Source organism: Leptonotus elevatus, chromosome 2 (assembly GCF_054856555.1).
Source record: "Leptonotus elevatus isolate MCC_2025b chromosome 2, RoL_Lele_1.0, whole genome shotgun sequence".
NCBI classification, from domain to species: Eukaryota; Metazoa; Chordata; class Actinopteri; order Syngnathiformes; family Syngnathidae; genus Leptonotus; species Leptonotus elevatus.
In genome coordinates this window covers 35,347,799-35,622,798 of record NC_141240.1, presented here as the reverse complement: position 1 = coordinate 35,622,798, position 275,000 = coordinate 35,347,799, and the positions used below count along the sequence as shown (strand labels likewise).

Below are 275,000 nucleotides of genomic sequence, written 5' to 3'. Positions count from 1 at the left end.
TCTTCTTGCATGAACGACTTTACTGTATATGCACTATGAACACGCACGCACGCATACAGACTAGCAAGGGGATGTGATGCACATGCATCATCTGCCCAAGCATTGCATTCACGTGAAGGTGGATGTAAGAATCTATAAATTGAGCAAGAAGGGGCCGAGCAACAAACTGTGCAGCAGAATGTCCATTATTCCTCTTAGTGCATGTTAAACTCAATACAGAGTGTGCATTAGAAGCAAAAGAAGCAACAATCTATTTCTGGGTGGTGGCTGACTGGACATTCGTATCAGTTTTCTGTCAGAAAGATCGAAGAGGGCCGGTCCATATTTAGTCCAGCGAGTCAACAATCTCTCCCTTTGTGTATAGGCAGCAGTCTTGACAGCTTGTTCGAGCCTCTGTGGCCCAATGACCCCACGAGCAGATGGAGGCGAACACAGTCTGCAGTCATCAGCTCCAGGCACAGCACACCCATGACGAACAGGGATGGGAAACTGACCCCTTGTGGTGAAGGAGGCCATAGTTTGAGTTTTTGATACCTGAGCAAAGCACACATTGTGCAAGGTTATTTTTAAAGAGGAAGTCAACCCCCCCAAAAAATTCTTGACAATAATATGTTTTATGCAGCCCCACTAGTCTAAATAAAGTATTCTGGTTAATATTGTGTTAGTGGAATATGAGTTAAGCAGCAAAATCCAGCATTTTATCAATATCAAAAGGCGGCCATTTTGTCAATTGCTGTTGAGTGAAAATGACATCATAGTTGTGAAGGTCTCAGGTAACAACCAATCACAGGTCAGCTTCAGAAAACAGGGGCTCTGTGATTGGTCGTAGCCTGAGCCCTGAGGAACAGAGATGTCATCTTAAATCAACAGCAAATGGCAAAAGGACTGCCCCCGAGATGGATAAAAATGGCTGGATTTTGCTGTAAAACTCATATTCTGGAGGGAATATTTGAATGTCTCACGATTCGATTCGATTCCGATTTTTGGGTGTGCAATCCGATTCAGAATCAGTTTTCGGTTAGGAGCGATTTTTTGAATGACAATGATTTTTGCTTCAATTTACAGATGGTCAAGGAATCGTAATGATCTACTCCAGTCTGACACGCAAATGCGCTACTCGCGGCACTTTTATCACTCAAAAGAACGGCTCCACGCAGCAAAAAAACAACTTTTATTGGAATAACTTGATCATGACTTTTTCCTTCTACTCTCTAATGTGGCTACAACTTAACAGTGTATCAAACCGCGTGGAACCACACTGCCCCTAAGTGGCCAAATCAGGTACAACATGAACAGCGCTCCCAATAAAGGCATACACAAACAAAGGGAAGACAGTATAAAATTATTTAAATAAAATCGATTTTGGGACATTTAACTCTTTGACCGCCATAAACGTTATAAAACGTTTAGTAAAAACCTACGGAGGGGCGCCGAGGACGTTAAAAGACGATCACTATTTTTTATTTTTTTGGAAACGGGTGGAGGAAAGCCTTGGGCAGCTGTGTATCAAGTATCAAGCAGATCTAGTTAGTTTAATGACTCGTTTTGGCCCCTAGATGGCAGCGATGACACTCTTTGCACAAGGTTGGGTGGGCCGCCCACCGTGGGCGTCAGTAGAAGACGTGAGGCGGAGCTAGAGTGTTGAGGAGACAATGGCTGATGATGCAACAATGGCGACCGGTTGCAAGCAGCTCACGCTTGAGCATTTTTTTCAAAGACGGAAAGCATCGATCAATACTAAAAAGCGCATTGATGTCGACGATGATGATGACTCCGAGCTTGACGCCAAAGTTGGAAGCCTTGACGCGACCGTTATGATCACGTAGTAAGCCTCACCGGCTAGCGCTGCTAACGCCGGAAAACGCGCAGCACAACCGACCGGGTACTTCTGCACAAGCGGAGATTCGATCGGGCGATGGAGAGTTGTCGAAAAGCATCGACCAATGCACATTGATGATGATGATGATGGTGAATCCCGAGGTTGACGCCACAGTTGGACGCGGCCTTTATTCTCACGTCATAAAGCCTCACCGGCTAGCGCTGCTAACGCCGGAGCTGCACAAGCGGACATTCGGTCGGACAATGAAGAGTACCCCGAGTCCAATGCATATTCATCGGAGGAGCGGGTACAGTCTGATCACGGAGAAGACACTGGTTCTGGACTACGATGCCACCATGAATGGAGTGGATAAGATGGATCAGAACATCTCTTACCACACGGTATAGCAACTGAAGGACATGAGGAAGCCAGACGTAACACCACCGTAACGTAATCCTGATATTAGACTTTATGGCAACGCACACTGCAGTATATACTTGCTATTCCCCGGAAAAAACGGCCTGCAAGAAAGTGTAGCTTCTGCACGCGAAGAGGCAATCGCAGTGAAACTAATCTGTTGTGCAAATCATGTTGCGTCTCCTTGCACGCAGGGGAGTGTTTCACAAAAAGAAAAACTATCGTTGAAACATCCACATAATTGTAAATAGCACCACAGTTGCACACATTTGTAAATAGTTTGCCAAATTGTTGTCAAATTGTTACACTGTTGAATGTAAATAAACGTATTTTGCTATCAAAAAACACTTTTTCATTCTTTCATGGACAAAAAGAAGTGTAAAATTCACTTTTGGTCCAAAACAAGCGCATTCGGATGAAACTAACCATTTTCTATTGTTGATTACTAAAGAACGGAATAAAGGTTTTTTTCTAATGAAAGATGAAAGTTCAATCTTTCATTTGGTAGTATGTGTGTTTCCGTAGTCCAAACAGAACATTTTCTGTGAACCTTGAAAGATCAGTCAAAATGCTTAAATCGGCTGGCACTGACAGCATCCCTTTTCTGAAAACGTCTGGCAGTCAAAGAGTTAAAATCGATTCTGAATCGTACTAAATGAGAATCGATTTTTTGGTACACCCCTAATGTTTAGACTAGTGAGGTCACACATATCATATTATTGTCAAGAAATGTTTAAGGTTGACTTCCCCTTTAAATAATTTCTTTGTTGCTACGCTACCAGGATTATGTTAAACCGAAATGCACCATAGTGCAGCGATCTGGCATGGTGGGCCAAGGAAGAACCCATTCAATTGCTTTGCCACCAGGTAACTAACTAAAAAAAAAACTTTTTTTTCAGACCTAATGAAAAAGGGGCTACCTAATTAAAAAATGACGACAAAATAATACAGTGCTGCTGGAAATTAACAGAGAAGCTATTTGCTCACAATTACAAAAAAAAAAAAAAAAGACTTGAATTTTCGGCCTTTTTCATTAATTTTTGTCTATTCGATAACTTATTCGGGACTTAAACCCCAAAACAGCATGTCGACACAAATCTACACTACCTGAAGCCATTAAAAAGTAGGTCAAGCATGGGGATTGCATATAGAGAATGTTATGTTAGAGACCGACTACTCTTTTGCATATGTCCTCATTCGGGTGCGAGAAAAAGCAGCCATTCAGAAATTTGTGTACGTTACCGCTCTACCGGAATGTTGCCTTTCAGGGAAAGTGAAAGGTCAAACATGAACATTAACATCTGAGACTGAGGATGGTATGTCATGCATGCACAGCAGCTTGACAGCCATAATTCTGCATGCGTGCACAAGTTTAATGGCAAAATAAAAGAATGTGTGCTGGAGTGACTAGGCACACACATAAAGATAGTCTGCAACAATTAAAAGGTAAAACAAAAAAAAAACTAAATTGAACTGAAAAATGACTGAATGGAAAAGGAACATTTGACAACAAATACTGGTAATAAAACTCACCTGGTTCATTTTAGTATCATTATTTAAAAGAGGGATAAAGTACACAATCGCTGCACTTTTTTTTTTAGCCTTTTATTCACAAAGTGCTATGATCAATAATCTATATTGTAAATATTTAACTATATTGCATTGTATTGTGTGTGTATTTTGATTTGCTTTTATTTTGCTTTCTTTTACGCTGCTTTTTGCAGCCAGGTCGGCAATGTCTTAATTTATTTATACGGATAAATACTTGTTAAATCGGTCATCGCTAGACTGCCCTGCATGTGAATTTGTGAGGGACTGAACAGGTTGTAATTAATGATGTTGCAGACATAATAAATCATTACATTTAAAGAACAAAGAATTGTGATGAAAACACAGTTTAACCCATCAAGGCCGGGAGCACGTGACCGCGCTTCTGCCTTTAAAGCCGGGAGAGAGGATATGTCATTTTGTTTTGACCAATTTTTGATCCCTTAGCCGATTCAATGCATCAAAACACGCACGAGAGGGTGACGTGGGCCTCGTAGCATGTCCTGGAATTTTATTCGAGCATTTATGGTTGACGCAGATTCGCGGGAGTTATGAAATAAATGACGCCATGGGAGGGAGGAATTCGAATCAGTGTAACGAGTCGACAGTGACATACTGTTAAAGAAATATGTTTGTAGACAATGAGGATGTTGAAAATTTGGACGACCTCGTAACAGAATGGACGACGAATAATTACCACTCGTTCCCCCCCGAGGTTATTACAACTGCGCTCCAATGTTGAAGGTAAATAAATATATATGGAGTTATATACCCGCAGATGCAACATTTGTTTGTTGATATTTATTTAAAATATTGAAGGCTTATAATAATAATAATAATAATAATAATAATAATAATCAACTTAGGTTTGTGTGAACGCCACAGGTGTAAGATCTAAAATGTTTTGGGAATTATGTTTCTATCTGCTACAGGAGCTGAATTATTTTAAATATTATTGAATTTCCAGGAAAGACTCAGGTTTTCAAGGGCATGTTTTGCCAGGCGCTTTAGGCCTTACTGGGCTAAAGAGGACTGTGCCAAACACAGCAAAAGTCTAAGCAGGGCAAAGGATGGAGATGAGTGAGACATTTTTGCTCAAGTTCCACTAAAGTTCCACGGTGACATGAGGGGGAAGGAAGGGCCCTGAAAACACATTTAAAACCGCTCTCTCTGTGTTTGGCTCTTCTTTCTGTTGAGATCTAATGTGGGGGGTGGGGGGTGGGGGAGCATGTGCTGCCCTTTGGGACTCGAAACACACCACACTCGTTAGAAGAAAACCCATGACAAAGAGACAGCTAAACTAGGAGACGAGAGATTGTATTCACTAATGTAGCTTGATGATTTCTAGTTTCCAGACCTCAAGGCGAATGAGAGAATTCCTAATCCAAAAGAATGCAAAAGGGATTTTTTTTTTTTTATGCGCTGGACTGTGGGGATACAAGTGCAGATGGGGGAGTTTGCAGAAAAGGGCAAAGAAAGCAGATTGGTGGGGAAAGGCAAGGGCAAAGCCTAGAATGCCAGGATGCGGCTGCCTCGGGGGCCTGTACACCCCCCTTGCTGCTTTGTGGAGCGATGCTGCAGGCTTGATAGATTTGTAAAATGGGCCAACTTTGGAAACATGCTCGCTGAGAGAACGAGTGCGAGAGAGAAAACGCTTTCTTCTAGGGTAGCTACAAGCATAAAGGAGAATACTGTCTAAACCCTCATTTAAAAAAGATCCATTAAAAAACAGAATTAAGGGAACAGATTTCTTGCGTTGAATATGACGGTGAATTTTAGAAGACTTTGCAGATGATTTTTTTTTTTGTGGTGCCTTGAGATAAGAGTTTAAGTTGTTCCTTGACCATGCTTGTAACTCAAAACCAGCAAAAATGAATATAAATGCAATTAATCCATTCCAGCCTTCTAAAAAAAAAAAAAAAAAAAAAAACAACTAAAATATTTTTGTAAATGCATTTTTTTAAATTAAATGGCCATTTAAAAATAATAAAAATAGCACCCGATAATATATTTTAAAAAACCATACATTAATGACATGAGCAGCTAAACGCAGAAAATAGAATTTTGAACCGCTATTTGCTACTGCCACCTGTGGCCGAAAAGTGCAACTGCACACTCCCTTCTCCACGTACGCAATACGCACATGACGTCACATTCACAGACAGAGGGTGTGAAATTCAAACCTGAATGCAGTCTGAAAACTACTGACCAGAGGCTTGCAGGCGTACGCATTGTGAACATCTTATGTGTCAATCTACTAATTAGAAGATATTTCAGTCATAAATGGTCTAATAAAAAGGCTATTGTAAAGATATTCTGGGCAAATTGTTACATCGAGCAACTTTAAATAAAGACAATTAAAACATTTTTTGTTAGTTCTACTTCATTGAACATTTTGCTGCTCATTCTAGTATTTGCGCCTCAGAGACCTAGGGGTAGGTAGTAAAAGACAACACGGATAAACAGTACTGGATTGTAGACTCAGCTCCTCTTTCAATTTCTCAGTACAGCAATAACATTGGTCTTTCTTTGCAGAGGATAAAGATTATATGTCTGTGATTATTGTTATATTATCTGTTTACATGCGTTGCTTTTTATGTAGCCGTTGCTTAAAGAGTAACCGCAGCGCCACATAGATGCTAACTGTTAGCCTGTGTGCCCATAGACTTTTCCCATTGTATGTTAGCAGTAAGCTAGCAGTTACTATGTGGTTCGGTGACAGTAACCTTCAGCTGAGAGTGGCAATAAACTGCTTGGAGACTCTTTTTTTGTGGAATACTTACTATTTTTATTTGCCAAACTGTTTATGGGATAATATTTTTGGGATTTCAGAACACAGGTACTCGAGACGGAATAGGATTTGAGGGGCTCATGTTGCTGGGTCAATGACTACACAGAACCCTGAGGGGCCCTAGGTAGAACGCAAAAAAAGAAAAGAAAAAACCCCACAATGGGTCCCTGTGTGTACAAAACATTGACATAACCTGTCCCCTCCCTCCTCTCTTTCTCTCTATTTCTCTCTCTTGTTCATTCATTATTTCACTCAATAGAAGAGAATGAGGAATGTTAATTAAAGGCTACAAGCTCCAAAAGAAAAACAATAGGGGGTACAGGCAGGGCTCTAAGGGAGAATGAGTGAGCAACAAACATCGTGGGCAGGTATCAAGAGCGGAAATCTAAGATTCATGACAAACACTCAAGACAAGGCTAAGAAAGCCCGACAAAAAAAAAAAAGAGACTGAAAAAATGGACAAAACGTGTAAATGCAAAAACATATACACATTAAGAATGAGTTAAACTTTACCTTCCAGTTGGCCAATTCTTGGAACTCAATGATCTTAATAAATCCTCCCATTAGAATCCCTAAAGAACATAGAGACAAGAGCACAAAAGACAGTACCACTTTTAATATATGAGAGCGTTTCAATTCAACCATAATGCAGATGAAGCACGAAATAGAGGCAAGCAGACAGTTCAGAGGTTTCATTCACTAAATTCACATTCGCTCAAACGGCGAGGAAACACAAAAATGTGTGGAGAGCACTGAAAGAGCAAGATAGTAGCGAAACTGTAAATGTAAGCATCAAAATTATTTAGCGTTACAGATATGCAGACAGGTTTGATTGATTGGGATGGTGAGAAGGAAGGCAGACAATAAGTGGATGAGAGGGAAGAGATAAGGAAGGAAAAGCAGTGTCTCTGTGATTTGTTCGCACATTGTTATCTCGCCTCAGCAGAGTCCTGCTCCAAACACGCTGACATCTCAATGCAGTCAAGGGGGCGAGGGACAAAAAAGGAAAAGCCCTTTGGGTTCGAGACAGATGCAACACTGAGTTTGAGGGAGTGCAACTTACCAAAATCATACATAGGGTACAAAAAAAGCCGATTGGACTTGAGGTAGCACAACAAACGTGACGTGACCTCACGTGACACTTTTTACTATGAGGCAGTTGCTAAAACTTAGTGAAGGTCTTAATGCTGCAGCAAATTTGGGTTTGTGTGAGTGTGCCATTGGGCGCATAATGCATAATAATTTTTCAGATTAAAAAAAACTAACAAAACATCTGTGTTTAAGTCAATCGGTCACGGAGGGGAAATGGTTTTGTCAGATTAAACAGAAACTCACCAAGGAACACAACAGCAACACTCTCTGGAAGAAAATGAAGCTTGAATTTGATAAGCAGATGAACCAAGATGATGCAGATACCTGTGTTAACAAATAGGAGGGAAGAGCAAAGAATGAATCGTGGTGCTCCTCACAGAGATGGGGGAAAAAACTATTATATTGTATGAAAAAAGCATAAGTAAGCAAGTTTGACGTCATCTGTTTGCCTATTGATACCAAGCGTTTTCAAGTTTGACATTCGGTCAGCCATCATCTGGGGTATTTTTAACTGGTGATTAGGTTATTTGCCAAGAGGGTGAAGTTGTTGAGTATCCTGATTAGCCATTCACAGGGCAGCCTCACCCTAATGCATATCCTGCAACCTACTTATGCTAAAAGGAACTAAAATCTTTGGAATAGAGTCAGTGCTTCACTGACCCAAGTTTACCTCTAAGTCCATTACATGGATTTACATGTGACAAACATATGCAATCATTAGAAATTCCGAGGTGAGGTTCCCAAGGGAGAGGCCCTGTGGCTTTGTCAGGGAAAAATTATCCACAATGGAATTTCTACACCCCTGTTCTTATAACATTTATAGGTAATATTGTATCCAAATGAAATTCTGATACTGTACACCGAACTTGTCTTTGAGTTAGGGTTGCACCGATCGATCAGCTGGAAAAATGTATCTGCCCCGATTTCCTTCATTTTGGGGGATCGGTAATCGACCGATCCCTTAAAAATAGACCGATCTTATCACTCTCCTTAGAGGTCTGAAAAAGTATTCTCTTCTGCTTAGATGACTAATAGGCTTTTATTTTTATTTGAGAGAAATACTTAATGTGCAGTTAAAAAAAAAAAGCATTATTTCACAATTATTGTTCAATGTTTTTCCAATAAAACAAGATTGGAACACTGAAGGTGGCTGCTTATTATGAAAAAAAAACCTGGATCGGCAAAAATCGAGATCGGCAGGTCAGACTTTTTAAAAGATCGGGGTTCGATGCTCGGCCGGAAAATTATGATCGGTGCACCCCTACTTTGAGTATTTAAAGCTGCTCTATGTAGGAAATTGAATTTCAAATGTGTTTCGTGTAACTGCAAAATAAAACTGCACACCCCCTTCTTCACATGCACGCTGCGCGCACTTGTACGAGCACAATTTTATGACTGAAGACTCAGCACAGAGCACACTTGTAACTCTCCCGATTCATGCTGGAGACCCCCAAATTTTAACCCTTGAACACACTTCTCCCGCTAATCGCCCGATTTTACAGGGAGGTAAACAGTTCATATTGTGGGGAATATTTGACGCAGTATCTGGCAAACCTGGCCCTGCTTACAGTCAGTTGTGAGACTCCAGCTGGGGTTGGCAAGTATGGCACAGAGGCTGGAATCGTCATAACCAATTAGCGATGTTTACAGAGATTTAAAAAAAATAAACGTTTTTGATGGCCGTGAATGCTCTTGGGAGAGTAGCGTTCACATTCCGCGAGCATTCTGTAGCTACAATAGACCATCATCACCTAGGAAAATAAGGCGGCTGAATAGATCATTACGAGAATGGGAATTCAAAGCCCAATCCGGTATAAAAACTATTGGGCCAGAGGTTTGCAGGAGTAGCCATTGTGAAAATCTAAGGTGTTAATCTGCTAATTAGAAGGTAATAGATAAAGTGTCTACTGTAAAGAAATTTTGGGGCAAAATCCTACATCGAGCATGCCATTATTTAAAGGTGTCACCGTATTAAGTGCCTGCAAAAACTCTAAATTGTACATTTTAAAGACCATAATATCCATGACAGATTGAATTACTTAATCCTCTTGACCCTGTATGCTCCAAGTACTTACACATCCTGTCTGGACTATATTGTTGCTCACGGCTACAACAGAGATGAACACAATGAAGCAACCTACCAATAACTAGAAGGCTAAAGAATATGGTCAACCCATTGGACTGCTCTTCTTCTTGGGCCTGGACTCCCGTTTGTACAGGCAGAATGGCCTTTGGGTTTGGCGGTGCTGGCATTGTTGGCTTGGTTGATGATGATATTGTGGAGTGGTTGGATTCATTTGCAAGGTTCTCTGTGCCATTACTCTTGCTACAAGGAGAAAAGCAGAGCACTATGAGTTACTCAAGAAACTCTTCTTAACATTGTACTTGTCAGGGTAGTTTTAATGCAACATACTTTTTTTTTTTTACATTTACTTGAGTATTTACTTTCACTACACTACACTGAGATACATTTTGCTCGCTACTTATATTTTTATCTACAGGTATTACTTACTGCTTACGTGATCTATTTTGGGTCATCACACACACTTGTGTCAGATGACTGTACCCAATCCAATGTAACTATTAGTGACGTTTGACTGCATTTAACCAATCAAACAGAGCAAATATTTTCAAAATGACTTGTTTTGTTGGCAGAAATCTCTATTTACCTTGCAGGTAGGTAGGAGGATAAGCACTAAAAAATACATATATGTACTTTGAAAAGAACAGCTACGGTATTCGCTAGTTCGTCAAATTCAACAATGGCCTCTTATTGTGATCTCAAACGCGAGAGTTCAAATTCGTTGTGACGGTTTCTTACCAATGACATTAACAAAAATGCAAGATATCCTTCAATTAATTTCGTTCATCGAGTTATATGCTTTTATTTTATTTATTTTTTAGTAACATTGCGAGACCCATAAGCTTCTCCACAAAGCACATAAGCTCAAACCTGACAGCAGCAATGTCTTGGGGTCGGTCGAGTAAATCACGAGCATCTTGAAAGTCATGTTTGGTCGATGAAAATTGGTTTTCAGAAACAGAAACAGAATCATCCTTATGGAGAGCGTCCCTTTCCGCGTTCTTTCTCTCGTGCACATCCAAAGTCTTTGCAATATCTGTTCGCTTTGACAAGCACGGGTAAATAACCAAAGCAAACAATAACAACAAAACGCGAACTCTAGTGGTTTCCATTATTGTACACATCGGTTCAAACAAGAAAACGAATGTTTGTCCTTAAAAAGACTGGCAATTCCATGTCAGCAGCTCCATGTCTGTTATTATTCCACTTCCTTAGTATGTTTATGGGAGTTGTAGTTTCTACTTTTACACGCATGCGTAGTGAACAGAACAACGTAGCTAAATGGCGCTTTGCTCTTAAAGTATATATATATATATATATATATATATATATATATATATAGTTGAGAGAACTATTCAAGTTTCAACATGGCAAAAATAAAATAAAAAAATTATATATCTATCTATATATATGAGAGAACTATTCAAGTTTCAACATGGCAAAAATAAAATAAAAAAATAATATATCTATCTATATATCTATATATCTATATATATATATATATATATTTATATATATATATATATATATATATATATATATATATATATATATATATATATATATATATATATATATAGATATATATATATATATATATATATATATATATATATATATATATATATATATATATAGATAGATAGATAGATAGATAGATAGATAGATAGATAGATAGATAGATAGATAGATAGATAGATATATTATTAAGTGTTAGATTAAGTGATTAAGATGTAAGGTTTTCCGTCGACGGACGCAATTTCCCATAAGCCATTGCAATGACGTCTGTAGTCATGTGCCTGTGCCGACCTAACGGAAGTGTACAATGATTGTAATACTGAGGCTTCATGAAAAGCAGACACTCAAGAACCCAAATAAGAGTGGTAATTCAGTTTTTGTTTTGTTTTTAAAGTCCTGGCGCAAAACGTTGAAATTGTTTACAATACAGTACAATCCATATTATACGATACATTGGCGGCTGGCCTCATGTTGATGTTGTATGGCGTGACGGTCTTGACCCATCCTAAGAAGGCAATAAAATACCCTTACCTTACAAAGTGTTCTTTTAATAATAATAATAATAATAATAATTGTTTTAAAAATGTTGCCTTCATGTGCTATCGAAATTATGGTATATACCATATGCCGAGTAGAAAATTGCACGTGAACACCCCTCATGTTGTATTTTGTACTGGACTACTGGGAATTTATTTTTGATACCCGAGTTTCCGAGTTGAGAGAACTATTCAAGTTTCAACATGGCGGGGAGCGCTGAAGGATTTGTGAATGGCAAGAAATGTTAACATTTATAAGGGCGTTAACGTCCGCTAGCACATTAGGTTCTTTTAGAATCTACACAATTACGTAGCATACACAATGTTGCTGTGACTACACAATCACATGAACAGAACTCAGTCGTAATTAAGAGTTTCCGAGTGGTAAGACTCATCTTTCCCATAGTGCATGAAGGCAGGGTAAATTGTACTGGATGTTTCAGTGCGAATGCACGCCCCCTCCCCTCCGCGTACGGTGGATAACGCTAAAGGCACGTTGCAGTGCTGCTCGGCGTCTACGCCCACTGAGGTGCCGCTGCTCATTTTCCTGCGGGAAAAGCTCATCACGGCAAGGCAAGGCAAGCAGGCAGGCAGGCAAGGAAGGAAGGAAGGAAGGCAGGCAGGCTGGGAGGGAGAGCTCAGGACTCGGAGTGGCCGAGTTCCATCAGCGACGTACAGCCAGCGTGACAAATGATGGCCCAGCACTGAAAAACGACAAGGCCGCCGGGTTGCGATCGCTCTGTCGCCTTCAAAACCCGCTGTCGTGTGTGTGAGAGTGTGCGTGTGTTTTTATGATTTCCACCTCGGACTTTAGCCGCCATTCGAGCCGAAACCACCCCTTGCCAGGAATGGAATTCGTATGACTGGACTGATTACCGGAGGAACCTTGTTGTCAACCTGCGGAGGAAATCGACGTGAGCTCTTTGCCACCTGCCGCAGAGCGCGACACCGCCACACCGCTCGGATCGTTAAAAGCCTGCGGACCGCTGTCCGAATCTTCCAGCACCTGGACACATCGGAACCGCTCTGTCTGCTGGCTGTGTATAGATAACACAAACGTGCCACCCGTGTGCTTTTCTGCTGCCTGTATAATGCCGACACATTTGCGTTTCCGGAGAAGGTCATACCTTGGGCTTTTATTCCTTTTTTCGCTTTCTACCTCGGCACTGTATTTCATCTACTCCGCTCCTGGCATCGGTAAGTCAAATGTAATGTTTTTTTATTATTAATATTTCATTTGCTGTTCTCTTGTGTGAGCTATTCGGCTGGTTAAGTCATGTGTGACAGCAATTGGGAGTGGAGACATGCGCCTATATGGGCTGATCCTCGTCAGATCCCCAATCTCGATGATGATTATGATGATGATTCCCGACTGGATGGAACTCAATCCCATAATACTTATGATGCTAATAAATAATAACAATAGGCTGTGATTACTAGATTATATTGATAATAGAGCTACTTGCTACTGTAATCCAGCCCATGTTAGCAGGCCTACCTACTATTATTACACAGCTCAAAATGATTTTGGCTTCAATTGAGAGGCCCGCTGAATGGTCCAATTCGACCATGTGTGTATTAAGCAAACACGAACCGCGACTCGCTGCTTATTGGTGTGCGAAAGGTTACACCATGAGTCATTGGCCTAAATGAGCTTCTCACACCAAATTGATACACAGAGACTACCGACAGTCAAGTGATCATGTCATCAATTTCATCATTTGTAAAGTCACGAGGATGTGTGTCATCGCAAATTACGTATTTCTTCCCCATCGCTTGCTTTTTTTCAGTGTGTATGGGACGCACCTGTGTCAGCCATATCGCTTTAATTAACTGCATCTCATCCATCCCTCATATGAAGCCCTCTAATCTTCGGGCATGGTCCAGCACTTGTTATCATCTGTGATATGAGGGGGCCAATCCTAGTTGCTGATTTGAGGATTAATACGGCAGATGCAAGGTTATTTAAAATCATTGAACAGGAGAAAAACTTTTGACTTTCACCTATTCCCCTTGACAATTCCGTGGAACTTTTCTGAAATGCTTCTACAAAGTACCAGTTGCAGAAACACTAGAAAAGCACAATGTACATGCGAGAGCATTTTCCCATTTACTGCTTGAGTCAGCATGGCTTGGATATCCTGTTGTGCTGGCTGAACAAGGCACTCATGCTAAAGCCAGGCTGCTTTCATTGGCTGTCATTCATTTAAATAAACCTGCAAAAAAGGCTGACGGTGACCACATTTTTAAAGAGATTTAAAATTGTGGACCTTAAAGTCCCTGCAAAGTGAAAATGTCTTCTAAATTTGACACACCACAGAGAAGTGCGGTTGGCAGCCCTTCCAAATTTGAATGATTAAAAAAATGCAATCATAAATTGAAAAAAAATAGCCATTGCATTCTCAAAAACATTCGACCCGCTGAAATAGTGATGCAATTTTCTAATGCCTATACACATCCCTACATGTTGAAGCCGTGACCATGAAATATTTGCTTAAAGCCTTTGGTAGCTAGAATATATCCCACCGGGTCATTGCAGGGCTTTCCATGCTGTGACAAAAGATGCTAGCCAGGAGCTATCTTGCAATCTATCAGACTTCCGAGTTGCAATTAAATCGCGGTTTGACAAAATGCGATTACGCAATCGTGAAAGGCTGCGATTTAAATGCCCATTGAAACGTTAGCGGTAGGAGAGAAAGAGGGAGCAGGAACGTCACCGCTGTAACTAAAGCCTGGCGCCATAAGTGCACGTCATTTTGGTGAGGTTTTTTTGTCTCATGAGAGGCCCTGAGACGAGTGTCTAACATGTTTGATTTTTTTGAAAACACTTCACAGTTGTTAGTTATGACTTTTCGGCTGCCGTAGTGTCGCGCGTTTTGCAAACTGAGTGCACACGCAAGTGTGCAGCAGCGGCTGATAAATTAGAGTTTTCCTAAATTTTGAGGCTAAATAGGTCTGTCTGTGGCCATATGTTGCGCCGTCCGATTTCATGAATGAAAATGAGGACGGACGAAATGATTATTGCGGGTCATTACTCTCCGTCATTTAGGAGCCGCCGCCTTAGCTTCTTTTAATGTACAAGTATTGTAGCATTGGTGAACTAATCGGGCCAAGCAGCGAACAAACAACTCTTTAATGGTAATTTGCAAGTAACTGTCGGCAGTAACCACGCCAGAATACAACAGCTCCGAACGCGCTTAGCTTACCAAAACAAAAGTCTGTGTTGCGCCCAGACCATGGGAAACTACGCAACCCGCGACCAACCCACAACGATTGCTACAGAATGCTAGTGGTTTTTGAAAATCGGAAAATGTTACGTCATATAAGCAGGTATAATTTTACTTTGCCTACACTTAATTAAGCATGTGTGAGTTCAGTCACTAGAGATTAAGTTTCATTTTTTAAATATGTATAATTTATATATTGAATTTATTTATTGATAAATACAGTGTTTAAAAAGTGCAGTGTTTACATGCCATATTTCATGCAACATGAAAAGTTGGATATGTTGAAGTGGTAAATTGTAACTATAACTGTAATTCTAGTCGAAAAAACCCTGTGATATAATGGCTTCATTTGCCTTTATCTTAAGATCCTGTAATCTATAATAGATCTGATATTGTTAATTATCGTTACTTTTTGTTGGGTAAAAAATTAATTGAAAAGGACCTCGCAATTTTCCATAATCGTTCAGCCCTACTTCTGAGGCACCTTTTGGTCGTTGGACAAGCAGCAGCTTATCTGTAGCGCCGCCTCATTGCTTGGAATTTTAAATAACAACTCTGAGCTGTTCTGCAAATTGTGACAGGGAAGATGCATTTTTTTTTCTCTGGGTGTTAGCACAACTAGCCAGTGGTAGAAAAGTGCTGAGTAATTCTAAGTAACTAGCAATTCCACCGGATATCCACTGAGGCGAACAAAGGTATAAAGTTATTATATAGTGGGGGATGGGTGACTCTTTCAGGTCGACAATTACGTCACTGCCCCCCCCCCCCCAAAAAATAAAATAAACAAACACAGAAATGGAAAATAAATCTCCAAATTCGCTTGATAGGGTCTTTAAAAATAATAATCATTGTTGGGGCAGGGAGTAATGTTCTAAGGCTGAACACGTTTGATTTTGTACTATTGCGTCCATAGAAAAGACCAAGGAAAACTTTTCTCTTACTCATCAAAATGGCGATTGATACATTCTCACTTTTTACACTGCTGTGGATAACTCAATCGATAATTAAATCGATTCTCATATGGAAGACACATTAGTGACAGGAATATCCTGTGTAAGTCCCATATCCATGGCCAATTCCATCCTCTTGGGTGTTGATTGCACGACTGAAATGGTCACGTGAAGTACTCGGGGTTAGAGCAGAACTGAACAAAGACCAGCAGCACTATACAATTAATTATACATGGTAACCAGGAGCAATACTGTTTCTCCAGCTGTTACTAAAAGCTACTTGAGTTTTTTACGCCCTGGGTGCCAGGCGGAGCTACCATCAGGCGAATGGGCTGAGGTTTTAAGGGCAGGTGCTTTCAAGCAACATAATCAGCTTTCTTTAGGCTTGAGGTGGCAAGGCTTACTGATCATTAGGTTAAGTTTCTGACCCTGTGGTCAGATGTGCTTCAAATGGATAAACAAAAACAAAAAAACTTGTAATTATATTAGCATTCTTTTTTTTTTTTGTGATGAGGAGCGAAAGGGTCAAAATTGAAGTCTCCAGTGACTAGTATGAGGGTGTCGGGCTCGTTGATGTTGATGGCTGAGACGACAATTGTAATCTCATGATTACAGTGTATATGATGTCACTCACAAGCTGATTTTAAAAGTAATCAGGCAATTGTAGTTTTCAGACAGCTGATACTTTACTCGTTAGTGAGTAACCCACATACAGTAAGGTTGGTTCCTGTTGTAAATAGCTAAATGAGATGAGCCCTTGCTATTTATTTTAGTAAATACTGCACCACGTGACCTTGTGTGTCTTCATGGGCATATTACGTAAACATTAGTAGTTGTATTTGTTTTTGTAATATGAACCATGAACGACTACATAACGAAACGGAAAAAAATCCCAATTGGTCCAGTGCAAATGAAGCCTTAATGTTTTTATGACAAGTCTATGGGGTAGCTGGGCGTCAAACACGCAATTTTCACACAAGTTTCAATATTGACCATTTTGTCCACCCAGCTTTTGTTCTTTTCAATTTTCTGCATAAGTATTCACAGCAGACATGACAGAATATTTGTCATTTGGGTTGTTCTGTAGCATTAGACAATAGGCAACTGTACACGCTGTCAGCTCTGTGTTCTTCTATTTTGGAGTAATATGATGTGAAAAATCATAGGGACAATTTCTTATTATGTGCCATAGGGCATTGCAAAGTAAGTCATAGTTAATGGGTAAATTGTAAGGACATGGAGTGGGATCTCTACTTTCCTTGAGTTGGGGGGTGGGGGGTTGATTCCAGACTTGAGCAGGGCTTCCTATGCTAGTCAGGTGGCTTCAGTGCAGAATGGCCCACTTTCGCAGCTTAGTTAAATTTTCTCTCCCCTTTTACGGGCTGCCCCGGTCTTTCCCTATCTGTCTGCTGCAACACACTTTCGTACATTGAGACCTCCACCTCTGTGTTGCCTCAGAGCGCGGATGCTGACTGATGCAGGCTGGGGATGCAGGCCACAGCTGTGCCTTATTGCAGCTGTTTATTTAATTAAAACATAAGAGAATCCCATTGGTGCAAAAAAAAAAGAAAAAAAAAGCGAAGACACAAATTCTATTTATAGGGTTGAACACAGATGCGTGCACACTGCACACACACCTCCACATCCGGGGAAAGCGGAGCAGCGGAGACGGGCCAGGTGGCTCCCTTTTGTCTCTGGGGAACAGGAGGATTTTTCCATTGAATAGCAGTGTGTAGGTGTGATGATCACATCTCAATATGCCACTGTGTGACTGTTGCTGCATTCATTTTGCTACTGGTGTCATTTTAGTCAGTGCCCCTAAAATACCAACGGGGGTAATGGCGACGGGCTGAACCATTTTGAAAAATTATCTTATTGTTGTTATTATTAATTTGGTTTTAATAAAAGGCTGACTGTCAAAAGTTTGCATCATTTCACACTTAATAAACTACCTCTATTGCAAAGCACAACTGGCATATGTTACACAAATGCACCTCTTTGGTAAAGTGTGACTGATAGGGTGTGAGTGTTTTTGCATTAAGTGTATTGTTGGGTATTTTTTGCCATTGTTTTGTGTAGTGTCATCTAGATGTGTTTAAAAATCAAATAATGCAATCAAAAAGGCGACCTTTCAAGTCTATCATCTCTTTCAAGTCCATCAACCCTTTTAACCCAGTCCCCTCCCTTGTGAGTGTGTATATATATAGTTATGTGTGTGTGTGTGTGTGTGTATATATGTATATGTGTATATATATATGTATGTGTGTGTGTATATATATGTATATGCACAGAGTATGTATATATATGTAAGCCTGTATATCTGGCATATTTAACCATTCATTGCCTACATATATTGTTTGTACCCATTTTTTTAAGAAGTGTAGTTTCATTGTCAAGGAACGGTATGTTTGACAGAGCACGCATATGATTTATTTTCAGGTGTCACCTGTAAAGAGGCTGTTCAAAGTCTATTTTCGGGTGTACGGTATATGGGTGTGTGTTTCAGGTTGCCCAACAGTGAATTACTTGTACACTGACTGTTCAAATGACAGGTTTTCGTGAGAGACCAAGATAAATTATTTAAAAACTTTCCACCTTTTAATGTGATTTTTATCGTGCACAACTCTATTTTTTGTTTAAGTGTCGGTTAACGAGGGGAAGTACACATCACTGAAATGATGTGGTTGCACTGCACAAGTTTCCACACTCTTATGGGTGGGGATGCAGTTATCTGCGAAATAAACCAAATAACGTTCAAACTCATGTTACATGGGAGTAAACACACACCAGCCAGCATTTGAAGTTACTTGGTTTGCTTAATATTAAAGAAAGACTACTATTAAAAAAATCAAGTATTTCTGATTGTGATGCAACTCACCCCTGAGGGAACAATCACCCATAAAAACTAATACAAGTTAACCCGGCTGACTTTTTGGGGGGAGAATTTTAACTGACGCACAACTGTTTTTGCTCAGTGAAATTTAGCTTTGTGTTAACCGTTAAGATTTCCAATTAATTTTACATGCCGTATTCATAACTCGGCTATTTGTTGCTCAGAATAACTTTGTCAACAGAGGTGTGAGGAGGTAAATGATTCACTCAGAGACATTATGACAAATCCTCAAGGAAACTACACTTTTAACTACACCATATGATGCACAAAGCGCTTTACAATGCCTCACATTCACACACCAATGGCTGACTAGATATTAGAGCATCATAATTCAAATAAAATACAACCTGTTTAAGAGTACGGTAATCCAAAATATTCCCATTGTGACATTAGGCTGTACAAATAATTTCATTTATTCTACTCCATTCATTGTAATTGTCCAACAACTACAGCCGTCGTAAAACATAGATCCCCATATGCTTATTCTTTTGTTTAGGGATGCACGATAATGGTATTTTCAACCGATACTGATAAACCAATCATTTAGAAAGTGCTGATGTCGATAACCGAAATGTAAAAAGATAATTGTTTGCAAAATTAATTTGAATACAAATATACTTTGAGTCCTACTATAAGTCTAACATGTACAAATACATTGAAACATTGTGTAAAGAACCATGAAGCTGAATTTTATTGACATCACTGCTTCAAAGACAACCGGTAACTTTGCCAAAACAAAACAGTCATGTTTTAAAAATTTAACATAAAACTGCAATGGTAACATTTAGGGTAGACACAGCAAAGAAAGACCACACTGGCGACTGCCATGTCGCCATGATGCTTCTTCTGTGAACATGAGGTCGCGTGCATAATGACATCACAAATATGCGACGCTACCATAGGAGAGGGGAGGGGTTGAGGAGTTGGGCGCAACTTGAGCCACAACCACAAAAGATGGACCAACGCGGCAAGTCGGTGGATTTCTTTGTCATCTGGTTTATCTGCATGATGTCAAATTGGGTACTTAATTGCCAATAATTATCTGCCACCGGTATTATCGTGCATTCCTACTCCTACTTTGAATTGTCTGTGTATGTGTGTGCGTGCGGGTCCCAAGCCTCCCACAGTGGCAAGCAAGTTGTCCGATAGGAGAACAAATGAAGCAGCGTGACTGACTGAATGTTGACGACTATTATGTCCATTTTGTTTGTCGAATGATAAGTTGATATAATAATTATCGTTACAGGCCTAATAAATGCATAAACGCACCGAAAACCCATAATAGACTGATCAATCTTTATTAGGGTTCAAAGTTTGTTGATGTTTGCAGCATAATGCAATGATATATAAAGCGCTATTAGCATGCACTGCTGTGGTACCAAATACCTTGCATATTGTTATTTATGCTGTGTAGTCACTGTCCTACATGTTCAAACTATGCAGGAAGATTTGCTGTCTTCGTGGCATATTTCATTTAGAGTTACATGTTTTTAGTTTTATAGACACCTTGGGCACACTGATTGATGTGTTGTTAGGCACATACAGTAACAGTATGTGATTGTTCCTATCTGTCCTCTTGAATGTGTCTGCCTAACTTCCTCAAAAACATTTGAATCCTAATTTGGGTAAGAACTGGCGCTCGCGGTGGTGCGGTAGCCTACTAAAAGAGAACAAGCTAATAAAGATCAGACAGATACGTATGTCCGAGGCTCTGTAGTTTGCACTTTGCAATGGAAGAAAAATGGAACAAGACTAGAGGTGTTTAGCCGCAGTGTTGATGCTTTGGGATGACCCGGCTTTAGTTAATGATGGTAAATGATTAACTTTGAACTTTGCTTCCTTGTTAACTTGATGAATAACACATGTTTAGCTTGTTGACACCACTGTTAAGGACATAAATCCCCAAATCATCCCCAGTTGGTACTCTCTGACCTCCATTAAAAGCCTTGTCAAGTTTATCCAAGTTGATACTTGCCAAGTGGTGCTCAGAGGCGGCATGACTTCAGGCACTTTGGATGTCATGGGCTGTGTTTGCAGTGGCGAGTGTTTGCATTACACATTTGATACTAAAGTGTGTTGATGATCATCAGATTTCTGTGGCAATACTTGTGCTCATGATGGCACACTAATGACTTTTTTGCATTTATCAAGCAGAAAATGGCACCGAGGCTTCTGGCCATCCCTCTCGTCTATAACGGCCCACTGTTGTGTGTCTCTCTCACCCGGCCAACTTTTATGCTGCCTGAATGATCATTTAGCTCCAACTATTCAGCCTCATATGGCTCCTTTCCAGATGACAATAACAAATGTGTCAAAAAGAGAGATAATGTATGCAACCTCTTACAGAAACTTTTTGAATTTATTTATTAACCGACAGGCCTAATAACAAACATGGCATGAAAAGGGCACCATAGGGAGTTTAATGGGTGCCATTTTAATCACTGTAATTCTTGTGGCCGGGACATGAATGGCTAATGTTTGACATTTTCGCTACAGTTGCTATGGATCCCACAGCTTATTCCCAACTAGGACTAACTCTTATTTATTGTCGCAGCAGCCATAGAAACCTCTGCTATCCTTGTTTCCATGATGACCTAGGCAACAAAAATCCCCAAGGATACAGCAATGGCAGTCATTTGTGGCTGAGCTCCAGTCTGTTGTTTGGGAGGGAAAGCTAGACCCTTTTAAGTCATGACATCGTGTCGAGAGCTTGTGATAACACTTTTCTTGCTCTTTGCCACTGAAAGACTGGAACAACACACCTCCACTAATAAACAAAAGTGGCAAAAAAACGATTGTTTCTGCATGCGGCTGGCTAGGCGACAGCCTGCTGGTGTAGTACACCTTGTCTTCTAAATGTGCATTTGCACAGGCCAAGGACATGTGACTCAAAATTCCATTGTAATAGAGTTGTTAGTTAAACATCAATAGCGCAAGAGTTCATTGCACTCTTGAGTCAGTCGGAGGCATGGGCAATCCTCTTAAAGCCTTTCATTGACTGTTTGTGTGCGCACACGCAAAACAGGAAGGATATGCGGTGCATGCCGTTTTGGCTGGTGACACTGGAAACTGAGAAATATTCATTCTGCTCTGTGTAAGCTACTGGTTATAAAACTCTAAACACCTCTGTTCAAAATGCCACATTTTTGTTATGCTAAAAAACATGAGACTAAGATAAATCATTTCAAAGCTTTTCCCACATTTTATGTGACATGTTGTAACCTGTACAGTTCAACTAAAAACATGCAATAAGCTGGTTGAATAAATATGCACACCCTCATACTAATACACTGGTGCCTTGATAAGAGTTAATTAATACTATGACTACACTAGTAACTCTAAACACTTCTATCTATGGATGGACAGGACAAACCGACAAAGATAATTTATCTTTGTCCAATGAAATGATAATGCCATTAATCCGTTGCAGCCACCACAAAACCAAAAAAGTCAGGATTTTTAGCACTCCGTATTGTACTTAATAAAACAGACTAATAATATAATTAAATAAAATGTAATGAGTTAAACAGTTTGTGCATCGCGATTTAATGCTAAAACCATAGCTATAGAACTGTTAGCTTGCATATACTGTAAATGGCATTTTCCATTTATGTTAGTGTTAAGCTAAACTGACTCTAGTGATGCATGTATTTATGTTTGTTTTATATTTATTTTGACAGTAAACATCAACAGAGAGCTGCTTGTGAGTTCACTACCACCACATAGCCCTCGTATCTCAAGTTTGCACTTGCAAGTCGAAGCAAAAAAAAAAAAGCTTGTATGTCAAAAAAGTGTAAGTCGAGTCACTTGTATCTTTGGTCACTTAGTTTAACTTTTATTTCAGTATGATCTTTTTAGGAAAAGTCTTGAGTTTGGAACATCTTGCTGTGGTAATATTTGCCTGCTTTTTTTTACAAAAATGGGAAGAAATTTGCAAATGTAGTTAGTTAGCCTCTCGTGGTGGTTGCAGCTAGTGTCGGATCCAGTTATCAACCGCCGCTTACCTTCCACAGCTGGGGGCCTGCAGTTGGTCGACGCTGAGTCCCGCTGCTTGTTTCCCTCTGCTTTGCTCTCGCTAGCCTTTCGCTAGCCTTTTCCTCTAGCTGCTTTTGTTAGCCGTTTTTGCAGTTTTGCTCTCCGGGCTGCTTGCTTGCTCCAAATTATAACTGGTCGTGTATTTCCGTGAGGTAGTTGCTATTTGACTAAAAGGGCAGCTCGTTCCAAAAATTACTTGCGATAGCTGAAAGTTTATACTGAAAATACAGTCGGTAAAAAGTCTACCTCTGTTAGTTGGGAAGGGTGGTCCTCCTCCATGGAAACAAAACTAAAACAGCAACCCATTGTCCTCTCTTTAGTGTGGTGGAAGTATCGGCTACTGTTACTGGCGCTATCTTAACATTAGCTTCTTGGTTGGAGCAAAAGTTCAACCTCACCAACTGCTGAAAGTCCACACACTGTTGTCACCAGTGTAACAGTTCCAAGCGAAGAACAGCTGATAGTAAATAGCTACACAACAAACTTTATTCAGTAGCCTCATTCCCGTATTACTACAACACAACACTCTCAATCTGTCTCATCATTCGCCTCATCACCACAGGTATCATTACTAGGGCCCGACCGATACGCATTTTTTTTAAGCCGATGCCGATTTTTGGCAGAAAAAAGGCCAATTACCGATTAATCGGACGATTATTAAAAAAAATTAATGTATATAATGCATACAATTATCCCCCACATTCCTTTTCAATGGGTATCACTTACGCACTAACTTTCACTGTTAAGATTGACTCTGCTTTGAATGACAAGGCCGTATAACCTTATCAACAAATTTCATGAAGTATACAGGGTTATTGTATAGATTTATGTCTCAATAATTAAACCAGTCTTACGTGTTTACAACTGCTGTACTGTATATGGTTAGAGTACATAATTGGGCTGGGAAAAATAGCAATCACGATTAATTGATTGAGATACCATCTCACTTGTGGGTATGTGTTCCCACAGCATTTGTGTGTGAATATTCGTTATTTGAAGGAAGAACACTCCCAAAGTAGATGCTAACTTCCGGTTAACATTTCAATGGGGTCCTCCCTTCGCTTTTAGCGTTAGCACTAGGTTAGCGATGTTTTAAAAATGAAGCATGTTTTGTATTTATTTAAATATACAGTGGATGTTATTCTTATTGTCAAGTGTTTAGTTTTACAGTTAACTCCAACTGGGATGTCATTAAACAGCTTAAAGGACACTTGGGGGCACAACAGAATAACCAGAATAACATATGCTACACACTTGCTAGTTGCTAACGCTAGGCAAGCAAAATTGTGCATTCAGGGTACTTTCACAGCTTTGGAAACTTAAGTTTTCTTCGATTATATCATTTTAAGGAGAAAATAATCTGCATTTGGCCCAATCGGCTGATTGTTTTGGCAGATGTTTGAAGGGCAATGATAATCGGTCGGGACCTAATCATTACATTCTGTTAGTTCACAACTAGATAATGCACGCTGTTTCTTTATATTGATAACTAGCATTGTTTGTTACGTATACTGTACCCTTCATTCTCGTAATCTTGTATTTAGCAAAATGGGTTTAAAAATGTGAAACTTTCTCCAGTTTCCACATGTGTTTTACAACCCAACTTCTCTAACTGTGTACCAAGATAACCTTACAGCATCCTTCAGTTCCTCATAGTAGAACTTCCCTTGTATTTTACTGTGGTGTCTGTAAAATGACCCTCGTCCAACCCCTATTGTCGGGACATCTTGCCACAGACCGATGGTGGGCCCGACCAAGTGCACCAGAGGTGATTCAGGAAGGGGGCGGTCCGCTGCTTGTCCTGGCCTACGTGGAGCGTTGGGAGTGAGTACAGGGGTGGGCTCGAGCTCTTACGTTGACGCTCTTAATCATTTATGTAACCTAATCATCCTGAGGAGAATCCCAGCCTTTGTTGACTAGGCTTGGGCCCGCCTTTGTTACTGTGACTGTTGCCATGGTTACAGTGGTCATGTGTTTGAGGACAAACTGGAGCTCGCAAATGAGCTAGCATATAGGTCGGCTGAAGGGGTCAGTGAGGCGTAAAACTAATGCCCAGGTTAATAACGTGATACAGTCGAGTTGATTTCAAAACAATACTCCAGAGATAAAAGTCGCTTGTGAGCTCTCCGCTGGGGCTGTTGTGTGCGCAGGATGTTTCTGATGTCATTCAGCCACTGAGCTATTTGTGTGTGCAGCAAAACATGCAAAAGATGATCCTCCCTCTGTGTCCTTGTTCTGCCTGCCCTTTTCCATTGTGTGAAATGTTTGGAGCAGGTGTGGAGACATGACATCCATTCATTCATCGACATTCGAGAGAAATTGTACAACCCTCCAAAAGTGTCAACAACACTTGTATTGGTTTGGTTGGCCCAATGAAGTTTTCTTCGAAAGATGCTATGTGCTGGGAAATGGGTGGATGTGACTTTGTTACCAGTGCGTTGGCCATGGCAGCAAATACAAACAATTAGTAGAACATTTAGACAGTATTCCCTGGGGATGTCTTTGATCAGGGATGGGCAGATTAAATGATGGAGGGGGCCATCATTTTTCATCAGTGCTACCAGGGGGCCCTATAAGCATACTTCTTAACCGCACCATTTTTAATTTAGATTTTTTTTTCTTTAGGCCTCTAAAACAGTAGTGTCAAAGTCCGGTCCTCGAGTCCTGCATGTGTTAGAGGTTTCACACGTTCAACACAGCTGATTCATATTTAAGATCATCAGCAAGCTCAACAGAAGCCTGATAATTAACCTGATCATTGAATCAGGTGTGTTGGAGTAGAGAAACCTCAAAAACATGCAGGACTCCGGCCCTCGAGGACCGGACTCTGACACCTGTGCTCTAAACCTTTGGGGGACTTTAGTCACACCCGAAAAAACCTTAAGTTTTCCTAGAAATTCAACAACATTGTCAACGCCTACTAAATAACTATCAGCCCCTGTAGCAGATAAAAACATAATTTGCCAAAACATTTGTGAGTGGCTTTCACACAAACCTGAGTCTATTATCAACCTTCAGTATAATTTTCTTTATGTGTGAATAATACAGATTTCTCATTGAAAACAGTTACCAAGAGGTTTGCAATGAATCAGCACTTTCCAAAAGTGTCATCCATCCATCCATCTTCGTGACCGCTTATTCCTCACAAGGGATAATTAAAAAATACAAATTTAAATTAAAACATTTGTGTACAATGCAAAATGTGGCTGATCCAATCCAGCCGGTCAGATCTGTGTAAAGTCTAATCAAATACAGAAGCCTGCATGATTCTTGACATTGTGTGTGTGTGTGTGCGAGTGTGTGTGGACAGTGTGCGCACTGTGCGTCCTTCCTGTCCATCTCGTGCACCGTAGCGGCAGTCCAGCTATTACAATAATGTTGAATGTTCTGGGTAGCCGCCAAATACAAAAGCCGGCGGAAATGAGCTGACAGAAGGAAGAGGCGGAATGAATCATATTATTCGATGTCCCCAGTCCTGCAGAATTCTATTGGTGACCATCCTGTGAGACTGCAAATGTGCTTTGTTTCTTTCCAGCAGTCAAAACAAGAGTACATGGAGTAGTGCGCTGTCATCAAAATGTCATGTCTGCAATTGATCATCTACTAAAGTTGAATATTTTTGTTTAATCTAAAAAGCAGTCGGTCTGTTCTTAAGAACTACTGGAATATAGAAAATCCTTATCTGTATTGAGTTTTGTGTTATTAATAGTTTAACCTTTGCCCTTGAACTTTACTGCTTCTCTATCGCATGTATAAAAATAGAAACCTTTTAGATTTTGCTCAATGGTGATTTGAAATCAGAGACTGTGAGCAGACATGGCACACAAATTCAAGCACAAGGCGAGTTTGAAGCTTTGACATGGTTGAGTAGATAGGACTCATTTAGGTCAGAAAATTAAATCAACCTCAGTGCAGATTGAATTCTTCATGAGTATCAAGAAACTGCCATTTTTACACACAGCATCATCAATCCACCCACTCATCCATTTTATGTTTTGCCTGCATGTCCTCGATTGGGTTGTATGTAAGTGGAGCCTATCCCAGCTGACTCTGGTTACCAGGGTTTGGTCGAACCCCAGAGATTTGATGAGTCAGTCTGAGAGGTTCGGCGGAGGTCAAGACACACACCCGATTCTAATGATTTGTGATGATACGCCCCACTTGGCCATCTTTGGTTGCAGGTGATCACGCTACTTTGCTTGGCCTGTCTGTGCTGTAGAGAATTTGGTGTGCTCAGTTGTTGATGCTACATTGTGTGATTTATTTGTTATTGTAGTACCTTCATAGTAACTATGTCAAGCAAAAAAAGAAAATGGTCGGCCGAATATGTGCGATATGAATTCACATGCATAACAGAACGTATGGTGTTCCACAGGGTTCAATTCTGGGGCTTCCGCTGTTTTCATTGTATCTGCTTCCCCTGGGTTCCATCGCTCTCTGAATATAGAGTTGAGTTGAGTGATGGAAGTCTGCATGATTTGCAATGCCAAGTTGAGCAATTATTGCCCAGCACAACTAGCTAATTAGCAAAACTAAAAGAGCACTTGATTAAGCTGCATGGAGAGGGAATACAAGAACGTGACACCTTCTGAATTCAAGGTGAAGAGAACCAAATTCGATGAAAAGACTACTCTTCCTGTCCAGATTGTTCACCAGTAAACCTATACCTGTCTTGAAAAAATATATATCATATTTTATCTTTGAATAAATAGAATGGTTTGGCGAATGCTTTGAGACATTTTGTATATATATTTTTTAAATTATGACACCAGTATTTTTTTTTCTTTTTTACTGAAAATTTATATCAACTCTAAATTTAGGTTAACGGCCCACTAATAATCTGTACCGGTATCGCTATTATATTGACACTTTTGTATTATTTGTGTTTTCAGATGGCGCAGGACTTTTGAGTACTGCAACTTGTCATTTCTGTTAACCCCCCCTCCCCCTACCCCATCTCTCGGTACAGGCTATTTTTTGCTCGTTGATGCAGTCAATAGTGACAGCTGAAAAGATAAAGTGAGTTTGTGCTGGGAAAAGAGTGTGTTTCTTGCTTGCTCGCTCTCACACACGCACACACACAAATAGTTGCAATCTGTCTGCCTCCCGTATTTTTCACGCTCCCTCACTCCGATCAGTTTTTCACTATATGCTTGCAGCAGCAGGGGGAAAAATGGGAGGGTGGGGAGCTCCTGGAACCTCTGCAGCATCCGTGTTTTCAGCGCATCTGCTCTTTGTGCCGCGTCATGTTTCAGCAGACACGGACGGTGACTCAGGGGAGGGTCGCAAATGCACACAGTTAGCTGATAAGCGCACACGGACTGCGGTGCAGCAGAGCATGTTTGGGGGGGAGGATGAAGGGGGTTGAGTGGTTAGTCCAAGATAAGGTTTGTACGATAATAGGGATGTAACGGTAACGACAATATATATATATAAAAACGTCACAATATTGTCGTTGTCATGTCACAATATTAAAAGCAGCACATCTGTTAAAAAAGTCAGGTTGATTTTCATTTGTGTAGTTCTAGCATCCTCTGACGGCTAGTTTTTTAATGCTGTTTAATTTTTCGCAAGACTTGTTTTGGCCATTCTATGTTTAAAATCCACGCTAATTGTCAGATGAACGTAATATGCTTGTGAACCGAATATGTGGGGAACTCAATGCGTGCGTGCATTAGCAAGTAAGTGCCTCAATATTAAGTGTTATTAGAGATTGTAGGTTGTCAATATGCATTGCTGTTATGTACAGAGGCACAATATTGTGCTTTTTTTTTTTTTTAGTATGAGCTAATTTTTAACAATATTGAATATATATTTATATATTTGTTATGTTCGGATATAGGACATTTGTTTAAAATTAGATGTAATTGTTTTGTTTGTTTTTTGTTTTTTTTGGGGGGGGGGGGGGTTATGCATCAAAAGTTTAGTTAAGTATTGGGGACTACTCAAAAGTTGAGCCCTCAAACTGGTGTCCGTCTGAAAAAAAGTGGTATCAAACATTCCTGTTTTAAATACGCAAAGCGTACTTCTGTTTTGTTTTATGTTTGGACAGTTAAACTCAGAGGTGTTTGAACACGCTTTTTGGAAGTATTGTTCACTAATCATATCTGCAGAATTTCTTGTTAAATCACTGCCATTCGAGCCTTCACTTGCAAGTCAAAAGAAATTGCTCAACATCGTGGCAGTGCTAAGGAAAGCAGACAAACCAGTTCCAATATGTGACAGTATTCGGACCTTTGATTCGCTGGGCCAAAAGTCAAACTGTTAAGTGGACAAGTCAATGGTTGTAACTTGGTTTTATCTAATTGAAGTGTAATTTCAAGCCTCCATCATTGTAAAGGATGAATGCACTGATTAAAAATCAGTATTTTCACTTAAGAGATGATTAAATGAAATGGAAAAAATTACTAGAGACTTTGTGATGGCCGATGTTGGTTGATTCTAAAAAGACAATGAGGAGAGAGGGCAACGGAAGGCTAGATGCTTTCGATTATCCGATAAATGAAAATTGTATTAATGAATGAAAGTGACCAGCCAAGAGGAAATGGGAAGCCGAAAACGAGGGGCAACGAGCGTATTTTGGAGGCTCTCAGGAAGCGGGCCTGATGCCAGACACTCTGATAAGTGTTGATGTCATTTGCGGACTTTGGAAGCTGTCAAAGGGACATCTGCTCACAGGATCCGCCGCTTTGTTTGCTTTTTAGATTAGACAATCTTTGTAGGATTGTGCTGCTTTTGAATTCCTTTGCCCATTGGACGGTCTGCTATGTGTTTTGTTTTGGGGGTTTTCCCGTCATTGTATCTCCATCCATTCCATTTTAGTTTCGGTATAGTGTGACTTGTCTTGCATGTATTAATTAGGTTTGTACTCTGGATTTTTGTCATAGTATGTTTACCTCTATGGTGCTTGGTGCTGCTGCTGCTGATGCTTTCCTGGTCCTTTATCAATTGTTACTTGCTAGTTGCTAACTGGTAGAAGCAGAGCTATCTTTACAGGCCTGTACATCTCGTGAGGTAGCCTAATGAATGAACGAGTATTCGAACATGTCAAATTAAAATGAAATTAAAAATCAAATTAGAATGTACATATACGGAAAAGAGCTGGAATAAGTTTTATAAAATGCAATGTTGCTAATACATATTGATATTGTAGCTACTTTGACCTTATATTTCAAAAAGATAATGTTTGTATTTGTTTTTAAACTGCTTGATATTTGTTCTTTCAGCTCCACAGTCTGTTTTAATTGCCTACTATTTTATTAATTGATTAATCTGTTAATTATTTTGTCCATTAATCGATAAATCAGATTTAAAAACATGTTTCAATTTCCATCCCTATATTCAAAAGCATTATTTCAAATTGGTAGGGGGAAAATGCTCAAATATTAATAAATGAATTACGTTACCAACTGGTTTGATCCATAACATGTCAGGGGGGAAAAAAGCAAAAATGTTGATCATTAGCTTTCAAAGTAAATTCAGATGTTTGCAATTTTTGTTTTATTTTGATCCAACACAAAGAGAATAAGTTTGCTTTCATAAAGCACTACAAAAATCTGAGAACATTTACAGTAAGGAGGCTGAATTTTGTAAGATTTGGACAATTTTAAGTTAAACAACATCTCTGAACAATTAATCGATTATTAAATATAGATTAATTTGATAATCGATTAGTTTTCAAGTAATGGCTTCAGCTCTACTCGAATGTGTTAATTGTTGGCAAAAAGATTTGCCTTGGTGCTTGTGGTTTTGGTGGAAAGCTAGTGGCAGAGGGTTTGAACAATTTGATGGAACAAACACGCTACTGTGCTTCTTGTGGCTTCGTTATAATCTGTTGTATCCATCTATCTTTTTCTCTGGAGCGTATCCCAGCTGACTCTTGGCGAGAAGCAGGCTACATGCTGGACTGGTCGCCAATCAATGACAGGACACATTATCAAACATTTTCTATTTGTTAAGACAACAAGAAACATTGTTAAGTTGGTCATCTTTTTATTTTCATGGACTAACTACATTCACAGGTGGTTTTTTTTTTTTTTATTATTTCTTTTTAACTGCAATTTGAAAGTGAAGCACCAACTTCAAGGGTTTTTCTTTCATTTAACTAATTGAAAATATTGCCTTCTTTCAACCATTGTAGCATATATTTATTTCCTTATTGCTTGAACTCACACTTCCTCTTTACTTGCAATTCAATGTTGTGAAAGACTAGAACAGACTTTTGCCAACGTTTGGTTGCCTTCAGTACAAGGTACTGAGTGTGTGCTGCGGGGTCTCAGAAAGACTCATGATCCACTTCTGATCGTCACGTGACAACTATTATGACTACTTCCTACAGGCTTGCTATGTGACTTGTGATCCATTCCATCATCAATGCCACTCTGTGGTCAACTCAGATTTTCAGCTTTTCCATATGAATTTAATTTTATTTTATATATGTGCAAACAAATTTCTTCAGAATTGCTTTCATGCTTATACAAGTGTTGGCAACAAATTTGGAATTTTGATATAGACAAATCTCGCATTGTAAGTAAACACAGCAAGTTTTGGTAGAGTTGGTATTAATTTGCCATCGTAATAGGTTATATTTTTCCATTTTCTTTTGACCTTTATCCCCCCCAGAACTGGCTACATTAAAAGACTTGTTTCCCCCTCAAGCTGACTTGACCCCTTAATATAATTTCATGCACATCTCCCAAAGTGTGCGTAGAATTGCCCCTCGGGGAACGAATTATCTGCACAGTAAATGCTTAAATAACCTTTAAGTTTCTTGTGACAGTGGTTGCGGGCGGGGGTGGTGAGGTTGCCGTCCTTAAAATTCAGGAGGCGACAAAGGCAAGAATAAAGGTAGAAGGACAGCAAGTGGGATTGGCCACAATTGGATTAAAAGGGAATGAAGAATTTCCTCGTTTAAAACCCCCTTTACATTGTAGTGGTTCTACGCCGAAACAGCTTGGTTCCTCCATGTGTGATCGCTTTTATAAATAAAGATGACTTGACTTGACTTCCATTACACTTTTTTGAAGCCGTGCAGTTACAATGTAGCCTGGCAATAGCCAGATTGATTTGTGCTTCATTCGAGGAAGCTCTCCACAATCTCAGTCTGGGCAAATCAACGCCTGCTCGGGGAAGGCGGGGCATGCTGTACAACACTTCAAGCTGATTGGACAAAGCAGAATCGCGTGCACGTTTATCTAACTTTTGTTTCGACCAATCACGGCATGCGACTGTTGTGACTAGTTGATATCATGGCGTTGAGTTTATGTTGTCGGTTTTGCAATGTTGATATGTGGATACAAGAGACTAATTCAGCAAGAACAGAATTAATTGCAGTCGCCATGTTTGGATTGTTTATACCCATCTCTTCGGCGCTTATTGTTTTCGCCACAGCTGCATATCCCGACCCCAAATACAATGTCGCTCTGTGATTGGTCCAAACAACCAGTGTTTTTTATCGGTGGAAATCAATGGGAGTGGTACAAGATGGATTCTCGGGAGTTTGTGAACTCAGAAATACCGCGAAAATACATATTGCGAGATCAAGGTTAGTTACAATGGAACCGTGCTCAGAATGACTTCAAACCTGCTTCTAGAACACAGGCCGAGTTATCCGCAATAACCTAACTGTGAACCAAGGCAAATTCTGGGCAAAGTGTGGTAGTGTTGCACGGGATACCGGTACCAGTACCGTACCGTACCAGTACCGTACCGCACCACGACAGGTTGTGACGTATTTTTTACACTTCCCTTAAAAAAATAAGTCGAGTGTGAATTACCTTGTTCCCAGTTTAGTTGGGAACAAAGACATGCACGCACACTCAAGCAATGTTGCATTGAGTCATTGGAGTGCCACTGTATTACCATTATTTAAAACGGATGACATCAAATGCAGTCAAATACATTCCTTCAAGAATATGGCATGCAATGTGAAAGCACATACAATATATATACAATATGTATATAAACTAAAATGTATAAATCCTAATATTTTGAATGAATAAAATATAAAAAAAAATATTTGAAGCTCTTTTATCAGTTTTAACTTTGCTGCTTTTGCTGATGTTTTAGATTTTTGTCGAGGTACCGTTTCAGTACCGGTATCAAGGTCAAAATTTTGGTATCGTGACAACACTAGAGTGGGGCCAGGCCATTCTGGAATCTGTAATTGCAAAGAGCCTATAAAGTACCACAATATGGAATTAATAGAACTCTTTTCCTATCGAGGAGAAAATTACGTCATTTGCCTGAATGGCAAAATAAGTTACCATAGTAACATTAGGATCACGTGTGTTCTGAACCTGCTGTATTGAATATTGAGTCCGGTCATATATGCTGCAAAAGAATTTAAGACATTACGGGCATTTTTACATCGATCCATCTGTGTGTGCACGCCCATGTGTGTGGTGTGCATGTGTGCGTGTGTGTGTGTGTGTGTACATCGATCCATTCCGGCCTCAGGGTTTCTCAACATCACTTAGAGAGGGTTAAAGGAGGCAATAACATGCTCGTCCCTTTCAGCAAGATTAATAATGCTTCGTTTGTTTCTAATGGTGGCATGTTTCACATGCTTGTTTAAAAATAAGCTCTAACAGAAGTGCATAACTGGCTTCAACATATCCTAACCATGCGTCGGAGATCCAATTATCATTAAATGTGAGTGATTTCATGCTAATGCATTGCATGATCAACAGTTTACTTTCCCATAAGATGTTGAAATGGGTCAATTTGGATTGTCACCTCGCTGACGATGGGCAGCATTCATTTCGTTTTGACTCGGACATCACGCGTGTTCAACTGAGAACATTGACGCTCACGTTGCGCCACTTCCTGGGTGTCTGTGGGCATCACTGATAGGCAGTGGCAGGAAAAATGGCCCTTTTCTCCGAGTGACAGCTTTAATCCCTGAAAGCTCGGAGTGCATGTGTAGGGAGTGTGCTTGTGTCACCGTGCACGCGTGTGCATGCAGGGAGGAAAACTGCCTTTCAGCTCTTATCAGTGAGCCGGCAGAGTGGGGCCGATCACCTAGCACTGCTGAGCTATCAATGTGGAGTTAATTGCCTTTCACAGGGAAAATGAAGGTGGGGCATGGTGGAGGATGGAGGTCAATTTTTTCCTTTTTCTATTTTGATTAACCCTTGCTGCACTATAAATTGCTATGCCTCAGCCTGGAATTGTGTCCATAAGCCGGCGGCCATTGCTTTTCAATTATTCACTGAATTGGTGGCTACAAAACAGATTTGATACGTGTTGGAAATGACATTAGACAGGCGGCAAAGGAGAGAGAGGGAGAGAGATGAAGAGAGGCGATGAAGAAGAGAAGAGCAGATAGGTAGAGTGGGTATGGAGGGGGCATGTGCTGTCAGAATGAACGAGAGGTGGGCGGGGCTTGGCATGTGGACTGCGTGTTCTGTCCAAGCTATAGCATACAAGGTCGTTCAAGGTCTGCTTTCATGCTTGATAGGATAATTTTTTTTTTTTTTTATGAGCAGGATTGAAGTGTGGATTGCTTTCTAATCTCGTGTAGTCAATCATCATGTGGAAGTACAGTGGAACCTCGGTTTGCAGGATGAATCTGTTTGATGAAAATAGAATGGGCTCTTTGCATAAAGCCACTACTTCCTAAACGCAACACCACTCCTTCATTTCCTGTCTTTAATGAGTGGACAATCTGATTAATCCAGGTGTACCTGACCTCAGTAACCATGACGACAATGGTCAGGCACACCTGGATTAATCAGATTGTCCACTCATTAAAGACAGGAAATGAAGGAGTGGTGTTGCGTTTAGGAAGTAGTGGATTTGTGCAAAGAGCCCATTGTAAGAAAACAATTTTTTTTTTTTCCTGAGCATAACTAGTTTTGCATACCTTTATTTTCTATCAAATGAATAAAGGAACTTTCATCACCACTCACAATTTTTTTTAAGTAGCATTGTGACAAGACTTTCCAAAAATGTAACCGTCAAAATGCAGTCTGGTTGGAGTAGCCACATCAACCAATGTACAAGACAGCAAGAATTTTGAGAATCGAATGATGGGTTCTAAGGTTTTTGTGCCATAAATAAAATAACTTTTGGGGTAACCTTTTTGTGTGAAATCACCAAAATAAAATCTGGTCAAATATGCCTTCAAATTAGAGTAAAACAATACAACTTTTGTTCTTTAGTTATTGCTGATACATCTGTCATCGAGCCGTTTGTTTCATCTGCTACTTGCGGACCCTGTCTCAGATTGGCTGACAAATTCCAGTTGAAAATATCCACCAAAAACGTCTGTATGGACCAACATTTTGACGGGTTATCCCAAGTCAAGTGTCAAAATTAGAATGATGTTTCAAATTCCATGTAAATAAAGCAAACAACATTCGTGAGAAGAGTAGTGTGGGCGGTAGAATACGTATGTCATAATCGTAATATATAGTACATAATTGTACATCATAATCAGTCGGGGGGGTTTTAATACACTGCTAAAAAAATAAAGAGAACACTAAAACTACTCATCCTAGATCTGAAGGAATGAAAGGGGAGATAATATATAGCAGGGTTCACATATTTCCGTCCTCGAGGTATGGAGTCCTGCAGGTTTTAGATGTTTCCGCCTACCAACACACATGATACTAAAGATCAGGATCGTTATCTGGCATGCCAATGAGCTGATTATATGAATCAGGTGTGCTAGTCGGCGGAAACATAATCGTGATATTGCTATTGTCATTAAATCCCAACTTGGATGGAACTGATCAATAGTGCAGAGTTTCTTACATTAGATTTCTTTATAAAGGCTTGGAACACTTTCTTAGGCCCAATGCCGACTTATTTAGCCGTTGCGCTCTAAACAAGTGCAAAAAACCAGTGGATCACATTACAAAATACTTCCTATGAACACGCGGGATGATTCTTACTCAACGAGAATCGAGAAGTTCAGACTGAGTCACGATCACAGGGGAGGCTTTGTGCAGAAGGTCGATTCCAGGAAATCAGTAGCTGAGTTATGTGTTTTGGGGATGAAAATAGAACAGATTTACAAAAGTGAAGTTTTAGGCAAAAAAATTGCCACTATGAAAACTAGGGCATACTAAAAACCGAGCTTTCATCGTATAATGCGTTTTAATCATGTCCCTTAAATGACATGAGGAATCAGCATATAGTACAGTCGTAAGGATGTGCATCCCTTTTCCAGTACTCTGTCTGGCACAAGCAGCCTTGTGTTGTAAACTGCCGCATTTGCTTCCTCTGAACGGCAGATCTCTTGCGTCTAATTGCATTTGTCACTGTAGCCTCCAATGTCTTGCACTCACCATTACTTCATTCCATAGAGTTGCCTCTGCTACTTTGCTGTAAATGGAATCAAATGTTGATATTATCTGTCTCCTGTAAGAGTATTTCCCGCAAGCTCAACCCTTGAAAGAATACAGTGACTGTCTCTTTGGAGAGGAGAGCCAAAACATTACATTAACCAGGCCTTTTTGCTTTGTTCACTGCGGTGTGGAACTATGCAGGATGGCACTCTAGATGCCAGAAATGGACATTTAAATCAATTCCTGGGTTGTTTGGCCATCTGCAGAATTGTGACGATTTTGTGGAATCGGTTGTTGTTTTAACTTCTTCTCCGATCTCTCCATTGCAACCCTATAAGTTAATGGGCCATGAATAGAGTGACTACTTTTACATGCTGTCAATATTCAGGTCAAGGCCAGAATTCTGGTTTCTGAAACATTCAAGGTAACCCATTTACATGTGTGGCAGACAGTCACTCTCATTTACATGGACATTTGTGTTCGATTGGAATATCCCGTTCGGATCGCGAAGCACAGACAACGTAATTACGTAATTTCCACTTTTAACCGTCTACGGTCAATAAACAAATAAAATATTTATGTCACTCACCTAGCTAAATAAAGTAGTCTGTTTCCTCCTCGCTCCTGAAGTGTGGTTCTTTGCTGCGTCGTCATGATTGTTTACACCGGCTTGTGTATTTCCGGCATGAAAACGCCGCAGAGAAATCAATGTATTCAAGCAAGGCTCCTTTAGCGAGAGGGCCGGAGCTGCGCATACAAGTCTTTACGACAAAAACTAAGATTCCTTGCGAATTCAAATAAGCGAAGAAGAAGAAAAGAAGACGAAGAATAGAGTATGCGCACAGCGAAAAACAACACACCGTTCAATGGAGGTTTTCCAAATGCGTTTATATGAGCAAGAATTCAGGTTATGAAGGGGGTAACCCAGGGGTCTTATTAGGGTTTTTAAAACCCCGAAGAAGAGCATATTTAGGTTATTGCGCGTTTACATAGCCTTACAAAACCCGAATATTGCCAGTATTCAGGTTTTAAAAGGCTTATTGCCTGCAGGTAAATATATAGTCAGTGACTTGGCTAACAAAGTTAGCACAGCAATCTTGTTTGTTTATTGTTGGAGAGGTTTATTGGGCTTCACGCTCGACTGGCATAAGTCTGGAGTTCCATTCATCCATTTTCTACAGCATTTATCCTCATTAGGATTGCAGGGTTCCACATCTGACGTTTTGGCGAGAGACTGGGTACAACTTGGACTGTTTGTCAACCAATTCCATTGTCTGGTGTTCCTTTTTGATTAATATTTGAATAATGTGAATGCACCATTCAAACACTGTTGTATCTTTTTATGTATTTCTAATTTTCAACCTTGATAAATAAAATGTCAAGTGCCCAACCCATCTCCATTTTCTTGGCAGGCATGGGAAGGACACTAGTCAAAGTGGGCTGGTGCCTGCAGGAATGGGTCACACGCCAGAAGTCTCTAAGCAATTTTCCATCATATGGCACCACAGAGTGTCATCAGCTAGAGCGATTGTGCGCGTGCGCGTGAGAGAAAGCACCTCCGTCAGACATTTTGGCTCTAATGCTCAAGGAGGTGTGAGTTTTTTCAGGAGTGTGTGTTGGGCACAGTTTGTCGCGAGAGTGATATATAATTCAAATGTTACTTGATTCCCATTTAATGCTGCTAACTTCTGTTCTAGTCACTGTATAACCACGAGTGTGCAGTTCTGCAAGCCAGGCGCTTTGTGCTGAACAAGATGAATGTGATGGAAACGGTAATACAATTAGCGATGACAAATCACATCCAGTGGATTTGTAGCTCAGCGGTATTACTCACACGTGCATGCACAAATACATGGAGGTGCATTCATCGAGGGGTGTGCATCATGTTGGGATTGCTTGGTCTGGATTAGTCGTGGAGGGATTGTGCTGAATCGCAGGTTCACAGAGGAAGCAGTTCAACTGTAGCAGGGTCGTTCGCAGCAAAGCAACAAATGCAAGAAGCCAAACGATCAATTGACTTCATTCCTATAGTCAACATCATTGTTGCTTCTTCAGAATCATATTACAAACCTATAATAATGTAAGGGAGGTACAGTGGAGCAAAAAAGTATTTAGTCAGTCACCGATTGTGCACTTTCTCCCACTTTAACACAAATTCATCATAGGTATCTGTGAGTCAGAATGGGTCATTTCACCTCAGTTCACCCAATGAGTGAAATACTACTTTTTTACATTCCTGCCTTCTCATTCTTCCCGCATTCAATAAGATATCTGCAGGGTTTTGATTTTGCCCACTGCCCCAAGTGACGTCGGTTGTGAAAGTGTTCTTGGTCAATACTGGGCCAGTCAGTTGATAGGTGTTTTCGTAATCTAGCGTTCCATCAACTGATTCAACAACCATAGCATCAGTTTTTTTAATTTATCCTGTAAGAGCCTGATTTCCCCCCCTCATTACAACAAATCGTTGGTGACTCAGTCAGTGCATAAATTTGTCTTGCTTAACAAGGGAGCACTTTGCTCTAGAAATTGCGTGTGGATGCTGAATGAAAAAATATAGAAATGTGGAATCATATTGAATTAGATGGAATTTTGTTGGAAGTCATGGAATTATGTAATATGGTATTGAATTAGATGGAATTATATTAAATATTACACAACATTGAATGATCTTGAATGTTTATGGTGAAAATGCATGCATTGAATGATGTGGAATGATATTGAATGACATTTTATTTATATAAAATGAGTATGGTGAAAATGTGCAACATGTGAGTGAAAAGTGTTGACTTTTTCATGTGGGAATGAGCTGAACATTTTGAATGTAGAATTAGAAGGAATTTTTGAATGTGCCATTGAAAAATGAAGGGGAATTTGTGGGTCAAAAATGTAGAATTATGTGGAATGTGGAAACATTTTTGCTTGGGTAAAATATATCAGATTTAATGACAAAATGAATTGAATAAGGTGAACCTTTTAAATTTTGAATAGGAATGATACTGAATTTGTAAAAGGAGTAATATGAACCCTAGCCCAAATACCCATACACCTCCGCTAAGAAATTTTGTTGGTGGAAAAACATGCAATATTAAGTGGAAAATGTTAATTTTTTTGCTATGCGAGTACTGGGGTAGTGCTGAAAATTAATCCCAATTGAATGAGCTGAACAAATTTTATTTCAAATGGAACAGAATTTTTCAATGTCTATTTCGTGAAAAATTTTAAATTGTGGAAAAACTGACCGTTAGGAATGTCACAAATAATAGCCCGCGAAGCATGAAGTTTTGGAACATGTTGAGGTTAGACTGGTTTGAATCGCATGAGAACTTAGAACTAAGAAGTAGTTGAAGGACAAAAATCGGCAGTATAAGAAAAATAATGATAAAAAGGTAGAGCACAATTAACCATACATTACGACGGGAACCAGTCGGTCAATTTGTCCATCCAGTTTCCTGCCCCCCTCTCCCACCCTATTCATTACTGAGTAACATTCCAGTTGTTGACTTCTTTGGAATGAAAGCCTGGATGTGTTGTCTGGAAATTCCCCTCAGTGAGTCACCAAGGCAGAACATTTTTCATATTCTGCAGGTACATTTTAATGAGGGAACTGCTCTGTTTAACACAGAGCATAAACGTGAGGAAGTAAACATTATTGTGTGTTAATATGTAGTAAATTTACCCAGTGAAAAAAATTTGGGGGGGGGGAGACAATTAAATAATTTTTATGTTGCTCTGACTTGTAATGAGGATAGTACTGTCAAAAATGAAGGAAAATGCTAAATAATTCTTGATGGATCAAATTCATATTGGCACTGATGAAACTTATCCATGAAGAAAATGTCAGACTTCAGTTAGCATTGATGGACTATTGTGCGCTCTAACATCTACATCTGTCTAATGCCTTCGTTGAACGTGCTTGGACTGAACACGTGGACTTAGATCCCAAACTTAAAGTTTGTCTGTGTCTCTTTCCACAGTGAACGAGTATGTGTTCATGGTCCAAGCCAGAGGGATCCGGATCAGAGAAAATGTGAAGAATATCGGCGCTCAGGTCCTGGAGCAGGTGGTGAGAGGTGCCTACAGCAATGGCACAGGTACTTGCCATTGGCATAACATCTTTCTACATCAAGAGTGGACGGCTCATGCACGAATAATAGCTTACAAGACGTGAACTAACATCACTGCCTGTTTCCAGATTACTCTTATGACTTCAACATGAGTGAAAGTGATGCTCCTCTCACTGCATACCTCCCTGAGGGCTTTACGTACTTGCCCTCACAAGTTTGCCCCGAAAAACTGCCCTCCATGAGTAAGTTAATTGTTGATTTCTTTTTTTCTTTTTCTTTTTTTCTTTTTCTTTTTTTCAAACCTTTGTTTTCCGGGGTCTTGTAGCTCCGTTCGGTACTCCGATGTTATTTGGGTGGAGATTATTAGAGTATTATTAGAGAGTATTACGCGAGTAGTGATGGGAATTTATAAGAATTTTGAAACGCGATTGCATCATCGATTCTCTTTATTGCTTCAATTCTTTACCAATTCTTATTCGGGGAGGGAATTAAATCATACAAATTATAATATCATTATATAGTATGTCATTATATGATGTGATAATGCAGAAGATGCAATATGGTCAAAATAAATACATATAACAATATAGGTAATTTTATATCCTAATAATAATATAACGTAGCCCCCCGCATACACGAGGTTCGGCACCCACGGATTCACCTATTCACAAATGGGAAAACATTTAATAGTAATTTATCCCAACTTCTGAAAGAATTTTTGTTGGTTAAATTATTATATTTATCTGATACTTTTTTTTTTATGGGTTCTATTAAAAAAATGTGTAAATATATATTTTTTTGGGGGGGGGGGCATTTTCATGGAAAACATTTAATTGTAGTTTATTCCCACTGGTGAAATATTTATATATAGTAATTTCTGGACTATAAGCCGCTACTTTTTTAATTGTGATATATAAAAGTCGCACCTGAGTATGTCGTATGACCAACCAAACTTTAAAAAAAAAGAAGAAGAAAAAAATTGACCTATAGTCTGAAAAATACCATATATGGCTGTATTTCACATAAACGTCTCTTTCTTAAAAAAAAAAAAGAAGCCCCTCTTGACCACTGTTAAATTTTTCCCCCTATTGGGTTGTGGCGTTTTAATTTCAGTTTTAATTGATGATTTCTACAAATGTTTAGCCGTGGCACGGAATAGCTTAATGTGCCTAATTATGCTTCTCAGCGCTCAACTGTTAAAGCGTTTCAATCACATTGCTCTTTTTCCCTCCTACGTGCTCATTTTCCAACTACGCTTTGTAATCATTAACGCATGCTGCTTTAGTCATCTTTTTTCCACTGTTTCATATTATACAAACGGTGTCTTTTTGCTGCAAACACAGAGGGTAGGTTGGAGGTGAATATGAGTGAAGTGTCACTGGAGGATGTGGAGAGATCACTGCTGCAAGACGAGACTACTATGGCTTCACGAGGCCACTGGAAGCCCAAAGATTGTTTACCTCGCTGGAAGGTTTGTCACCACACATTTGCCATGATGCATACAATTAACTGACTGACCTTAGATCAGAATCTGTATGATATTTCATTTGATGTTGAAATGCTAGAAAAGCGAATGGCATGCCAGTGAATATTCTCATTCATCTCTGTCATCATATTCTCAGGGCATTGAATTGATCTTCTGCCTGTCGTAGAACATGGATGGCCAACTTAAAATGCTGGAAGGGGCCACCATTAGTCATCAGTGCTACTCAAGGTCATAGGACCACGTACTTCCTAACCAGATTTATGATAAAAATGCCATTTTGATAAAATATGTGCTTTTAATATATTTCCTTTTTTTTTTATAATACATTACTATGCTAAACCAACGAGCAAAAAAGGAAAAAAATAAGCACATAATGTGGGGTTGTTTCTTTTCAGTTTTTTTTTTCTCCAGGGCTTGCATAAAAATTACTATTCAAGGTCGGCCCAAAACTACTGAACAGCAAACCAACATTAAGTGCAAGAACTCATTTTGTGCATTTTTTTTCCCCACCAAAAAAATCAACTCACTCAACATTTTAATATTATTGTTCTTTGTTTGTCTTCCACATCATTCCAAATCAGCAAAAAATTATTAGGCCTTCTCATGTTGTAGAATAATACCCTGTATAAGTGCACCTAAGCCATGCCTGCCATCTAGTGGTGAATGATGACATTACAACTTAAAACTACGGTCGAACTCTGCATATTCGGCAGCTGCAAATTTGCATATTCACTGGTTGTTGTTTTTTTCATTTAGATTTTTTTTTCGAGATTTTCTTTTCCAATTTACCTCCAACTCTATAATAAATGTTTTCGCGTGTATTGAGGTTTTACTTTTGTTTGTAAAGATAAATATACTTTTTTTTTTGATATAATGAATCAGGGATCCATTAAAAGTGCGGCCGCCAGTTGCCCATCTCTGTTTTAAAAAATGTTCTCATTGCTGAAACAAAAGTGGGTCTACTCTTTGCTTGTGTCCAGTAATCCTGCATGCCATCCGTCTCTCTCATTTATTCATTTGGCCCGAGAGTGTGCGGCACTGACAAACAAATCTTTAGATTCCTATAGATCAAGCTTGGCGCTCTCAACTAACAATAAGCTCTCTGTGTGTGCTTTTTGTTCCGGTGACTTTTGTTTGCTTTTTGTCCACTTTCAAAGGAAGATCAAAATGCGCGTTTGAATAGCAGCAACTCATGTGTAACAACACACCATTGAACTGACATTGCCTGCCCCCCGCTTCACCCCTGATTGATTGAATGTCGGATGTCATTCCACAAATGATATTTCAGTTTCTTTTTCTCCTGTTCCAAGCATACATGCATGTCAACTCATGTTTCTTTTACTACCTTTTGTGGCCTTAGGTGGCAATCCTAGTCCCATTCAGGAACCGACACGAGCACCTGCCCATCCTCCTGAGACATCTGGTGCCAGTGCTCCAGAAACAGAGGCTACAGTTTGGCTTTTATGTCATAGAGCAGGTAGGCTAAGCGTTTAGCAACGTGATAAAATGATGTCTCAAAATGGCAGCCTGTTAAAATTTGGAGTATATTTGGAATGGCCTCGTCAATCAGAACACACCAAAAACTTTGAAAATTGGATGATGGGTTTCAGGGAAATACTTTTTTTTTGTCAGAAAAGAGAGCATGCCTGAAAATTAGTGTAAAACAGAATAACATGATTGTTTCTCATCTTATCTCCTTGACCCTTTCGTTTGGCCTGCTACCTCGGGAATCCCTTAGATGATGCGTTGTCAGGTTTCAGGTAAAATTATCCACCAGGGCCCGGTTGTTCAATTCTCGGTTATTTTAACCACTGTTTAACCCCTTATCACCGGGTAAATTTTTAACCCACCATTAACTAACCGTCCGTTAAATATGCGTTGTTAGTCACGCTCTTAGTTAACGACACCGTTAAAGTTAACTGTGCTGTTTGCGGCACTGGTTAGCACAGATATATCCCACAATTCCGGGTCGGCGAAAGGAATGGATACTATCCAAACGACCAACCAAACAAACGTTATTCAATCAATGATTGAAGCAAATTTTTGTGAAACAATTTATTATTTTTATTTTATTTTATTATAATTTATTTTGTTATACTGTGTATTTTCAGTGAATATTTTGTGTAGTATTTTTGTATTTTTGCCAATATTTTGTAGCATAGAATATTGCGTATTTTTGTCAGTTTTTTTTTTCCCAACGTAATTGTTGTTTTTTTGACTGATTTGTATTTTTCATGTAATATTTTTGAGAGAATTGCTTTTATTTGTCTTGTTTTTGTATTTACATACTTCTAATATGTGTGTATTTTTAATCTAATAGTTGTAATGATTACTAATGTTTGTAATTACTGTTTTAAATTAAAAATTATAAAAATATATATTATATTATTAAATTTTAATTAATTTAACGTAAATAATTAGCCCCTATTCAAAAACAACTGGATTGCCGCTTACAGACTAACATATTTAGACCAGTGGGAGCTGCATAGAACATATTATTGTCAAAAAAAAATTGGGGAGTTGACTTATCCTTTAAGGAAAGGTGGCATAAAGGGGTGGAGATTTGACTTTTCTTAAAGCCCTCAAGACAAAGCACCCTCAGGAACTTTAAATGTCTGCAATGTCTTTTGTTTTAGTCAATGTCTACGAGATGTACCAAAGATGACAATATTTCATGTTAAGGCTTCGTTTATATAAATCGTATCTTATTTGTATAATAAATGATATACATTTATTTCACTTGTGTCCGAAGACAAAAGCCAGACAGAAAAGAAAATGTTTGCCCGTTTGGGTTTAAACCATGTTGGAAATCCCCCGTCCAGGCCGGCACGGAGCCGTTTAACCGAGCCATGTTGTTCAACGTGGGCTTCAAGGAGGCCATGAAGGATCTGGACTGGGACTGTCTAGTCTTCCATGATGTGGACCACCTGATGGAGAATGACAGGAACTACTACGGCTGCACGGACATGCCCCGGCACTTTGCGGTCAAGCTTGACAAGTACTCGTACATGTGAGTCCACATCTGCTCTCCTTGGGGGGGGCTCTCGTAAGCGCAATTCATGCTTGATACTCATTTAATATACGTCTAATTGTTCCTCCTAGGCTTCCGTATAATGAGTTCTTTGGCGGTGTCAGCGGCCTGCGAGTTGGACAGTTCAATAAGATTAATGGATTTCCTAATGCGTTCTGGGGCTGGGGAGGAGAGGACGACGACCTTTGGAACAGGTAAGAACAGAGACGCACACACACACCTTGTCCTATCAAAGTGTACAACTGCGGCAAGCTGTCAATATGGCATTAAGTATGTCCAAGAGATGGATGAGCCGGCTAATATTCTCTCCCCTCTATTTACATTTGTCAGACAAAAAAAACATTGTTTTTCACCTGCTTGCTGCGCACACACACACACACAACTGGTGGTCTTTTATTACCAATTTGAATTGTGTACAATACTTGTATGCGCATATTTTGTCCCAGGCTGAGTGCGTATTCTATGAACATACGGTAATTAGTGTCACCAACGGAGCATTCATGCATCACTTAGCAGCAAATGTGTTTGTAGGGTGCTGTATGCCAATTACACCGTAAGCAGACCACAAGGAGAGCTGGGCCGCTACATGTCCATTCCGCACCACCATCGCGGCGAGGTCCAGTTCCTGGGGAGGTCAGTGCCATGGCATTTTCAACTTGCTCGCACGCACGCTCGCTCGCTCAAATTGGAAAGAAGCTTAGGCTCATGTGAGCCGGTCACATGAAAAGCCCGAGCAGCGACTTGAAGGGAATTCCAAGACTTTGCATGTGACAGATTTCCAAACGCTCAGGGACAGTCATCCTCACTGGGAAATTTTAAAAATTTGGTTTCAATGTTATATACAGTAATTTCTGGACTACAAAAGGTGCACCTGACTATAAGCCGCACTAGCTAAATTTGGGGAATACTACACGTATAAGCCGCACCAGACTGTAAGCCGCAGGTGTTCATAATGTTACCGCATCGGGTTCCCGCTACTTTATTTTCCATAATAAATTTGTGGCGGCCGTAACTCTGGGTGTAGAGAAGGTCGTTCAGTAACCATACGGTCGGCTGTTCGATCCCCCGCTCTCCCCAAGTCATGTCGTCGTGTCCTTGGGCAAGGCACTTCACACATATTGCCTCCAGTGCTACTCACACTGGTGTATGGAAGGTGCGAATGTTTGGTGGTGGTCGGAGGGGCCACAGGCGCACACTGGCAGTCACGCTTGCGTCAGCCTGCCCCAGGGCAGCTGTGGCTAGTTAAGTCGCTTACCGCCACCACAGTGTGAATGTGTGAGTGCATGAATAATTAATCCGTTCCGTTGTAAAGCGTCGTGTCTAGAAAAGCGCTATATAAAACCGATGCATTATTATTATAATGAGGGTGCAAAATGTCTCACTCTTGACTCTTGTTTTGTCTCTCCGACTGTATTTGTTTTGCTCTGCTTGACGCTCTTGCGCTTCCTTTATAGTGCGCCCCCTTGTGATCTGATGGATGCTTTTTCATTTAACTCAGCCAAAATGCAACGCTTGGTGTTACTTTGGTGATTATTAAATATTGCACACAAGTAATACACAGGGTTTTTTTAAACAAAAATACTGGAACTGACTAAAAGTAAACTAAGCATTTTTAAAATAACTAGAACTAATAAGAACTACCCTCAAAACTAATTCAAACTAAATAAATAAAAACTTCAAAATGAAATAAAGACTAACTAAAATGAATATTCAAAGACTATAATACTGAAAGGTATCCTTATTAATATTGTGTTTGTTGAATAAGAGTTAAGCAGCCAAATCCACCCGTTTTTATTTCTCAATCTCAGGGGGTGGCCATTTTGACATTGTTGACATAGGTCAACTAAAAACGACGTCACATTTTCTGAAGCTGAGCCGTGATTGATTGTTACCTAATGCATTCAAGTAAGGTGGGAAGTCTGACATATCCCACTTGGATTCTCCCAGTTCCGACCTCAAAGCGTTCAAGGTCAAATCCAAACAACAAAGATGGCTGATTCCGATAAATTGATTGTTGTTCTAGTTAATGCAGTCATTCCAAATCATGTTGTGTTATGTCAACCTATTTCAATTAACTAAAGTAAAGTAACAACACATACTTAGATATAAATATTTTTAAAAAATGTTGTTTTGCCAATCACGGTATGTCTCTACAGTGAGGTCGCCGTTATCGAGTGACATCAGAACAACTTTCCAACCTGAATGTACAAGTTCAAAGGGGCATTCCCGTGCTCACTTCCTATTATGAAGTCAGAAAAGTCTGACTTCCCACTTTCCTTTTAATGCAGCATAAGCACTGAGTTCAGTCGACAGCAAGTGGCAAAATGGCCGCCCCATGAGATGGATAAACATAAGAACACTAGTCGGCTGGTGTGCGCTGTGAGCCAATGTGAAGTAACGTCGTCACAGGGCGGCCATCTTGAGACAGGGATGCGCAAGCATTACAGTAAATGGAGCACGGACTTTCAGATAGCTGTAGATTTCTCAACTCTCACAAACTCTCAACTGATTTTCATGTTTCTTGTTAGGTATGACATAAGAGGTGATACAAACAACTATGCGGTGTTTAAAAAAAACAAACTGCAATTTAAAAATTCTACCTGAATCATAGCAACGTTAATAATGATTGTTATAAACCAATCAGTTTTTAATGAATTCAGTGATTAATACGTATTTAAGTGGACAAGTCATCCACCTTGCCGTCAACTACATCACAGCGCAGTGATGACGCTGCCGATTCCACCTTGAGCCATTTAGTGTTTATAGATATCGGTGGATTTGGCTGCTTAATTCATTAACTGAATGGTTTGGGTCGCATTCAAGAAATGCCAAATATTCACCTAGTATAGGGCTCTGAGATGGGCCTATGCAGACTTGGGTCTATTAGTGGAACCCCCAGTTCATAGTAAACATAGTGAAGCTGTGTTTAGCTGTTATGCTGTACACAAATAGAATAAAATGCAAACACAAGTGAAGTCAGCCCCGAGTGTAAATGCTTTTTAAATCCAGGTTAAAGTTTTTGCTTTGAGGCTAAGCAGACTTTAGTAAGCTATATTTATTTTCAATACACGACATGTACTTCTCTTTGTTGGCAGTAAACTTTAACTGGGAGTGGCAATAAACAACTTGAAGCCTCCTTTTTGATTAAATGTTTTCATTTTCTGGAGAGCTCAGTTCATTCGGTAATTTTACTGATTTGACATGTCATCATCATTGCTCTCTTTTTATTTTTCATTTTTATTTTTTTAATAAATTTTTATTTTGTGTGTATGCATTAGTTCACCTAAAACCTATTAAAAAATCCCATACCGTTCACCTAAACCGAACACCGCCGTCAGGAGACCCGAGGAAGGACCAAAGAAAACAAAGGAAAGTGAAATCCAGCACCGACCAGACACCACCCACCGGGCCACCAATCAGAGTCCTTCACCAACCCCAGAAACATCTAAATTCCAACAATTGATGAAATGTTTAATAGTTGTCAAATTGCTTCGTTAAGTGACTTGAGTTGCGTTCACTGCCATATTATAGCGCTCACAAGTCAAATCTAAAAAAATAGTCAAATGACTGCTCATATTTGGAAAAACTTAGTATTTGAAGTAGAAGTGGAATATCTTGAAAACAAGCAATCTGATGATTTGTGTGATTTCTCCCGCAGGTATAGTCTTCTGCGCCACTCAAAGGAGAGGCAGAAAGTGGATGGCCTGAACAACTTAAACTACTCCCCCCTAGTGTCCAAGAGGCCTCTCTACACCAACGTGACGGTCAGCTTGAGCAGAAATCTTGCACCTGTAGCCGACTACTGATGTAGGCAGAGCTGGACTGACAACCACCCCGGGAATCAAAAAGTCCTCTGGGACATCAGCCATATCTCACCAGTTGCGGCACTGCTGAAAAGCTTTTTAGTTTGTTCGTGCTTTATTTCTTTTGTGGGTATGCAAAAAAAAAAAAAAAAAAGAAGAGAAAAAAAACGGAGACTCAAAATACGCGTGTTGGCTAAATCTTATGAGAAAATAGGGATAAATGCTGCACTTGTTTGTGCCACAGTCCACCACTTCACTCATCTGGGATTATCTAGTCTTCAGTGTCCACATGCCTTTTGCACCATTTTGGCCTTCAACACCCATCAAGTCATTAATTTTCTTCATCGAGTCTGCGATTAACTCCTCCCTGCACTTCAGTTTACATTCGTTTGATAAAATAGGCCGTGAGACACACTTGCCACTCTTGCACGCGCGCAACAGTTTGACTTAAAAGGTGATGACGTGCTCTCTTATTTTGCTTTTGCACTTCTTACACGAATGCAGTAGTCCTGTGAAAACATTTGCATGCACACACATACACAACTTTTAGCGCGTGGAAGCTTGCAGCTGGTTCTGCAAAAGGTTATGCCAAAATCTACAAATGAACAGAACTATGAAGAGTGTTTTCAATCATCTATATGTGAGATGGTTTACGCTAAATTTAGAGTATATTAATACCTTGCTAATTTCTTAAAGCTATATTTTACCCTGTGAACACGTACCATTTGAAGACTGTGATATTTGTGTTTGCGTCGTCGCTTTGGGTGGACGCGGCTGCGGGTGAGAGAGTGTTGCTCGTCCTGTTAGCAATAAGCCGGAAAATCACAGAGATGAATTTCGACCCGACTGCCTCACGATACCGATGCAATAGCGCAGGTGCTAGCATATTCTCGCATTGGACTACAGAGACGACAAGACGGCGTACGCGAAGGTTTGCGTCCGATGACGAAGGGCGCGTCTTCCCACCGGCTTGTCTGGGAGGACGTTGGCGAGGGAGAGCCTATGCAAATGGCTTGTGTGGATCAACTTGTCAGTCAAGAGTGACAGGATGGACTTCAGACCCCACTTTGTTTGCCGTGCGTAATCACAGATTTTTTTTCTTTTGTAAAGCGTGATCGCCTCCGCTTTCACATGAGCTAACTGGAGGTAGAGATACTTGATTGCTGTCACTGTCCAGATAGTGTTTACAGAAGCTTTTGATTTGTTATTTGTCAGATTGCATTGATTGTCCCACCCACCCCCTTCCCATTGTAAATCTCTTTAGCAATGCCTGCCTTCGTTAATTTTATTTTTAAACTAAAACCTCTTTTCTCGCAGTTCAGAATATTTGAGGCATCAGCTTGTACGCGCTTGATTCCCAACCCGGTCAGGTTGTTTTTCGAGTAGCATACGAGTCGAAGATCGCGCATTGACGCTTGCTGACGTTGTGCTAGTACACAACAGTCAAATAATTGCCCTTCTTTGATTTAAGTGTGCTCGAAATTTTGACGCGGCAAATCCAGGTCCAGAAAGTAAAAACCCTACCACAGATTGACTTTAGCCATTGATGCTAGCTAGCTCCCTAGCAGGTAAACAAGCACCATGGGAGTTAGCTAGGGAGCTAGCTAGCTAGCACCTGGTGCTAAAGCCAAACTGTGGCAGGGTTTTTACTTTCTGGACCTGGATTTGCCACCTCCGTCAAAATTCAACCGAAATATATGGTCCATAAATAAAAAAATTAATAAAATTTAAAAAAAAACAGACATACTCTTCACTGGCTGTGCCCTCATCACAAAGCTATTCCATTTCACACAAATCGCCTTGTATTCATTTGCTGTCTTTTTTTTTTTTTTTAGGGGGGAAGGGGGTGAATTAATGTTGTTCCCACAGTGAGGCTGGACCTCTTTTTATTTATTTGATCTCTTCTGGATTATTTTCTGTAATTGTTTTTGGTTTGTCTGATTTCTGGCAGTTGATGTGCTGATTATGATGTAACGTATGACAGGCTGTGTTAGACGCACTGAATCTTGTAGTCGTGTGTATTTGTGTGGGGGGGTTGTGAGGTTCGGATCCTGTGTTCAAATCATCCTGGGAGCGGCTTTATTTCATGCAGATGCCAGGTCGGATGAAATAGATCGGGACGGGACCCGTTTACGACGATGTGTGTGTGTGTTAATCTGCTCAGCAGACACGTCTGAGGACGCCATTTTGTGTGACAACCGCAGGAAGAGCAAGAAAGCCAATTAAGTGTTAGCTGTCCTTGCCTTTCACTGAGCACCTCCTTTTAAACCAAGTGATAATCAATGGCGCTGACCTGCTTGAGAGCTCCCTTCTCACAAGTCACCGTTTCGCCTTTTCCAAACAATTCGAAGGAGGACATGTGGCTACTAGTACCAACAGTCAAATCCTTTCTATTAGGTAATCTCGATTGCCTTGCATCTTAAAAAGTCCCTTTCATATACAAATAAAGGAAACAAACAACTTCAGTGGGCCTTTGTGATGAAAGTCAAACTAAAATTCAATCGTATAAAAATCCAAAGCAATTTTTCCAATTGGAAATAGTAAATTAGAAAATCCAATTTAATCTGTTCCACAAAAATATATTTGATAGAAAATGACAAAGCTATATACAAAAAACAATGTGAAAGAATACATACAAAAGACTTAACAATACTCTTGATGGCGTATACAGCGGCGAGGGGTGTCCTTTCTTGAATTCTGTTGAAACTTTTGGTTATATTGTGTAAAACGCACTCAACAGAAAGCAACGCACTAACAAGCCTCCCGGACTGTTCGGCATCACTCGGACAAGTTGGGGCAACTTTGATGTAACATCCTGTCAAAATTTAGGTCTTCAAAATAAAAGCGTCACAGTATAAGAAGTTTCACCATTTATTTGGCCCTTTGATGGCTTATTTAGCAGTCGCATTTGTATAAGTCACAATGTGACGCATGAAAGTGTGGTGAAACTGTTATGATATGGAATGCTTTTATTTTGGAGGTCTGACATTTTGACAGGATATGTTCCGCAGATGTTGTCTAAATGTTGGAGCGCAGACTGGGAGAATTATTGCTTTTATTTGTTAACAACAACTTGCATTGTGGACTACGCCCTGCCGTCAAATGAGTACTTTATAAACAATTTACAAAATAAAAAAAGAAATAGCCAAAAAACCTTATCATATGAAAACTAGGGCATCCAAAAACCGAGGTTCCTCTGTACTTTGCTGCTTTAGGACAAAATGTGGAAAAATGTTTACTTTTCATCAGGAGATTTTTGCTTTTGGTTCTGATTCGGCGTCAAAGTGCACATTTTATTTTCTAACCAAACGCTAAAAAGGTGCTCGTGAAAGGTCACGACATTTATGTAAAGCATGAAAGCTTCTCCATGCGTGTTTGAGTGAGATGGCGAAACCCTCCAGAGGTGTGCAACTGCACTCCGAGAGTTGAAATTTTGTAGTTTTCTTTTCCTGCACTGATAATGATTGAGAGGAGGAGCCTGACAGTGAGCAACTCAGCAGGTTCTTTTTTTTTCTTGACACTTACATGAAACACTGTACATGTTTTACTTTTATCATTGCTTTAAATTAAAAGCTCAATGGACGTGTAGAAAGAGCCAAACCGTTAAGGTTAGGAACATTCACATGAGGATGTGACATGAATTGTGCTTGTTATATGAAGAGACCTGATTTGGTCGTACAGTCAGTATTGGGTTTTATCTTCAGTAATATGGTACAAGCAGCTTCATCCGCCTGCTGATGAATTAAAAGTGTTTGTTTTTGTTATGTTTTTTTACCCCCATGACAGCTAGACTGGCTTGTAAAATTCTAAATCAGTCTGCACTCTCATGCTTTTGTCCAAAACAGGAAATGGATTGTTTTCAGTTGGCGATAGGAGCATGCTGGCCAGTCATGTACCTCTTTTTATATATATATATATATATATATATATATATATATATATATATATATATATATATATATATATATATATATATATATATATATATATATATATATATATATATATATATATATATATATATATATATATATTGTAAATGGTCTCAGTCCAGACAAAGACGGAGCCTGCTGCTCATGGTACCATAACCTCACCTGTTCTGATCCATTCTTTGCTGGTTTAAATGAAGGAACCATATTTGGGCATCTGACAAAACTGGCAGCCTTAAAAGCTTCTTAATTTATTGCAGTGTTTTTCACTCAAAATTTTTATTATTTCCATTTTTTTTTTTACAAGCAAAAATATTTAAATTTCAATAAGTGCATATCAAGTTATAGATCATTGTAAATATTGTTGTGTGTTGTGTTTTAGAAAATCTATAAGGTCTTAAATTTACTACAGATGGTAGCATAAAGAACAAGGATTTGGAGTGGGTTTGGCTGGTACGGGTGCCATTTAAGTGAAAATCTGACATAGCAACGACATCAATCTTTTTACATCACCGCTTCCCAGCACAGCATTTTTTGAAACGCACACACACAAAAAAACATGTCTATCCTCGCTCCCCCCAAATTTGGATTGCTGTTGCAAAATTGCAGATGTGTTCTACATTCACGTGGCCTCCCCCGCTCGTAAGGTTAAGACGCTGGTACTGACCAGATGTGTGATGGCAGAAGTGGGCACCTGCCTTGGTATTTTTTCTGCTCGCGACATCTCCAAGGGTGATTGATGACAGTTGGGGTGTAGATGATTGGGTTGCACTATAAGGCAGCCCGGCGTCTGCCCAAAAAACACCATGTGCTTTAAATGCCACAAAAATAGAGGCACCCAAACCAGCGACGCAATTTGCTCCAAAATCTTCACTGATTCATTTTCTATGGATTTGAACCAAGAAACAGACTCCACTAAATTATTCAAGAATAAATTGACATGACATTGTCCCAAATTGTGAAGAGGGCCACGCCCTTTGAATTCGAGTCACTCTAAGCCACTTGTCAAAACTTGATGTCAGCCTTACGTGGATCTGTTTGTGTATTGGCATATTTATCTTTTGATTATTGAAATTTGTATGATGGGGATTTTCTTTTATACCATCATTGTTATTGTCAAAGTACACCAATAAAAAAAAACTTGTAAAGATGCAGTGGCTCTGTCTTTATGTTGCGCATCGCTCGTCATTTACCCCGATTTTGGTTGGCGGCTCCATTTTTAAATATACGTACACATATGGCCTATTATTCTTTCTTTATATATGATTCTTTATTGTTCATGTTGTTCTCCTCACTTTCTTTTCCTCTTTCATCTCCCACATACAACATCCGATTTACACCGTTCCAACTTCAAACATGCTTCAAAAATGCATGCCTGCCGGGCTGAAAAATTTTCTCAATCCACTTTTACTTAGTTTTCCCACAATTTAGTACATCCAAAAAAAATCCTCATTCATTTTCAATGGGACATTCAATTTCCTTTGTTACATACCACTCATTATCATTCCGATGTGTTTGATACTGCTGCGGTGACGCAGTTGGTAAAGTGCATTGTCCAGCGACCATATGGTTGGGGGTTCAAATCCCAACTCTGACTATACATTGCAAATGTGCCCATTTATTATGCAAGGCACTAAATAATATACAGAAATGCATTACTAAATCACATAAATGAGGATTAAACCCATCATATCCACATTCATCTTCAGTGACAGCTTTCCATATTATTCCACATTGCGCAATAGAATTACGCAGTGTTTCAAACTTTTACACGACGCCTATAGCCCAGTGGTTAGAGTCGATGACTGTTTGGAACAGTTTTTTGTCTTAAGTTCTATTGCATATAGCCTAATCATCATTATCCAATTGTTTAACATCCATTATATTCAAGGTTGTTCCACATTATTAAGTTTTTCTCCCCCCAATATCATTCCATATTTTCAATAACAACATTATACAGCATTCCACATGCATTCAAATATTAGCTTTCAGCATTTACATGTGATTTCTCCAGAAATTGCACATCTAGTTTCTAATGATATTTTGGTTACATTTCATTGCAAACGTGAGCATGCAAGTTACTGAAAACTTTACGTCGGTGCTCTAACAAATCACAGGCCAGACCAGTAAAAGGGCTTCATTGTTATTCGTATCCAGTGATTAAAATTCTTGTTTGCTTGCTGCTGTAAAAATAACCTTGTTGAGAATCTAACGTGATTACCCAGAAGGAGCCTGAAAACTAAAAGCCTGTGTAGGAAGAAGCAGGGAGAAAACTGGCCGTGTGTCCCCTCTTAAGTACGCAAACAGATGATTTTTGTCTCTGCTACTGAGAAGAGACTTCATGTGGGCCACTTTAAAAAAAAAAAAATATTTCCACAACTATCCCGCTGTCTCATTTAGCCAACCTTACTACATGTCCCACTTATTGGAAACTTGGCATTTGCCAGAATCGTCCAGTGCGTGCCCAAGATTGCTGCAGAGTGGCTGGAAGTAACCACATTGACGATGTCCCGGAAACAAACGGCTTTGGTATGCTGACGCCGCTGCCATTTGGCTGTCAGACACGCACACTGGCTCACTCTTCACATCTCAAGAGTCATCTGGGCAAGTGTGCTTATTAGGGCTGTGCACGAATCGGTGCTGGTTCGAGTGGGCGTGTTAAAGCGATCATTGAATCCTAATTTTCGGACTTGGACGTGAACGAATCTCATCATTTTGTTGCATGTATTGTTACTTGAGTTGCTTGCGTGCTGTAGGTATGTGGGGAGTGCACATGCGTTGTGTAGGCGGGCTCCTTTGAATTGTATATGCATGTACGGGAATAGTTAGCCAGCAAATGAGCATTAAATCAATTGTACGGTCAATGGAGACCATTTGAGCAGTGTATCTCAATGTCTCTGTAGTTGGTTTGCTGCCGGCTTCTCATGAGAGTCTCAGGAAAGACTGTCTCCCCCAGCTAGCTAGTTAAGCTAGCTAGCATGGGAGAATGCAGGTAGTCCACAGCAACAAGAGCATTAAATCAATTGTACGGTCAATGGAGACCATTTGAGCAGTGCATCTCAATGTCTTTGTAGTTGGTTTGCTGCCGGCTTCTCATGAGAGTCTCAGGAAAGACTGTCTCCCCCAGCTAGCTAGTTAAGCTAGCTAGCATGGGAGAATGCAGGTAGTCCACAGCAACAAGAGCATTAAATCAATTGTACGGTCAATGGAGACCATTTGAGCAGTGCATCTCAATGTCTTTGTAGTTGGTTTGCTGCCGGCTTCTCATGAGAGTCTCAGGAAAGACTGTCTCCCCAGCTAGCTAGTTAAGCTAGCTAGCTTAACTATAGAATGCAGGTAGTCCACAGCAACAAGGAATTATTATTTATTACAACACCAATAGGCGTAAAAATGGATCCAGATTCTAATTTTGGCCATAATGTGGTGCGAAATCCTGCCATTTTAAACTGAAAAGAGAGAAGTGTCAGTACCATTACCTACGTCCCACCACTTTTTCGACAGCTATACTTCTAATACTGCCCACCAAAACCTACCCTTAACTTAGCTTAACTATAAAATGCAGGTAGTCCACAGCGACAAGGATTTATTATTTATTACAACACCAATAGGCGTAAAAAACGGATCCAGATTCTAATTTTGGCCATAATGTGGTGTGAAATCCTGCTCAAAGTAAGCCATTTTAAACTAAAAAGAGAGTTAGAAGTGTCAGTACCAATACTTGCGTCCCACCACTTTTTCAACAGCTACACTTCTAATACTGCCCACCATACCCCCCCCTTTTTTTTTTCTTTTTTTTTTTGCATTGCGGGGCCATGTCAAAAAATATTTTTAGTATATTCCGGGGCCCGCTAAAATATGGACGGCAGGCCGCAAATGGCCCCCGGGCTCCAGTTTGGACACCTCTGGTGTACATCAAGTGCACTCGATTTACCATTTAGATCAAATGTGATTCTTCATATTAGACACTAGTGTTTTTAAATGTATAGTTATAAACACACACATCACAAGCCTGCTTGTTCTCACGCGCACACACACAGGCCCCCTCTGTTATTAATGCATCCACATGCAGCCCCTCAAGTGGCAAGCCACTCGACTGGCTTTGATGTCACTGAAGGCGCCTCGGCTGCTTCTTGTGTGCCTGATCTGGTGCAATGTCTCCCTGCAAAGGACCTAAACTGGAATCTACATCAGGAAGAAGATTAGGAACAATTGGATTTGTGGTGCGGAATTGGATCACCGTCTCGCTTCACCTGTGCCGTTAGTGTGGTTATTTGTGTGTCCCTTTTACAAAAACCACGCACGCACACACATGCCCTTAAGCTTGTGACAATTTTTAGCTTTGTGTGTACCTTCCATATGAAGCTCTGACATCATGCACTGAAGGGCCCATTCGCTCATATCAGGTTAAATCAGATGTTTGGCTAACGGAACGATAGTGCCTTACAGGAAATTGTGTGTGTGGTGGAGGTGGGGGGGGGGGGGGGGGTAGAACAGAATAAAGTATGCATGCATGTGATGAAAGCAAATGGGCAATATTAATACAAAACATCACAGACTGGCAGTGCAAAAAAAAAAAAAAAGGTTTTGACCACCGTTAGATTTACTGTTCTGGCAATATAATGGCCATAAATCAGATATATAATGTAATGCTCAAAATCTCAATGAATAGTGCCGTGCAATAAGAGTTAAATTCAACTCTAAATGTCTCCAATATGGAAGCCCACTTTTGTCAGTTAAAAAAATAAAATAAAATAAAAGGTTTTGTTGTTTTAAGTTCATTTCCGTCTTTTATTATGGGGGGAGGAGGTCTTTTTATTATTATTAATTTATACATTTACAGGCAGAAGCCTTTTTTCGCAAGCAGGGGGGGGAAAAACGAAAAAACTTTGAATAGAATTTCTTACTCTAATCATCTGTCGCCATTGAAATGAATGGAAATACCATCCGTTTTACTGCCCCCCCCCCCAAAAAAAAAAGAAAAAAGAAATGAAATGTGCAATAAGTAATTATGACACAAAGAAATAGATAATTAAATAGAATGTAAAGAATTAAACCGTTAAGCCGCCATATAGTGCTTGTATCTGAATTCGGTGCTTGCAAGTCAAAGAAAAATATGGTCAGAACAAGGGCTCATATCTCAAAAAACTCTCAAGGAAGTCAACATCAAGTGTGTGTAATGGGGAGAGGCATCCCAAACAGGTGTCCATTCAAGCACCTACCATGTGCATGTCATTGTTTTTCCCCTTACGGTGTGTTTTTTTTTTCTTTCTCACCAGCTAGGCTTGCGTTGTGCAGTGCCTCGAGTGGCACTTTTAACATGGCCTCCTGCGTTAGATGGCAGCAACATGTAAAACTTGCACAACTTTGTTGTGACTGTGGCCTGCTTTCCCTTGTAAACACATGTGCTTAGTTTTCATCTTGCTTGACGTGACTGCCCATCCTTTCTTTCCTCTTCTGGCCGGCCTGCCCTTGTCACATCTCTGCCGATCAGCGCCAGTGTTCCTCCTCAGCCAGACGTTAGCTCAGCTCGCTTCCTCCAGGCACCCGCTGGCAAAGCCATCCATTTATATATATATATATATATATATATATATATATATATATATATATATATATATATATATATATATATATATATATATATTAAAAAAAAATATATATATATATATATATATATATATATAAACATTTTCTCATGTCATTGGACTGTTTTGTATCGTTTTTTTTTTTTTACAAGGTTTTATTATTAGTCTTATTTTAACCACTGTTTACACCAAAAATAGGCACGCCTACATGTCCTCACCCTAAAAAAACTACAACCCCAAAATTCTTCAAAGCATGAAAATATTGTTTGTGCCATCATTCGTAAAATCATAGTACCCTGACTAAAACTGCATTAGTGGAATAAGAAATGGAATAACTCTACAACTTAAGGGCAACTCAAGGTTATTATTGTTAATGAAAACTGACAAAATAACAAAAAGTTATGAAATTGGAAAAAAAAAACTTTCCTTAATTAAATACAAATGTGTGTGGGAACCACTTGGGTTTTTTTTGCACTGTAGTAATGTAAGTGTAATTGTACATCCACTACAGTAGGTGGCAGTGGCACTCACTGTCAGAAAGTACACAAGGAGTATTAGCTCATCTGCTGAGGCGTACGTACAATTTTATAGACAAATTATACTTGTTTTTATAGTCGCAGGGGAGAGTTTGCAGTGGGGGGGCAAAATATTTTTTTCTTCTTGAGGAGGGGGTATTACAAAAAATTATGGAGAGGCAAGGGTAAACCTTTTGTGAGTACTAGTTGCTTACATCTAAAGCCTTTGAATCCCTTTGCATCCACCCTCTGTTGCTCTTGCAAAAAAATTATTTTCAAATCCAGCTTCTAGTTTTCATCATGCCTGGATGACTTCTCTTCCAGAGAGCCTCTTGGAGAGAATGTCCTGATACTTAGCAGAAGACTGGCTGACAATGCACTTGCGTTGGCAGGTTAGGTTGTTTTTTTTCCCCCTCCATGATTCATTTCATGGTTCCTCCTAACCTCTGACTCTAGCAAGCCTTTCATCCACGCTCTCACCACATGACCTCATCTGACAGCACCGTGTGACTACAGTCTTGTGAGCGGCATGTTTGGCGAAGCGAGCGGATTTTCATACAAGGACATGTTGTGTTTGTATTCAATAAACTCAATTGCTTTCTCTGGGCAGACGTCCTTCCAATTACTTAAGCAAATGTCAAACGTACTGTGAATCATTTTCTCATATCTCGTAAGATGCTAATGGGTGAAATGTTGGAACATCAGCAGAACCACAAAGACCTTCATAAGCATAAAATCTGATCATCCAAGACGTCCTTCTTTGCCTTTGGGTGCTGCATTCACTGCCTTCAAATGAAGTCAGAATCAACATGAAGAGTAATCCTAATAACAATCATAAATAGTGTAGAATGCTAATGTTTTACAAACTGACAATCAAATAATTATCTGACCCATTCTACAACTTTGGTTTTATGAGACAATAGTTTATTTAGCCATGTTTTTGGGAGACTTGAAGAGGACTCTCTGGAGATGAATGACTGACAGACAAATACATTAATCCGTGTTTATCTAAACACTCTTCGGGAAGTGCCCGCCATATCTTCAATCTCCATGCATGCCACCACCCGCACGCTCAAGTTCAGCAGTTTGAACAACCTCTTTGTGGGCGGCATGGCTCAGTGGTAGAGTGGTCATCTTGCAATGTCCATATGTAACTATATTACATTATATTGTTTGTTGTATATGTATTTATTTTGGCTTTTATTCCGCTTTAAAAAAAAATAAAAAATAACTCTGCTGTCTGAAGCCAGTTGCAGATGAAAATCAGTTCATCATTGTCTCAGAATAGCTGGATAAATAAAGGTGAAAAATAAATAAATACATTTCACCTGTCATTGTGGCCCAAGTGTAAAGTACATCCAAGCCAACCAAGGATTCCTGCAGCGCTAAATGGAAGTTTTAGATTGGGCCCAGCCAGAGCTGAGATGAAGATGTGACCTGAAAAGAGCTGAGCACAGGAGACGTCATCACAATCTGACTTGTTCGGAGCATTTTTTGCAAGGAAGAGTTGAAAGCAAATGTGCTCCGACGGAGTCTTAGCTTGCGCACACTCCCGTGGCCATCAGAATACATAACGAGTACCCGGCTGTTTCCTTTTTATGTGAATTGATAATGCAAGACTATTTAGCGTTAATATTGCTCCTCAATAAAAACACAAAAAGACATGGCAAATGGCTCCATAACAAAACCTTAAAATCTAATATAAACTCAATATCAGCTCTGTCGCATAACTATTAGCCTTAGGGATAAATAAAATTGTAATCAATTAAATAGCGTAACCACGGCCCAGCTTTTGCTGGATGTTATTACCCTCATTAATCAGACTAAATAACACTTAGACGCTCCAGCATTCTTCAAATGCACAACACTGGGGAGTTTGGGATTTTATTTCTCAGCCAATAATGTGCTGTCTCCCAACTTTGTAGTACATTGCAGAACTTCACTAAAACCTGAAGCCATCAAAACAAATTCATACAACTGCCAGTGGAGAAATGCATATTTTAACGTATACAATGAGATGTTTACGAATATGTAAATAGCACCAAAGTGATATAAAGACCACCCAATTGTCTACACAGAAGGTATTGAGCACGCTTGTCAAGAGAAACCCATAGCAACGTATTAGTCCCAGGTCATTTTTAGCTACGTTTACACTGCAGGTCTTAATTCTCAATTCCGATTTTTGGGTGAAATCCGATTATCATTATTTTTTTTTAAGTAAGCATTCACATTCACTCCCAGCCATTTTCCCTGAAGCAACACCCTTTGCTTCTTGCTGTTTTACTGGATTTTGACTGATTTTGCAAGGTCCGCAGAATATTCTGTTCTATTGCTATAAAAACATGGAACCTACTAAAAGTCTTCTTTCATCTAGAAAAAAAGTGTACTAGTATCTGTTTCCGTTTTGCAGCAATTAGCATTAGAATATAGCTAAGTTTCATCATTATTCACAAACTTGTTGCAACATGGCCCTGGCTGATCTCTTATACTCTGCTGCCACCTGCTGGCCGTTTTATTGTAATAACTACCATTGCCTTTAGCAACCTCTTCAGAAGCTGTATCAAAGCCTAGCATGAAAAAAATAAACATAAATACGGACAAAGTATTAAACAACGTATTTATACGTTTTGGGGTTTAATTAGTTAATTACAAAGTCACTCAGCACTGTGTTTGCAGAAGTAAATACGTACGGTCCAGCGTGTCAGGGCCACGGACTTTCATAAGTCAGGTGTCGGGGCTCATAATTTTACCATCTCATATTTTACTATCTACAGAGAAGTGAGGGGGTAGAAATAATATGAGGGGGTAAAAATAATGTTGTGTGAAAATGGGGCGAGCCTGTTTGAGCTCCCGCTAATGCACGGAACGCATATTGGACTTTTGATGACGTAGCGGTCGGATATGTGCGATTTGGCCGTTTAGACTGCGGTCGCATTACAAAAATTCGTATACGTATCCGATCTAGGACCACATATGAAAGTGACCCAGGTCGGACATGAAAAAAATCGGATTTGGACCGTTCAGACTGGCATAAAAATGTCAAGTCGCATTTAGGGGGGAAAAAAAAATCCGATCCGGGTCGCATTTGCCTGCAGTGTGAACGTAGCTTTTGTTTAGCATTCTCACACAGAGACCTCTAATACAAAAGTATCATTACAATCTGTTTAACAATATCAACTTCATATAAGTTAAAAAGATGAGAAACGTGGTGGTGAAATGCCCCGTCGATTAGAAACGCTCCACAACCATAGGTGTGTCTCTTGATTGTGTGTGTGCTTCTCCTCATAAGCAGGTCATCTGGAGGCACTGCGGTGGCGGGTTTATGTAAAATGGCTTTCACCACTCCAATGAATTTGTATGTGTGGAGAGCAGATTGAATGTGAATGTGGGGAGAAGCAGAAAACATCATTTGAGCCTTCTTTTTTTTTCTTTTTTTTTGTGTCGTTGCTCGGATGCTACTGGTCTATTTTAGGTGTTGCTCCTTGCTTTGGCACATTGTCTTTGACTTCCCCTTTCAGCTCAGCAAGCTTCTCTGAACGCACGACGTGGGTGCCGTTCATGTGAGCCAGGTAGGAGTCCGAGTGTCTCTCAAGTTCTGCCCTGATCCTCTCCAGGTGCTCGGCCAGCTCCCCCAAACTATTGCACTGGCCCTCTACCTGGCTCACCCTGCTATCAACATCCTTCACCTCTTTCTGAACTTCTTTGGCCGTAGTCCGGCAGCCTTGAAGCCCCCCGGTGAGCTGTCGCTTTAAGGCCACAAGTTCTCCCTTCAGCTGGGCCAGCCGCCTCTCCCCGGCCCCCAGGAGAGAGGCTTGCTGGCCCACTAGTTTGGTGATCCCTTGCACCTGATTGGCAAGCTGCTGCTCCCGCTGTTCCCAACTGGAGTTGGCGTGGCCCACTTCACTTGCAATAAAACTCATAGAGTCCTTTAGTCCCTTGAGAGTTCGGTTCACAGAGTTGATGTTGACCTTCAGCAGGGTGATCTCGCCGTAGACGGAGTCGCCTGCTTCTTCTCGGGCGATCCGCAGGAGTAGGCTCTTCAGTGTGCTGTTTAGACGGTCCAGCTTGTCCGAATGAGAGTCCAGACGATTGGTCATCTTGTTCTCCATGTCTTCACACTCCGTGTCCGCTTCACTGACTCTGACACCCCCTGCTGGAGGAGTTGAAGGTGAGCAGGAGGAGGTGCAGAGGAGCTCCAGGTCCACTAGACGTTTTTCAATGCCGTCCAGATTGCCGTCTAATTTTCTCCTCACCGACTCGATGTCTGTTTCCAGGGGTGGGACCACCTGGCCCTCCAGGAGCGCTGGTGAAGTGCCGTTGCTCAGCTCCTCAACAGCCACAAACACCCTCTCCTCTAGGGTCTTCAGTTTGTCCTCCAGCATGTTCTTGAAGCCATCCAGGCCACCAGGGAAGCCCGACACACCATCCGTTCCGCCTTCAGTAGAATTGAGACGGCCCTCCAGATCCACCAAGCGGGTCTCGATCAGCGTCTCCACGTGGATGCTCTGCTCACCGAGTGCTGATTGGAGTTGACGCTGTGATTCTGTGAGACTTTTTACAGACTCCTCCAGTAGCAGCACACGCCGAGAGAGGCTGTTCACCTGCAATGATCAAGGATGGTTTGGTATAAGTCAAAAACATGTCAAATGTCTACACGAGATAGTTATTGAAATGTACTATTATGCATTTCATGGTAAGGCTATCAATTAAAAAAAACAAAAAAACGTATAATTCTTATAATTAGTTCTCTCAAAGTTAAAGTGTTAACTAATTAATTGATCACAAAAAATTATCCCTTAATCATGTATTAACGCAGGTTAACCACACTTTAATTTTTGCCGTAGATGATCCTTCAGCTGACAGCGGATGGTTGCGTTAAAGGTAGCACAGGTTGTGTTTGAGCAATAAACATTAAGCATTTAACAAATGTTTGCGTATGACATACAGAATATTTGTTAATGTCAAACTATTTGGGTCATTTTTTTCCTTTCTAAATTTTGCAAGTAATTAAAGTAGCACTAAGGAACTTTTCAACCTTAATAAAATATTTTCATAACTCTTCGGATGAAACATAGACTTAAAACTAGTTGAATGGTACCTTTGCCATGGCCTGAGGGGGTCTTTATCAATTTTACTGGTACTAAGCAATTTTGAGGAGGATGGTAGCAACACTGCCACACAAAAAAAAACTACAAATGTGCTGAATGCTTTATGGCATACGTCTCTTCCCCTTTTTCCCATATGTTACAAACACGGAAGTCAATTTGAATTTTGACACACGATTACTGCTTTCCTAGCAGAAGCTGCAATACAACTGAAGATGTGAGTCTATATATATATATATATATATATATATATGAACGTATTATTATTTGATTTTCAGCAAAATTGTAGTGTCCCAGTTGTTAATTTAGAAAATCTCAAATGTCAAACCACACTGTCCAGAAAACCGGTTGCTCCATTATTTTTGTGGATATTTATCCAGGTCATTTCTTGCTCAGGGCATTGAATTGATCACAACTGCACTGCTCAGTTTGTCTTAGCTACATTGTGCCACTGCATATCACTAAATGTTTTGAAATATGTGAGAATATTTAGCATAAAGCCACAGGTGGCTGGATATATATTCCACCGGGTCACAGCGGGGCTTTCCACGCCACGACAAAAGACGCTAGCCACCAACTTGCTCATAAGCTAACAGGCTTTGGGCCTAGCAATTTGTGCCAGATAATCACTAATGCCAACAAAACAAAACTAAAATGGTGAAATACAATTTAACGCTGTATCTCCACAATTCATTACGACATTGTTCTGTCTTGAGACAGAGAATCAATAATGGGCATGTACAATGTATTTAGAAAAAGAAAAAAAAATCTCCGAATTCATTTTGCAGGGTCCCTAATGATTTTTTTTTTTTAACTTGTCAAAAAAACAAATGAGCAAAACGTGTGTAAATTATTTCTAGGATTTGAGACGTGGTAATTCCAATATGAAAGACTGTCAAGCATTTACTTTAGGATTTGACTTTTCCTTTTTTAATACCTGTCCACAGCAGCTCTCTGTAAGCGTTAGGCCTTGGATCTGAGCCTGCAATGAGCCCAACTCCGCCCTCAGCCCAGTTTCTCTTCCATCAAGGGACTGCTGCATCTGTTCTTGGCCATCCATGTGCTCCCTGTGGCACTGTCTCTGCACGGCCCCAATCCTCTCCTCACAATGGTTTTCCAGACGGGAGAGTCGCCGTTCAAATCCATCCAGGATCTCAGTCTGGATCCCAGCCAGCTTGGCCTCCAGGATACTGTCCAGATAAGCCGAGCTGGGCCCAGGGATGGGCCTTCCTCTTGCTCCTTCCAGCAGTCTTTTGAGCTGCCCGTCATGGCCTAAGACCATTCCCTAAAGAGGCACACATTTCAATTAGGAATGGGAAAGCCATAGAAGTGTTCAACTATTTAACATGTGCCACAAACCTGAATCTCCTCTAATATGTGAGTCTTGGCTCGTAGCTCATCCTTGACTTCTGTCACCCTCCCTGCAAGATCTCCAAACCTGTTGAAGCTTTCTTCCCCTCCCAGTACACCAGGAGTGCCTATGGGGATCACCCCAAATCCTACAGCCGAGTCAGGCCCATGAGGCGGGCTGGGCAGCAGCGAGACCAGGATTTTGTTGGTGTCTTCCCGAAGAGATGTACGCAGTCGCTCCTCCAGGCCGGCCACCGCCCCATTGAGAGAGTTGAGGCCCAGAGTAAGGCGGCGTAGGTCGTCCTCCAAACGGTCCAAACGTTCGCCACTCACTCCAGAAACCCCAAATGTGTGACCTGTTTTTCAATTGAATGAAGCACAATCAAAGAAAGGAGGTCTGATGCAAAAGCATTGGTAAATGGTACTTCATTCATAGAGCGCTTTTCAACCTTATAAGGCCCTCGAAGCGCTTTACAATTCAACTACTCATTCGCCTACTGATGACGCAGCGTCGCAGCATCAGGAGCAACTGTGGGTTCGGTATCATGCTCAAGGATATTTCGACATGGCCGCAATGGCATGGGATCGAACTCACAACCTCTGGGGTTGGGAAAAAAAACTCTACCACGGAGCCACGCTGGCCCCAATTGACATTATTTACATATTCATTCTCACCAGTATTTACTTTTCCATTTCCCGCAGGCAACTGTCCGCTGGGTATTGGTCTGTGATCATGTAGGTTGGGGTAGAGTTTGCCCGGCTCCAGCTGTGCTCCTCCAGGCTTCTGGTCAACGGGGACTCTCGGCCCATGGGGAACACCCTTTATCCCAGGGCGATGTGGCAAAGCTGCTCCCTTTAAAGGAGGCATTGAGTCAGGCACTGAGGTGGGTCCGTCATAGCAGTTGTCTCCAGAGTAGCCGGGGCAACATCTCCACTCCAGCTCAGTCACCGTTTTGTAGCCCACTTTGTATGTTGGTTTGTGGAATGTCCTGTACCTAAACAAGAAAACAAATTCACCTTCAGGATTTATTTAAATGGTCTTGTTGTAACTTGTTTCATATCACTAATTCAGTCTTTGTTTCAACTAATTATTACAGACCAGTCAGAGGACAAAAAGATGAGAAGGGCATGGCAAAGATAACGGGATGTAGTCATTGTCTGTGGGATTAAAGACGGATTAGGGGGATATTAGAAGATTAGTCTGAAGTGTAATATAAATGATGTGTCTTTAGGACCAAGAGATTGAACCAGGGTCATTATTGGATGCTTGTGTTACCTTTTGTTAAGCTTGGATTTCTTTTTGATTGCTTGATTTGGAATCAACTTTGTCTCATCACACACACGCTCACAGGCACACGCTGAAGTGAGTCATCTTTTTTGGAGGGAAAACCCACTCCTTTAATTTCCCTTGTGAGATACAGAATGTTATTACAAATGGGCCTTTGGAAGGCAAATCAAAAACTCACTCAGGATATGCATATACAGTCTGACATTGCTTTTCCTTATCATATATATATATATATATATATATATATATATATAGTCAATCCACTGTCAGTTTGTTCAAAAGTGACATGATGAACCAACTATGATTGTATTTAATTGAAATCTAAATTCAATTTCCACTCATCTACTGTCTGTGGAGGAATACCTTTTAACACTAGAGGGCAGCCTTGTTACAGTGCAAACTCCAGAAGCTTTTTCCCCCCTCCCCCTTGCATGTGAGATAATACATGTAACGTTACACTGCACATTTTTCCTTTATTTCCATTTGCGTGTAAACATACATGATAACTGGACACTTCTGCCCCCAGATGCATTTGGTTGTGTACTCAGCCTTCACGTATGTCGCTACTCCATCCTGCATGGTGCATGTGATGTTCCTCTGGACCACATAGGCACAGTGGTTTCTGCAGGGAGAGGAAAGGGAAATGAGAATTTAATATTGTATAATACGATTCATCCAAAGGCCTTTGCTTGTCCAGCTGCATGTGATGACAATATTTCTTCCTCATGTATTTGTCATCCAAAATGAAACCTTCATGAGTTCATAATTCTTCAGTAATTCTCACTTCCATCTGTTCTTGATTTTTGCATTGTTCCACGATTAAGCACTTTTAATTCCTTCAATGTAAACATTGATTAGATGGGCGGTGTATATGTTTTACTGTCTACTTTTCATCCATTTGTGAGTTGCCATTTTCTAGTGCCCATTTTGCCTTACTTTTCACCATTAAACTGTATATAATAAAAATAATCATCTGCTCCTTAACAGCATTTCAAATCTTGCTTAAGGAAACAGCCAGTAGCTATGACATCATGCTGCTACATGTACAGCATGCAAGACAACAAACGTACATATACAGTTCAGATTTTAGACTGCTTAGATTGCAGAGTCATTACCCGCAAAGTACTTCCCCCCCAAAAAAAAAATTCATTGCACTGGACCTAAACCTTTCCTTCTCTCATCATTGCCAGAAAAGCGCCTCCAACACCAAAATGTTCCACCGTGCAGCACAGGAAATGATTTTCTGCACTCTTCAGACTCTCATGTGAACAATTTCTTTCATTCAGCCGGGAGTATTTAGCAACACATGCGGGCCCTTAATATTGCTCTGCAGCTGCTCCGGACAAGGCCGTGTTTTTGGACGAGCAGGGGGGAACACAGGGGCTGAGCTGGCCCAACATGTTCTGAGTTAACAGGTTAAGAGGGTGAACAGGCAGGATCGCCTTTTACAATCTGTGAGAAACGTTGGCCTGCTAATCACTGACCGTGTTGACAGTGTTTGTATGTCCTCCCATCATCTCATGTGCAGGAGTCACAATGACTCATGCAAACTACTGCCAGCTCGTGCATTGGGAGGGAAGATGCAATCAAAGACTCATCGAATTGGGCAGGCAAGTCGGGCAATCGCCGAGGGCCCCCGAGTTGAATGGGGCCCAGAGGGACGGCTGACATTGGCCCATATCAGTGAGAAAAACAATGGCACTGCTTTAGACGCTGCAGTCACAATGTATTAGGCATCTCCTGCTCTGTTGTTGGCTGGTGGCCCTGGGTGGTGAATATAGGTCCATATCAATGACACAACTGGAAATTCCTGTTAACATTGTAATTACAGGTCGGAATTTTGAAATCTCCGTAATGGGTAGGAATGGAAATTGATCAGAATTGAACCAATTCTGATTCCATAGTCAATACTGCGTATCTTATCAACTCACTTATGGATTGTTACTGGGTGAGGCTATGAGATAATACAAATAGGTTCGTTGCTTTAAATTTTTAAGACCTTCAACTTCGGACAGAAGACGCAGCATCTCATATCATCTATGTCCTCATATTCTGTAATCAGACGTAAAAGTCAGATACAGTTTTTGCATACCTTGCAACACATGACTTCAGAAATTGTCTAGTTCGGTTCTTACTGGCACATGGAAAATTAAATATTTGAGTTTTTAAACAAAACTGATAAACTAACTTTAAACTAGTTTTTAAAAAAAAAATGCAATATTTGGCTTTTGACAAACATTTGTGGTAGGGATGAGCTGAAGGGTTCATAGATGTAACGGGTTAAATCGGTCAGAATGAGAAAAATAGTAGCCTGGAAGGTGTGAAATGTTGGAGCTGTTGAAGTTGGAATGGTGAGAATCAATTGGAAACAGAGGGGAGGGAAGAAAAGAAAAAATGCAATATGTTGCACAAGTAATGACATTTAACTTCAACTGACCTCAACCAAAATCTCACAGCAATAAGACATTTTCTCTTTCTATACGTCTCCCGACGCTGCTGTTGAAACGGTTGAAATGCATTCACGCTCATGCACTGCCACCGCCCCACCTGCAGGCTATATACTAAGCATATACATACTTACTTATCCCTGAAGGGGACCACTGCTTATTATTTCCTCTGCATTCGTGATCTACTCAGCATGATTTGTTGAAGTCTTTCATCCCTCCAAAAAGACCAAAACTTATTTCTTATATTTCGGCATGCGTTGAATCTGGCATCGACATCCTTGTGCAAGATCACGTTCAACACAATTGTTCAGTAATGGGCCAGAGTACACTAAGTGGAAGTTTATCCATGTAAATTCAAAATAAATAGTTCCGGTGTCCTTGTAGATTTCCAGCAGCAGTCACGTAAGCATTGTGATGTGTTTGTGTAGTTGAGGGTTGACAAAAAGGCTTTCTGGGCTTGTGGCTGATTGGGAGCAGGCGCTGCATGTGTGAATATTAAGTGTTACTGTATGACCGTTTTCACACATCTGTCAAAAGGGTTTTGCATCGCTGGGTGGTATTTTTGTTGTGTCTTATACGTCCTGGAAGGGGGGATCTCGCCATCTGTGGTCCTTCTCAAGATTTCATCTTTTTCCCCAAGGTTTTGAGTTGAACCTTGCCCGGTTGGGGAGTTCAGATCAGGCTGTCTTCTAATCTTTGTCAACTGAGGGTTTCTGAAACGCTTTGAGGTGCTTTTATGATTAAGGGCTATTCAATAAAGTTGACTTTTACAGAAAGAGGGATGTCCAACTTTATAGGTTGCATGTGCACATCTGAAACAGGTGTAATCAAGAAGTGGAGTCTTTTATTTCCATATCTCAGCACACACATACTTTATCTCTACAAATAGCAACTCATTTGTAACGTTCTCAAATTGGCTGCAACTTTGTTTTGTCTGCTTCTGTGAAGAGTGAGAATAAATTATGACGTCCCTAATCTGAAGTGATCTGAGATTAGATGTATATGAGGAGCTATTTTCACACATGAGTTCAAAGGCAATATATCTCAAGGAGACTGCTGTTTGAGAGAGTATAATAGGTTTGTGATCAATGGTGACACATGACAAAGAGTGGCCACATATTAACCAGTAAGTGTCAAAAGCAAAGGCACAATAAAGCTTTCAATTTATTGGCAGGGCCTGGCAATAAGGTAAGTGTGAGAAGAAGAAAAAAACATTAGTGGAAAAAGAAACTGTCAATTCACCTAATAAATCCTATAAATAACTGCTGCTGTTAAGAAATGATTTAAAATGTCTATCGGGGTCTTATTCCACTTCTCACTTAGCCAGCAGTGACTCAACACACAAAAGAGTTTGCTTCACAAACCCATTCGGGGAAAGCAGAAAAGAAAAGTTTGCTAAATTGTTGCGTCTTTCAAGAAACATCAGACAGTCGTCCCTCGCTATATCACAGTTCAGTGCATCGCCGATTTCTTATTATTTTTTAACTGTACTTATATCAGAATTTTGCAGTGGTTATTTTCCCACTCTGTCGGTTACTGCAGATTCATGTAGCAAAAAAACACACAAGCGGGGAAAAAAAATGGTCAAAGACAGAGTATGTTTAAAGTTTGGGATCATTTCACACTAATAAGAGAACACTTCAGTTCACAGGAAATTTCTGGTCTCGTTCTGGCGGTCGTTATGGTGCTACCATTGAGAGCCAACATAGCACCCTTCAAAATTTCTCTGGTGATTTGACGTAAAGCAAACACAAATGTGAGTGTTGATCACGGAGCTCCCCCCCCAGACAATTGGCCGTTTTAAATCATCAAAATCGCTAAGGAGTTCCATGAGCTGACACACACCAAGGCTTGCTCTATCTTGCTAATATATGATATAAAAATATGGGTTTACTCTCCACAGCTAGCTACTGCATGCAGGCTAACCCATCCAGCATTTTGTTTGCCGCGAGGACTACTATTTTACAACATCAAAGTGTACAATAACCGACCCAGATTCTACCATTGGCCACAATTCAATGCCAGAGTCTACTTAAGGAAAGCAATTTGAAGCTTAAAAGAACAACTTTCTGTGGTTAGAACAATGCGGCAGGAATTCGAATAATTGAATGTCGGGCTTTGTAATACGCTTTGAACACCATATGTTGTAGATTAAAGCACTAGACAGTATGACAGTCTTCTCCATTTACAATTTAGGTCAAAAAAACTTTTCGGTGAAATACGTTTCTGGAATTTGTTCGCTGATGTCGACACGATTAGCGAATCAGCATTTTAGGAGTGAGTCCAGCCCCTAGCTATTGGTTTTGCTTTGTGTGTTAGCATTAAGCTAGCGGAAGGCAAACGTAGTACTTCTCTCTGTTTTATGTTCATTTTGACAGTAAACTACAACTTTCAGTGGCAATAAACAACTTGAAGCTTCTTTTGAAGAATTGTTCACTATCTACCAAACTGTTGTTTCTTGTGAAGTCATTTGAGTTGATTTCATTGACCATACAGTGCTCATATCTTGAATTTTTGTTTGCAAGTCTAATTTAAAAAAATTAAAATGTCAGAACGACAGTTCGTATCTCGAAAATCTTCAGGTCACTAAAGGCATCACTGTAGACTGACCATTCACAGAGCCTTTAAAAGATGTGGCTTCTTGTGCATTTCACGATTGTACGAATGTGCCAATACCTCCCGGCATATTAAAAACACCAGGTCCACATTGTCGGAACCACCCATCTGAGCTCATGCTAAAAGAAATTCTCAAGCAAGCAAAACTGTCCTCCCAATCACAGCAGGCTGTACCCGCTCCAACTCCAATCAACAACAAAACCCTCTTCACCTCCTCCTGCCACGCTTCCCGCTTCCCTCGTCTCTGCAGGCCCACACCAAAATATTGTCCTTCGTCACTTGTCTTTTTTTTTCCCACCAGCAGCCCCATCCCACTGTAAATATTTCCAGTCTAGCATTACACTTGTAAGCTGGCTTGCTGCGTCTCCCAGGGGGACAGCGGAATTCCTATCTTGAATTTTCACGTGCAGTGTTTTTGGCAAATATTGCTGCTGCTCGACCTCCTCCCTCTGCTCGGCCCAAAACAACTCACCTTCCAAAGCCCCCCTTTTCACACAAGCCTTCTGTAGTCCCTCTTAAAAATCTGCAGACAATCTTGTTTTAATTAGCGACCCATGCACGTTGTCCTGCCTTTGCTCGTTTTTCTTACTCATTTTGTTCGTCTGACTCTGAGAAATTATTGTCTGTTCTCTCGTCGACTTCTCCAAGCTGCTACTTTCTCAGTTTGTGTGTTGACAGATTGGCACCAACGCGCCCACGTTCCTCATTATTTCCTCGCCTCTCACCTTCAGGGTTCTTGACTCCAAGAATGAACACTGACGCTTTATGACAGGAATGGTCTGGCTTAAAATAAATAAATCTTTAATGGCTCATTTTGCATCTAATTAGGAGCTGCCTGACTGTAGGGGCTACAAATTGTGACATTTCATCTAACTTTCTTATGGTTCTCGATTAACATGGTTGCAATTGATGAGTCACGGAAGGTTTTCTCTGTTTGTGCTTTCTACTACTTAACGTTATAATGCTTAAACACCACACAACATTTACTTTTTTTTTTATTTTATTTTTTTTATCCTCAGGCATTTGGCAAAGCACATAATCTTCTTAGAGTAAGAATACTTCTCAGTGTTTCTAGAAAAAGAGAGGTTAAAAATTGGACTTGCTAATAAGGATTACTGCTTTGTGTTGTTTGTTGGGAGTGTAACCAAAACCGCGGCAATGCCATGCTTTGAATTCTTCATGCGACTGAAGAAAGTGAGACAGCACTTGTAGATTGAAACTATTATGTAGAAAATGTATGTATGGTTTGGCTGTATGTATATAAGTTTCTCTCATTTAACTTATTTCAGCATAGTTTACTTTATTGTTATAAAAGTGTTGACATGCTATTGACACTTTGTCACCTGTCCACTGTAAGAGAGACAGCTTTCGCTTAAAATAATAAAATTAACAATTAATAATCTTCCCCAAATTCAACAATCCAGTGTTGAAATTGTTAGTACAAAGATGAGAGTAGAACATTAGTAAAATTATCTGTGAACAAAATCCTCCTTCTCTGGTCCTGTCTTGTACTGAGAATTCCGAAGCAATGCAGAATTAGCGTAATTTCTGCTTGACAAGTTAATAAGTTTATCAACTGATTTTTAATTGATTGCACATTCCAAAAATTAAAATTCAAACTGATGTGTGTTAGTAGTTAGCGTTACCTAACACTATTTTTTTGGGGGGGGGGGGGGGGGGTACTTTTGGCTGCACATTTAAAATCGTATTGTAGCAATCTTTGGGGTTGCGAGTTGGGTAGTTTCCAATGGTCTGGATGGGCCAACTGAACTCGTGAAGGCATCACAGACTGTTTTTTTTGGAAGCTACGCACGCTATTGGCTGTTGTGTTCTGGGAGTTCAGCCTGCTGTTTGGCACTTGAAAACTGTTGATTAAAAAGAGTTGTTAGTGCTATACTTGGCCTGATTATTTCAACAACGTTACACTATTTTGTCATGGGCATGTAGAATCATCATCACTCCCACCCTCTTATGATGCCACTGCCTGTCAAGGAAGTAATCTATTGCTTGCTGTTCTAATTGGCCCTTCATGAATGCGGTAGACAGTCTTTAGTTCAGTCAATAAACGACAGCAGCCATTTTTAAAGATGTTTTTTATCAGCTCTTTCCCACATCAATATCTGAAAATAAGCCTCCTGGTGTGTCAGATGAATAAATGACTGTTAGATGGAGGTCACTTCTTTCATGTCAGTCGCAGACTAAATTCAAAGATACAGTAAGCAGGCGAGGAGCTTAAGCATAACAACTGCAGGGAGCTCGGCTCCGTTCAAAGGTAACCCAAACTTTCCTGGCCACATCGCTGCCGTGCACGGATCTGCACTTTAGCCCTTGTTTATTTATGCAAAGCTGAGCTATGATCCGCAGATTCATATTTAAAGGAAACATATGTGAGCGCCATTAGTAGGAACTCGGCAAAAGGGCAACTTTCCCACACTCCTGCTGCTTTAAATAGCTTATTTGTCCCAGTGGCTTGAAAGTCAAGTTGATGACTCGGCAACCTACTGTAATGTTGGCATACGGGCATGACAGCACGTCCATCATCAATTGTAAATAAATAGCAGAGCTCATTCAAGTGTTGAAGATGTTATCAACAAAGGTGATGACAACAGAACATTTGATCAAATTTAGCTGCGAGGTGAGGTGGGAATTTTACTAACCAGCATTGCTCTCCACTGGACACTCAACACCAACTTACAACAACAGGCCATAACCCTTGACCTTCACGACCTCTGTGGCCTTTAACCCCCCCGACCCCCTCCCGATCTCTGTCCTATGCATCACTGAAAAGCCTTTGGCTAGATCTGTGACCTGCTCAGTGATGGCATGTGGCATCTGCTGGGATCATAAGTGATCTACATCACCCTCAACCAAGCCTGGGGACAATGTTCCACCTGTTGCGTATTTGCTGGTCCACTGGTGTGTTGTCATGATGATAGATGCACGTGGGGTGGTGCTTACTTTGTTACTATGTTGATTTATTTTTATTTTTAGCTGCACTCTTCCTGTCAGCAGCAAGTGGTTGTGATGATCACTTTTATGTGTGACCACAGTCTTTCAATGCAACAATGTACCCAAGCCTTAACACATATAAACACACAGTTGTGTTGGCTCCGTACACTTTGACATACATTCAATAGATGTGTGTTATTTCTATGTACAGTATCTCTTCAATTGGCAGCAACAGGGCTGATTTATTTCTAGAGGTGGTCTTAGTTCTATGTGTCCTCAGGGCCCAACTATGGCTAAGGTAGGTCAACACCTCTTTTATAATGGCTATAGTTAGACTTGCAAGCACATGTAGAGGATTATCACCCTGACAGCAAGCAATTACTGACTATTATAGATCAACTAAATATCTATAAAGTCAGGTTTACCAGTCAATCAAAGGTGACAAGCTTGAAAAGGTACAAGGTATATTGTAAGCCATGCACATACTGGCTCAGTCTATTCTCATCAGAGTTCAGTAAAATTATTTGTGTCTAGTGTAATGATGACGATAATAAATCTATTTGAAATTGCTATCAAAGCTAGCTCCAGGGGTGTGGAATACCACATGAGGTTCAGAGGGTCCGACTTGGGCTTCAGAACCAGTCCTCTTGAGAGGGTCTTTGGTACACTTTGGTTCACACGGTGAGAGGCGCCGAGCAGTTGTGGGGCCAATGGCTCAGTGCCTGTACCTTTGTGTTCACCTCGGTGAACGAGAGGATAGTCTCGGTGCTCATGTAGGTAATCATAGCCAGACTTTAGGTCGCAGTTCGTGTCATCAGACTTGAGTCCATGTGTCTTGGACACTTGCGTGAAGAGGGAGGCGGAGCTGTCAATCAATCACCAACTGGTGGTATGTTGACTCGGATGGTGGTCCAACTTGGCAGAGCTAAACATATTGTGAGGTTCTGCTAGGAATGTCTGGCATATTTCCCTGCTCTCTGACCATGTTTATGAAGAGGCGGGGGACTCTGAGTCCAAGTGGGTCATGTTCCATGCCTCCATTGTTGAGGCCGTGGATTGGAGCTGTGGCCGTAAGGTGATTGGTGCCTATTGTGGTGGAAATCACCGAACCTGTTAGTGGACACTGCTAGAGAGGGATGCTGCCCAGCTGAAGAATATGCCCCGTCAGCCTTTTTGGCCTGAGGGACTTTGGAGGCAGCTGATGGGTACTACCAGGAAAAACGGGATGGATTTTGCTTCTGGAATTTGTGATGCCATGGAGTACATCTCCAGACAAATTTGAGGAAATTCTGGTTCAGCAGCACACCTTTAACTTTGTGGGGCGCTGTGGCTCAGTGGTAGAGTTGTCGTCTCCCAACCCAGAGGTTGTGAGTTTGATCCCATGCAATTGTGACCATGTTGAAGTATCCTTGAGCAAGATACTGAACCCTCAGTTGCTCCTGATGCTAGCATCATCAGTAGTTGAATGAGTAGTCAACTGTAAAGTGTTTTGAGGGCTTTGTAAGATGGAAAAGTGAGAATAAAAAGCGCCTCAACCTGTTGCGAGTTGGTGGGGTGAATACTTCTTCAGTTCTACCAACATACTTTTTCATGAGGAAGCAGAGTCAGGGGACTCTGATGTGAGCTCTCCCATTTCTCAGATGGAAGGTCACTGAGGTTTTTACAAAGCTTCTTGCTGACAGGGTCCCGAAGATAGATGAGATCTTCCCAGAGTTGCTAAAGCCTCTGATTGTTTTGGGTCTGTTTAGTCCACATTCATTTCCAGTGAGGGGTGGACTCCACCAAGGCTGCCCTTTGTCACCAATTTAATCATTTATGGACAGAATTTTTCAGCGCAACTGAAGAATTGAGTTTGGTGCCCTCAGTAAAACGTCTCTGCTGGTGAGTGCACATGGCAAGATTGAGGCAGTTTGAGTGAAGCAGCAGGTAGCTGGGGAGCTGTCCAAAGCTGTAAGCGTTCTCAGGGGAAGCCAAGCAAAAGAGACAGGAAGGGCAGGGGGGAAAACAAAGCCCTGAGGGCCAAACATCAGTCATCTAGATCCAGCAAAAACATATATCACAGCTTTGTTCCAGCTCACAACTTCATGACTTTCAAATCCCAAGCATGTTGTAGGATTGTTATTCCTCTCTGCTCATGTGCCGTGACCGCCCGAAATGTAAGGCTTCTAGATGTGATAACATCTGATTGGAAACAGAATTTTCTTCACCTCATTTGATGATGCAAGGACACTAGGTATCTGCTCTCCCCTGATACTTCTCTTGATTGGCTATTAGTCGCACTTCTTCCTTCTGGCAGTGGGTGCCCAGTTGTACTGTAAAGACACTAATGGAGTCCAGTACACCCCCCTTCCCCACACACACACAGTGAGGAATCAGTACACTTGTTATTAGCTCATGCCCCAAAAATACCAAAACATGGGCTTTCTATGTCATTGTTGTTCTTGCATACCACTGCCCAAGTACAGCTGGCTTTAGGTGAAAACTAGAAAACTAAAAAAAAAAAAAAGAGAGACTGAAATTCAAGGATCAATTACAAAGCTGATGCCCTAACTAAAACCATATTTCTGGAAAGGAATACTCAAAGAGACCTGGTGATTCTCAAGGGAAGAGCGTTGGGACGGCCCTCCGGTTGGTAATAGTTAAACTCTGGATAAAGAATTGTCGGCTAAAGATGAATGACAATTTCTCTGTCTCGAAAGAAGAGCACTTACTTGTGTCTGGTCATCGGCTTGTTTGGGATGTGCTGAGGATTGAGTCCAGTTTTGAACATGTTGTATCTGTGCCCATAAAATGGATTGACATGACCTCCATAGAAAGTTCCTTTGCTGTCCACCGCAAAGATTAAGACTCCGAGGAGACAAACCAGCGCAAGCACCTGGCGCAACTTGGCATCCATTGTTTGAGCTCGCCTTACTATTAATCCCTCAGTCTGGAAAAGGAAGGTGGCTGCAGAAGAAATGAAGGCTGAGGAGTGAGATCCTTTTGGCTCCTCAGGGTGCTGTGCTGAAGTTCCTCAGACCTCATGCAGTTTTGATGTCACATCAGCAGCATCTCGACTGTGTTGCCTTCAGCGGGTACACTAACTGCGCCGGACGCACATCGGACGGAGGAGAGAGGAAGGAGGCTTGTGGGGCTCAAGAGGAAGAGTGGAGAACAGCACAAAGGTGTGCTGGAGGAGGGAAGAGGAGAGATAGAGAGGGTGTCTCCAGAAAATGTTTCAGCCTCACACACACACACATAAGTGTTTGGGGGGGGGGGGGGGACCCGCTGTCGAGGCTCAGCCCTCCTTGTCCACGGCACGATGCATGAATGAGTGTGGGTGTGAGCAAGAGGCAGCGTCTGAAGGGGGAAGGCAGACAGACAGACTTCATTTGCATAACCCACCCCAAGTCCGGTCTGGCTGCACCACACCAGCAAGAGCAGGAATTCTGATTTAATTCTGTATTTACTCGCTCTTTGCCTTAGTCCATCTTCGCCGGGAGTTACTGTACTTAATACCCCATGTGTGCTGCCATTCGCATGGATGCTACAGACAGACACAATGGACCTCACTCAAGATCACTCCAGCCCTCGCCTCACTTATGTGCCAGTGCACTCGCACGTACTCGCCCAGATGCCTTCGGTGCCGTCCTAAAATTTGCTCTACAGGGAATTCTATATATAACAGCTTGTAAGTTATAGTGATACAACACTCATCTCAAATATTATTTTCTTTCCCTATTGAAATGAATTGAAAAGCAGCCGTCCCACAAATTTTTTTTTTTAAATAAGGAAGCACTCCATAATATTGTACTTTATAAAAAAATACTATTTTATAGAAGAGTAATATCATAATGACCAGCTCAGTGGCCTTAATAATAATAATAATAATGCATCGGATTTATATAGCGCTTTTCTAGACACTCAAAGACACTTTACAATGGAATGGATACATTATTCATACACTCACACATTCACACTGTGGTGGCGGTAAACTACTTAAGTAGCCACAGCTGCTCTGGGGCAGGCTGACGTAAGCGTGGCTGCCAGTGTGTGCCTATGGCCCCTCCTTTCACCACCAAACATTCGCACCTTCCATACACCAGTGTGAGTAGCACTGGAGGCAATGTGTGTGAAGTGCCTTGCCCAAGGACACAACGACACATGACTTGGGGAGAGCGGGGATCAAACAGCCGACCTTCCGGTTACTGAACGACCATCTCTAGATCCTGAACCATGGCCGCCTTGTGGTAGAGTGTCCGCCCTGAGACTGGGAGGTTGTGGGTTCAATCCCCGGCCGGGTCATACCAAAGACTATAAAAATGGGACCTATTTGCCTCCCTGTTTGACACTCAGCATTAAGGGTTGGAATAGGGGGGGTGCGCAATCCCTGCTGCTCAACGCTCCCCCAGGGGATAGGTCAAATGCGGAGAACGAATTTCTCTCCACTTAGTTGGGTGTGACAATCAGTGGTACTTTAACTTTTTACTTTATAGTGAAAAGGAATGTAAAACTTTCAGTTTCTGTATCATGATTTAATGCTGCAGTCCAATTCAGTGTGCTGCTCCTTATGGTGTGCCCGCATTGGCCACTAGGTGGCAGTCCTGTACAATAAAGTCATGCAATCACAAACAAAGTAGGTAGTAGTAGGGATGTCCCAATCACACTTTTTTGGACCGGAGTCTGAGTCCGAGTCACCTCATTTTGAAGATCGGCCGATTCTGAGTCCCGATCCGATACCTTAACATTTATTTGTTTTTTTTAAACAAAACTAACAGCAGTAGTTAAACCAAGTGAAACTCTACTGTTGTAGACGAAACGTTTATAATCCCCCTCCCAAAAATGTATTACTGTAATGTTTTATTTACTATTAATTTATTAATAAATATTATTATTTTAACATTAATTGAGGGGGCCACTCCGAGCGTGGGTGCGGACCGCATGCAGTCCACGGGCCGCCAGTCACCCAGCCCTGATTTAGAATGAGATGCAATGGAATAATCATAATCTTTTGTCATTGCAGATGTTATGTTTTAACCTGAATGCAGGTTGGAAATTTTGAACAGTTTTGTGTTGAGTTTCAGTTTTGAATCCGAAAGTGACTGTATAAGTGTACCTTCCCCAAAGCTCGTCGGCCCATGAAGGAGCTTGATTCCACGGCTGAGTTCCTCAATCACGACTGTAAAGGCTCTGTTTCCAATTGACGTCACTGTCTCATTATGGCGCCAGCCTTTGCCAGGATATCTGCCTTCATTTGTGCACAGTGGCAGGAAGTACAGACAGTCTGTTCACATTATAAAAATACAGTTTAGGGTGCACACTAAAAAGGTGACATCATTCAAAAATGGGAATAAGTCTGCAACCTACAAATTAAACTAAATAGGCTGATTTCACAAAGATTCAAAGATGTTCAGTATTTTATGACATGACACATTTTCCGTTTTGCCTTTCTTTAATTTTTTGGTTCAAATCTGCTTTACATTGTGTATTTTTACTGAATTGTCTCAAAAATGCACACTACCAACATTTGTTTGAGCATATTCTAACACATAAAATGCATTTTCATTGGATTACAGGATGTAATTCTTCCAAAAGAAAAACTAATTATCAGTGAATGTGGCCTTCCATGTGGAGGGAAATGAGAAGACTGCATAAGAAGTCCAAGCCTGACTTAAACAAAAATAGAAAAGAAAATTGCGAGTGGGTCAGAAGCAGGTGTCCGAAATGGCCCGTTTGTTTGCACAGTTTGTTTAGCAGGTCTTTCTCACCTGACTGTGGGCAATTCTCCATTTAACCTAGTCTATTTACCCCCATTTACAGGTCAGTGTGAAAGGAAAACACAGCATGAAAAGGGCACATCACACCAATGGGAGAGTTTCCCAAAGCATTCAATAAAAGCACTCAACAAGCACAACACATAACGTCTTCTGGGGGATGAGCTACTAAAAAATATATCCTTCAAAGCATTTTTGGAGACTTTACATCTTTTCATCTTCATCCACAGTATGCGTTATAGGGTGGGATTACGATGACTTTCATGCGGTTCATTTCCTCAGATTATGCTGCATGAGCTTCAGCAGACTTATTTGTGGAGCTTCTCAGATGTTTAGCTTCCTCCTGAAGATTCTTCTGAATATTCAATAAAGTGTCAGCACCAATTTTTCTTCAATGCTACCAAGGGGCCGCATAATACCACACACTACCTAACCAGATGTACAAAAATGCTATTTTAGATATGGACAAAATATGTGCACGTGCAAAATACATGATCTTAATATAGTTTATTTATCATTATTCATTTCTTAATGCATAAATGAAAGATCAACTATCCTAACCCAACACGGAAGGGTTTGAAGCAAACAACAAAATAACCGATCTCTTGCATAAAAAAATTTAATGTTCAAGGATGGCACAAAACTGCTGACCAGCAAACCAGCATTAAATGTAAGAATTCATTGTGTGCATTTTTTCCACACAAAAATCAACTCACTCAAAATACTACATTTGTCCCGCATATTATTCCAAAACAGAAAAAAAAAATTAAGCCGATTTATGTTGTAGTATAGGGCAAAAGACCAAGTGTAATCGCAACTAAGCCATTTTTGCCATCTAGTGGTGAATGGTGATCTTACAACTTAAAACTACAGTCGATGCATATTCACAGTTCGGCCCCCACAAATTCACATATTTACGGAACTAAGAAAAAAAATTCATTCAGGTCGTAAAAACATGTTGAATGTTGTTAGCACTTTTCTGACTAATTTGGGGGTTTGTAAAAAAAAAATTGTACTGTCCAAGTTAAAGCGTTAATTATTAATTAATCAAAAAAAATTATCGCATTAATCATTATTAACACAGATTCACCGCACTATCAATTTTAACCGCAGATTATCCTTTAGCTGACAGCGGATGGTTACGTTAAAGGTAGCACAGGTTGTGTTTGAGCAATAAACATAACTACATGCAATAAAGTAAAGCATTTAATAAATGTTTATGTATGACATTCAGAATATTTGTTCATGTCAAAATATTGGGGTCATTTTCTTTCCCATTTTAAATTATGCAAGTAATTAACTGATTACAAAAAAGGAGGATGAGATCGTGCAGTGGATAAATTTTTTTTGAAGATGTCCTCATACATTTTTTTTGAAGATGTCCTCATAACATTAAATGTTGAAAGAATTAACACATAACAGGTGCTCGTCAAATTCGGCGGGCAACATTTTTTGATAAAAAAGCCTTTTTAATTAAGCGATTAATCGTGATTAATCAACATTCAAAAATGTGATTAATCTGATTAAAACATTTAATCGTTTGACAGCTCCAAAAAAAAAAAGAAAAAAAAAAGGAGAGAATTATTATTTATTTTTGCCAGTTGCCCATCCCTAAAGTAGACCTTTGATGCTGCAGATTACAGATGTACATGAACATTCTCAGCACTTGAAACAAATGGCTGGCTGCAGCCAAAGTGTATCATTCCTGTTCAAAGCTTGTGTGTAAACGACACATAAATGATTGACCTAACCCCTCCGTGACCCTTCATTGTTCCCTGACTCATCTTTGGGGTTCGTACACATCACACTGTTGGTGGAAGTTAACTGCAAAACATCCTTGTTTTTAATGTAGGGCTCCTTCGTGTACAGTAATTTACCCGAGTGCGTTAAATCCAAGGTGGTGCAACCCTCTCGCTAATTCTACCATAAAATTGACTTGTTATTGGCAGTAAAGCCTTTCGAGATGGACAATACTCTACAATTGGAACATAAGCTGGGAATAACAAGAGAGCATATTGGCATATAATGGAAGGCTGTTACTCGAGACTGTCACAAAACAAGAGCAGCTATTGGCTGAGCCTTTTCACTGGGAGAAATAAAATAAGGGCGAACCATGGAGTTTTCACAAAGGTCAAAAGTTTCTTCCTGTCATGGAAACAGCTCCTCGTTTCCACAATGGGACCAGGAGGATATGAACTCATAAAGATGTAGGTGTGGGAATGGAATGGCATTTAAGAGTGCGCACACAGACACACACACCCCCACAAATGACCACTTCCTCTGTCTTGGTCCATACACGTTCTCCAGGATATCTGCATGTTGTTATCAAGTATGTGCCAGTGTTTACTGTGTCTGCTGCTCTTCAAGAAGAAGCGTACGCAGGTGACCGCACAACAAAGAGAAGGTCGCGTGTGTTTTGAGACTACGAGGCGCCTCGCCTCGCTCAGTCCTCGTGGCCTCAGCAGCATCTTGGCCGCACAAGTTTGACACGGAAACAATCCATAAACTTCTCAAACATTCATAAATATGAAATGAGAGCACTTGTTATTGTCCTCCAGTGACAAAGAAGCCGAATATGTCGATTAAGTTGAGGACTTTTAGCCAGCGATTGTCAAAGCAAGGTGTGGTACTAGTACTGTGAGCAGTATGTGGTTAAAAATACAATAAATTGCTGAATGAAATACAAATAAACATGACATACAATCAAACAAATTCAGAATGAGGCTCGAGGCTATGCATACAGCTGTATGGTTTGTTTGTTTTTTAAGCCAATGCAGTGCTTTTCAGATACCGTTCAGGTGTATTCAACTTTTAAGTGCAGCACTACAATTTGCATTTAATTGTGCAACAGATTTTAATGGATTCATTAAATAAAAAAATTATCTTCCTATTAAAGTGTAATGTTAATGTTAAAATTGTGTTCACATCGTTAGCCCAATAGCATTGCAAGTCATGTTTTACCTACTTGCATTTGTTGTCTTTTTTTTTTTTTTGCTTTCCAAAATTGTTCAAAAAGGATTTAAGCTATCCAGCTAAAAAAAAAAAAAAGAGTAAAACCTCTGTCTTGTATTGGATAAAAACTTAGACGTGCTACGCTAGCTACTGTGTTTTAACATTGGTCATTACAGTGGTAGTTGGAAAGCCAAATATTTTTTGAGTTGCTACTTGATGTAAAAAGTTTGAAAACCACTGGCATATGCGAGCTGTGCCAAGCAGTCACGTGACATCATCCAAAGTCTCTGTGGACTCCTTTGGTGACATATGGAAGAAATCATGTGTTAAATTGATTATTTAACTGTGTAGTATGGCCGTTTAATTGATGTATATTTTACATGTTCAATTCTGTTCTGTACTGCAATGTTGTAGAAAAAGCCCAAGTGGGAACTGGAGTTGAGATATCAGATGCAAACTTGTAACTATGTTTGACTGCATTGTCCCTGCTAAAAAAAAAAAAGAAGAAGAAAAAAAAAAGAACTATTTAAAAATGTTTTAAATGGCCGAAGCAATAGCATGTGACTCACAGTCAGAAGAGGTTGGAACCCTCCTGGCTTCGCATGCTATGAAAAACAACAGCTCAAGTGGCGCCTTGCTTCCAGGTTGCCCTGGGGTCATCTTTCAGCAGGACAACACGAGGAACACGGCCAAGATATGAAAAAGCAGCTTCAGGACAACGCAGTCAATGTCCTCGAATGTGACGCAGCCAGAAGCCAGACTTAACTCTGTGGCGCGTTTTTAAAAAGACTTGAGGCTGTTGTCCTGAAAAAAGGTGAAGCAACAAATTACATGCGATTTGCAGTTAGAGGGCCAGCTAGCTATATAGATAGTTTTTTAGCTACTTTGCTAGCAAGCTAGTTTTACTGGATGGATGGCTAGATACACGGTAAATTCTGTAGAGTATTTTTTTTTTTAGAGTCAAATTGGAAATAGAGTAAAATACCAAAAAGTCACTCAACGGTTGAGGAACAAACCCACAACTTCAAATTGAGAGACAGCTAATCTACTCCCTGAGTCATGCAGCTCCATTAAAAAAAAAAAAAAAAGTTGTAATTTTTATTTAAAAAATTATTTTTATTCATTTATTAATTTTTTGAGAGAGCTCAGTATTGTTCATTCAGTAATCTTACCGATTCGACATGTCATCATCATTGCTCTCTCCTTTTTTTTTTTGGTATGTGTGTGAGAATGTGAGTGTGTTCTCATTAATTCACCTAAAACCTATTAAAAATCCCATACCGTTCACCTAAACCGAATACTTCAGAATCCCGCTAGAGTCGTGAAGTTGTCAGGAAACCTGAGGAAGGATCAAAGAAAAGAAAGAAAAGTGAAATCAAGCACAGACCAGACATCACCTACTACTACCCACCGGGTTACTAACCAGAATCTTTCCATCAACCCCAGAAACATCTAAATTCCAACAAATTAGGGAGACCTCAAAACACAAGACAAAAACATTGCATTTGGACATAAGCAAACAGTACGAGTGGGATAACTCAGGTGGTAGTGTGGCATACCCCAAAGCCGAAAGTCATGAGTTCGTTCATCAACCCTTGAGTGACCTTTTTTTTTTTTCAATTATTAATTTTACTGTCTTCCAAGTGTAATTACTCTAAAACTGAGTCTATTTGGCCCCACTCTAAATAGAGTAAAAGTTACTCTACAGAATTTACTGTGTAAATAAAGTTGAACTGGGTTTAATGTACAGTAGAATTATAGCTGGCAACATCAGGCCTTGTTATTGAATTACATGACATTTTTAGACTTGCAACAACGGCGGCCATTGTGAGAGACTTGGTATTAAATTGACCTCATCATCATTCCTGCAGGTTTATCTCTATATCAACGGAGATTCAATCCACTCAGGTTTCAAATGTCCAACAGTCAACATGTATTAAGCGAGTTGATCTAACTACATGTGCTAAATAACGGCGCTATTCTCCAAACTCTGAAGCCTCCCAACAGCAGCCGCTTTATGCGGCCTATATGATTTAGGGGTCATATGAAGCATGAGCTCATTCCCACTTATTCACGCTTTGCCAAATGTGGTTGGTGCAACACCAAATTACATTGGCGCTGTAATCAATGCTGGCGCTCGGCGAGCACACACAGGCACCGCTCTCCTCCAGTGGCTGCGATAGTCTGCATCTACTCCACATCTGCTTTACATCTCGGCAAAACCACCAGCAACAGCACCCACGGCGGACCTTTCATGTGTGCGCGCACACACTTCACTTTTACTTGAATTATTTTTAAATGCTGTGCAGTGGTGCCCTTTTAACTCAAAACGCTCACATCTCAAATCGACTTTCCCCACTGAAATGAATAAAAATGCCATTAATCCCATTTATCCATTCCCTCCCCAAAAAAGCATGCTATGATATTGTACTTTATAAAAACATAGCCTAATAACACAGTGGAATAGAATGTAAAGATTTAGTGCACCATGATTTAATGCTGCAATCCAATTCATTGTGCTGCTCCTTCTGGAGTGCCTGCAATGGCCACCAGGAGGCGGTATCATACAGTCATGCAGACACAAATGAAGATTAATACTTCTGCAAGTACTGTAAGTAACTAGCAGGTTTAAAGGAGTGTAAAGGATAAATAATCTATACCTGAGATTGTTGTTATATTAGTAATGTGAAAATTGGCAGCCAGCTTTGTGAAAATGTTCCTAATACACGGAATGAGCACTTTAAAAGCCTCTAAAAATCTTCCAAAAAAATGCATTCAAGAAAAAAATTGTTGACTCAAGTACATGACAAATTCTACTACCCGCATTGTCATGATGAATGTTCCTTTTTCTCTATTTGAGTTTTAAGGCATTGGCATTGGATTTTCACTGATTTTGCAAGGCCCACAGAATTTTTTGTTCCATTGCTATAAAAACATGCAACCTACCAAAAGAGTCTCTTCTTTCATCAAGAAAAAAAAAAGTATATTTCTATCTGTTTCTGTTTTGCATTTAAAATATAGCTAAGTTTCATCATTATTCCCAAATCTGTTTAGAACTGTGGGTAAATGAGCTTGTTTGCCACACGGCCCCGATTGATCTCTTATACTCTGCCGCTACCTGCTGGCCGTTTTTATAATTACTACCATTGCTTCACCTGTTCTCTGCAGGTCAGAGGCTGCATCAAAGCTTTCTGTATGCTGTAGCATTATATATAAATGTCTTTTGGACACCTAAAACATTTAAAATAGAACGTTAACGCACTTTTTTTCCCCCAAGAACACACCATCCGATTTTCAAAGTCTTTATGTTTTGTCCTCAGGTTGAGGTGGAGTTTTTAATTGCTTTTTAGCTAAGTGGAATTTTCTACGGTGTTGCTACAGAATGAAGTTGTTTTAAATACACAAAGTGTAATTTTTTTTTGATGAATTGTTGAATATTTGCCAAACTTATTGTGAAGTGAGTTGAATTGAGATCACTGCCACCGCTTGTATCTCAAATTTGTGGTTGAAAGTCAAAATCCAAAAAAATAAAAAATAAATCATCATCATAGAGCGACAGCTCATAAGTCGTCACCTCTTAATGGAATCGCTTTTACCTCGCGAAACACAGAAGCACAATATTTATTCTCCCCAGCAACGTGGCGTTGAGATTTAAAGTCATACCAAAGTGTGTCCGCACGTGTTCAGGGCATCTGCTCGATGGGATTGCAGGCAAACACGTGGTTAAATTACTGCCGTGGTGTTTTATTGTCAGTGCCGCAAATCTGGCGGGCAGCGGCATGCAGAAAATACGAGGTGCGCTGAGATGAACTCACGCTCACAGTGAGGCCTTGTTTCCTCGGCAAATGTGTTTCCAGTTGCCAAGCAATTAAAGGCAAGTTTACTGGCCAGCGGCGCAGCGTTCTCTGGCACTGACATAGTGCTGCAGGTTTGCCCATCACGGCGATGGGCATGCATACGGCACCGTCAAGCGCACATGTGCACATGTTCTCACGTACAGGCAGAAGGAAAACAGGTGCAAGTATGTGAGAGCGCACGCGTTGAATGCTTTAATCTATTACTGCTTTACTGCATTACTGCTGTGTTAGGCTCACACTTTTTGGTTTTAGAACCTTAATTTCAATTTTAGTTCAATGAATTTTCAAATTTATTTTGTGTAGTTGTATGTCATAGCAGGCTGTGGACGTTAGGTTTTCCGTCCAATCAGATTTGAGCTTCTTTAAAAAAAAATAAAAAAAAGATTTGAGCTTCTATATGCTGCCATGTCAAGCTAAACTGAATCCGTAGTACTGGCCAATGTTTTTTTTTGTTTTTTTAAATTATACAGTATAACTAGTAACATAGGAAGAGATTGTGCAGGTGAGATCAGAAATCCCCAGGTAGGGTTTATAAGATTGATCTCACCTCGTTAAATGTATATTTGCAACTACAAACAGTATAAATGTTTTTGCCAGGCTACAGTTTCGAGTTTTTGCCTAGATTTTGTCAATTTTCTTTGCACATGGTGCATCGCAACGGCATGTGACAAAATACAAAATACTTTTTTGTAGGTTATGGATCGACATGGATAAATGATACTATAATAAAGTGTTTAAAGGTAGTCTTGATTAACCATGCTTTGTAATTTACCGATAACGCCAAGATACTTGTTTTTTTCTAGTGCTGTCACTATCAAATAGTTTTAGAATCGATTAATCTATCAAATATTCAATCGATGAATCGGCTAATTGGATTCATTTTCATTTTGCATTAAAGTATATTACAAAAAACTTTTTCCCTGATTACTGTTAATTAGAAGTGATTGGTGGTTATTTCGTACTTCGCATTCGTATAGTTATTAAAAAAGAAAAAGAAAAGGGGGGGTTGATGTTGTACTGGGTTTAGTTGGGTTTCCATCCACCCATTTTTATTCAAATTTTCAAGAAATGCGAAAATAAAACTGAATGGAAATTTGAAAAAAGGCCCACATTTTTTTTTTTTGCAAAAAGATTTTTACGCCTAGAGGGGGTGGATTTTGAAGCGTATTGAAAAAAGGAAAATGCAAATTTTGGCTATGGAAACAGGTTTTGCGAATTACTGCTGGCAGGACCGGATACACGTTGCACGTTTTGACCGGATATTCCGTCACACGTATGTTTGTAGTCACAAAGCAACAGCGGACGATAAAGTAAAGTAAGTTTGGGGGGGGGACGAATCTTTTTAGAATTATTTAAAGATGCGAATATTAATGCTATTTCAGATGGAAAACAGCAAAGAAACGCTACGATTTATCAAGAATTACAAAAGCAATCTCACACGACGTCATTGCACGGCGCAGTCGCTTCCTGTTCCTCTTTTTCTTTTAAATTACTGGTGGATCACGTCTCTTAATGGTGTATACCGCCACCTACGGCAGCAGAGTCCAGAGTTTGCAAAAGAAGAACAGATGGAAACGGGCATGTTGTGCATCTTCAGTAAATACACTTAAAAGCATTTGAAACGATTGGATGGAAAATTGGACTTGTTTTCCAAAGTAAAAACATATGTTGGCAAATTATTATTTTTTGATTAAACACAAAAGATTAGCAGTCTTCTTTCATGAAGGACTACAGAAATCAACAAACAATTACTGTGTATATGCCGAAATCAGTGGATTTGGACAATTTTAAATAAAAAAATGGTTCCAAACGATTACTTGATTACTAAAATATTTGTCGACTAATTTGATAATTGATTACTTGTCGATTAATCGATCAATTTATTAATAACATGTTGAATAAGTTTTTTTTCCAACGTAAACTCTCGTCAATCAATACTCCAAGGTAACTTATTGAAGAGATTTGAGAAATTGGGTTATTACCTATAGAAAGACCATTGTTAACTGTTGCTTAAACGGTTATAAATTGGGACAGTTTCTTGAACCAATCAAATTTCAAATTTGTCCTCACAGTTCCAATAGGGACGAGCGAGTATGAGTGTAATGGAAAATGTATATGTGAATATGAGGATGAATTATTATGGTGTATGCCAATGAATTACATGTACATATGCTACTGGCAAAATGTACGTACATGTCAAAGTGCAGTTGTATACACGAACAGGTTTATACATTTTCTTTGATTTAAATATATGAATCTATTATTGTATCTATTGAAATAAATCAAAACATATCCACGCATATTTCTCAGAACACTCAAACATCTTTCCCTATTGAAAGTTCTGTTGTATGTTGCTGCTTAATGACACATAAACAGAAACACTCAACTGCTGCAGCTGCACATCCAAGCGAAATAATTTATAACACTGGCCGGCTACTGTGATGACGTAGCAAGTCAGCCAGTGTAACACAGAAGGCCGTTGTTCGTTGAACATGCAGAAAGCATTTGACAGCCAACTGGTTTGAAACATTGCAGGGAGAAACAAAAGAAGAGTGCGCAACCGCAGGGAGATGTGAGATGATGAGCTGCAGGCGGCAGACCGAAACCTCACGGTGAGGAAATCACACAGTGCCTCTTCAATTCACATATATACAGAAGATGCTGAGGGAAAACCTGCCAGCTCGTAATCGTTTTTCCATGTCAGACAACATTTTTTTTTATTGTGGGGGGGGGGGGGGGGGGTTATTACAAAGAAGTATTTCATCCTGTTGCTATGAGGAGAAACACTTTGTAAAGTAACAATAGTTTTGTTTCTATCCATCTATCCATCTATCTATCTATGAAGCTAGCTAGTAGCTAGCTATCACGGTAGCAGCTTAGCTATTAAGCTAACTAGCTATCAAGCTAGTGGTCTATCTATCTATCTATCTATCTATCTATCTATCTATCTATCTATCTATCTATCTATCTATCTATCTATCTATCTATCTATCTATCTATCGCATTCTATATTCAGCCCAATTGAACTTAAGGTGACTTCACATTCACAGTGTTTATTTTGTTGCAAACAAACTTTAACAATAGCTGTCAGAGTGTGCAAAACTGTAAACACTTTTTATCCGCAACAACATGCCGTTGTTTCTCCTCCCACCCCTTCAAAACATTTTGTAAGAAATCGATGAAAACACACTCTGTCAATAACATGACCTCCTGATTGACAGAGGTAATAATAAGAAGTTGTAACAAAGTGTAATTATTTGAAGCAATACCATTTGAAAAAGGTCTAAAATGGGATTTTGGGTTAATCTGTTCCAAAGAGTGTGACAAAAAAACAAAGCAATATCTCCAGCAGGAAGGAATATAAATCCAATTACTGCGTTCCAAACACCCAAAAATATGATCAAAAATAAATTTTAAAGAGAATAATTACTGTTTAACCTGCAATAATCTATATGAACTAAATGAACATTAAACTTCCCTTTTAACAAGATACTCATAAAAGGCTCTTGACGGCTTATGAAAAACGGAGAAGATGGAAGAGATTTTATTATTTTGGAAGAGCAACCTGACATTTTTGTACTTTACTACGAATGTTTCTCGGCCTTCTTTAACGAGACAGTTTGAAATTCTCCGGACTCCTGTGGGCCAAAAATCTGTCGTTGAAGTTGCCATCTTATACATCATGGCACGATCAGCCATGGATGTGCCACTTCGCTCGACTTCTTTATTATTTTTTATTTTTTTATTGTGTTCCTCCATAGAATTTTATTTTGCTCAATGTGGCTTATTGCAGAGTTGCACTCAATAAATAAACAAACAAACGCAAAAACACTTTCAAAATGCTTTTTAAGGCACAGGATGATGGGGTCACTCATGTTGCCAAACCCTACAACAAAGCATTGTCACACCACACTTAAAATATATATAATAATAAATTAATATATATATACAGTTAGACAAAACATTGAGATGAGCCTGTCTACTCTGAATAGTCAACAAATGACCAGTAGAATCCAAATGTCGGATACGTGAAAAAAAAAAAAAAAAAAAGCAACTTTTTTTTTTACAAAAGCTGGGGTATAAGAGAACCAAAGTTAAACTGTTTATATTATTTTCGGTTTAATCCTGAATATTTGACGACGATAAGTACTCAATGCCGATGTGTGCTATAGCTTCAGCAAGACGTGTCTCGTGATGGCGCAAGCGAGTGTGTGAACTGACATAAGTGGCTCCATGTGTGAAAGAAGTGGTCGACACCTTTACTTCATTTTCCCTGGAACCTTTCCAGCAAAAGAAAACGACACACATGATGAAGGATTATTGTTATTTGGGTAGACTTGAAAGGGGGTTCCTCACTATTTGCCCAGCTCGGGGTCAGCAGGTTTAAGGGGTTTTCCACGTGGCTTTAATGTGCAGGGTGGAAGAACACTTGGCAATTGCATCAATTTCTCGGGATGTTCACGCCTGACTGAAAAAAACTCCCCCTCGCCCGTTCAAAATAGTGTTATTACAAGTGTCTTATGTTATTTCAGCGGAAGTTATCACTCAAAAAAAAGAACATAAATCATTCAAATACAGGTATTTTCTGGGTAAGTTGTCCTTATCTTATCTGTGGTTAACGTAAAGCACAATAGGAGCCTTGTGCGCTCGCTTGTGTTTGTTTTCTTTCCTGCTGCACACAAAGGAAACAGGCCAATCACTCTTACAACTTGTGTGCTGCTTGCGGGGGTATTTGTGCGTCCATATTTGTGCAAATGGCATCGTACGTTTTTTCCCACGCACACTGAGAGGTCGTTAGTTGTTCACGAGGTCAACTGGAGAACAGGTCACAATACTAAAATCATCGTTCTCTTTCCTCGTACAAATCCTTCAAAAATGCCTCGATCACAGTCATTTTTCTCTGTGGTGCCGCGTCACGTCTACCATCTCTGCCATCCCTTCCTCTTTTTACTGTAATTGTAGGTCGACCCATGTAGCAACGAGGCTCCCATTCTGAGCTAATTCCACTCTGTTAACAGCCGCGGTTTGCTGGTGTCACCACTTTCTCAAAAATTCCGTCCAAAATAATAAGCTTTCTACAGCATCAATGACCGGTGCCAACTGGTTTCCCCCGCCTCGGGAAACTGAGAAAGCTCTCGGCGTGCGTGTCAGTCAATTTAACACAACATCCAGCCAATTATGTCCAGTCTATGATGAACAAATAAACATGACCGCTGGTCTGACTTCCAAATTTTTTTCAATTCAGAATCCCAAGCTTTTTAGGGTTATCCATATTGAAGCAACACAAAGTCTGAGCAAAAGGTGGTCAAGACTAAGATTTATTGCAGTGGGAATCTTGCGAATCCTGCTTTGGCCATGTCATGCTCAGTTTATATGAAAAGCATGTAAATCAAATGGCAGTCGTAAAGACCTTAAAATTATGAGACTAAAGCATTTTAATGCAGAAGAAGGAAGCAGAGTTAAGAAAACTTGTAAGAAATGAAGCTCTCGTTTGAATTTGGACTTGGAGGATTCTATTGCAACATGTCATGGTGATGAGCGGCAATGCTCAATCATCCTGTGATGGAATTTCAATTCTTGCCAATTTCAGTCACATGAACAGAGAAAATGTCCTGCACAAATCTTATTTCAAGATGTCTGGAACTAACAAATTCTTTAGCTACTCTCACTAAGTATTTAATGCTTACATTAAATGTTTTGGTTCTTGTCCAATCACCCGCAGTTCATGAAGGCCAGAAAGTAAAACACTTTGCCAGTCCAAAACGGACATGAAAGCCATTTTCACCATCTTATTTCATGGCTTTTAAAACACCATGAGGTGATGGCGACATTTATGACTTTCCCAGAATTCACAGGAGAAAAATCTGCCTGTGTTTATTTTCCACAAATCATTTCAGACTCCTCATCCAGTAAGTGTAAAATGACCCGCTTTTTCCCTCTAAAATTGGAAACGGTCTTAGTTATAGACTGAACACATATATATATATATATATATATATATATATATATATATATATATAAAAGATTTGTCATTTATGTAATTTAGTAATTTCCTGTGTGCAGTGTGCAGCTGGATATAAAGTGAAGCAGGGTTCATCTGGGCTGCATTGCCAAAGTGCTCCAGGGGCAAAAAAAACCCAGCTGGGCTGCACACATGAAGGCGGTATGAAGATGGACAAAGGGGCCAGCATCATCCACTGCACATATGAGTTATTGTGTCAAGTTTCTGTTTTAAATGATACGCTGCCTGCTGCGTTGCTGCATCCACACATTTTCTCAGAAGACTTGTCACAGAAGCGGAAATTCAGTCGAATGTAATAAAAAGTCCAAATTTGTACAATGTTATGCCAACTGTCACACTAATGTAACAGTTGGATTGAGTGTGGGTGGTCATGTGTGTAATAGAAAGGCGACATGATGAGTGTAACAACAGAATGAACACAATTCCATGCACAACGAAAAAACATGACAAAAGATAAATGGTTATGTTAGCTCTATGTTGAACAATTTCAGTACCAAAACACTTCTTTGCGTGTGTCATCACTCATTTGTGATGAAAGAAAATGGCCAAGAATCGTTTGGCAAGCAAAATTAAATACTGGGAAATGGTTTTAAAAAATAACCAGTTTTTCCATTCCCACTAATAGTCACATCTGACTTAGGGTGGATAGAAGGGGGAAACACCCGAGACTGATCATACCTACAGTAGACATACATGCAATAATTTACCAATAAAGGAAATGTTGGGACTGGTTCTTTGATGAACCTCCCACCCTCAAGGGACATTTGCATGTCACAAACCCTTTTTCTTGCCGCAGAGAAATTGTGAACATAATCAAAATTCGATTGCGACAAGAAAAGAGGTGTGAGATGGTTTAAGAGGATAAAGAGGCTTTGAGAGAGTGTGGCAAGAGGCTTTGCAACGTTTTGCAACATAGAACGAAGCCAGTGGAAAAAGCAATACTCGCTACGTGCGCCGACCCTCCCAAGCCTGCGCCGCTCAGTGAGATCTGGACTTAAAGGAAGCTTGGATTAAAAAAGAAAAAAGTCTGGACCTGAACAAGATGATGAACAACTCTTAACAGAGGATCAGTTGACGCAATCCAGAATGAAAAGAGTGAGATCGTGCATACTGCACATAATGCACCATATTACATATGCTAGCCCTATTAATAAATGCTGTTTACATTATGTAGGAGCTAAATTAATGCGTGCACGTGGAATTCTTTCCAACCTCTTACTGCTGTATATCCAATATGTTTTTTCTTTTTATGGTGGAAGTCTCCCCCTGCCAAAAAAAAAAAAAAACCACATTGAAAATACTTACAGGAACAATTTGCTACTAAACCCACCTGACTGAAATATCTCATACTTAATGGCTCACATGTGACGCCACATTCTGGATTGGCACTTGGCCACTTACTCTCTGGTCTATTAAAAAAAAGTTTCAATAAATCCGGCCAAATGTTTCTCTGCACCACATAAATCTTGGAGAGGTGCTGCTTCTTTCTGCTGTGGCAACTGCCAGGATTGGTCACATATGCGGTTTGCCGTCGGGTATAAAAGAAACCAGAAAACCCAGCGAAGGCCATACTAAATGTGCCAGTAGCCGTTGCCATGATAAACTACGGGAGCATTGAGACCACGATTTAGAGAGTCTGCTCGGGTATGAGAGAAAGAAAGAAAACTGAGCCTGAATACAAAACATGGGAGTCAAAAGTGACATCATTGCGTTTCAAGTGAAATCTTCGGCTTTGGTTACAAAATATTATTCGCCACCATAAAGCAAGCTAGTATTTCAAGGCTAAGATTGCAAATGAAAGTGAACATCCATTGGACTCAATCCCAGCTGAGAGGGGATTTTGTCGCCAGTCAATCGCAGGGCACATACATACTGTATAGCATGAGTGTCAAACTCCGGTCCTGGAGGGCCGCAATCCTGCAGGTTTTGGATGTTTCCGTTCTCCAACACAGTTGATATGTGATCAGCTCATCAGCAAGCTCTGCATAAGCCTGATAACGATCCTGCTGATTGGAACCTGCAGGACTGCGGCCCTCCAGGACCGGAGTTCGACAGCTAAGCTGTATAGTACCGTCTCCCACAGAAAAAAATAGCCAGTGGGCCTAATTTCGTGCCCAGTACAAGTCTAACACTAAGCACAGTCTAACCTGAGCGCATGGATGGAGTTTTCTTTCTTTTTGTACTTTTGTTTGACGAGCACATACAGAATCGGGCATTCTGTGAAGATGCACCTGTTTTTACGCCAAGTGCACTGTCCAAAATAGGGGCTCAGGAGTCACAAAACCTTTTTACAATCTAAAGTGAGGATAACATTGCATATATCGTTTTTTTTTTTTTACCTGCTTGTATAAGAAACTATAGTGTGTTGCATTTATGAAATCATTGAACATGTAAGGAGATCTTATGAAAGATGGTGGAAGCTTCAAGTAAAATTGTTATTTTGAGTCCTCTTCAAATGTATGAAATTGTTAGCCACCTTCAGCGAATCAAAAATGCCGTCTTCGTTTGTGTTTCGCCGTCATTGTATAGTGTGTGGGGCATGCAGTCAGCTGTCAATTTGAATTGAAAAGATCTCTTTCACTAAATGTAAAGTATATCACTGACGTCGGGACAAAACGTCACAAGTCACAATTCCATTGAATTGTTTTTCAGAAATCCATTCTGTTGGCCAATCTACATGTGTGGCTGTTAGTTTTACAAATTATTGACCAATTTAAGTGTTGGAAAGGACTTGCTCTCTTTGACGATGTAATGTTAATGGTTGAACAAACAAAAAGTGACTGTTTTGGAGGTACAGGGAGTCCTCGAGTTACGGCTGAGTTCCGCTCCTACGCTGGCGATGTAAACCGCATTTAGACTTAAGTCGGATTTCACCGTTAAAGTCGATATTTACATCAAAATACTTTGTACAGTAATTTTTAAAAACATATTTGCGCAACCCGAAAGAGCCGGAACCAATATTTCGTGTTTCCACACGGACATTCATTGCTGACAAACGGCAGAGTGGAGCTAATTCAAATTTAAACACGAAAATGTGATGCGCCTGATGGCAAACTGACCTGCTTTTTGAAACGGTGTGATTACTGTAGGAAATTAACGAAAAAGAAGGTGTTACGGACGAGGCACGGGCGCCGTAAAGTCGAAACAACGTAGGTCGCGTACGACCTATCTCGAGGACTCCCTGTTTAAGGTTTCGGCCTGACACAGGCGATATATTTGCAAAAATAATAGGCAATCAAACTATTTATTTGAGCTTGTTTATGTGGTATTTGCTTGCAAACCTCAGCGCGTCAGGAAAGGAAGACGTCACCTTTGAGTATATTCCAACAAATCCACATCAACATATTAAAGTCGGATCTCAAATCGCCACCGTCATCCATGAAAGTACGACCATAAACTTGCAAACAGAAAGAGATCAAAAAAGATCTTGCAAAGCTCTCTCGGTGAAAATCTGCTTGGGTTGGCTCTTCTTTCACTGCTAAAGGATGACTGGCAAGGAAAGTCTACCTGATGATCTCTTACCTTCTTCAGTTGGAATTTTTTGAGGATGATCACATAAAAATGGCGGTTGGAAGATGAACTCTTCGACCTCATCATCATTGGCCAGCATGTTTCGGATATTTCAAAATTAAAAAAGTTTCCCATAAGAAGTTTGAAGAACAGCGTTGACAGTAAGAGGATACAGTGCACAGAGGCCAAACCCTTCACTTTGTGGGGAATACAATTATGGAATAATTATTATTTTTTTCACTAATTTCATACGCAGTCGTGCTTTGGCTACAAATACTCTGCTGCTCATTTACCATGCAAACCCGAAAGGCGTTTAATCCCTACATCTGATTCCTCTCACAATTTAACCACAAGTCAGAAGCTCGCCATTAGACTCAGCAATTACTGTGGCTAGAGCAGGACACCAGTCAGACTTGCGGTCGAAACTAACTTCACACAATCATTCATTCACCATACGCTCACGCATAAAAGTTTACTGTCAGAATAAATAGCATTTCAAATCTTAATTCTGCATTCTAAAATCCGATGTCGACTCCATCTGGTGCAGATAAAACTTGCAACTCAAACTTTTCACTGCTCCACGGCTTTTCTTTCATCAAAATTCCTCCCACTTCTCTCCACTTCCTGATCTGGCATCTTCAAAGTGGCGCAGTGCGCAGGGGCGGCGGCGTGCACCTGTGCCAATAAACATAAAAGCAGTGCACCAGCGCGGATGGATAAAAACAGAAACCCAGTTTCTGTTTTGAAACCAAAGCATTATGTGTATTCTTCAAATGTTAACACATGTGAGTGGCTAAAGATGTTGATGACTACAATTTGTGTGCTGATTCACATTTTGTTCAGCGTTTATTGAAAACAGAACATGCTTCGCATACACATAAATGCTCACTGTCGATAACAGCGCTGGCCTTACTGACAAAATGTTGGGTTTTAAGTTCAGTAATCAAGAAATGTTCACGTATCATTAGCTTAAAATCAGAATTGCCCTAGTCAGTTTTACTTGCGGTACTGTGGTTATGGTAATCAGCTAAAGTTCAATTAGGAAGTCAAGTCAAAAATATTCTTTACAATAATATAAATTGGGTTTGTGGAATGTGAATTAAGCAGCAAAATGCAACCATTTTTATCCATCACAGCGGCCATTTTGCCACTTGCTATTGACTGAAAATGACATCACAGAGCCTAATGCTGCATTCGAAGATGGTCGGAAGTTGGATTTATCCAAGTTGGTTTTTCCTAGTTCTGACCAGAAAGTGTTGGAGGCGAAAGTAAACAACCAAAATGGCGGCTAGTGATAAATAGTTTTTTATTTTAGTCTTCAAAACTAAGTTTGACCTCCAGCAAACTAGCCGTCCTGCAATTTTGCTTAATTAATTGTTTTTATCTTTTTTCATAAGCATTTCATACAGTTCAGTTGTTCAGCGTATATTTTCATGCAGGGAGATAGCAGCATACTGTCACATACGTTGTGTTACGTGGAATTATGGCGAATATTTATGAATGAAAAAAAGTTTTATACTCAAATAAATTGTGTTTTACCATTCATAGTCTGTGTTTACAAAGGGGTCGCCATTGGAGATGTAGAGTGACGTCACATTGTAGTCCATCGGTGACGTCGGGGTACTTTTTTTCCCCCCCGAATTCGCAAGTAGGATTTCCAAGTTCAAGGAGGCGTTTCCGTACACACTTCCTGGTTTGAAGTCGGAAAAGTCCGACTTCTGACCATCCTCGAATGCAGCATAAGTACCAAACCCAGAAAACAGGTAAGCTGTGATTTGTCATTACCTGAGAAACTGTGATGTCATTTTCAGTGGACAGCAAGTGGCAAAATGGCCACCACCTATAAGGATTAAAATGGGTGGATTTTGCTGCTTAATTCATGTTCCACGAATGCAATATTAATTAGAATGCTGTATTTAGACTACTAGGGGGTTCCCCTTAAAGGCAACCAGATTATTCTTGTTTGTTGATTTATTTATTTTTTAACATAAAAAAAAGAAGAAGCTTTGGCCCACTGCATACTGCGCCATTCGGCTGAACCAAAATTGGACTGGTGCATTGCAAAAAAAAAAAAAATGGAGAGGAAAAAAGCAGTTTTATCTACAGACGACAAAGTTGAACTGCCTGCATAGACCTTTGAAGCTCCACATACATTACATTGTACTTTTGTGTCTTTTTATGAAAATGAACAAAAAGAGAATAAGCTAACACCGTTTATTAAAGCCCGAACTGACGGACAGAAAGTGGCAGATTCTTTCTAAGCGGGTTGCCTTCCGCTCGTTATTTCCAGAGTAAACTCAAAACAGTACAACAAAATGGTCGCGAGGGAAAGCATCTCTGAATGACAAGAGTTGTACGGCGAGAGTGCTGGTTGGAATCAGTAATGCATATTAAGTTATCACTTTGAAACCCATCAAGGCTCTAAATGCTCTCCAAAGCCTCGTCTCCTCCCAAAACCAGCCACAAAATCGGTTCACCTTCTTCCCCTCTCTTTTGCCTTTTTCATTCATGCTTTTCTTTCTGCAGAGAGAGGCTCCGTTTTCACAACACTGATAGTGGAATGCCATTCATGAATTCAGATGTTCTCTCTTTAGGGTCAACTTGTACATAACAGTCAAAATCGCTACGGCTACTCTCTACTGAACTTTTCAACTTCAATCTTTTGAACTGTGTTAATGGGAAAAATAAAATCATGCTTAAGTAACTTACAATTTTGATGTTTTGGGATGAAAAAGAAGAAGATTCAAACAACTCTTTTAAAAATAAATAAATGCTGACAGCTCAGAGCATTTTATACACAAACTGTGTTTATTTAATCACTATTTGGCTTAAGACAACGATAAATATTTTGAATTTGGATTGAGGGTGTGGATTAACCACAACTGCATATTACTCAGTTTGCTTACTCAGGGATAAACTTACAAAGTCAAACAAATGTCATATCCTCATGTTAAAAGACTTTGGTGCTAACCTTTGACGAGACTAAAGCCTCTAACAGCCAGTTCAAACGGTCACAGGACATCCCAGAGGCATTATTGGTATTACTGTAAGAGGGATTACTATTTGTTTGCGTGTCTATCCATGCGTAAAATACACTTTCTAGGACGTAATCACACAAGCTTATATTAGCATAGTGAGCTCTCATTGTGGGATCGGTGAGCTAACACAAAGGGAACACAATGATAATAAATTAGACAAAGCACAAAGCAGCTTCTGTTGCTACAATGAAACATACTCTTCTCTGTTCCCAACACACATCGGAAAAATCATTAACAGATGTCTTAAGAGTCCGCGTACCAACAAGCAGCTCAGGCTGACCACAGTATATTGTTCACTTGTGTCAGGCTCCGTTCCTTTGCATTTCCACAATTCCTCCTCCGCAGCTGACGTGCTGATCCAACCGCGCAACAAACACATGCGAGCACTTGCTGAGCTAAATACAATCTATTCCAAACGACCTCACGCACACTCACCACTCGCATTATTTTGTTTTCCGCTCGGCTCACGACAAACACACAACTTTCCCTTTGTGCAGTGATCTCTCTCACATGGTGCATTATTTCACTTTTCACTTTCACAAGATGTTGTTTTAATTTCTTTCCATCGAATCTGTAGAAAACATTGAGCCGCTCTACGCTTATTAAGCGCATGCCTTTCATGTAAAATGGACTGCATGGGCCGCGGGCCCGGATTATCCCCACCACAACCAGCGCAGCCTTTATCAACATAATACTTATCACCTCATAATTAGTGCCTCAGGTTTCATGATTGGAAAAACAGAAAGTGTCAAGGGTGTGCCAGGGCCAGCCATTGCCAGGCAGTTAAATAGGAGAAAACTACAAGCAGCCTGCTGTGAGACACAACGCGCTCAGGAATTTATTGCCAGTCTCATAAAAACAATGAAAAACAGAATTGTTAAAAAGCAGGAATGGTCCTTGGATTGACAACACAGTAGAGGGCACACTTGAAGGTTGTGAAGGAAACATTTTGAACACAAAATATATAATCACCCATATTGCTGTTATTCATCATTTGTGATGAAGCCACAAAGCAAATAGCAAAAATTCTCCTATAATAATAATTTAACCTCTAAATATATAGGTCTACGCCAAACTATAATCCCAAATGCCAATACCATTTCTAACATAACACTTTTCTTATTAACCATTTTTTTAGGTTTTTGACTGAGTGATACGTAGATCATAATTTTTCGTTACTTCCTGTACCTTACGTTAACCAGCCAGCCGTTACGAACTCTTAGAACTGTCACCCCTTCCATCGATCCTTCTTTCTCCGGACTACAACCTCACAAGGAACCTCGCCTGCCTGTCAGAACTTTACTGGAATCTTCAATCACGCTGTTTTTCACTGTCAAGCTGGTTGGTTATCTAACGCTAGCAACATGTCTGTTAGCATGGGGCGCTAGAAGGAGCACGGTGTTTGATGCTACATCAAGTGTAGGAAAAATGAGGAGACCAGGGTTATTATAGTTTTGGAATTTCCATTTATTTCCATTATAGTTAATTTTTTTTTTCTTACTTAATTTTAGTTTAATTTAATTAGTTTTCAGGGTGTCTCTGTTAGTTTTTATTAGTTTTAGTTATTTTAAAAATGCTTAATTTTAGTTAGTTTTAGTATTAGTTTTCGCTTTTAATTAAAAAAAGTATTACTTGTGTGCTACACTTAATAAATACCATGGTAAAATGAAAAAAGTAACGCACTTTTTACCTAGTCTTGTGTTTTGGCTGAATTAAATGAAAAATCAGGCGAGCCGAGCAACTGGAGCCAAAGTCAAAGTCAAGCATGCAAAATTGTTGCCTAGGAGCGACATCATCTGAAGGTGCTTTTCAATTGGCTGCTGCCAGATGATGTCACTTCCGTGCATCGCACTTTCAAATGTCCTTATTCCTGAAATAAATATACTTAAATCACATTTAAAATCAACCCCAAAGGTCATGTATTAACTTAATTACCAAACATGAAAACCAGGGATATTTTCATTATAATTATAGTTTTAGTTAGTTTTGTAAATGTAAAATGTAGTTTAGTTAGTTTTTTTTTTTTTTTAAAGCATTTTTGTTTTATTTTAATTCGTTAATGAAAATGTTTTTGAAATTTAGTTTTAGTTATTTTGTTAGTTTTAGTTAACTAAAATAACCTTGGAGGAGACCGCGTTAAAGTGTGTTGTAGAAGTAAGTAGAAAAGTGCTACATAACTGAAAAAGCCCATTTACCACAATTATATGCAATATACACATTTACATACATACTGTATATACATCCATTTACAGTATATACATATAGTAGGACGTAAGGGATTTTCCAGCCTTGCAAATGAGAATCTGTTCTCAATTGGATAATAACTGGATAAATAAAGATTAAATAATAAATAAAACAAATCATATGATTTGTCTGTTTTAAACATACAGTAATATTGGCGTAGAAGAAGAAAATTTAACAGCAGAAGAAGGGATGGTTGCTGTAGTCTGTGAGTGAAATTCCAGAAGGCTTTTAGCTTGCTCTCAGATTATTGTACTGTATGTGATCTCTAGAGTCAGTTGGGACCAAACCTCATGGAGTCCTGCCACCGACGACCTCATAACCAGGGTTCGGTTCGGTTACACTGGCAGTAGATGAGTTGTGGTGTGTGCGTGCGTGTGCGTGTGTTTGTGTGTGTGAGCGAGTGTACGTACGATAGAAAGTAAAAGATACAATCAGGCAACGAGGTCCATTAACCACCGTCGTAGCTGTGTTTGCAGAAACACAAATGAACCAATCACTTTGGAATTGTGTTTTGACCATATATTGGGCATGAAACCATAATTGGCACAAATGAGGTAGTAGAATATTGTAATTTCTTCCAGCCATATAATAATAATTGTATTAATAATAAGGAAACATTTAATATTAAATCTAATTACATATAATGCAACATAATTTCATCTTAATTACAAATAATTAGACAAATATATTGTTAATAACGAAAAATAATAACCACTGTAACGGCCTTTTACTGCACTCCAATAATTGTAATAATTTTTTTTTTTTAATGAGTGTCCAATTAAGTGTTGCGTGATAAAGGATTCATATTCAAATTCTTCCCAAAGTGCTCCCAAATGAAACAAAGAGAGCCAAGTGTTGCTGAATGAGCATGTAAACACATCTGATTTGGATTTCCATTAGACATCTGAATGAACTTTGGCTAACTGCTGACGCTTTCCCATCATGACATTTCCAGTATTACATTAGCAAACTTCCCACTGAGGCTTTCTAAGGGACACAAAGGTACACAGTGACGAAGAATGCAACATTTTAGATGCAGTTCTATACTTATTTACTTTGTTGGCTGGTTTGTTTGTTTGCTTTGTTTGGCTATTGTTTAGCCTTAGCATGAAGCGTAAATAATCAGCTCCTGCCTGTTAAGGTTTCTCACAGAACCGCATGCTAGAATGGCTGCGGTCTGCGGTCTTTAGCCAGACCAACCAGGGACCCGGGTCAGTTCACCCAACCTCACTGCTGAGTACAAATGAGGACGAGTCTTCAAAGGTTTTTGTGCTTACAGTATGTACAGCGTAGCATATTACAGGGTGTATTCGGGCAAAGGTGACTTTGAGGAGATTCGAACTTTGTGAATTCAACACATTTTTCTCAGAAGTTTCCCATTATTGCCACTCCTGTAAACAAACGGGGCTGCATCATGCTTTCTGGTCACCCCTCTGCAAATATCAAGACAATTTCACCTCACCATCTTGCCGTCATCATTTTTTTTTGTGTCTTTTACACAAAAATCCTACTAATTTTAAACAATATCCGACACACAATGGCCAGTGTATCTACAAGTCAAAAAAACAGTCCCTATCTAATGTGACCACCATTTTTTATCAATTATTGCACAGGTGTACAGTCATACAGCTTGAAGTTAATGAAAAACGGGAGCAAAAACGTAAGTGTTGTGTGCATTTGGAATGTTGTGTTGGCTTTTCCCATTATGGACACGCATTATGCTGTACAGGCACACTGTGATCACATTACATTATATAGAAAACATATTTGCAAATCTGGATGCTAAAACTTACTCTCAAAACAAAAGCAACGGACATGTAAATGATGTAACGGTATCCCCACCCCATACGTACTTGAGAGTACAGTAGGTAAAATAAGCGAGGATTTGTCGTTTGTTTATTTTATGTCCCAGCATGAGCCCCGAACTGGACGAGTGGCTGAGAACTTGGAAGCTTTTTCGAGTGGTTTGAAGTGGAAAAGCCATTGTCTTGATTGGCTACTGATGATAGTGAGTGGTTTGCTTTAATCCGAGCCGGTCAAGGTCCAGCTGTCCCAGTTCCCTCAATCATGCCAGCTGGCCGCTTCAAGGCGCTGGAAGCCACAGGGTGACGAGGGACGCCAGCCAGAGAGCAACAAGGAACATACTATCTACTTCTATAATTGGTAGAATTAGTAGCAGAGGAGGTATGGAATATCCACAGGATTAGTGACTTTGATAGCTGGGGCCAAAAAACAAAAAAGTGATGACTTTGGCATGATTTGTTTTTCAGTTTGGAATAAAAACAAATGAGGACAGTGCAGTGTGGTGACTGAGAAAACCCATAAGTTCAGTGAAGTCTATCGGGACTACAAGTGGAATCCACATCAAGTGTATCAGTACTGATAATACGTTTTTGCTTTCACCAACAAAGCTGTATCAGCATTTCTGGATTTGTCCATAGATTAGCTCAATTACAGCAAATTGTCCCATCTGGCGCCTCCAAAGCCCCCCAAATCTCAGCATTTACTCTGTGCATGCTTGTGATGGTGTGTGTGTGAAAATTTAGTTTATGTTTGTGTGTTGTGGAGTTGTCCGATTATATCTAAAAGGTGCTCTGTTGTTATTTTTCATGTCCATTATGTTGCTACGTTTAATTGTGTAGTAATCACGTAAGGAATACTGTACCTTCATTGACTAGAAACCTTTTGCTCCATGACTCGCCCTGAAGTTTGAGCCTGTTGCCACAGTGTTATAATATAAACAAAGTGCATTAGAGCCATTTTCCCTTTTGGCTTGTCCCGTTGTCTAGGCTACGTTCATACTGCATGTTTTCATGCTCAATTCTGGAATTTTGTGTGTGTTATTGTTCACATTACATATTAATTGCAACCTCAGTCTGTCTGGTGAGTGAACCAAATGTGTCCCCAAAGTGACCAGCATGCTCAGAAAAAAACCCCCATCATCACAAGGTAGTGTTTAACGGAAGTCAAAAAGCAAATTTTTTTATCATCTAATTTCTGCAGAGGAGCGATGCGCGAGGATGTAGAAATATTTTGAGTAAATGAGGTGAGACGTTTCGATATCCTCATTTCATGGAGACCTCTACGAAAGATGACGTCACATCATTGCCACATGTAATAAATGAACCATCTGCGAGGAGGAATTACTATTATCACCACAAATGTCCACGTGGGATTAAATTAAAAGTCAAATATAAAGTCAACACCATAACTCAAAACATCTTAGCATTTTTACAGACCTCAAGTTACGGCACACTCGACCTGCGACGTTTCGACTTTACGACGCCCGTGCTTCGTCCGTAGCACTTTCTTTTTCGTAAATTTCTCACAGTAATTACGCCATTTTAAAGTTGTTTACGGTTGTGTTGTTCTTACCTCCAGCCACGGGCATCCATCGAGATGGCCAGCTTGCCGTCATGCGCGTCAATTTCCAAGTTCTGCTTCGCCATCCATCAGCAATAAGTGTCCGTGCGAAAACACGAAATACAGTGTTCACTTTTTGCAGATTTTTTTAAATACAATTTTTGCATATATTTTTTTAAAAGTAATGTACCTATTTCATAAAATGTATGAAGGTTTGAACATTGATAATGTTTAAACTCTAGAAAATGTGAGAAAATGTAAATGCCTGAATGAAAACATTTTATAAACTGTGTGGTGGGGGTTTTAGAGCCCTAAAACATTTATAATAAATGTGAACATAAAGCTAACTACTTTGCGGATTTCATTTATTGCGGGTATTTATTGGAACCTAACCCCAGCGGAAAACGAGGGAACACTGTATTGGTTCCAGCAGCTTCCGGGTGCCGCAAATATTTGTTTTTAAAATTACTGTGCAAAGTATTTTTGACGTAAATTTCGACTTCAGCCGTTAAATTCGGGCTACGCCACGAGCGTAGGAACGAAACTTGTTTGTAACTTGAGGACTTCCTGTATTATATTATTGTAATATGCTATATATTATGTTATTATGTATCGTATTTATATAAAAACACAACATTGTGCTCCCCCCAATATGTTCTCTCTTTCTTTTTTCTTTTTTTTACAATATTCAGATTTTTGATAATTATCGTATAGTGACATTTGGATACCGTTATACCCTATAAAACATTAATAGCAACGTTAACATAGGAGCTGTCTAGGTTGGCCCACCAGAATTGTAGATTATATCAATCAGGTAATCAGTGTTCCTCATTGAATGACAAGAATTACATTCTCCTCCCTGTTACAAACAATGAACTACCAAACATTTATATACGGTTGAAAAAATAATACTAATACTTGTGCCCATTATTCAAAGACAAAACCGTATTCAACATGGCTGCAGGACTATGGTCCTGAATACAAGACTTGTTTTGGAAACGGTTTCATGGATACCTCGAGCTCTGCATTCAATCAGATGGATTGACATTGCAAAGCCGCGCAAATAAAGCCCCACCAACAAATGTTCACATCTGCTGACCAGATACACTTCCAAGTAAACACTCGATGATATCAAGGAGCGAGGCAGGGTGACACGTTAAATATCCCGCCGCAATTATCCCCGCACAAAGCAAGTGAAAGTGAGAACAGGCGAAAAGGCTAATCCTGTCGAGCCTGCAGGCTTTCATTATGCAGATGGTGCAATGCATGTTTGAACGAAACACGGCACTAAACAATAAATCGTATTCCGCCACAAACAATCGCATTATGCAAAGCTCAGTGGAGTTAATTAGAGACAGTCACAACACTCGCTAAAGTGTTTGAAAAACAACAACAATGATGTAAACTGCACACAGATGCAAAGGTTTACATACATCCACTATCTGTGACATGAACGTGCACCTATTTTATTTCAATTTCATGTTTCAAAGGCAACAGCCGGACAGTCCTCATGTGTCACGCATTTGCCTTTGTTTTGACGTATGCTTTTACATGTGCGGACTATTGAAGTCAATTTGTCAGTCATCCTATCAGTCCGTAAATCACTCTCTATTTTTATAGCACTTTGCATACATCTTGGTGGAGCTTAAAATTCTTCACCGATGACCATTCATCCATCCCTCTTCCATACATCCCGCTTATCCTCTCGAGGGTTATGGGTGTGCTGGAGCCTATCTCAGCTCATATCAGCAAAATCCAAGGCATTTCTAGGATCAGAGCTTTAGTTGTGCCGAGCTTCTAGCTAAGCAAGAACAATTTCAGTATTTTGTACATCATGATGCAATTTCGTCCTAAAATTTATAAAAGAGAAGCGTAACACTTTTTGGGAAGGACTGTGACTAAAACCGTCATATCTAATAAAGGTTATTCAAATGTTGAGCCAAAGTAAAGCAATACATTGTATTGGATTGTGCCTGTGTGCAATACCCCCCCCCCCCCACACACACGCACACAAACCTTGAAAAGTGTTTTTTTACGGTGTTCTTGTGTATAATACAGTCCCCCAATTTGTTGGGATCCTTTATTTACTGAATATTATGAATGAATAAAGACTAGCAAACAAGCAAATAAATGTACCCTAAATGCTTTCAAATCCAGGTTAAAAACAATGCTCTTTTCCTATACCTATGATTAAAGAAACATTAAGGAACTTTCAGTTTACATTGATTATGGTGCCACTTAATGAACAGTCGGTAACGTTATGCCTGAAGGAAGACCACGTTTCTCATGAGGACAAGCGAATTGCATCATTTTTGAGAAATTCATATTGACTTCCGTTTTTGTAATGAACGGTGAAAGTGACGCATGCCATAAAGCAGTCAGCACATTTGTAGTTTTTTTGTGTGTGGCAGTGTTCCTACCATCCTCCTCAAAGTTGTTTAAAAATGATACAGACCCCCCTCAGGCCATGGCAAAGGTACCATTCAACTAGTTTTAAGTCGATGTTTCATCAGAAGTTATGAACATATTTTATCAAGGTTGAAAAGTTCCTTAATGCTACTTTAAGGTCTTTAAAATTATTTTCTTTTCCAAAATCTTGTTCTTGCATTGTACACTCTTTTAGTAATTTTAGGAAGCATTTTTTTTTTTATGTTTTACTTTGTTTTTAAATTTCTAACTGCTTTTAAGTGTACTTTTAATTATTAGAATGATCTTGTTTATTAGATGCACTATAAATCAGTGATTCTATTTATTATTATTATTATTATTATACAATCCTTAGGTACTTTTTGTTTCTTTTTAAGCCTTTTTAACTTTTTTTTTTGTTTTTGTTTTATTCACAGGATTTTACATTGCTAGTTTTATGTAGTGTGGTTGCCAGTGATATTTGTGGTATAAATTAGAAAATGGAAGGACAGCTATGTTTGTTTTGTCTTACACATATACCTTGAAAACTTGATCAAAGTTGGGTTTTGTGAAGGGACTTGACATATTTAGGTATATAAGGAACAATAGCCGGGTTTAAATGGAGCCTTTTTAGTTATTCCGATTAAAATCCTTTCGAATGAAGATCTGTGGTCACCTGCTTATATGTGACATGATCCATTCTGATCTGCCATTTACATGCTCCATTCCTTCAATCAAAGCAGCCCCACGTCAGCCGCACAGATATCAATCACATGATTTATCAAGATGGAGTTCATGCGTCATTTAGCACAATAGTTGTGATAGTTTTAACACTTTTATTGAAGCAACATCTTGATAAAAACAAATTCCAGGTACTTAAAAACAAGTTATCACCTCGCAGACAAGCTCTTGGCAAGACGCCGCCGTTTTTACATACGGAAACACCGACGTAACGACGGATTTATATCAAGACACATAATGCGCATACCGGACGCAGCCTCGCCATTCCGGTTAAAGTGTTTATATGGAGCATTTTAATTCCGTTTTGGCCGTTCGGATTCATTCTAATCAGGAATACATGGCTTCATGTAAACCCGGCGCCACTGAGAGCAAACTGGAATTGCATTTCATGAGCACAGGAGCCAGAGTCGACGCAGTTTGAAGTGAGCAAAAGCTCGGTGGAAACTCGTCAACACAGTGGAATGGAAATGCAAACACATGGATGCCCAAGGGGTAGACGGAGTGGTAGGACCATGTGTTTATGAGTTTGGGAGCACTGGGTAACCAAACCTCCAGATCGTGAGCACTGTTCCTGTCTGCATCCTCACTGATAAGCAAGACACCTCGTCAACACACATCATCATGCTCTGACCTCTCGATTCACTGCGGACTGGTAACAAAACGCTACTTATCTGCAGATTTCCCCCAAAGTCTGTCCTAAAACAATAGAAACGTTCACTTTATTGTCGGAGCTGGATGCTTCACATGCGTGTCAGTTAAACTACATCATGTTTTGGATATTGTTATAAAACAAGCAGCTAATAATGTTACAGCTGTTAATGTTTTATTAGATTTGTTCTGTTTTAGTGGTGGGCTACAGTATAGTTAATGTTTCTGGTCAATCTACTGTCTGCAGTTAAGTATAATTATCTGTCCTGCCAGACCTAAAGCGGAGATGCATGCTCACGGGCATATAATTAAAAGGAGATCATTTTCCTTGGAGAAGAAATAAATTTTTCTAAAATCCAGAATTCTAATTGACTTTCAAGCCACAGAGCTGTAAATATAAATCCTCAACTGATATTAAATGAGAATGGCAAAATCCGAGGTATGGTAGAGCTTTGCCATCTGCTGACGCGGCCTAATTTAATCACTTTTTGTTACATGTCAATGTGAACAGGAAGCTCCTTCCCTTTTCCAGCCAGAGCCCTTAGTCTTCTTGATTAATCACACATCCCCTGCTGAGATAGCGGACTCCTACAGGAACTAAGACTCTCACCTTCTGTTATAATAACACTTGGCACCCAGCAAACAGAGACTCCACTGTGGTCTCCGTATTTGCATGTCACTTCCTGCTGTCTGTCTGTGATTGTGCGTCTCCTGGGCCTCTTAAGTTCCTGTCCGCAATCCCTTCGATCGTGTTATATAAAAGAAAGATCACGCTCACTTGTTCTTTGTCAGTTCACAATCTTGCTTGAATCATCTTGGCCATTGATTATTGATTGATTATTTGCTGTAAATTTCTTCATCAAACCCGTGTGATCTATGACAAACCAGCTCCCATTCTAAGACTCCCTTGCAACAGATCAGTGCTTATTATAATAACTAATTGCACATCATACAGTGGATATAAAAAGTCTACACACCCCTTTTCCAAAGTCAGGTTTCTGTGATATAGAAAATTTGAACAAAATGAATCATGTAAATACATGTCTACAACCTGCACAACTCAATTGAATATATTTTTTTATCTTTATGAGAGTAGATGTAGAAATAAACAATTGAAATATTGTGATTGCACAAGTGTGCACACCCTCTTAACTAATTACAGCCAATTAACCAATTGCATTCAAAATCATATTAAAAAAAAATTTTTTTAGCTGAATTTCTAGCAGGCTCTTCCTGACATGTTTTGTTTGTTTCTAGCAGTAGCCTGAAGTTTTTGTTTGTTTGTTTTTGCTTTTTTTTTCTAACATTAACTGCTATCTCAAGCTGTTCGTAAGTCATTTGCCAATATATAAGGCCCGAGTTCCATCTTAAACTCCCCCAGCCCTAAAGCATAATGATGTCTTGCTTCACTGTAGGTAGGTAGGTAGGTATGGTGTTCTTTTGCTGAAGAGTAGTGTTGTGTTTGCATCAAATATGCATTTTTAATTATGGCCAAAAATGTCGACTTTGGTTTCATTGATCCATGACTCATTTTGTCATGTATGTGTTTAAGAAATGTTGCCGTGGTGCAGTATTGTCTCCTTAATGGTTAAATCACAATAACCTGGTATTTAAAAAGCAAATGTGTACATTTTTATATCCAGTGATAAGAATGTTTTGCTACCAATATTCCGTAATTGTTAAGGGGCAAAGTTGTGGTAGATAAGAAGTATTTGCTTCACTCCATTTCTTTGGGAGATGTCAAAACAACACTCTAATCTGTCCACACACAAAATTGAAAACAAACAGTCAAATACAGTCCAGTGGACTGGTATGCAGTCACTCATATACACGCGTGCACACACACAAACACAAAAGTGCACCTTAGTGAAAGTGGACTGCTGCAGCGTGTTTGTTTTTCTGCGGATGGCCAATTCCGACGGGTGGACTTTCAAAGCCGTCTCTAATCCATTTGATTAGCTGAACCCAAGAACCTGAGCCACGGACAAAGAGCTCTTTCACACATGCAGCCAATGCTTACGGCTACATGTGATCTCAGGAATCTGTACATCACAAAACATTCCTCTGCATTCATCCTCCCTTCTCTTCTTTCTTCAGTGTTTGTGTTTCCCTGAGCTGACACTCCCCCCCACCGCTGTTCATCCAACAATGTATTTTTTACGCACTTTTCCTCACTGACACACATTGTCAGTCATAGTGGAATTTGGGAACAGTGAATAGTAGTGAGGTCACACTGCACGAATGAGAAGGGCTTTCAACAAAAGGCCAAGGTCCCAGACACGTGGTGACCCGTACTGACCTTGCCCTTGAAGCTGGTGACAGTGGGTGGAGGAAAGTGGCAATCACAGGAAGAGAAACAATTCCAGATCAGTCATGTTTATGCTGCGGCGGAAAGCTGGAACAGAATTCCCATTACGGCTTCTCTGGGACCATTTCTGCGGTTTTCCTGTAATCCAATATAATGATGCGCCTAAAAGTTAAGATTTTTGGATAGTGTGAGTGCCCCGTGCCACACTCGGGCATGCAAGAAGCGAGCATGATACCATTGATGTGTCATTCAATCAATGAGGTGCGTCCGCCTTCCGCCAGGCTTTAATGAGATCTTCCAACTTACGCAATAGAAAGTCATTCAAGATGAACCTTGATGGTATGGAACTTACAAAAACTAAATGAAGTAAATAATAGAGATTTTTTTTTTCTTCTTGTTCCGTCTCCCTCTGTTGGTCAATGTTATTTTTCATGTTTCTGATTCTGACAATCTGATCCTGAGTATACAGTCGCTTTTACCACTAAACAGCTCAAATCATCTCTGCCCATTGGAATGAATGGAAATGTCATTAATCCGTTCCATCCTAACACTGTACTCATGTAAACTGCAGTTGTATGCCATTTTTTCCTCAAAGGATAAGTATTGTGTATGTATGGCTCGCTTGTCAAATAGCTGCTGCTTATAAGATTATAAACAAAATGACAGAGCTGTACTCCTGTATAAGATATTCATATTCATAATGTTGCGCTTGATTGGCCCAGACCTGAATGAATAGATGTTAACCTGTCCTGGTGGCCCAAGAAGCGCAAGAAGAAATTGACTTTGCTGTTAAATGTGTTCATTTTGACACTATGTACTCCCTTTTGTGCACACGCATACAGGAATGCACGCTAAACACGCACACACAATTGAAACACATCCACCTTCTTTCAAGGGGTTTGATGTAGAGACACATGTTCTTATACCTGCTGCAATAAATTAAAGAACCGGTGAAAATATTGAATGCATTGTGTATATCATGTGTCATTCCCAAGAGAGCAATATAAAGGTGTGGTGCACACTTTGATAAATTATTCGAGACTCACTGATGCCAGTGAGTATTTGTGTTTTCAGGTTGTGCAGTTTAAGCAACAGTTTTAAGTGAGTGTGAGGGGGAAGTGGGTCTGGTCTGGGTTAAGGAGGAACCAGAGGGTTCATTGTTTTGTTTTTTCTCTCTCACTGGAGACACTGTAGCTGCAAAAGCAACAAAAACATTGTTTGCACATCCAAGTGAATATTATTTGATTAAGAGAGAGCTTGAGCGAGAGAGAGAGAAACATTAGTGTACATTAATTAGACAGCTGCTAATTTACAGTACAATGTATTTATTATGTGAATAAAGATGGCATACGTAAGATGAATATGAATGCATTACATTGAAGAACAATCTGGTTTAAATGATTTGCTATGAGCTATTGACAACTGCTTGACCATTCCAAAGTTTTCTTTTTCTTTTACAGGCACCTTATCTAAATGTTTCACAGCCAAATGGCCCTCTACAGTCCCCTCTAATGGTGGTCATTGCCAGCTCTGATAGTCAAAAGAGGATTTATTAAGACATAAACCTTTTTTTTTTTTTTTTATGATTAAATGCTACTTGGAAGAGTGTCACGAACCACATCGCCAAGTACATCCAGTGGTGGTCCTAGTTTGAATGGCATCCTGTGCAATACTCACAGGCATACGTTCTTTATCCTCTGCGCAGAACGACAAATGTTATTGCTGAACTGAGAAGCGGGGAGAGGAGCTGATCCTCCAGTACAATATATCCATATGTCTCACTTATACGAGCCTGAAAACCAGACTAATCGCTTTACCAGCGAGTGAGTCTGGGCACAGTCGCTATGAAGCGCATTTCTGAGGTGAGGCAAACTCTACCAAGCAGACAGTGAAAGGATCCAATCAGTGAAGAGCGGATGTGATGTCATAAAAGTGGGACGCATGTGTTGAATAGTAGTAAACACGCTGACGGACGTATAAAATACAGTATACAATATTCAAATGTGAGTCAGTGAGTAAACAGTAGTGGTGGGCGGATACGGAGTAAATTCAAGATGCAATACGTCACAGCTAATAAACAAATTGGATTTGCCTGGCCACATTCAATATATTTGAATTCTATTTAATTACTGTATATCACTATCTAATGTTGTTTTTTTAGGACATCAAATGCAATCCAAATAATTCACGATCATTGTAACATACTGTACAAGTATGATGTATTCAGCCAGTATGGTAGGAGAACAAGATCCTGGGCCAACAAATTCCACCCGAATTTTCGACAGCTCAACGTGTGCACAGTAGAAACCAGGTGAGGCCTGGTCCAATCATCTTGAGGTTACACATGGACCTTAATGCAGATAGACAGATGTGCTTGCTGCTTGGTGGGTGGGGGGGTGCCGTTATTAATGTGGCTTGACACCTGGAGCATACCCTGATTATTAGGCTATTCAGGCATGTCATTACCTTGCATTCAGAAATTCCACGTGGGAAACAAAATGAGTGAAAAAAAGACTTTCACATCCCTGCAGCCCTTCGGCAGATGGAACACCACACACGCCCGTTTCTTCGTGGGCCATAAAACGTGATCTCACGTGGACAGTTCTCTTCTTTGACGAGATGTTGGAGGTCATAGAATGTATTATTGTGCTTTGGTGTTTTTAGGAGAAAAATATTTATCATCGCTGCCAGACATGAGGTCCCACCCAGGGAACAGCGAGCAAACACACATTCCCACAGATAGCCCCACCCACCTGCACACACACACGCACACATGGTTGAATCCGGCATCATGATATCTGACATATTGTCTTAGCTGCTGTATGACATGTAATGCACTCTCATAAATCTCATGTGGAAAAATCCTTGGTGATACCGAGCACACGTGCCACTCGGGCCACGCTGCATGTTTGTCAATGATGCTCCGTCACAATTTACAGCGCTTTTGTCTTTTAAAAGATTTCATCCCTCCTGTCGGACTCTCTTTCATGTCTGTCCAAAAAAGCATTTTATTCACATGTTGCTTCCACATGCTCCATGAGTGACTCAAGCCATGCAGGAATGCACGTTATGTACGCCGTGTATCGACCTCTTTAACCTGCCAGTTGTGCAAGGCACACTCAATATTGATGAATATGCAAATATCTACTTAAAATATATTTGTTTGAAATCATTTTAAAACAACCACATAGCTTAGCCTTTCAGTCAGCTAGCATAATTCTAACACTAATTTGCATAAATTTTGTGGTCTCATAGCATTTTAAGAAATGGATTGCGCTCATGCGATGAAGCAACGCATGTTGAAAGGCAATATAACACTACTTAGTCATATGTTCTTTATCTTCTGCAGTGAAAGTCTAAAATGAGTGCAGTTTGTACTGCTGTAGTGGTGTTGTGCTGAAAGGACTTAAGAGCCATCTCAATGAGCAGTATATACATCTGTCTGCCTTTAAGGTATACTTACGGCACACAAAATCTGACATTGAGTAAGTATTCCTCAGCAGTAGTTGGCGCTAGACTACAGCAGTTTGATACATCGGCGAGAATCAGCTTCAGAAAGAAAGGTCTTTGTTCACAATTTGTTGTCATTGTGTGAAATGAAATGCTAGAGTTATCAGTACTTTGTATTGGTGAATACTCAAAGAGTGGATACTTTTACTGGTTGGTCTGAAAATAAGGGTATCGAACGTCACTAATTTTTAATTGTATGTCATTACTGTATGATTTTTAAAGAGTACAATATTATGTAATGTTATTTTTTTCCCCTTATTTCTATATACATAGAAAAAAAATTCTTTTTTTTTTTGAGAGGATTAATGGCATTTCCGTTCATTTCACCGGGGAAAGATGACTTAAGACAACAAATGTTTCGAATTACAAACATGGTCAAAGAGGAAATTAAACTCTTATCTCAAGGCACATATAGGAAACCTAAAACAAATGGTATCAAACTCAAGGCCCGGGGGCTGGATCCGGCCAGCCACATCATTTGCGAAAGCAAATCAAGCAGGCTTGCTAAAATTGGTACCAAAAATTTCAAGTTGCCATATGTAATAAATAATAACATTGCGATATTGCATGCATTTTCTTGTTAAGTAATGATTTGAACAATAGTTTATTATTCTTGACTATTCTTTACTTCTCTTTTTCAAAGTTAGTTATCCATCAATTTGTTGTGTACAGTATGTAACAATATGAGAAGATGATTAAACATTCACAGTTGTAATGGCCCTCCAAGGAAAACTGTAACGACCAGCACAAAAATGAGTTGGACAGCCCCGATATAAAGTCTTTAATGAACCGATCATGCATGTTTTTGGAATGTAGAATGGAGCCAGCGTACCCAACGAACACCCGCGGACACAAACAGGAGAATATGCAAAATCCACACAGGCCGAAATTGGATCTGGCACTCCCGAAATGTGAGGCAGATGTGCCAACCACAAGCACCACCGTGCCGCCCAGTACTTGTTATTGCTTATTGTGTGAAACCAGGATTGTGTCTTGTGGTTTCTGAACATGCTGTGTGGTCGCACGCATCTTCCACTGTTCCAGGATGACGCTCGCCAAAGAACATTTATGGTTCATGTTATCGTCAAAGTGAAATGTCAGCAAATCATCGCAATAAATCTTCCTGACAATGTCGCCCAATGCAGTGATTTAATGTGCATGTAAACAAAATGGTGTTCACACGCATCAAGAGATTAAGCGCGAGTCATTTTGTGCGAGTTTGTAATGTGATGGATCTCCTGTTGTTGACTGTCTTGGGATAAAAGCTAAATCTCTTTTGGTTGAATTCAGGATTATTTATCGTGGCATTTGTTGTCACTGTGGGACAGATTCCATTTCAAGTCTTGGATTGAATTTGTATATGAATTATGTTCTTGCATGCCATAGTACAGTAATTCCTGGATGTTTGAAGATTATTCTCAAGCAGTAGAGCATGAGAAATCTTGTTTTATACCACCCAAAAGTTTGATCTTCCTCTGAGATGTCCCAGGGAAGACAGTTGTTGTTTTTTTGTTTTTTTTGCAATATCTGTGTGAGCAGGCAGCAACTGTCACTACCATTTTTATTTTATTTTTTTAATTTATATTTTCTTTCTGATTAAAAAGAAAATGCAAGAGCAGCAAGCATAATACCGCGATAGTCAGGAACAACGATTCAATTTAATTGTGATGACAAAAAGCCCAGACAACTTAGTACAATTGGCATGTATGTTCATTTTTTACATTTTTGTTTCTTATTACTTTTATTTATTGGGAAAAGAGGACAACACTGAGACAGCATCTCAACCAAGTTATGTATACACTTTCACATACTTGAAAATGCAGCTGCGGTTCATAAATGTTTTATAGTACTATTGACAGATTACACACCTTAATTTATCCATTACGAGGCATACAAACATTTGGTCTGCAGGGTTCTCTTTGTTTAACACTAAACATATATTGTAACTATCTTTACATTTCTTGTGCTATTTTTTTGTTATTATACTCCAAAAACAGGATATTTAGACTACATAAAATGTTTCCCTCAGATGGCCAACAATGGGTATATGCTTAGTGTGTTAGAAAAATATATGCCTATAGGCACTTCTAATGCCTGCTGCATACAGTACCCAACTTGGATCAGACCGTAGCTCAAAAATAAATTTGGCGACCAACTCCCACACTTTGATTTGATGTATAGATGCCCTGTGATATTAAATGGTTAGTCATTTTCAGTTTTATTAAACTATAAAAAGATAAGAAGACAGTGAAGGAAGGGGCTGGTTGTACAGAGAGAGGACACGGGTGAGAATAACAAGAAGAATGGGGTTATATTGAAAAGGTGAAGTTGCTCCCATTCACCTGTGTGTACACGGTATCGTACATATATTACACACATACATTTTGGCAACAAATACTGCAAGCTTTAGTTTGTTTTTCATTATCTTAAAACACGTAAATATATTTTCCCTCGTGCATTTTGATTGGCTGTAAGCGGCAACATCGCTGCAGTGGTGTAACAGCAATTCAAATTTAGATATATGCGAAATATTAGTAGGGGTCACTGTTCCTATATTGCAAAGCATTGCAATTACCATTAACGCCATATTTTGCTCTGTACTATTTATATTGTTACTGTATTGTATTGTACTGCCGTCATCCCTGTATACCGAATGGTTGAGGCAGCATGCCACCCCGCAGTGAGTCTGGCTCTGTTCAAGTTTTTCCTTTGCTTCTTTGGCCTAAAAGTGCTTGCTCATGTGGCGATCCATTGTGTCTTTTTCAATGGCTGCGGAGCATCATGTCAAACAAACTTGCTTCATATGAAAAATGCTCTTTTTAAATCCATTCTTATGAATAAAAAATAGGAATAAAATGTCAGTCAAGCCGGCGTGTCCTGCACGTCACCCCTCAGTGGCCATTCTTCACTTTCACATGATCTCATTCTGGTAGCGTTCAGGCCACGGTGGGGAGTCTGGAATTCAAGAATCCAAAACGGATTCCCTTTCACCCGTGGAAATATTTCCACTTCATTATTTTTCGTACCACTCCTCTCTCGCTCTTTCGGGTCACAAGTGTCTTTTTAAGGCTAGTCATTTCAGCACCGCTCTGGTATGAACGTCCCACATCGAGACCTGCCCTGCAGAGGAGCTGTTAGGCTCACTGTCACACAGTTCACTGACTCACAAACAACATATGACCCATGAAGCATTTTTTTTTTCCATCTGCCAGACTTTTATTTACCAGTGCAACATTATGCATGCGTGTCTTTTTGAATGACTGGCTAATGCATGTCGACAATTTTTTGTAGTGCCCCACATATACGCGCGCAAGAGCCAACAGAATTGCCATCTTGTTTTTGTGTGGGAACTCGTGAAATTTGTCTTTGAAATCAAGTTGCAGACGTCATGTGTCTGCATGGCCTCTTGCCAGGAGGGATTCCAAATGGACCCAGCAGGCATTGCCTGGACGCTGGTACGAGTGGGCACAAGATGCTGTTGTGCAGACTGGGTTGTGTCCACGTGAGTAGATGGAGGGAAAGCATTAGCGTAGAAGAGCAACAGTAACACACACTGTAAATCATGTGCTTCAAAAGCACCTTTGGAATAGTAAATGGAAACTAACTATCATTGTTACATCTGCTTAGCCTGACCATTATGATAAAAGGCACCGAAAAGGGTTGTACTTGCCGACAGATGGGATAAAATGGCAGCATAGCGCTAGTTACGTCTAATGCCATTCCTCAACTCACTTCACCAGGCTTCCTTGACACCAAAATGCCAACTTATCGCACAGTTTTGCTTTTGGGCTGACCGCAAAAACAGTGAACAGGTAAAACAGAGGATAGGTTACAAAATGAATCAGAAAATTTGCTAAACCCAAACTGCGTATTTGCAAGGGATTCACTATACTGTCGTCCCTTGAGATACAAGTGACCCGACTTGTGAGTTTGCGAAAAATGACTAAAACCACAGCAGCTTGCAGAGTAAATTACAGTAGTTGTGAAACTCTTCATTTCTGTCTGCATGACAGTATTATACTGCCCACACACATGCACACAACCTGTTTAAATTCTTTACATTCTATCTAATGTATGTTGTAGACAGTAGAAATTTGTACTTTACAAATGTAGGCCGAAATTGATAAATGGCATTTCCACTCATTTCAATCTGTAAAGATGAATTGAGATGCAAGTGTTTAGAATTACAAGTGTAGTCATGTTACAAATTCAGCTCATATCTCAAGGCACCACTTATATATACTTGTTGTGACATTTTTGTGTAGTAGCGTGAAGTCAGATTTTTCTCATGTAAAATGTGTACCTTGGCTCAATAAAGTTTGGGAAACTTTGCTCTATTTGAATGCTGTGTTTGGCAGCTAATAACTAACACGGCCTTGTTTTTTTTTTTTGAAAGCCCAATTCATCATTTTTGAAAGAGGGGAAATGGTCCCACTAACACAATCGGGTTCTTTAAATACACCCCGTGGACACTCATTTACTCCCTGGGCAAACTTTCTTCTGGCTCATAAGATGTGAAAAGATTACGCGTGATAAGATCTTCAAAATTGGCAAAATTCACATTAACCTCGAAAGGCAGCTGGGCTGGCCAGAATATAAGAATGTCATCCATTTTGCCAATCCTCAAACAAACCAGGCAGTGAACCAATCAGCAATTGCTTACAGGAGATCGGACGCTGCTGGACTGGCGTTTGCGTGTTGATGGTTTTCCAAGTTACTGCAAGTTTGTCACCAATAGCATCTCTAACTCGATAAAAATGTAATCGGAACTGAATTGCACTGTATTCGAGAAAGAAGGAAGTTACTGTGCCAAACAAAACCCCAGGTATGGGCACCTGAATGTTAAAATACATTGGAACATGACTGAGTTACTGAGTTTTTAACAGTTACATACTGTATTATTGATAATAATCCTTTAAAAAAGTGAGTGATCAGTGGCAATTATCCTTGCAAGTTTACAGTTACAACTTTTAAAAATAAACTCAAACTAAACCAACCGGTCACACACATTATACCAGTAACATAAAAAAGAAAAAAGAAAAAAGAAAAAAAAGAAAGAAATGGGTGGGGTGGGGGTTGGGTAGAGGGGGAGAATTTCAAATTTATTGACCAAACTCGAGTCTAAGAAATAAACTTGGTGCCTTTCTGGTCCAACAAAAGACAGATGTAAACCTGGCTTCCCATTAAATCCCCGGCATTATTTATTAATTCTGCTTGCATCCTTGCCAAAATTGCCGGAAATTCTACCTTTACCAGACAGATTGTAAAATTGACCTATAATTTTGAATGTTCCCGTCTGGGATGATTGATTCAGAAGACAGTTGATTTAAATCTTTCCAGTCAATTGTGTCTTTCAGGTTCTGTTTTGTCTCTATGATGCCACAACATATGCTGCTTCGAATACTCCAACTCCGCTTTTCACTCCAAGGACACTAGTGTTCTGTCCTTGCTGATGTAAGAGCACACGCCTGCCAGGCTGTTACATAAGTGGTGTACCAACATGAAAATGTCATCCACAGAACCACATGATCTTGAAATCAGACGACAGGCCGAACAGATTATAACATAACACCTCTGCTCACGCTCACCCTTTGTGAGTTCAACATGAAGGACGAGCAGCTGAGAGGACCCAAGTGTCATCCAGGCCTTGATTTCCAGTCCAGACAGTCCCTAATGAGAAAATATCATTTTGTTCATGGGACATGGATCTGTTATCTGCATAGCAGTAGAAGGAAATGCTTTATTAAGATGGGCACCAAATTCAATGAAATCAACAAGGGCCCCAAAATTGAACCCTGTGGAACACCATACGACAGTGGTGCATAGCGGGACTCAGAGCTACCAAGGCTAACACAAAAAGTTCTGTCTGCCAAATAGGTTCTAAACCACTTTTGAGTGTTAACGTGGCTGGCAAAATAAGTCAAATGTTTTTATAAAGTTCATTTCACAGAGAGAAAATATATTTACAGTTTAAAAGATAGTCCAACATATTTAGTATAATATTATTAGTAAACATATTCCGCTTGCAGGCACTCTAAAAGCTTGTGTGGAGGACTCCAGCACTTTGACAAAAATCCCCGAAAAAGTCCCCAAATCAAGATTTGATGCAACAAATAAACGTAAGGAAAAGCTCACCACAATAGGAAACGTGACTTACATAACAATGGCCAGGTGTGGTCAGAGTAGCCAAAAATTGTAATCAAGTAAGAGTACCGTTACTTCAAAATAATTAATAATTACTCAAGTAAAAGTAAAAAGTAATCCAAAAAATCACTCAAGTACAAGTAAAAAAGTATTTGCTGAAAAGAATACTCATGTAGTGAGTAACTGCTTGAACATGAAGTCCGATTTTTTTATTTTTAAAAAAATTAATAAAATAACATTTGGTGAAAATGCTGCTGGCATCTTCAAATCATAAAGTTAAAAAAAACAAAAAAACGTTTTGAGCTCAAACAACAGTGCAAGCAGACCCAATCATGCACAATACATTCTCAAAGTCAAACAACCATAGGTGGCAGTTTCTTAAAGAAAAAGCACCAAAACGTCATCTTTCAGTTAACTCTTTCGGGGTCTCATCATGCATTTACATTTCCTGTTAATAAGCAATGTGTCTGCGGAAATGCACTTAAGCGTTTAAGAGAAAATACGGTAAATCTGATGTATGAAATGGCCGATGGGCAACGACTCTAGTGTAGCCCAATACAGCGGAGTAAGAGTAGAGTTTCTTCTTCACACATCTACTCAAATTAAAGTAGAAAGTATTGTGTGGTAAAACTACTCTTGAAAGTTAAAAAAAAATAATGTTTTTAAAGTTACTCAAGTAAATGCAACGTTGTAAATGTAACTTCAAACTACCCTTCTCTGACAATGACCCAATAAAGACTGTAAGACAGCAGAAAACTAAATACAAACAAATTGATGAGACAATGCTGGACACAAGACGAATGAGAAGAAGAAAAAGAATAACAAGTGTAGATGAAAATCAAACGAGTTGCCAAGACACGAACAAGAGACATCAGGAACCAAGACACAACATGAAAGAAAAAAAACTTTATGACATTTCGTCGCCTCAAATTAGGTTTTACATTGCTCACATTGCAAATCGAAATCATTGTAACCCAAGCAGCAGTTAGACTTCTGATGACTTTCAAAGACCCTGTTAAGTAAGTTCAGAGATTTGTTTCTAAATACATACATTGGAAATATGTTTTCTCTTGTGAATGTATATGATTCCAAGTTCAACGATACAATGAAATCAATGGAGAAAGCCATACAGTGCGTTGTCCCTTAGTAAAACACTGACATCCTTCTGCTTGTGTAAACTTGATTTACAAGTTGGACTTCACATACTGAATTCTTCTGAGTGGATCCAAACGACTAAAAGTACCGTTTGTAAGTCGACTATCATAAACAACTCTTGAAATCTCTTGCCGTGCTGGAAGTTTCCTTTTGCACTGCCAGATGAAGGGGAGTCCATGCTCAGTAATGAGCTCGCATGTGTACACCCCCCCCCCCACACACACACACACACACAAATCCTCAATGGTATTTTAAAGGCCAAACCACTGGTAATAACAAAGTCCATTCGGCATCAAAATAAAAACATCTTACTCAGAAGAGTACTAATTCAAATAGCATAGCATAACCGAAAACAGATGGGTTTGCTCCAACTGAACTTAATTGATGGAGGAATGGAAATTATTTCAGCTTCACCAATCAGGGCAAAGAGAGGCTTGCCCCCGTTTCTCCTGGCAGCCCCTTTCCGACTGAGGACTAATGCTAATGCACATTATAAATCCTACGGCGGTTACATGTTGTTTTGTGGATTGCACTGCATGACCTGGCTGTAACTTGTACAGTGAATTATCAAGCACATTTGGGAAAAGCAAGCAGAGGCCATTTTGGTCTTGTCGCCCAAAAGTCTGTGAAAACTTCTAAGTTTCACATGTGTTTACTTACACGTGACCCTGCGTAGCTGTGAGATCATGCGTGCTCATTAATGTTGAGGCACACTTGATCCATTTACCCACGAAAATCTCTCTTTCATTTTTTTTTAACATGATCACAACTGCACACCTGTGTACAGTATACCAATTTAGCCTTGCAGCATTATTTTGACTGCAATAGTTGTTTAAATCAACGTTATATAATGAAAGCACTCAGATGTGACATTCTGCAATGAATGGTAAATAAAAAAAAAAATAATAATAAAAACCTGGCCTAACAGAGCCTTTGAAATCAAATCAAATGAGTCTGACAAACTGATAGAGAGAGATAGTTGGAAAGGAAGACACCATAGACGGAAATAAATGCTTCCAGGTGTTGCTTTGCAGGTGTCTAATAATGCTGAAGTCAACGAACACATGAGGTAGTTGCAATCAACCCGCACTTTGAGCAATAAGCAGACTAAATTGTCCCAGGAAGCCTAAAGGAAGTGAACGACTGTGTGTACTGTATTGTCAGTTTATTACATGTCATCACTAATTGTCAATTTGTTGACGTTGATATAAAGAAGGGCAGAAGAACGATGCCAAGGGTTAAAATGACGTAGATGAAATATTTGGCTGCCGTATTGGGCTAAGCTTCCGCCCATGATGAGTGTTGCACGTGCCAATCAAAAAGTTGAGGTGCGTGTTATCAGAACATCAAAAAGAGTATCATCCCCAAGCAGGCATCTTCGCGCAGCATCTTGGTGCATCCAACACATTATTGGATAAGTTCAAGCTCAAGCAACCAGAACAGATCGTACGTTATCGTTCACGCTAATTAGTAGGTCAGAAAAGGTCAGCTCCCGCTGAGCTTTGCTTCAGTAGGTCAGTTGTTAAAACTTCTCACCCAATCGAGTAATCGTTTTGGAATTTTCATTATAGTTCCTTTTTTTTTTTCGTTTTGAGGTTGTTTTTTTTGAAATTCTATTGTTTTTAATTATTTTTCAGAGAGATGAGAGATGACATCAATTCAAGGCGACAGTAAAAAGACCACAACTCCCATTCGGCTGTTCAATCTTCATTCTTCCAACTGTGCTATAGTACCAAAATCAACACAGTACATTTAAAATACCATTTATGATCAAGCCCAAAGGCTCATGTATTAAATTAATTGCCAAAGACAAACAAACGATAGTGAGTTTTGTAAACAATAAACCGTCGTTTGTTAGTTTTCTTTAAAAGCAATTTCAGTTATGCTTCATTAACAAAAATGCATTTTGAATTTACGTTCAAATTCTTTTTTCATTTTAGTTAACTAAAATAACCTTGGCGTTGACCCGTATTCCCTCTGCGAGAAAAGATGAATCCACGAATAATGGGAAATGGTGGTGTCATCTGGGATTTGTCTTAATACGCATAAATCCGCTCCCTGTTGTGGCCTTGTGACCTGTGCATGCGCCCTTGTCAGTGGAGGGCGCCGGTATGCGGGGAATGCAATTGCTTAACGCACTTGCTGAGCATTTTGCTTGACCTGGAATCGCTTATGACAGGAGCGGGGCGCAGATGCTCGAACCTTGATCACCTTGACGTCTAACCCGAACATCCCCCATTTTCCAGGCTCCGGAGACATCCGATGATGTGCGCAGGCAGCACTGTGTATGCTCAGTGCAGCATGAACCTGCTGTTAGCTATCACAAACAACTGGCAGCGTTTTTTTACCGATACTTCATAAGGAGGAAGCGGGATCTACCTTTCACTCATAATAATCTCATTTCACGGCCTCTGGGGCAGGATTAGAACGGCGGGCATGCATGAAATGGGATGGACGAGGTGGGATGGGGGTCCAGTCACATGGCGTTATATTAATTTCGATATCATTAAACTCTCAATGTGACACCATAGTAGAGGCTTTTTTTTTTATCTCCCCTTCCCGCACTAGATTCTTTTGTTTTTGTTTTTACCATGTCCTGTAAAAAGTAAAGAATGCATTTTTGTACATTCATTTATTTCAGGAGAGCTATCAAGTCTTTCAGTGGAATGCTCCTTGCACTAATACAGCTTGAAATGTAATCAGTGAGTTAATTGTTGTGTCAATAAATCCATAAAGAATTGTATAATGTAAGCATCAGCGCTAAAATATGAGGAGGTTTTAGGCACACCCTCCGTCTGGCAGCTTCAGCCATGAATAGTACACACAAAAACAAGCCTTACATTTAAAAAAAAAAAAAGTGGAATCCTGCCCTGAATCCTGTTGGGTGGGATGATGGATGAAGCTCAAGTTTATTCAAGAGTCATTGACCAAGGTGAGGGTTCGAATCTGGGCCACGAGGGCGGTTTGAACCCTGGAAACGATTCATTCTATTTATGTTATTTCAAAATTAGAACAAATAAATAATCCAAAGCCTCGAATGGATTGCGTCCTACAGACTGTCTGCTGTACTGTTTCAAATAGTCTGGTTGATATAAATCTGTCTACAAATCATTGTTAATGTGTTCATTCATTGCCAGCCGTTTAAACTTTGTCGGCTCTTTCAAGTCGCACATAATATTATGTTTTCTGAGACAATATATATATATATATATATATATATATATATATAGCACTAAACTTGCAAACAAAAAAAAAACGAGAAGGCTCTCTTCTTTCACCAGAAAACTGTTTCTAGCTACTTTGGTTCTTTAGTAATTAGCAGAACATGGATTGATTTAATAAAAACAAACACCAGTTTCTGACCAAAAATCTGAGAAAACAAGCGACGGTATTTGTGACAAGAAACAATAGTGACTTTGATGCTAATATTTTTTTGCTTTTGTGACACCTCAAACTATGACATTGCCAAGACTTTATCTGCAGATATACGATTAAGTGCATGCTCAGAGTAGCTCACGTTGATCAGTGTTTTTTTGTTTTTTTTTACATGCTGTTCATCATTCATGTCCTGAACTGCATCATCATCTTTTCTCACAATTGCGACACACTTTCTCCCAGCTACTGCAACGCATATTCTCTTGATACCATACATATTCTGTTCTAGTGTGAGGTGCCTAAATCTGTTCATCTTCCAACGTATTGACATTTCTTTCCCTAACAGATGAGACAAGTCACGGTTATCTAATCGTTATCTATAACTCATAAGTTATGCTGATCTCAAATCCAAAGTGATGCAATGCTGTTAGTCATTACAGTGCTTGATAAGCCTAAATTTCACAAACACATACCCGTTCAAAATAAGGCACTTCACTCATGCCTGTTTTTATAGGCCCGGGGTCAAATTAGCTTTCACCTACTGGACCTCTGATAAGTCATGATGATATCTTGTGAAAATGTACTTTCAATCCATTTTGGGCAGCTATACAGGATGTCCCTGCCTGCTGCTCATTTGTTTTCAGGGCAGAGAAACAAGAATGCAATTTTTGAAGACCAAAAAATAGCATCCGCACTAAAATACACTTTAACAAGGTTTGCCACACTCTTCACATGCTCAATCCATCACTTACAGAAATATAAATGGGAGACCAATGACCTTGCCTTTTTAAAAACATCGATTCACAAGAGGGAGGCTACAGAATTCACTATACAGCTCTCCAGAGCATCGGTCAGAGTTTACGCCACGTGTCGTTGGAAACGTTTTGGACTGTCAGTTTTTTTCCCTTCATTTTGCTATTGTACAGATGTTTATGATAATGTTTGGGGAGGTGTTATGGCTCCCATGGCTTTGAGAAGGTTTAGGACAAATACCTCCCAGAGCAGTGACAGTATGGATTTAGACCCTCATCCAGGAATTTGAAAGACAAACAAATCCCTGCTCCATGCTGGACCGGAAATGAAATATATGCATGTGCCCCAACAATCACAAAACACGTTGACAGCCAAAAATGTCCATCTGTCTGTTTGTGTGTGAGAAAGACAGACAGAGAGCGATCCAGCAAGGCTGGCGTGCCAATCTCCTCTCGTGCTTTCTCACGCTATCAGTTGTTGAGGTAAGGATATTGGCATTAAAGACTGAGATATTGAACTTGAGGCAGAGTGTGTCCACCCAGCACAACTACTGAAATGGTATGATGGAATTCCCAGTATGGCCAGTCGGGAATTCCATTGGATTAGCCTTGAATCCACTTGAAACATGTTAGCGTCAGTAGTTTATCCAAAGCTCAATTGGTTTTTTTGTGTAGCCTACAAGAATGTATACCTTTGAAAGGGGTGGAGAAGAACCCAAATGCAGTACACCGGGCCACAATAATTGTTGGTATTAATGACTTTTAAAAATATCCGACAGTTCTACAGAGAAACACGCAAAGGAGTTAATTTGGTTTTTTTTTTATGCAGACCAACCGTCTCTGTAGACTCTTAGTTTTGCAATCCACTGTTGTCACTAGAAGGAAACTCGCTGTGTGATGTTGCTGCAGAACAACACCAAGCAGCCACGGTGAGAGGCAAACAGAAAACAGGACCAAGGCAAAACTTGTATTCGGAGACGGAAGGCTGAGGTAATTACCTGGAAAACAACAAGGGAGGGAGGTCAGAGGAAGTTGGGAGTTGACAACAGGAGTTCAATATAAGGAAGAATGGTCACAAGAATCTCACATGAGAGCAAAATAACAATCTGTGAGGGGATAAGCAGGAGAGGCTGATTGGAAGCACCTGTCATCCCAGAAGAGCTGAGTGGCTAATGAGGTGGGCGTGGCTGACTGGCAGAGGGAACAGGTGAATAACGAGGGATGTGACTTAGGCAGAAGTGAAAAACTCCAAAACAACTGTGAACTGTGATGCTTGCTGAGCTGAGCATGACAGCCGTACTTTAGTGGCGTAATTTTTGGTTGATTTCTTAATTGTTTGACCCCAGGAACATTTGACTTCAGAGCTTCCACTGCACTTTATATTAAGCTTTGTCTGTAATGAGAACCTGCATTCAAAGCTTTAATTATATATCTTCAACAAAACTTTAACCAGCAAATTAGTCATTATTCCTAAATTTTCTACTGCATCTGCTCTCACTTATTTTGCATCAAACTATGTACCGTGTGCATTTTTCGGACTGTGTCTATTCCCTGCGGTTGAACACGAGAAAAATGGCTTCCTGTGAGCCAAACACTTGGCCACCTGGTTTGAGTAAGAGTGGCCACAACTGTACCACCACACAGTCACATGTACAGAAACATGTCCGATGATTAGGCGGTTTTGCGTGCAGTTGGGAAGCAGGGACAATCGGGGATTCTGGCCAGCACGACGAAACGAAAATGTTCATTTAAAGATTTGTACTCTATAATAAACACACCTTGATGAGAATGAATGTTCTTATGGGATCTGCTCATGATTAGCAATGAACTCCAGAGAGCTGGGGTCCATTTGGGAGTGGAAGCAGGATGGAGAAGAGAAGGAAGATCAAATCAGAACTTCCCGCTGTTACTTTGGATGACGGTCCCGTAACTCAGCATGAACCGGTACAGGAGAAGAGGATGTGGAATACGACAGGCAAGAATGTGTGAGAGGGTAAAAGTATACAAAGGAGACAGGAAGAGGTAGATTTACTGTTATATTTGTCAGATGTGGGAATAGCTTCCTGGGGTTTTTCTGTGACTGCATGAATGCTTAATATGTCAGCAAGTAAATCCTGTAGCCCTTTCAAGAAAAGTGCATAAATTACATCACGTTACAGTATGTGTGAAGAAAAAAGGGTAAACCTTACACACCGCACGGAGCCTTGGCGGACCCCAGACCTGATGGTCAAATAGTGAACGTCTTTGCAACATTTTTTCTTTTATTATTTTATCTTGAACAAAATGAAATGAAATCCCAACACTCCAGCTACATGTGCACACTCTCAGTGAGAACTTGCACTGTTCAATGAGATTACGGGTTTAATAAAGAATATCCCACAGTAGGCTACGTTTGTCCCTGGCTGTTTTCGACCATTCCAATCTGAAATCAGACTGCCTGTGAGCTACTAAAACTTGGAGATGCTGGGGATTGAACCCAGGACCTCATACATACCTTTCATTAGGTCGTCTCGCATGCAACCGATTCGTTGGGAAAAGTAGAAAGGGAACGGATATGTGCATACTTGAATGATGCAGATGAGGAAATAACAGTCGACAAAAGCAACGAGTATGAGCAAGAAATGCCTGAATAATACATCAGAGCATGTGAATTATTTAAAAGCTAGACAAGAGCAAAGAGCCCAAGTCCTCTTTATTCTGGGTGAGGTCCCGACTTTCTAAAAAGGCAACGTTAACTGGGACCTATGCCATGTGATTGACAGGCAACCAATTCAGGGTGTGTGTCAATTCAATTGTAATGTAATCACACTGCGGGGGTTATATTTGAGATTTATATTCAAGACTACCGCCACAATAAGTGAAATTGACGACATAGAAATCATCTATTTAAAAATAAAAGATTGCGAAATAATGGGACTGTGAACCTGCAGCCCGCGATGAGGGGAGGGAGGGATTGGGAGGTTAACTGTATTCCACTTTACAATCAATGATCTATTGACAACAGGTCCATCTTTGGGGCACCACTAGGTCAGTACTAGTGGTGGAAAAAGAACATTGATCAATCTGACGCTACACATTTAATATTTAAAGCTATTTCTTATATTTCCACAATGCAATGCTTCCTTTAGACAGTGAAAACAAACTGCATATTGTATTGCTTTTGCTTGTGGCTAGCATACAAACCAACCAGGCAGATTGTTCTAGTAGTCAAACGACATTTCATCACATTTTGAAATCAAGAGAATCCTCACAAATCTAATTACAGCGATCCAAATTACAATGCTTTTTAATAAGCAGAGAGCTTGCTTTCACTAAGACCGCCATTTTGACTTCTGACGTAAGCTTGGAATTGTCCATACACCGTTGTGTCCACCTTGCACTTCTTCACTCTAGAATGTGATTAGAATTCAGAACAATCATTAACAATTGTCACAATCGATACAATTATTCAAGAAACCAATACCTACATTCAAAACAAACCCATTTATACTATATATCATAAAGTTAGCTTAGCAGCATCATACGTCTGTACCGTGGTCATTCACTTTTAACTACTAAGTTATGTTATGAGCCATTAAAATCCTTATAAACAATACTTATTTCAATACACACACACACACTCTATAAGTATATGGTATTCAAACTCCATTTCCTTACATAAATACATAACATATCATACAGTGGAACCTCGGAGTTTGAAGGTCTCGGAACTCGAACAATTCGGACTTCAACCAAAAAATCGGAGTAAAAAATGCCTCTGAGTTTGAACTCTTTTCGGAGTTTGAACACCCAAGCAAAGTATGCTAAGCCAAACATATCTTGAAAACAGGTAGCCGAGCAATGCCGAATGCTCACGATTGCGGTAGTTAAAACGATGCACTGCTCATTTCCAGTCAGATCGTGAATCCTCCCCGAGGTACTCCATACTAGCGAGTGCATTTTGACAATTTTCTTCGCCATGGGCCCAAAGAAAGACAAGAGTGCCAGTGGCAGCAAAGAAAAACATACAGTGCTACGAACCACAGTGGAATTAGGAACGATATTATCACGCAGTTGTAACTACCGCGACTACTTCTGTAAATACTGGCACGAGGACCTGAGGAGCTGTTCAACAACGTGCCTGACGTTAAACAACGCACGCAAGGACCGCTTAGTAGTCCAACAATATGCCCAATGTAAAATACACAAACTCAGCACTGAACTACAGCGAGCATTAACATAACATTTATCATCTACTGATGCCATCACACCACAAGAAAAAAGATAAGATATGTTTTATTGTTTAAATACTGTACAGGGTATAAATATAAAAAACATAAATAGAAATTAAAATGTGAATTTTCAGTTTTTGGAGCTTGGGAACGGATTAATTGCATTTACATTATTTTCTATGGGAAACATTTTTTCGGACTTTGAACACTTCGCAGGAACGAATTATGCTCTACGCCACTGTGTCCAATGTCCACAAATTGCGTGTGGCTCTTCTTCGTTCTATAATCCGAGCCTCTCCTTTGTCATGCATGACAAGCGGCGAACGCTGTCCTCTGGTGGTCAGACTTAATAATTGCAACCTCCTTATAGAATAACGCCAGTTTTCTTATTTCCTCAAAACAAATAAGGACAAATAAAGTAAAATGACCACCCTCCGAAAGTGGATTGCACTAGAAGTTGGTCCCAAATACCTGTGAAAACAAAAATAATTCAACTATTTTCTCTATACCTGTTTGCCAGTGTGCCACCTTATACCCCTTCACACAGAAAAAGAAAATTGAGATGGGGTGGGGAAAAAATTAGCCAAGGTGGTGCATGGGTCTGCGCGGGTTGCTGGATATTCAAATCCTGTCTGGGTCTGACAGAGTTCACGCTCGGATCATAGTATCACTGCCAAAGACAACAGTCTGTAAAAATGGAAAGTAGCCATCAGTCATGTGATGGGCAGACCACAGGTGGGATAGCGACAGCTATCTGATGGGCTGGGGCCCAGGAGAAATGAGGGCCAGGAAAGGACGTGCGGCTTGTCTAAACCCAGTCTGATTAAAATAGGACTCGCCCCATGTTTAGTTAAGCTCACATGGAAGATTTACCACCCGAGTGCAGACGCATTTATGAGACCGATGAAACATGGCAATCCATGTTATCGCTGTCTTTGCTGTGCCACTGAAATGCGCTCGCTCAGTCAACGAGTCCGCAGGGGAAATGTGTTTGCGATCTCGCCCTGCGCGATCACAACAGCAGACGCCTCCAAAGTCTACCGCTTCGGTTTCAGCTCCTGCCGCTAATCACTTGAACAGATCATTCAAACAGAACCCGAGCGTTCACACACTTTGGTGTGTATGACATTTCCAGGAGAGATTTTTAACATCATCCACCTCTGCTTTTAGTGCCTCCCCCCCCTGCCCTTGCCCATATGTCTGGACACAAACTTTCCAAATGCGACCAAACTGCACTCGCATGTCCTGGGGGGGGGATTAAATGTACACGTGCCTGTCTCACATCATGTGAGTAAGACATGAAGCAGGAGAGAATCAAGATGAATCTCCAGCTGGTCATTAACTCACTTGCGGAAAACTCGACTTCAAGAGGAGTGCAGTATGAGGAGGACAATAATATGTTATATGTGACCTCTCAGCTTTCATGAACCAATGATTTTTTTTTTCAATAGCACAAACCGCTTAGGAGTTACGGTAGCTCAAAGTACGCATGCGTAAATGCGTCGCTGCTGACACGTCTGAGTTTTAATCAGACTATAAAAAGGTAAAAGTGTAAAAGAAGAGGAACAGTTGCTATGAAAATCTTCATATTAACATGTGAGACAGTAGCAAAGTAATTAATACAAAACATAGTTAAAATTGCATTAAACATCTAAGACATGTCATACACTTGATTTAAAAAAAAGTCTACACACCCCTGTACAAATGCCAGTTTTTTTTTTTTATCTACCAAATTAAGACCAGACAAAATAAATATATTCAAGAGAGCAGAGGAAGTAAAAATAAACAAATGTGATCATGCGGTTGTTGGACAAGTGTGCACACTCTCATATAAAAGTTTGAGACTGTTGGCTTTAGATATGGCATCAAGGGGCCCAAGTCTGCTGGATAAGATGTACAAGGGCCACTGGGGCCAAAGACTGTTTTCTTTTCATTATGAGATGTGCGGGTGAAGCTTTGTAAACCTTTGAAGCTTTCTTTCACATTGTGCCGAAAAATATTCTGAGCTTTGATGCTTCAGTAAAAGCAACATATGGGACATCTAGTGAACGAAAGAAGTAAAAGCAACTTATGTCCTTCAAGTGGAGAAGTGTGAAACAATCACTCACACTTATCTTTCATCAATAAAAGTCTAAATAAATCAGATTCAGTTTCATATGAACGTCACGACTTTTCATTGAAGTGCAAGAAATGTAATGCCATTCAGGCCTTGATTTCTTCCAGACAGGACAAAAGTGGTCTCAATGAAGAAGCGTCCTTTTTGCTTAGCCAGACATGGATCTGACTGACTTACTGTCATCCGCGTGGCAGTGAAAAGAAATCCCATGTTTTCTGAAGATGGAATCCAGGGGAACAAACTACAATGAAAACAGCAGGTGCCCCAAAATAGAACCCTGTGGAACACCATTCGACAGTGTAGCAGTGCGGGATGCCTGACCAGTTTTTTTTCTGGCCCTTTCCTCCATTTTGGAGGGACGTACAATACTTGGTTATTTTACTGTACTGTTTTGCCATATGTTATCTCTTTTCTGTATTCTGCAATGTATTTAATGCCCTGGGAATCATTTTGTACCCTTGCCTATAACCAGTACAGTAGCCTACCTTACAATGAGATCCCTCTAATGTTGTTAAAGCTCTCCGTGGACTCCGAGATGTGCTGTAAGATGAGTCAAATAGAACAGCTGGGATTATTCAGGCATTTCAACAGGGGTGTGTATACTTTTTATATCCACTGTGCAGATATGCTACTTCAAAGATGTCAACATGTGTAACGAGCCCTAACCCACCTTTCGATCGCTTGGCCATTTTGCATTGCACAGAGAAGATGGCGTGCAGCATATGGTCGTTCACAATCAAGAAGGTTTTCCAATCGTCACTCAAAAAGGGACTGAAACGCCAATGATGTCCCAATGGTGTCATTCCGAATGAAGACTGTTTTCATTGACAACATCTGATTTCAACCTCAGCTCGAGAGGGGGGGGAAAAAAAGAGGCCACAAATGTTTATTATACATTTCCTTGTTGTTTCCACCATGTGATCCAAACCAGTCGTGCCTTCGTTGCACACGAGAGGGAAATAACTCACACGGGGTTTCTGCGGTCTGAAACAGGACCACAAACATAAAACTGATATTATAAGACTGGAGTGAGCAACTGGTGGCTTGCAGGTCGCATGTGGCCCCTGCGCACACTCTGAGTGGCCCCCAAGATATTTTTTGGGGGGTGGGGGAATTATAAACATGTTTCTTCTCCTACTCCAGCATACCCGGTTCGGCATCTGCTGATTCACCTATTTGCTGATCCACCCCCAATATTATATCATATTATACAGCATATATTAGAGCACTTTGCAACTTTTGAATCACAATCATGAAAAGCACAGAAAAAAAAGTGGGGCCCCCATCCATCATTTAAGTTGCCCATCCCTGTTTTAAGATGCATGTCTTCAAGAGTTTTTTATTTATTTATCACAAAGCCTAGAACTCACAATCAAATATGCAGCAACAGCAGTACTGTGGATGCAACGTGAGCTATTTGAGCTACATCAACAATTATATTATTTGAATTATAAAGATTTTGGTTGCTTACTATAAAGCCCATAGAATCAAGGAGACTGAAGCAAATCAATACAAAACCACATTTACAGTGAATGGATTAATGTAGTAGTTTTACCAAGGCAAGATTTTATGCATCTATTTTACCCAAAATGCAAAGAAGGCCATCATTCTGCACATCACCTACAGCAATCAATTTAGATACATTTGTAAAAACTTCCATTTGTTCTTGAAAGCTCAAGTACGCCATCTGGTGCCAGACACTGATATAACATGCTCTTCACAATATCTCCATGATTCCATAACCGTTTTTCAAACCATAATAGGAATAATGATTTGTTTTAGATAAATCAATAACAAAGTGCTTCTTTTGTCTTAAAATCTTTTATTATTATTGAGGTTGACATGTACGGTACACATGTGTCACCCATCACATTACACTGCTGTACTATTTCGTGTGCTTCATCACATGAAGACGTCTTGATACACTGCCCATTATTCCCAGTATGTTTTAAGCATTACTTATAGTAGTTAGTAGCTCACCCATAATAAAGACAAAAGATTGATTTAGTCATTGTTCAGTTTTAACGGAAACGTCTCTGGAAAAATGCCAACTCTACTACAAAAAATTACAGATCTATAAAGACATACATTCACAGGAAGTTGCAAAACAAGGATGAAAACAACAGGCTTCTTGTGTGACCTCGAAAAGCCTGCTGATAAGATTCCCTGTAATCAACCACCAAGATAAAGGAAGCAGATAACGTACAGGCCTGCAGGAGTCACTTGGACATGTGGAGCGCCATCTTGGTGAAGGAGGGCCATCTGACATCGAAGGCAGAGCTTGCCTGACCTTCCGGGCATGCGTGAAGTCAGTCCATAGTAAAACCCTGGGGAAGATCCACTACCATAGGCGCGCACTCGTCCAAGTCTGGGTCGAAATCCCAGGAAAACTTCTTGGTCAGGTGGGCTTTGAACTTCTCCGCTCTCTTGCGGAGTGCTCCGTCCATGCCGGGCCCACTGGCCAACTGGAAAAAGTCCTGCCGGAAACAAATAAATAAAAATCAGTCACTCTCTAGACTGGATGGGAAAAACAACATGAACACACCCATTTTTACATTTATTATTAAGGGAATGTAAAATGTGATCTTGAAATAATACATATTTATGGTTTAAAACTATTAACTCATTCACTGCCATTGACGGCTCTAGACGTCAAAAATCAATTTTAACTATTTCTATTTGTTTAACATTTTTTTCCTCTTTTAACAAGAGTATGAAAACCTAGAAAATTTGTTTATTATACATTTAGAACAGATATAAAATTTGAGATTAATTGTAAGTTAATTAATGATGTCATTTTAATGGCCTGACACCCTTAATTTTTTAATAATCTTTATATATATATAATAATCATTTGGAGCCTTTTTTTTATATTATGTAAAACTGCCCAAATCCTCTGATTTCAGCATATCAACTGTGACTGTAGTCCTTCATTTAAAAAGAAAAGAAAAGATTGATAAAAATTAGGGGCGTCAGGCAATTAAAAGTTTTAATTGTAATTAATCGAATGACTTCACCAATTAACGCACGATTAATCAACATTTTTGTTGGGGTTGACTTCCCCTTTCACAGAGAAAACTCACATTCTTCAGGGGGTATCAGCAACCCAGGGATTTCACTGTCTTTTAGTCAAATAAAAACAATGTGTGGGTTTTGCCTCGTACCTGCAGCGTGGAGGTGAGGAAGTTGTTTTGTGACACAATGTCCACAAAGAAGTCAGGAGGGATTTCTCCCAGCTGGTGGTAGAGCACGGCGATGAGCCCCAAGTAGAGCTCCTTACGCTTCTGCATGGCCGCCTCCGCTCGACACAGCAGGCTCAGAAGGCGCTTCCAGTGCTCAAAGCCCTCGTACACGTTTCCGATCAGGAAGCACACAAAGGCAAACTGCAGCTCACCTGGCAAAGGAGTTTTATTGTCAGGTCAAGTTCAACATTTAAGAAAGTCCCACCATTCCAACATAAGTATGCTGAGAACATGCAAACGATTAATTGCTGATCAAAATAGTTTGGGATTCATTTGGTAATTGATTTGTCGTTAACATATCGATTAAATGTTGCACCTCTAATCAAATAATCAAAGTGAAGCTTTGAGGCAGAGATTTTGCTTTGACTATTTTTTAATAATCAAATTATTCATTCACTCACCCAGCAAGTTGAGAGGCTTCTGCTGGTGGTTCTGGTCGAGCACAGTCTCCAGGGCGTAGGTGAAGTCCAGGCTGCACTGTGTGATCTGTGCAGGCGTGGCCCCCGAAGGGTAAGTCTTCTCCGGGATGACAGAGAAGCGCAGTTGTGTCCCCTCCCTGTGCTTCATTTTGGGAAGCTTGTCCAGTCCTTCCCTCATTGTCTGGCAGGCCGTGTCGTTCCTCGGCTGCTCGGCCCGGTCCTTGGTGTGTCGGAACTCGGTCTCTGGGATGACGTCGCTGTAGGCACGTACCCGGCCGCAGAGCGGCTGCAAGTTGTTGGCCACCTTCTCACTCAGACGGTCTGTGAGAGACACCCACTTCCTCATCACCTGATAAGGATACGGTCCGAGATATGGGTCCAGATCTTTCAGATTGGTTCGGACTCTGTTCACTTCCTCCTCATTGTGGGAGGCAGAGAAGTCCAGATCCTCTTCTTTTGCGTTCCAGTTAGCCAACAGGATATCTCTGGGTTTGAGACTAAGGAACAAACCGGTCTTGGGGCCAACTTCTCCTCCACAGCTCGGTGGATTGACAGAGCAGTAGTTGAGAAAGTGCAGCCCTGGGGGAATCATCTTAACACCTCGGAAGCGGGGACCAACCTTCCAACTCATGCAGTCAATGCCAAACTCTGTGCCCTGAGGGACTCCCAGCAGCACCAGGGTGGCCCCCTCCTCAAATAGCTTCCGAGCAACATCGGGGTCCATGTTTACACTGCTACTGCTAGCCATTTCTGGAATCCAAATTCGGCGAATTTGATGTTTAAAAAATGGCTACACTAACGCAGCCTCATCTTCCAGCATAACAGAGTACGTTCTTACTCACGTTTTATGTTGAATTTCTTCAAACAATATTCAGCACAGTCGACACGACACGAGCAATGTCTAATACTATGCGACTTTTTGGCAGGATGTGATTTACGGAAATTGTTTTGTTTTTTATAGATTGTTGTGAGGAGTAGCGAGCTCCGTCTAACATGTGATGTTTCCACCCGGAATGAAACAGAACGGGCGTGTCCTGCTTTAATTTGACCCCGGGCAGGAACAATTGTTTTTGCACAAGGTTCCTACTAACAACGAGACAAAATACTGGTTGTAACGACCCGTGTGTAACAGTTAATACTGCTGGAAAAAAATCTACTGAAATTGCCACTGTAACCTAGTAGTGACGGTTTCACAGATTCAAAGACAATTAATTTTTTAAACATATTTTTAATTGACACATTTGGCCCAAAACACATAATTAAGAGGATTGCTCTCAAGTCAGAACTGAGACATCTTGTAAAATTGACACACATAAAATGACGGAAGCTAACACATAACAATAAAAATGGCATTGCATTTAAACGAGTTTACAGCCAATATACTGTACATACACAGGCCTACATAATTTTTCATAAATTGTCCAGTGTTGACATGTTTTGCGCCCTTAATGCTCATCAGTTTCTTCTCTCTAGCTGTTCATAAAAACACTGTGAAGTTTCTGCCAACAGGTTACCAGTGCTTTGATAGCTTTAATTGTCCTGATCCTTTTTCTTTTCTTTCCTTGAAATTTCTTGACGTCTGACCAAGAAACTGCCTTGCCCTGAAATAATGGAGGAAAGATGTTAATATTCAACAAAATGTGACCTTTAGTTCAATTTGAATGTTGCTATTTTCAGGTTTACAACCAATAAGATGTTTATGAACCCACTGAATCCAGTTTGACCCTAGTCCACAAATAAATTGTCATAGTCAATCAACGACCCGAGTGCTTGGCAGTTGGCACCTCACCAGGAAACCTGGACTGCAGTTGAAAACAATGAGTTGTTCTATGTTTTCTAGTGACCGATCCAGGTCCGATGGGGAACCGCCACCTCGCTGATAGCGCGTCCGCTGAGTCATTACAAAGATGGAGCGTAGGATGTGATGAGCCTGCTATTAAAATAACCACAAAGTGACTTTACTACGTGTCAATGACAGCACAAAAAAAAAAGTGTAAAATTACACATCAGATTTAAGTTAATATTGGCCAGCGCTCTGTCAGCAGTGATAGGGAACATAACATATCACCCTTTACCTTTCCTGGACAGGGGTCTCTCCCTTTAGACGTGTCACTTGAATCTGTCAAATTCTTCAAACAAAGCAGGACAAACGTTTCGACTGATGACACATAACGTGTTGAGAATGTACTGAACATGTTTACCAGATTCTGTATCTGCACCAAAATGACATCGCTGTACAAGCTCAGTATTTCTTGATAGTTACATCTTCGTTTTTCACAAGAGGTGACCAATAAGAGAAGTGCCAGGACACTTTGGAGTAGCTTTCCAGTTTGACACTTTGACAAACAAGATAGAGGGGGAAAAGGGGGGAAATCAATAAGAACACTGGAAGCTTCCTCCACCCTCCTACCCATGCGAACACATTTGTGGTGCACCACAACTACACACCATCAATATTGTAGGCTACTATAGCAGTGGTTCTGAAACTTTTTTCAGTGATGTACCTTGTAACCAGCACAAAGCATTTTTTTTATAATAAAAAAAAGAAGTAATAATAATAACAGCTAACAGCTAATCAGGGTGATCAACTGTCGATGCTATTTTGCATACTGCAATAGATGGCCCATTCATTAAAATCATATCTAAAAAGCACAATAATAATCACTTAAATCTTCACAGCTCTAAATGTTGCTTTTTACTTAGGTTTGCTTCTGCTTGTATTATGAGTGTTTTGGGCAAGATTGGTGTACGTGTGCATTTGATTGCATGAAACCATGGCTGTGGATGGTAGCATGATGTTTGCTAGCTATGGTATCAAATATTCTTGATCTTGACGAAAACAAGTTTGCATCCAAGTTGAGTGTTGTTTTTTTACATGCACTTAATATAAATGTATTATGACAGGGTAATTTTAAGAATACTGCAACAATGTCAATATTAAAAATAAAATAAAAATCTGGATCAGTAGTAGCAATAGCAACATTTTTCCCTAGATTTGTGGTGGCCAGTGTGGCCACCTGTAACAAACAATAATTCACACTCCCACAGGGACAATTTAATCAAGATAACTACGGATACCTATCAAATACGGAATGTCTTTGCCCTAGCAACAAACTTCAAACGCAACTCCAAGACGCACAATCGGCTGCTATGTGTACGCTAAACCAAACTTAAAGCCCACTCACCATTTATATATCATGTTCCTCTGCCGGATCCTAAGGCGAGCAAACTGCCATCTGAGGCGTCATGCAGCACCCGAGTTTCTGGGATCCACGCAGGATTCACCTGGATAAGTTTGATCCAAACCACATCATGCAGCGCAAAAGCTGCCAAAAAGGAAGACGCGTACTTTTCATAGCTGTCGCCGCGGGTCTAATTTCCTTCTCTGTCATGGATGGCTTCCTCTTGGCTTCACCTAAGCGCGTGCGCGTGCTAAGTCAGCAAAACAATGCAATTGATCATGATCATGTTTCACTTGCGTTCCCGCGACACTTTTGACAATTAAACGCAGTAAGGGGAGGTGGGGCAACAATTTATTGGCGGCCTACAAAGTATTTTGAATGTATTTCAAGCAAACTACAAACACAAGAGTACAACAGAACAAGGGATGAGATGAAAACAAAATGGGGGAAATGAGCTTAAATCCTGAGTTCAACCTAAACATTAAGGTGGCACCAAGAGATTGATTTCTTTCTCTATACTAGTTTTAAAAGGTATTATTTTTCAATCTTTTTTGTGTGGAATTCTTTTGTACACAAGGGGTGCAGCAGGCGAGAGGTTAGGTTAAAACACAACCCAAAAAAATAAAAAAATAGTAATTACGTTGTATTCATAAACTCATTGAATGTACAATCTGGAACACTCAATCATCATTATGCCATACAAGCAGTCACGGTTTAAAAAAACGCAGACAGCAGCTTCTATTTTCAATTTGTTATTAAAGCCTAATTTCACACCACAACGCTGACGCAACGCAGGTATTCCAATCAGATTGTGTCTTCTGCAAATGGACAAAAACAAGCAAAGAAGCTGAACTGTGTCAGCCCGTAATGATTCCCATCCATCATGGTGATTTGACAATGGTTTCGCTTCATGTGTCGAGTCCAGCTCATCAAACTCAGAAGGTGTTTTTGATCTTGCTTGCAACTTGTGCAAGAATCTCGGCTGTCTTCTTCTGCCAGTTCAGGACGTGTTTGGACTCAGCGCACCACAACTCGCCGTGACGTGGCTCGGCATTCTCACAGCGCTTACGCACTTCTTCCTGCTGCTCCTAATGGATGAAAAGTGGCTATTAGTACCACAAATGGATTTTTTTGGGGCGGGCGCTGTCAATTCTGACATTTGGCAAAACATAGTTCCAATAACCGATGATTCATTTTAAAAATAGATCATGAAAATATTCATTTTATTTGGGACATCTCCAATGTCAATGACACATGACTAACCCCAAAAAAGAAGTGAGCAGTGATGTTCGCAATGTGAGCCCAAAGGGTCTTTGACGTCAGTTTTGGTTAACAGCTAGATAATATGTCACCCTCCTGAGATGGCTGAAAACAGGCTTAATACTTATTCCATCAAAACAATCACAATTTTTAGACTCGTGGGGGGCAAAGAACAAAGACATTTTTTCACTTGAGATCCCCTTTCGACAAACTTGGAATGGTGAGTCCCCCTAATTTTTGGCTTCAACCCAAACTCCAGAAAAGCCGGTCTAGGCTATCCATAGAGAGATCTTACTTCTGTTCCGTGCTGCAGTTCAAACTTGTAGAAGAGAGCCCAAGCGTCTCCTAAGTCAGGCTCGATCTTCACCGTGCGGAGGAACCACTCTCTAGCTTTGGTGATCTTCCGCTCACTCCAGAACAACCTAAAATTGGGTATAATTGTGAAATCAGAATTCATGAGTGTTCTTTTCTAAATACATCAAGAAATGCAGTCATACTTGGCCACAGCGAGCAACACATGTGGATCATGTTCACATTTCTTCAACGCATCCACACTTTTGGTCTTCCTCTGAGGCCTGGCCTCCAAAAACACGGCCTCGGCCCACAGGATGCCTTGAACAAAGCAGAATTGGGACTCACTTATTACATTGAATGTAATGAATGGCTTCCTCCTACATTGGTCACATTCTCACCTGAATTAGGACATTCTTGCAGAGCTTTGGCCATCAGTGTGTTTGCAATGTTCTTCAGTCCTGACCGGAATTCTAATCGCACTGATTCCAACCTGGTGACCAAGAGACACGTGAGTGACAAGTCAGGTGACCGAAGCCTTTGGTTTGGTCACGTTTCTTCCTCACCACAACTCGGGACTCTGCGGGTTCTTGAGTCGCGCCTTCTCCAGGATGGCTCTGGCTCTGGTCAGTTGTCCCACTCGCTCTTCCAGACGCGCTGTCAGCAGCCACAGAGCTCCTGAGTTGGGACACTTTTTCAACTGCGTGAAAATATGGGACGTTAGCCACATAGCGGTCCAAATGAGTTTTTGGGGTAATTTTTTTTTAGCAAATAGCTCACTCCTTGGTTGTAGGCCTCTCTGGCTTTGTCCATGTTGTCACATTGCTCTTCAATCTGGCCTCTCATCATCCAGAGTTTGGGAAAGTCCTCGTAGTGTTTCAAGGCCTCTGTGCAAAGCTCTTGAGCGGCTTCAATGTTCCCCAACACCCACTCCAACTTGACGGACTTCATGAAAACCTTCAAAGACAACATCTAGGTCAGACTGGAAATGTGTATAAGCAGAACTACGCGGACACCCTCTTAAAAACCCCACCCTCTTAATGCGCCTGCTGTGAACTGAATGAAACTTTCTGAGTGCCTTATTAATGTCATATCCTGACAACTGTTCTGACAGAACAACCAGCACAGTGAAAAGAAAATGAAGACTCATCACACGTTATCTGTCAGCAAACACAATAAAATTCTCATATCACCTAAAGAGTAAAAGTGATAAGTGCACTGCTGTCAGCGTCCGTCAGCACAAGCTGAGGTTTAGGAATCTAGCAAGCCTAAACTTGATGCACAAGACGCATTTATCTTATCACAACCATGATTTACAAAGTGAAGAATGGCACCTGACACTGCAAATATTCATAACGTGATGATGGATCAAAAGCCAATGGAAAGATTGTAAACAGGGCAGTTTAAAGGCGTTACTTTGTACGGAAATTGCTGGACTATAAGGCGCACCTAACTATAAGCCGTGCTAGCTAAATTTGAGGAAAACTCAAGTTTTTGTTTTCACATATAAGCCGCACCCAACTATAAGCACCGGTATATAATGGTTCCCGCTACTTTCTTTTCCATAATGAGGGTGCAAATTGTCTCGCTCTGTCCCTCCTACTGTATATGGGCTCACTTGGTTTGCTTTGCTCTGCTTGACGCGCTTGCGCTTCCTTTAAAGTGTGCCCCCTAGTGATCTAATGGATAAGCCGCACCTATGTATTAGCCGCAGGGTTTAATGCAAGTAAAAAAAAGCTGTTTATAATCACATTTTAGAATTTTGACTAATCATGATTAATCACTTAATTAAAAAAGCTTCTTATCAAAAAAAATTTGCCTGCCAAATTTGAAGAGCACCTGTTATGTGTTCATTCTTTCAACATTTAATGTTATGAGGATGTGTTCCAAAGTTTTTGATCCACTGCACACTCAACTACGGAAGCATATCGCATTCACTTGAAAACAAACCCTCCTGTTTTGTCTGTACTTTTTCCCCTGTTTTTCTTTTTCTCTGTCATAAAAACTATTCCGAAAAACAGGTTAAAGATTTATTCAGAAAAACAGGGGGAAAATTCAACTGAAAAACAAGGGGGGAATTTATTTAAAAAACCAGAAAAAAAACTATTCCGAAAAACAGAGCACCAGCTTCTGTTTTTCAAAGGATTTGAAGATCCCTGAAGAGATGGAAGTGGGAAGGGAGGACTCACTCTAGCCGTGGGGGCGCTGCTCCGAGCTTTGGCTAGCAGCCGACGGGCTCTCTCATACTCATTATTCTCAGACTCCAGCTTGACAGCAGCCAGCCAGATCTCCTCACTGTTGGGGTTAGCCTGTGGAACAGCGTGTAATGGAGTAAAACAAAATGCTCAACATAAATGAGGACACCCCAACGGATGTGTTAGAAAAGCCTGAATTTGCTATCAGGATCAATATTTTCTATGGCATAAAGTATTACAAAAATACTGCCTTTAAAAATTTGATTTGTCTCTTGCACACAGAAAAAAATTATAATTTAATGTTGCAAAAATGACATCAACACAAGTCTGTGGGTTTCAGCTTTTTTCAGAATGGAGACTACTCTTTTTAGAGAAGCAACGCTATATATTACCTGAAAGGCGAGCGCCAAGATACTTCTGGCGGCAGGCACGTCCTCAGCGAGCCACTTGGATTTGGCTCCCATAAGCCAGAGAACCTCGGCCTTTGGACAGTGAGCCACAGCTTTCTGGAGCAGGGTCTCCAAAGACTCCCTGACAGGTACACGTAGGAAATACGATGCAGTATGAAGCAGACTGTTCAATGCAAAATGTCACCTGTGGAGGGAGCTATTGCTTACCTGGTTCCATTGTTCTTTTCAAAGTAGGCAGCTCGAAGCCACACACTTTTCTTACTGGGGAACACCTGCAGAGCATGAGCATAGATGGCCCTGGCACACTCCAATGCTCCGTGGGCCACGCACTGAAACATACAACATCATTTTAGAACTCAAATATTCTCACAGATGTGTAACTTGCAGTGATGATTATAAGTTCATATATTGGGATTTCAATATTGGCAATTTTGGGGAAAATATGACGGCCAACTGAACAGGGACAAACTCAATACTTTGTGCTATTCTAAAATGTCTGGCAGTTTAATGTGTATCTCGTGAAAAGTAAAATGAACGTGTTTTGCCTGATGACAATTTGTTTTAATGATACACATCTTATAAATCATCTGTATATACGCACACTATCAGAGTCTTCCATCCAGGTGTGCTTGCGGTCTTCTTCTTCAATGCCAATACCGATGACCGCTCGGATGACGGCCTGGCAGGTGGCCACGCTGCCAGCTTTGTCGCACTCCTCTGCATCCTGCCAGCAAAGACAAAAGGTCAAAGAGGGCATCTACACTAAATTCATCTGTTGGGAGCACAAATCTCTCGGGCTTTTCAACTCCCACCTTTTGTATAATTGTGTAGCATTAGCACCCATAGCAATTGATATTCATTTTAAATAGAAAGTCTTAAAAGAGAAGTCAACCCCCCCCTCCCCCCAAAATTCTTGACAATAATAAGTTCTGTGAAGCACCACTAGTCTAAATAAAGGTATTCTGCTTAATATTCCGTTAGTGGAATTTGAGTTCAGCAGCAAAATACATACGTTTTTATCAATATCAGAAAGTGGCCATTTTGCCAGTTGCTCAGGTGCCAGGTAACAACCAATCGCTGCTCAGCTTCAGAAAGCACGTGAGCGTGATCCCTGAGCCACACTGATGTTATCTTCAGTCGACAGGAAGTAGCAAAATGGCCGCCCCATGAGCTGGATAAAAACGGTTGGATTTTGCTGCATAATTCATATTCCACAAATGTAACATGAATCAGAATGTCATGTTTAGACTAGTAAAGTCACATATAGCATATTGTCAAAAAATGCTTAGGGTTCACTAACCTGAATCGCAAATGAGCTTCACTGTCACTATTCAAGCCACAGTTGGCAAGCCTGTCCTGGTGGAAATATTTTGTGATTTACACAAACACACCTGTATCCACTGCTCTCTGTTGATCTCCACTCCGTTAGCACGCAATGAGGTGATGGCTCTCTCGATGATCTTGTCCACCATCTGCGTGTTGTCGTTGGCTTCCTCCAACTTTGCGGCGGTGATCCAGATGTGGCGGTCGGTGGGGATGTTCTCACGGGCCTTGTTCAGGACACGTCGGGCGTTCTCGTACGTCTCTAGTCGAGCCAAAGCCAGCCACAGCTAAACAGGATGGACAGAAACAGCACAGCACTGACGGGATTTTTCACATTAGGGAGTCTAATGGCAACGTGGGTTCAACAAGCACCTCCACACTTGTTGGGCAACACTCCACTGCTCTGCTCAGCATGATTCTGGCGTCTTCCGGCTCCTCCAGTTCAACGGCTGTCTTCCATAGACGGACTGACTTGGACACATTCTCCAAGGCTGCGTGAACATCAACAACTATAAACACAAACACACACACCAAAACATAGTGGGTACATTAAACTTGAGCCTCACCTTTCCTGAGGACTCTTTTTTTGGCTCTGACGTCAGTTTCCAGCTCCGCAGCTCTGATGTAGATTCGGACCGACTGCGGCATGTGCCGGACAGCTTGAGCTACAACGGCTTTGGCCGTGTCGCCGGGCTGCAACCTGGCTGCCTCCAGCCACACATCCTCGCTCTGATGGGCACAGACAACAATCACAGATTTCCTGAATGGAGAGACCTTAGACCTCATTAACTCATTCACTCCCAGCCATTTTTACTAAAGCAATCCCCTTCACTCCCAGCCGTTTTCCTGGATTTTGAGAGGCCCACAGACTATTGTGTTCTATTGCCATAAAAACATGGAACTTACCAAAAGAAAGATTAGAGTCTCTTCTTTTATCAGGATTTTTTAAAATTTCTATCTGTTTTTCGTTTTGCAGCAATTATCATTAGAATTTAGTTAAATTTCATCATCATTCAACAAATCTGTTTAGAACTGTGGGTAAACGAGCTTGTTTGCAACATGGCCCTGGTTGATCTCTTAAACTCTGCTGCCACCCGCTGGCCGTTTTTGTCATTACTACCATTGCTTCACCCGTTCTCTGCAGTTCATAGGCTGTATCAAAGCCTTCTGTATGCTCGAGCATTTAACCCCCCCCCCCCCCCCACACACACAATTAAAACGCATAAATACGTCTTTGGGACACTTAAAACATTTAAAATATAACACATTTATACGTTTTTGAGAGCAAATGAGTTAAAAGCCAATTGATACAAAATGTCAGTAAATCTGTGACTTAATGACACCACTTTGGATTCTGCCAAAGTCAACCAAAAGAATCCCTCAATAAACTACAAATCCTTTAGACATGCCAAGGTTTTGAACACCCCCCCCCACACACACTCAAAAAACAAAAACAGGTTAAACCAACAAAACAAAAAACACACACACAAACCATTTGACACGTGCACAAATGGTTTGTGTGTGTGTGTTTCAGCTCAGGCACTTTCCCCCTTTACCTTGGGACACATCTCAGTGCCTTTCATGATGAGGTTGCGGGCCACCTGCAGTTTCCCAGTCACTTCTTCCAGCCTGGCCGAAGCAATCCAAGCAGGCGGGTGATGAGGGTTCGTCTCTCTCACCGATTTCAGCAGCAGACGAGCCTTTTTAATGTCACTGGACAATACGGAGCCAAAATGCAGCCATGAGGAAATCATCAAAGCAAAAAAATCCACATAAACCTTTGGTGCGGCCCCGCGCCTCTACCTGATGTCTCCTCCGTGTGTGGGAATCATGGAGTTGAGGTCCGTCAGATAACCTTTCGGGTCCACTACCGTCTGACCGCTGACGGAGTCGGACACCTGGTGAAAGAGAAAGAGGCACACTTCAGAAACAGAATCATCAACTCAATGAGACGACTGTATCCTACAATTTATGTAGTGTTATTTAGGGATGTAGCTAACAAATTAATTTCAATTCTACTGACTAAGATTTCACATTATTAAACAACAAAATGTCCACGTGAGGTGCAGGTATTCTTGGTGTCCACTTGGGATTGTCATCCTCACATTCCGCATTATAATACCCATGCCGTTTACCCTACAACTCCCCTCCAATTTTAATGCACCACACAACTGGGGGGGGGGGGGGGGCTTGTGGGGGTGCCATCGGTTGGTGACCGCGGTATAGAGTAGTGCTGCGGTCCCCTGTCCGTGTCCCCGCCCCACCCCCCCTTATCTAATTTTTTTTAATGCACCCGGGGGCTGGGGGGGCTGCCGGTTGGTCGGGGTGGGGTTGCGGGTGGGGGGTGGGGGGGTCTGGGGGATTGGGGACCTGTGGGCGGCTGGGGCTGGGGTGGATGGGGGGCGGGGGGTGCGGGGGTTGGGGGCCGGTGGGGTGCCTGGCGGGCCTGCAGTGCCCCATCCTGCTGCGTTGGGTCGGGGGCGCGGGCCGTGTTGGGGTGGGGGGCGCTCCTGCTCCTGGGTTTGCTCTCCAGCCGGTGGCCCTGGCGGGGCCCGGGGGTCGTCCTTTGGCGCTGCCGCGGCCTGGGGGGCCCTGAGGTGTTGCGCTTGCTCTGTTCCGGCGGGGGTCGACGGCTCCCCTCTTTGGTGGAGATTTTCATGCATGCCAGATCCACCCCACCAGCATCTACCGAAAGTCAGACACAATCTGTTTCCTCCTCAGGTCATTGAATCGGTGGAGGCTGGTGTCTGTGGATCTCACTCGGCTTCGTCTGTCCTTCCTTCCTTTCCTCAGTCTCTCCTTCGGTCTCTTGAGGTCTCCCTGATTTTTTTATTTTTTGGATTTGTTGGAATCTAGATGTTTCTTGGGTTGGGGAAGAATTCTGGTGGGTGGCCCGGTGGGTGGTGTCTGGTCGGTGCTGGATTTCACCTTCCTTGGTTTTCTTTGGTCCCCTCGGGTCTCCTGACGGCGGTGTTCGGTTTTGGTGAACGGTATGGGATTTTTTTCTTTTTTTTTGGTGAGCTAACAAATACACGCACGCACGCACATACAAATACTCACCCACACACACAAAAATATATATATATATATATATATATATATATATATAAAATAAAAAATAAAGAGCAATGATGATGACATTTCCGAATGAACAATACTGAGCTCTTTATAAAAAAATAAATAAAAAATAAAATAAAAATAATAATAATAATAATAATACCCATGCCGTGACTATGAGTGTGTGTGGCTTTAAAAGGTGGGGCCTGGCTTGATGAGTGCATTAAGGACCCGACCGATTCATTAGCCAATTTTAGCCCATTTTTCAAAATACACATACGGTCAGAAACACTTTCTCATGACACGTTAAACATTGAAATTTAAAAACAAAACATGAACAGATCTCAAAAACTTGTAACACGTGTGATAGGAAAAGAATAAAGACATTGAAGTTAGCATTAAAAATATGTTTAGGGACACATGAAGCAATTTGCTGTTAAACAGTGCTTTTGCCAGAAACGTCATTCAGTATCATGCTACTTATATAGGGCATAAATCGAAAAATAAGCTCATTACAGTAATTTCTGGACTATAAACCGCTACTTTTTTAATTTGCATTCGACCCTGCGGCTAATACAAAGGTGTGGCTTATCCATCAGATCACAAGGTGGCGCATTATAAAGGTAGCGCAAGAGCAAACCAAACCAAATGAGCCCAAATACAGTAGGAGAGCCAGAACGAGAGTGAGACAATTTGCGCCCTCATTATGGAAAAGAAAGTAGCAGGAACCCGGTGCCGTAACATTAAAACACCTGCGCCTTATACTCCAAAAATTACTATAGTTGCGAAATTGAAGAAATGCTAAAAGGCGAAGTATCGTAAACAGTCGAAGTTCCTCCTGAATTTCAAATCTTTGTTGGTCTACGCGTTAAAGGACCAAAAACATCTTCTTTTAATCATTATTTAATTTTTCTTAATTCATCGGCCAATTGATCTAAAACAAAAATCCATATTAGTTGGGCCCTAATAATTACCTGACTGAGTCTCATATCCATGAGTGTGTTCCTGGCCTGGCCAATTTTCCTCATGTCCAGGTCTCCCGTCCCCGGCGTCATCAGGCCTGGCGTCATGCTGCCTGGGTACGGCGTGTTAAGACCGCCAAGCTAATGGAGGAAAAAGACAGTGACGACATGTCAAGTGGATGAAATTAAACGATCCACAGAAGTTCCGCTAAATTATAGAGACATCAAATGTTTCCCCCTCCCACATTTCCATTACATTAAGCAAGTGTATATTTTTAATTCATATGGAATATGTATTTGCAAGTACACCAACCCCCTGCAGAGGGTCTACGCTGGTGTGGTTATCTCCCGTTTGAAGGTGCTTGGAGAAAAAGCTATCTGGGACAGGGGTGAGTTTCTGGTAGCGTGGGTTCCTCTGCCGCTTATTCCTGGCGTCTCCCACTTCAGGAATGCTAAGCCACTCCTCCTCTGAGACCTCTGACAGTTTCCTCTGTGTGAAGAAGAAGAGAGGAGAAAAAAAATCTGATGTAGCAGCAAGAGGACAAAAGCAGCACATTTCATGAGATGAATACATTTGTAGAGTTGTTCCAATCTGTACCTTCAGATCTGAAAACTGCTGCTGAATTTTGGGTCGCTCCATACGGTATTTCTCGATCTCTTCCTTTTCTCTCAGCTCCCTTAAAACACAAATGAAAGATATGAATCTTCAATTTTCAGATTCTGAAATAATTGGAGCTTATAATATCTGCGCTTTTCAATTTACCTTCTTTCTTTGCGTCTTTCATCCATCCTTTTATCCAAAGCTGCATATATAGCATCCGCTTCTTCATCGTCCTTCTCATAAGGTCCACTGGAGAACAAGCTCCCCGCATACCCGTTAAACTGGAAGAAATTGTAGGGGTACATATTTTCAAAGGATATAAAAAAAATCTGTGGCAAAAAGAGGAGTGGCTGATGCTGAAATGTAAACAACAAGGCACCTCGTCATAATTAGTGTCATTCAGATCTTCCTCCTCATCTTCCTGGCTCTTCTTCATTTGGTCCCCAACCGTCCTCTTCCCTGGGGGCGCATGTCGGTCATCAACTGGATCGTTGGCATCGCGAGCTGGACCGATATCAGATCGGGTAGTGAAACCAGTAGCCCTGAACAGAAACAATCAAGGCAAATGTTAATGTTGCACTAAAACAACTCAAATAGCTCTAACTTTCCTTTATTCTGCTTATAAAAAGGAAGATGTGCTTATAAGGCGAGTTAATGTATTATCTTAAATGTCACACGCCTCTGTCAAATTCAACACTATTTTATGATTAAGGGCTACACAATTAATGTGAAGCTGGCAGAAAAACTGAAACTATAGTAAATGCCTATTGCAACGGCAAAACTACAAAATGATGTAGATATGTGTTTAGTCAAGCCTGACTGTCTGTTGGAAATGGTCAATCAATGAGTCACGCACTTGATCATGCATTTTGCTGTTTTCCATTTTTTACTGCACGGGCGTTAGTCACCTTTTGTCAGTTGCCACTATGCATCACTACTAATGACGGAGAACCCATGTCCTAGTTTTAATCACAACTTTGACATTTTCTGTCAGAGAATATATACTTAGTAAAAGACTTTGACTATTATTTCCCAAAGTTATAGTTGACAAACTAATGCCTTATAACCTTCAAGGTGAGCAAGGGCATTTTTCAAATTGACAAGCGCATCTGTATTACATATTTTTGATGCTTTTGCCAAATGTGTCACTCCGCACACACATTTTTTGGATGTACTACAGGCCAGGTCCATTTCTCAGCCATGACTGTCATGGTGTAATCATAATTGAACAGCTACTTTCATTAACTGTATCAACTACAAATGCTTCTTAATTGTGCTACATTTATTACTTACTATGCATTCTAACAACTTATACCGTGTTTGTTTATTCTTATCTCTTAATTTGTTTCCATGCATGCAAAAAAAAAAAACATTCTGAAAATAAAATAAAGGAAACTATGACTATCTGAAGCTTGCATTAATAATAATAAAACAAAAAACTAAAATCTCGAGTCTCTACCCTTATTTTGTCTTTGCAGAAATGGATGCATTTTCACTTGTTTTATAATCAGGTCTTTCTATTTATATTTATTACATTAAAAAATATATATACTTTAACCACTTGAATCGTCAAATAATCTGATTGTTAATTGATTGTTGGCTAGTCTCGTTTAAATCAATTCATTTTTTAAATTTTACACGCATAACTCAATTAAGCTCGTCTTAGGTTTCATTGACTCGCTTCGACACATGGTGAACAACATCATTTATTATATTATTTTATTTTATTTCTTGCAGCGTTTCCACAAGTTACCAAGCAACAAATCCACCAGGAGGAACAGGTAACGTAAAAGTGTTACCGGAATTTGTAATTAATTGACATGTTTTAGCTGGCTAAAATGTTAGCTTACCCTCTGCCCAAACCGGGAACGTAGCCGAGCGGGGCGGGCATCCCCAGGAATGGTTTCTTCTTTTTCCCCATCAGCGGGGAGGCGAGAGGAACAACTGGAGCCCCACCGATCGCCCCCGCTGCTCCGGCGGCCCCTGCGTTGGTTTTAGGGACATTTTTAGTTGGCTGTTTAACCACGGTGGCGGACATCTTTACGGCGCACACACAACGACGAGGGGGCCAACACCGGAAAAACAATACGGATACATCCGCCTATATGAAAAGCGACAGCGTCTCATTTCGAACAGCGCCCCCACTGGAATGGAGAGTTTGTGCAGTCAAGTGATTGTATGTTTGGAAGAAGTACAATTTTCAGAATCAAATTGTGACTTTGAGTAGATAATATTAATTTAATTTGAGATAACAGAAATGGGGACGGTACTCATAATAAATGAACCAAGTTTATGATCCTTTTGGGTGTCATAAAACAGATAGCCACAGAAGGGCGCTATTTGCTGACAACTATTCTTATTATTTTAGCAACTTTATATTTCGAATGGATTAAAAAAAAAAGCATAATAGTATTTAAGAATCCTGATGTTTGTTTATTAATTTTCAAAATTAGTTAGTGAGGATAAGTGGATCAAAAAATGGAGGAATGCAATTGTAATGTGTTATTTTGCTGGTTGTGTGCATGTTATTTTATCATTATGATATCACTTCCACAACTTTCCTACGAAATCACAATGTCCCATCACTGGTAAGTTATTTTTTGATCAGGCCCCATGCAGGCTACTCACGTGGTCCTTGTGGGCACTTGTTAATGACCCTTAATGTAAAATCTGTCGTATCTTTTCTAGAACTCTTACCACAACTGTGACAGCTGCAACAGCTGCAAAGCTGAAAACATCTTTACATTTCCCAGCATTTGTCATTCATTCCTAATGGTCAAGGTGTCCTAATAATTGAGTCCAATTAGTGTAGTTATTCTAGTACAAACAATTTAGTTGAAGAATCCCATTATGTCCTTGACGACATTATTGAACAAGTTTATTTTAAGTTATCGTAGAGTAAATTAGCTTGGCCTATTTTATACTGACCATTTTAAAGTGACTATGTTCAAAATTGAAACAGCAAATTACAGTAGTAATCGTAATTAACACGACGACTCGGGGTTTTGTCCCTCTAGGAGAGCCAGGGCCATCCACAGTCCTCGCCTTGGCATGAGCCTTTACATTTTTCTTCATTTAAACGACCGTGAGCGTAGACATTATCACGCTCATGGGAAAAGATGCTTTGATGAAAATGTACTGCCTGACAAAACACTGCCGAGGACTAATTTAAAGACCAAGTACATCTCATTTTACCCAGCTTTGTTATTGCTTCTTTTACTTGTATGTGATTAGTGCAACGGACGGTGGATTTAAGTCAAGCTATTCTTTTTTTATAACATCATGCACAGCTGGAATTAACATCACTGGCCTGCATAATTTGAGAAAGAAAGTAACAGTGTTACTGCAATGAAATATGAAGTCTTCTAACCACATTAGCAATGCTGTTTTGTCACATTTTTATAATGATGTATTCATCTACTGGACCTCGCATGTGCAAACATCTTCCATACAACCTTCGCCAACACAGACATCTAAAGAAGTGCTCGCTTTGTAGGCAGCGAAAGATGAATATTGAAGAGATGACAGTCGTCTCAGCACTGTGGGTGTTGTTATATCCAACATTTCTATTAATACGCTTGGAAAATAATCAAGATACTAATTACGTCCCTTGGTTATCTGCATTTGGATGGCTTACATCTGCTCGCTAAATTAAATCCTTGTAAAAAGCATTCTACAAAAGGAGCAGTATGATGGACTGCTGGCTTGCACATTGTCACAATTCCGTATCTCAGCTCCAGCCTTCCTTGGTAGAATGTTGTGTGATTTTTATGTGGAATCCCCCAAAAAGATGCATGCTATGTCCATTAAAGGCTCTAAATTGTCCAGAGTTGCTAATGTGAGTGCGAATGGTTGTTTGACTAGGTGTCAAGTCAAGTTTATTTGTGTAGTCCCTAATAACACTGGAGTCTCAAACAGCTTTACAGGCGCAAAGTTAACAAAGGTCAGTGACCTCTATTGCCTCCAAGTCTAACACTCCACCGCTTCAAAACCCATTTGGTAAAAAAGAAAAACCTTGTGAAAAGAACGCAGATGGTGGAATCCACTTTCCAGAATAAACAAGGCTGCAATGGATGCTGAATGGGCAACATTCATCACACAATATGGTGCTGTACAGTTTTTGTTAAAAGCATCTGTTTAGGAAGATAAAACGCTGCAGGACAGGTAGACACTTTTTTTTGGAGAGCGGTTCTTCCCCACGACCTGACCCGCCAATGCCTTCGGGGAAGTGGTCCACCTCAGATCTTGTCCATGTCAGTCGATGCAATTTCTATACAGTCATCGACAACCTTGCCCCCTACCCGAGCAGGAGAGGATGGGGGAGGAGAAAGGAGAGGTGGCAGTAAAACAGCCCAAAATATAGTGTTATGGGGTAAGGCAGGGCAAGATGACGTTTGCATACCAGTTTTGATAAGCGGATGAAAGGATTATCAAAATGCTTTAAAACCCCAGTGTGTAGTCCTTAGCGCCATCTCGTGGTGAAAGAATAGCAATAGAAGCACGCAGGAGCGCACACACTACGATGGTTCAGAGAGACCACATTTCGCTAGCCTACCACCAATTCTTATTTCGCGTGAGCAAACGAGCAACAGCGACTTGGCAGTCGTTGTAAAGCCCAACGAGCAACGCCGAAAGACAGAGCGAGCTGGAACTAGCCGGAGCAGCTAACAAGAGCGGCTAGCGGGAGTTAGTCCGAGCCAAAGGCTGGAGTGGCTAACAAGAGCGGCTAGTGGGAGGAGCTAGTAAAAAAAAAAAAAAAGCTAGTAAAACTTGCAAGAGCAAAGCAGAAGGTGACAAGCCACGGGAGCCCGAATCATGGGAGTCAGTGACGACCACCTGCAGGCCCCAGCAATGCAAGCACCACCCGGGCTAACTACATTCGCGAAATTGTTTTTCGGGCATCCGTAGCAGGAAGATGGCGGCGAAACATAGCAGCTCTAGTAAGGTGAAACTACAGCTATGTAATATAATTAGTGATTACTATACCTACAATTATATATATAAAAAATAAGTTTTTGCATACTATTGACTGTTTTTAAAATGAACGAATTATTAGTTCACCACTAGAGGGCGCTAAGGATCACTGACTGTAATGAAAAAAAAAATCTCTTTTCTTTGGCCAACTATAAATTAGCTGCTATTTTTGTTCTAAAAAGCACATCGCAATCTGCATGACACCGCCTGTGACTCCATATGCCAGTTTACATGAATGCATAGTATTTCATCTGTTTGTCGAGCATGCATATGACAAGGTTTACACGAAAGGACCACTGCATCTGCCCCTTCGACACAGCAGATGTCCATAGTGTGATCATGTGACCAAATGCAAACAGAGAGACCATGACGACATGAAAACTGAAACTTTACAGTTCGGTTACATTTAATGCTTTACTCATCAGGGGGAAAAAAAACGAGGCACAGGGTTGGTGAGATCACGAGACAACAGCTTTCCTGACATACTTCCGCGCGCCAGCCAAGACACACAAAGAAAGACAGATGCATCATTCACACCGTGTGGGCAGCATCGCCGAGTTCATTTTAGCTCATTAAAAACCAGGAAACAATGTCGGCAAATAGGACACAGACATTGTCGTTTTTCACTATTACACACGAGTTAAACTCAATTAACATCTCTTGGATGCGAGCACAAAGTGGGATTTTCATGGAATAATGTCATGACAGGATTAATGATTTCTTAAACTGTGATTAGAAACTGTGTGATAATCAAGAAAAGTGCCCTTGGAAAATGTCAACGCTAAACTGCTTTTCCTTTTAAGTAACAACCCAGCCGGAGTCTTTTTTTTTTTTTTTTGCCCCATATGCTCAAATGGAATTATTGATCCACTAAGCTCAGCATGACAGCAAACTTTTCACACTGACGATGAGTGTGCTGCAAACTGGGAATGTGTGAAGGCGACAAAGGATGAGTGTGTGTTTCGAATAGTAATGTGTTGAAGACATTTGTGAATTGTGGGTCACCCATACTAGTTATGAATCCTTAAGCTAATTGCCAAGTAAACAAACGGAAAGCCCTTGACTCCTTCTAGTAGCAAGGGCACCTTGAGTAAATATTGTAGAAAGCCTCTTGAATATATACAACTTAAGCCGATAGGGATGCTTATGAAAAAGTTGCATTTCCTCTCATGTACAATCACTTTCACCTCGTGTGGCAAAAATAATGGATGCATACATTTAATTTGGTTTTCTCACCGTATTCCTACGCTTTCTTATGCTCAAAACAATGTCCGGGGAGTACAGTATTTTGAATATTTCACACTAAAGGTCCACTACTTTGCATGAGCATGAGACTGGGGAGGTTTTTCTCGTTTTCCTGTTGCTGCGCAGATAAATTAGACTTAGACTATTGACCGAGGCTGTTATTTGAAGGCATGTGAGCAGTTCACAATGTTTTCTTTGAGAGGAGACGGGTGTCTTATAATGCATGCAGTTAATGACTGCTAAGCACAAGTAGATGAAAGTGGAAGAGCTGTGTGTGTGTGTGTGTGTGTGTGTGGGGGGGGGGGGGGTTTACTATAAAGAGATTAGTGGGATTTAGAAGCAAAGAGGAAGGGAAATTTCACACATAAACTTTGAATTTGGCAACTTATGTTTTTTACAGTAATGTTTTAAAAAGCCTCACTAGTCTAAACACAGTATTTTATTAATATTATGTTTGTGGAATATGAGTTAAGCAGAAAATCCACCCGTTTATATCCACCTGGGGGGGGGGGGGGTAATTTTTCCACCTGCTGTCAACTGAAAATAACATCCCAGTACCTGAGCAGCTGTTTTGTCCTAGTACATCTTGTAGTGAAGTGAGTTGATTCCGCTGCCACCAGCACTCATATCGCAAGACTGCACTCACAAGTCAAAGCAAAAAACGTGCAGACCAATGCCTTGTATCTTAAAAAACTTGTAAATCGAGTCACTCGTATCTCAACGCGGGGTTTGTCAACAACACTGTTCTCCATGATGTGTCAAATTTAGGACAATTAGTTTTACTTCTTTTTTTTTATTTATTATTTTGGTACAAAAAAGAAGAAGAACATATTTAGTGCGCCTCCCCCAACTCTCCACTGGGACTATAAATAGTTTATAAAAATATAAAATTGTTGTAAGTACACCTCAGCAGAGGAGCTAATCTGACAATGAGAGCGCCACTGCCACCCATTGTAGTGGCTGTGGAATTACACTTTATGCTAGTATAAAACAACAACAACAAAAAACAACATGCCCCGCCCTAGCATTAGGGCTATGCAGTATCGATAGAATCGATACTATCGTGAGTATCGGATCGATACCAGAGCACTAGTATCGATATTTTTACATTTATTTATTTTGTTTTTTGGCCTGCCAATGACAGCGGTGTGACGGTAACAATTAATTGTTTTTTTTACAGTGAATGACATAATATGACAATGAGGCATATTATGCTTCATTTGAGCTTTTCCAACTACTAGTTGAGCTCGGTATTAGTGTAGCACAACATGTAAGTATTGTTTATGTAATGTGACTAGATTAGAGGAACTTCGGTGTCTGACGTTTCGTTTCGTTGAGTGCAGAAGAGTGAAAGGGACTAAGAATATGAAGATTGGTACTACATTGCAAATTCAAATAACAGCCCAGGTATGTTTCTGTTGAGGATATTATATTATGGCATGTTTAAGAACCGAACAAGAAAGTGTAAGTAGCAAAAAATATATATATATTTAAGATACCGTAATATTTTATGAACCAAAAGTACTTGGTATCGGTATTGACGATATTGGCACCAGTATTTATTTGGTATCAATCGATACCAAAATCTCAAGTATAGCACAGCTCTACTTAGCATCGCACCAAGTACGTCGTGAAGAGAAAAAAAAGCAAGGGGAAACAAGAAAAAAGAGAAATCTGATTATTTTCATGATTTTTCAAAAGCAAAAAAATGGCCCTTTTGAAAATACAAGTTCAGTGAACTCATTAAATTCTGAAGAAAAAGAAGCCGTCACTGAAAAACCAACGGAATTGTCTTTTTGGGTCGAGTTGAAGTGACCACCAGCGTGAACGCCACTGACTTTCAAAGATGAAACCCAAGATGACAAAAGATGATGAGCAATGGTGCAAATCTTACATCCTCTTTTTTTTTTCTCTTCTTTTAGCTGTGTCTCTTGGAGTTTCACTTCAATTGCTTCCCGCCCAGAGGCCGATTTTCCAGCCCGTGTTATTGCGCTGCACGAAGCAGAGGGATGTGTGTGTACAGAAGAGCAGACATGTGGCCCATACAAATATGCATCTCATCCCTCTCTCCTTGTTTTCACATACATATAAAATATACCCATATGGAAGCATGCACACACGCATGACAGCCGCAGACAGTGCAGGGGAGGATGTTCAGAAGCTAGCAAATGGACTCTCTCAAATAGCTTCTGTCATCTCCATTTGAAACAAATGACAGGAGATAGTGCTACAGAGAAGGGCCTGTCTGTTGACAATGGAAGAACAAGAACTCCCCCCAGGTCTCTGATTAGGAAAACCGATCAGGACCACAACCAGACAATATAAAGTGACTTCCTCTCCCATCGTTTGCACTCAGCAGTGAAAACAGCTTCCTCTGGGAATCGAGTGCATTTCTTTCACTTTCACCTGAAAGAGACACCCCTTTCATATCAGATTAAGAAGCTCCATTGAGCTTGCACTTCTTTCAAACTTTACTTTCTTTGCATTTAAATTCACCGTCCATTATTATTATTTTTTTTTACCACTTTTCTTTCTACGTTGTGTTCTATGTGGCCAGCGTGATTTCTCAGTGCGCACTAAAGGACAGCCATTCACCATGACACCAGCTTTGGGAAGGCTGATGCCACACTCCAAGCATCAATAGCTTCTCTATGTCTTTTCAGAAAGTGCTCCTCTCTCCTTGAATGGCGCTCCAGCTCAATAAGCTCCCCTTTCTTTCTGCTATCAGGCCACAATAGTCCGTTTGAGCACAAGCACTACAAACTACATATAAAGTGTTATCGCGAAATTGGGTGCTTGAGTTCAATGTTTTTGTGTGGTCATATAAAAAAAAAAAACATTGGCAAGAGGAAAACAGCCCATATGTAGAGGGGTGAGACTAACAGGATATAAATATGTTGCTTCAAGGATGTAAGGTATGGATGTTATAAAAAAAAAAAAATTCCTGTGGGGACATCACATGCAGACATGTTGCTGACTTTGCCCCCCTGGTTGGCACAATAAGGCTCTTGGTCGGTCCGCCCCTGTAAAAGTCGTCTTCATTATTCACAGGGCTGACCATCATCTGAATTAAAGATACATGCTTTGACTGCTCGCTGTTAGACAGAACCAAATGTCTTTTCAGGCGTACATGAGCACACTTCTAAATTAAGATCTGTCTCTGAAATTAACCACATTTGCAAATGTGTGTGTCTGTAAGGCATAGTGTGTGTTTGTGTGTATTTGCGAGCGAGTGACTGAGTGAGAGAAAGACAGACAGACAAACGGTTTCTTCCAGTCAAGTGTTGGCGCCTTTTTGACCCTTTTGAGTCACCATACTTTGCTTTTCGTGTTTGACGTTGCAAGAATGGGCTAAAACAGGCAAAGGCATGTGTTATTGTAAATTCTATTGACACTATTAGTGGATACAAAAAGTCTACACACCCCTGTTCAAATACCAGACTTTTGTGATCAGTGATGCCGATAACAGGTGTGATTTCGTACAGTATATTTACTTTGATGTTAAGGTGATGCCTGACTTTCAACTGGGAAATACCTTTCGCCACCAAAGTCAGTTGCTATTTTTCATCGCAAGGTCACAGCAGGGAGCAAAATTTGGCAAGACTTAAATAAATAGCACATACTTATCAGTCACGGTCGTCACTCAAGCATGTATTGTGCATGCAACAAAGCTAATAGTTCACGATGAGTAAAATACAGGAGGACACCTGATTCCTAACACAACATTATTTATTAAAGGCACTCAACAAACAGCTGTACATTATAAAACACATTAAAAATGGGTTCTCTAGTATTTACAACTTGAAGTGAGGAACGTGGGAGCTTTCAACTTCGCATTCATGTCTGCGGGTAACATCGTCAGAACATCGACAATTTATCTATACCATACCACAAACAATGGAGGAAGGAGAGAGATTGGCAATTTCAAGCCGTAAATACAGTCAGTATTTTTTAAGTTTGTGTCAGTCGTTGTTGTAGTACACTCTGGGCTGCTGACAAAAACAAAAACACTATGTCAGATTAAAAACAAAAACGTGGATCACACAATATGCATTCAAGTATAATGTCCCACCAGATTGTGTCACTGCAGGAGGTCACCAAATTTGTTATATTTATAAACAATGTACGTTAACTCATTCACTGCCATTGACTGCTACAGATGTAAAAAAAAATCATTTGAACTATTTCTATTAGTTTAACATTTTTTTCCACTTTTGTTAACAAGAGTATAAAAACATAGATTTTTTTTATTGTACATTTAGAACAGATGTAAAATGTGTGATTAATCGTGAGTTAACTAGTGAAGTCATGCGATTAATTACGATAAAAAAATTTAATCGCCCGATGCCCCTAATTTTTAATAATCTTTTCTTTTAAAAACAAATAAATAAAAAGATTATTAAAAATTAGGGGTGTCAAGCGATTCATGTTTTTAAAATTGTAATTAATCGCATGACTACACTAGTTAATTCACGATTAATCACAAATTTTGTATCTGTTCTAAATGTACAATAAACATTTATTTTTTAGGTTTTCATACTCTTGTTAACAGAAAAAAATGTTAAACTAATAGACATAGTTAAAATGATTTTTTTACGTCTATAGCCATCAACGGCAGTGAATGAGTTCATGTTAAATGCTGTGTCTAGAAAGTCTTTTTATTTTGTATCTTTAAATAAAAAAAGTAGCCAATTATGTTAAGTGAAATTGAGAAAACACTATTTTTTTATTATATGCATAATGATGTTAGTTTAAAAAGGCTGTCTTTATTTATTTATTATTTATGAAAACAAACTTTTATTCTAAAACATCACTGTTAAAAATGCACCGCAGCGCAGTAAAATCACATCTGCTCCCATTCTTTCCTCTTTAAGGTCTTTTGGGGACAGTTCTTTTGGTGAACTGTTGCTGAGCAGCATCTGAAAGTTGGACAATCAGTTAGCCATGGAAATGGTGAGATTATACTAACAAAGACACAAGCTCCACTTGGTCCCCATCGTCCTCTTTGAAGTGAAGCTCAGCTGCCTGTTGGAAAATGCTGACTGACCACGGCATCTGCTTGCAAAAACGTCCGACTTTTGTCTATTTTGGAGGAACCTCTGCCTCATTTGTGATGCAAAGGTGGTCAAATGTTTGCTTAGATGTTATAATCCACAGTACATACTTTTGTATTCCCTACAATTCTCGTGAAGCACCCTGAGGCTTGCAGCGGCTCGATCAATAACAATGGTGTGCAGATGAGTTGATGTTACTTGAACCCTGACAAGAGCCCTTAAGCAAGGCACCAGACGCTCTGACATGATATGTTTGTGGACTGCTCCTCATTCTTACATCCTGTCCTTTAGTACACATAATTTGCTAAAAATAATAAATAATAATACATTCATGCAGGAAGATGACACGGGCCATGACCATTGTCAATTTTTAGTACATGCCGTGCAAGTGGCCCCCAAGCCATAGTTTGGACACCAAAGATTTAACTTATTTGTAGAAAACTGCAGCCTTCAAACTTAATTTATTATAGCTTCCAAGAAACAATAAAACAATCAAATGGTTCAAGGGAAGCTCTTTATGTCTGTAATTAAATTATAACAAGCAAAACATTTTGCTAACTGCACAACACGGAAGACAGCTCTGATGAACTCCCAAAGGCTCTGACTCTCATCAAAGCTGTTTTTGCTTCTGCATTTAATTCCCAATTGTGCTTTTGAAAATTTAACCAAATATGACAATTGCTCACAATTATATTATTACTGTGCATGGTCTTTGCAAAAGAGTGTGTGGTGTGTATGTGCGTCAGAAAGAGAGAAATACTTTATTGGCTCCATATTAGATGAATGAAAAAATGATATCTGAATCTAACTATCCCTTCTTTTTGCATTGCCTTTATCCCGATGATGATCACTCTCACAGTCAACTGCAGAGCTGACACATGAAGGCGGACAAATGACAATCCCTAATTGTCATGCAAAGGGAACATTCTATTTAAATTCTGGCGAGATGTGCGGGTCTGCATGCTCACTTCTTCGTCCGTTTTAATCTTGTGAGACCAGAATTAGTACGCGCACATTGTATTGTTTTGACGTTTTTAATATACAGCAGTCAACTTGTTCTTCATCACTTCAGGATGTTAAAAATAATGGCACCTTCCTTGTATGCAATGTGTTGTCAAAGGCTTGATAGTTTTTTGTTGTTGTTGTTATATTATTAGTTGTTTTTTGGGGGGGGGGGGGGTCCAACCTTCAAGTCATTTCTATATGGCTTGAATGTGTCGAGCGGTTCTGGATATGTGTGCATTTTATTTCATGAAACCATGACTGTGGATGGTATGATAATCAATGACTTCTCAGCCATGTTGTTTGTTTTAATTTGAATTCAGACATGAGTCCTGACTACCGTAGATCAACCACTAATCCTAATGGGGTAGATGCCACGGACTTCCGGGTTTTACACATCAGCGCCGTCTCCGGCCACTGCTGACCGCGTTCCAACACTCGCACCCCCACCCCTGCGCTCCCCAACCGCGCGCTCCCGCTCATTGAGACAGACACTACACATTCGCCGCCTCGCACCCGTCGACCGCGACCGAGGAGCGCAAAAGGCGAAAGCGCAAGTACTGGGACGCGGCCTACACGTCGCAAACCGGAAATGGAAACAAAGTTGATGGGTGAAAACCCGGGAGTCAGAAGTCCCGCCTCCTCCGTGGCATATAGTCCATAGGTTCAGTTTGCTGTCTACATATATTGTAAATTGATTACTGGGCTGTCCCTCTAAATTCTGAGCTGGTCTCTTGAGGAAAATAATAATTAAATAATTATGCTGATCACTTTAGAAAATATGTTTCTCTAATTTGCTTCGATCTAGCTTCATGTCCTCCACTGAAAAACATTATAAAAGCATGTGACCAAATGGGTCATGTTCTGATGTATTAAAATAGAGCTAAATGATTTTGTATTTGTATCATTTTAAAACATGACAACTCACACTCAGGATAAAAAATGAGTGACAGAGAGAGAGAGAGAGAGAGAGAGAGAGAGAGAGACGAGCACAGATTGTACCGTGCGTGGTGACCTTTCAGTCTCCAGGCGGTCAGGTGCATGGAGGGGGCGGAGCTTGAGCGCTCACCGCCTCATGTGTGCGAGCTGCCGGCTTCCGTGACAACAAATGGTCGCGGCAAGCGAGAGTGTCGTCCGGCTGTCCGATAGAGAGGACTTCTCCTCTTTCTCCTTCTTCTTCACCGTCCACACCTTCAAAACATTCCGTCGCTCCGGCAGCAGGATGGAAGAAGAAGCCTGGTGACAGCACCACGGAGAGACCCACGCCGAGAGCGAGCATGGCCGTGGACGGTAGGCGCGTTTTGTCTTGACGTAACCCGGTCAGCGGCGAGCCAGCGTGAGACTTTCTCTTATTTCACAAGGATGGCAGAGATGCGAGAAGAAAAAGGGAAAAGTGCCTCGCGTTTTGTAAAATGAGCGAGAGACTCGTATATTTGCCCGTTTTCTTGAAATACAACAAATAGAAACTAAGTGACATAATCACAAAGAGAGTTGCCCGATATGTTTTCAATATTTTGCCGTACTTTTTTGTTTGTTTTTACATGATTTTTATTTTAAGTGGGTCATGAATTTAAATGGGAGTTTTAACATAATTCTCCACCTGCCTCACCTGCATGGGTGGCTTCCAGTATTCAGAGTAGAGAGGGCTACAATAATAAGCTGCCTTTTATTTGTACTCCATTCTTTTGTTTGCCTATAAATAGAGATCAAACAGTATAAACAAATGTACTCTTTTGTATAATTTTTTTTTTTTTACAGTGTGAAGTTTAATGTGAAGTATGAAACTGAATTCACTTGAAATTGGGAAAAAGTAGTGTGTATATATTTTGTATGGAATATTTCAGAAAACAAGTCACTGATGGTGAAGCGGTGCATTCGCTTGACATCGGAGCAGGCGGCATGGGTTCAGTTCCTACACAGTGATGGTGTGAATGTGAGAGACCGTGAATGTTTGTTTTGTCTTCAGTGTGTGCCCTGTGATTGACTGGTGAGCAGTCCAGGATGTAGTCCATCTCACTTCAGAAGTCAGAAGTGGAATGGATGCCATCTATCCACAAGCCTGAACAGGATAAACAAAAGGGCTGCACAATATATTGTATTTTTTTTTTTTGATATCGCAATGTGCAAAAAGCAAAGAAATGCAAAAAGTTGTATATGGAATTGTATGCTTTTATCTCAGTTTGATCAGTTAGATGCAAACTTAAATGTGCATCGCCATCCAATAGTGATTATTGTTAATCTTGGGTAATTACAATTAATTAAGAATACATTGAGATTGCTTATTCTGCCGCATAAAAAAAATGTAATTCTTTCATCAGATAATAAAAATGTTATTTTCTTTAGGTACAGTACATGTTAAATATCGCAATATCAGGAAACTACAAAAGACGCACACAAAAAACCCTTCCAGAGTTGCACAGTATATCAAATATAAATATATTTATATAAAATATAATGAATATTAAACATTGTAATCGCGATAATGGCCATGCAATATAATATATATCAAAGACGCGCAATAAGTTTCATATGGAATTGTATACCTTTATCTAACTTTGACAAATGCAAAAAAGCACATTGCCACCCAATTGACGAACAGAACAACTGGCATAACGGGCAATAGATAACTTTATTTAAAAAAAACAAAAAAACATTGCAAGTTATTACAGTTAATTAGCTAAGAAATAAGCCTACCGGTACTTATTTTGCTGTATGAAAATAAGTCAATCTTAATATTAATGTAATTTTCTTAGCTACAAGTTAAATACCGTACTAATATCGATATTTCATTATTTAACAGTATATCACGTTTTTCCCAATATTGTGCATCCCTACTGTATACCAATCAAATCGGTGGTGACTTGACTAGAGAAGCAAATTATACAACACTGAATAAGAATTTTTGGATTCGGGTTAATAATGCAGGAAGTTTATCAACACTTTTATTTACTCACTGTTAGACTTTCACGCCATCCTAGCAAGGAAGACGAAATTAAAAAAAATAGCTGGTCTTCTGTATTTATAATTGTTCTTTAACCAAGAAAGTATATAGGCCTATAGGTATATTTTTATTTCTATCCAAATACCTGCTTATTCACTAGAATTTTCAGTAGGATATCCGAATACCAAAATATTCGATAGCTGCAGCCCTAATAATATTAATTTTGAGTTGTTTTGAGGCACGCCCACACGAGTTCTTTACCACACACCCCTGTCAAAACTAGCTTGCACCCCACACGCCATACTGCACACGCTGCACACGCTGCACACGCTGCACACCAACTTCAATTTTTTGCTAACATAAATAATATATATGATTACACAATTAATAGTGTTTCAAATAATTGTATTTGTCTTAATATTTTCAAATATTTCAACATTTTCTTGTTTTGAACAAAATAATAAATAATCGTTTTGAATAATTGTGATTTCAATTATTACTAAAATAATCGTGATTATTATTTTTTCCATAATCGAGCAGCCCAATGATGTAGATAGATAAAGCACCGTATTAGTGGACCCCATTAACATTACAGTATGATCAAATTGGATTTTCCATTTTTTGGACTATGATGTGAAACAATCCGTTCGCGTTGATTGGGACTTGCTAGCTAAATGGTAAACGAATAGCAAATACGGATTTTAGGTACGAGTCCGAGCTCTATTATGTTCTGTCCATCCTTTACCTTCACTTTTCTCCCCCAAGGAGGATGTGTTTTGTTCACGTCTACACACAAAAAAGCTTTGAAGAGTAGTGGCTTGTGGGCCAAAGAGCAACCAATTACAATTTGGATTGTAGTGAAACAGTATTGATTGCAACTTACCAATTTGTCACTCTTGACCTAGCTCAGATGCGCAGCCATTTCCGCATTGATTTTGGAGGGTAACTCGTTTTAAGCCTGGCTAGAGGTACACTACGTGCTGCCTGTGTGCTCTTGTTTGTCATGTTGTTGTCGTGCGTGTGCTTGGCTAGCTAGCTGGTGTTTGCTGCAGGCGAGCTAACGAAAAGTGAGGCTCAATCAGAGCCTCCCTCAGCTCGGGGACATTAATATTTGTCAGCACGATTGTTTTTCAGTGTCTCTTATCAACTGACGCTTCATTAGTACCACAGATTGCACACACATTCGAGTATGCTCACTCAGTCAGACACAGGGCTTTTTTTTTTTTTTTAATGAATCCATAGTTTACTTATGCATCATTAATTGAGTGCTCTGGGCATTGATGAAACCCTCAGAGTGTGTTCTTCTCTTTAAAGATTAATGGGGGTTTGTCCAGAAAGATTGTAGAAGCTTATTTACAAGTGTCCGACTAGCATCCGCCTGAGACTCTTGTGCGGTCTCACATTGACACATTATGTATATTAAAAACTTGCTCTCTGCATTTTCCTATTGATACACAATGGACATATTCAAGTTTTCTATTCCATTCTGTTATGTGTTGATAACTGATTTCCATTTGTGAGGGGGATGCAGTTTCATTGTGGTATGGAGCTTATAGACAGCATTGGGATGCATTTACAGTTTACATGAGCTTTACTTATAAATTAATGTGAGGCATTACTGCCTGCTGCGCATCAAATCCCTTTTAAAGTTGCTCCATACTGTCGCTATACACCAAAGATGGTGTAATTCATCATGCCTGTTTTTTTTTTTTTATTGTTCAGGATATCTGGCTTGCAATTGCCATCACAGTATGTACAATGCCTCCGGATGTAAGGTGGCCAATGCCTAATGTATAGACAGTACTGGATTTTGTTGTTTCAGTGGAGAGCTTCATCCCTCATTCCAGCAGGATTAGGCTTGTGTGAATGTGTAGTGGGCCTGGCCAAGCTCAGCATGCAGACTTCCAAGATCTCGACTATTCCTTTGCAATGCATGTTGGCTAGCTGCCATGCATATACATTACAGCGAGACATATGTAAGACACACATACGCGCTTAGACACATACACATCAGCCAGCATGGAGTCAAGCACAGCTGGATGGAAGCGCAAAAGCAAACCATTTATTTATTATTTCCAGTGCCGCTCCCCACTGTGTTACTAAAACACACGCTGCCTAAAAAGAAGTAGAGATTATCTTGTCACCATGACGACACCTGTTGATTAATGCACTGACGTTTGTGATGCTTCTAGTTAAGCATTTTGAACTCTGGTAGTCATGTCCTATATTGGCCATTGGTGACTTCAGTCTTAATTATATTAAATAATAATAATAATAATAATTAAAGGCTTAATGCTTTTTTAAATTATTTTTTATTATATCAAATAGATAACATGTTTAACCTCCAGGAACTTGTATATTTAGTGCTTAAGGCACCTAAACAATCAGTCCCCCCCCCCCCCCCCCTCAGGCATGGATTATGAGAGCGGTCTTAATAATAAATGAATAAAATAATTAATAAATTGAGTAAAAAAATTAATGAAAACCATTGTTTCCATTTATATGTATTTATATTTCAAGAGACTTTAATTTAATCTAGGCACTTTTCTATTTATTTACATTTAAATTTAAAATATGTCTCTGAAACTGGTAGTTTGCCGTGATTATTTAAAGAGACACGGGGGGGGTGGATTATTTTAGAATAGAGACATAATCTATCATTTGTTTTCATAATAAGTATTAATATAGCATAGGAGGTATTTTTATTCTTTAAATTTAAGTAAAATATTATGTCTTTTTAGGGGGACCAAAATTGTTCCACTAGCCAACAATTTGACCCTTCTACACTACGGTGGTGCTTTGATATACGAGTGACCCAATTTATGAGTTTTTTGAGTTGTAAGCCCTCACTTTGCCAATTTTTTTTTTGCAAACGCAAACTTGAGATATGAGCACTGTATTTTTTTGTATTTAATCAGTTGGTAATAGCTAATTGTTGTTGTTTTTTTTAAACATATTAGCACATTACAACATATACTGTGAAAGATATGAAATATAAGAGATGAAATTCAAACATTCCCTCCTGCCCCCCCGACAATTGGCTGATGTTTGCAGATTCTTTTCTCGATTGTAAATGTAAATGTTAAGTGTTAAGAGACCAAAAAGATGTTCATTTAAAAATCTGTTTTTTATAGTAGCCGATTTATTGGTTATTGGAATTTTACTATGCCAAATATCGGCAATGGCATCGGCCCAAAAAAAAAAATCCAAATTGATTGGGCCCTATTGTGGTAAAGAAATGGCATTGATTACAACCCACATTATTCAAATTTGTCTAACTTGTTTTTTTTGTCTGGAAGAATTGCATCCAAGGTTATATTTTAAAAAATATCTCATGTAAACAACCTGCCACTCACGCAACCTTTTGCTCATTCAGCCTGCGAAATATTGCGCCTCCTCCTGTGAGACTTTCTCTATATGCCACAGCTCTTGGATCGGCATGTCATGCGGTTGTATGCATTGCGAGCCGTGTGTGTTTGTGTGAACATGCAGATGAAGCAGAAGGGCAGCCAGCACCCCCAGTGGGTGAGAGGATGGGGGTGTAGGCCTTGCTGTTAGTTTAACAGACAAACACACCCTTTGTCGCCTTCCCGGCGCGCGTTACGTCGCCTGCTGGGGCCAACGTCCATTTGGTGAACCCGACGCAAATCACCTTTTGCCCTCTGTCGGCAATTTGAATATGGTGAAAATCTGCCAGGAGTCTCATTTGCAGGATCTCGTGTGTGCGCTTTCGAAAGAGCGCGCGAGATACCGACGAAGCGTCCGCCCACGTCCGCGTCCTCGCCGCACGCGGTACGTCACTCATGTCACACACTGATGTGCAGAGATGGGAAAGCCTCTTGAAGCCATGCACGCACACGACCTTCTGATTGGCACAGCTGGCCCACTTGGCTTGACCTCGTATTTTAAAGCGACCTGAAAAAGGTTTGAATGATGTTAAGGTTCCCTAATCAGTGTGCTTAAAGGGGAACTTAATCTCAAATATTTACAGTGTAAGTGTCCCCACTAAGTCTAAACACTGTATTTTGATTAACGTTTAGAATTAAAAAAAAAACAACAACAGAATAATTCATCAATTATCATCCATCTCAGGTGGCCACCATTTTGGGTAATATCACCCTTTGAATTTTCTGTTGATCAAAATGAACGTCACAACTGCTCTCGCACTTGCGTTGCGAACTTCTCATGACCAAACCCGGAAAACAGGTTAGCGGACTTCCCACCGTCGTTGTGATAATTAGCATGACGACATGATTGTTTGAAAAAAGGTACGAGTAACTCGACGTAAGAGTTTATCGAGATATGAGCCGTCGTTTCACTTTTTTCCCCATTTCATTTATTTAGGAACATATTAAAAATACTTATGAACACAACAAAACAAATGTAGTTGTAACACATTTGGGTTAAGAAAAGAAAAAAATGACAGTCATGCCAGGGAAAGCGTAAAAAAACCCTCTAGGGGTTTGACTAGTAAGGCTCCCTTAGGTCAGTTTTTAATAGCATTCAGAGCAAACAAACTTAATAAGCAGTCAAAGCTAACAAACAAACAAAGAACAATGTTTTTTTGTGCTTTGACTTGTGAGTGCAAACTTGATATACAAGCGCTGTGTAGTTGCATTGAACTCAATTCACGCCACAATAAGCAGCACTTAATAATGAACAATTCTTCAAAAAAGAGGCATCACGCTGTTTGTCACCTCCAATTAAATGTTACTGTCAAATTAAACATAAAACAAACAGAATTACATTTTGTGTTTTTAAACCAAACACATATCTTAGAACTCCAGTTTGCTAATTTAATGCTAATGCTAGATAGCATCTATGTTGAAGCGTTATTTATAGTTATTTAAACAACAGATTGAACACAAACAGTGCAGTTACACTTTTTTGGGCAGTCATGTATTCCTTATCCTCTGTGAAGAACAACTAATATTAAGTGATTCATCTAACAGCATATCCATCTGTCTGTCTTATACTGCCCCCTGGTGGCTAAGGCGAGCACACCAGATGTATCAGCATTGGCCATTCAATTAACGCAGTGTGACAAGAACTGTTGAATGTTTTTTTAATTGTATTTGTATGTCAATACTGTATGTTTTGATAAAGTACACTAAATATTATGAGTCATTTTTGTCTGTCATTTTATTTTATTCATGGGATTTCCATTCATTAGGAAAGATGATTTGACTTACCAGTGTTTTGAGTTGTGAGCATGGTCACATAACGAATTTAAGTCATCACCGTATTTATCTTTGTCATTTTTATTAATCACTGCTGTTTTGCCATCAAAAAGTCCTCTATTTGCTTTTTAATGGAAGGAATACATTTATCAAGAGTGTCTGTGACCGGTGACACGATAGATGAATGAATGAATCAGTAGATAAACATCTACACGCTTTGGCTTTTCAGGGAGTGATGAAGTAGAGGAGAGCAGCGTGCAATAAAAATCAGCCGCGGATTAGCGCCAGCGCGCATGCTGGATTTTGGATTCCGTCGGTCACGCTTCAACTGCCTCATCCAGTCTGACCTCGCCGCTAACCTTGGCATCCTCCTATATTTCCTCAAGTGACAAGGCCTCACTGCTCGTATCCAGCGCCCGCATCTTCGTGTCCAACAATTCACACCCGTTCCCCCTTCTCTCTAAATCAGAGTGCTCGTAGATCCGTATCCAATTTCTCCCCTTTAATTAGGGAGACAGGAGAAAGGGTTTGAATGGGTGTTGGGTACGAATCCATGCGATGGTAAAAAGGGATGCCATATTTTTTGAAGGGATTACTAATTGGGTAACATTTCATGTGAGGATTATAATCTTGATGATCCGCACTGTTGATACTGACTTCACCTTCTCCAACTACAGTACAGTTTGAATTATTTCCCCTCATCATTGAAATGCTATTAATCCATTACAGACTCCCCAAATAAAAACTCTATAACGTACATTATAACAAATATAGACTAATGACATAATGAAATAGTGAATCATGATGTATGACCAACATCAAAGTGTGTTCCGGGTTTGCGGTACCGCTATTTTGACGATTATTTTTCTCCAGTTATAACTTAATTTTGTCCTTTATTTTGGGAGGTAATTCCACTTTTGGTCACTAGGTGATGGCACACAATTGTGTTTAGCACTGGTAATTTGAAAGAAGAAGAGAAAACAGGAAGTGTTTCAAGATCAGGCTAAATTTTGCTGATTTGAACAGATTGTTGAATGTCTCAATCATCAATCATTTGACTGTAGCTTAATTTTATACTGTAAGTCTTTGGGCACGTTTATTGATGTATATTGTGAGATAAGTTTGTTAGTTTAGAAATAGTGGGATTTGTTTTCTGTAACACAGATTGATACACTGATACGTTATTTGTACATTATTTTTCATTTATCCATTGCTCTTCTTGCGCTCTCTCAATATATTAATGTTTTTGAATGTGCCATAAATGCTATAAAACATGCCTTGGGAGTTTTTAAATAGGGTATTAAAAACCCGAACATTGGCAATATTCAGGTTTGGAAAGGCCATGAGAACACTCGCAAAAACCTGAATATGCTCTTATTCGTATTTTTAAAAACTCGAATTAGACCCCATCGGTTACCCCATTTCGGACCCGAATTCTTCGTCATATAAGCGCTAATCAAAGTACCTTGATTAAACATTGATTTACCTTCCGCCTATGCTCAATTCGCAAGCAATCTTGGTCTTTTGAGTACAGAACGTACTTTTATGCAGGGCTGTCTCTCATGTACGCATGCGACCCACTGAAAATACACAAGCAGAGATAAACAAAAATGGAGAAAGTTTGACGCAGCACAACAATACACTTTTTGAGTGAGGAGGAAAACGACTATTAGTGTGATGAGTGACATGCAAATAATGTCTTTTATCGACAGTAGAAAATACTAAGCGGAAATTTGTGTCATTACACTGTCAGTGTGTTATAGTTTAGACGGGGGGTTCCGTATCTGTCTACGCACATATGTAAACAAGTTATTTCATCAGAAAACGGAATATTGACTTAAACCCGAATATTGACGGCAAGTAAACGTAGTCACATTGCGACGGTGGTCTGTAACCTAACACCCACAATGGACATTGATCGACTATTTTGGTCAGAAACAAAATGGCAACCTAAAGTCTTATTTCAGCTTTCTCTGAGCCACAGGCTACTGTAGCTTAGTTTAAGGCCTGACAAACAAACACCACAAAATATTGTACTGAATTTACCTTTTTAATGACTTGAATCCTTTCCTCCTCACTATTGCCATCTGTCCTGAGCACATGAAAGCACCAGTCACAATATGTGCTCAGCCTCATCCTTGGCCGGATGACTTTGAGCCGACAAGTTTCAAGGAGAGCAGTCGGCACCCCCCCCCCCATTTGCAATCTTTCCATTAAAGCCCGCTAAACAAACAGTCTAATTAAGTGTGGCCTTGTGTGATAGAGGGGGCCTGGAGCTTCCCGCTCTTTGTTAATAGGTTGGCCTTCTCCTACTAAGTGCTGAGGGTCAGTGCAGTCTGTGCTGCAGATTGCCCATTAAACCAAATGGCTATTGGCTTCAGCTTCACTTCTCATGACTCGGGGAGCACAAGTCACATTCATGCACTTGAAAAGCATTTGCAATCGCCTCTCACAAGCTTAACACAATAATATGTGTTGCCTGTGATGGGTGTGTGAGGCAGTTGAAAGCTATCTTTCTCTCTGACTTCTATCTGCCTACTGCTAACCTTTTTCAAGTTGTCCAGCCTCCGTGCTGCTCATCGTCAGTCGCCTTCCTCACCTTATGCTATCCAACAGTCTGGCAGTGATGAATGGCGAAAATGGGACCCCTCAATTATGTCAACAGGCCACCAAGTGTCTGCGGGTCAACTTTGCAGTTGAGGTTGGGAAGAGTGTGTTGTTTAAATGCAGATCAAATGAGACTTTCTTTAACCTCCAGATCTAACTTCTCTCTCTCTCTCTCTCTCTCTCTCTCTCTCTCTCACACACACATCTTGTCACTGCGTTTGTTTTGACATCTCAATTTTAAAAACATCGTCGCATGAAAGGCCGAGAGCATTTTTGTGTTTTTCTTCTTCTGCGCCATTTGATCCATTTTCAGGATGTAAACAATATTTGACAGTGATTATATGCCTTTTTGCCCTAAAGATGTCACACATTTTTCAAACAATGAACGAAGCAATGGACCTCACTTCTTAGCAACATCTACAACTGTACTCTTCTTATGTAGAATAAATATATGGTGATTGTCAATTATCACTCAGTAACGATAAGAAATGTGCATATTTATTTTGAAAGGCATCAGGATCAAGCCACTTTGATTGTATTCGTTTTTTTGGGCATTTCTCTTTTTCAATTACATTGCTTGCCGCCAGTAAAAGTAGGAAGTATATGACCTTTATAATGTGTCAGTCCTGTCATTGACTGGTAGTCTCACTTGAAGTAGAAGTAGTAGTAAGTTTCTCCTTGATCCTGAGCAGGATAAGCAAGTCAACATGACTATTATGATGCCATGGACACTTTTTTTTAACTAGATGTTTCACTAGATGTTAAGCTAAAAAAAGAATCAACTGCAAGCAGACAATGTACATGCACATGTACAACAAAATATGTAAGCTTGCTGACAGCTGACAGAAAGAGCTTTTTGCAACATGGCCCTGGTTGATCTCTTATACTCTGCCGCCACCTGCTGGCCGTTTTTGTAATAACTACCAAAGTCTTCTGTATGCTCTAGCAAAAAAACCCACACAAACAACGTATAAATACGTCTTTTGGAGCATGGTAATATTTACAATAGAACGTATTTATACAGTTTTGGGAGCAAATGAGTTAAGAGACTACCATTATATTGCTGTGTCTGCAAATGTTTGGCCATTGACAGTATGATAAGACTCCAGTCCTCTCCTTTTATGTCATTTATCCTTGGCTTGCATTGTTTTAAAGCTTTTAATTGGTTGGTCTATGAGTGGAATGTCCAAAGCTTGATGTACTCGCGCTGTGTACGATAATGCTCTTTTGCTTGTCTGCACCCTCTTAACCTGAATTTTCAGAAAGCCATTGAGAGATATGTGGCTGCTGTCCCTTATCCTTAGATTAGTAGGGATTTGTTCCATACGAGTGGGAGATAGAGGCATGTGTGTGTCTAAGTGCTGCACTGGGACGAGAAGGAACAAAAATCTTATGCAATCGGTAAAATCACCAGAGGGCCTTGCGAGACTTTTGATATTTGTGTTTAAAAACAAGTCACAGACATCAGTTTCTCTCTTTTCCATCAGTCTGTCTTTGAATGAAATGTATTTCGTTATGTTGTGTACACGTTAGATTTAGAGAGAAATGACAGCTGTTAAAGCGACCGCATGAACAAAATGTTGTTGTAGGAGGTAGGTGAGGTCACAGAGCTGTCAGTCAGAGTTACAGGGGGCGGACTATATATGCTGTCAACTCAGCGTTGCGGTCTCGCCCTACATTTCAGGTCACTGGTTCACTGCAGGAGAATACATACACAACCATGCATGCTCTTACACAAGCGTAAAGTATAACTCAATTTTGTTAATACATTCACACTGCAGGGTTGCCTGTGGCAAAAAAGAATGATTTTCAGTTTGGAAAACGTGATACAAACTACTTGCAGTCTCTATAGATTCATTGGAGGAGTATCTTCTCATAATGCATACACATCGATGGGTTTGATCTTAAACTCGTAAAACAGTTTCATGCCTCAATAAAAGAATTAATAAAGTGGAGTGGGGTAGAGGGGTAATTAATCTAGCTGGAAGTTAAATATTTAAAAGCACAGCATCAAACCAGTCATTTAAATTTCAAATGAAAAAGTTCCGTGTGAAATCGAGTACAAATGTGCTGTGAGGTCACATGTTGGAACATCTGAGCTGGATCATATTGAAGATGAGAGCAATTTCCTAAAATTCTAAGTACAAATGGGACTCACCCCGCTTTATCTTGTCGAATGGCAACTGTATGGACAATAATAAAGTCACAAAATCGCACTTTTAACACAATAATTAAAAAGCACATTTTTAATTAGCCTCCAAATCGCAGTGGTTTTATGGTTCACAGTAAGGGGTCGAACGATTAGTCGACAATTCGATTTTAACACTCCGAGTCAACTCCATCCAGAAACAGACCAAGCAGAGGATGTACTTCCTGCGACTGCTGAGGAAGTACGGCCTGCCACAGGGGCTGTCGAGTCGCTTCTGTCAATGAATCAGTCCTGTGTTCCTCCATCACAGTCCGGTTTGGTGCTGCCACAAAAAAAGGACAAAATTTGACTGCAACGGATGGTTAAGACTGCTGAAAAAAAATCATTGGCACTCCCTCAACCCTTCTTGAACTGGCAAAATTCTCTCTGACCCTCCACATCCTGGTTACCACCTCTTTCAGCTCCTTCCCTCATGTAGGCTTTATTGCACTATGCACACAAAACCCAGCATTCCAATAGCTTCTTCCCTCTTGCTGTTAACTACCACAACAGTTGACTCACAATTTCTTACCGGGGAAAAAAAATCTCAAGTTGTATAACTCACTGCAGTCTGGTGACCGGCCAAAGGAAATATATCACTTCTATTTGATAGCAGGAATGGAGTAATGGAGTAGAAGGAATTTTTTTTTCCAATTTTGATAGGATCCCAAACCATTTATTTCTCATTTTTGAATAATGTCCCTTGTTTGAATGGTGGTGCTGTTCTTAGTATGCTAGACAGCTGTTGCGCATTAGACTGGGTTGGGATTACCCAATGGGGATGAGCCTATTACCCTACAAGATGAATAAAGTACTGCATATCTATTGAGCTTCAGCATTGTAAACTACAAAGGCGGGTTTACAATTCCAAATGCTGCACTGCCTGGTGCAAATGAGTTACACTTTACATCACCGGTGTGAAAACACTCACTTGACTGCAATGCAAATAGAAAATCACTTGGGAAAATCTATAAATTATCCAGTTTCACTTGTATTTTTTTTTAATATTCAATTTTAATGAAGTTTTAAATATTATTATATTAAATATTTGCCAGGTGATTTCATGGAAATGTACTGCAAACATATTCACAAAGAGACTTTTATTTTTTATTTTTTTTCCTTTTTTATTTCTTTTTATTTTTTATACAGAGACTTAATTAGATGATACCTGATCTGAAGATTTTTTCATTCATTGTATGTGCGCGTGTGTCTACTACAGACGTTCCCCCTGGATTTTTTGGCCTTGAAAAAGAGGCTCCTCTCAGCACTTTGCATCTATTGATGTGTGTATTCGTCTGCAAGTGTGCAGAAACACTACAAACGAGCGTGAATTGCTTTATCTATTTCTTCTTAAACTGTCCACCCCCTCAAAGCAACTGTCTCTTTTATAACCTGACGGTGCGGCCTCAGGATGCTTGTGAGTGGGCGAGGAGGTGCTTGTCAATCTGATTGAATTGGCTGGATGTAGAGGCAAAGCAGGTGTACAGCTGACAACATGGCAATTAAGTCAAGAGAGACAGAACCACTTGGTGGGGAAATACATCTCCCACTACTTTTCATTATTCACATTAAAATCATCACGCTTTTACAGTCTGTCATGTTTTGGTGCAATAATCCCAAAATGAAAAGTTATTTTGGTCACTTCAGAATTAATGGTCAACAATGGGGAAAAAAAGAAGAATCATGAGGAAGTATATAGCACTTGAATATGAAGTTAAAACCCCCTTCACTCCCGGCTGTTTTACTGGATTTTGACTGATTTTGCAAGGCCCACAGAATATTGTGTTCTATTGCTATAAAAATATGTCTTCTTTTCATCAGGAAAAAAAGTATATTTTTATCTGTTTCCGTTTTGCAGCAATTAGCATTAGAATATAGCTAAGTTCCATCATTATTCACAAATCTATTTAGAAATGTGAGTAATGAGCTTTTTTTCAACATGGCCCCTGGTTGATCTCTTTTGCTCTGCTGCCACCCGCTGGCCATTTCTTTAACTGATCTTTGCAGTTAAGAGGCTGCATCAAAGCTTTCAAGGCTGTATGCTCTAACATAAAAAACAAAAAAAATTACAAATACGTCTTTGGGACACTTAAAACATTTAAAATACAACATACGTTTTTGGAAGCAAATGAGTTAAACGAAATATGGAAGAAAAATACAGTTCCATTTTTTGGGAAAAAAAAAAGTTTGACCCAATAATTTCAGTCATAAATATACCAATAGACACATGAACACATCCGTTTTTCAGTATTTACACAAAATAAAATAAAAAAATCCCATAAAATCACATGAAGTACTGTATATGCATTTTTTTTTGGTCAAAAATATGATCCCAAATCGTGCTGCAGTACTTCACTTTGTTTAGATTTTTGCCAGTGCCTTGACTGTAGTGTTAATTTCGTCAACAAAAACACATATTTTTTACCGGACAAAAACTAGACTAGACTAAAACCCTCATTAATAAACAATAACTGGGATTAAATCAGTATGCATTTTCGTCGACTAATGAAGACAAGATGAAAATGCACTTCACTTCGGGTGGAGGTGGATTCACGGTGAAAGGTTTAAAAAAAAGATGTAACAACAAACAACAAACAGCAAACGTAACATTAATCCAACGGCTCCAACGCTCCAACAATAATGTTATCCGACCGCTAACTAATGCTGGCTAACGTATTAGCTCGTAGCAACTAGCAACCACTTGTTGATATACTGTGTGTGAAGTTGTTTTTCATCAAAAAGATGAGAGAAAATTTTATGTGAAGTAGTTTTAGATCCCAAATGTTCAACAAAATCGACCGACAAAAAAATACAGGAGTAAAATGATTGTCCTGACTACAACTAGAACAACATTTTTTGTTGACTAAAACTAATAAAATTATGTTTGTTTGGACTAAAATAAAGACTAAAATGCTAGATTTATAGTTGACTAAAAATTTACTAAATAAAATTGGGATGAGGTTGACGAACTATGATAAAAACTAACAAGTGTGATTGAAACTGGACTAAATTTAAAAATGTCTGATAAATCAACACTACTTGGCAGGATCTTGGGGTTGTAGAAACAATTTTTTGTTTAATGTCTAATGTTACAAATTTGCATAATATAATAAGATTATTCTCGCTACTCACCGCCAATCAAAGAGCATCAGGGGTGCCGCTTTATTAAAGCTTCCCGTATGTCATCGAAGGATCATGGTGACAAGTCAGGGAACTCCGTTTGACAACAAAAGAAGCTACTGTATAGCCAAATAGTGAACAAAAAATACCAACAAGTCATAAAGAGCACACACAGTTAGCTTGCTAATCCGTTGTTGTGCTGATGTTAGGCACGTTTGTAAATATGCTATGAGCACGCACTGCTTTACTTCGACTGTCTGGAAACTTCGTTTTCAATTTTATAAAGAAGGCTTTGCCAAATCAAAAAATGCTTTCAATCAACGATTGATAGCTTCGTGGAGAAGCAAAAGAAAGCAAGTATTGTTCTCACTCGCGTTCGGTAGTTGACTCGAGGTGTGGTGTGTTCACAGACCACACACACAGTAGGACATCTCAACATTCATAGAAATACTCATTCAATGCACCTAACAGCAATGACTAGTAGGCTATGTGAGCCCATTTCATGGTGTACGTGGAAACATTTTAGAATTTATTTGACACACCACAAATAGTATTATACTCAGGATTTTACGGTATGTTGAACAAGAAAGGGAAAACTCCAGTAGTACTTGCTAACAAAATGTCTGACGAAACTCTATTTAAATATGTTGCTAATGACAATCGCCAGCAGGTGCGATGCAGGAGACTCCGCCCACCAACACTCTCCATTGAAACCACAACAGCAAGGGGGACGGGAAAGCACAGCGACAACAAAATCAGATAGTGACAGTACACCTTTTGTTTTGAGGTGTATAAAATATTCTTGTGCCGCTTGCGTTTTTTTTTTTTTTTTGCTAATGACTGCATTTCTCCACTCACCTGTCTCAGCAGTATTGCCTCACATTTGCTGCATGTCCCAGTGCACTTGTGCATCTCTTCCGCTTTCTCCTTTCAGTCTGTCTGTTGCCTTCCCCCTGGGAAAGATTAGAGCCACTTGCGTCAAATCAATCAGGAGCACAACAAACTCAGACAACTTCAAAGCTTCAAGTTATATTCGACACCCTTATTGGAGAACAAGCAGCACCACCAGCATGGCTGCTGTTTGCTATCAACCGTTTGGCTTATGTGAAGCGAATGATGAACTCTGTTTGCTCGTTTCACTGGGCCAACTCAACTTCACACCAATTGGCATATTTTCAATCTCTCCCTGCTGTGCTCCTTCAGCCCGCTTTGGTTCGGGCACATTAAAGCAACAGTAAAGTGATTTCAGTGATTTGTTTTCCAAATACTTTGTATATTAAATATGTTTGAAAATGTTGTCTATACAAACTGAAACTAAGCATATGGCATTTACAGGCTAAATATAAATTCAATTTCTGGTTATATAATAACACATCTTAAAATGTTGGCTGCATTTTCGTGCCCAGCGCACGTCTAGCACGAGGTACGGTCTGTGCAAGCGTGTGTTAGACCGAGTGTTGGTATTTTCGCAGATGCTAGCTAACCGGTGAAGCAAAAGATTGTTTTGCATGAACATAACCGATTTAATTCACTGGCAATCGAAGCACCTCCTCTCATTCCTTTTAAATGCTGCGCATGAGATTAAGCGCACTGATTGTCCTTGACATGGTGGAACAAAATAGTTTTGTTTGAATATTGCGGCAGGTCGAGGGACAAAAAGTATGTTTATAAGGAAGTACAAGCTGAACTCCACAGGTGCATGATGTAAAGTTGGCTAGGGAAATCACAGATTAGTGAAGTGAGCACTTTGAGTCAGACGTCTCCCGCGATCATTTACGCTGTTTAGCGTGTGATGATGATGATGCATTCAATAAATTGATTTCTGCAACGATTCAGATGGTTCAATGCACGCCTTCCGATGACATCTACCACACATATCTGTGGGGCTCAGAATCTGTCCTCCTGGGATCAAATTCACCAAAATTAACAACTAAAACAAAAGGTCAAAAGGATACTAAAATATGCACCAATCTTATAAATGATTGCATATTTGGAATCCTTGTTGATTTCCCTTTTCCAACGATTTCTCTGTTATGTGAATTTTGCCGAAAATGTCAAAATTCGACGGGCCGTAACTCCCAAACCCGTGCCATATTGACCTAAAATTTGAGATTTGATGTTAGGCCATCACTATTAAAAAGCACACCAAGTTTTATTAAAATCTAAATCTGCTTTTATTGGTTGCTTTTCCAGCATTATAAACCATAAAGTAGATGTTAAAAGGAACCCAGACTGTAATGACAAGTTTGCTTTATAATATTTATTTGGTTGTTACTAACATAACTATGAGATTTATTTTTCATTTCCAGTTTAATACGTTTTGTGGCAACTTTATTTGGACATACACCGCTATTGTTATTTACGTCGCAACGCATTCAGTGCGTAGTGACATAGAATGGCAGCTTGCTCTCTGCCGACCAATGTGAAAAGGTTAGTCTCCGTAGCGTTCCTAAAGGGACGATCACAACTCTTGAATGTGTCTGGTGAATGACGAGAGCACGGCGTGGGGTAAGGTGACTCTCCCGATCCATGTTGTTTCTTTAGGAACGCTACGAGGCTTAACTTGCTTTCTTGATAGGCGTTTCACATTGCTAGGCAGAGAGCCTGCCGCCATTCTACGTCACTACGCACTGAATGTGTCGCGTACGTCCAAAAAAAGTTTCACAAAATGTATTAAACTGGAAATTATTATTTTTAAATGAATCTCATAGTTATGTTAATATCAACCAAGTAAATAATATAGAGCAAACTTGTCATTACAGTCGGGGTTCCTTTTAAATGATGGACACTAGAAAAAGTTAAATGAAAAATTAAATTCCACGAAAAATAATACAAAGCCATTTTTAGGCGCAACTGCCATCTTTTTATATTCCTTTTGCCATGTCTGTGTGTGGATGCTGGTAATGCGCTGAGTTCATCAACCAACTCTTTATTCACATCTTTGTTTGCAAACCCCTAGGCCTGGATGATCGATAGCCATTGTGTTTGTGCTAGCGTGTGTGTCTGTGTGTGCGCTACCACATTTAGCGCTATTGACTGGGTGTTATTTTAGCCACACTACATCACTCAGACATTTCTTCTCATTTGTCACCGAGGTCTGTGACACGCATGCATCAATGGCGTGCGTGCTTGTGTGATAGGCATTGGCTAAGGACACTCAATATGGTATCGATCGGTGCGCCCCACTGCATGCCATTCACTCAGCAGGCCGCAGCATCAGCGGTCCCAATTGATTTATAGACCACATGTGACAAATCCGTCGAAGAGAAGTCCATGAAAGTGGGATGTTGGAAAACAGTCAGTTCTTTCTGGCAAGTTGAAGTTCCGCACATGATGATCGACTGCTTTGGATTTATAGCATTAAATCACATGCTTGTGTAAATTTTAGGTATCTCGATGGTCACCAGGCTGAGTTTGTTGGATACCTGGCAGGCTCTATCTGAAGGTATTTGTGCTCCCACGTGTGCTTTGGTAAAAGAGTTGATGTCTTTATTACTTAATATACAGAGAGTACATTTTAGGATTAATTTATTTCCACACATGATTATTTTTTCCAATAAAATGTGATGATATATAATTCTGCCTTTTGAAAGATGGAAAATAATAAGCGCCCTCCCGCATCAATAATGACTGTAATCTGTCACAATAACTCATGAAAATGATTATCATTGTTGTCAATGGTGCATGTCACAACTATTCAACCAATCACACAGAGTGGGAGTTAGCCTGACCTTTACAAAATCGTTGTTAACAGTTCTGCTCCACTTGATACAACCTTCTAATGTAATTTTCCTCATTACATGCATTATCTGAGGCTAATTTGGTTGGATTTGACAAATGAGAATATTTAACATGGCTTGTGGGTCATACATGCGTCGTGGTTGCATAAAAAAATGGTTCATTTGATTAGCTTTGAAATCAGGTTGATCAAATCTCAAAATAGATTCGGGAACATTGAGAGCGAGATGTTATCCTTTTATGCAAATTAACTTAAGGCGGATTTGACCTTCTGTGTGTGCGCAAGAACATGGTGGCTTTCAATAATTGAATTACAGGAAAGGAGTGGAAAAGTTTATAGCATTAATATCCTACTATTCCTCCGATCTGAATCAGGCTTTGAATACAATTCAGATTTAAATCGGTTGTCAGACAATTTCACTGCATACTAAGAGGGACAGATTGCAAGCTAGACATAATCAAAATGTATCAATTGGTGACATAACGCAAGCACACACAGGGCTTCAGCTACCGAATATTTTTAGAAATTCCTTGGGTGAATCGAGTAATTGGGGTCCTGCCTTACATTCAATGGTCAGACACAGGAGAAGAAACAACGTGGCTTTTACCCATTAAGGCCTAAAGCGCCTGGCAAAACATGCCTCTATAACCTATGGGTGACTTTTTGCTGCATTCGGGGATGGTCGGGAGTCAAATATATCCAAATAGTTTTTTTCCCAGTTCCGACCTGAAAACGTTCAAGGTTAAAGTAAACAACCAAAATGGCGGATAGTGATAAATTGTTTTTTATTTTGGTCCTCAAAACTAATTTTGACCTCCAGCAAACTTGGCTTCTTGCAATGTTATTTAATAAGCATTTCATACAGTTCAGTAATTCACCGTTTAATTTCATGCACGGAGATAGCGGCACACTGTCACGAACGTTGTGTTACGTGAAGTGATGTTGAATATTTTTGACTGAAGAAAGCGAACTAGTTTTGAGACAGTCCTCCAACAAATACAACCATTTAGGTCATTTTGAAAAGGTGCCAAATTACGACCAAGTGTTATGTATTTTAGTTTAGTGACCTATATCGGCCATGTTAAATAGTGCAAAAATCCAAAAGCAAGAGTCGAACCTGGTCCGTCTGGTCCAAAGACGAGTGTTTATCTGACTGAGCTATTTGGCCAGTGATTATTTTAGTGTTGTCTACATGTTTTCTAGAGGTCTACAACATAGGTGTCAAACTCTGGTCCTCGAGGGCCGCAGTCCTGCAGGTTTTGGAGGTTTCCCTCTTCCCACACAAGCAGATTCCATTCAGCAGGATCGGTATCAGGCTTATGCAGAGCTTGTTGATGAGCTGATCATATATCAGAAAAGGGAAACAAGTACTGCTACTACAGCCGCCCCGAATAAATGAAGAGCAGTACTTTTATACGGGTAGTCCAGCCAGGTGTTGCTTGATGATTGGCCGAGAAAGTCGGGGACCGCCGCCAGCCAGGAACGGGCTTCACATAGTCGTCCAATGAGAACGTGGCGCTGGCGAAGTCGTCCAATCAGAACGTGGCGCTGGCGCAGTCGTCCAATCAGAACGTGGCGCTGGCACCACCGAACACACACACACACACACACACACGAGGGAAGCGTAGAAGCCGGCCGGCGCCCTAACCGACAGCCGTAACAGCAGCCAAACGGACTCGAGCCATCCCCTCATAGGAGCCCTTTGCTGTCCAACAACATGCCTGATGTAAAATACACAAACTGAGCACTAAGCTATTTATTGCCTGCATACAGTCATCAGAGAAACGGGAGTTGTCAGTGAAGTGACGGACTGATTGGTCCATGGCCGACCCGGTTAGTGAAGATTCTGGTGATGGACAAAAATCCACAGCCCTATTATTTAGCTTTGTGAGTGGCAGCTTCCCTTCTGATCCCCAGCTCAACTGGGCATCCTGTGGTGTTCTGAGGCAGAATTCTCTCAGGGTGTAGATGTCCAAAAGAATCATAACAGAAATGCCAAATGCACCTGAGTTCTCGACCTCGCAGTGCATTGTGAGCCACAACTGCCTGCAGTGTGAATGCAGAATCCGGACTAGCTTGTGGGCTCTGAGCAGCAAACTTCATTCAAACCCCGAGGTCCAAACCAACGCAGAAGAGAATTATACAGATGCGTGGCTGTTTGAGTCTCCGCTCTCTTTGTGACTCATATTCACATATGCATGAGCCTGCCAGCTTTGACTAACACACGCATTCATACACAGATTTAGTTGGCTTTTTTTCGCCTGTGTCCTGATGAGAGTTGGTGTGTTGTTATCTTCTATCAGCCTGCATTGTGGATGCCCATACATGCCTGGCCAAGTGACAGTGATAGCTTGTGAAAAGTAAACCTCAGACCCAGCCTCCGCAACATTGTCTCGTGTCAGAGTGGATAATGGACTGCAATGCATCATGGGTAAAAGCCTGGGTTTTGGGTTTTATATTTATCCCGAAGCACATTCTCAAAATTGAGTAATTTCATGGCTCATTCCTGGGCTGAGTGCCAGGTATTGAAGAGTGGAGGCATCACAGATAACCCTTTGCTTCACCTCCAACATATTACAGCACAAACAAATGCTAATCATTTGCAGATGTACCACCGACTTGTTGGAAGTGGACGGAATTTCTCTGCCGGTACTATACTTTTAAATCAACTTTAACGTGTTCTGCAGGCATGAAATCACCTCGTGATGAAGGTTCACCTGTTTTCAGGTGACAGTGGAATGAGGATGGCAGTGAATTTTAGTAAAACTCGGCCAGCGAATAGAAATGTAATGTTTGAGTTGAATAAGAGGTGCTAAGTTGGTAGGAAAGTAGCTGATGCTTATGCAGCTAAAATACACCATTGCACTCTTCCACCAATGCTTGCAATAAAGTGCATTATCCAAATCTATCCTTTAAGATGATACCAAGGTTATGCAAAAATCCAACAAAAATTGTACCGACCAAGATAAATGCGCCTTACTGGAATCAAATGAGTAATGTTAATCGAGTGTGGGATTTGGCTCGGAACGACCTTCCACAATGCTGTGCCAAACTGCCTAATTACCTTTTGTGAAGAAATACCTTTGAGATTTAGCTGCCGCTCTGCACAGTAGATATGCTCCGCTGCCATGAAGAGTTGATATGAGGTTATGCATCATTGGGCCGAGGCGAGGTGCTTTGACCTCTCTACCGTCTGCGCGCACACACAGACACACACGATGAACACCTGTCTATGCCCTTTAATTTTAGAGCCCTCAACTTCAACTGCGCTGTCTGATTCTTGCTATGTCGTTCATTTTTTATTTTTTATTTTTTGCAGAGCTTTCAAAAAAATGCATCCGCATTCATAGTGCTTAATCAGTTAATTTATCATGGATTCAGCTAGTGCCCCTTTGGCCCGCCCCATACCGGTGACAAGGCTGAAATCGGCTGACACACCGATGCACTACAATGCAAAAACTGTGACCCTGTATCAGGTTTTGAGACTCCGTACATATACGGTATATATATTTGTTATTGAACCGCAAAAACAAGGTGCAATTGTCAAGAAAGAAGCACATGAACACAAAGACGAAACAGGCGATAATAAGGTGTGGATGTTTGTCCACAAATGTTCTTCTGTTTGGACAAGTCTTATAAAAGTTTTCCCATATGACTGGACAGCTCCCAATTCTTCTTTTTTATTCTTTGACACCGAACAGGCTTCCTCATGATTCTTCCTGCCTCCTTTTGCCCATCATCCATTTTTCATTCTATGATGTGTGCCTTCTGCAAGTGGTTAAGGGCTTGTTGTCAAGGGCAGAGAGAGATCATTCAACACCAGTTAGTGACAAATAGGACAAAGTATATTTGGCAGTTGTCCAAGCTAATCAAGAACCGAGTGTTGAGACAGAAAGGTGACAGATGACTCATGATGCTGACCAGTGAAGACGCTAATCACCTCTGAGACATGACTGGCTGCTACTTACTTCCATTGTAGTCCTCGCCAAGCAACAAGAGCAGGTGCAGTATTTGGTCCTGTTCCAACTGCCTTTGTTGAAGTTTTTTGCAGCTCAATATTTCCCAACACTTTTCTTCGAAAGTTTAGTGAATGTTGTCCTTACACTCACATATATTTAAATTTCTATATATATATAATATTTAGAGATAATGTAGGCGAAAAATAAATTCTTGCAAAAAAAAAAAAAGACAGGCAATTATTTTAAGTTTTTTTTAAATGTTTAAATTTTTTGGGGGGATAATTTTACCACAAACCTATCAAATAAAACTCATATGATACATTTTCATTAGTTTAATAAGCCCTATGTATATTAAATGCATAATCCTGTTTTTAGTATTAATAAAGTATAATTACTTTTTTATTTTACGTTTTTGGGATGTCTGCATTCAGTTTCATCCCCAAAACATAAAAATGTAAACAATGGGGGGGGGGGGGGGGGAATGGACATGTGTTTTTGTGTTACTTTTTTTTTTTTTTTTTGATAATTGTAAGTGGGAATTTGTCATGTAAAAAAAAAAAATCATAAATCTTAAATTACAGTTGGGTCAAAAAGTAACCCAATTATGGATAAAAAATGGACCGATCCACTTTGTTTCAATTTGACCCAACTTTCTGGGTTGTTTCATACAAAATGACTCCATTTTTTGACCAATATTTATGAGTTGTTTTACGCTGAAAGACCCATTTCTTGACTCAAAGTTGGGTCAAATCGACCCAAGTAGAGGATCGGTTTATTTTTGACCCACTGTTTTAGAGTGTAGGCTTGAAATATTTCTGTGAGTGTACGTCAAAGCAAGAGATACAGGTGTATCTTTGTCATGGTCAAACGTCAAATCAGTAGTTCCCTTGGCAGTACTTGAGATGGTGCAGGTTCTAACCAATTAATTGACTGATAGGTTGGGACATATAAGGGTTGTGGAAATTTCATTTGTAACTACCGATGAAGTGATTGAGTATATTTTAACGATCTTTCTTAAAATTGTAACCTCTTTCATAAGGTTAAGTCCAACAAGTCTGATAGCCTGCGGTGTGAGCGCTTTATCTTCTTTTTATGACTTCTGGCGCTTACAAGGTCTGGTGAAAGGGCAGTGACTGAGACATCAGTGGATCCGAGATGAAATGATGCAGCACTTCTTCATCTTAAAAAGTGTGAAGTGTGTGTGGGGCTCAATGAAAAGATCTGTCTTTCACACTTTGTGAAATTAACTTGTTTCATTGTTTATTTACGTGTCTCCCTACGAGGTAATCAGCACAATATAGTTTATTGTCAGAACGCATAAATGTGAAAATGATAACCATCACCTCACATTCCTTCTGGTCTCTTGCTTTGGCTCTTTTCGATTGGCAGGTCTTTAGGCTTGCAAGGCGCTTTAGCTCCCCACGTTCCCTCTCTCCTTCATCGCAGTCTGACTGGCAGTAATTACACCGGTTTGTCCCAACAACCCAAAAGACCCGCCAGCTACAAAAAGGCAGAGAGAAATTCCGTGGGGAAACAAGGAAAAAAACCAGATAAAGTTACAGAAGCAATAGTATATAGATAGTAGCTCGAACGAGGCAATCACATCAGTAATTCCGCAGGCTGTTACTCGTTTTCATCTTCACTTTAGTTTGTATTTTTTTGAATCCATCACGGCAGAATGGGACCTGTCTTCTCGCAGCTGCTGACTGAACAAACTTCTGAGTTGTGATAACACACATCAGGTATCAATGGTGTGTAGCGAAATACTCCTGAAAGATTGGTGCTCCTTTGTTGCTGGATGGAGTTTACTCATTTTTCTTTCATGTATCTTTTTGACAACTTGCATCTAGGTTGCCTTCCTTTTTTGTCAGAGATGAATGGAGTGATGGGGAAATGGATTGTATGGAACAAAATGACTTGCGTATAACAATATAAAGCAAAGAAAAAGGTCATTATATAGCAGGGCAGCTGTGTTCAAGTGTATGCAATGTCTTTCTGTTTCTGCATCTGCCGCTCAAGAAGCTTGAGGAGCGAAGGAAAAGGAGCTTTCATATTATAATCTTGTTTTTTTTAGATTTATTCACAATAGATAAATTAATTCTCACACAAAACAGAGGATGAGTTGCTATTTATGTTCAAAACAGGTGCAGTGATTATGTAAATATCATTCACTAACTTTGTAAATGATGATATAGGGATACTGTACATGGGGTGAGTTTTATTATTTGTTGCAAAATTGTTCCAGTCATTTGGGGCAGAAAATTGGGAAGAAGATTGGCCAAAAGCAGTGCAGACTTTGGGAACAAAGAGGTTAATAAAACTGCTGGAGCGGAGAGTGCGGGTGATGGACCAGAAAGTGAACATAGGGTGGGGTCTTTCCAGTGAACGTGTTTTATAGATAAATATAAACCAGTGACTTTGTCTGTGTGAGTAACGAGAGGGCCAATTGACCAGTATAGTTCACATTGGTGAGTGTTATAGGCATCACAGCGGATGTCATTGTGGTTTTCAAGTGGATCTGTACAGTAGGCCTACATTTCCGTAATCCAGGATTGGAGGGACCACAAAATATTGGTTCCGGGCCTCTGGCAACTTCCAGATGCCGCAAACATGTTTTTAAAAATGATTAAACGATGCGTGCATTTTTACTTCGACCAATTTTGGTGGTCGACCCAACCGACTTAGTTAACTTTTTTCCCAAGCCCCAGTGTTATCAGTTTAACAGCGAAAGTATAATTTAAGAGGAGGGGACCCAAGACAGAGCCCTGGGGCATGCCATAAGAAACTGGGGATGGATGGGATTTGAAAGATTTCACTTGGACAAGCTGGATGTGGCCGGAGAACCACAGGAGAGGTGCATGTGTGTGTATGTAATGCCAATGTGGAGTCTGTTCATGAGGATGGTGTATGCTGGAATCTTTCTTCAACTTGTCCTACAAACCATAACATTTTCCACAATGTATGGTAAATGAAATAATTATGATTGAAGAAGACATTTAGTTTGCTTGATTTCATAACGAGTAGTCCATATACTCAGCCCTCAATCCACAAAGCATGTAATCAAGAGTGTATACATGTCCTTTTTATGCTTGAGAAGATAATCACTCGTCATTTTGCTGCCCTTGTTGCTCATATGAAAAACAGGTATTCATGAAGGTCATTGTAAAGTGAGCATATATCGTTTCCCTCTACTTATGCCTCCTCTCAGCGGCGTCCAGCTTCAGCTTTTGCCGTGCCTCCCTGGAGCACACGCTGTCGGCTGAAGAGCTGAACTACCAGCTGCCACGTCGATCCGGAGGCAGCAACCTGACCTGGCACGACGGCCGTGGCCAGAAGAACGCACACACGCGCACCGTCAAACTGCTGCAGCAGCCCGGCACAGAGGGCATCCAGGTACGAAGGGGGGGTGGGGATTTCGTTTTGGGAGAATACATTTTATAACTCATTTAAAATATTCAAAAGGTAAAGTTCAACTTGAACTTAACTTCATTTATAGAACACTTTAAAAACAATCGCTGCATAAAAAGTGCTGTACATGGAGCGAACATATGAAAACATAGACATTTAAACAAAATTTATAACAAAAACACCATTACCATTTACAGTAAAGACCAGTAGATTTGATTCTCAACTGTATAGCAGTGAAAAGAAACACCAAATGTTTTAAAAATGGAATCCAGAGGCAGCAAATGCAATGGAACCAGCAGGGGCTCCAACACTGAACCCTGTGGAACACCATACGACGATGTATGTTCATGAGAAATAGAAACTAATTCAGATTCAAGGGGGTATGCCCATTCTTTTGTAAATAATTAATTGATTAAAAGGTTCATCTCACTACTTTTGTCCATACTTACTTATTTCCTGCAGATGTTTGATGTTACATCAAAAGCATGCAGCGGATCTGTTCAGATCCGAGTTTTATGTTTTTAGAGTCCCAAGGGACAACATATAATCTCTTTCCTGCCGGAGGTGCAAGTAGAAATTTTCGTTTGCAAATGCCGGTTGCAATGTTGTTTCTTCCTGGCTGGAGGCAGCAATACGCTTCCTGCGCTTGGCACCACACACATTAGAGGGAGAAACCGAAACCAGACGCTCTGTATTCCTTGTCATGTTTTATCCATCCACCTATCAATTTTCTGGCCCTCATCCTGCTCAGGGTCATCGGTGGGCCACGAAAAGCGAGACACCCACTGGACTGATCACCAGTCAGTCACATGGCAAGTGTGACCTCCAACTAGATTGCATAACTCCTTCAGACCCGCGTTTTTTTCTGCTGAGCAATTTTTATTTTTATTTTTTTTTACTGATTTTGACGTGGTGTTGTGCTAGCATTAGCCTGTGGTGTTAGCTAGCATATGACACTGCACGCATGAGCTGCTAATTTTCCACAGTTTCGATGCTGCAGTTACGCTTTGGGCCAGAGGTGGCAGTCGCGAGTATAAAAAAAAAGTGACAAACTGCACAAATATCCTTTAAAGAGGCTATAAATCACAAACAAATGTCACACAGAATATCTTTACTATTTTTAATAGTCAAATGGCATTTAAAAAAAAAGGCAATGCAGACTTTCACTTCTTCTTTTCCTTTCGGCTTTTCCCTTCAGGGGTCGCCACAGCGAATCAGTTGCCTCCATCTAACCCTGTCCTCTGCATCCTCTGCTCTCACACCAACTACCTTCATGTCCTCTTTAAGTACATCCATGAACCTCCTCTTTGGTCTTCCTCTAGACCTCCAGTCTGGCAATATACTCGCATCCATCACTTATCTGAACCGCTTATCGATGTAATCCTTCAAATTAAAACACATTCTAGTTTTGGGAATGAAGCATTCCCACATATATTGTTTCTAACCTTTATACTTACTATAGCATTTTATTCTCTTTGCTTTTTTGCCATGAAACAAATCCCACCTAATACTTTTATTAGCATATTAGCATTCAGCTTCTATTTACAGCTTTCAGCTTTGTATAAATATGAATGCGCCATTAGCCATGAATTTGATCAAGTCAAGTTAGCTCAGTGCTTAAAGCAATTGCCTCCCGCCACGGAGAACCTGGGTTCAAACCCCTCTTCAACCACATTTTAGTACATTCTATGGTTCGATACCAACTGACTATCATATCAGGATATTGATTATAATTTCTCTGAAATTATTAAATCCCACTTTAGACAGATTGCAGTTCAAGTTTTCTTTTTATTAATTTGTCATTTAACTACAATTAAAAATGTGTAATTTTCACATAATTTATCTTTTAATTTCCTTCATAAGGATACAGATTGCACTTAGTCTAGTTAAGGATATTGTTTCTTTTTTGGCAGATCATCATGATTAACCCTCATGTTTTGTATATTCACTGGTTGCTCATTTTGTCATAGACATTGAGGTTGGATTCCATATGGCCAATGTCTGTTAGTGTCACACACACAGAAGAGGACGTCCATCCCTCGGGTTTAGTGATGCATCAAACCTCAGAGGTGGCAGAAGTGTCTCACCTGAGAGAAACTTGTTATATAACACAGGAGAGCCTCACTGCTTGTGATGTAACAATACTCAGATAAACAGATCCATACTCTCTAGTCCAGGGATAGGCAAGTTCGATCCTAGAGAGCCGCAGTCCTGCATGTTTTTGGTGTCTCCTACCTCCAACCCAGGCGTTTCAAATCATCAGCTCATAATTACGTTCTGCAGGAGCCTCTCAGCTGTGTTCGAGGAGGGAGACATCAAAAACATGCAGGACTGCGGGTCTCTAGGACCGAACTTGCCTACCCCTGCTCTGGTCCTACAAGTTGTGCGTTTTCTGGGATTCATCCTCGAGTTGTTAAGCGTTTTCATTTACACTCAGCAGCAGCGATCGGAAATAATTGGCGATGCGGTCGGAATCTGCTAAGTGGCCTGTTGTCCCGGCGGTCTAACATAAGCACAGCAGCCTGAGCGCCACTAACGTCCACATGTCGCTTTTGTGCAAAATTGATTCCCATCTGTGCAATCCATAGAGGGACAAAACAAAGTGTAACAAGACAAAAATTCAAAGTCTTGCACTCCGCGTTTGACCCAAAATAGCGCAAGACACAACCGCCTCCTTTTCCAGGGTCCAGCTGCTCACATGAAAGAGAGCCCAAAGCCCAATGGAGTATTCCCAACGGCATTAAGAAAACTTGCAACTGGGAGGCTGTGAGATGTACACATTCTCTGCAAGTTTAATAATTCATAAGAGGGCCCCCTCAGCTTTAACAACTAGAAAAGGTTTAATAAAAGACGAGTGGGAAGCTGTTTCCATATGATTACACGCGGACGGATAATTAAACCTCTATACCATGAAGCTTATCGTTTCCTCGTGGCAACACGCCACCTCATACATTATTGAAGAAATCTCTCTCTCTCTCTCTCTGAGGTGTGCATGCTTGTGCATTCACACTTTGTACACTCATTTCCTGTGCCTGCATTTTTAAGAATCTTTTGGACATGCACGTAGGGTGTGCAGATTTGTGCTTGCAACCAGGTCTCTCAGGAGTGATGATTACATTTACACTGTTTATTCACATATCAGCCCTAATGAGGGTGCAGTTATGTGAAGGCAGATCATTGTTTAATTCATTCACTGAGAGACCATTTGGACCTTTTCAACACCCGCGGGATATTATGTTCGATGATTGTACATACACTGATTTAATCTACCAAATCAAAGAATAGACTCTCCATTTATCAGGTAAAAAAAAGTTAGGTAAAAAAAGTTAAATTCTGCCTTTTTCCAATATTTTATATCAGCAGTAGAAAAAAGCTAGGTTCACAAAATTCTGCCGTTTCTCCAATCTCATATCTAAAATAGGGCATCGATGCCATCTACTAGTGGTTGTGCATCAGTAAAGTTGTTTCCAATGTAGAGTTTATGTTTCTAAGTTATAATTTGTTATTGCCAAAATGAAATAGACTTAATTTTAACTTGTTTTGACTCTCGAATAAAGTGCAATTGCACATCCATTACAGTATGTGGCAGTGGCGCTCTCATTGTCAGGAAGTGCAGAAGGAGTATTAGCTCATCTGCAGAGGTGTATTGACAAAACATTTATAGACAAATGATACTAGTAGATGTGGCGGAGAGTTGGTGTGTGGGGGGGGGGGGGGTATTTTCGTCTTTCTGGGGTGGGGGTAACAAAAAGTGAATTGAGAAGCACATAAGAATTTTTGAAGTCACTCGTGTTTGTGCATTACTGCACCTCCTAATTGACTAATCTACCAAGCAGGTTTCTCCAAAGGAATTGTTGTTTTTCCACTCACTGTGCCATCCTTACAGCACACGTTGTTTGCCAGATGAGGCGGGGAGAACGCTTTGAGGGTGGCCCCATAATGTTGTGTGACACACAGCATGGAGTGGAACCTTTAGATGAGGCAAGGGAATTGGGGAAACAAGAGAGACATAATTTAGGAAGTTACAGTCACCAATGTGTCGTCTTTTTAGGGCAAACAAACACCAGGAAAATTGACCTTTGTAAAACGGGTAAAAGGCTAGTCAGAGATTTTTCTTCTCTGACTTTGATTTGAATTTAGCTGTATGCTATGACTGCGTATTAGGGCCACGTATAACTATATATTTTTTTAGAGGGCGAGGGCAATATTCTATAAAATCAATAGAAATTAGAAAAAAGACCATTAGTTGTCATTGTCTTCGTGCCACTTGCGATGTGTTCATTATCTGCAGAACATCTTGATGTTAGACTCATGCTTAAGGTCCTTTTTCCCTTGACTGAGTCTCTCTTACTACACAATTATTTGTGTCCCTCGAGTGACTAAACAGAGGTTGTAGTTGACACACACTCACTCACACAGCAATATTTAGTTTTTGAAAGTAGACATGACAAGATCGGGCTTGTTGAATGACACGTCCGAATCCGGTAGGGAGAGAGAGGGTTAGGTGTCAACAGCGGATGGGAATGACGGATGGAAAGTGTCCAAGATATGCAAGATCATGTATCAAATGGTCTGTCACAGTCGGATCGAAGAGACAAATTGAATCTAAAAAAAGCAAGAACTGAACAGAGATCAACTGTCAGCAGGAACAGACAAATATTGTTGTTCACGCAAAACTAAAACTGCATTTTACGTGTATAAAACTAACTAAAACTAGTAATTTAGTGAAAATGCCCTTTGTTTTCATCCTTGTCAATATCATACATGATATTTTGGAGTTGATTCTAAATGTATTATATTACTGTATGGCCGTACAGAAGGAATGTTGAACAGTTGTTTGGGAATTGTAATTTACTTGACTGTTTTTATGCTTACTGACTTTTAAAAAATTCTAGCACTTGGCAAATACTCCTTATATAAGAAAATAAATACAACAAATTTTAGGGTGACCATATTTTGATTTCCACAGGAGAGGACACTCGGACAGGCGAGTTACATAAAAGATACTGAAAGTTTCCTCAAAGATGTCATTCATTAGAACTACTTAAACTCATTTGCTCCCAAAAACGTATCAATGCGTTCTATTTTAAATATTACCATGCTCCCAAAGACGTATTTATACATTTAAAAAACAACTAACAATTATGCTAGACAAAAGGCTTTGATGCAACCTCTGAACTGAAGAGAATGGTTAAGGCAATGGTAGTAATTACAAAAACGGCCAGCAGGTGGCAGCAGAGTAGAAGAGATCTACGAGGGCCATGAGAGAGCTTTCACTTCCCCCCACAGTTTTAAACAGATTTGTGAATAATGATGAAACTTAGCTATATTCTGATACTAATTGCTGCAAAATGGAAACAAATAGAAATATACTTTTTTTTTCCTGATGAAAGAAGAGACTCTAATCTTTCTTTTGGTAGGTTCCATTTTTATAGCAATAGAACACAATATTCTGTGGGCCTTGCAAAATCAGGGCCTGGCATTTTGACTTTGACCCAGCTCGATTCCTGACCACTCTTGGCTACCAAGTAGCTCTACCACGGATGTTTATTGGTTTAGTTATATTGTAAATGGATTAATGGGCTGCTTCTTCTAAATTGTGGGCTGGTCTCTTGGGGTAAAATGGAGGAAAATAATAATTAAATAGCACCGGCCCACCAGTCATCTGCCCTGTATGCCAGATGGCCAGTCCAGCCCTGGTGAAACTTGAACACAAATGTATTTACGTACATCAGCTTTTTCTCAGCTTGCAGGCATTGGAGATTCTCAGCATCAGTCTTAATGGACAACAGGAAGACAATCAGCACAGTATATATTACCCATCCTCCCATCTCTCATCCTTCCGCTCCATATTGAGTTTCAACTTGGCCTTCCGTTCCTCATTCTCATCTTGCCCCCACTCTCTGCACATGTAATGAATGAGGGAGCTCCTCCCACTGGACAGAATTAGGTCTCGGGAAGTGTGGGGGAGCCGACAAAGTGTGAACAGGATCAAAAGAGAGTTGGCCACAGGACATAGACACTGATGGATGGGCGTAAAGGCACGCAAGAGAAGCAAAAGGGGGGCAAGGGGGGCAGATGATGCAGAACTATCATCCAGTTTGCCTTCTGCTTGCCTCCCTTCTTTCAAAATGTACTTCTTTCTTTCATTTATGCCACTTTGCAGCATCACAAATGTAAGCAATTAAATAGAAATTAAAGCCTTCATGTTCAAGTGTTAATGCACATTTTATTATTATTTTATTAATGATACAAAATAAAAACGAAAAGGCTAATTGAAACTACATTTTATGTTTACAAAATTAACTAAAACTAATTATAGCGAAAATGTCCTTCGTTTTAGTCTTTGGTAATTAATACATGAGCCTTTGGAGAGGATTTTAAAGACGTTTCAAAGTGCGTGACACAAAAGTGACGTCATTTAGCAGCCGCCAATAGAAAAGCACCTTCAGATGATGTCACTCCTGTTAGGTAAGAAATGTGTTACTTTTTCCATTTTACCATGGTGTTTATTAAATATTGCGCACAAGTAATACACATTAAAAAAAACTAAAGCATTGTTTAAATAACTAAAAATACCGTGAAAACTAATTAAAACAAACTAAATTTAAAAAACAAAACTCAAAATGAAATAAAAATTAACTGAAAGGAAAATTCCCAAACTATAATAACCCTGGTCTGTACTTATTACAACGGAGCCAAGCGGACCAGGCCAAACTCAATCTTTCTGCATGTCGTTTAAATCCAGACACATAGCTCCAATTATCCTGTCTGCTAATCTAAAAACAGCATCTAATATAGACTGTATTAAAAACATGTTCTGGCAACGGGTCAACATTTTATATTAAGCCACAAGAGTGCACGCACACTGCGCTTGTTTGCATGACATGTCTGCATAAATAATCCCCATGACATGCAGTTCAGCAGTGGAGTAGAAGATTTGGCAGCCGTTCTGTCTTTCGCGCCTGTTTTACGCTTGGCTCATTCAGGACATTAATCCATGGATTTTATGTACAAATGAAAACGAATGACATGATGAAGGAAGAGACTGAGACGGTAACAGTTTAATCGCCAAATCAATTTGACTCCTTGGGAAAGGAGAGAACAGAGGTATACTGTATACCAAACACCTACAGTTAAATTCCCTAGAAAGTAAAAATAAAAATCAACCTTGCCAAATTTGAGAGATAAAAAAAAACTGTAAATGAGGCTTCAAAGTGATGAAATTAGGCCATTCTTTCCATTCTCGAATGCTTTCGGCATGCCGGCTAAATGTGTTGGCATTCCCCATTTAACTGTCAATTAAATACCACACATTGTTCTTATGCCTACACATCCCTCCATGTCTGAGCTGTGAAAATATATCCGCTTAAAGCCTCCGGTGGCTGGAATATAGCTCACTGGGTTGTCATGGGGCTCTCTATGCCCCAACGAAAGGCGCTAGCCACCAGCTAGCTCGCGAGCTGAGCAGAGCTGCTCTCTGTTCACCACTGATCTGAATATATGACTGGATAGCCGATACACACCCGTGCAAGCCGTTGAAGCGATGCGTATGTGCATGTGCGAGTGTGTGTGTGCATGTGTGTGTGCTATGTGCGTGCGTGTGAGTGTGTACTCATTAATTCACCTAAAACCTATTAAAAATCCCATACCGTTCACCTAAACCGAATACTTCAGAATCCAGCTAGTCGTGAGGTTGTCAGGAGACCCGAGGAAGGGTCAAAGAAAAGAAAGGAAAGGAAAATCCAGCACCGACCAGACATCACCTACTACCCACTGGGTTACCAACCAGAATCTTTCACCAACCCCAGAAACATCTAAATTCCAACAAATTAGGGAGACCTCAAGAGACCAAAGGAAAGACTGAGGAAAGGAAGGAAGGATAGATGAAGCAGAGTGAGATCCACAGACATCAGCCTCCACCGATTCAACGACCAGAGGAAGAAGCAGATTGTGTTTGAATTTCGGTAGATGCTGGTGTGGTGGATCTGGCATGCATGAAAACATCCACCAGAGATGGGAGCCAGGACAGAGCAAGCACAACCACCCAGGCAAGGGGCCAAGGCACAACCCCTGGGCCCCGCAGGGGCCACCGGCCGGAGAGCAAACCCAGGAGCCAGGAGCGCCCGCCACCCACCACAGCCGCTCCCAGGCCCCCCAGACACCCCCCCCCCCCCAGCACCGAAAGCGAACTCTACCCCTACACCGTGGATGTGACCCCGCCCAGTGTATATACAAGTGTGAGGATGCTTTTTTAAGCCAAAAAGCAATGCTGCAGGGTTAACTGTTTTGTTTTGCCGATCGCTTATTTTCTACTTCCTCTCTACGGCTCCCCGCTGCTTTACAACTATGTAGTGACAGATGACACTCCTAGTCCCAATCTACACTTCCTGCTTCTCTTCTTCTACAACAACATCCTTTCGTGATACTGGCTGGTCTTATACTTGCTGCCACCTGCTGGCCGTTTCTTTAAAATAATATAGCAGTCAAGCCTAATTCTTCAGTCAGAAGCTCCGCCAGACCCTCCTGTACACTCTTGCATTAAAAAAAAAAGAGCGTATGACGTATTGATATGTCATATGTATTGAGAGAGTTCACATGGTGGCACACATCAGTCATACTATGGCTTATGCTACATTTGAACATTTGCTTCATGCTAGCTTTGAACCCCGCAATGCTTTGCCTTCCAACACATTACAATATCCTGAAAAATACAAAGTACATTCCACTTGGATATTTGAATACCAAGCTGTTCTATAAATTGTGGCATCTAGGGAAAATGTAGTCTTCATCTAGCTAGCTAGCTACCTGTATGTCGTAATTGTGCAACATGGGCATTCTTTTTGTGAAAGCAGAATTTCAAAGTCCTCTCTTGGGTGATCTAGCATACACAAATGTGCTTAACTGGCGTGCTATTTGTGAATATCTTGAAGCGCCACACAGTGCGCAGATAATACGAATCCGTTGACCCAAAGTTGCCTGCTTGTTTTCAGTTACATCCAGGTGAAGCCTTCACTGTGTATCACACCAGTCCGACGTTGTCCAGTCTGTCCAAACCTGTGGTGCTGTGGACTCAGCAGGACGTCTGCAAGTGGCTTAAGAAACACTGTCCTCACAACTACCTGACCTATGTCGAAGCCTTCTCTCATCACGCCATCACAGGTACTCACCAAAACATGCACCGCGTCCTATGTTGCACTCACAACTCGTGCCAATTCAAGTGCCGGCAGGGCTAGAAAGGACAGAAAAGTTGTTTGACTGTGACAACCTTCCGCCTTATGCAGTATTCGACTTTGTGAATCAGTGCAATAAAGGACTTGGCATATCTGCCTTTGCAAGTTTTATTTTAAGGTATGTGGTCGCACAGCTTAGTTGGGCTTGTGGCTCCACAGCTTAGCTTGCTCAACTGGAAGCACGTTTGCAGCCAAATCTCTCCAAAGGAGATTGAGAAGGCTTTCGTGTGTAGTCATAAAAGAACTGCAGACTATTTTTGGTAAAGAAAGCTACGGGGTGGGTGTTGGGTCAACCGTTGTTCTGAGTTCAAACAATACGTCCCACAAGCAGAGACGGGCGAGCTGTTACTTTTCACATACAAACCAAGCCTTGAGACGTGAGTTTAATTTTACTTAACCATGCTCGTAACTCAAAATTCAAGTAAAAAAAAAACAACGTTGCGCATCTAATAATTGGTCATTCATTATTAAGCAACCTAACCAAGTAAAAATACTGTATGTTTATTAGGCCTCTCTCTCTCTCTCTCTCTCTCTCTCTCTCTCTCTCTCTCTCTCTCTCTCTCTCTCTCTCTCTCTCTCTCTCTCTCTCTCTCTCTCTCTCCTGTCTCTCTCTCTCTCTATTTCATTCTTTATCTTTTTCTCTCTGTGGTAACTGTAAATACAGATTTACATAACTGAAAATACTATATATATATATATATATATATATATTCTCAGACACACACATGGATTGAAATTTTCCTGTATTAACAATGCCTGAATGTCTCTCAGTTTTGGTTGTTTTTGCTGATACATATGGCGTGTATCGATCCATGTTTTACGTATGAATTGTCATACTCGCGCACTCACTAAAGGGTGGCGGATCCGAGCAACGGCCCCGAGATGAATTCTCTGCCTGTATCATCTTTTGTTCAGTGACCCAAACGTAATCATGTCTCTTCACAGTCTCTCAGTAAGCGCACCATCACAGCGGAACAAGCTGCCCGAGGAGATCAGTGTCGCCTTTCAATTTGCACTTGAACATTTGGGACATCATTTTTCATAGTGTGCTTTTTATTTAATCCTTTTATCACAGCTTTGTCCCTTTTTTGGAGGGGTGAGCTAAACAAAAAAATGATGTCGTGTCGCAAGTTCTTGTAGGAGGCTGGTAAGTATTCATGATAAAAAAATATATTTACATTTGTCAAAAGACAAACAGTAAGTACTCCCAGATTGAACAAAAACAACATACGAGGGATGAGAAATATGATGGAACCTTTGAGATGATGGAGGTAATTAAAGCAATAATTGGCCCAGCTGATGATAATGACGGGGGAGGCTCCGCCCACACAAAGAAGTCTACAAAAATGTCAACAACACGGCCGAACAGACAAGCAGAGAAACTGAAACATGACACGAAGACTGCACACCTTCAAGTGATTGCATTTCCAGGCAACACAAAGCAACTCGAACCGCATTGAGGTGGAATGTTGTTTGCGGGATTGCATTTCAGCTATTGCTGCAGATATGTATACGTTCTATTACGTTGATCTTACCCAGCTGATAGTGTCCTGATATAGGACGGTTATATCAGGTGTGAACATGTCACAACAGGATGATCAGAGTGAGATAAAGACAAATGGTAAGCAATTCGATATTTTGAGGCTATCTGGTGAGTCCTTCGCTAAAAAGTAAAGTTAAGCGAGAGATTATATGATTATTATTATTGTATGTTTTTAATGCAATAATTCTAATGACAAGAAGTAAAATCTCACAAAATTATGTCAGCAGTGACCATTTAATTTGAATTACCTTACTAGCACTTGGTTGGCGTGAAAGAAAAAAATAAATCTTCATTTCCATTCTTCTCACAGTGTCTATCTGGCTGCAAAAGCTTCTCATTTACCATTGAAAGCGTTAATATGCAATTTGTTTTGAAGGCAAATTGAGAGTAGTGATCTCCATTGAGCAGCTTTTGTTTTTGTCTTTCTGCTCTTCTGACAGTGCTCGCTACTCTCCCAATCTGCATGCAATTAATGAGAGCCGTAGCACGGCTGTGGAGAATTGATTTGAATTCCATTCTACTGCTTTGTCTCATTTATGCACGCGTATAGCAAGGGCATTGTGCCTCGAGGACAAACTGGTGCAAGCGCACACAAAGGAGGGCCATGGGGGGAGGCGGTGAGAAGAGCTTGCTTTGCTTTGCTGTGGATGCAAGCACTAAGGTGTATGAGAAAAAATATGACAGTGCAGAAAATCTATAGGTTATTATTATTTTAGTACAGAATCGGGTTGTTTCACATTACCAGAACTATATTTACCTGCACAGTTAAAATAGGAATTGTTAGCCCGTATAGCATGCCTGATGCCTATCTGAATCTGTTTGCCTCATATACTGCATATTAAACTAACAATATATTGTGGTGGGGGGGGGGGGTAAATATTGTTTCCTCTTAGAGGCAGAAACTGTCAAAGAACTAGACAAAGTGCAATTTCTTCAGTAATTGCGTGGGAATGCTGAAAGCTGAATGCTAGTAAAAGATTTCCCAAGCGAGATTTGAACCAATGCACTTGCATGTCTCCGTAATGCCAGGCAAGTATTTAACACGCGAGCCAACTTGGCTTGTTGAAAATCATGGCTAATGGCCTATTTATATGGAAAAGTGTTATCTGAAAGTGGAACTAATGATATCCAATGGAAAAATGCAACAACAACAAAAAATCACTCAATAGCGCCACCTAGGCATGCAGTACCCTCCATTTATTTTGATGGAAAAGTGGAACTCATGATATCCAATGGAAAAATGAAAAACTAAATCATTCAATAGCGCCTTGGCATAATTGCCATGGATACATTTGCAATGTACAGTCGGAGGTGGGATTTGAACCCGAAACCTCCTGGTTACTGGACAATTCATTTTATAATGAATGGGGAAAAGTTGATATTTAACATTAAATTGTGCGAAGTACTGTGTAGTCAGACGATATATATTCCCAAGATGGCGTGAATTTTTGAAGCAAGTTTAAATTTGAACTGTGTAAATCGGAAGTATTATGTGGGAGTTATTACACGGCAAATAAGTGTAGACAATAAAAATCCGAATAACATGTTTTCAGCCTTCCCGCAATGAACAGATGCTACTACATGATGCCCAAGCACCACCACAGAATTGATTCAGTATTGAATTTTGATTAGCATTTGAAATGCATGTCAAAATCGGCGGTTGCAAACAATGGAGTGGATCCAAGTAGGAAATAGAGGTTTGAATGGATTGTGACGTATGAGCATGTGGTAGCCTGCAGAGCGCTCATGTACACTCGGAAGCAAATAGTAAACAAAGGATCCTCAAACTTTTGTTCACACTGCTTCCATTTGCCTTTGCAGATGATTTTTAAAGCCAAATAGCAGAGCCGTTGGCCATCATCATGAGCATAATTACGTCTTTTATTCCACTTGCCTTTTAAAATATGACTGCCAACTCTCTAAATTAAGGCCATTTATATTCTATAAGGTCTAAAATGGGGCAGTGGAGAAAGTGCTGATTGCTATTTCTTTTGTTTCCTTTTTTTCTGATGGATGGACGGACGGCGGGATAGCTTTGTAGCTAGCTTTGTTGCTAGCTAACAAGCTAAATAGATAAAAGCTAGCTGGCTAGCTAGATGATGGATAGATGGATGCATAGATGGAATGGATGGATAGATGGATAGATAGATGGAATAGATGGATAGAATAGATAGATGGAATAGACTGAATATAAAAAAAAACAGGAGATGAGAGTTTCATGAGTAATGAGTATAATTATATCATTTGGGAGCTGCGACAGGCATGATGGATTTCTCTTTCTACAGTGAAGGACACCACCTTCGTGTACTAAAGTGTGTGTGTGTGTGTGTGTGTGTGTGTGTGTGCACGTGCGCCTGATGCTTGAAGCACATTTTTGTTTTGTTTTTCCTTCGTGCTAATGTGAATGCGGGCTGCTTGTAAAATGTGCTTGCTGTGGGAAATGATTTGTTAAATGAGTGTCTCCCCTGTGTTAAATGCCAGCTCTTTAATAAGTCTGACCCAGAACAAATGCTTTCCTCTTCATTCCAGACGTTTTACTGCTGCTAATTGGAAATCTGTTGCGTGGACATGGATTAGGCTGTGAATCACCAGGTTGAATTACAAACATTTGTTTTATTCAACGAGTGTATCTTCACTTACAGCAAATCAAAACAGAGTACACATTGCATAGACAAAGTTTTCTTTATTCTGTATTTGGTGATATATAAAATTGCCAAATATGGCAAAAAAACCTTGCCTTAAATACATGTATAAATTATATGCTTAATGATGTTTACAGGAGGAAACTTGTATATTTTTTTTATTAAAGAGTTATACCTGTAATTCAACAAAAGATGCCTCTGCCAAATCTAATATTGGGATCTAAGGAAAAGGGGGTATTCAAAGCAGCACATACCGTCCACTTGTTAAAAAATAGTGACCACCCTGATGAGATTTGGACATAGATATAAGATGAAGTCTGAACATGTCAATGGATTTTCCCATAAATTCCTGCCAAATGTGCAATTAGGGTCAGATCCAGATTATAGTTAGTTTTTGGCATCACAGCATTTGATTCTGCAGGAACACAAACAAATAAATTGACCAACCTTTTTTCAACCGGCATGCACTGTTAACTGGTAGTCCCTAAATTCCTCTACTATTAAATATTATAGTGTCTTCTAATTATGAAAAAAATAATTTCAGACTGTTCTAACGCATTAGACCCTTTTTCTCGAGGGTATTATGTTCAACAAGGGTCCCATCTCCTCTTCACAGGACGAGCCTTGTTGCGTTTGAATGGGGAGAAGCTCCAGAGGATGGGAATCGTCCAGGACACCCTAAGACAGGAGGTCCTCCAACAAGTCCTCCAGCTTCAGGTTAGAGAAGAGGTCCGCAATCTTCAGCTCCTCAGTCGGAGTAAGTAACAAAATAATCATGTCTGGTATGGGTGGAGGTGGGGGGATACTTCAGAGGAAACAGTCAGATTTGATTTAGCTCTGTCTGAATTGACAGCCTGGGCGCAGGTGTGCCTGCTGTGACACACATGGAAATGGAAATGGACATCGAAGAGGTAGCGTGTGCTTTCATTGATGGCAGCACTTAATTTGCTGCCCTGCCTCAGAGTCACAGCTTCAGTAAACATTTTTACTAGTCAGTCATCAATAAAATGACCCAGTTAATCACAGCTGGAATGGATCCAGCACAGGCTTGCTTGCAAGATTGTCTCAAAACTGTTGTCCTCGCAAGTGTCTTACTAGTAACATTTCTTCCACGAGTAGACACCAGGCGAGCGTGGTGTTAAGACCTGAGTGCAGCACACCGAACTACCAGAATAGTTGGAAATCTATAAGTTTTATAAGTCACTTTTTATCATCAGGCACAAGGCTGATATATCTATATGATAAAGCATGATGCTCAGAAAATAAAAGCTACTGAATGAATTCAACTCATACATCTGTCATGAGGGAACGTGAAGTAGATGAAGGATGGTGGACCCAAATGCAGGGAAACAGGAATCAAGTGCAACGTGTGGTATTTTATTAACCATAGCAGACAGACAGAAAGGTGAGCAGACAACCATGACTGGACAAGACGTGACTGGACTGGCCGCCATGACTGGACAGGATGAGATTAAATTGGTCGCCATGACTGGACAGGACGTAAGTAGACTGGTTGCCATGACTGAAAAGGAGTGTGATGTGACAGGACTTGCTTGCCTTGCTGTGGAATGACTTGACTTGACTGGGGCTATGGCTTCTTGGCTGTGACGAGGACGACTTGGTTAGCTGTGACGAGGACGACTTGGTTAGCTGCGACGAGGACAACTTGGTTAGCTGTGACGAGGACGACTTTGTTAGCTGTGACGAGGACGGCTTGGTTAGCTGTGACGAGGACGGCTTGGTTTGCAGTGACGAGGACGGTTTGGTTTGAAGTGACGAGGATGACTTGGTTAGCTGTGACGAGGACGACTTGGTTAGCTGTGACGAGGACGGCTTGGTTAGCTGTGACGAGGACTGCTTGGTTAGCTGTGACGATGACTTGGCTGTGGCGATGACTTTTCTGTGGCGGTGACGAAAGCTACTATTACTAGGAGTAATTTGCATATGGTGTCCAGACGGACGCGTACAGGGCGCCTTTTGAAATCTCTCCAGTTTGTACAAAAAACAAACCCCCACAGAACTGAAACATAACAATATCAAGGAACCACTGTCATTTTTTTTCATATATTTTACTGATGCTTATTTTTTTTTTCTACAATAACTACTCACAGCAATGGACTTTGAGATAAGTAGATACATGAAGATAATGTGCTGTAAATCCAAGCCAAGCTTTTTCCAATTAATCAGCTTCGTAATTAACAAATAAAGCCAATCAGCAACACTTGATTAGGAATTTTTAATGAAGGAACACGAAACACACTAAACAACACCGTGTTTATTAGACATTAACATTTTAAATAAACGGTTGTAATTTAGATCAAATTATAGATTTATGTATTCACTTTACACTTCTGCTGATACAAATCAGTTCCGCTTACTGGTAATAATTGTCAATTAGGCTTTGGAAAAAGTGCAATTAAGATCAAACTTGGGCTCACTCATTTGTATGAAATAAGCAGACAGTGAACCAACAGAAAATTTACGTTCACTGATTTTCAAGAATGCATGTTTGTATTGAATTTAATTAAACTGAGTTAAAGACAGAAGATTTGAGTTGATGTTGGACAGCAGCGCAAACTTTAAAAAATAAAAATAAAAGGCAAAAAAGGCAGAGCCTTTTCTGTGCAACGCTGTGATTGGTCAATTTCTGACAAGGTTGATTATGTTTTAACGAAATTAATATAATATGGAATACGCAACCAGCAGAGACACTGTTAATTTAATCTCAGCAACCCACAGCCGTATCACAGTTTCACGTTTTTGTTTTTCTCAATGCCATAGCATGAGGCAGCTGCAGAATGATGTTTAATTTACCTTACTTTGATGGTTCTTTGGTTAAAAACAAATACAATACAATATAGAAACGGATGAAAACACAATTAATGATGATGAAATAACAGCCAGTTCTCTAGCAAATCACGATTTTGTACAGTTACACAATGGGGTTAAGTGACCTTAACTCTCTAGTGTGAGTTCACCTTAATTCATTCTACCATTGAGTCCCACCATTTGCTCATTAAAAGCTAACATTAGCCAAAAGCCTCCACACTGTCAGCAATGTCACACATTTTCCTGCTTGTACATACATTGTCTGCTTGCAGTTCACTATTTAAAATAAAGTGTGGAACCTTGACCAATATGCATTTACAACAGCATAATGTCTACTGCATACATTCAATATAAAGTTCAATGGAAAATCACAACTTTTTGGGTGAAATGGGGGAATCTCAAAAGTATAAGTATTGGATGAAACGGTGTCTTTCGCTCAAATGTGATGCAAGTTTGTCTCTGGGCGAGCCTGCGAGATAACGTTTGAATACGAAGCACGGCACAACAGAGAAAAAAAAGGAAACAGAGCTGTGATTGGATTTGAGCTGTATGACAGAAAAATAGACGGGCCGCAATTGATAGATCAGCAGATAATGAAGCTGTGCACCAAGAGAAAACTTTGTCTGACAGCGCATTTCTTCACTGGCTGCATGTCTATGCCTTCCATTATGTGCTAATCAGTCTGTGACAGGCACACTTGCTAGAAGCGCCGTAATAACTTTTCACAGTCGATATCGAGTCACCGTACTAATTGCGGGACAGCAAATTGGAGTTTGAGATGTTATATATACACCTTGAGAGTTGAGCTAAGAAAATGGACTTTTCTCCGCGTGAAAAGATGTGTTTTCATCATAGACTTTGCATAATCGGCTGAAGTGAACTTTGTGAAAGAATGATGTGAAGAAATCCATAAAACATCAGCATGAAGATGACACGTAAACTGACACAGCGTATAAAAATGTTAAAAGGAACCCCGACTGCCATGACAAGTTTGGTCTATATTATTTATTTGGTTGTTACTAACATAACTATGAGATTCATTTTTCTAAAATCATTTCCAGTTTAATACATTTTGTAGAAACTTTATTTGGACGTACGCCGCCATTGTTTAGTTGCAACGCATTCAGTGCGTAGTGACGTAGAATGGCGGCTGGCTCTCAATAAGCCTATAAAGAAAGCAAGGTAAGCCTCCGTAGCGTTCCTAAAGGGACGATCAAAACTCTTGAATGCGTCTGGTGAATGACGAGAACACGGCGAACACGGCGTGGTAGAGGGTGATTCTCCCGATCGCATGTTGTGTCTTTGGGAACGCAACGAAGCTTACCTTGCTTTCTTTATGGACGTTTCACATTGCTCGGCAGACAGCCTGCCGCCATTTTAATAATTAACAACGTCCAAATAAAGTTTCTACAGATTGTATTAAACTGGAAAGGATTTTTGAAAAATGATTCTCAAAGTTATGTTTGTAACAACCAAACAAATAATAAAGAGCAAAGTTGTCATGACAGTCGGGGTTCCTTTGAAGTCTGCAAGAGCAGAACAATCAGGGGGGGAAATATCGCTGTCAAAGCACACTTTTTTTTTTTCTCAACAAAACTTTTAGCAAACTTTCAGGTCACGGTTAAATAAGCCATATACTGCACTGGCAAGCAAAATTCATGTGTGTGTAAAATTTTAATCAGAGCATCAAAGTAGTAGAATGCAAATGCATATAAGCGACCATACATACACTTGTTCAACCTTCACTGCAGTACTTTCACCCCTTTCATGTTTAAAATCTATTGCCGCGCGCGTTTTTCGGCATCACCTCACGCGTGTATTTTTAGACTTCACTTTCCACGGCCCATGTCCTGCATTTTCAGCCTGCTGCATTGTGTCGTCTGTGCAGTGAAAGGTAAAGGGGAGTCTTCCACAGCCCAAAGCCTCTTAGCGCTCTCAGTGCAGCGTGAGCTTTGCAAGGGTCGCTGTAACATCTGGAGAGCTTTGGGGGTATTGGGCGGAAGGTTTGGGGCCGTGTGGGACCAGTGAGGGGGGGGGGGGGGGGGGGTGAGGTCTTTTTCCTCCTTACACCTCCTCGTCCTTCTCATCTCGTGTTTGTTGGTTTATCATTATAATAAATTGTCAGTTCCTCCTTCCTTCTCAACACATAAAATTTTCATCAAAGTCTGCCTTTGTATGCAGCCATCTGCCATGCCTCAGCGTCTCACTGGTAATTAGTTAATGCCAGATGATATACACCCCCCCCCCATGTCCCCTTTGACCCCTCATATTCCCATAACAGAAAGAAGATGCTACCTTTCCCCGCAGTTAGTTTGCTTGGGCTTACCTCACAGTTGAATTTATGAGCCGCAAATATGTCGCATTCAAAAAAACGGGTCGGGTTCCTGCGCATCTCCCATTCTTCCCACTTCCTCCTGTGCCACCTATGCTCTAAAAACTCCTTTGGGATCTCATTTAAAAATATTTCCCATCAGAGGAATGTTTTTCCGCACGCGCCTGCAGTCAAATCTTCAGCCACTTCATTTTTTCCGCCCGTGTGTGTCGTGGCTCAGGTTCACTCGAGTGCCACGCTCGCATCTGCCTGCGCCCGGGAAACAGGTGGCGCGTCGGCTATCAGGAGAGAAGAGCTCGCAGCTGAAAACATAGACGGTTTAAGGCGAGGAAAGTGTGACCGCCTAATGACGCTTGATGTCAGGAGTTGGCTGGTCGTCAGGGAAACCGGCTGGTTTCATGTGTTGTTTTGTGAGAGGAAGATAATGACTTTGTGGAGGGACGCTTGCTGTTGCATGCGGTTGTTGCACAACCTGATTTTGCGTAGTACAGTAAGCAGCGAACCAAGGCTATATATATGATAATATATGCTTTTTTTGCAGCTATTATGTATATTATAACATTTATTTAAGTTACGAGTTTTTCGAGTTACGAGCAGTCATCCGGCCGATTGTTTATGTGCTTTATGACTTTAGACTTACTGTATTATCATTCAATTGTACTAAGTATACAGAATAAAATGTCATTGCATGGCTCAAGTAGAAAAAAACAACTAAATATCGTAAAAAAAACGACAACACCAACAACCAGCAGCTGAAAAATGCTCTGAGTGAATATAAACAAGGATCAAATGGAAATAAAAATATAATATACATTTGATGTATTTAAAGTATATTATTATAAAGTGTCTCGTCTACCTAAAAGTGTACTTAAAGTGAACACATTTCAAGATGGACGTGTTCAATCTGTTGCTAAAAGGGTTAGAGCACCGCATGTAGATGCTAATTAGCATTAGCATCCATACTAGCAGACTGAAAGACTAAGCTACAGTATGTAGGTCTTTTAGACAAGGCAAATTTTCTTTGTTTGATATTTAGTTATAGCGTAAACCTCAGCTTCAAGTGGCAATAAACAGCTTGAAGCCTCTTTTAAAAATATATATATTATTACGCTATTTGCCAATAATTGTTGTGAAGTGAGTGGAGTTCATTTCCACCACACACCGCTCACATCTCAAGTCTGTGCTCACAAGTCAAAGCATAAATGCCGAGTCACTCGTAAGTGTGTTTTGGTATGTTTAAGATTGTTTAAAGCATGGCAGATGTCATGCTATAAAGGAAAAATATGTTTTTATGTATTGCAAATGTTTGCTTTTTCTTCGACTTGGTCACTTGGTTGGTAGCACATTCCAAAATCTAATTAAATGGATTTAAAAAAAGAAAAAGTCTATATTTGAGAACATCGCAATCCATTGTCTGTTTTATTCTTATAAAAGAGCAAAAATTGCATTTCAGCGATTGATACATATCAAACTGCAGATGCTTGCGGATGATCCCTGATTATGCGCTGCCCTTCTCTCTGTCCCCTTCCCCGCAGCCTCCTTTGGAAACTTCTCTTAGCTCATCGTGTGGTCCATTTGGCGGCCCTTGCCCTCAGCCCCCGTCACAAAAACTCCAGGAGCCATGGAGATGCTTCCGTCTTCACATTTGTGATGGAATATCAAACCTAGGAAAACCTGTCGACTGCACGCCACAACCAGAATGCTGGATTCTCATTCCACGTCGGTTCACCGAACCTCCAGACGAGAGACAAAGCCCAGCTGAAGGCCCGGGAGGCCAACTGTAGCATAGCGATAACATGGTGATGATCTCGGTAGCAAGTAGCAAATCCATCCTCGGTCGTCTGTCTCATTTGAATATGGGCTTGTGACCATCACTTTATTAGGTACAAAATTAGATCAAAACGTCTGCCTTTACAAAGTTAATGATAATAATAAGTTCACAGTGTCAATCGGAACTGAGCATTATTTTGAAACACAAACGTCTTATTAATCGTAATGGTGGTGTCGTGAAGCTAGTAGTTGGCGAGTTCCGCTTTTTTTTACATGAATTTTAACCGTTGAAGCCAAGGATGCTGACAACACGGATGGTTTAAAATATGTGTATATATACGAATCCATCGCTCATGCACAAACGACAGCGCCTTTTCCTCTCAGGATTTGAGATCGCTGGTGGATGACTAATAGCGGATATTATCATCAGACGTTTTATATCGTGATTGAATTAGATTAGATTTACTATGTAGCTCTATACAGTACGTTTGAGGATTGTAAAATAACATGCACTGTAAGCAAGTGTATTCGCACACAAGCTTGCTGTTGCTTCCATGGGACAAATCCCAAGGACGTGCGAGTGTAATGTGATGATCTCCTTGTCTGCGCTTGATCGAGCAATAATTTCAATGTAATTACACAATGACGACGAGCTGTTAGGGCTAAGTAAGACATATTAAAATGCGTTATTTGATAGGCCGTATGCTGGGAAAAATGCCGTTTATGCTTTGCCTGTTCTCGAGGCAGCATTTAACTAACTGCCTTGCAGTGTTGTTCATGAGCGTTACTGTAAGTCATCTCTCTGACAGACAAAAAAAAAAAGGGACACAGCCCAATTGTATTTTACACGCCTCTATCCCCCATGTGACACTGTGATTTCAAAAAGCTTTGAAATGTTGCCGCGACAGCCACCCAGATACAAGATTCCCAAGTTGACTCGAGTGAGCGCGTTTGACGTCCGTATTACAGGCATGGATGGAAGCTGATGAGGATGCCGCATTTGCATACATCAAGAGACAAACTTCCAACAAATAACAACTTCCCTCCATCTGGCCCCTTTGGCGCCAGATGCACCAAACTGCGGGAGACTGACTGTTAAAAGGGAGATCACCTACTGTATTATTGTTGAAGAACCTAATGATTGGTGTGTATGTATAGAAAAGAGGCAAGGAAAATAAAATGACTTTTTTTTTTTAAATATAATAAACTACTCGAGCTAAAAAAAGTTTTGACTCTCTCGCTTGAAAAAATTCATCGTTACACTCTAATTTGAATGATTATATAACATTTTAGTAATTCAGTTGGACAGTGCAGTGGTGTACAGTAGTTTTGTGTATGTTAGATTTATTTATTTATTTTTGGTCCAACCCGATTTTGGCTTCACTGTGTTGCTGTGTCAATGTACTCTGCCCTAGGCCTTTACAAGGATTGCTGGCTCTTGACACATGGACAGTATTACGCACTTGGGAACCTCCCAAACACTTGGAAAAGTGTGTTATGGTCAGATGAAGTTTTTGGTCATAAAGTAATCCTCACAATTTGACAGATTTGCAATGTTTTTGCACAGAACAGTGCTCTAATATTGCCACATCAACATGTGCCACAGACGCATACCCAAAGAGAAAGATTGTAATAAAAGTATCAGTTTGAGGGTATGAATATTTAGCAACCATCTTATATATTTTTTTATTTTTCTCCCATATTATTATTATTATCATTATTATTTTATATATACACACTTTTATATTATATTTTATATACACACAATAAGTCATTTCATAAAATAATTATTTTTAATGGTCTCTTTTTTTTAACTCATTCACTGCCATTGATGACTATAGATGATTAATTTGAACTATTTCTATTAGTTTCACCTTTTTTCCCCACTTTTGTTAACAGTATGAAAACCTAGGATTTTTTTATTGTACATTTAGAACAGATATAACATTTTTGATTAACTAGTGAAGTCATGTGATTAATTACAATTAAAAAATGTAATCGCCTGATGCCCCTAATTAAAAAAAAAAAGATTAAAAAATTTGGGATGTCAGACGAATACATTTTTTATTGTAATTAATCGCATGACTTCAATAGTTAACTCACAATTATTCACAAATGTTATATCTGTTCTAAATGTACAATAACATTTTTTTCCTAGGTTTTCATACTCTTGTTAACAAAAGAGAAACATTTTGAAACTAATAGAAATAGTCTATAGCCGTCAATGGCAGTGAATGAGTTAATCACAAAAAAATGGCATTTCAACAGGGGGTGTGTTTTTATATCCACTCTCCCCCAACCTTTACCTATACATACTAGATGTGGATTTAGATATATTTATTTTAATCAACTAATACAGGAAGGACAGCTGGATGGATATTACTCATATTCCACTCAACGCAATGAGGATTTGGAATATATGCAACAGTGTGACACAGCAATGGGGAAATACTGATTTCGAATCAACAAATTGTATACGATCAGCATCTCATCTCAGCAAATTGATGTATCGCATGTGTTTGAACCCCACACGATATCGTACTGCAATGTTGAGTCACTGTCCAGTGGCCACATGAGGTACACTAGCAAAACCTGATAAGATCCAATTAAATTGTATCCAGGTAAATTAAATCCTTACTGCAGCAAATTGTACCCATAAACACTTGTAGTTAACAAAGTTGCGACAAAAATAAAGAGCATCACTGAGAGATTAAAAATAAATCAAAATCGACAGTAACACCACTTGTACATATTATATGTAATATAATAGCTTTTGAGAACGATATAGAGTAACATTAATAGATTATAATGCACTCAGGGTATAAAACAAACATTTATTCTTATTTATTCAAATACGCATTGAAAGGCAAGGTGAGGCATTATAAAGACATTATAGTAAAGGAAATGAAACGCTCCTATACCTTTGTCACAAATAATTACTTTTTGGGGTTTAATAACGAGTAGGCCTACTTATGACACTATATCTGTATAAATTTAACATGCTCACCGTACAGTGGTTCCTTTTTTTTACAAGGCAACACTGCTCCCTAGTGGAAGACTAAAGCATACAACAACAACAAAACACTAAAAATAATAGTATACTGTATATGTGGATGACATGTCTTCAGAAGGCCTATAATGGATTAATTAGTTGCCATTGTTAATAAAACTTTCCCTTACCATAATAAAAATAGCAGTCACCAAAACAAAGGCCTTTATTTCTCACGTGAGATCACATGTTATGCAAAATTGAATATCTCCTGCCCTCTCCTGGCTGCACTGAAAACTATGTTGACGTCATGGTCTCAAAAACTGTAATGCCCTTTTATTAGGTCATAACGACCGACACCAATCAAAGACAAAAACAAACCTTTTTATAATTCCCGAACACAGTGACCCGATTGATTCCCTTTCATTAAGGACGAGTCAGTCTATGCTTGAATGGTTGTTGTTATTATTAGCAGAGTTAAAACGGTAAATGTCAGAAAACAGCTGTGGCAATGTGGGAAAATATAGTTGCCTTTGGAGCGTGGCTGTTGTTCAGTTGTTGTAACGTGAACGACAATGTTATTTTAGAGATAACGGGTTATTAAATTGTGCATGTACTGTACGTGATGTACAATGTTGCTGAGGCTTATTTTGATTTCACGGGTTATAAGGAAGGCTGTGATTGGCTAAACGCCCACCGCCACATTAAAAGGTAGAGTGCTAAACACGAAGTATAATCATTAACATGGCCGTGGAGTGGATTCGGCGTGCTACATGCTAATATCGAGCATGTTTTTTTTTAATTGTTATTTTTTATTTTTTTTAATGGGTTGAAATAGTTGGCAAAGAATTTGAAGACCTGGCCGTTTAACGTCAAGCGCCAACGCCGTTACGTCGGAAGAGCCTGAGCCGGTGGCACAGCAGCAACTTTAGCTTCATTCTCAACCTGATCCATATCGGAAATAATGATGACATGACCAACTCTGACAACAACGACGCCAAGTTGCCTCGAGTGTCGTTGCCGCTGTCAAAGGTGGCGTGCTTAGCTAAACGTGCGACCCAGCACACACGGCCGCGCGCGGAGACATCATATCCGTATTAAAAGCGAAAAATAATCCCGAGGTAAGGAGCCGAGGAGTGGCCGAAAAGCGAGCGACCCTCGGCGTTTCTCTTTATTTACCCCCCGCCCCTGCTTCGGGTGGATTTCCTCTCCCAAAGTGTCTGGAAGCCGTCGAATTAACCGCACGTATCATAATTTGGTGGCTCCCTTAAAGATCCAGCCAGCGCAAGGATTTTTTTTTCTGCTTCTCCTCCTTCGTTATAAAGTCGCCATTTTGCTTCGGTGCCTGTATAAACCATCCGGTATTCCAATATTTTTCCTCAAGGAGTCGTGGATTTACGCATCTTCTCTGGGTATTTTTGGAGTGTTTAACGGCAAGCTTGGAGCGGTGCCTCGTGGTATACACATATTAATGCCTCTAAGGAAGGGGGCACGGCCAGGATAAAGTCTCCTGGATTCTTTTTTTCTTTTAACCTACACGCAATTTGTCATTTTTTTTGCGCGGGGGCAGGACGGCGGCATTACCCCCCATCAGCAGCCTTGTGACCGGCCCTTGACACAACAGCAGGTGGGATTGGGATGTAAGAAAACATTGGCGGATAAACGCCCAATACGGTGCCTGTCTCCGGACCCCCTCCTCGCCCGCGGGGGCTTGCTGACCTGGGGCCAGCCGGCCGTGAACTGAGGCTGAGCGGCCAACACTTCAGGTAGGTGTGGCTGACCACAGCTCGTGGAAGCAACAAAAGTGCTACTTTCTTTTTTTCTCATCGCTCTCGTGAGTCACACAAAACATGGCAGCGTGCCATGTGCGCGGCTAAATTACTTGTTTCCAGTTTGTCAGCAGATTGTGTGAGTGGATTTGAGTGGGAGTGTTGTGTCTAGCCTATTTTATACCTACAACTGTCATTCACTCCCTTCAGTTTTTTTTTCTCTCCAGAAAACAAACGACTGTAGTAATTATGTACTAAGTCAGGGTTGGGCACACTCGGTCCTCGAGGGCCAGAATCCTGCAGGTCTTGGATGTTTCCCTTCTCCAACACAGCTGATATATGATCAGCTCATTAGCAAGCTCTGCATAAGCTTGGTAACGATCCTGTTGATTGGAATCAGCTGCGTTGCAGCAGGGAAACCTCCAAAACCTGCAGGACGCCGGCCCTTGAGGACCGAGTTTGCCCACCACTGTACTAAGTGGTGGTACTGAACCCCACCTGTTTCCCATGTGCATTCACCAAACCCTTAAAATGTGTGTTTTTTTCTTCCTTCTTTTCAAATTCAAGACATAGGTATTGGGTTACGGCTGAACAAAATGAACAGGGCAGCTTAATTAAGGAAGGGTTCCTTGAGCTCTGCTAGATAGCCAGTTGTGCTGGACTAGAATTGCTCAACTTGGCGGTGCAAATCGTGCAGGTTGGATGCTGACTCCCGTCATCTCAGCTCTAGAGCAGTTTAAAATGACCTCCGTACCCATGGCCAGCAGATACAATGAAAACAGCAGGGGCCCTTGAATTGAACCATGCGGAACACCATACGTTCCATTATAATGCTGCATTCGAGGATGGTCGGAAGTCGGATATATCAGAGTTGGTTTTTCCCAGTTCGAGGCGAAAGTAAACAACAAAAATGACGGATAGTGATAAAGTTTTTTTTATTTTGGTCCTCAAAACCTATTTTGACCTCCAGCAAACTTGCCTTCTCGCAATTTTGCTTCATTTATTGTTTTTATCTGAATTGTTTTAAGCATTCCATACAGTTCAGTAGTTCACTGTATAATTTCATGCCGGGAGATAGCAGCATACGATGTGTTATGTGAAGTTGTGTCCAATATTTATGAATGAAGAAAGCTATCTAGTTTTATACTCGAATAAATTGTGTATTACAATTATTAAAATTAGTGACGTCACATTTTAGACTTTAGATTGTCACGCCCACCCGAGTGAGGCGAAATTCTTTCCCCGCATTTTACCCATCCTGAGGGAGCGGTGAGCAGCAGCAGGAGCCGCGCTCGGGAATTATTTGGTGATCTACCCCTCAATTCCAACCCTTAATTCTGAGTGTCAAGCAGGGAGGCAAATGTGTCCCATTTTTATAATCTTTGGTATGACACAGCCGGGGGAATGAACCCACGACCTCCCAGTCTCAGGGCGGACACTTTACCACTAGTCCACTGAGCTGGTGGTGAAGTCAGGGTACTTTTTATTTTTTTGTCCGACTTTGCAAGTGGAATTTCCGAGTTCCGTACACACTTCCTGGTTTGAACTCAGAAAAGTCAGACTTCCGACCATCCTCGAATGCAGCATAAATGTGAATTCACGTTGCACATATTCATCCAATAACTTTGAAGTACTGAAAACAACTAAGGAGTTTAAGGGGATCTGATCTAAAACTAATCACTTGTCTGAACTGAAAACAGCAAGACCCACACACAATAAATCATCAAGTGAAAGTGAAAAGTCAGATTTAGGTGGGATCTATATGCTCAGTCATTGACTATAAATTACTTTTAGTAGTATTACAATTATGCCTTTAGTGCCACTGAAAAAGTACATACTCTGCATGAAAGGGCATTACACAATCACATCTTGGTGGTGTGTCTATCCTGTTATTGTCCTCATACTAAATGCATAATGTTATCCTGTTTTTATTTTCTCCATGAGTTCTATCCAAGCCTCCGCAATCAAAAATGTATTTACAACCACCTGAGTGACAACAGCTTCAATGGCGTGGCACGTAAACCGACGCTGAGTGGTCTCACTGAGTGACCCTTTGTGTGCTGCTGTAAATCATTATGGGACTGACAGGAATGTGTGCTCAGAGAAAGTATGTGGGATCGCTATCAGTCCCACTTAGCATAATTAGCGGTTGTCAGCCTTCATCCATTAGCTTGCCCCCACGTCCATGGCAAATGACGGTTCAGCACCCAGAGCTTGTTGCTAACGTATATCTTGTTATGGATAATGGCAACGTGCAATTAACAACACACTGGGGCCTTCTTAAAAATAAAATGTCTGTCTGCATTGAGACTTAACCAAGAGATGCGCAGCTGGCTGTCACGAGGAGCTTTGAATCCCTCACCCTTGTCTCTCTGGTTGGCTTCTAATGGGCAATACAAGGAGTTAGTGGAGTCGTGAGAGTATTGATTTTGAAATCAAACATGGAAGGTCATAGCCTCATTACCACTACAGATGATTTGTGTGCCTCGAATCAGATAACCTTCAGTCCAGCCGCACTAAGGGATAGCTTGGATATAGACTATGGTGTACGTGAAGACGGTATACTATCACTGCTGTTTACATTGTTAACGTAATCAATATGAATAATGCTTTTGACACTTCCTGCGTCTGCGTCCCCTCTGTACCAAATGTAGGCATGGAAAACCCAAGTGGCACTAGGCTTGGGAAACTGTCAACATCAGGCGTGCCAAGGGGCCGGACCTCCAAGCATGGACATCCACACGAGCCTGTTCGAACGGTGCCATGTCCTGAAAACAACATCAAACACAGTAAGTGGCAAAATGTCGCACTTTATTCAACAAAACAGTTTGTTGAAGATGTGGGATCTGTGGGAGCTTTGTTTGTTTGGGCCAGTCTGTGTCGTGATTCCACACAGAATTCCATTTTAGGAATTGTGGCGACGATACTGTATAACGTTTTTGTGTGCAACATGGCATAGGCCCCGTTAGCCTTCCTTGGCGTTATTACACCGAAAGATACCCATGACGACTTGCAACACGTTGAGCATCACTGGATCAACCTGTTGGCTCGGAGCAAGAAGTGTCAAACGTGTCGCTTCACTCCTTGATGATTCATAAATGCTGGTTGGTGGGAAGGCTCGTTTGTCTCCATATGTCAGGCTGGTGGATTGACTGCAGAGCTGATGTCCCTTGTTTCTTGCTCCAAGTCAGCCGGGAGAGGTTGTTTCTCCGCAACCTTACTTGCACAAGTTAAACATTCTTAATGATTGATGATTTATTGATGACTGATTGGTAGCAGTGGCACTCTCTGCACAAGTTTAATCTTTAGATACTGGAGAGCAATGACTACAGTGAAAATGAATGAAATAATGGTCTACATTAGGAATGCACGATAATATCGGTGGGCGATAATTATCGGCAATTATCGATCAATTTGACAGGTAAACCAGATAATAAAGAAATCCGCCGATAATAATAGACTTCCCGCGTTGGTCCATCTGTTGTGGTTGTGGCTCAAGATGTGTCTCCCCAAAATGTTACCCTCACGGTTTTTTGTTGAATTTTTAAAACATGACTGTTTTGTTTTGGCAAACTCAAAATTAATTACTGGTTGTCTTTGAAGCAGAGATATCAATAAAATTCAGCTTCATGGTGCGTTACAAATGTTTCCATGTATTTGTACTTAGAGTAGGACTCTAAAGTATATTTGTATCCAAGTTAATTTTGCAAACAATTATCGGCTTACTTATCGGTTATCTACATCAGCACTTTCTAAATGATTGGTTTATCAGTATCGGTTTAAAATACCATGATCGCGCATCCTTAGTCTACATAAAAGTGGGAATGAAACCACAAAGTCTTTAATACAAAACAAAGTATTTTGCCAGTGGTGTCTTTGATTTTTTGCTGAATGTATATGCAATAATAATGAGAGCAATTTAGCTTGTTTAGTAATTAGACAGTCAGCCAAATGACTAAAAAATACTAAATGACATGTTGGAACTGTGATAAAAACAAAAAAAACAAAAATTAGGACTTGTTAACATTATAGATGTTTACATTTCCCTCTACTGTCAATTGTGTAATTTAAAAACTTTGTTTTTAATACGTGAGGGTCAAAACACAGACACAAGGGCCTGGTAAATAGATTTCAGACTGCCTTGCAAATGAGTTTTGCTCCAAGCCATCTGGATGGAGATGGAGGATTCTTAAAGGAAAAATACTAGGACTACAGAATTGGGTATCAGTCCAATAACCAGTCGAGCTTTGCCATTACTTTTTTAATAGGTTGATGTCGAATCGTAAAACCGGGGCTGTTCTAATGACCCAGTTGTTTTGGCTGCTACAAAATAGTCTTTTAAACCCCCTCCACGCACACTCCCCCATTCATGTGCAGCACTAATACCACTGCACAGGACGGCAGTGCTTCCATTTTTTTTAGGTTAATAGGCTGCCCTCAAGGATGGATTATGATGCATGTGAGGCTGTGTGCACTTGATAGATTTGCAAACTTCCTTTGCGAGAACTAAAAGCGCAGGAACACATCATGCTGAATTCATTCCTTAGACCACTTTCATTTGATGTATATTATGTACAATATTGCTTAAATGTTTACTTACACATGACAGGCGCTACTAGAATGACTGTACTGTAGGTTTGCACATCATTCAACAAGAGGTCATGTAATATTAATGTCTTACGTACACATATGCTGGCTCATAGGGGTGTGAATTGCCCAGTACCTGGCGATTCGATCCGTACCACGATTCATAGGTCACGATTCGATTTGATGCCGATTAATCCCGATACAAATCTATAAATAGATTATTGCGATTTTTAAAATCTTTTTCTTTCTTTCTTTTTTGTGCTCAAATTTAGAAAATACTAATCAGTAAACTTGTACATGTACACTGTAAGATGTGTATGGAAATGTATTTATTTCTCTGAAACTACAGGCTTATAACTGAGCCACTGTATTTAACAAACAGGTTGCTGTCTGTTTCATGTTTGAAAAGCACTGAAATAAAATATTAAGGCTTAATGTTCCATTAATAGAAAATTCTTCCATGCTTTAAGTGTGAACCCTAACCCTAAGTAAGACGTTTTGTTGAATATTTCCATCAAAAATGGAGGTTTAAAAATCGATGTGGCCACATAAAGAATCGATTCCAGAATTGTGCACTGTAAGATCGCGATATATTGCCGAATCGATTTTTTTTAACCCCCTTACTTGCTCATCTGTTAATGTAGTACTATCACAGGTTGATCTAAAAAAAAAAAAAAAAATTCTATAGCAGGCTAAATAAACAGTCACATACTTCAATTGAGTCTGTTTACAACAGAAATAATGTCTCGCCTCGCAATATGTCGACTTACTGCTTAAAGAGAATGGAACGTTTTTATAGTTAACCATAACTTCCATCCATCCGTCCATCCAGTCATTCATCTATCCCAGTCATCCATCCATCCAACCATCCATCCATTTTCAGACCCGCTTATTCTCACTAGAGCCACAGGCGTGCTGGAGCCTGTCCCAGCTGTCTTTGGGTGGTAGGTAGGGTGCACCCTGAACTGGTCACCAGCCAATCCAACTAAAACATGGTACAAAGGTCTGTTAACTTAATGCTAATCCACAACTGAAAATGCCATTGACTGGATGAAACTAGCATTGATCCTGTGGTAGCCGTAGCTTTTTATGAGTTTAAGTAATGGGTACCTGATCACAGACAGCGCTGTGCAGTCGGCCACCTGTTATTTGATTGGGGATCGTTCTGGCACGCGAATAGCGAAAATCCGCGTATAGTTAATGCCCATTGAATTGTATGTTGGGGTAGGAAAAAAGAAATAAAATAAAAAATAAATACAACTATGGCCTTGTGGGGGTCGACTGTTTAAGAATACTCACATTATTCGCTTGCCATTTTGTCTCCATGATGATTTGACTAACATTATTGCATGTCGGACAACGGGAGATGGCTTACAAAATGCATTTGTCGTTTTAGACGTGGTGGTTACTCGTGTGGTGAGGTGCTGCTGCTGCTGCTGCCTTTATTTATTTATTTATTTATTTATTTATTTGTTCATGTTATAAATACACTGCCATATGTGTGTGCGTGCTCTTAAGCGTCAGCCAACCTCACTGACTGCAGGACATCATTCATGTGCCATCTGCTGGCCTCGCAAATTTGAAACAGCATCCGTTTCCCAGTCACCCTCTGCCTTCGTTTGTTGTCCAGTTGTCGTCACGTACAGCGGAACCTCCAAGGTCGAACACAGTCCATTCCATGGTGCTGGTTGACTCCCAAGTTGCAATTTCAAAGCTAATGTTCCCGTGGGAAATAAGTCAATAATTATTTTTCCTGGCTCAGATGTTAATGTTAACATAAAGAAGACGTTTTGGTGCAATACTGCCATCTAAGTATATTCAATAAATAATGCAAGTATGCACTATGCATGATGATGGACTGAACTCTTGAGTTTTGTTTGACCTTGGATGTATATATTTTTCCAGAGACATTTGGTTGGCTCGCTGTTCTACTTGACTTTCATACAACCTAACCTTTTATTGTCTTCCTCCAATTAATGTTTTTTTAAATTTCTCCCTCTCTTTCTTCCAATGACTTGGCTTGATTTCATTATTTGATTTAAATATAGGCAAGACAGGGCATTTTTATTTATGTAGTGCATCTCATTCACAAGGTAACTCAATGGGCTTCACATGATTACAAAATACAACATTTAAAGTAAAAATTTAAGACATAAAAAACAGAAGAATCTAGGAATCTAGGATTTTGGAAACATTTATTATAGAAAATGCTCTAAAAGACCATAATCATAGGTATGGGGGGGGGGGGGGGGTCATCGTTTTAAAACTGGATTTAAAAACATTTACACTTGAGGCTAACTTTAGTTCTGTTGGCAGCTTATTCGATTTGCGTGCAGCATAACAGATAACACAGCTAAATGTTGTTTCACCATGTTTGTTTTGAACTATGGTCTCCATTAATTGACTCGATTGCCGACCTCACAACCCTACTGAGTTGATCTGCATTTCTTTAATGTATTCAGGATCTAAGCCATTCCGTGGTTTACTGTATAGACCAGTAGCAGAATTTAAAAATCTATTCTACAGCTGCCTGGGATCCACTGTAAAGTCTGAAGGACTGGATTAATATGTTCTGGTGTAGAAAGTATTTCCTTGAAAACTCAAAACAATTAAACACCTAATAAATGTAAACAGTGTTAAATGCTAGCAAGAGCTGCTTGTTTAAATGCAATGTGGGAAATCATGAGGAGAAACTCTTCATATTACCGTATACACTGATATATGACAACAGAGACACATTACCAAATAGCACATTTGAAATTGGCAACTTAAGCATTAGCAAATGTTCATTATTAATTACTGACCCACCCCAGCACATAACCCGCAGAACAATAATGCTACGGAATAACAAACGGGTTGGTGAGAATTATTTTTGTTGCACCCATGTGATTGAGTTTGGTCAGCCACTTATTTGTGTTATAGCCATTATATTGGAAAATGGAGTACTTATTCCTCATCTCTGCTAGTTCACATCTGCCTCCGTCCCCAGGATTATACTGACCACGTACTGAATATGCGCCGTAATTCAAGCGCCCCCAATTGAATGTCAGTAAATTCACTGTTGGCCCTGGCTCAAATGAGCATCTGGCAATAGATACAGCTTCCAGGGTGTTGGAGTACGCAGCTGATGTCGCAGCCTCTTCGAATCAGTGCCGATCTGAAGAGACCATTGAGACACTGTGAATTACCGCAGAAAGAGGCAGGAATCTGAAACCCAAGCTCTTTTATTTGAAGCATGCATTATACGTTACGTGTGCTATAAACTGAGCCACAGGTGCGCTCACAAAGTGCTGCTCTCTTCACAAAAGCTTTTTGTCTATCAGCAGGGCTTAACCATTTGAGCAAATGAAGCTGTGCTTGAAAGAAATAAAACAACATGGATTCGACCCATCAGATGCTTATTTCCTGCCCTAGGTAGTAGCGCTTCCGACATCTTTATCCATCCATCCATTTTCTCTTGAATATTGGATGTTCTGCATTAGGGGTGGGACTCATAATTCTATACGGTGACGATGTGTAAATGGTAAATGATACTTCTTTATATAGCGCTTTTCCACCTTACAAGGCCCTCAAAGCGCTTTACATTTGACTACCCATTCACCTACTGATGACGCAGCATCAGGAGCAACTGGGGGTTTAGTATCTTGCTCAAGGATACTTTGACATGGTCACAATGGTATGGGATCGAACCCACAACCTCCATATCACGCCGCCCCCGTGTGGCCCACGACAACGATAATACACAATGTCTACGTTATTCGATATATTGTCAGAAATGTTCTCAACAATATATCACGATATTCAGTATGTGAGTGACAGTGGAAACTTGCCGACTGTTCTTTGCCAATAGCGTCTAGACACAAGTTCTTTGCCACTGCTTCCGCCTACTTTACTGCCAATTGGGGGATTAGCACCCCCACAAACAGGACAGGAAAGATTAGGTACTGATTGTGACAGTAAAGGATCATAAAAGTCACAGTTCGGATCGGATCAGTCACAGATCGAATCGTGTTATGGGTCAGAAAAAAAAACATAAAATAAATTTATTTTGTAGAACACTTACCCAATAAAAAAACAAATCAAAATGTATAATACGGCCATTTAGGATTTAAGAACACAACTTTAAGTGCAATAAGAGGCAGATATAAGGTATTAATGGCTTAAAGTTGTGTTTCTAAAATCTAAATGGCTATATTTTACATTTTGCGCAAATAAATAAAGACAAAATTCTCTTATCTTTGTTGTTTTTGATAATAATAATGAAAAAGACAAAGTGCAATTTAAGGCACATTTCTTTCCTATATACATGGAGAGTGAATTACAAAAGAGCCTAGGTCCAGGATATTGAAGAAGAAGTAAAGAAAGCAAGCCAGGTATCTGTCACTCATTTACTGTTGCAAGCCGTTTTTTGCGTTTTGCACTTCAGGGCCACCGTACCAGCCAGGCAATCGTTGCTAATGTTAACAGCTAGCTGCTAGCCACTGACGTCGGAGACTTGCGCCATATCATACAATGACGGCGTGAATAACTAGCGTTTTCTTAGCGTCCTAAACTAGCGATTAAATATACTTTCGGGATGGCATTGTGATAATGTTGGTAGAAAATACGTAATTGCAATAAAAACTTCGATGTGTAAGCCAACATGTCGAAAAGGGAAGCCAAGCTAGCGGTCACATCGCTGCGCAGCCTGACATCAAAGTAAAAGCCCACCCAAGGCTATTGCATTGGCATCAATATATTATTTGGAAAAGCTTTATTTTGAAGTTAGCCTTAACGTAGGCGGCGTGTTACTTTGAGCATGTTTTCAGCTTCCTGGACATGTCCGGATGACGGGGTACACCATTATGTACGCGACGCGTTGGTATGCTGTTATAAAATATCGATACTGCCGTCAGTGTATCTATATATTTATTGCAAAATTGATCCCCCCCCAAATCTCTATTCAGCATTGTAGGCAGGTTTTAGCTTGGCAATCTGTAGCTGACCATGCAGTTTTATTTAAAATGTGTTTTGGGGTTAGGTGGGCGGAGTTTGTCATAATAGTGCTTCTTTAGTCCTCTTTGTTTGTGTGCTTTGGTTTCTCATGAGAAGTCAACTTTGAGGCAAAGTTGAGATACTGGATCTTCGTTCCACACAGCTGTGCTGGTGCCGTTTATATGCGTCTTCCAAACAGCAGAATCGTTTTAATCCGACTGGGCAGATCTAGACAATGGCCCCTGTGTGAGTGCTTGCAGAGAAAAACAAATCGGCATTCTGTTACTGTAGTGTGAGTGTGTGGGCACATGCGTGTGTGCGTGCGTGCATGTGTGTTGGAAGTGTGTGGGGAGCAATTGCAGACTTAGCTTGGAGAGCTCAGGGGTTATATGAGAGTATCAGACAGCTGCCAGGACCCCCGGGTCGCTTCTCTTCATGAAAAAAGTACTTCTTATATCTAAGTGCATGGCTTTAGTGCGTAGTTATTTCCATGAAAACTGAAAAATCACTGTTGGTTCACTTTCAGAAAGAAAGGACCTCTTGTCTATAATCATAGCCTCGCTTCGCTTATAAATGTGATGTAATAAATCGATTAGGGTTGCAAGTTGCAATTATTTCAATAATCGATTAATCTGTTGATTGTTTTTTTTTGATTACTCAAACCTGATTACCTGTATTACTAAATGTTCATATCGTCGCTCCTTTGTGAAAAACAATAAATTTTTTCATTTCTAGGTTTTTGGGATGTCTGCATTCAGTTTCATCCCTAAAACATAAAAATGAAAAAAAAAATGGAGTAGTGTTTTTCACATAGCAACGACTATATCAAAAGTCTTGACAATAGCCAATGGATCACTGCAAAAATCATTCAAATGTATGCCATGCAATATCTGTCAAATAGGCCTTATTTTAGGACAGTAACACTTGAAGTTTATTCATTAAATTATTACCATTATTGTAGTAAATGCATGTTAAGTTTATTTATATGCCACATTTAAACACAGCTTAAGCTAAATAAGGGCTATCCAAAAAGAACAATAAACGTAATAAAAAGTAAAACACACACAAATAAATAATGACCCGTCTTTGTACAAGAGGTACTATTTTACCGCGCATCCCTATCGGATACCTTTGAATGATTATGTAGATGAGAACACGTTGAGTTAATTTGCCTCCTACATCGCAGTGACACTGTATAACTGACCTGCGATGACTACTGATATTGTGCACAGATGTACAGTGATGATGATCTCAAAGGAAATACAGTATGGTGCAGCTCTACAATACAAAAATATAGTCTACCATCAACATTAAACGATAGCCCAGAATGACCACATATTGAACAGTTAATGGGTAAAAAATGACAAGTGAATAATTGTCTAGCCAGGCAAATTACACTAGTGCTGCTATCCCATGTCGTTCACAAGCTAACGCTAATCTACATCTAACTTTCCTCCTTACGCTTCTCTTCCCTGATTTGGTTTACATGGCTGAACAGTTGCACAGATACGCAGACAGCTGGGAGCAAGTCGTTCCCTGACATTAATGAACAGCTGTTTTATCCCCTTGACTTGTGCCGGGTTTGGATGTGACACAGGCTTGCTTTCTTTCAGCTGGGACAATGGCTGAGTGTGCTCCAGCAACAGCAACGAGGCTGACTATTTTTTGTCGACCGTGTCGTATATTTCATCCGTACCAAATGCTCTGCCCGTGTTTACTTGCCTGTTCATTAAATGGAGCCACTGATCTAATTGTAACTACTTCGCTGCAAAGAGGTTTTTGATAATGCTAACTATGACAAGTCGACCTTATTCTCATAGCAACGAGAACATATCTTCCCCAGGAGCGGATTGCGTTAAATAGGACCTTATTTTACAAGACTTTTGTTTTCTGAGATCAGAATTGGAATGAGTGCCCATTTTCCTACTCAGCACAACAGCTGTAACACCCCTCCGGCTTTTTTTCAGACAGCCCATATAAATTTGTTGCCTGGAAAATATAAATACTTTTCTCTTAATAATAATAATAATAATAATAATAATAATATACCAGGTTCAAGCACACACAGCTGCATGTTTAACACTTTGGACTCCACTTTCATACCCAGCGCAAGACTAGCCCAAAGTGCAGTTGTGTGCATGGTTAGAGTTTTCTTTCTTTTGGTATTTTTAGTTGTGGGTATGAACTCATCCAATGGAAGAGGTGCAAAGTCCTTGAAATTGCAGAAGCAGAAATAGACTCGGCTGGAGTCCATGCAGAAGATCGAAGTGCGTAAAGTGCATTTATAAAGAACTGCAAGCACACCTTTCGCAAAGCTTAGAATTTGGCTGCCCCCGATCAAATCCACCAAAATCTCATTACAAAGTACACATGCGCCACAACTTAGACCTGCTGCCGCCTAGTCTGAAGTTTAGTCTACTTTCAGCCACCAAACTGTCAGGTGCACTTGGGTGTGTAAAAGAATACCCCCTCGGTTCGCCAGAACACCCAGCATGGCGTGATGCGGTATGCCAAATTTCCAAATACGGTGAAGTAGGCTCGCACCAGTCAAGGATGTGCCAGTTTTTAATGCCAAGCGCACTGTTTACCAAAATAGAGCCCCTTGTTCCATGAACGACAGTATTCCCGGGTCAACTACTAACCCTAGCTAGGTAACCTCCTTGTCATTAAACATAAAACGCAAATGAGTGAATCTTTTCCATAACCATAATGGTGATAAAATGTGGGAAATGTGTGAGCTGGAAGAATGTTATACATCATTGATGTCGAAAGATATTTAAAGGTATGTGTTTGTGTGTGTGAGTGTTGGTGGTGGGGGTGTGGGGTGGGGATTGGCAATTCTGCTAGTGTAAGCCTTTTCCAGGCAGAAAACCAATCAATTTATTTATTGCAAAAATCCTCATTCCATTTTTATAATCCTTGTAGGTACGCTGAGTGCTCTGAACCAGTTTGTGTGCATGCTGTCAGTCACTGCTTGCCAATGAGTGTATGACATGACATGACATTTTTTACATAATATTATTGTCCCTCCATGCAAGCTTCCCAATTCTTTGTTCCCTTACACAGCAAGCAGTTGTGTAATCCACTTGAAGTTGTCTCCTTTTGACATTGTCTACATCTGATATGGCGGAATTTTGCTTTAATATTCAGTCGCTGTGAAGTTTAGCGACATCGGTGCTTGGAAGCTGACGTCAGGTTGGATTGTAGACTAGTTTGTGGTGCAGTAGATCAGATCAGTTTGTACCTGCAGCACTGCCATATAGTGTTCTGCTTAGTCAAAGGAAGAAGTCATCCGCTTTGAAGATTCCTGCCTGCACTCCCTCTGCCTGCTCGTCTCCCCTCATATTCCTTCATCACCCATTCCCCCACACAAAAATACTCCACTCTCTACAGCTCTGCTTTTATCTGTAGCGCTAGACAAAATGGAGAACAAGGCTGATTTTTCAGAAATAATTGAAACAAAGAAGAAAGTACTGATACTAGTAATCCAGTGGCTCTTAACATGGGTTCATACAGAGTTCCATTGAATGATTTGAGTCAGCATCCTAACCCGAATTGGATGATTTGCAATGCCAAGTTGAGCAATTGTAGTCCAGTGTTACTTGTTATCTAGCAAAACTAAAGGAACACATCCTTATTAAGCTGCATGGAGATGGGGAGTACAAGAACACAACGCTTTCTGAATTCAAGGTGAAGAGAGCCAGATTCAATGAAAAGGATACGCTCACTCTTCATTTTAATCACCAGTAAACCCTTAACCCCCCATAAAGAAGGCTTCGGTAAAAGTGCATAGGAAACTGGCATGGCTCAGTACCTCCAAGAAGGTTAAGAACCACGAGTAGATAGTACTAGATAGTGATTGGGGTATGGATAGAAATTTTTCAGCTGAGAGGCAAGGGAAAATAAGACATGCATCAGACATTGCATGTGCAGCAATGAAAGCAGCAGTCTCGGGAATTGAAGAAAGAATAAAGCTGAAGCAGTCGTTTTTCTGCGTGCTGCTGTGTCAAAGGTTCACACCAAGCACTAGCGATTCATAGCTCATCTTTTGGGCTCACCAGACAGCTTTTACTCAGTCTGTGATCTCAAAATCAAACTGCAGCTTAAAGCCAAACATGCATATATTGATGTGTTCGCACTCATAACAAATGTCTCTTTTGTGCTTAGTATTCAGGGATTTGGATAGTTTGAAAATGTGCTTCTTGTGAATGGTAACTGTCTAAATCTCTAAAATATTACAAAGGCAAGCAGAATTAATATCAACCTTGACAAAGCTAGAATTGCAGCATTCATTCAGTACACGTTAGAACTGAATGCAATTATAATTCATATTCCACTCACCACCTTTGTTATTTCAATTTCAATGTCCTGAAATGAGTCACCGGTTTTCTGCGGCGGTAACACAGGATTTTCTTTTTTTCTTGTATTTTGCCAGCACCTGTATGTGATGAGGCAGCAGAGGGGAAGAGGAAAGGTCGTCCTAAAGCAGATGAGCAGGAACTGAGAAGCATCCCTGTGAGTATCCCTCTTTGAACTGAGTGGGTGTTTGAAAGGGGGGCGTCATTTATTTGCTCACACCAACCAACCTTCTTTTTGTTCTCCTCTCCCTGACCAGGCCCACTTGATAGTCCAGTGGAAGGAAGAGTTTAAGCGTCGCTCCAGAGTTAAATGTCCGTGTTCAGGCTGCTGGTTAGAGTTTCCCAGCATCTATGGCGTAAAGTACCACTATCAACGCTGCCAGGGGGTGAGCCGGTCTCCTCTCTCTACCTTTTTCGTTTGAGGGCCGCATACAGATAAATGAAAGGCTGCAAGGGGCCAAATATTTTAAAAATTCAACTTTAATTTATTAAGCATACTAAAATGAATCAAGTAAGCAATTATATATTGTACATTATAGTTAACTTAATAAATACGTAACAGCTTTCTGTTAAAGGTGATAAGACAAATGGTTCAGGAATTTGTAATATTTTTGGGTGGTCATCAGACTTATATCTCACTAGACTAGATCCACCCCTGCACTGAACAGCAGCCACCGTATTTTTCCTTCTAAAATATCATCTTTATTCATCAGTATTTTGAAGAGATTTTTTTTGTCTTAAATAGTTTATTTGTATCTCTGATTATTTAGAAACATAAAACACATATACACCTTTTTTTTTTTAGTAGTAGTGGCGCCTATCTTTTGACACCTTTACTTCACACTCTGACTCTCTCTCAATTTTAGTTAGTTTTTTTTTTGTCGCGGGCCGCAAATGGCCCCCGGCTTAACACATCTGCTCTACCTACATAGCAATATTTGACGAACAGTGTGCTCACATTGCCCACATTTGTGTAAACAGAGGCTATTAAATGTGTTTTCTCTAAACTCCCTCCCTTTTTTTTTTGTGTTTTTTTTTTTCAGACTACAGTAGCTGAAAAGCAGAATCACGGCTGTCCATATTGTGAGGCAATGTTTGCAACAAAGGTGCGCCTGCAAAAGCACATGCTTTGGAACCACCCAGACAGGGTTAGTTTGGAGTCGAAGGATGAGCAGCTTAATAAGCTTCAGAAGACCCCCGTCAAGTCCAACACCGTAAAAAGGTAAACAAGATTTAAAGCTAAACATTTTTGCCATATAATCCAGTCTAATAATATTAGTTATACGACATTCCCTTCTGACTTTCCTTGGTTTGTGAATTCAGGCCCCTGGATAACAACCCTCCATCTCCAGTGTTCTTCAAAGTGAAAAAGACCCTGGAGGTGTCTACCCCCTCTCACAATGGAGAGCTGACCCACCAAAGGAGTGAGAGGAAACAGCACAGCCAGCCGTCGCTGCAGAGTCACCAGGCTCAGTCAGCCCACCCTCAGTTTGAGCAGTCCCAAAGCACATCCTCTGATGCAGGGGGGAGCGAAAGCGAATGCGGCAGTCTGCCGCCATCTTATCCCGATGAAGACCCAGAACGAATGAAACACAGTAAGATGAAAGTGTTTCCATATTCGCCACATGCCTCTACTGTAAGTGCTTGACCTTTTTTGTTTTCCTTTATGTGATTTCTTGAGCAAGGACGGAAGCAAAAAACACCCAAGAAGTTCACTGGAGAGCAGCCTTCCATCTCGGGAACGTTTGGATTGAAAGGTCTTGGCGAAAATATCCATCTCACCTCTGTTCCACATCTGTGGAGAGCCAGATTCCAAACTACTGTGTGTATGTGTGCTGCAGGTATGACTAAAGTGGAAGAGAAGCTGAAGGCAAGTCGCGTGAAGAGACCGGACGGGAGTGGATTTAGCGAGGAGCCTCACAGACGACCTTCAAATCAGTCCTCCGCTAAAAACGCAGCCAGCACCAGTTCAGGTGAACACCTTGATCAACTTAGAAAATGGTGGCTTGATTTTGTCTAGCCTTTTGCAAAGATGCAGTTTATCTTTGACTGAAGGTCTTTAAACAGTTTGTAATTTGCAAATTAGCAAAAATAATCCGAAATATGACTCTGCATATCAACCCAGGTTGAATTTTACAAGGCAAGAAAAATGTGATGTTGTTTCTAATCAGTAGGAGGCAGCAAAGCACATGTTTTGGACCAATTCCCTTTTTGGTTCAAAAGTTGATCTAGAAACTATCCAACCAACTGGCACACCGCAGCACAATTTTCACTATCATGGCTACTCTGGAAAACAGGTTCCTTACTGACACAATGACATCTCTTCCTCACTCGGTGAGGAAGAGATGTCATCCAAAAGCAAAACAGAGTCCTACTACAAATATTTGATTTGCTCACTCACAAGAAACAACCATTTGTTTTTTCTAGGTACAGTTGCTGACACTCAGTGGCAGAAAGCAATTTCAGAGAGAGGCGAAGTGGTGTGCCCCACCTGCTCCATCGTCACCCGAAAAACAATCCACGGCCTGAAGAAACACATGGAGATTTGCCAGAAGGTCAGAAAACGGGGGGGATATGTAACTGCATTTGCAATGCCATAACCAGTGCTTCTCAGACTGGGCTCCCCGAGCCATAACTTGGGGGTAAGTTGGGGAACTAAAGCAATTCCTCCTCCCCACCTTAGCATTGGGTCAAGGCTTACACATTGGAGTTCACAATTCGTTGTGAGCCGTGACATGATGAACACGTATCCAGAAAGACTATTTGGGGGATTTATTGCAGCAAAATTGGGAATTTGAAGCTGTGCAACACATACAGTTTAATCAGAATCAGATGAAATACTGAATTAATGATTGGCCTATATTGTATGTTTTATTTGGAATCGTAATATGGCGGCTTAATTTGACCTTCGACCCCATGCAGCTCCAAGAGGCCCTGAAGTGCCAACAGTGCCACAAACAGTTCAAATCCAAGGCAGGACTCAACTACCACACCATGGCAGAACACAACTCCAAGGTACACACCCATCAACAACAACAAAAATCACATAATTCCACTCAGCAACATTGGAGTGTAGTCTCTGTTTTGAGATTTTGTTTTTCCGGTGACGTGGAGGAATCCAGTGAATTGCACAATTTGTTAGTTGACACCACAAGCAATTACGAAAGAGGTCAGACCTACACTATGTATAGAAATCCACCACACAGTGAAACCAGTGTCGGCTTTCACTAACTTTGGTGTAGAGAGTCCGGTACATAAATGACACTTTCACGGGAGCATTTGCACTCCCATAAGCTACACTGCACAATATTTGTATGATGCATTTTAATTAGTCGCCACCGAGCCCTCGTTGAGTTTTAATCTTAGGTTTCATTAGTGAACGCAACAGACGTCCCTCAAGCGCTCACTATTTCTGCAGCTGTCTAAAGTCTGACAGCTGAGAGAGCTTCTTAAAGATATTATCAGAGCACTCCTGCATTAGAGCTTTGGGCTTTGCTGAATAATTCAAATCGGTTTCAAAAAGTGGCATGAATGTTTCATGAATGGACGGGCTGCAAACCTTGCAGCATGCTGCATGAGTTATTTTTGTGTGTGAGCATTCCTTATAAGAATGCACGACCTGCAATATTATTTAATTTATTATATATACAGTGGAATCTCGAGTTACGAATGTTTTGTTTTGCGAATAGCGTTGGTTTAGACTTGCACGATGTAAATATTAAACACGTGCCACACACATTGCAAGTGGTTCAATATTTGAAGCTCCACTGCATTTTTGATTTTTTTTTTAAAATGATAGCTATATCACAGAATTTTGCAGTGATTATTTTTCCACATGGGCTGTTCCTGTAGGTTAATAAGAACAAGTCGTTAGGAAAAAGTGTGTTAAAGACAGAATGTCCAATGTGGCTGGGATTGTAAGCCCCGTAGTAAATTGTATTTTATTTTATTTTTTATTGCTTTTTTTGCTCTTAATTTACCTTCACAAGAAACAGAAAAGTGCTCGCAAGTGTTATTAGGAAGCTAATTACTTGAAGAAATGTGGATGATATTCGCCTGTTAGTGATTTATTTGTGCAGTTTGGTTTAGTTTGACAAATAAAATGTGCATGGCGCTTTTGTCAATGGTTGCCATGGTAACATAACCAATACTAGAGGTGCCACAGTGATTTGCTTGTGAACACACCATATTAATATATTGTACAACATATAATTTTAAAGTGAATATAGCGTTGTTCTGGGGCTGTACTGTATGTCAACAGGAAACATTACCTTCCTGCATATTTTTCGACTTTGTAAGTCAAGGTAATGATCGTATTTTTCAGCCAACAAAGTGTTTGTTTTACTTAATTTCTTGTTATGAATTGGCCTTATTAGCGGCATCCTATGACAGCATAATGTGCACTCAAACTAAGAAGGTGAAAGGGAGGGCCAGGAGAAATTAATCATACTAGCAAGGAAACAGACAGCAAATCTATACGTAAAGCTTTGAGTAAATAGTTCAGGTTGAAACGGTGCCTGAACTTAGTGTTAATCATTTTTGTTGACATTCTGGTCGCGTGGCAGGGCATCGGTGTAGTGTGTAACAACACAGCATGCTGACAGAAGGACAAGGTTTGCCTCCTGAGTTTGACCTTGATATTCCATTGCGGGCTCGGTCTCTTGCTACTGTCTATCATAGAAGCATTAAGAATATGCGGTCAATATTATTTCCTGGTTTCATCAAAAGCCTTAGTTGTATATATTTGTCTGAAGTACAACAGCATGTGTTGTGTCTCAGTCATCTCAATGCGCTAACATGAGAAAACACACAAAGGTCTCTTGACTGGGATTCCCCCAGTAAGTTGATACTCTCTCCAGTCATCTGCATGTCTTTCTTCTTCGTAGCAGCTCTGCCATCTGTTGTTGTGGTCTTGGCATCAGTTGACACTCAGGTTGTACAGGTGTCATACCCATGAAAAATTAAGCCATTTAATCCTCGCAAACTGTGAACACGTGAAATGGAAAATACATTTTATGAGTTTTTGAAAATCCTTAATGTAACTTGTGTTTGTCCCCCCCCTCAGTCGTCGTGGAGTAAAGGCCAGATGGACGACGAGCATGAGGAGAGAGAACGGCTACGCCGAATACTCAAGCAGATGGGTCGAATCAAATGTCCTCGTGAGGTATGTCATTGATTTTTGTTTCTCTTGTTCTTTCCAGTGCCTCCCATTTCCAAATCTCACATCACGCTATGTTTTTTGTTATGCCAGTTGTGATTTCTCTTTTGACCTTTTTAGCACACTTCCTCTATTTCTCTTTCCTTCTCTCCTCCCTTGTATTACATGTTGCCCAAAATCATATCATTACTCCACTCTTACTCAGTTCCATCAAAAAGCAACACCAGTGGAGCAGAAAGAGAAAACTAACAGCATGTTTTTGTACTGAAAATGAAGAATATTAATTTAACCCCTTCGGACCCATAGATGATTGCAGTGGACATGACATCTTTGCCTGTTTAAACCAATAAAACGCATTTATTGGATGATGTCAACACTTCTGGTTGATGATTGGATCTTAACTAACCAATCACAATCGCAAGTTGAATTGCATGTTTATGTCAAATATGTTGCATGTAGGCTTGGTAAGTTTACACGTTACAGCCATATTATCCAGATGCCCACTATATCAACTAAAAACATTAGATAACCCCTCCAAAAAATTCCATGTTGTTCTTATGTGGGAAAAGAGTCCAAATCAGCACACACAAAAATAAATTTTGGCCCGCAGAAAAAATGCAGGTTTGAAGGGGCTACACAGTATTTTTCTTACATCCTTAACGTTCTCTTGTTAATGTGCAGGGCTGTTCAGCTCACTTCTCCAGTCTGATGGGCTACCAGTACCACCAGAAGCGTTGTGGACCGGAATTCTCTGATGTTGAGACACCCATGTTTTTATGCCAGCAATGTGGAAAAACATATCGCTCCAAGGCTGGCAGGGACTACCATGTACGCACCGAACACTCCCCAGCCATCACTTCTACTATGACAGCCCCCACCAACAACAAAGACAATCGGACCGACACCAACAACAACACTGGCAAAGAGAGGGTAATAAAGAAAACATGACATGCAAAGGAAAATATCCTATTATTGACATTGATATAGGTTTCATTGTGTCCCACTGATCCTCCAGGTCACCTTTGAGAAGTTTTCAGCAGGGAAGAGAGAGCAAAGCCAGCCTGAATGGCATGTAAAAACACAGCTGTCCCGAGAGAAGGACAAGGTTAAAGACAGAGACATGCAAGTGAAAAACAGAGTTAAGGAAAAGGTAGCACAGAATGAAAGCCTTCCAGAGGATTTGGAACGGACGCCTAGCGGCAGAGTGAGACGCCGCTCAGCTCAGGTGGCCGTCTTCCATCTGCAGGAGATTGCAGAAGATGAGCTCGCCAAAGACTGGGGCACCAAGCGTCGTATCAAGGACGACCTGGTGCCTGACAGCAAGAGGGTAAGAGAGACTTTTTGTTACATGGTGTCACTCCTCACACACAAGTACAGGTACAATTCGTTCATATACTCAAGTTGTAAAAGATGGTGGTCACTAGTCTCTTTTTTTCAATGTACTATACTGGCCATGAACGCAGTTAATTACTACTTTCTTGTGTATAGTTGAACTACACTCGACCAGGCCTTCCCAAATTCAGCAGGGAGCTTCTCGAGACCTGGAAGACTCAAGTCAAGGAAAATGGCTTCATCTGCTGCACCAATGAAGTAAGAGCGTCTCCAGGTTTCATGAGTCACAATATGCCACAAATTTGTTTCTGTATCGAATCAAATATCAGCAATAGATTTGTGAAAGTAATGCTGCCGTTTGTTTTTGTTTTGCTCAGAACTGTGAAGCCGTCTATTCCAGTGTATCTGGACTAAAAGCCCACCTTGCCAACTGTAGCCAGGTATAAACACTCATTGGTTGCAAAACCTCGACTGACTATATTTATAGAGCACTTTAAAACAACTACCGCTGTTTTTTTTTAAGATGGAACCGAGAGACAGCAGATACAATGAAAACAGCAAAAGCCCCAGAATTGAACCCTGTGGAACACCATATGTTGCGTTATACACGTCAATCCATATTGCACATATTTGTCCAACCACTTTCAATTTTTTTGCTCAACATAGTTTGAAGGGATTACAATAATAAAGAAATCACATGATGAAATTCTTCCTAAAGCAATTTCAATGACTTTTAATACTGTTTTATTTTGTTGGGGAAATAATGTTGATTGTTATCATGGTTCTTACAAAGCTAATTAAGTCATAGGCCATACTTAGAGACAATCGTTATTCGTACGCAGTACATTTTTTGTAGTCTTTATAGCTTTTAAATGAACGCAGGGGGCTGCTTAAGCAACTAGGGAGCAGTTGGGGGTATCGGAGTTTTACTCAAGGGCACCACAGCCGTTTGTCCGGAGATTGTCTAGAACCGGGTCCCCAAGGTAGCAGGGGACAATCTTAACCGCTTGGCCACAGCTGCCACTAACCGTTCATTCCAGGTTATTGTCGGTCTTTACTGTTACAGGAGGACATCGCGGACGGCTTTTCGGATGGGTATTCATATATCACTTGTGCTTTTGTTATACAGAATTTAAGGACAGACTTGCATTCGTGTTTTGCAAGTGACCATGTTGCCAGTCTCATTTTTAGTCAAATATTGCCACTCGCTTGAGGCACTGTCGCTAGTTTGTTGTGCGAATGTGCGCCTTGTTGATAAAACGTGACCAGCTGATTAATCAACCTTAAGATTTAACTATCACTGCTTAGTGGTCGAGTCAACTAGTCATTTCAACCTTGAGTGTAGAGCAGTAAGTGATTATTCCTGACCGTTTGAAGACGATTGCTTAAAGTGGTTTCCTTCAGAGCATTGGCAAAGAACACATGCACCAAACGATGGTAATTTGTTTTTGCTTGTGTGTTTCAGGGAGGAGGTGAACTGGCAAAGTACACGTGTTTGATCTGTCAGAAGGAGTTTAATTCAGAGAGTGGTGTCAAATACCACATAAGCAAGACACACTCACAGGTGGGTCACAGACAGTTTTACCAATTGGATGCAAACTTTAAGCCTTTCCTTCTGTCTTATGTTACAATGCCTTAAAAATCGCATGTGGCTGAAGTTGATCATTGTTTTGCTTGTTGCTTGTCGTCAACACACAAACAAGGGCAAGACAGTATAAAATAATTTAAATAAAATCAATTTTGGGACATTTAAAATCGATTCTGAATTGTACTAAATGAGAATCGTGATTCTTAGGAGAATCGATTGGCACACCCGTAGTAATGACTAACACATCCCTGTAGTTGGCGGTGTTGCATCGCGTTGGATTTGAGATGAGCTCAGCTTTTGAGTAAATGATATTGAATAGGGGGTAAATCTTGACTTGTCACATTGATTATGAGAGTTAGAAATTATTATGGGGCTTAGAAATGCCAACACGTCCGAAGTTGGGTGAAATCAACACATTCTACTGTTGATCATTAACTCATTCAAACCCAAAAACGTGTAAACACGTTTTTTAATACCGTATTTTCCGCACCATAAGGTGCATCGGATTATAAGGCGCACATTCAATGAATGGCCTATTTAAAAACTGTTTCCATATATAAGGCGCACCACATTATAAGGCGCAGAGAATAGAAGCTACTGTAGTGGCTTGGGTTGCGTTAAGCATCCAATAAATGGAGCTTACTTAACCAGTATTGATCTACATATAAGGCGCATTGGATTATAAGGTGCACTGTCGGTTTCTGAGAAAATTGAGACTTTTAAGTGTGCCTTATAGTGTGAAAAATACGATACTTTGCCCTTCACTCCCAAAAGCGTGTTCATACATTTTGTTTTGGGTTTTTTAAATGTTTTTTTGTGCAAGTGCATGCAGAAGGCTTTGATGCAGCTTCTGACATGACGAGGTGGCTTCAAGCAATGGTAGTTATTATAAAAGATGGCCAGCAGGGGGCAGCAGAAGATAAGAGATCAGTCAAGGCCATGTTGCAACAAGCTCTTTTTGCCAGTGTTTTCACCAGGGATGGGCTATTAATGAAACTTGGCTATATTCTAATGCTAATTGCTGCAAAACGGAAACAGATACAAATGTACTTTTTTTCCTGATCAAAGAATCTTTCTTTTGGTAGATTCCATGTTTTTATAGCAATAGAACACAATATTCTGCGGGCCTTGCAAAATCAGTCAAAATCCAGTAAAACATCCGAGAGTAGTCTTTCCCTCTTTTGGTATGGTGGATGCTTAGTTGTGACAGGACACTGTAAAATATCTGTCTGTGAGTGAGTGAGTTATTGACTGTTTTTTTGTCTGCATATAAACATATGGTCTGCTGATCAAATGAAAGCATGATGGTCATTTAGCTGCACCTGTTCTTTCTGAAGCGCTTCTAATCAGCACTAACAATGTTTGTATTGCTTCAGAATTGGTTCCGTGCATCTGACGGTGAAGGGATTTCCAGCAGCAAGAATAAAACGCTGGATGACGACAGCATTGGAGAAGAGGTGAGGAACGGTGCCGCCACTGGGAAAAAGAGGGGCCGCAAGCCCAAAGAGCGCCCCCTTGTGGTTGGCCCTCCCCAGACACAAACTGAAGCACTCATTGATCAAAATTCAACGATTGACTCGACCCCATCCTCTGACTCAACACGGTCCCCCACGCAGAGCCCTGACTTCACAGACTTTACCGATCCAGACCCGGACCAGCAGCCCAATGGTTCCACCGTGCGACAAAACAAACCCTAGAGGCTGTCGTCGTCCGAGTAGCTCATCTTTTTTTTTTGTCAACAAAGGAACCACAGACGACGCCTGCTCCAGATGTGGTTGAACTTTGCGAGAACCGAGCACTGGGAAAACAAATTGTGGCTGCAGTTCTAAAAAAATACACGCATACTGTTTCCATTCCAGTGATCTCCTTTTATGACCCCCTATTTTAGTTCCCACACTCAGCAGGATTTCCAGAAAAACGAAATCAAAGACTTCCGCAACGTGGACGTTTTCTCAGCAGAAAGGCCGTTGCTACCGATCGGCGGAGGGTCGTTCGCTCCAAAAGACTCATGTTCACAAAACACTGAAACGTCATGTGCGCTCACATTTCTTTCACATTTATACTCTGTACATAAACATGCTTATCTCTATATAGCTACATATATACTCCTATCAACGACGTCGTCACATTCAAACATCTAACTGTCATTGATCATGCGTGCTACAGAATGTTTTGTGTTACATGTTTTTAGTCGTTCATTTGGTTTTTTGGTTTTCCCATGAAGCAAATCACATTTAAGCTCAACTTTTTTTCTTAGGTGTGTACCGCTTGGCGGGTAAATCTGCTTTGAAACCCGTAATGAAATGTGGGAAAAACAGGATTTACACAACTGACAAGCAGAAAATCTAATAATAGTGTTTTTTTGTGTGCAGTGTCAATATTTTAATCAATTTCATGAGAAAAGGAAGAAGCTTGAAATACTGTCACTAATGTCAGACCGGCAAAGACAGTTGTCTGACTTGAAGGAATAATTCTTATGAAGATCGTTGCACTGTTGCAGCACAATCACGTAGGGTTTAAAAAAAGTTTTCTAAAAAGAAGAAGCAGCCACATTTTTGGCTTATTTCTTTATCTTGAATCAAAGAGATGAGACGAGAATGAAAATATTATCTTTTGTAGAGGTTTAGGAGAGTGATCTTTTTTTCATTACAAATCATGACTCGCATCTAATAATAATAATAATAATAATATATATGAACTTAGACCTGGATGTTCAAAGATATTGCATTGCACTTTACCCCTTGTCGTTCCCCTCTTGTGATTTTGCACTCCCAGATCAACTTTAATGTGACCTAGCAGTTGTCACACAGGAACTGAAATATTTTATTCTCGGGACAGACTTTTAGATTCTATTTACGGATAATGTGATCTCTCATCCATAATCAAGCATGACTTTGAAGTTTTCACTCACCACACAAAGCCATAACTGCCACCTCCTGCAATGATAGTTTTAGATTGCGTTCCAAAAGAAATATGAATCCAATGTTATGAAATGACCACATCTCAAAAGTGTGCAATCATAGAATAGTAGAATAGATACTTGAATGCACTGTTTTATTAATGAAGTGAGCAAATGAGAGATCGGGAAAAGTTGATGAAGCTATCTAGAAGACGAGACCACACTCTTGCCAACTTCGACCTTAAACTACGCAAACGATTACTCAGCAGGTCCACTAAAACCTCCCGTCCTTACTCTCCTCCAGTTTGCACCTATAAATTTTGTTTTAATACCGTCATTTCAATCAAGCCGCGACATCACCTCTGATGAATAGCTTAATTCGAATATATACTGACACACTACGACCTTTTTATAGTGTCAAGCGCAGATGTTTCTCCATTTTTAATCAAGGTGGAGATGATTATGCATGTCTGTCTCTTTCTCTCTCTCGCTTGATGGGATGGACCACCTTCTTCTATCCAGGTTTAACTGGTGAGGATTTATTAGACAAGCACTGATTCATTTCAGAGCAGTCGAGAATGCGTATCGCTTTCGTTTTGAGTGTTATGCATCGACGGCTTGCTACTCGTCCCCTTTTCCGGGCAAGCTTTGGTGTTCCGATATAGATTAGCACTGCTTTTACCTGGGTATTTTATATTTTATTACGCCCTTTACTATCTGTCTTCCTCTGGTATGGAAAACATATCTATCCCGCAGTGTGCGCTAACCGCAACATGTTTAGAGAGCAAAGCAATACACTACGTTTAGCTAACTTTGTGTGCTTGCCAATATTTTGATATTGATGTCTTCTCACAATCGTGCGGCTTTTCTCAATTACTGACTTACTGTTTGGTTGCTCTGAAGTGCTTTTTACCACATATATTGTAGGCTTATTTGTCTGCATACACTGTTATTTTGTCATTTTTGGTTACGCTAATAAGGACGTTTTTTGTTTTTGTTTGTTTTTGTTTTTGAATACACAAGTGACATACATAGGGATTGTCCTTTATTCTTACTTATTCAATTTGGAACAACAAGGCATATGTATATGTGTTTGTTTTCTGTATTTAGTGCACTTACTATACCATGAAATAGGCTTGAAATAGGAGTGTTGTTTAAGCTTTCTAGTGATCTGGACTGTGTGTGGTGTGACTTTTGTAGCCGGACAAACAGCAGACTCAAGTGTCTTCCCTTTGTTGTTTCCTAAAACTGAGGCTAGTTCACAGAAACACAGTCAAGACCGTCTCAGGAGTTGTACACCTCTGACCGTGGTTGACTTTGTACGCTACCTACTTTTAAAGCAGTAAAAGGCATCCGCCGATGTTGCAGGTGTCATTTTATTGGATGAGAGTTTTAAGAGATAGTGTTGTAGCTCACAATGGTGATGTAGTAAAGATATCTGAAATAAAGATGTGTTGTATCTAACAGAAGTGGCTTTCTATCTCATGTGAGTTTGGACTGTTAACAGATTTCTCCCAAACGTATTGTATGAACTGTTCATTAGCCCTTCAACTATTAAATAAAGGTTTGTTGAAAAAAAAAAAAGTGTAGTCGCCTGCTATATTTGTGATCCATTAGAGTACATATTTTGTGACATGCCCATACATCTGATCTCGCATCCAACACAAACTGAGGATACGGTAATTTATTTAGATGGAAATCATCCATTTGTTTTCTATACTGCTTGTACTTCACCCTCATATTCATACCCTAAATTATTGTATCTAAAATGGAGGAGCAAGGATGCAGAATATGATGAAAATATAGAACATTGTGTCATTAATGTGTCAAGTAAGCCTTCAAAAGAAAAGTTATTTTTTGTTTAATTTTCTACCCATACATAACATATAGGCAAACACTAAGATAGCGATTATATTGATTTGTAAACTTTTGAGTATTGTTTAAGTATCTCAAGAATGGGCCTAGAGTGCCTTTTTTTTTTTAAATCAAAATATGGTAACACTATAATGCAAGTAGAGTGTGTGGTTTAATGAGAAATATTTTCCCCCACATTCTTTGAATCTCCACATTAAGTTATTTGATAAAACGAGTCATTTTGAACATGTTGCCTCTTGTATTTTCAGAATCAATATTGAACATTTCGTATCTGTGTTGCCACAATGTATATTCACTCTTCAGTTATGTCATACGGTTTGAAACTTCTTGTCTATTAAAAAAAAATAATAATAATAAGTCACGAAAATTATTCAATTCCACTGCCACATACATGCCCAGAAGTCAGTCAGTCAGTCTCCCCCACCCCTTTTAGGAAAGGCTCAATGGCTTCAAGGCGCTGTACAGTACAGTCCATGCTATTAACGGGCGAGCAAAAGCGCACAAGAGTTGCATTCTGGGACTTGAAGTTCAGTCTGTATTCGTTGCCGCTATCTTCCAGTCTTCTGGCAAACCAGATGCCTACATCTCCCACAAAACCCCGGGGCACGTTGTCAATAGATTAGCAATGTCTGGCGTTAGCAGGGAAGAAAGGCTCGCCAAGATGGAACAGGGCGACAAAACCTCAAACAGGTAAAGATGCATAAGAATTTGTGACGCTCGTCTTACAAACTGAGACTTAATGACAAATGCCGAGAGATTTTTATTCGAGTGCAGTACGAACAGTTGTCATCAAGGAAATATGGCCTGGCGCACACGCGTACTTCCAACCAGTGACTACGTTATTATAAACGAAGTCAAGATGTGAATTTTACGGTTAATATGATGTCTAGTCATGCTTTCCTCTCGTTTTGCCTGTTCGCTTGGAAAAAAAAAACCCTGAAAAGAGCTCACGATGACACGTTGAACGTTATTTATCGTGTGAAAGTTTCAGACGAAGTCATGATTGTTGTGTTTGTTACGGTAATTGTAGCAATATTAGCAAGAGTAATTGCGTCTATGTTCACTTTTCCGATACGTTTATATGAAGGCTGAAGAGTGAGCATGTGGTTGAGAAACTGTCATGTTGAGCCTGCTAAAGGTACTCGATTAGGCCACAAGATGGTGGTACTGCATTGATGTGTCTGTCCACTGAGGCTGTGCTTCCGTTTCAAGGTAGTGAATGGCTCACCAATGACAAAGGGAAGAAGGAGGAAGCCTTTAATAGTTTCATTTTAGAGGTCACATGGGGACCGTGAGAGCAATGGACATTCCCGAGTTTACGTTACAAGTCGAAATATTCTTCGTAATAGTCTCATAATAGTCTTTAAAAAGGTGATGCCGCTATTGATCTAAACACTGGATATCGGTGCCGATAATCGGCCTGGCAGATAATCGGTCTTTTCCCACCATGGTGCTTTCAGATCCGGCTTTAATTTGTTCCGTTCTCCATTGAAATGCCAATTATCTGTTCTCGCACCCCCAAAATAAGAACACATAGCAATTTATTACTATACTTTAACTCATTCACTGCCATTGACTGCTATAGACGTCAAAAATTCATCTGAACTATTTCTATTAGTTTAACATTTTTTCCCACTTTTGTTAACAAGACTATGAAAACCTAGAGAGAGAAAAAATATTGTACATTTAGAACAGATATACATTTTTTGATTAATTGTCAGTTAACTAGTGAAGTCATGCGATTAACTATGAATAAAAAAAAATAATCGCCCGACGCCCCTAATTTCTTTATAATCTTTTCTTTAAAATAAAATAATTAAAATTACTTTAAAAAAAGAAGAAAAGGTTATTAAAAATTAGGGGCGTCAGGCGATTCAAATTTTTTTGCAATTAATGGCATGACTTCACTAGTTAACTCACGATTAATCATACATTTTATATCTGTTCTAAATGTACATTTATTTTCTAGGTGTTCATACTCAACAACAAAAAAGTTAACAAAAGTGGAAAAAATGTTAAACTAATAGAAATAGTTCTAATAAATTTGTCACATCTATAGCCGTCAATGGCAGACTCATCTATACAGGTTGCCAAGGCAAAGACACAGAGATGGGAAGGATGTGCTGCAGGTTAGGGTGATAAAGGGTAGGGATGGAAGTGTGTTGACAGATGCCAGTAGTGTGATGGGAAGATGGAAAGAGTACTTTGAAGAGTTGATGAATGAGGAAAATGAGAGAGCACAAAGAATAGAAGAGATGGACCAGGAAGTAGCAAAGATTAGTAATGATGAAGGTCAGAAGGAGCTGCATTGTGTCTTCGTAGATCTGGAGAAGGCTTATGACAGAGTGCCCAGAGAGGAACTGTGGTTTTGTATGATAGAAGAGTTTCAGCTCAAATGAAAAAAAAGGTTTAAGTTTATAAAACTGTGGTGAGACCAGCCATATTGTTTTGTCCGGGGACAGTGCCACCGAGGCAGAGCTAGAGGTGGCAAAGATGAAGATGCTGAGGTTCTCTTTGGGAGTGACCAGGATGGATAGAATCAGAAATGAGTACATCAGAGGGTCAGCACATGTTAGAGGCTTTGGAGATCAAGTCAGAGAGTCCAGACTGAGATGGTTTGGACATGTCCAGAGGAGAGAGAGTGAGTATATTGGCAGAAGTTTCCAAATGCCAGGCAGGAGGTCTAGAGGAAGACCAAAGAGAAGGTTTGTGGATGTAGTTAAAGAGGAACATGAAGGTAGTTGGCGTGAGAGCAGAGGATGCAGAGGGCAGGGTTCGATGCAGGCAACTGATTCGCTGTGGCGACCCCTGAAGGGAAAAGCCGAAAAGAAGGTGTGCACTCTACTATTCATTGAGAAGAGGTCTCAACTCCTCATTTCATCAAGGCCGCACTAATATCAGTCGTTCTTCGCGGTGTGTTCTAGCGGATGTCCGTTGCTTCAAAAACCCCACCGCCACATAGATGCTAATTGTGGTTCCCATTTAGTGTGTTAGCGTTAAGCTAGTGGAGGCGTTTGTGGTTGTTTGAAATACAACAAAGTGAAATTGTCTTTAATGTTTAGTTTGATGATAACCTTCAGATGAAAGCAGCAATGAACTTGCTGTAGCCACTCTTTTTTTTTGGGGGGGGGGGGGGGGGGTATTGACTAATGTTGACTAACCAAATTCATCTGCGACTGCCACGGTATAACACTTGTATCTCAAGTTTGTGCCCATGAGTCAGTCGGCCCATCAGCGGCTTGTACCTCGAAAAACACATCAATATAGTTGAACCCAATAATACAATTATTGTTCATTTTACACTATTGCACCCGGAAAGGGCGCTTTAGACTAATGCCGGAGAGACTGTAAAACTCGTCCCCAGTTACTCTCTTCTTGTCTTTGGCATTTCAGCTTGGCAACGGCACCGCTCCATTACTTAATTTCAACACGCTCGTCCGTTGTGATGGCTTGGACTGCGGCGACTCTCTGCACTCACGCTTGACATTTTAGCCAGGAAGCAGCTCTTGCGACATCTGCAAGTATTTGGCGACGAACTCCGCCGATCTCACTCGTATGTTGGTTCAAAACACACGTTGTGGCGTGTACGCTTTCCCCCACGCTGGCAAACAATTATTTAGGAATGTCTCTGATGTGAACACATTGATCTGTTTGTGTGTTTTGACTGTGGTGGGAGGGATCGGTGTCAGCTGATGAGAAGGGCGGGAGTGTTGGATTTCATCATGCTGTTTATGAAGTGTGTGTGTGAGAGAGAGAGAGAGAGTGAGTGGTGAAAAGACGGTGCTGGATTTCATCATGCTGTGTGTGTGTGTGACTCTGGTGTAAAGCAGTGTGAGACACCGGAGTCCCACTCCCTGCAAGGTGAAAACACAACTTCCCTCCCTCCCTCTTCAGCCTTCTCCAAACTGTCGATTATTCAGACGCTAGCCTGGAAGAATAACTTTGTTTGTTCCGTCTTGTTTTCCCCTCGCCAGCTCTTCAGTCCTCCTCAGCCAGCCCCCTGTCTCGGTCCTCCTCGCTACTTATTTCAGCCCCAGCTGCGGCGTGCTCGCGCACTGTCAAGCACAGATGACAGGCGCGCCGCCGGAAGCGCGCCCACGGCCGGGACAGCCGCTATTAATACCGCCTAATGAAGTTAGCTGCGAGTACGGTTCGTCCTCTCGCATTTGCTGTTGGCGGGTAGGAGGAGGAGGAGGAGGAGCGTGGTAGGGGGGGCGGTGTTGTTGTTAGACGGTGAGCGCGCCGCAGTGCCTCCCTGCTCCGTGCGCGCTGCCCGGCCGAACGGAAGGAAACGGAAAGCATGTTGTAAAGTTTCGTTTCTCTTCCAAGCTGATCCTCAACTCCCCCCTTTGGCACACCGCGGCTCACTTTTGATGTGCTGCACCACAAATGCAGCAGAGTGTGTATGTCCAACATATGAAATCACATTAAAGTGGTGGAAGTCTCCCTTGTCTCTACGTATGAGCTTGCTACCGAATTACTCAGGAGCCAGAATATCTGGCTGCTGGACACTGACATCTGATGGCCGGTAAGTGCACTTTATTTGATTGATTTGTAATATATTGTAGTGTGAATGGGATTGACTGGGGAGGGAGTAGTCTGCCCAAAGCCTGCTTAGTGTAGAAAAGGGATGGATTGGATTTGTCTGACCTATTGTATTTATTATTGAGCCTACACGACTGTATGTCTCTTGTTGTAAAATGTAAACTCCGTTCATTAGCTATACGGAGTGTACACAACTGTACGTCTTTCGGGTGTTTGTTGACATGCTTGGTTGTGACACTTGTGTTTGCAGTTCTGTTTTCATTTCACTGTTCCAAAACCGCTCCGAATGATTGTGTGGTTTGAGTCACAAGTTTGTTCGGTGATTGAACTCACAACAGTAGTATCTCAGATCATCTGTATCCATTGAAATGAATGGAAATGCCAATAATCTGTTCCAGCCTCACCAGGAAAAGTAGCATGCTGTAATATTGTATATAATATGCAAACTAAAACACAAAAACAAAAAAATAACATCACTGGATAGAATGTGGAGACTTTAAATAGTTTATGTATCATGATGTGGTGCAATCCAATTCCTTGTTCTACTCCTTACGATGTGCCCGCCTAGGCCACTAGAAGGCAGTACCTATAATGTAGTCATGCAGACAACTACTACTACTGCTGCTGCTATTTCTGTGAGTGAGTGACACGATAACATGCTGTGCCATTAGTCATTTTCTGTCAACTATAAAGAATATATTACATGTATCAATGTATACGAGGTAATTTTCATATCGGCCAAAACCTATACAGTGGTACCTCGGAGTTTGAACTTAATTCGTTCCTGCAAAGTGTTCAAAGTCTGAATTGTTCAACCTCGGAAACATTTTTTCCCATAGGAAATAATGTAAATGCATTTAATCAGTTCCCAAGCTCCAAAAACATAAAATTCCTATTTTAATTTATATTTGTTTTTTACATTTACAGTACAGTACAGTATTTAAACAATACAAATACCTTACCTTACCTCTTGTGGTGTGATGGCATCAGTGGATGATAAATACTACGTTATTGCTAGCTTTAGTTCAGGGCTGAGTTTGTGTATTTTACATTGGGCATATTTGATTTATGAGGTTTTAAGCCCGACGCCAGCAATATGCCTGTGGGTATTGTTGTTCTTATTGTTTGTCTACATGTCTTGTTGGTCCACTGTTTGTTAAAATATAGGTTGCTTGACAATCAATGCTAACCCTGAGCATATTAATGGGGTTGTGCGTTTGTCAGCATGAAGATAAGCGGACTTTACTTAGGCAAAGCAATCAGTTTGTATTAAATACACAAGGTTTAATTCTTTGGTGTATTAAATACACAAGGTTTAATTCTTTGGTGTCTGCTTTTTGAGTTCACAGCCATCATACAGTGCTCGTATCTCAAGTTGGCACTCGCGAGTCAAAACAACAAATTGGAGCTCAAAAACTCGTATCTCTAAAACTTGTATGTCGGGCCACTTGTATCTCAAGGCATCACTGTATCAGCTTTGTGACATTCATGCTTAATGATTATTGCAAATGTGACCGACTCAGCAAGCACCCAAATTGTAAAAAAAAATATCCTGGAAAAAGTCGTTTAAACTAAGTTGGTTCTCATTGGGTATTTTTGGGTTTAACACAAATGTGTTTTTTTTTTCATACCAGTGTTCAACATGTCCGCAGGAATTCTTGCAAGACTACAATAAATGTGGTGTTTTCCTCACCCGTGACTGGGTTGAACTCATGTACGGCGTCAGCAAAAAACCAACACAGCCAATAAGTTGAAAAATAAACATATCAAAAGGCGAGGTAGTTACAATACAACCCGGTGTTATATTTCAAACTGTTCTTTGCGGTTTGTTTTTGACCTTGGGTAAGATTTGTGCTTGAAGGCCCCTCTGCCCTCTTTGAACAGTGACTGATCATCAGTGTATGCACTGTAAAGCATGCGACTGTAAATACAGAAGTGCATGATTCAGCATATTCAGCGGCGACGCTAATCTTTTATTGCACCCCGCTTTGGTTTTAACGGATAACACACCAAGTGGCTGCCGTGTGTACGTACCTACGTACCGTGTGTGCGCTCTCACTGACTCCGTCCGTGACCCCGCACCGATAAGATAAATACTTGTGTGCTTCACCTCTGAACGCTCCACCTGAGGAGGTGTGTTGCCAATATAAAGCTGGCTGGAATGACTTGAGAGAAAAACACGGAGGTACCTGCGTACGAGTGCATCGGTACACTGACAGTTTTGTGGAACAATGGCGGCTGGCTTTTTACAGTCCTTGCTGGGTGAAGTGTGGATGTCTCGGATAATGCAGTAAGTGCGGGCCGCACAAGATGGGCAAGTTGTGAAAGGGGAAATTTTTTCAAAGTTTGTATTTGTGATCTTTTATCTAATGTATTGTTGTGCACATTGAAGACTGGACTGGAGATGCGATGACCAATCACCAATGAATCGATTGGTAAATTAATCAGCATTTACTTTGATAAGTAATCGTTGAAAGACATTGTTAATTTAGGGCTGAAGGCTAATGATTAATCTTTTTTGTAAAAAAATTTTGCTGACATTTGGGCAATTTTAAGTTAATCGTCTCTAAATGAATAGTCAATAATTAAAAAAGTCGTGATTAATTTGATATTTGATTAGTTGTTAAATAATAATTTCATTGTTACACCTCTGTTTAACTTGAAATTGTTCAAATCCTCGCAATTTTTACCTCTAAATGTTTTCCAATTTTGTAGTCTAGCAGACTAAACAAGCTTTTATTTTGGAAAACATTGTCAAAAAAAAATAATTTTTCTGACGTTACAGACCAAAAGACAGTAAAACAATCATAATCAATGTTTGTGCATTTTTTTTATTGTCAATTTGAAATAATGTCCTGTTTTTGAATAAAGGGATGGATTATAAAAATAAATATATTTCATCCGATGTATCCATTGATTAAAAACCAAATTCAACGAATCCGCTTTAGTTGCAGCCTCAGCCTTGAATCTTGAACAGCCTTATACCTCGTGACCCCTTTTTTTGTGATGACACACTGTGGTTGCAGTCATCGTAGCCTCACTCAGCACTCCGCATGCACATTACTCATTAGCGCAAACAGCTGAGCTGTTGTCATGGATTCGGGCCACTTTGTGTACTTTGGCTCCTGTTGCAGTTGCTCTGGATTGGCCGAAGCTATTCATGCTGCTAAGAACTAAACATTAACCCTCAATTAGCAGAAACTCAGCACATACTGGATCTTGTTTACTGTTAACATGGCGACCAGTCTCACAATGATGAGCTGGTTGTCTTGGGATTTTAAGCCTCTGTCATACAGCAACCCGATATTGTTATTCCAATGAACCTACAATGGCCAATTACAGCATTATGACCATTTGCACAATCTCATGAGAGACACGCTCAATTTTGACAGGCAATGTCACACAGGTAGTTTTAAAAAAAAAAATCAAACTCGTGGTGTCTCATAAGATGGGCGATTATGGAAAAAGAATGAGAATCATAAATATTTTTTATTTATATTGAAATCACAGTTAATTAAAAAAATGATTATTCATGGCTTTCAAAGGTTTGTATTTATTCTACTACTATACTCTTCCATTTCTCAATGTCTATATTTTTGTTTTCACAATTATTACTCGCCTGTCTTATCTTGGACGTCCAGTATCGAATTCCATGCCAGATAATGTGGAAATGTGTGTTGGTACAACAATAAAAATTCCTTGAATCCTTAAAAACCAGTTGAAATACATCTTTAATCAATAAAAATAAAAATACATTCCTAGCAAAGTAAAATCAGAATATACTGAAATAATAGCAATAGTAAAATAAATAAATAAAAACAAATACTGGCTGTTCCTGCTAGGGATGTAACAATATTCAAACATCACGATACATTATTATCACGATATGAAGGTCACAATACGATAATTATCACAATATTGTGGGGAGGTTGGCGATACAAAAAAATATTATAAAAATATGAATATTATATATAAATATAATATATATATTGAGGCACTTAGTTGCTAATGCAAGCACACATTGAGCTCCTACACATATTGACTATGTTCACAAGCATTCCCCTTCATTTGCCCATTAGCGTGACATAGAAGGGCCAAAACATGCCTTGTGAAATTTAAACTGCACAAAAAAAAACTAGCCACTAGAACTGCACAAATGGAAATCAACCCAACTTTTTAAACAGATGTTCTGCTTTTAATATTGTGACATGACGACGACGATATATTGTGGCAGTTTTAATATCGTGATATTGCCATTATTGTTACATCCCTAGTTCCTGCTGTGTGCATGTTGACCTTGAAGGGGCAGTGTGACGCCATGCATGCATGGAGTACACGCAGTAATAAAAGTAGTAGAAGAAATTTTTTTTGATTCAGCTCTTAATTTTTCACACATTGGGGAGAATGTGTGCCTTTGAGTATTGTTTTATTACCTGTGAGTGAATATTTATTATTTGAAGGAATACCACTTCCGGAGGTTAATGCTTATTTCCGCTTAGCATATCAATGGGATATGACATCAACTTTAACTGGTAGCATGTAAGAATAATTCCTCTACTGAGTGATGATAACAAGCTTTGATTGTGTGTTTGCAGTGGAGCTGGCGATGGCTCACTGGACCGCCTCCTCCCCTCGGTAAGCACGGGCCTTTCACCGAGGAAAAGGACCACCAGTCAGTGCAAGTCTGAGCCGCCTCTCCTGCGCACCTCCAAGCGCACCATCTACACTGCTGGGCGTCCCCCCTGGTACAACGAGCACGGCACCCAGTCCAAAGAGGCCTTTGTCATTGGTAGGATTCGTCATGCACGTGCACTGTTAAGAACTGATGTTTGTTTGCTGTTTACGTACTTGTATTTATTAAGCAACATCTCATTTGTGTTTTGGGTTCTTGTTTGTTATTATATTCGACAATTCATCATAAATGGGCTTGGCAAACGCACAGCTTTTTCTTTCACAAGGCTGCTAATGCTAGCTTAATGCTAATACATGGACCTGCTAATGAGTAGCATTGATGTTTTAACCTTGAACAAATAAAAGCAAATGCAGCTATAACAAAGTGCTGTATATAATAGATACCGAACAGAACACAAATGAAATAATGTAACAAAAATAATCTAATTGAGTAAATATGTAGGGGTGGGAATTATTAACATGGTGTGGCAATGGCTGTGTGCAACAGCATAAAAAAAAATCACATTGTGTCACAGGTCTGTGTGGCGGCAGTGCTTCGGGAAAGACGACAGTTGCTCGAAAAATCATCGAAGCCCTCGACGTTCCTTGGGTTGTCCTCCTCTCCATGGACTCCTTTTACAAGGTATGCAACAGCTCGTGTACACCCGTCAACATTTAACAGGCCTTTCTCTGCGTGGCCCCTGAGACGACATTTTAACACGGACTAACCTGTTTTTCCCTCCCATTTTTTTAATTTTTTATCTCTCTCTGGTCAGACTGGTTAGTCCCCCTGAAGCAATATTTTAGTGCTGTCGTTAAGCGTGGAGAATAGCTTAAAAGATTAAAATCTGAAAGGCAGGATTTCATACGGAGTGAAGTGAGGAAGGGCCGTGGTTCCCAGAACTTCCCACTCCTCCATGTGCTGCGGTTATGTAATCCTGTCACTGTGACCATGGGCGCTGGGACCCGCCGCAAGCGCCAACTTTCACACTGCTGTGTCCGGAGGGCGACATCTAAAACGTTTCTGGAATGTGTTTTGACTCGAATTCGCACGTTTCGACACACGAGTCGGGTCACACAGAGCATGTAAAATGATGGTCTCGACTCATTTCTTTTCTTGAAGAAGCCTCTCAACATCCAAATAGTTGGCAGCTCTGGAGTTTTAGCGTCTGACCACCCTGGTGTAGAGGTCACCGTGGCGTGTGATTAAATTTAGTTCTACTCACTTCTTCTGCTGTTGCAAAGGAATTTGTGTGCAAGTGTTCTTGAAATGCTGCTTCACAATCACACGCACGGCAATAATTTTTTTAAACAAGAAAAATCACTTTCTATTGAGACCTGTTTGGCTAGCATACAAAGTCTTCTTTTTTTTTGTATTTGAGTCACGAACAGTAAACACACTTGTTCGTTTTGGTTTTGTTTTCCTAATTTAGCTTTTTTTTGTATGTTGTTGTTTTGCCGTGGCTTTCCATACCGAAAAAGTCCTATTTTCCAAAAGGCATTGAGAGAAAAATAGACTAAGATCATGGCAGTTCAATGCATTTTTAATTTGAACAACAATATTTCTTTATTTATTTTTTTGTGGCAAAAATCATAAATCTTATCTGAACTTAAATTCTTAGAAATTCAATTTTAAACATATCTGGCAGTCAGTTTCATCTTCTTACCACCAACTAAAATGAAAAGTGACAAAATATTCAAAATGAGGATACATATAAACAAAAGAAGCTATGAACACGTTTTTTTTTCTTTTTAGGATGTATTGCAGCGTTAACACATATATATATATATATATTTTTTTTTTTTTTGTTACTACACGTCCTTGTGGCCGCAATCAGCAGGGTTTTACTGTGGAAATCATTTTGTCATTGTGCTTGGACAGTGATTGCATCATTGCAGGCATGCAAGAATGATGTTGGATGAATTATTTACGGAACGTGTCCCTCAGGTCCTCTCCTCAGAACAACAAACCCGGGCTGCCAGGAACGACTATAACTTCGACCACCCCGATGCCTTCGACTTTGATTTGCTGACACACACGCTTCGAAAGCTCAAGAAGGGCAAGAGTGTGAAAATCCCCGTGTATGACTTCACAACTCACGGGAGACAGAAGGAGTGGGTAAGGAGCAACGTGCCAAATCATCAGTTATTGTGTATAGTGTTCTCCCATTGTACTACACCCTCACTATTTTGTGTTTTTGTTTAGTTTTTTTGTATAGGCTTTAACTGTCTGCATGTTTCTTTGTATGCTATTACTGTTTTTGAATTTTTCACAAGCAATTGCCATATTTATCCACCATAGAAAACAGTGTATGGAGCCAGTGTAATCATCTTTGAGGGGATCATGGCCTTCGTCGATAAAGAGCTCTTGCAGGTAAGGCCAAGGTTGTTTTTCTCTAATAACATAATATGATCAAATATGCTCTTCCTTGCATGCATGCATTTTTTTTTTGCCCTGTTATTGCATTCATCTGTACCATCCAGTATTGTGTGTGTGTGTGTGCCAAAATATGAGCAAAAGATTCTAACCGAAACTTAAAGCAAATTTTCATTTTCATTTGAAGTTGCTGGACATGAAGATTTTTGTCGACACTGACTCAGACATCCGTCTCGTGCGGCGGCTGAGGAGAGACATAACCGAGCGAGGCCGCGACATCGAGGGCGTCATCAAACAGTACAATAAGTTTGTCAAGCCAGCCTTTGAGCAGTACATTGAACCAACCATGCGCCTGGCGGATATTGTGGTGCCTCGCGGTACGTTCGCCGTCCACGCACACACAATTGCATGATTTACTGTGAACGGGAAAGGGAAGCATAATACTCTGGTGGCATTAGACGAGAAGTTGTTTTTAGGTTATTTTCATATTCCCGATATCGACACGCTTCTCTATTATCATCCCATCAGGTGGCGGGAACATGGTGGCCATTGATTTGATAGTGCAGCACGTCCACAGTCAGCTGGAGGAGGTGAGAAAGTGCATGCATTCCACCTAAAGCGTGGACACGCAGGGAACACGTCATGTCAGTTAATTATAAGTGTACGAGTTGAGACTTGGGCCCTCTCCTTGCTAGTTTTGTTTACTGTTTCTTGGGTTTAGGGTTTAGTTAACAGCCTGTCAAGTTCTTTCGCACCAAACTCATAAGAGAACGTCTTTATGAACCATAATTATTATTTTTTTAACTCTGTCCCAACCCTGAGAGATGAATTAATCCAGTAAAAGGCCTTTCTCATTACTCCTTTCCATGTATTTGAGAGTGCTTGCCTTACTCTAGCACTCCCTCTAGTGGTTAGAAGATGTGCTGCACTTAAAGGGATCATTGTGAATTAGCAGTCTTTGTCTTATTTTTGATGCCTTACCAGAGCTATTATATTGTTTCCATGTAAAAAAATAAATAATAATAATTATGTAGAACGATAATTGCCCGTAATTAGGAGAAATTACCTCATACAACTGTTACGAATTCTCACCCAAAGCCTAACCCCCGCCCCCCCAACATTTTATAGTACATTTGTTCACATGTGACAGTCCTGTTGCCGTCACAGGATGGACAATTGCTGAGCAAGATATGAGATATCTAAACAAGATCGAACCAGAACGAGTATGGGGCATTGTGATTTCCTAGGAATAATGCTATCATTAAAAAATTTAACACTTACAATATGTTATTGTAGGTGTAGTTTGCACTTTATTGAAAGCTGTTCTTATGTATTTTTAACCAGTCATGTAACTAATAGATTCCCCCAAAATATTAGACCCCGTATAAAACCACAATAATGTATATATTCTTGAATTAATAACCCGAGTAGTAACATTCATCAAATGACCTTTATTGACGTTATAAAGGCAGGATGCAGCTCTTGTTAGCTCTCATACTGTGTGTGAATATATATGTTGAAGTCGTATGTTGTGGCTGCTTGTTATACATTGGCAGTTTCTCAAACAGACGTGCAGTGAAATCTCTCGTGATTGATTTAGTAGAAGCACATTACGCTTTTATTGTCCCCTTCTCCCCACATGTGCACTCGCACACTCATGATGAATTGCTCTCCCGCTCTTTCCCCACCACACTGTCATCCCGCCACCTTCCACGGCTCTCAGCGCGAGCTCAGCGTCAGGTAGAGTGGCCTTTAATCCTGTCTTATCATCCATCCTCTCCTCAACATCTGCCCTCTGCCCCGACTGCTCCTGCATTCTCTTCCTGCTCGACGGGGAGAAAGAGAGGGAAGCAGCCAAACCTCTGCCTTCTCCCGTCTGCTGGCTGCTATGTGACATCACCAGACACCACAAATGTTGACCAGAGCAATTCAAATTCATTATTGGACAAAACTGTCAAAGTTGTGTTAGAAGGTCCCATGGCACAATTGTTTTTTCATAGTCTTTGATGTCATTTTATTGGCGTTGCAAGGTGTTGGTAACATGTTCTCAGGATGCACCGTTTCTTGAAATGGCGGATTTCTCATAAATTTTTCATATGTAAATCGGATCGCTCTTCTCCTTAAATTGAATATTGTCACCTTCTTAAAATAATTGCCTTAGTCCTTTTTTTTAACCTAAATTATCTCCCCATTTTTGTGTGTTTCCTGATAAATCTGAAAAAATGACTTAGGCGATTATTTTAAGAAGATATGGAAAACAACTTTCCTCTTATTGGTAGTTGGCGCGATACATCAGCATCTTTGGCGGCCATGTTGGGAATTCACCAAATATTGCTGTAAAACGCATGTATACATTATTTGCTGTATTTTGTTTATGGGCTGCTGCCAGCTATATCCTGCTCGCCTAAAGAGGAAGTCAACCACCCCAAAAAAATTCTTGGCAACAATATGTTAGTTGCAGCCCCACTAGTCTAAATACGGTATTCTGGTTAATATTGCGTTAGTGGGAAATTAGTTAAGCAGCGAAATCCAGCATATTTGGATATTTTATTAATATCAGGAGGCGGCCATTTTGCCACTTGCTGTCTGGTGAAAATGACATCACAGTTGCTCAGGTTTCAGTTAACAACCAATCACAGCTCAGCTTAAAAAAAAAACAGGTGAGCTGTGATTGGTCTTTGCCTGAGCTCTGAGCAACTGTGATGTCATCATCAGTCGTGGCAAAAGGGCCGCCCCCTGAGATGGATAAAAACAGCGGGATTTTGCTTCACAACTCATATTCCCCAAATGTAATATTAATCAGAATGCCATACTAGTGAGGTCACATATAACATATTATTGTCAAGAAATGAAAATGCTTAGGAGTTTCTCTAAAAATGCATTTAAGCCCTTTATTAACCCCTCCGAGATTGAAGTTCTAGCTTTCTAAGGAGCAGGTGTTCAGCCGTTCAGTTGAGTGGGCGTGTACCAACCAAAGCGAGCAGGTGTGTTGCAAGCCTTTATTACATACAGTCGACAAACCGAATATGTCCAACTTAAATTATGTCACAGACTCATTTTGACCGACATTATGCACAAAAGTGGACTTTGTTGGCATGGGACCTTTAAGAAAAGTAGCGCCGACTTCACTGCTGAAGTGTGTGAGGTGAATGTGGAGCAGCCAGCATTTGATTTCATCTTGGTCTTCCCTCTTTTCGACAAATGACAACTCACACACACACTCTTGCTGCCTCCTGTGTCTACAAATTACACCCCCAGCGCAACGTTTGACCCCTCATAGAGACGGCAGTAAAGTGAGAGTGACTATAATTTACCAGCAAACCAAAAACAAAATGTTGAGCGGCAGATCTTGCGACAGTTGCACACATGATCGACCGCTGAGAGTTTCCAGTGGCCTCGCTGCTAAGTGCTGGCTTTTTCTTTCCATTGGGCCACAGAATCTCGCCCCGGCACACACAAAGGAAGTGAGATGAAATATCAACTTCCACCGCTCTAAACTTTGATGCAATGAGTGCCACGCTAGCTCGTGTGCCACCCACGCATTCGCAGCCACAAGTGAAAATCTCCACAAATAAGACGCTCATGGTAAACATGTATGCTGTCTGTTCTTCACTCTGATTGGCCCGTCATCCATTCACCCATCTTGATGTTGTGCCCTTCCATCTCTCTTCCCCTTACCTGTTGTTCTCCATCTTTTGTGTCCCCTCCGTTGTGTTTCGTCGAAAATTGCCCGTAGAGGAAACTTCGCTGGGATATGTGAGCAGATTTGCTATGATTTCTTTTTCTTTGCATCTGGCTAATGCGTAGCTCAGTGACAGGGTTGGCATCATCTTAGTCACCGCCACTTGCATCACTACTTGTAACAGTGTGTGTTCACTTTGCAGCCAAAGGGTAACACCCCTCGGTTAACAGCTACCACATTCAAACCCATGTAGTTTTACTGTGTGTGGGAATTTTGGAAAATTATTGCAATTCATTGAGACCAAAATGTCAAATAAAAAAACATCCATTTTAAAAGATTTTGAACTTTTACTTTAAATGAATTCTATTGCCTTGGTCTCTCTCCTGTTGTAATTTTCTACCAAGCGAGGCTAACAAGGACACTGTGTGCTTTGCATTTTTGTCTTTCTGCTTTTTGTAAATCAACCCTAAATCTGTTTGTACTCTTTTTCAAATTTGTTGTGCCTCTTTGCATTCACACTACTTACAAGTTTGCGTGTGTTTTTTGGACTGAATGTGTGCTTTTGTGAACGTGCACGTTTTGCACATTGGAGGGTGCTAATGCCCACTTTTTTTTTTTTGTGCTCCTCTCAACCCACTGCTTGTTGCCGTGGCAACAGGGCAGCCCTGGCCTCCGCACACCAAGCTCAACCGCTCCCCCAGACTCTCAGCGTTTTGGAGAGTACACCCCAGGTCAAAGGCATGCACACCATCATCAGGTACAATCAAGGACACGACTTTCCACCGCAATAAAAAAACGTCAGCCTGCACATAGCGTGTACACTTTTCTTTTCCATGTCACCTCGTTTAGGAACAAAGAAACCAGCCGGGATGAGTTCATCTTTTACTCCAAGCGGTTGATGCGTCTGTTGATTGAGCGAGCGCTTTCCTTCCTGCCCTCACAGGTGCTTAAACACAAGACACACAATTGATTCGTTCATTTTGTAATCAATGCATCATTTCACACCGACAAGAACGTGTGAATTTAATGTAGGCCTATTCAATGGCAAACATTTGAATCTTTCAGAGAGATTGTTTTTTTCAGGTGCATACCTCATTTTGATTGTGTAGATCCATTTGTTACTTTTAAATTATGCAGACTAGTGAAGGAAAACAAAAGGGTAAATAAAAACTAAATTCAAAAGCAATATGTGTTAATTTTAGTTTTCTTCAGCGCAGATTTGATTTGTCTACCGCTACATTATTTTTATATATATATATATATATATATATATATATAATATTTTTTATAGCCTGGTTCACATCCACAAGAAGAGTCCAATATATTTACAACTTTTTTTATTTCTTTATTTATTATGTTTTTTTTATTTTTATAGTTTCCTAATATTAGTGGGCGGCAGGGTGGGTGGATGACTGATTAGCACGTTTGCCTCCCAGCGCAGAGGACGTGAGATCGAGTCCGGGCTTCGGCCTTTCCTGGGTGGAGTTTGCATGTTCTCCCCGTGCCTGTGTGGCTTTTCTCCGGTTTCCTCCCACATTCCAAAGACATGCATGGCAGGTTAATTGAACGCTCTAAAATTGTTCCTAGGTGTGATTGTGAGTGTGAATGGTTGTTTGTCTCTGTTTGCCCTGTGATTGGCTGGCAACCAGTTCCGCCTACTGCCCGAAGCCACCTGGGATAGGCTCCAGCACCCCGCGACCCTAGTGAGGAATAAGCGGTTAAGAAAATGGATGGATAGTATTAGTGCAACTGTATAGTTTTTGGTTCCATTTTAAAATAGACTGAACATTTACAACAAAAAAATGTAAGGCATTATTTATTAACATGCTGCAAAGTTTAATCCAACTTTAACTTACTATCATCTTAGTTGTTAAGAATTTAAGCTCTAAGCTAATGATGGTTATGTAAGAGTGCAATATAAATGCAGCTATTTACATATGATCCAATTAGTTGACTAATCGCGACTACTGGTGATTGGTCGTCCTGCAAAACAATCGTTTTGCTGCAGCCCTATTCCGGTTACAGTCAACAACTAGCGAGTTGAGCAGTCACTTCATCTTCATATTTTCACAGCGTCACGTAGTTGAGACACCCCAGGGGGAGGACTATGAAGGCAGGACTTTCCACGGGAAAAGGGTAAAAAAAATTCGGAAGTATTTTTGTTTGACGTTGAAGACCTTTAGACAGCAGTTGCGTAATTCTTGTTTTCTTTCGATGCAGATCACTGGCGTGTCCATTTTGCGGGCAGGGGAGACCATGGAGCCCGCTCTAAGGGCCGTTTGCAAAGATGTCCGCATCGGCAAAATCCTCATCCAGACCAACCAGGACACCGGAGAACCTGAGGTCCAGGTTTAAAACAATAGGATGCTGGTGACAGACATCAACAATGTGTACAATATTGTGCCATCAACTCATACTTGGTTTCCTGCACAGCTTCATTACCTGCGTCTCCCCAAAGATATCAGTGAAGATCACGTCATCCTGATGGACTGCACCGTGTCCACTGGCGCGGCAGCCATGATGGCCGTTCGAGTGCTGCTGGTAAATTACGCTGGCACGAGTCAACGTCCATTGTATTCCTTTTGCAACAAATTACAACAACAATAAAACAGTTAACATGCTAGGAACTGGTCCATTAACTTCATTGGGAAGAATCTTCCAACAGAACCGAGATTCAGTGTGAAGGCGGCCTTCGAGAAATTGGGATTGAGCAATGCTGAAATAAAAAAATAAATGTGTATTTATATTCTCAAAAGGCCTTGAATATTCACCAGGTCTCGTTTCTGTTTCAGGACCACGATGTACAAGAGGACAAAATCCTCCTGGTTTCTCTGCTCATGGCCGAAATGGGAGTACACTCGGTGGCCTACGCCTTCCCGCAGGTCAAGATCATCACCACGGCCGTGGACAAGAAGGTCAACGATCTCTTCCACATCATACCTGGCATCGGTGAGCAGCTCACACAGGATCATCAATGGCCATTTATATATCACTGATTTTTATTTTTTATTTTTTTTTACATACATATTTTTTGCCAGTTTTTTACGATATTCTTGCTGTAATGCCCTCGCGTGTGGGAAAGGAGAGCTCCTGTTGCAGTTTTCAGTTTATTCAATGCTAACTATGATTCAATGAGACTAAGATATATATATATATATATATATATATATATATATATATATATTATCCTCCTTTATTACCTTTTTATATTGCTGTTGGATCTTCTTTGGTCTCATTTGTCCTTTTTTGTAGGAAATTTTGGCGATCGATATTTTGGAACCGATGCGCCTCCTGACTGGAGCGACGACGAGACCGATGAGCCCAGTTACTGATTGAACATGAGCCACTGGCCGTGCACTCGCGCGGGTCCTGCGCGGGGCCCCCCGAGCAAAACAACCACACTGTACAGTCACCCCGTTAAAGCGTTTAAATTATTTTATCCTTCGTGAAGTTGTGATATAAAGGTGAAGATATTTTTGTACACAATGTTAATAGTTGGCTCGGTCCTTAAATGCCTCGCACTGTGGACGACATTGAATGTGAATTTAAATGTGGCATCGGAGGGGGGTAAGAATTGCCTTCATTAGCCACATGCACTTAAATCAGTACACAAACTCAACTTTCACATGCACTTTCATTGCGACCATTCAATCGGAAAATGTGTAGGCGTATTTTTTTCCTTTCTCTCCGGGGTGTTGAAGATGGTGTCGTATACAATACAGCTGAGAGCGTACACGCTCGTGCACTACTGCATAAGACTGCAGACTTTAAAGGCGCATGACGCAACGTTGACGTGTTGAAATAACCATGTTTTTCATCCACACATGTTTTAAGAATTGTATAATGGACAGGAGGCACTACTGTGGCACGATGGCCGTTGCCCCTAATTTATTAGAGTGAAATAATGATCGGGGATTCGGGACCGAAACTTTAAGCTTTCTCCCTGACGGGCGCGTGCTCACGCTGAGTCGGCGTCTGGACGGTGAAAGTGTTTGGGAGTGTGCGGACGAGCCCGTGGTAAAAGGCAAGCGTGTGCCACAGCGGATATAAAAGTGTGTCAAAATGATAAATCACACGTTCAGTATTTATAATATAGGATCAGTTGTTTGAAACTGTTGCATAAAAAGAAATTTCTCAATGTTCATGCAGGCTACTGTCAAAGTTTAGCTGTCACTGCTGAGCAATGTCCCTTTATTGTCATTCATGCCTTTGCGCTGTTTTATTTATAACTTCTGCTGCATGTTTTTCTATATGTTCAATAAAAGTGCAATTGTTAAGATTGTGTCCTTGCAGTGTCTTTGATATTACACAGATGTATTTTCAAGTGGTCACCATGCAACTGATGCAAGTCACGGCAAGTTTTTAATGGCAACGTCATTAACTCATTCACTGCCATTGACGGCTATAGACGTCAAAAATTCATTTAAACTATTTCTATTAGTTTAACTTTGTTTTCCACTTTTGCGGACAAGAGTATGAAAACCTAGAATTTTTTTTGTGTGTAAATTTAGAAGAGAGATAACATTTGTGATTAATTGTTAACTAGTGAAGTCATGTGATAATTACAATAAAAAAATTAATCGCCTGATGGGCCTAATTTAAAAAAATATATAAAAAATAAGGGGCTTTTAATCGTAATTAATCGCATGATAATTTTATATCTGGTGTAAATGTACAATAAAAAAAAATTCTAGGTTTTCATCAAAAATTAAATGAAATGAGAATTTTTTTTAAATAGAAATGGTTCACATGAATTTTTGACGTCTACAGTCATCAATGGCAGTGAATGCGTTAAAAACATTGTTAAACTCTGATGTTGTGGGTCAAATTGACCCGATTAAAACAAGGACTATCAAACTTGAAGTAGGGGAGACATTTTTTTCCACAAATATCTTATCACGGAAAGAGAATTTCAAGCCAGAATTCCATAACGTTGGAGTTCGAATGGAAATGTGCGCCCCCTGGTGGAGTCAGCCTATGGCTAGATTCACTCGACACATTTTTGGAATTTTACATCTCATCGTACCCCGGGTTTGCTAAAAAAAACAAAACAATTTTTTTTAAAGGGACCATAAATGGTCACTTCCACACGCACGTAAAAAAATGGCGTCTTCCTTTTGCCAGTCAGCCAATCAGCGAGGATCAATCAATCTCACAGATTGCATCACCGAAACATTTGACCAATCAGTACTGGAGCATGTTACAGTTCCGTGTTCTTAAATAATAAGAATAATAAAACAGCTGCAGCTTAATTAAACTACCATTTTTACTGTTGCTATTTCTAAGATAAACATTATTGTTGCCAACTTACCACGGTAAGTTCATGAATCTCACATAATTGGAAAGTTTTAGTAAAATTCAACATGAAAGATGTTTTAAAGAATTTTGTGACCTTATAACCGTTTTTTTTGTCTGCAAATGTGTTATTATTACACTGAGCCATTTCATATCAGTACATTCAATTAGACAGTGTTTATCATTCCATACCTTTCTTGCATTCTGTAATTTATTCCTGTGCTTACAGGTGCATATTTTATAACCCAAAAAGGAAATGTTCCTTTATTTATATGCCTACAGCACTTTGTGTGCAGCAATGGTAGCTTTATAGTGCTTTATAAATCAAGTTGAGTTTTTCTAAAAAAGCAGGAGAAATGTGCCATTAGTAATGAATGATGACTAGAAGAGAGATGATGGGGGAAATTGGGGTGTCATGGAGGGGTCTCACGCACAGCATCACTCAATCTATCGCTGCCACTGTATGTATCCCTGATGCCTTAGGAATTCAAAAGTTGCCCATTTTTGCGAGAAAAAATTAATGTTACGATAACATTCATATTATAAAGAGGTGAAAAAAGCAATAAAAAAGCAACCTTATTGCCTTTTATTCTGGAAAAGGGGCATTTATTGTTAACTCATTCACTGCCATTGACGGCTCTAAACGTAAAAAATTCATTGTAACTATTTCTATTTGTTTAACTTTTTTTTTCCACTTTTGTTGAAAATGTAGATTTTTTTATTGTACATTTAGTTTTGTACATAAAATGTGTGATTAATCACGAGTTAACTAGCGAAGTCATGCGATTGACCTGACAACCTGAATTTTTAATAATATTTTCTTTCTTTTTATAAATTTGTTCACTGCCGTATAAACGTCAAAAATTAATTTGAACCGTTTCTATTAGTTTAACATTTTTTTCCACTTTTGTTAACAAGAGTATGAAATCCTATGCTTTTTTATTGTACATTTAGAACATATATAATTTGTGATTAATCGTGAGAACTAGTGAAGTCGTGATTAAATTAAAAAAATTAAAAATGTAATTGCCTCTTGCCCCTAATTTTTAATAATCTTTTTTTGAAATGAATTTATAGCAGTGAATGAGTAAAAAAAAAAAAATCATATTTCTACTAAATTCAAATTTTTGTTCATGCTGAGATGTCAGATTTAGGGGGTCAGGGGTCACAGTGACTGACCATAAACAATTTTTTTGAATGAAACAAACATCACACAAGAATCTATAAAAAATCACCATACAACATAAAAGCTTTTATCTTACATTTCAAAACAACAACAAAAAGACCCTCGATAAGTAACAGGAAGGATGTTGTGGTTGTTATCCTCTTCTCGTGGAAAGTAACCTTGATATCTTCCATCACTTTCCGTAACGACCACTGACAGCTGTCACGCTCAAGCGTGATTGACGCGCGTCTGATGAGCCTGATGGACAATTACAAACCAGCAGCCTGTCAGACACATATTGACCTCCAAGAGGTGCCTTTTGGGAGGAGGACGGACGGACGGGCGGACGGACGTGTGTGTGTGTGTGTGCGTGAAGGACAGTCAAAAGACGTGAGAGGAGCTAAGAATATCAGCGAGCCTGTTTGCTTGCTTTTCCGCAGCTGTCAGAAGATGTGTGATCAAAAGGTGCTGTGCAAAAAAAAAAAGAAGAAAAAAAAATATATATTTTCTGTCAGACTCCCTCAATGCAAAAGAGAACAATTCTGCTCGAGCTCAACAGAACGAGAGAGAGAGAGTCAAAAACTGCGTTGACATTTCTGTGCATTTGCTTAACATCAGTCCTTTGAATGACAGTGTCAGTGGAAAATTTAGCACCAGCAAAGAAACCAACAGGAAGGCGCTCAGCGTGTGTGCGCGCTCGCGAGAGAGTGTGTGTGTGTGACGCACGACGTCCCCACTGAGTCAGATGAGGTCACGCCGAGATGCAGGAGTTGCCATTCGGGCGCTTGGTGGCTTTTTTCCTCAATGAGTTGAGTTGTTCTTCTTACATTTTCTCCTCAGGTTTGGGCTCACTGCTTTTCCTGCTACTGCTGAGCACCCCGGCGACCTCCGCGACCTCCGCGACCTTCACGTAGATGTGCTTCCACATGGCGAAAGGAGTGAGTAAGCCTTTACTCGGATTTGTTCAAATAGTCGTGTCGTGTAGTTGTGTTTCTAAAAATAGCATGTTTTAATAAGCATGGAGGTCAGTGTGAAAAAGTACAGCTGTCAAAAAAGTGAGGGCTGTGACACCGCATCCTCCATGGGTGAAATTCCCATGACAACTACGACTACAAAAAATACGAAGAATAAATGATATAGAGCATTTATTGATATTGACGATAAAACCTTTACAAGTAAAGTATCGAGCACATTTTTATTTATAACAAATGCCTGGATATGAAATACGATTGTAGTGTGATCATGATTTATTTTATTTTTTTGCTCAAACATTTCCCGCCAATAATTATTTGTATTGACGTAAACGCTGCTTCAAAAATAAATTAAAGAAAAAATAATAGAGCAGTTTTCCTAAATGAATATAATACTTAACAATATTCAATTGATTAGCATATTTTTTGTTACACTGATGGATTGTTTTTAGTGTGAACGCTTCATATGCGGCCCTCAGAGGAAAAAAAATAATGGCCGAAGTTGTTTCCCCTAAAAAGGTTCTTTGATATTATTGTAAGTTTGAACATTGAACAACTGATAGGAAAATAAAAAGTAAAAATTAAAATTTTCATAAATTTCAACAGAGTCATTAAAGTCCCTGTTAAGTGAAAAAGTGTTAATCAAAAACAAGACAGAGGCTTTTTTCTTCATCTTCCTAAAAAGGATCTTTAATATAATGGAAAGTTTGAACATTACACAACAATTTACAGGAAAATAAAATGATATGTAATTATACGTAAAAATGACATAATTTTTTTAAACATCAATTTCAATACAAAGAGTCATTAAATTCCCTGTAAAGTGAAAATAAGCTTTCTTGTAAATATGACAGCACAGAGAAGAGTCAAATTTGTGTGAACCCCCCAGCAAGTATATAAAAGGAGGCATCAAAATTGTCAAAAATCAACCCATTGTCTCAAACAATATGGACGTGTTCGTTAATTGTGTTAATTGCATCTTCCTTATGCCAACACATTCTTGAGCCGCCAAAATATGTCCGCTTAAATAGGGTGACCAAATGTCGCAATTTAGTCTCGATGTTGAGTCTCGTGTCTCCAGTCCCGGCGGATTTTGCCAGCCTCATTGTTTGGTCCCATTTTACGCATGAACCGTCCCGGAATCCCGCTTTAACACACAAAAAAAAAAAAAAAAACCAGTCAGCAAGCCAATAGTTTGGCCCGAGTGTATGTTAATCACACAGTTGTGATAGAGATCCAAACAATAAACCAATAAAATAAATTTAAATGCAAAATGATTTCCTATTTACTTTTCACCTTTGCATCATACTGGAACTCGAAGTACTTCCTGCTTCTGTGTCTTCGAATCATGGGTAACGTTATCAGACCCGAACGCGGGCCGAGCGTTTCTGGCGACGTGCTTTCAACGTTACCATGTGGGACCGCAAGGTCACCGTCGGCCGGGACCCGGCGAAAAAAGATTGAATAATGGTGAGTTCAGTGATTTGTCACCCAAGATAGCATTTAGCATTAGCTAGAGTAATAATGCAACCACCGGTCGCCCGATTGGCTAGCGATGAACTTGTTATTAAGAGTTCCTGGTGAGAATTGATTGTAAATGTGATTTTTAATTCGAGAAATTGTAGTGTCCCGGTTTTTAATTTGGACAATCTGTCCGCCCTACGTTTAAAGGCTGTGGTGGCTAGAATGGAACCCAGCGGGTTGTCGCTGGGACGGGAGGCGCTACATGCTGGCTAGCTCACGAGCTAACAAGCCTGTGGGGCTCCCATCAACTGATGGATGGATGGCAGCTCCTTCCTTGGGAATGTAAATAACAACACCAAGCCTTTGTATTAATTGTTGGCCTTGCTAGCTAAGCTAGCTAACTAGCTAACTGCGCGCTGTAGTGAAAGAAATGGGCCTTGATGCTAACAAACAAGGAATAGCAAAAACACAGTATAAGTAGTATAATAGACTATAGTGTATTAGTGCAGTATGTGTATATGACATATTATTTGCTATATTTGCGGCATTTCCACAAAAGTGGGATTAAAAAAATAATAATGTTTACATTATACTGTGAGTTCGCAAAGTGTTATGAGAAGGACGCAGCTGAGTGGTTCTTTCTTGGACTGACCAACTTGAGAATGTTTTTGTCAGGCTCAATCTCAGGTTTGTCAGCCCATCAAATAGCAAACTCACCTCAACAGTAACACCAACACGCCCAAACAAAACACTTTTTTTTTTTTTTTTTTGCATGACGATTGGACAGTAAAAGATTTCATCTTTCCAGATGTCGTACTGAGATGTATGCAGGGATGGACTGACCACCTGGCATACAGGGCAGTGCACAATGCAGTGTTTTTAATTATGATTTTCCTACATTTTGCCCCAAGAGATTGGCCCACAATTTAGAGGGACCAGTCTGTTAATCCATTTTGAATATAAACTGAAACATTATTAATAAACATCAGTGGCAAAACTACATGTTAGGAAAGAGTCGGGTCAGGCCGGGCCAGCGGGCCTAAGTCAAAATGGCATATTTTAAAAAATTTTGTGCAGCCCTGACTTCTACGATTTCTGACTTTTATTCCCTACAAGTGAAAGCAGACACAGATAGATACGGGGGAAAAAACGAAAAAAAATTGTTGTAATGTGTATTTTAATGTCGTAAAATAGCCCTACATAAAATTCATAGAAGCATAATAGTATTGACATAATTCTATGGAATTAAAAATAATTAACTCATTCACTGCCTTTGACAGCTATAGACGTCAAAAATTCATTTGAACTATTTCTATTAGTTTACATTTTTCTGCAATTTTTGTGAAAACCTAGAATTTTTTTTGTACATTTAGAACAGATATAAAATTTGTGATCAATTGTGAGTTAACTAGTGAAGTCTGAAATTATTTGGTATTCATAATAGCGCTTGCCTGTCTACATGTTGTTTCTCTTTTATTTGGAATACACAATTCAATGTGACTTGCATGCTCATATTTAAATTAAGCTAACCAAATATACTATGCTCTTTTTTTTTTCATCCTTAAGGTGATTTATTACAGTTTTTTTGGACAACAGTAACAGTTTATTTATTTATACACAAGTATCTGTATTTGAAAAAAGGAAAAAAAAGACTGCAACAAATTGACCACTAGGTGGCGCAATGCACACACGAATGAAGTGAGTGAAAGTGGACCATCGTTGAGCTCAAACATTTTCAGTGTTTTACACATCATACCTCTGGTTATTTTTAATTGAAAACATTTGAATTCACAAGTTTTTACAATTAAAATAATAAGAATAACAATTCAGTCTGGATGGAAAAGTAAATTAGTGTGTGTGTGTGTGGGGGGGGGGGGGGGGCGTCATTTATCCTGCATAAATGTTGAGCTGTGATTTGTATTTTTTTTACATAACTGAATGTGTGTAATTAATTTAATCCGATTGTTTATTTTTTTTATATTATTATTTAATTTAATAATTTAATTAGATGAGTTTTTCGACGTGGAAATACGCTCATTACTTTAGTTGAGCACAAAAGAACAGAGTATGTTCTTTTTTTTTAATACAATTTTTTACTAAAGTTATTTTTAAGAGTAACACATTACTTTTTTGTTTAAATAATCTTTAGAGTAATTATGTTACTTTTAAAATGAAGTAGCTAGTAACTGTAACTAGTTGCTTCTTTTTTTTTGCAACGAGCACAACACAGCTGTTGACTGAAGATGACGTCACCTCTGCTGAGGAAGTAGGTAACGACTAATCATGGCTCACCTGTTTTCTGGGTTTGGTCAGCAAATTGAGCCATGATTGGTTGTTGTGTGTGCGTGTATGTGTGTGCGCGCGTGTGCGTATGTGTGGTCTTGTTTTTGTGACATAGTGGGCCCAACATTTCGGGATTTCACAGAGTTGTGGGGCCCACCCGTCCAAGCAAAATGGCCCCACAAGTTTAGACCTCTTTTTAAGGGTCAAGACTTGGTTTTAGAGTTCAGGTTTGAAATGGGTTATGGTTGAGGTTAGGGTAAGGAATTGGGGTTGGCAATAATTTTTGATGGTTGGGGTTAGGGGGAGGGGCTAGGAAATGCATTATGTCAATAAGATGGCCCCACAAAGATAGTAAAACAAACGTGTGTGTGTGCGTGCGTGCGTTAGGGGGTTAAGAAGGTGTGGCGGGAGTTGTGAGCTGAGGTCACTTTGTTCCATCCCCGAGGAGGCGAGCAACAGCGTGGGGGTGGCTCACTTCCCCTTTCCCCTTCCCCTTCCCCTTCCCCGCCACTTCCTGTAAGCACCGCAACCGTTGACCACGCCCGTCTGTCTCTCCCCTGGCCTTCAACCCCCACGTTGCCACACACACACACACAGACACACACGCACACAGACTCTCACCCGCCCCGATTTGTGCTTTACTGTGCTTGACGGAACACACTCATTTACACCCAATAGCACGACTATGAGGGGCTATTTGAGACATAATTATAGATTGCCTCTCATGCACATGAGTGAAATGCGTTCACACATGCTATAGATTTTTTATTTATTTTTTGGCCTCACACATGCGCAACTGAACTGCTCTCACAACCTACTGGACTTTGTTTCTTGTTCATATAGATTACTGAAACGCTATCATACACTACTTACACTACTAAAATGCTCTCACCTACACTGCCAAAATGGTGTCACACGCTACTGAAATGCTCTCATGCTAACTATTAAAACCTTCTCACAATTACAACTGAAATACTCTCACAGTGGACTGAAACACTCTCATGCTTTTGACTGAAAAGCTTCCATACACACTACTAAAACCATTAAAATGTTTTTTACAAACTACTAAAATGCTCTCACACACTACCAACATGCTCTCACATGGTACAAATATGCTTTCAGGCATACTATCAAAATGTTCTCAAAGACTACTAAAATGCTCCCACACAAACTATTAAAATGTTTTTTTTACAAACTACTAAAATGCTCTCACATGGTACAAATATGCTCTCAGGCATACTATCAAAATGCTCTCACAACCACAAAAATGCTCTCACACTCTAAAAAATTCTCAGATTCTTACAAAAACGCTCTAATACTAATAATTTTCTACTAAAACACTCTCAAAAATGCTACTGAAATTATCTTACAACCTTCTGAAACGCTCTCATACACATGACTGAAATGCTTCCTTACACACTACCATAATGCTCTCAAGTAACTAAAATGTTCTCACATTCTACTAAAGTTTTGACAAACTATACCAAAATGGTCTCACACTTATACTAATAACCTCTCACACACTACTGAAATGCTCTAATTGGGACTACTAATATACTTTCATAAATGCTACTGAAATGCTCTCACCAACTTCTGAAATTCTTTCATTTACACTAATAAAATGCTCTCATACCAAATTGTTCTCACACACTACTAAAATGCTCTCGCACCAATAAAACCCCTCTCACACTCTACTGAAGTGCTCTCATATATACTATTAAATCATTCTAAAAATGCTCACATTTCTACTGATATGCTCTCATGAAAAACTACTATAACACTCAGGATTACTACTAACACACTCACACTCCTACTAAAATGCTCTCAAATTCAATACTGAAACACTCATATTGCTCAAACGCTTTCATGCATACTACAGATTAATTCTTGGCTCTCACATACACAACTGAAAAGCTCTCACTCATTGTTCTAAAATGCTCTCATCCTCACTAATGAATTAGTTTTCGCTAATATCAATGATTGAAACGCTCGCACGCACTACTGAAGCACTCTTACTCAAACCACTGACAGGCTCTAGCACACACTACTGAAATGTTAATACAAACTACTAAAACACTCTCCTACATATAATAAAACACTCACATTCTACTTAAATGTTCTCACACACACTACTGAAACATTATCATACAGTACAGACTCCTGAAACTCTCACACACTACTGAAATGCACATTTCTGTATGATTGATCGAGGATTTCACTTATAGCGTTAGAAACTTTCAGTAGTGAGTGTGAGAGGCGATCCTGAATAATGTTTCTGATGACCCCTCATAATTTCGTCATTTAGGTGGGGGTCGGTTTCTCAAACTTCTTGGCTTCGGGGCTCTCCTACATAGAAGACATTTTTCCAAAGACCCTCTTCACAATCCTCAACACCAATTAAACATAACTACAGAGTTTCCCGCTAAAGAATAAAAAGGAGCGTTCTAAGTGGGAAGATAACAAATTCACTTTTTTTTTTGTGGGAAAAAACGTCACAACGTCACAGATACTACAGTGTAGAACGTGAAGATGACGACCCCAGTGGACAGAAATAATATCTGCACCTCATTTGCATATATTGTGGTATTATATGCATTATCTTGTAAAATATATTTATAATTTACAACATTTCAACATTACGAATTTACATGACAACATCATTTTATTGCTATTTGGCAGATTTTTCTGTAACCCTTGCGATAGGAATGATTATTTTTTCCAAAATAAAGATGTAATAAATAAAGGCAAACTTTAACGAAGGAAGAGAGTCATGCGTTAACAAATTAATTTAAAAAAATACAAATTTATTCTCAGAATTTCTTCTGTAAAAATAAATAAATAAATAAATCGTGCAGGAATTTGTCAATCATATCCCTTTTTTTAATCGGCTCAAAATGAAGGTAAGTATTTGTTTTGTTTTATTGACGAACGAGTCTCCATTTTGCTTTTATAAAAGCAGTGTATACTTTTAAATTCACACAACCTAATTTATTGCATTATTATTTAATTTTTTTTAGAATTTGGAGAACCACTGATCTCCAGAAAAAATGGACAATTCTCATCACTGCTGACAGAAGGTGCAATTGTGCTGATGTGCCTAATCAAGTGCCAGCTGTAGGTGAACACGGTACGGGTCATGGTGTGGCTTGGTGACGGTGGTAGGCGGTGGTGGTGGTGGTGGTGGTGGTGGTGGTGGTGGTGTGTGTGTGTGTGGGGGGGGGGGCATGTTCCCATATAGAGATTAGAAGAAGGGAGGGGTGCACGGAGTGAGTGAATGAGGGGGAGTGAGCCAGTGTGGGGGCAGCAAGGCCATCTGGACTGCGAAGAGGCTGAAGAAAGGGAGTGTGTGCGTGCGTTGGTGCGTTTGGGTGAACAGAACGGGGGAGTGCGGACGCCAAGGAACGACGCGCATCGCTTTAACTCGGCCATCTTGCGTGGGTCAATATCACGATTAGGTGCCTTTGGTGTCCTCATCACAATCACTCAGTCATCATGAGAATGGAGCAGAATATGAAACTCATCTCTCATTGGGAGTGGCCAAACATTTGTACACATACTTGCACTTAAGTTTCTAAATTTCTGTCATTTTATGTTTTTTTTTTTAAAAATTGGATGTATGTGATTTAGCACGTCCCACACGCTGCTCTGCTAACTGACAGTGTGTGGAACAAGTGGTTCGATTATATCAGTGTACCTCCAAAATCATCACTTTTAAAGTTTTTTAAGTTGGTTGGGCCAATAACATTGTATCGTCAAGGAGAGCAAGCCATTTTCAACACTTAGCTAATGAGCAATAATTTGTAAAAAAAAAAAAAAGAAAAAGAAAAGCATACACACATAGGGATTGACCAATAGTGGTTGTGGAAATTTACCATATTTTGACAATGCCAGCGATATGTCCCAGAAATTGATGTCCTCCCTGTCATTGTTACGTTTAGTGACATCACAACCAGCATTTTATCTTTCTTCGTTAGAAGCTGAAACAGTGCATAAATACTTACACTTGTGTTTTGGATTTGCATCTCCCATCATATTCTGTGTGTAGTTGAATGTCGTCAAGCTTAACGTGTCCACTCTGTCATGATGAAGTGTCAATTGATAGTTTAAACTTTTTTTTAAATTTGTCATTTCCAATCTTTGTCAGAATCAACTTGCTAACTGAATCATGTTGCCTCCAAATGTTTGTTCAATGCTAACATTAGCCACCATTGCTTCCCGGCTGCTGCCGAGGTGCCCTAGAGCAAGGCAGCGCCCCTAAACCCCAGCTCAAAAGATTTGTTCTCCCTCATCTCTCCCTATATTCCTGATTTAGTACGATCTGTTCTTTGTGTGTGTGTGTGTGTGTGTGTGTGTGTGTGCGTGTGTGTGTGTGTGTGTGCGTGTGTGTTTGCCTTTGTGTATTATGAGGACATGTCACCTGAATACACGCAACACTGCGAGGACATTTTGAATTATGAGGACACAGCCCATGTCCTCATAATTCATTCAATGCAGAAGTGCTTCTAGGGCTGTAGAAGGCTTAAATCCAAAGTTTTAGCCAATGTCCTTGTAAACCATAATTACATGAATTTGTGTATTTTCGTGTATTTGATGACGCCCCCTGTAGGAAGGTCCTCGTAATGCACCACTTCATGAATTATTCACACCAGTGTATATTTCACAGCATTTGATTGGCTGACCGTCACCTGTCCCCACAATTACGCACATGTCCCCATAATTCCGTTTTTTCTCAAAATGCTGTGTATTGTGAATGTTTGTCTGTAGACGCAGAGCCTTTTTTTTTTTTTGCAGCCACCAATTCCTAAGTAGATAAATTAAATAATGAAATACACTATGACATTTAATTATATATTTCAGCATTTAATTCTTGCAGTGGTTGTTTATTTGAAAATATACAATGGTTAACAGCTGTTTATCACATCACTTTGAACAGCTGGAGGCAGAGACAGAGAAACTGTCAGTGCCGTATATTGATTCATCATTTAACATCCCACCCTGCCTTTACAATGTAACATCTTTCTGTACACCAGTGGCCAAATGTTTTGAGAATGACATTGATTTTCTAAAAATCTCCAGTGCTGACTTATTATTATTGTTTTTTTATGATGGCAATTTGCATGTACTCCAGAATGTTATAGTGATTAGATGAATTGCAAAGTCCCTATTTGCCATGAAAATTAAAGTAATTTCCTTTAGTGACCTTACAAACTTTAAGTGAAGAAGGCTTCAGGGCACCCAAGAAAATCCAGCAAATGCCAGGACTATCTCCCAAAGTTGATTCAGCTGCGGGATAAGGACATCACCACCAGTGTAGAGCTTGCTCAGGAATGGCAGTAAGCAGGTATGAGTGCATCTACACCCATGGTGAGGGAGTAAGACTTTTGGAGGATGGCCTGGTGTGACCAGTGAAAAGGGGATTCCATAAATACAGACCAAAATAAGAAAAAAAGAGTTGAAGTTATTTTCTCTGATTAACCCCCTTTCCAAATGTTTGGGGCATCCGGAAAAATGCTTGTCTGGAGAAGAAAAGGAAAGCATCATGTGACCATTCATTTGCAGGGTTGCTTCTCAGCCAAGGAATTGGGCTCGCTCACAATTTTGCCAAAAAACACATGCATCCATTACTAAAGTATAGTACTAAAACATCCTCGGACAGCAACTGTATGACAGCAGCAAGGTTATTTTATTTACTAAAGCAAAAAAACATTTTCGTTAATGAAAAAAAAAACCTTTTTAAAAAACTGAAACTGAAATCACATTTTATGATTACAAAATGATCTATAATTCTAGCAATAATATCCTTTGTTTTCGTCTGTGGTAATTCATTTAATATATGAGCCTTTGGGGTTCATTTTAAATGTGATCTATTTTTTTTTATTGACACTGTAAATCATAGAACAATAGCCACTCTTATCAACAAAGTTCATAATCCAACGACTGAACCAATTTGTTGATTTGAACGGGATTTATTATATTGCCCTGAGTACGGAAGTGACGTCATCTAGCAGCCCCGATAGAGAACCGCCCCCGGCTCTATTTACTTCACGAGATGTGATGGCGTGTAGCTGTGCTAATGAGGTAGGTTTGAAGCTCGAATTTTTCCTGTTGTTGTTGGTCGCTTGTGTACATTGCTCCCTCTTTCGCGAAAATGATTTATAATGCAAGTCCAGTGTAAGTGCAGCTAAGCTTACGTTAGCATACCTAACCATCTGTTGATTATGATGGATGCAGCTAATTATTTAGAATTGCTACGCTTCTGTTAGCGACGGTTAGCATAGCAGAGCTAACCGTCTGTTGAGTAAGATGAATGCTAATTGCAATTTTTAAGAGGAAATCAATAACAGGCTGGTTTTTGATGTGAAAATATACAATGGCTTAGTATTACCAGTACAGTATAAATGAAGTATTGGTAAATTGCTGCATTTGTGTTTACTTAAATTTGTTCTTTCAATAGAAATATTTCAGTAAAGTCTGTTAGTGTTCATTACATTTAATTTATGCAAATATTTAGCAGAGCTGTGCTATCCACTGTATTTTATTTTCGTTGGCACATTTACTGCACACTGCACAGGCTATTATGGTACACTGAAAGTCAACTTCAAGACATTTGCACCAAGTTACCTATCAAACTGATTGAAACTCATTTTTTTCTATAGCTTTAGATCATTATCTTCAGTGAGACATGTCAGTCATGAGGCCACAGAGGGCAAAAGTTAAACCCAAAGAAGAGGTAGCATACTTTTCATCCTTAGGTAAAGACAAGAATGGCTTCACCATAAAATATATTAATTAATTCAAAGGTGAGTATTGGTAAAATATTCTTTAGTATGGGTCTAGTTTTCATTATTGTTATAATGAAATATTTCTGTTGTATCCTTTTTTCTTTGTAAGGTCGAGGAGTGTTCAGTTCCTGCTCCTTTCAGAAGAGAGACTTTCCTACTGAATATCGAGGAGAAGTTCTAAGCAAACAGGAACGTGAAAACAGGCTGAGAGTGTATCATGATGCCCGGAAGGTTTTCATGTTTGAATTTCGCTACAATGGAAAAACACTATGGTATGTTTATATGGTGTGTTGTCACACTTAATTTTGTTTTTTTGGGGGGATATCGTGCAAGGTTTGACAAAACATAAAAGATTAATTAAAACTCCATAGCAAAAGTACATTATTTTCTCAATATAATTTTTTTATTTTTTTATTTCATTTTTTACAATATTGTGACTTGTTTTTTTATTTTACTTTTACAGTTATCGTGAGTATCGCTAACCTCACAATATCATGTTAATTATCATATCGTGATTTCTTATGACATTTGGATATTGTGTCATACATGTGACATACTAGAATTACTGGTCGCACATTCATGATTACATGAAATTATATTATAGCAGTCTAGTCTTAGTAAGAATTTAATTGTATTGGTATTTTTCTATTCATCTGCCCCAGGTTTCCACTGAAGCACAACCTGATGAAGACACAGCTATCAGACTGCGCCAAAGTTGACCAGGTGACTAGATTTCTTTTTGAATGTTGTTAAAATCAGTTTTCCGAAGCAAGACATTAGTGGAGGGTGGAGATACTAGGGCTGCACAATATGTGGAAAATATCTTGCCGCACGAATGACTCATGCAATATGTGTATTGCAAAGACGTGCAACAAATGAATATTGGATTAATTGTATACTTTAGTCTGAGGCTAAGCGATATGGCCAAAAAATAAAATAAAAAGTATTTTAAACCAACCATCCAGCATTCTGCCACCACTTGTGCAAAATTACAACTCACAATAACATCTGGATGTAACAGAACATAACAACAGCTTTTAATAATCCAGAA

General features: G+C 40.1%; 9 protein-coding genes and 1 long non-coding RNA gene across 20 annotated transcripts in view; 5 read left to right on the top strand and 5 right to left on the bottom strand.

Annotated features, from left to right (window-relative positions):
- Nucleotides 1-10,979, bottom strand: part of slc9a8 (solute carrier family 9 member 8) — a 26,507-nt gene extending 15,528 nt beyond the window's left edge. Inside the window, exons 1-4 of the mRNA XM_086069732.1 lie at nucleotides 10,621-10,979; nucleotides 9,809-9,993; nucleotides 7,911-7,991; nucleotides 7,089-7,147 (exon numbers count right to left, since the gene is read on the bottom strand). Coding sequence (XP_085925858.1) covers nucleotides 7,089-7,147; nucleotides 7,911-7,991; nucleotides 9,809-9,993; nucleotides 10,621-10,874 — 579 coding nt within the window. The 5' untranslated portion in view covers nucleotides 10,875-10,979. The remainder of the gene's footprint in view (nucleotides 1-7,088; nucleotides 7,148-7,910; nucleotides 7,992-9,808; nucleotides 9,994-10,620) is intronic.
- Nucleotides 10,980-12,268: 1,289 nt separating this feature from the next.
- Nucleotides 12,269-52,528, top strand: b4galt5 (UDP-Gal:betaGlcNAc beta 1,4- galactosyltransferase, polypeptide 5). Its single transcript, XM_086069373.1, has 9 exons — nucleotides 12,269-13,001; nucleotides 40,179-40,295; nucleotides 40,397-40,510; nucleotides 41,612-41,739; nucleotides 43,115-43,231; nucleotides 44,577-44,764; nucleotides 44,857-44,979; nucleotides 45,317-45,418; nucleotides 48,444-52,528. The coding sequence occupies exons 1-9, from the start codon at nucleotides 12,896-12,898 to the stop codon at nucleotides 48,589-48,591; spliced, it is 1,143 nt and encodes a 380-aa protein (XP_085925499.1). The 5' UTR covers nucleotides 12,269-12,895; the 3' UTR covers nucleotides 48,592-52,528.
- A 7,959-nt stretch (nucleotides 52,529-60,487) lies between these two features.
- Nucleotides 60,488-77,607, bottom strand: emilin3b (elastin microfibril interfacer 3b). Its single transcript, XM_086066907.1, has 6 exons — nucleotides 77,084-77,607; nucleotides 66,860-66,982; nucleotides 65,748-66,067; nucleotides 65,082-65,428; nucleotides 64,660-65,007; nucleotides 60,488-63,218 (listed from the first exon to the last, which is right to left on the bottom strand). The coding sequence occupies exons 1-6, from the start codon at nucleotides 77,266-77,268 to the stop codon at nucleotides 62,073-62,075; spliced, it is 2,469 nt and encodes an 822-aa protein (XP_085923033.1). The 5' UTR covers nucleotides 77,269-77,607; the 3' UTR covers nucleotides 60,488-62,072.
- Nucleotides 77,608-134,285: 56,678 nt separating this feature from the next.
- Nucleotides 134,286-137,184, bottom strand: aar2 (AAR2 splicing factor). 2 transcript variants are annotated; one of them, XM_086068783.1, is made up of 4 exons: nucleotides 136,981-137,183; nucleotides 136,121-136,888; nucleotides 135,642-135,871; nucleotides 134,286-134,954 (listed from the first exon to the last, which is right to left on the bottom strand). In XM_086068783.1, the coding sequence occupies exons 2-4, from the start codon at nucleotides 136,884-136,886 to the stop codon at nucleotides 134,787-134,789; spliced, it is 1,164 nt and encodes a 387-aa protein (XP_085924909.1). In that variant the 5' UTR covers nucleotides 136,887-136,888; nucleotides 136,981-137,183; the 3' UTR covers nucleotides 134,286-134,786. The 2 variants fall into 2 exon arrangements, with proteins under 2 accessions (XP_085924909.1, XP_085924908.1); XM_086068782.1 differs by having other exon boundaries at nucleotides 136,121-137,184.
- A 2,465-nt stretch (nucleotides 137,185-139,649) lies between these two features.
- prpf6 (PRP6 pre-mRNA processing factor 6 homolog (S. cerevisiae)) lies at nucleotides 139,650-151,485 on the bottom strand. Its single transcript, XM_086068781.1, has 21 exons — nucleotides 151,270-151,485; nucleotides 149,799-149,961; nucleotides 149,582-149,700; nucleotides 149,417-149,495; nucleotides 149,132-149,308; nucleotides 148,831-148,959; nucleotides 146,603-146,697; nucleotides 146,356-146,512; nucleotides 145,366-145,528; nucleotides 145,172-145,290; nucleotides 144,868-145,086; nucleotides 144,078-144,200; nucleotides 143,684-143,805; nucleotides 143,459-143,597; nucleotides 143,061-143,180; nucleotides 141,652-141,828; nucleotides 141,438-141,571; nucleotides 141,273-141,364; nucleotides 141,078-141,192; nucleotides 140,876-141,002; nucleotides 139,650-140,408 (listed from the first exon to the last, which is right to left on the bottom strand). The coding sequence occupies exons 1-21, from the start codon at nucleotides 151,455-151,457 to the stop codon at nucleotides 140,256-140,258; spliced, it is 2,910 nt and encodes a 969-aa protein (XP_085924907.1). The 5' UTR covers nucleotides 151,458-151,485; the 3' UTR covers nucleotides 139,650-140,255.
- An 11,230-nt stretch (nucleotides 151,486-162,715) lies between these two features.
- Nucleotides 162,716-210,817, top strand: samd10b (sterile alpha motif domain containing 10b). The gene is made up of 5 exons (XM_086069618.1): nucleotides 162,716-162,984; nucleotides 188,637-188,821; nucleotides 197,830-197,998; nucleotides 202,871-203,011; nucleotides 208,951-210,817. The coding sequence occupies exons 1-5, from the start codon at nucleotides 162,972-162,974 to the stop codon at nucleotides 208,971-208,973; spliced, it is 531 nt and encodes a 176-aa protein (XP_085925744.1). The 5' UTR covers nucleotides 162,716-162,971; the 3' UTR covers nucleotides 208,974-210,817.
- On the bottom strand, nucleotides 174,654-178,928 carry LOC147179791 (uncharacterized). The gene is made up of 2 exons (XR_015094167.1): nucleotides 178,589-178,928; nucleotides 174,654-174,893 (listed from the first exon to the last, which is right to left on the bottom strand). It is a non-coding gene; the product is annotated as an uncharacterized LOC147179791 (long non-coding RNA).
- A 2,079-nt stretch (nucleotides 210,818-212,896) lies between the features above and the next one.
- znf512b (zinc finger protein 512B) lies at nucleotides 212,897-240,413 on the top strand. Of its 2 annotated transcripts, XM_086069340.1 has the most exons (18): nucleotides 212,897-213,940; nucleotides 216,598-216,732; nucleotides 227,940-228,019; nucleotides 228,120-228,248; nucleotides 228,906-229,084; nucleotides 229,186-229,457; nucleotides 229,542-229,619; nucleotides 229,704-229,835; nucleotides 230,290-230,417; nucleotides 230,785-230,877; nucleotides 232,928-233,026; nucleotides 233,702-233,950; nucleotides 234,036-234,347; nucleotides 234,509-234,610; nucleotides 234,730-234,792; nucleotides 235,818-235,916; nucleotides 237,317-237,397; nucleotides 237,557-240,413. In XM_086069340.1, exons 2-18 carry the CDS (start codon nucleotides 216,600-216,602, stop codon nucleotides 237,635-237,637), a joined length of 2,310 nt encoding a protein of 769 aa, XP_085925466.1. In that variant the 5' UTR covers nucleotides 212,897-213,940; nucleotides 216,598-216,599; the 3' UTR covers nucleotides 237,638-240,413. The 2 variants fall into 2 exon arrangements, with proteins under 2 accessions (XP_085925466.1, XP_085925465.1); XM_086069339.1 differs by having other exon boundaries at nucleotides 237,317-240,413.
- Nucleotides 240,414-241,316: 903 nt separating this feature from the next.
- uckl1b (uridine-cytidine kinase 1-like 1b) lies at nucleotides 241,317-260,266 on the top strand. 6 transcript variants are annotated; one of them, XM_086068820.1, is made up of 15 exons: nucleotides 241,317-241,404; nucleotides 249,855-250,048; nucleotides 250,467-250,573; nucleotides 251,879-252,049; nucleotides 252,233-252,304; nucleotides 252,495-252,684; nucleotides 252,836-252,897; nucleotides 256,044-256,063; nucleotides 256,648-256,746; nucleotides 256,839-256,932; nucleotides 258,063-258,125; nucleotides 258,210-258,338; nucleotides 258,423-258,530; nucleotides 258,782-258,938; nucleotides 259,242-260,266. In XM_086068820.1, the coding sequence occupies exons 1-15, from the start codon at nucleotides 241,340-241,342 to the stop codon at nucleotides 259,319-259,321; spliced, it is 1,611 nt and encodes a 536-aa protein (XP_085924946.1). In that variant the 5' UTR covers nucleotides 241,317-241,339; the 3' UTR covers nucleotides 259,322-260,266. The 6 variants fall into 6 exon arrangements, with proteins under 6 accessions (XP_085924946.1, XP_085924941.1, XP_085924943.1 ...); XM_086068815.1 differs by lacking the exon at nucleotides 241,317-241,404 and adding an exon at nucleotides 244,968-245,242; XM_086068817.1 differs by lacking the exon at nucleotides 241,317-241,404 and adding an exon at nucleotides 244,969-245,242 and having other exon boundaries at nucleotides 258,210-258,332.
- Nucleotides 260,267-271,579: 11,313 nt separating this feature from the next.
- The window catches only part of LOC147179787 (uncharacterized), an 11,525-nt gene continuing 8,104 nt past the window's right edge, over nucleotides 271,580-275,000 (top strand). For 3 of the 4 annotated variants that reach the window (XM_086066988.1, XM_086066989.1, XM_086066986.1), the window contains exons 1-3: nucleotides 273,252-273,967; nucleotides 274,059-274,221; nucleotides 274,612-274,672. In XM_086066988.1, the coding sequence (XP_085923114.1) occupies nucleotides 274,187-274,221; nucleotides 274,612-274,672 (96 nt within the window). In that variant the 5' untranslated portion in view covers nucleotides 273,252-273,967; nucleotides 274,059-274,186. The other variant, XM_086066987.1, reaches the window with a different exon arrangement.

What these genes read in the sequence shown, in the direction of transcription:
- znf512b (XM_086069339.1), top strand. Translation starts at nt 216,600, where the DNA reads ATGGAAAACCCAAGTGGCACTAGGCTTGGGAAACTGTCAACATCAGGC. An exon ending in CCCAGAACGAATGAAACACA is followed by an intron (nt 229,458 to 229,541) that starts GTAAGATGAAAG and finishes TGTGATTTCTTG; the next exon opens with AGCAAGGACGGAAGCAAAAA. An exon ending in ACCTTGCCAACTGTAGCCAG is followed by an intron (nt 234,793 to 235,817) that starts GTATAAACACTC and finishes TGTGTGTTTCAG; the next exon opens with GGAGGAGGTGAACTGGCAAA.
- emilin3b (XM_086066907.1), bottom strand. Translation starts at nt 77,268, where the DNA reads ATGGATGCCAAGTTGCGCCAGGTGCTTGCGCTGGTTTGTCTCCTCGGA. An exon ending in CAGAAGTGTCCAGTTATCAT is followed by an intron (nt 66,068 to 66,859) that starts GTATGTTTACAC and finishes TTTCTTGTTTAG; the next exon opens with GTACAGGACATTCCACAAAC. An exon ending in AAATGGAAAAGTAAATACTG is followed by an intron (nt 65,429 to 65,747) that starts GTGAGAATGAAT and finishes ATTGAAAAACAG; the next exon opens with GTCACACATTTGGGGTTTCT.
- uckl1b (XM_086068815.1), top strand. Translation starts at nt 245,088, where the DNA reads ATGTGCTGCACCACAAATGCAGCAGAGTGTGTATGTCCAACATATGAA. An exon ending in CCATGGACTCCTTTTACAAG is followed by an intron (nt 250,574 to 251,878) that starts GTATGCAACAGC and finishes CGTGTCCCTCAG; the next exon opens with GTCCTCTCCTCAGAACAACA. An exon ending in TTTCCTTCCTGCCCTCACAG is followed by an intron (nt 256,933 to 258,062) that starts GTGCTTAAACAC and finishes ATATTTTCACAG; the next exon opens with CGTCACGTAGTTGAGACACC.
- b4galt5 (XM_086069373.1), top strand. Translation starts at nt 12,896, where the DNA reads ATGCCGACACATTTGCGTTTCCGGAGAAGGTCATACCTTGGGCTTTTA. An exon ending in CGAAAAACTGCCCTCCATGA is followed by an intron (nt 40,511 to 41,611) that starts GTAAGTTAATTG and finishes CTGCAAACACAG; the next exon opens with AGGGTAGGTTGGAGGTGAAT. An exon ending in GACGACGACCTTTGGAACAG is followed by an intron (nt 44,980 to 45,316) that starts GTAAGAACAGAG and finishes ATGTGTTTGTAG; the next exon opens with GGTGCTGTATGCCAATTACA.
- prpf6 (XM_086068781.1), bottom strand. Translation starts at nt 151,457, where the DNA reads ATGTCCGCCACCGTGGTTAAACAGCCAACTAAAAATGTCCCTAAAACC. An exon ending in GGATGGAAGACTCTGATAGT is followed by an intron (nt 143,806 to 144,077) that starts GTGCGTATATAC and finishes TGTATGTTTCAG; the next exon opens with TGCGTGGCCCACGGAGCATT. An exon ending in TCTTGGCGCTCGCCTTTCAG is followed by an intron (nt 143,181 to 143,458) that starts GTAATATATAGC and finishes GCTGTTCCACAG; the next exon opens with GCTAACCCCAACAGTGAGGA.
- samd10b (XM_086069618.1), top strand. An exon ending in CTCTCATCACGCCATCACAG is followed by an intron (nt 197,999 to 202,870) that starts GTACTCACCAAA and finishes TCCTCTTCACAG; the next exon opens with GACGAGCCTTGTTGCGTTTG. An exon ending in TCTTCAGCTCCTCAGTCGGA is followed by an intron (nt 203,012 to 208,950) that starts GTAAGTAACAAA and finishes CCTTCCCCGCAG; the next exon opens with CCTCCTTTGGAAACTTCTCT.
- aar2 (XM_086068782.1), bottom strand. Translation starts at nt 136,886, where the DNA reads ATGGCTAGCAGTAGCAGTGTAAACATGGACCCCGATGTTGCTCGGAAG. An exon ending in GAAGCCTCTCAACTTGCTGG is followed by an intron (nt 135,872 to 136,120) that starts GTGAGTGAATGA and finishes CTCCTTTGCCAG; the next exon opens with GTGAGCTGCAGTTTGCCTTT. An exon ending in TCCTCACCTCCACGCTGCAG is followed by an intron (nt 134,955 to 135,641) that starts GTACGAGGCAAA and finishes TGTTTCCGGCAG; the next exon opens with GACTTTTTCCAGTTGGCCAG.